We start from the raw sequence: 244,913 nt of genomic DNA on the forward strand, positions 1-244,913 counted from the left end.
CTCACTCATTGTCTGCGTGTAGCTGATGTTGTAGCAATGGAAGTAATGATCCTGTGGATTTTCCTACTGATTTCAGTGAAAGCAGAAACAAATCATCAAGAGCCCTTTTGGATTAAATATTTAGCTTTTCTAAAATGGTAAAAGTAATTTCCTCTTGAACATGCCTTACTATTTTATACTAGAAAGGGTTTGGCTCTGAGAATTGCCTCTGGACAGTATTTGACTGATAGCAGTTGGATGCAATTACTGTTTGGGTGGATGTGTGGCTCTTGCTGTACCATGTGACTTGGTAATGATAAAGGAGAACTATATTGCCTTTAGGTCTACCATATATCTTCCTACGCTGACTGAGATTATTACTGTGTTCAGTTGAACAGAATGGTATGTATATATTAAAAAAGATAAAGAGTGTATACAGAGGGATGTTAATAGCCTACAGATATCAAATGACGTGAGGCTCAGCCCCATTTCTCCATTTGGGAAATTAAATCCTCATCTTTGGACATGGAGAAGACTTGACTGGGCAAGTCCATGAGCCACCTGCTCTAAGTTGGTCCTACCCTGAGCAGGGAATTGGACTGGGTGACCTTCAGAGGTCCTCTCCAGCTGATATTCCATGAATCTAGGCTACTTAAAGAAGGATTAGTAATGAAATAATTGTCCTTTATGTTGTACATCTGACTGAACTACTGAACCAGTTCATGCTTACAACTACCTAGAAGGAGATTAATAAGTCCGCAAGAATCACTGAAGGAAAACCCTTCAAATGTGTTTTACCAGCAACAGATTAGGTCATTGCTGTCAGCAAAGTTAGAATATAAATTTTCATTTCATTTCCTATGCTTCCCTGCCAGTATCTGTATTTCTGTGTAGATCTGTATTTCTCTCATTCTTTATTAAAATCTTTGGATCAAAATGCTTATGCCTCAAAAATTCACCTACTTTATCCGAAATAATCCCACTTTTCCTTTGCTTTACTGTGTGAAAATTATGTTCTTTTTTATCAAAGAGATTACTCTGCACCATACCTGCCTTTGCTCACATTTTCTTTTCTGCTTTTCACATGTGACAGCGTTATATTGCAAGCCTTGCACCCACTTCTCAGGTTCTCTGGGGTATGATTTGGAGAGTTCCTGGAACTGTATCACACAGATGTGGCTTTGCCAACGTAACATTGCTGCAAGCTGCTTTCTGTAAGAAACAGCACAAACTCTATAGATCTTTGTGTCTAACTCCCCTTTGTCTCTAAAGGTTTCAGTACCTAAAGAAGGTAGGCAGTAACACAGTCTATACATCTGGATGTAAGTCTAGATTTCTTGAGCTGACAGCTACCACCAGTTATTTGTTAGCAGTCTTTCAAGCAACAATGCTAATAAGAGTGAGAACAGTAGCAGTGGGAGTGACATCATGATTCTCTGAGTCAGGTTTGAGTAAAGAAGGTTAAAATTCATCAGAAGAAACTTCTCAGAATCAGAATTGCAAAATTTATGGTAATAGCGCTCTCTGGATTATCTCTGACTCTTCAACTAAAACAGTTTTCTCTATTTCTGTGATCTTCATTGACAATATTCTACTAGTCATAAAGCATATCAGCATAAGAAAATTTCTAGGAAATCTCCAAGTGACCTGCTTGCTTTATTTTGTTTTACCATCGTTGTGCTCCAGAGCACATCATCATAACAGATGAAGGAGTCAGAACTTTTTTAGTTTTATTCTCACCCCAGACCTGTAATTGCAACAAATCTTATTTCATCACTCATTGCTTCATCTTACCTCCATGTAAAATGTGGATTTAAAAAATTTATATTAAAAGAAGAAGATTAGAAGCTTAATTTATTCACCTTTGTAAAGTATGTTGGAATATTTAGAAGAAGACATGTGAGTTCAAAGGTTTGCTGGTAAGGATCACACTCTTCTGAGTGACAATAGTAATAAAATCCAGATGTGTTTTTTGTGTACACTTTTCTGAACTCTTGTTTAGCAGTGTGGCATAAAGAGTTCATGAAGAAACCTTGGCAGAAAACTCAGTTATACAACACCTCCAGAACATATATAAGATGATCTCAGTAACTCTTGAGTGGGAATATAGGTACAGAACACAAGTACACATATTTTCTTGAGTGTACAACCAAAGTTATGCAACGACTAGTAAGAATTGAGTGTTGGGCATGATTCGGATTTCATTATGATTGCTCTTAAAAACCACTAATTTATTGAATGTCTGGTAAACTTGCAGAAAACTTCCAAACCCCCAGCATAACTATAAGTGTAATAAAGTCTAGAGTTTTTGTTGTTTGTACTGCTTTTCCAAACAGCTTATGAGAAGCCCAATGTGTCAAGTCAAGATGAAAGCATTAGAAAACCAAATAGACATATTCTGCCCAAGAAGCCACACAGTTTTTCATCTTTGAGTACAGAGGCAATATTTGACACTAGGACATTCTGCTATATATGGCAACATGTAAACACATATTGGCTCATATTGACACTGGATATGTGTCTTAGCCAGATAGCCATAGAAGGAAATATCCTGCAAAGAGACAGACAGGTATGTGGGTGTACTCTCAGACACCTCTGCCCAGTGACCTTTTTTTTGGCAGTGTCCTTTTCACTGGATGGTAAGAGAAAACTAGAATTTAAGTTTCAGAGACAATATGTCAGAGACCAGGGGGAAATAACAGTCCTTTCAGCTGCCTCCCTGTCTTGAGGCTCACTCACCAACTTTGATTAAGTGCTGCTAAAACTTGTCCCAACTAGTTTAGTTTGTTTCCCTTTTCGTCACTCAAACGTATATATTACATCATCAACAAGTCTGTGTTCTATTCTGAGAATTACTTTCCTGCAGATTTCCCTATGGAGAACTGTCATGTATCTTGAGGGGAGAAAAAAGTGTGTCGATGTCTGACACATTACATTTTCTTCTATATTTGTCCTTCATTTGTGTACACCAAGAGGCTAAAAATTGTCAAGGATATTTGTTGCTTGTCACTCTTATTTGTGCATGAATGTACACATAAAGCCCTATGCAAGAAATAGAAGCTTTGAATTTTAAAACAGTAAGAAAAGGTTTTATATCCTTGTTTATCCTCTAGTCATTGTGCTCTCACTTCTCTTTTGATGCTGATGAGAAAGAGGCTTATTAATGGTCTAGTTCTCTCCTTCTCTGGAGACATTCAAAACCCACCTGGATGAGTTCCTGGGTGACCTACTCTAGGTGGTCTTGCTCTGGCAGGGGGGTTGGACTGGATGATCTTTCAAGGTGCCTTCCAACCCTTGAGATTCTGTGATTCTGTGATTTTCTTTACAATAAAAGAAAAAAATATCTTTGAAATTTCACCACTGACTGAAATTACTGATTTAGTCTTTATTTTCCAAATGACTAAGCATCTCATTTTCACACAGAATAAAAATTCTTGTCAAGAAAAATTGATCACATTTCAGATGTTTTCTAACAAGACATCAGCTGCATCATTAGTGTGATTCTCCTCTCTAAGCTGAGCATCAGCTGATATGAGAAAGTGATATGCTGAGCACTGCATTCTTCCTCCCTCTGTGATCTGCATATTGTGCTCCCTTGCTGTGGTACATTAATTCTCTTGTGACCCAGCCATTCATAAATTAGCTCTCTCATCATCACTACAGAGAGCACAGAATCACGAACTTTAGTGAGCAAAAAATCTTGTAGGTCAGCCCACTCCATTTCCTCATCGGTATGATTGTTCTATGATACCAGGAGTCTACATATGCCTCTCCATTAATACAAAACCATGTGAGTGCACTTGGAGCAAAAGAGATGTAAGAAAGATATGCTTGTGAAGGAGCGGGGGAACCCAGTGGCACTGAATTCTCAGATTATTCTGGTGATATAGGTGGAAACAACCACCACTGAGATACTAATTTTCCTCTCCCTGAAGAGTTTAAGACTTTTCTTTCTTTCCAATGAAGACCTGGTATCCTTCTGTTTAGAAGTATTTTTTCGAAGAAAGACCCCACTGATTTTGGTGCAAAAGGACAGAAAAAGGATTAATTTTATTTAGAACTCTTAATTTCAATAGATATGTATTTGATAGGTGAGAAACAAGCTATACAGTTGTTCTGTATAGCTTGAAATTGAATACATTAATGATTTCCCAAATGTTCTAAAGGTAAATATTGCTGTATGGGAAATTTTGTTCTCAGCATCTTTTTCTGGTTTATAAGAATCAATCTTCTACGAATTTAATTTGCTTTGGTTTTAAACCTAACCTTGCTTAGACTTTTGTTTTTCTGCACAAAGCCTTGTGGCATTGTGACAGCCGGCGTATTTACAGACACATACCTTTCCAGATGATGCAGTCAGATGAAGGCAATTTAGTAATTTTATAGAGGTAAATCTTCACACAACTCTTTGTCTTCTGAAATGTTATCCCTCTAGTTTCTGTGTTTAGAAGGTCATTTAATGAATTATTTGTTGACCTTGTCTGCTCTTTACAACTGTCAGATCCACTGCTGTACTATGCACTGAACGTAGCAGGCAAAAGAGTTTGGAACACTGTGTCATTTTCACAGAAATGACACGTGTTTTTTTGCTCAAGTTTAAAGGAATAAACCCAATTTAATATGTATGGCTTAGTGCTTTATGTTTAAGAAAATGTACAAACAAATTATGGTTCTATCTTTGACATCCATTTTGTAGGACACTCACTGAAAACCTCACAGAATGTGATGGTTCAGTTTTCAAGCCACTCTTAGGCTCCTGAGCTGTAAGAGTGAAAGTGTATTTTGACAATGCCATTCATTCTTATGACTGCTGCACAGCTTTGCACACTGTATTTCCACTTTAGATTAATGTGCAGGATGAGCCCACAGTCAAATGCCCACTGGGATTTTAAGCTTAGTTCTTAACCCAGTTCAGAATGAGGATAAGTGAAAATGTCCAATTCTGCAACGGTCTTCATTGGTGTCAGAGCTAATCATGAGTTTCTGCACGAGCTCCTAGTCAAAATGAAACCTGGTAAGGACTATGCTAAGCAAGAACATTTGGTTTCATCAGTAAAGCCTTCTCTTCATGGACATGAAGCAATGTTCAGAGAACCAAATGGAAGAAATAATTTTCTTCTGATAACTAAGCATCAAAATCACACAGGCACACACTGAGATGCAAATGGTACCTGCTGTTGTGAATGCAAGCTGAGGAATTGCTTAACAAACAGCCACAATGACTGGAGAGGAGTTGAGAGGCAGGCAAAATATTATTATTTAAAGTTCCTGAAACCACTTCATTACTAACAAAAGTTAACAATCTCTGTGCCTTTAGGTGGGAGACATTCTTTTGGGTACACAATAATCAGGATTATTATCTCCCTCATTGTTCTATATACTCAAAAATGTCCAATACATGTAAATTGAGTGAGAATCTTATTTATTATGAGAAAGAGTAGAAAAAATGTAAGGAAAACACATAGACAGCATCTATTTTAGAAATACTCTAAAATTATTAGATACTTACAATGGATACTAATTAACTACTGGATGAGAATTTAAACTCTGCAATTTTGAGTTAATTCTAAATTTAAAGAACTGCAGTCAATGGGAAACAACTGACTGACACCCTAACATAAATGAAACTACTTTTTGGAGAAAGGAGTGTTCATTGTGTGTAAAATTGCCAGAAAGAGACTCTTAAGGTACTAAATAGTTTAGTAAAATTTTATTATTCCTGTACATATTTAACTGCTTTCTGTCTAAGCCTATTTCTAAGATTTTATTAGTACAATTTTTTAGTACTAAATAAAATTTATGAAGACATGATGAGAAGTTCAGTAGTTGCTTCTTTTTCCAGAATTTTCATGGATTTGTGCAGGGACAAGTGGTTTTCTCTAAGAGATGAGGAAAATGTCTTTCACTGTCTCTGCAAATGTATATTGCTATGACCACTAAAATGTGGGTTTGGAAACAGTAGGTAGTAGCAGATGAGGTACCATCACTGCTGTTTTGGAAACTAGAAAAAAAATGTGATCACAAAGCAACAGCTTGCTACTTTTTGGTAGTCCAGTCATCCAACCCTTCTGCCTGTTGTAGTTGCAGTGTAATTTTAAATCTTTTTAGGAAATTAAACTAGTTGGTTTTGCATTCAATGTATGGTCATAATTTTGGTAAAAATTGTGTTAAAATAATATTTTAAGAAAATATATGTAATACATAGCATGTGATCAATTTAACTTAGCTCAGCAGGAATGTGCACAGATGCAGTAGATGGAATGTGCACAGATGCAGTATCTTCAGCATTGTTAATGAAGTGGCCAATTTAAGCACAATAACAGAATGTCACAGCCCACAGTCATATGATATCTTTCTCTCTTTTTCAATGCATTTTTAAATTGTAAATCCTGCTGCCTGATTCAGGCAATCTGCAAAGACATACCTTTAGCTGCAGGCACCTGCAAAAATCCCATTCATATCCTGACTTCCACAGGCGGGACCAAATGACTTCCGAGGCACCTGCCCCATGAATCACACAGTCATCATAGTAAATTCAAAATAATTTAAAAGAAAAGCTTTTCAAAAAAAGGAGACAAAGGGTAAATAAAGCATAATGCAGTATATATATTCCATGAATAAATCATGCATGACTAAAGTACAAACCTTGCAAACCTACCAATGTCAAACAGGATTTTGTAACAAGCTGACAAACTATTAAGATGGAAAGCTTATTCAACTGAAGAACTGGAGAGAAAGCTCTGAAGATGGTCTATGCCTTCTAGACAGAAACATCTCCAGCAATGTAATTCAACATGAGAGAAATACCATCTCACAGCAAAGCTCTTACCATCTTTTCACAGATGTAAAGTTACTTTAACCTAACAGACCACACAGATGCATGTATTTTGCTATTCCCAGATTTATTTATGCTAACACTGCTAATTCTTTTGCTTCTTGCCTTTGATGATTTGTGGCTGTTCACTTCCTACTAGCTTAGCTGAATGAAATTATGTCTGTCTGAGACCTGTGCTTCCCTGCACTCTGAGCTTCTCTATATGAGGTTAAATTACTTTGAATAGTTTGAATTATTTCTTAGATGCTTAGCTTTCTTAATATGTTGTACCAAATTTTCACAAGCCAAGATGAATATTTGATTGCTTAGCTGAAATGACTAAATGTAAAGGTGAAACTGTTTATTGCATCTTTCTTGGATGAGCTCTGGTCAAGAGTTGACTTCCTTTTTTCCCTAGAAATTTTTGAATGTTTTCCATAAAATCTTATAAAGATTTATACTTTCTGGAAGAGAAATATATCTTCTTGTAGTGAAACATAAGATGTTTCTTTTAGGATACTGATAAATTGATATAACACAAAGGGAGATCTGTATGTCTATCAGAGTTATTGCATTTCCCGTACTAAAACACTTCCTATTTAAAACCCCCAAACTTCTAATTTTCCTGCTTGAATTCAAGATATTACTGAGTTTGGATTTTTTTTGAAACCCAACACACAAATCAAAAGAACTAATGTTCATTTTAAAGAAGAAATTTCAGTGTCTTTTAATAAAAATGCCACCATCCCATCTATTCACTAATAGCCTTTCCTGTTTTCAGTAACAGCTTTTGAATGTGTGGAGATATATGAACCATTAATTTGTGCCCTGGAAAGATGTTGAAAGATCTTCACTGAACAGTGATTCTACATGATAGTATATTAAGGATAGAGCTGTAGATTTGAAAACCATAAGAGACCATTGTGACTGTCTGTTTTGATCTATGTAACTTTATGAATGAATCACTGTATCATGTCCAACAGCTACAACTGAAAGAGAACTTGAGCTTTTAGAAAAACATCCAACATTGATTTGAAGATTTTCAATGATGCAAAGTCCTCTGCAGGCCCACAGTGTACACCTTCTTCATAAAGTACATCAGATAATTTTTAATACATTGTTTGCCACACTGATGTTATCATCCTCTTTTAGTCAACAAAAGGAGAGGTCAAATACTATAGAGAACTCTAAATATAATACATTTATATTATCAAAACATCTCTTAGTCTCAAAAGAAAAAATTGGCAAGGTGGTCTGAAAGATTTATTTTCCGCTGTTCTATGCTGACTTGCATGAATTATATTATCTTCCTTTAATTTTTTGTTACTTAAAAATTCCAGTACTGGCTTTCCTATTATTTTGCCTAGGATTGCTGTCAGGCTGACAGACCTATTATTACCTCGGTCCTTGCATTTACTTCTCTCAAATTTGGCACAATTTAGCTTTTTTTTTCTGTCAAGCTGAATTTTAATATTGAATTCTCCTTCCAAGTTGGGAAATTGTCCTTGGAATTTTAAAAAAGAATAACTGCCACTGTACTGTTCAGATCATGAAACCACAAATATGTGTCATTGAGATATAAATCTGTTTTCAGAATAATTAGGTTTCATATCTAAAAAAAACCCCAAACCTGCAACAGTGGAAGACAACTTGAAATATGTATATTTTTTAAGAAATAACTTTGATGGAGTAAGAATTTGAATGTTTGTTCTCCTGAAGTGTTTAATCAATGGTCAGTGACCATACGATGACTTTGCAGTGCTGGAATTTCTGCACGCAGAATGCAAGTTAGGATGATAAGTTGTATTAATACTTAAAGATATGTAACAGTTCATTTAGAGGTCAAATGATGACAATTTAGAACAGAGGACTACCTTGCTAGTTATTCAGTAATTCACAAGAACAAGTTAATCTTCAGGAGAACTCAAAACCATCATGGGTTGATTACGAATTCGGTGTGCAGGTCCTTCAAGACAGCATTGTGATTTGACAATGTACATTCTTAAATATAAAAGAAGTAAAACAGGCTTGAGAGCTCTTCTGGAACAGCCAAATTAATTCTTCTTTGTTGCAGACAAACAAAACAAAACAAAATATGAGTTTTACTAGTGCTTAAAGTAGCTATATCAACATGGGTAGTGAGTGAAGTCTTTATGTTACTAAAGCTCTGTAAATGAAAAAGGGGAAAAAAATGGTTAAGAAGCTTTTTAAAACCAATATGCTAATTTCTTAGATTTCTCTGTAGACTTCCAGAGATTTACTACATTAATACTTTACATCCCATACTAAATAGTAGATGATGATTAAAACTAAGCTCTAATGTTTCTCCTGACTGCAACAGTATTGCCAAAATACTATGATATGAAGGCTGTTTTTCCATTTAAAACTATTATGATATTCAATAGAACATATTTTCCTGAAGATTTGTTTGTTTATCTTTACAAATCTGATTCTATGTGTCTATTCTACTTCAGTGCCCATTTTAATGTCTTTAAATTATTGTAAGTCATTTCAATAGCATAACATAACTTTTCAGTTTTCCTCTATTATGGAGACATTTAACTTTTTCCTCCTCCTTTTTCATGAAAAATTAGATATTAAAACCTCCTGTTTTCATCTCTTTTGATAATAATTTTGATCATGGTTTATTTTATTTATAACTAGTTTCAGTAGTAACTTTATTGCAAACCATGAGATCAATGTGTATTTTATAGTGTGCAGAAACTATTACAACAAACTTATGTAACAAGTTCTTTGATATTGTCTTGCTTTAACCCCAGCCAGCAACTAAGCACCACGTAGCCACTCCCTAACTCCTTCTCCACCTCCTGTAAGATGGGAAGAAGAAATAAAACCCAAAACTTGTGGGTTAAGAACACTGTAATAACTAAAATAAAATAACAATAATAATAAAATTAAAATATTAATAATTGAAAGAAACAAAATACAAGAAAAGGCAGATGATGCCCAATGCAATTGCTCACCACCTGCTGACTGATGCCCTAGCAGCAATCTACCCCTCCTTGACGACTCCCTTGGTTTATATACTGGGCATGATGTCCAGTGGTATGGAATAGGCCTTCATCTAGTTGGAGTCAGCTCTCCTGGCCATACTGTCTCCCAGCCTCTTGTGCACCTGCCTGTTTGCTGGCAGGGCAGGTGAGAAGCAGAAAGGGCCTTGATGCTGTGCAGCATTGCTCAGCAATAGCCAAAACATCCTTGTGTTACCAGCACTCTTTTCAGCATAAACTCAAAGCATAGCCCTGTACCAGCTACTAGGAAGAAAATTGACTCTATCACAGTCAAAACAAGGACAGAAATAAATAAGACTGATAAAATATGAATCTGAATTCTGCCTGCTTGTACCCTGCATTATCACTGGCTTGAGAGAGTTTTCTTCCATTTATTCTCTATTATGTTGCTGAAATAGTTTCTGCAGCAGAAAAATAAGTCCTAACACTATTAAAATTAATAGCAGAGCTCCCTCTGGTTTCTGTAATTCCACAGTTTTAGTCTAAATTCAAGACCTTTCCTGCTATTGATAAAATCAATATAAAGCAACTGTTTCGGGGTGCCCACAAATCATCAGATTGATTGAAACTAAAATTCAGTCTGATACAGAAAATTAGTGTTGTGCGTCCATGGGATACAAGCTTACTGAAACCTTATTCTTTGGTTTCATAAGCACGTACATAAACCTTTGTGCTGGCTGTCATTGTGGGGGTGAATTCTGGCCTGATGAAGTAGACGTCTTCAGTGGCATTTTGCCTGCTTGCTCCAGCAAACACTTGGCTCCAAGTTCTGTGTTGCTTGTGATTGCTCTGTAAAGCAATTAGCTAACTAGCCTTGTTCTTAAAGCTGTGCTGACATCAGCAATAACGGTTATGGCCAAAAAGTTTTGGCATGAATCTATTTAATATAATGTCATCAAATAGAGCATCCGCAGTAGTTTCAGTACAGCTGGAAACCCAGCATAGTGTAGGCTATTAGGGAAAGGTCAGTAAGTAGGTAATAAGCATATCCACCGACATTTAAATTAAGCAGCATCCAATGACGCTAAGTGAAAACCCCACAAGGTTGTTTGAATGTGAGTTTAGAAAGAGAGGTATCTACAGAGAAAAAGACATGAAAATTGCATAGTGGTGAGTTTATTTAGTGGGCAGAAGTGCTCTGAATCTAATGAAGAGAATATTTGGATAAAAAGTATTTTACAGCCTGTTTTGGCAGTTCTTAGGCTTCAGACATCAGTTCAATAACATCTTCACAGCAGAAAATATGTTAATTAATCAAAGAAAGTAAACAGTGTTACTGCATACTCGGGTGTAGGGAAGCCAAGAAAGCACTACCTTCTCTCTTCCCCTGAAGCTGACAAAAGGCTTAATTAAACAAAGTTACAACAAAATATTCTGTTCCTTAATTTTGTCTGATAATATCTTTTGAATCTAAGAGGTTCAGTGAGTTCCTTCCTTCATGCTGCTAAATCCAAGGCCAATGATTTCATGTAGGAAGAACCTGCTGACCTTTTATAAAAAGAACTGGTAGAATGTAAGGTAAATACCCTGGTGGGAAAGCCTTCCTGCTTTGGGGGTACTTTACGGTGCTGAAACAGGGCTCAACCTGAAATTCTTTCCCATTCTTTCACATCTGTCATTAGATTTTAATAGAATCAAGATTTCCCTGACATTGTGAATATGGGTGCTGCTGTTCTCCAGTGGTTCTGCACAAGTAGTGAGACACTAGTTTCTGTGAAAAAACAACAGAAACTGAGGGGAAGTTGCAGAGTATTGTGTCAGATCGGCTTCACTTCGAAGTAACGGGAACTGAAGTTGCAAACATGCTACATTTGCAAAGGTTGTCCCATTGTGGATTTTTATGGAATGCTTTTTATTTCTTCGTGATGCTATACATGGTTACTGATCTCATGCTTTAATGTTGATAGGATTAGTCTGGCCACCCAGGTTATAATGAGTCATCTCTGCTTTCCTAGCTCTTTTTGATTTGATTTCTGAAGGCTTATTTTTGTGTTCATCTTGAGCTCTTTCTGCAAAATCACTGCTAAAGGGTCACTGATGTTTGAAATTTTCTTTTAAGTATATTTGTCAGAAATTATCTAGCCTCACAGCTTCTCTGTATTATTGTTTATTCCAGATGGTACAAAGGTTAGTTCTTATTTTATTCCTTTTAATATCTTATTTTTACAGTGTCATCCTCTTGAAGTTGTGTACTCTTCTCTGGCATTTTGCTTTACTGCATGGATATGGAATAGAAGCTTATATTTACATTTCTAGGTTGATCTTGTCGTTTTGTTAAGTCCTCTCAGGCACAGGTTCTGTTAACAGCTCAGTAGATAATTTCTTGTTGATCTTCACATCACTTAAATATTTTGAGATCCTTTCTGAGCAATCTTCTCACTTCATTAACTCTGGCAGCCTTAAACAGTGCTGTTGTTGGGCTTATTTTTTTTTTTACAGCCTTTCAGTTTTAGTCCATAATTCTCTTAATCCTCTTCTGATTTCATATTCTTATATATGTCATATACTCTATTTTTCCTCAAGAGCTCTTCTGACATTCTTAGTCATCCCCATCAGTCTTATCCTTCTTTTATGCCGAGAATAGCTGATCTTGCTCATGCTTTCACAATCCCTTGACCTTCCTCCCTTGCCCTAACTTCTGTTTTGTTCATTATTTAGCACTGGATGTGGCTGGATTGAAAGAAATACCAGATCTCATGGAAGTCAATGATATTGAAGTGTCTGCCTATTTAGGGGAAGCATTGATGTTTAGCTTCAGTGGTTCTGAGTCAGCCTTTGCCCCCAGGCCGCTGGCTCATTTGAGCAGCAGTGGAGGTGGTGCTTGGTGATGCAACAGGCACAGACTAAATAGATACAGATTTTGCTTGCCAAAAGGTAAATCTGTATGTAAGCAGGACGCTTAGGCAGAAGTAAAAAATAGACTAAAATTGCTGCATTTGTCAGATAGTGTGCTGCATTTTTAGGAAGCGAGAAGAAGTCCTCCTGTAGAGTATATCAGCTAATTTGCTAGGCATACCTGGCATCTGTCTTTATAGCAGGCATCTGTGCATCAGAGACAAGATCTAATCCATCCCCAAGTCTCCATATTTGAATATAATTAATCTTTTTTATGAAGTTATAATGTTGAAATATTGTATTTGGAAAAGGAATTAGACTTGAAGGATAGAGAAAAAGAATATTTCATTTGGGTTTACAGTGTAGTCTGTTTGACAAAAATCCAGCCTACTGAAGAAGCATTCCTGTCTATTTTTTTATAGCTTGATTCTCCATGCTTTCTAAGTAGTTTAACAGCTTATTGTTCTTAAAAATATGTTCATAACACCACTTCTTTGAAGTCCCTATTACATTTGCTCTCTCTACAGTTCCAAAACTGTACCTCCCAGGCTTCTCGGTACCGTGCCTCACTGCCGTCAATAAGGAATATTTTAATGCCTCATGATAACAAGCTTCTCCCTCACTAGAGTGAGTGTTCATATGTGGGCATATGTAAGTTGTGTGTATCTCAGTGCATGCCTGTAGTGTGTTTCCGGGTGAGATCTACTGTTCAAGAATACAGGCAGCAGGGAGATCAGCATTAGCTGCCTTCTGCTGTGTCAAACGCTAAAAGTAACAAAACATCTGTGGTCTTTTTTTTGTTCTCCAATTAGAACTGCTCTGTGAAGAGATGGTACTGATGGCAAGAAACACTTTGCAGACATCTTTACATTCTGATAATTCAGGACTAGATCTAGGGGCTAGTCTAATATCTGTCAGACGTTAATTTACCTTGGAGACTCTTCAAGTCTATGACTGACTGCAAAATGTTAGGAAAGTGTGTTGTTAGCCAGGAATCTCCTTGGCAAAGGTCACAATCATTTGTATTTCTATTGAGAACACCCTGTACTGAGGGCTAAGGCAGTTCTGAGGTTCCTCTGAAACATCAAATTTCAAAAATAGTGATGGCTGGAACAGTCTTTGCTAGGATTTTAAAAATAATTGTGTTTTCCTCTCACAAGTTTGTTTAAACCTCCAATTGTTTAATCAAACTTGTGCTGGAATTTATGAGAAACTATGTAACGTACCAGGTACAGCTGTAATGTGCTCACATTATGTGACTCTAGAACAGGAATTTGTAGGTATATGGCACTCAAATGTGTTTTATATTGCTAGGTACCTATATTAGCTGTATTAGCTCTCAGGAAACATACTAAAAATCCTTTATCTGTCATCAAACATTGTTTTACCCACTGTATAGTACACAAAGTAGGTCAAAATGTGCTGCAGCTCGGCAGAGCCCTTAAACCTAAATCAACTCAATCTAAATGGAACTTTGAGGTGAAATTCACCATTTGGTTTGTTTACAATTTTCTAAATTCAATGTGAGACAAGAGGAGGCAATCTGTATCTTTGCAGAATCAAAATATGCCCATAAATAAGCTCAATCACTGGCCTTTGTACAGAACAAAGCAAAAAACCCCATATGCTAAATTGGCTACAAGCTGAAAATAAATGTTGAGATTGTACTCTATGTTGTTTGTGTTTTGTTTGTTGGGTTTTTTTTAAACAACTGTGTATTTATATGGAACAGCAAACACAGATTATGCCTTAGTAATTTTTATGGCTTTGGCATCTGTCCTTTTGCTTTTATTCACATACTTTCATAGCCATAATCTCTAGTTTCTTATTTGATGATGCAAACCTTTCAGATGCAGAAAGGGATAAAAATCTTGCCGAGTCTAGTGAGAGTCATTTTCAGGAATAATCCTTTTATTTGACAGGAAATAAAGACTCCAGGCAAAAAAAGAAGCAGCATGCATATTAAATGGCTGAAGATATTAGTGTCCAATGTTGTCTTAGCTAGCTTTCTGTATAAAGTAATGCTTGGAGAATTGCTCTACAGTAGCAAACTGGAAAAGCCCCAATACATAATCCACCTGAGCCTAAGTTTTATTTTGCATGCATAATAGAGCTTTATTGTGTTTGAAATTGCAGAGTATGTTGACAGATCTGTCAGCTACCTCAAGCAGATATCCATAATGGGATACACCCCCTTCATCGGAAATGGCACCCTACTTTGAGATGCTGGTTCCACGGTCACTGAAAGGAGATTTACACATAAGTTCAAAGCCATAAGTGAACTGCATCAACAAACCAACTGTGTGAGGCAGGTCATTATAAAATATTGAGATTTGGCTGCACTCACTGATTTTCAATTAGTTTCAAGGGCATGCAGAAGAAAGCAAAAGTGTGATAGAATTTGTTAGCTATTTTAGAAATATTAATATGATGCAAAACTGGAATATTTCCATTAAATTCAACACATCACAGCATATCTTCATTTGATGTGCTTGGACAGTGGTGTCTCTGACGAAAATAAACCCACAATTCCCCAAACCCCTTCAGTAACAAACCATACACCACAAACACCTTTTTGTAATTGCATGTTCTAGCTGAAAAACAGAAAGAGGGAATCCATTGTGTCCTAAAGGAATTTTTTAATTTGCATCTACTCTACTACTGATTGAAAGCTCCTCTGTTGCCTTGTCCACTAGTAGTGTGATCCCTCCATGCTTTCTGTAGGGATTTGTTTCTCTAGTCTGTTAAGCTGGTCTTTGTGTTGTCAAGAGCTACACAGTGAAGTCTTATGATATGAAAAGATATTTGCTTTGCTTCAATTTTTATGTTTTGTCCTTTCAAACTCTTTGTGCTCCAGTGAAAGCACATTTGTCAGGGGCTCAAGTTAACATTTTTTTCTATTGTGTTGAATGTCAACATAAAGCCATGAAGAAAGTTTTGGTAGGGTAGCAGTCTTGATGTCCCACAGCATGTAGAAGGATGGGGAAAGGACCCATAGAAACAAAGACTAAACATATATATGAGATATTCATGTCAAAGCCAAAGAAGGGATCCTTATATGTCAGAATCTGTTCTACCTGGTGAGGCATTTTAAAAACAATTGTCATATTGTCTAATGTTGACAATATATCCCATTTTCTAAAATATTTAATAGCTGTAATCCTTTACTTCTGTAAGTAATGCAGCTCACTGGATCTAATAAAATTTTAAAGAAAAAAGACCTTAAAAGCTTGCTCCATATCTTAAAATCTAGACTTATGTTTTAATTTAGTAGGATTTGATATTTCTTCCCCCATTTTATAATGCAGTTACTGTGGCTCCTCCCTCATTCTATAGGCCTGTGATTTTCTATTATCTGTGGTTACCATTTCAGTGTGGGGTGCCAAGACCAGCTAAGAGACATGACTACGTTGTCTCCAAAAGGTACCAAGTAGCATAGATAGAAAGATTTTTTTTTAATGGTTATTAACTCCTGCTTACACTAAAACTTGTTTGTGCTTACTGCTACTCCTACCTATTGTGAGACAGGTATGGGCTAATCTTGCATGCCTTTTCTGCAGGAGAAATTTACCTTCCAGCAAAATAAGTTTGCAATACATTTGATGTCATATCCACTGCTGAATATATAAATTAATTGGATGACAAGATAAATATACATTTTTCCCATCCATTTCTTGCTGTAAGTGTAGGCTGTCTCACACACTGCATAGTGTGTATTCCTGTAAAAGGAAGAATGGGTCATGTGAAGCTGGGTCATGACACAGCCCCAGAATGAAGTAAGACAATTCTTGACCTTGACATGCTCAACTGCACTGCTCTAGTCTTCTTCAAGAGCTGCTTTTGACAAGGAATGTCTCTTAGTTTTAAAAATCTACTTGGGAAGGATTCTGCAGAGAATTTGCTCAATTAATGTTTCCTGTATCTGTCAAGAGAGAAACAATTTTTGAACCCATTGTGTTATGTCTAGTAATTGGAGCAGAGATGAGAAAACCGGAGAATTTGATTTCACCCTGTACTCTGCTACATGTTGAAAACCAGGAATTTTTACCTACTCTCTAATCTTTGTGTCAGTTTCTTAATATTTAATACAGAGCTAATGAGTTTTACTTGTTCTGGCAAAAATATTTCCAGATACCACAGCAGTCAAAGTTTGTTTAAAAATGAAAAGGAACTGTATATTTGAAAGGATACATTTATGCTTCCATGGGAGAAAAAGCTTCATTAGAAGAGCAAGGACTCTTGCATGAAAGCCCATTTTCATTTGGGCTGTGCTCCATTCAGGAGCAGGTGCTTGGGCAGCGCTTCAGGTACCTCCCACAGAGTGCGGTGGGAGAAACTCCCATGGCTGGAATTCCCACTTGACGCTGTTGGACCCAGCCACCCCCTCTCCTCTTGCCTCCCACGATGCCTGACGAGGATTGGTGCTGCCTGGCTGTTGTCTCCTGCAGCCGCCGTGGGAGAGCCCACACACAAACGTGTTTGCTTCTGTCTAAAATCTGTGCAATTTTTAGTAGTCTTCCAGCCTCCGGTGCGGGGTTTTGAAACTCCATCACAAGCCACTGTCAGAATATCCTGCAGAAGATGGCTTGTATTTATAAAAGTTATTTGTTTGCATGAGGCACATGTGCTGATACTGTGAGTCATCCATCCATTTTACTGTGACATTTTCAAGCACAATTATGTGTAGCGGAATTTTTTTGGTAGTTGGCTATGTTGCCCATCTGTGAAATCATCATTCTACTGAGCACTAAAAATAGAGACGAAACTCTTCAGAGAAAATTTTGAATCCACTTAAATGACAGTTTGAAATGTGTTCCTGCAGTCAACAGTTTAAATATTTTCTATCCTAAATATGGATACTCTAAATTTAAGGTGATGTAGTCCTGCTGTCACCACTTCAATTCACCTTGCTAGCACAGTGATACAGTTGGAAATAATTTCTGGCTAAGGACCCGAACTGGTGCCCACCAAAGCAAATTCACTTGGGCCTCAAATGACTAGGACTGACATAGGAATGTAAGAGTTCTGGAAGGTAGATAACACACAGGGTGGAAAACATGTCTTAGTAACAGAGGAACACTGGAGAAAAATGTGAAGACAATCCATCGTTGTAGATCAGAGGGGAACAGAGAGCAGATAAAAAAGAAGATTGCTAGGAAAAGAAGCTTTGAGATAAAAGAACAACAGAATACTCAGTAGCTTCTAAGTTGCCGTATTTTCAGTCAAATAACGAAGCAAGTTAGTTAAAAGATATGGTAAACACTGAGAGTAGTGAAGGACTAGAGCTAGGAGAGGGAACTGCTGGAAGAATATAAACTATGTTGCTGAGTAATAGCATCCTAATTGAAGCCATAGAAAGCCAAAGAATCTAATTAGTCAGGAAAACACATTTCATTACATTCTTAGTAATTTGTTTTGAAAAAATCCAACTGAATTTTACATTTAACAGATTTTCAGCACGTTCAGAGAAGATTATACTGCTTATACTTGCATATAGAGAAAAATAAAATATAGTTTCAGAGACATATACAAGAATCACAGAGTCTTAAGGGTTGGAAAGGACCTTGAAAGATCATCCATCCAACCCCCCTGCCAGAGCAGGGCCACCTAGAGTAGGTCACACAGGAACTCATCCAGGTGGGTTTTAAATGTCTCCAGAGAAGGAAACTCCACACCCCATCTGGGCAGCCCCTTCCAGTGCTCCCTCATCCTCACAGGGAAGAAATATTTCCTTGTGTTTCTTTGGACCCTCTTACGTTCCAGCTTGTACCTGTTGCCCCTTGTCCTATCACTGGACATCGTTGAGAAGAGCCTGGCTCCATCCTCCTGATACCTGCCCTTTAAGTACTTGTAAACATGAAAGAGTTTGCTGTTGTCCCTTACTATCTGGGTACTATTATATAAAGTTCTGCTGAGAGGACAGAAAAAATAAATTAGGACTTTTATTGAGTTGGTAAGCGTTACTTGAGACCATCACCCACTTCTTTAATGCACAGACAATCTGAGACATACTTGAAGAAGTAGCTCAGCCAAACAAATGGCAAGAAGATTGTGCATCCTGCTGCCTTCCCTCCTCTCTCCCTCCTTCTTTCTCCCTCCCAGCCTCTGTACAAGTTTTCACAATGAGATTTTTTTCCTGAAAATGTACGGCTAGGTCTCTAGCTAGGCTGAAGTAGTGTTACTCGCTTCATTTACATTTAGTGTTCAAAAATTTGTATTTTTGGTGAGCTTCTATGCAAATGATTACATGGTAAGACCTCAGTACGGTAGGTTTCTTTTATCTTTAAAGTTTTTTGTCAAACAGTAACTGGGAGAGAAGAAAATAAAAATTATGCTTAGTATTAGCATACTCTGCTCAGGAAAATGAATAAAAACAATTTGCATAAAAACAATTATGCAAAACTATAAAAGACTCTTCTTACAGAGGGCAAATAAAAATTCAGTGTTATATCCTCTTCGAAGTTGTTTTTTACCTATTAAATTTTGAGCATAGGTGAGGTCAATAACATGGACAATTAAGCCTCCCTCTCCTCATCTTTTTTCTATAGTGGATTAATGTATTTCAAAATCCATTTATGCACACTTTTATCTGTTCTAAGATACCAGTTAATGGGTTTTCAGAAATATGCACTTTTAATAGTTGTCCATATAAACTACATTTATAATAACAAAGTGCTATTTTAAGTTCTTTAGAGAGTCACCATTACTTGTACTGACATTAGAAGGATGATATTCACTGATCTGACATAAACAATATGAAGACATATTTAAATTTCATCATGGTCTTTTATAGATAAATATTCAAAAAACATCTTCAAACTCAAGCTGTAGCTCTTCGGATGAGAAGAATGAAAATAGAAACCATTAGACAAAAGAAAAAGAGGATGTACCTGAAAATGTATACAAAAATTAAAAGGAAATGTGTAACATGGATGAGAATGAATCCTGCAAGTCCTGGTTTGCAGCATAACCATCTTTCATTAAAATATTCCTCCCATCTATAAGGATAGCAATAGTTTAGTATACATTAGCAGGCTAATAACTTCAGCTGGGTTATTAGAATTAATAATGGATTAACCCGCTTGAGTGAGAATCCCTGCCTTGTTAAGGACTGGGCTACTTCTGCTGCTTCCCATTTTTTTATCAAATTACGTATCTGTTACGTAAGTTCCTCCCACGTGCATTGCAATTGGATTTGTTCTGTCTTCCTGTGGTGAACTGCTGCATCGCATTGCTGTGCAGTGCCACACAAATTTATGGTGGCTGAAGTTTTGGGTAAGTAGGTTTATCCTCCTGCGCAATGCTCCTCAGCTCTTAGTGGGCTTTTGCTCCTACAATGTTCTTAAGAGGCTGCTTCCTCGGTTGCCTCTTCCCCTTACAGAGAATAAATCCCTGACAAGCAACAATGCTAGTGAGAGAGAAATGACAGTAATTTAGTTGTAAATCCGCAATAAATGTATGATAACATTTAATGTGGTCGTTCCCTGCTCTACCATTTTGTAACATCTAAAGGAAGTCCACTGAATATGGTAAAGTGCAGAGTGTAGGACAGATATAGACGTTCCTATTTCTTTTTTTTATCTGAACAATGGTTGTTTCCATTCAAAATGTCATCACTTTTTATGGTAGCTGGTACACATTCTAAAACATCCATATAATGCTGGCAATTTTATTCAGGAGTAGGTAACTAGTATCAAAGTGACATGAAAGTGAAGCTATCTTAGTGAAATAATTAGCTACAAGTTTCCAGCAGAAGGGAAAACAGCTGTTTAGAGAAGAATTGATGGCTTTGGTAATTAGCACTTGTGTGACTAAACAACATCAGTGTTCCTGAGTACTTTCTCAAAACTATCTAAAAGGACTTGCATTTATTTTCTAACTATAATTTTGATTTTGAAAATATAGCAGATAATTTGATGTAGCAATAGAATGACAGTTTTGAAATACATAAAACTGTGTGCTTACAGGTTTGGACCAACTGTGAATAATTTTTCTGTCTTTCATTGGGAGGCTCACTGAGTTTGGTTTTGTTGAGTGTTTGGTAGCTTCCAATATGTATTGTTATGGTCTGTTAGAGGGACAGGGAGTTAGAAAGGCATTGCTGAGCCAAAACCTAAGAACTTCATGAAAATATTTGCAAGGGAAGCTGTTGTTTTGTATGGGATGCTTGTTGTTTATGTTAGATACAGGCCTTATTAGTTATAAATTTCCTGATAGCGTTCAGTGCTTAACTCTATAAGCCTCACCTTAAAAGCTACTCTAGATACCTGTGTCTAGGTTTGTAAAGGTACTAAGTGCCTTAGCACTAACTCCTGCTAAGCATGCTAGGTGCCTACTTCCAGTGCCTGCAGTGGTTGTTAGGCAACTAGTCTTGATTTAGATGCTTTTGAAAATGTACCAAGATTTTCTGACACCTAAATATCTGACTGTAGAGGAAAGAAGTTCTAGTGACTTTCATGGACATTTAAGGTAAGTACCTAAGTACGTAGTAGACTGTTTTAATCTAGAAAAACATGCTCTGTAATGATAGAAACCTGTAAGGTGGGTGTGGTACCTTCTCAATTGAACCAAACCAACAGATTGACTCCAGATGGCAACAGCTGAATACATTATGTCAGAAGATTATTTTAAAAAGTGATGAAATAAAAGTTAAAAAGGGGCACTAGGGTTTTTCTTCTTTGTCAGGAAATTCTTGCTAAATCAGCTTTGCTGATGATGTTTTTTTATCCCATAACTTACAAAGGTAACACCAAAAGAGATAGGCACCAACTAACAAAGAACTTCTTACAAAGCTGGAGGATGGGCATTCTTCCCCAGGTCTCTGGAGAATATCAGCACTGTTAAGGTTTTATTACTCTTTATCTAATTACTGTCTGTAGTTGCAATTTATTATTAATTAGGTGAAAAGAGTCGTGGATGAAGGATGTCTCGAAGAGTGGATAGGGATGTGAATAAGGGAGTGACAGATACAGCAGAAGCAGTTTCACTGCAATGCTTTCTTAAAAAAATACTATCTTTGTCAACGATAAAGCTTCTAAGGTTTGACCATGGCTTGTTGCAAAAAATATCCTGGAAGAGTCTTTAAAACAATCAGAAATATGTGCATTGAAGGAAAAGAAACTTTAAATCCGAAGCATCAGTTCCGTTTGGGGTTTTGTTTCAAACGTTCTGTAACTCTTAATTTATTTCTAATTACTTTTTGTGGTGATCGAAATACTGCCTTGCAGTAACTCAAAGCAGCTGTCCGGGGTGCTCTCCTATGCAGTACACCCTATGGCCCTTCCAGCCAAGTGTGTCACTACACAGGACTCGGGTGGCAGTTTCAAGACCAATGAAAGGAAACCAAATCCTAAATGAACGTGTTGGGATCCTGTAGTGAAAGGTAATGCCAAAAAAAGGATCTTTCAAAGGCAGCTTTATGCAAACTCTTCATTTGGATGAACTTTGAAAATCTTAGTGTTAGACTGGAGTCAGAATGATGGCATTTCAATAGGGCGGTGGGGCAAGCGAAGGGCTCACGGTTGGAGTAACTTCTCCGGAGGTGAGGGGAGCGCCTCGGGACAGCGCGAGCAGGGGGGGACGGGGCAGGTCGCGCCGGGCGGGTGAGCCCCGGGGCAGGTCGCGCCGGGCGGGTGAGCCCCGGGGCAGGTCGCGCCGGGCGGGTGAGCCCCGGGGAAGGTCGCGCCGGGCGGGTGAGCCCCGGGGAAGGTCGCGCCGGGCAGGTGAGTCCCGGGGCAGGGATGCGCGGTCGCCGGAGCGGGTACAGAGGGACGCGTTAAAGCCGCTCGCGTCTCGAGGGCGTTACATCGGTACCTGCCGTGTGGGAGGGGAAAAGGCTGAGGGCGTGTGAGACGGAGCCTCGGCCGGGACGTGGCGGCCGCGGAGCAAGCCGGCCAGCTCCGGCTGAGGAGGGCATGGGACGGGAGCCGCTGCGCGGTGGCGAAGGGGTTAAGACGGCAGCAGAGGGGTTAATGCGGCGGCGCCTCTATTTGTAGCACCCGGAGCTCCAGGCGATTAGAGAGCGGCTCCGCGCCCCCGCCCGCCCGGCACCGCGGCAGCAGCAGGTGGCAGCGGCAGCAGCGAGGGAGTTAAACCTGTGGCGGCGGCGGGAGGAGGGGGACTGAGGAGGAGCAGGCAGCGGCAGGAGGAGGGGGACCGAGAAGCAGGCAGCAGGAGGGAGACTGAGGAGCAGGCGGCGGCAGTAGCAGCCGGGTTGCTAGGGATGGAGAGATCCCGTGTCACCCGGATGTGAGTGTCATGTTGGCCCAAACTCGGAGGGATTTGGCAGCGGCGAAGCAGCGGCAGCAGCGGGAGGAGGAGCAGCCCCTCGCACGTCGCTAGTCACTACCATGGGGGTCGGGTAGCGGGGAGCGCAGGGGGCAGCGCACACCTGGCTCGGGGTGAGGTGGAGGGCGGCTCTGCCCTTTTTTGGTTTTTTTTTTTTTTCCTTTTCATTTTCCTGTCTCACACTGGAGAAAGTGAGAATCATGCACCAGCAGCAGCAGCCCGAGCAGCACCCAGAAGGTAAGAGCCGGAGCTCCCACCAAGGGCAGCAGCATGCCTGGGGTGGAGGAGAGGGAGGGGGCAGCGGGGGAGGATTTATCAGGGATTTGAGAGTCGGGGATTAGGAAGGGGGTTGAGGATGGGGTAGGTTTGGGATGGGGAGGGGATGAGCGACTGGGTTCGGGAGAACCGGGAAGGGCAAGGGATGAGGTGAAGGCGCGTTAAGGTGCTGCCCTCGGCGTGTGACCAATATGGGAGCGCATTTATGCGTGTCTGTCTCGTGTCCTGGGGCCATTAATATCAACTGGCCGCGCCAGGGGAGGACACGGCTTGGTCTGCGTTTCTTTCTTATTTGTGTAATTGTGGTTGAACCTGAGTCTCCCCGAGGGCTTCCACGCGCCGGAGCAGGAGGGTAGCGAGGGGTTATGGCAGAGCGATGGGGGCGATGCCCGCGGCCCCCTGCCCTGCCCGGGCGCATCGGGCGAGCCGCGCGGCTCTCCAGCATTAATCCTTTCCGCCGCCGGGCTCCGGCGATGCTACAGCCCCCGATGCTGTTATCAAACGATTCGTTCCTCTCAAATAAGCAATAAGTTTTGTGGTTTTGCACCTGATGGGGCCCAGGGGCTCCTCGGGGAACGCAGACACCCGGGCATTGTTTCCCTTTCAAGTATTGATTTAAAGAGACGATGGATAGATAGATGGGTGGGTGGTTTATTTGCGCTGAGCCACGTTTCATGGCATCCCACCCGGCAGGCGAAAGGCGGGGGAGGTGGCTGTGCCATCGTTTTTTTTATTTGAAAAAAACAAATGGGAGGTGGTGGTGAGGGGAAAGAAAAGGGATGCTTCGGAAAAATGTTGGCGATGAAATGCCCACCTTTGCCCCCGGCGCCAGCCGCCCCCGAGGCGGCACAAGCCCCCCCGGCTCACCCAGCTGTTGATGCGCCGCCCGCTCGCCGCTGGCCAGCGCTGGTGCCGGCTCCCCGCGGCAGCTCGCCCGCTCCCGTGGGCGACGCGCGCCGTCTCCGGAGTGACCCAACACTCCCACCCCCCCGCCTCGCCCCCGCCGCCATCCCGGGGAGCCATCTTAGTGCTCCCGCGTCCCCTCGCCCCCCGCGCGCGCTGCCGCCCCTCGCGCAGGAGCGGGGCGGCGGGGAGCGGCGGCGGCTGGGGCCGGGCGCGCCCGCGTCCACGCGTGTTCGCGGCTCTCGCGTCTTTCTCGTCGCCGTGTCGCTTCCCCCGCCCCCCCCGTCTAGAAAAGGAGGGCTGTGCTTTTCTTGAGGCGCTTCTCTGTTTGCCGAACAGCGCACTGGGGACCTATTTTCCATCTCTTGCCCGAGTAGATGCATTTCACAGCCATCCCGCCTGGCAGCCCCAATTCCCACCACGTATATTGTGCCGTTCCTCCATTTTTCCCCCTTATTTTCCCATCCAGTCATCTTCAAGTTTTGAATTGCACTTCAGAGTCTCTTCTTCCTACAGGTGCGTGTAGGAGTAGACTCTGTTGCTCTAGTCAAAGAGCTCGTGAAGATCCTTGCGAGGAGACGGTATTTTGCCTTTTTTTTGCAGTCCTCTGAATAAAGAGGACTTAGTTATTTGGAAAGTGAAATTTGTTTTTTGAAATCCTTGTAAAAAATAAAAACCAATCCCTATTCCTGTACAGTGTGAAAGATACCAGTGCTTTATGAACATGTTTACCAGAAGACAATATTTGTTTCTTTGCTTGTGGGAGGCATCCACACATTTTTCTTTGAGAATGCTGAATAGGAGATTTAACTTGCTTATAGGATGTCTCTCCCCCCCCCTTCCCAGAGTTGGTTATTCTTAATTGAACAGTGTTTAAGAACTTAAAACAACTACTTTTTTTACCAAAACAAAGTGAGGAAAGTAGCAAGTGCAAAGGTACTACAGCAAACTGATCTTAGAAGTAGCTGAGTTTTATTTGATAAGCAGGGTGACAGAAAGCTGCCATCCAGTGAGGGAAAAAAATGCAGTAAGTGGAAAAATCTAAGTGTGGAGTGTTTGTGTTTTGATGCTTGCATTAAAGGTGAAGTTATAATACTGATTCCTTAGCAGTTTTGGCTGCTGTCCAATCACATGTATAAATGCATACATTTGTGCTGTGTAGTATATGTGATGGAAGCATCACAGTGCTAAGAGGTCTTAAAATAAAGTTTGTCAGAAATGTTGTGACACACTTTAGCAGAAAAAAATTATAACCAAGTATTTTTTTTTCCTTTTATCCCACAGAGGTGAACTATGCAAGTAGCACCAGAATTCCTCTCCCTGGTGACGGACCAGCTGTTCAGTCAAACAGTTCAGCACCATCCAAGCAAACTGTTCTATCTTGGCAAGCTGCAATTGATGCTGCTAGACAAGCAAAGGCTGCCCAAAATATGAGCACCACCACAGCCCAGCCTGTAGGATCTCTGTCCCAAAGAAAACGCCAGCAATATGCCAAGAGCAAAAAACAGGGTAATACGTCTAATAGTCGGCCACCTCGTGCCCTTTTCTGTTTATCCCTCAACAACCCAATACGAAGAGCCTGCATTAGTCTAGTAGAATGGAAGTATCCTTTGGTGTACTTTCTTTTTTACCATTTCTCCTTGCATTTTCTGAATGTATCAAGAGGATCGTTATACAGCATCTCTTGGAGCGTCCCAAACACACTAGTTCATTGGCAGGTGTGGGTAGCTGACAATCTCAATAGTAGTTAATTTTGCTTAACTTGCCTTTAAAGGTAACCTCTTGCTTTGGTCATAATGACATAGAATAGTATTTTACTGAAGTAGCTGAAAGTCAGAAGAGCTCATAGCTGTTCCTTTTTTTCTTGGAGGAGAGGGGAGGATGTTTTCAGAAGTCTTAAAATCTATGAGCTTATTTTACATTGCATACCAGCAAGTGTCTGTATTGCATTTGTTGCCTTTCCAAATGAGATTGAATGGATAGATGTGCATCTAGCTGTGTTAATTGGGAGATGACCTAAGATGTCAAGCTTGTGCCTTCCATGTTGCAATTTGGTGTATTGCCATTAGGGTAGGTGAGTCAGATTAAGAAATCCTTTAAAGAAGGTTATTTTTCCAAGTATGAAAGTAGGGAAGATTTACAGTGTATCTACCACTAAATATGTATGGAAACATGTACATCTGTAGATGGGAGATCAGATATTCTGGCCTGTATTCATGATGACTTGTCTGCTTGGAAGGATTGCTTTGTCTATACTTCAGTGGTTGTGATGTGGAAGTATGTGTATCTCTTTGGTAGAACTGGCAGCATGTTCATTTAGTATATTATTTAACTCTCCAGGTTTGAAATAGAGAAGATTTTTGTTGAGGTATGAGGAGAAAAATGTTTGCCTATTAGCCATGGCAACATCCCTGTAATGGCAAACAGCTGTTCAAGAGTAGATTACTGAAGTAAAACTTCTTTTGTTACTTTAAACAGAACAGCCAGCCTGGCAATAGGAACTGTTACTCATTTATAGGGCTTGGTTTTTTCATTTCTTTGAACATAATTCAATTTCAAATTAAAGATAGCGAAGCAGAGTCTTCTTTCATTTGGACTGGTAGAAGTCCAACTAATTTCAGTAAATTGGCCTCTCCTTGGCTAAGGTCAGTTAAATGAAATTACTATGGATTTAGAGTGAAATAACTCAGGGCAGAATTTTTCCCAGTAGCACTACATCATAAAACAAAGCCGTCAGCCTTGCTCTGGTGTCATTTGTTGGTTTCAGTCTGGAGAACCTTGCAGGTTAAGATGCGTGATGTAACTTTATTTTGTATACAGCAAAGGAGTTGTTGATATTGGTAGGTTTTGTGAACATAAACTCAGCCCTTGAGGAAACAAACTTTTTGTAGTCCAACCAAACAAAATTTAACAGACCTCAAGGGCTATATGGGTTTTGTAAGTGTTCAATTTTCTTTACTGAAAAATATCTTAAACTGCTAAAACTATTCTTTTGAGTTTGTTCAGTGCTCTTCCCTCAGTCTTTTATGGGACTCTTATGGACACATTGGGAAATTCTGTATTGAATGAGGAAAGAATGTAAAAAATCATGTGTACCTCCATGTCTGTAGTTTAAAGAAGATAATGAAATATTTTGGGAGAAAGGCTAATTAATGATAAACTGAAGGATGAACATAGGCATGACTTTTAAGAAAAATTTATCTTTCTAGAAGACAAAAGGTATCTCCAGGTTTCAACTGCTGTTACCCAGACATGATATAAAAAGTGTGCCTGCAGTTCATGCCATGGTCAGTGTGAAAGCCTATAGCCTCTCAGTGTACCTGCCTGCCAAGCCATTAATGAGATTCTGTTCCCCAGTCTACTTACCTAAACTTCCATCTGTCCTGGCCAAAGCAAAATTGATCAGGAGTCCAGCTGTCAGATACACAAAGGGGCCTCAGAACTTTCCTATGTCCATTGTACAGCTTTCCAGCTTGTACACTGGAGAAGAGTTGGAAGTTGTGGAGGATCTTTCTTATATCCTACTATGAACTAGATGCCAAATGATTTTCCTCCTTTGGACAAACACTTAACATTAATGAGACTTAATGTGAGCATGTGAGGACAGAACCGCTCAACAAGTATTCCTTTCCCTCCATGATGACCCACGTTTGAGAATGTATAATTTTATTAACCTCTGGAATGTCAAGTGCTCTATGGCAGCTGTTGAAAGATCATTATGATGGAAAATAATAAGGTATACTGATATAACGACAGGTGACGAAGTGTTTGTCACAGTTAACAGTCAAAAGATTGTCTTGAAAGTAAGACTTGCTTTATATGAGTTGATGCTGAAAGGAGAAGTAGACTTCAGTGCTTGTAGATACTAATAATTCATGAATTCCTTAACAAGATTTTCCAGACCATTTGACATATTTATACTACTGTCTATTTTTGCCAATTGTGTGGCCTTAGCTGTTTACATCCCATTCCCAGAAGATGATTCTAATTCAACTAATCATAATTTGGTAAGTACTTCTGAGGTTTTTTTTTAATCTATTTGCTATACTTCTAACTTTTGATGGTCATGATTAGCTGCTAGTATTTGAGACTGTATTAAGTAGAAATAATTTTAAAGAATTAGAATCGAAGTATAGTGATTCTTTAAAATATACATGGAATTGTTTTAGGGTTATTTCAGTTTCAGTATGTGATCCTTTATGATTTTTCATCAGTGAAATTCTTTGGAGGGGAATGTATGTTAATATTGTGCTGTGTGTAGATGTATATTTGCGTGGTATGAAAACTTTAATTTTAATTTCTATTGTTTGGATTCTTTAAATATATTTGCTAGCTGTTATTATATCTGAGACTTGTTTCAGTCCTTCTGAAGTTTTACTACCTTTCCTAGTATGCTTATCTAGTCTGTTTTAAATCTTTAATGGTGTTATTTAGTTGTGTATTTCACTAGATATTTTATTTGTTAATAAGAGGATCATGGGAAATTAACTTTCATAGATTTTAAAGTAATGGGAACATCAATGTGAATTGTACAAGCGGTCACTGCTGGTATAAGTGATCTTTCAAAAAGGGATGGTACTATAAGTAGTGTATAGAGAAGTATTTTTTGATTTAAAATAGTATGCTAGCTTTGTGCTTTGAAGTATATAATGAAAATGAATGTTGTTTTAATTTTCTATTAAAACTCATACAGGCAATATACAAGGGCAATATTGAATTACATTGCAATAATTTCATTGTTGGTATTAAACACCATTGTGATATAGTGTGTCAGCAGTCCTGTGCACTCAAACCCAGCATGTTACTTTTTTTGGGAGGAGAGGAGGTTTGTTCGTGAAATAAAGAATTGGATACCAGTAAGTAGGTGAATTTAGGTTGATAGGAGGTCTTCTATTTATGAACATGTTTGTGTAATTTGTGATATGTTTATTTTCCTAAAAGTACCTATTCTGTGCATCTGGCCCATTTAATATATTTTTAAAAATCAAGATTAAGCAAATATGGACAATAAAAAATGCTGGTGAAAGGCAGAATAATTCAGGTCAATGTAAAGAGCGATTTGTGCAGCTGTGGATTTAGCCAACCAGCAGTCTTTGCCTCTCCTTTCTCTTTTTTTTTTTTTCCCCCTGAGAAATTCAGGGCACAAATCTCCATAGCTGTCAATCCACCAAGAGATCCGCTAATAGCTAATTTCATAAAGCATTACATGAAAGGGTAAAGCAGTTACTTGTGGCAGAAGCTAATAATATTTGAAGAAATGTTTTTAGCATTAGTTGCGTTAAGCTAACATCTGGTATTTCTGACCTAATTCTACAATGCTCCAATATTTGAAAGGAAATAAGTGTTTTCATCCCTGATGGTTTTTCTTTTTTTTAATCTTATATGACCATGTTAGTCTAAGAAAAATATAAATTACTTTTTTTAGTAAGAGATCATTATCCGTTTTAAGTAGAAATGGTCTTGGATGAGACCAGTCATAGGATATAAAGTTCATGGAGCCATTTAAATTCTCTCAACTTCCCATTTAAATTTGCATCCCATTTCTACTGATGAGTAATTCACCTAAGCTTGTTCAAAGAGCAGAACTTATCCTGACAACATACTTTCAGGTGCTGGGACAGATTTAAGCCCATTAAGGGAATACACAGGCACATCCTGTGTGTCAGAGCTAATAAATAGTTCTGGAATGAACAGCATTGGTTTTTCTTACAACCAAGATTCTGCATCATGAAATACATTAACCAGTGGGCTGGATTCGTCTCTCTTCCTCTGGTATTTTGTTGCCTTTTTTCCTACTTTTTTCTTCCTATTTCTTTCCCATGTCGTTCGGTGAACTCTTAGTGCGGATTCAAGTGAACTATGAGGGAGTATCGAAGTTAGAGACCTTCAGGCTTGCTTGTGAACCTGCTTAAACTTGCATTTCCTCAAACTTGAGGTGTATGTATAGAGTTGAGAGAGAAAGCTGTCAGCTGTTCTATAGTGAAAGTAGGGATTATTTTGTTGAATAACATTAAGATCTTTTGTGATCCTGGTCTAAAGAACCAGACCAAATCTTGAAAATCAGTAATAAATCTAATGAATAGGTTTGATAGGACTTTAGTCCAATGCATGTGCATGTGTTTATCTTCCATGAACCCTACACTGCCAGTTTGATTTTGCTAGATGACTGTACCCCTCTCTAGCTTTAAATCAAGCTGAAAAATGGAGGGAAACGAGGTAATCTCTCCTTCCAGCCCAGGAGTTTGATCCTATCAACCTCACAGCCTCTTCTCCTGCCTTTAATCTCTCTGGATACAGGCATCTATTGATACTGTGCAGATTGGAGCACTTGCACTTATCACTTGGTGCCTCAGGGGTAGAGTCCAGAGTGAGAAACAGGAACATAGCCTGCTTCACTCCTCTTATAAAACCCCACAAGTTCAGCTTTATGACTTTTAGTTTGCATGTGGATATTATATCTAGGGTTTGGTTCTCAGGGAGAAAAACAACATTGCTTCATTGAGTTGAATAGATGAATTGCTTCCCATCAGGTAGCTGAACTGGCTCGTATGCTTTTAATTTGTAAACAGAAAAAAGTATTTACAGATGTGGATTTTTTTTTTTCAAGTGGAAAATATAAGTAATTTGTAATCAGCCATGGAAAGAGGAAGCAATGGTGCAAGAGTTAGCACTGGGAAGTAGTAACTAGAAATGGAAACTTTTCTAGTTTTGCTTGGGATGGGGGGAAGGCTGCATCTATGAGAAACTGAGAAGTCGAAGTGTTCGTTGTTTGAGTTCAGGAAGATTGCGATGGCAACCTTAGTCCATGGGGGTATGTGCAGAACAGGTATTAATTTCTCTTGGTGCTGGGATGTTAGCAAACGGCTTCTATATGATGGTATGATTTCCAAAACTTGTAAGAGAAGCTGGAGATACAATTTCTGAGTCTCTTGCTGTGACTGATCCAGTGAAACACTGACCATATGTCAACCACTGAACCACTGCCTGGGCTGCGAGTGAGCGAGCCCTGTTCTTTTTCATGAACGTTTCAACACGTGGTGTCTAGTCAACACCAAGTCAGTTGTTATTACTACATTGCAGTAGGAGTGACAAAATAGATTTTATCACAAGTTAACCAAAGATACAACAAATATTTTAAGAATCGGGTGGATGTGTCTTCAGGCAAACAGCAAATTGAATGTATGCATATTTATATTTTGTTTAAGTAGGATTTATCTTGGGAATTTGTTATTCTTGAATGTGAGTCAATTTTTAATCTGAAATATCTTTTGATAGATGTCTATGAGAAGGTTCCACAGTGCTGTTTTTGGGCAGTAGATCATTTGGAGGAAATGGATAGTTCAAGAAAAGGATTAATTATGATATCAGTGACTAAATTAAGTAGATGGTAATAACTGATGTAGAATAGGAGTCTTTTTCATTATTAGGGTTTTTTTTGTCTGTTGTTTCACCTTCTGAGTAGGCAAGCTTAGATTTCTCTTTTGCCTTTTTGCCATCCTTGGAGAGTAGAGGTTGCACGACAGCTATCTTCTTGCGTAATGATTTCACGGTCATCCTTATTCTCTCTCAAAACTGATATGTTAGTACTAGGTGGTATAAAAAAATACTTTTCAAATGAAGTGCAGAGTTAAATTCAGATTGTACTGTGCTTGGCCACTTGCCAAGTGTTACAGTCCTGTGTTCTGTGGTAAAATTTATCTAATCCTTGTCTAAACCATCTTGATGTGTGTCACGTGTTTGCCAGGAGAGGGAGGAGGAAGGGATCTTCTTTACTATACTTTGAATGGAGTAGTTCTCTCTTGCTTTTCTATACTGTATAGAGTGCAATACAGACTAATGAACTTGAAAAACAGTGAACTCAGTCTTGGATTCTACTTAATAATTAGTCCCTAATCACTTAATATTCTTTCACAAGTGGGTCCCATTCTTCCACAAGTAGATGAAACTTACTGAATCAGAAGCTATCTATCATTTTATGAGAGAACAGGGGTAGTGTACTCTGAGATGAAATCCTCATAAGATCACTAATTCAAATTTTAATGTAGTTTCATCTGCCTTCTGAAGTTTCAGGTATTCTGAACTTTCAATGCTTGTTTCAGCTCTTTTGGCAGTGTTTCTTGTCTGAGCTTGATAAGAAGCAGTTTCTGGCAGGAAAGGCTTCCTGTATATATCTTTTTTTTTGCTTCTGTCTTTTCCTTTTTTCTTCATCTATGGTATGTTATTTACCTTCATGTCTTTTGTCTTTGTTAACTTCCCACTCATTTCTTTCTTGTTATTTTTTTGTCTCTACCCTCTGGCTTCCCTCTGTGTTTACTCTTCTGTTTCTCCTCTTCTGCACCATGATTTGCTCTATCTCACTCTTCTACATAATTTTTTCTGTCTTTTTTTCTTTCCTGCAGTACTGTGTTTTGCACTCCTGTGCTTTGCCTCCTACTGACTTTCCCATTGGTCCGACTAGCGTTGAGCTGCTTACTGGAGAGTGTGCAGACAGGCTGGCACAATGCAAGTCTGGGTTTTGACTGTGATCAAGACATGTTCTTTTCCTTTCTTTCTTTAAATAAGTAAATGTGAACAATAAGGCAGCATCCAACCATACAGAGTCTATGAAAACTATGCCCCTGAAGTTTGAGTTAAGTCTGCTTGGGTGTACTGCATTGCTTGTGACTAGTGATGCTGTTTTACTTGGAGACTGACAGCCTATGCATTTTGGGACACTTGTATAAATTACAGCAAGTTGGTGAGTGCAAAGCCACATGAGTAAAGGGCTTAACCCAAATGCATAAATGACTGGAATGTAATATTTAATGACTCTATGCCCTCTGATAGCGGGATTCTTCAGCCTTGTTTCTGACTGTGAGGTTTTGCATTAAAAGAAGATCTCTGCAACCTGTGCTTACAGTGCTGGTCAGGTGATGGTCCTGGCCACCTTCTTATCTTTCTTGCACACAGTTGGGACTGGGAGAGCCATTGTGGGGGACGCTGCCACAGAAAGCTGATGTCTGTGCCCTACCTTTGAGGCAAAGATTTCCTCTGTAAGGAGATTTAGATGGATCTTTCAGGGCCTCCAGCAGCAGGAAAGCTGGTGTTGTCCCTGAACTGTTACTTGTGCCTTCAATCTAGGGCACAGCAGGAGAGTGCTCTGAGAAGAACCGGGTGAACTCTTGACTTAGAGGTGTCAGGCTTCCTGTCCTTATCTCATTAGCAACCCTATGACTCATTCAGTACTAAAGACACATGAGTAATTAATCCATCCATTGAAATGGTTGTTTTTTACTGTGCACCCAGTTATCCTATATGTGTAGCTTATCTGAAAATAATGTGGAATGTTGTAAATTTTAACCATATTTAGTAAATACTTTTAAAGATTTTTATTTAATTGCTAAATGTTCTACAATGTATTTTTAGGAAGACTTCTACATACCTCTACTGTCTTTGTTGTATTTACCTTTTTCAGTTCAAAGGTCTTTGAGAGCCCGTGTCTCTCATCCCTCAGGTGGAACGTCTTCCAGTCTCAACAACTTTTTCATACTCTGTTTCTGATCTTTTTGTACCTTTAGATTCTTAGCTAATGCTTTCTCTAATGTCTCAGCTAGCTGACATAGAAGTCACCCGTGTAAACTTTTAAGGAAAGGTGCAATTTGGACTCTACTGAAAATGCTTCATTTTTGTCCACGGGTAAACATGATAGAGAGGTTACAAATTTTGTGTGGATTTAGCGAAGCACCTAACTACCAGTACAAAAGTCACTAGTTTAATTATTTTCAAGGGAAAACATCATTAAGTTTGATTTGAAAAAAGATTCAAGACTATTGCATCTAATTGTAACAGATACATCACAGGAATTGTATGTTGTGTATTGATCCAAGTCAGTGAAATGTATTGATAGTTTTCTGAGTATTCAGGAGGGCCTACGAGAAAGTCAGTAGCTTAATTTTGGAAACCCCTCACATATTAGGAGCTCTCCTCCTTTTCACACAGGCTTAAACATCAAGAGGGTTGAATTCTCATCAGGGTTTTTTTTGTGTCTATATGCATATGTAAATGTTTTAAGAGATAGTTTAAATTTTTTTTCCTGCCACTTTTAATGTACATGAATTAATCTGATATATATTTACTCACTCAAAAAACTGTGAAGTAACTATTTAACTACTGGAGCAGCCTGATATCTTTCTGAAAATTAATAGTAAAGCTGTTTGGTTATTATATGAGACAGTATGCATCAGTAAGTAACCTTTGCACAACTGCAAGAATTCCTTAATAGATGACATTTCTGCAAGGGGATTATTACAAAATATTCTAATGCTGTACTAAGCCTTATCTTAATATTTAACATTTTTATATTACTGGCAGCTCAACATTTCCAGTATTATGCATTAGCTAATTATTATGGATTGCTTTGACTTTTATCAGGGCAGATCATGAATTCAGAAAACTTTTTCCCTTTATGTTGTAATGCACAGCTCTGCAAAAAAAGTCAGATGAAAATTCTGAGTTGGTGATGTTTTATGTCCCCATTGTCCTGCAGCCAGTTCCCAGACCTATTTTCCCTGTTCTACTTAATTTACTTGTTCTGCACTGTAACAGTAGCATGAAGTAACTCTGGAATTCTCTTGGTAAACATAGTGCACAGGTCAAGTCCTTCTCTAGTGAATGAATCAGAAATTTTATTTCATGCTCTGGTATAAGAAAAGAGACATTCTTGAAAGAAAGGTATGACCAAGATGATTTGCAATTTCCAGCTGGTAGAAAGGTCACTTGGTTTAGTGCAGGTTTTGGAATAACGTAGACTAGGTCTTGCTCTTTATTTTAGTTTGTGTACACTAGTGCAACTTGGGATCTAGCTACTCCTGTACAGGTAAAAAATTGGAGTGCAAGGTTAAGAGAAGAAGCTCTGCAGCTTAGTTGAACAGATTCCTGTTAAAAACACTGCAAAAATAATTTTGTCGTCCTTTTTTTTTTGATGCAGGAGATAGCTTCTTGGTTATCCAAACCAGACAACCTTACAAAAAGATGTACTTCGTGCTGTTTGAAGGGAAATGTTTTCCCCTGTTCAGAGTTGCAAGCTTGTTCCTGTGGGGAATTCCTGCTAAGTGCTTGTCTCTCCTTAAAAAGGTTTGCTGGTAGTGCCTTACTGGCAAACTGCCTAGGGAGATATGACATCCGCCAGAAAGGCTATAATAGAAAAAGAACTTTACAGTTAGTCTCCCAAGCAGATTAGTGCTGTTTACTATTTTCTGGTTAAATTGTGCTGTGAAGAGCAGTGATTCTCCACCCTTTTTCCCTTACTCCCTGTTTGATTAAGGTATACCTGCAAAATGTCAAGTATAGCCTGGTCACAATAAAAGTATATCCCTGTACTTCCAAAATACACAGCATGATCTTATTAGTTACTCTATCAGTTGAATAGTCAATGGTAAAGTAGTTAGATCTGACATATATGAATTCTAGAAATTCAAGTCTAAAGTGAGCATTTAAGATAACAGATGTTTGTACTTTTCTTACAAATAGAGTAAAAGTTGCTTTTCAAGTGCTCTGAAAAAAACATGAAAAAATATAGGTTATAAACTAGTTTACTGACTGTATGTAAACCATGTGAATTACTAATTTACTGCAATACTGGGGATATAAATTTAACAAGACACTAACCTACAGTTTTATTCCTTGACAATAGCTGCTACTGTAAAGGAACCCCTGAAAATTGTTTGTGAAGTTTTAACTGAATAATGAACACATAAATCAAGAATCTTTACATGTTGACAGATATCAGTAGCACACCAAAAGCAGTTTGTCATCAATATTACTTGGATTTGCTTTATAAAACCTAGGTCATGCAGAATATGGATGTTTACTTTCTTTTGGGAAGGTGTTTTATGTAAGAAGTATATGAAGTTTTGTGAACTGTGGTGTTTTTGTGGTGTGTGGGTTTTTTTTTGTATGGTCTATGTGAGTGCTGTGACTAGAAATACTACAGAGTTGGGATCCCAGAGTTGGGCTTTTGAACATGCTGGTCAAGACTTGCTACCTTAATTTGGGCAGAACTGGAGAAGCTGTGTGTGCTCTCAAAAAGCTGGTACCTGACTGTTACAAAAGACTCTTGTAGCTGTTAAGATCAACTTAAAGATATTTTCTGATCTGAGGAGCTTTAATTGCAAACTATTTTCAGTGATAGTTAACTGAGTGTGTGATTTGGTTTACCATTCATTTTGCAAGAATTGGAATTTGTTTCATCTGTTGTCATGAGCCAAAACCTTTATTTTGCTAGGCCATCTGGAAAGACAGGGCCATGAGGAAAGGTTAATTGAATATGTAGTGATGATATGAAAATGTTAATTAGGATGTATTTGCTTTTCAATGTTAATTTTCCTTTTGTTATTGTGCAATCCTCTGCAATAAAATTTTCATTTAATGATGTAAATAGAACGTCAACCTCCTTGTTTCCCCTACAGAGGAGGCTGAGAGCTTGTGTGCAGTTCCTCCTTGTACAAATTCACTTGGTAGCCCCGATTAGCAGCTTACTGTTGTTTGTGGGTTTTCTCGTAGTAATTTTTAAGAAGAAAACTGTGTTCAGAGTTCCATTTTTCCTGAAGAATGCCTTGATTAAACAGAATGTGTTTCATATCAGAAACCTGGGTACTTGAATTCAGCATTTGAAACCAAATTTTATTTAAAGATTTGAGATTTATGCTCAAAATTTAACTATGAGAATAATATTGTCAACTAAATAAAAACAATTGACTAGGATAACATCATTTGTCTCTTCAGTGTTAGTAGGGAGTGTTATTCTAGTATCATACTGTAGTGATGGCTAGTAATACAAAACTTTGAAGTGATGGACAGATTAATTAGCATGGATTTATATGTATATAGTTATTACCTGAGAGATTTTTTCCTCTTATTTAAATATTTAGAGATATTACGCTGGTACAGTTTCAGTTTAATTGCATAGCTAAAGTTTGGACAGTGTCTTAACCGTGTTGGGATTAATTGATGTTTTTCACAGTGGTTGCTATTAATATGGGTAGAGAGCTACTTACAAGGTGGAAATCTTGTAAAATTAAGCCTTAAATTGTGTGACACAACCTGTGATCAGTGTTGGCCTCTATAGCAGGAGGGATGATGCTAGACAAAGAACTTTCAGAATATCAGAATTTAATTTTCAAATTTATTTTTCTTGCATATTTTCTGATACTCGATGTATCTTAATTGAGGAAAATAGTTCAGGCCAAAGATTCTTTTGTCCGATTGTTTTAGTGGTCCTCTTATCATATAATACAAAATGGGTAGTGCATTTTATCACACTAGACAACTTAAACATGTTGTACTGAACTACCAGGTTGTATTTCAGTAAAGTCTTGCACAAGATGGAGTGGCACAAAGGAACCTGCAGAGCCAGTTACATTTGTATGGCATGAATGCTGGAAAACTATTTACAATGTGAGAACATAAACCTAAAAAGTATTTACTAATAAGGTACAGTAGTTTAACAATTCTATTTCTCTGGGTTGACTGATGACTGCAACAGTGCAGCAGCCTCCAGGAAGATCACATCTTATGCCACTCAGCTAATCAGAAAAATGCAGTCCTTCCAAGGTACTCAGTAGCAAATACCCCAGAGCTGTATTATGTTTATCAGACATTTCGTTAGTGCAGTTTTCACTCTGATGGGTTTATTATGATGTCATTGCTTTTTTTTCTTCTAATACTTGTTCTGACTCCTTTAAAACATGTACCAATGATGTGTGGCATAAGTTAGCTATTCATCATGAAATTATATTTAAGTAATTATTTGCATATCTTCAGCCCAAGAAGACTTGGTAGTTTCAAGTTCATGTAGCTTTTATTGTTCAATAATTTCTTCCTTGCTGTAGCAAAGGAACAAACTGAAAGAAAACAATGTACAAAATCATAAATCTTGTACTTCTATTAGAACAAGGTCTCTGTCTCTTAACACCACTGACTTCAGAAAAAAAAAAAATGGAAAAAAGTTCAGTGATAAAGAGGAATGATGTTTAACACAGCTGTACCCAGAAGTCTCAAGGTATTAAGTGATTCTTGCTAAAGTTGGTGCTCAGATGGCTAGAGCAACGATGAGAATACTTCCAGGTACAAAGGCTCTGTGACAGGCCTGCAGTAGTGCAATGCAGATGGCTCTGTTTCTTGTTGAGATGCCTCAGCTGTTGTGATTCTTGAGGTACAGTATAGAAGAGAATGATTCTCCACATTTTAGTGCCAAATTGCATGGTGCTTAAATTTTTTGCATTTGGTCATGAGTATTATGAAACTATCACATTTATCTGCAGTTCTTTAAAACATTGTTTCAGCAGAGGCCGTGTTATTTCAGTAATAAATGCTAATGATTCAGTTTTCAGTTTGTGTTTTCATGGATGTGTTGGTGTAAGCCCATTTCAAGACCAGACAGGAATGCTGTCTGTATTCTTAATACAATAAGACTTTAACCTGAACTCAAACTCTGGAGGCTTTGCAAGCTTAAAACCCATGCTTACTGCAGATTGAGCATAGATAGAATGAGCATGTGCTAATCTAGTCAGCATAGGTTAGATTTGTGACTGAGTGATGATCAATGTGGATGAAAAATACAGGAGCCACAAGTTGTGATGTAGCTATGACTTCCGAGAGCATCTGATTTCAATCAAAACCAGCAGAAACAAAGATTTCCAGGTTAACATGCTTTTGAGGAACACGAAGAGAAACTTGGTGTTCCCTCTTTCCCCCAAAGACAGGCAGCAGCTTATGTGTCATACCAAAACTCATCAACCAATGCCAGTTTGTAGGGATGAAACTTTGTTATTTTTTGTACTTGCAGAACTGGTTGTCTCTTTCAAGAGGAACAGTGAGTTTTGCAAGTTAAGGAAATAAAATGGTTTGGTGCCATAGCAGAAAGGACAAGAGAAAGGAGGTAAGATCCTAGCCAAGAACCTCAGGAATGAGCATTTATTTTTTTAGTTTGCCCCTAACTTGTGTGTTCTTGGACAGGCTATTTATCTTTTTGGTATTTTAGTTTCCCACATATGAAATAGTTACTTTTCCTTTTGATATCCTTTTAGGGAAGATAAATTTGAGGCTATGAAACATTCAAATATGGTGAGTAGAGTTCATATGAACAGTAGAATGTGAGAGCTAGGGAGTTATCTTAAAACAGATTTGTCTTTATTTGGAGATGGTTTGGCTGGCTTTCTGGTGAACACTTTCTAGTGAGTTTTTTTATCAGAGGCTGTATTTTAAGTTTGAGGACGTGGAATGTTTTGGCGAAGAAGAAGTGATTGGTAGTGGCAATATAGGAACAGAAGGAACAGCCACTGTTCCCATAGTGATACAGCAAAAGCAGTGACATTTAGGTAAACAGCAGTAGGAAAGGAAATTTGGGGGAGTTAATGTTAGCTGTCTCAGAAGACACAGTAAGCTTCCATACGGTGTTTCATGTGTATCTGAAAATGCTAATGTTAAGCTTCTATTTGTTATATTAGTAGCACAGACACTCCCTCAATGTTTGTTTGGTTGAGAATTTCAGTGTCTTCCTTGAACTGGTGATCAGTGAATGAAATCAAAGCAGACAACATCCCATTCGTCAGAAATTGCACGTAGCAAAAGGCGGCCCAATATTTAGAATGTCAGCAAATATGCTCACATGAGCTGTCCAGCTGGTGGGAATGGTACCACTGAAGGTGTTTTTAGCATGATCACATGACATATGGGTGACAAGGGTATTTTCAGAAGCCTTTCCAACAGTGTTGCTACTGATGCAAATATTACATACTTCTTAGCCACTGGTAAATATTTTCAATATATGTATGAAAGCTGAAATGCCTGACCTTAGTTCTCATTTTACGCAATGCGTGCTAGAGCTGAGGCATTGCAGGATGTTGTGTGTAGCTCTTTCCATGTACTGAAATTGTGGAATCGTGTAAGGACTTCAGCTTGAGGACTAAGGAAATAACTAGGTGGGTGAAAGTTTCGTTTCCATGGTGGTAATTGTTTGAAATGAAGTATGAAGAGTAGTGCATTAAGTGCAGGGTAGGAAATAAATTTCAGACAAAAGTTGTGGGAGAAATAGAATTAAAGCTTTCAGGAAAGTTAGGTCATCAGTTAAAGGATGGTTCAGATACAGTCTTCTGAAGTATTGCACAGTAAGGGAGTTAGGGGTGAGGAGCATCCACCTGGGGACTCTGTGCAGGAGTTTATCATGAATTAACCAGCTTGTGGTTAATGTGGACTGTAAGCACATTAGAATTGTCTCTTTCTTGCTTTTAAACAAGTGTAGAGGTAACAAAATAAAAACGTGTTAGCAGATAATCTTCAGGCAATTTGATTGTCATAACTGAGTTCAGGAAACTATAGATTTCTGTGCTGAGGATATGGGAAGTCTCTGAAGAGATGGGTTAAAGCTCTGTGCTTAAGGACTCCTGAGTAATAGCTGTTTTCTAATGATTAAAAACATGATAAATTGTCAAGGATGCATCCATATCCTTCCTACCACATCAATATAAATGTATTTCTAAAGAATACAGTTGCACATGTTGAACAAATAGAGGAATGATTTTGTAGCTGGATGACTTTATAAAAGTGTACTTTGAAAATGACGGGGTCTAAGTTGAAATGGTGATGCTGAAAAAGGTGTAATTGGCCTATGTGTCAGCCTCAAGTTGTAAGGCCAGTGCAGGCTTATTGGATAGCAAGATTCTGTGTTAAAAAATGTTAGTTTAAATGCCATGTTCCATCACTTAGTATGAAAAGGTAGAATCACAGTATGATTTGGGATGGAAAAGACCTTGAAGATCATCTTTCATACTTCAGTTTCCTAGGCTGGGGCAAATACGTGGGCTCACATTTGTCTGTAGAAGGCATTTCCTTAACTGACAAGCAGCATTAAGTGTGCCAGACAACAGATTCAGCACTCAGCATGTAAAGTGACCATGAAACTCTAGCTATTTCTGCACTGTTCAATTTGTCACTCCTCAGTATGTGAAGACAAGACAGGGAAATCTTAGCATATAAGAGGAGAAGTTTTCCCATCCTTTCTGATCAAAAGATTTGGAGTAATAATCATGATTTTAAATTCTGTGGGTCTGCTGTATGCAGGGACATTTTAGGACATACCCTACAAAGCTGTGATTGTGTATTTTAGCAAAGACTTGCAAAGTTGCAGATGCTTCCTCACTTTTACTTGCTGTTACTCCAGTCATGAGCAGTGCATGTTAAAGTCCTACTGGAAGGAAAGAAAATTCCTGAAGTTAAATCCTTGAATTTCAATGTTACTATGTTATTTCTTTGTGGTAGAATGTTTATTTCTCTAAAAGTGGAAAAGGAGTAACTATACAAAGGAAAGTTCAAAAGATTTTGATATAGTACAACTTCCCATTTTTTAAAAAAGGAGAAAGTTGCTCTGTGCTGAAGACTGATGTCTGTAAAAGTTCTTGTGCTTTTGAGAAGAGCCTTTTCTTTTAGCTCATTGGTCAGCTGTAACTTTCGTTTTCTTTTCAGATATAGACAACAGCTGGGAGAGGCATCTTCTGTATTGCTTTCATTACTGATAAATGCTCCAAAAGCTCATTAAACAGAAGATTCTTTCATGCTGAGGGAAAATCCTGCTTTATCTACCCTTCCGTCAAAACACGGATGATTTTGTGTGTCTCATTAGCATTATCTGTTACAAATCTGCTGACTACCTGTAGGAGAATAAGCCTGCAATTTTAGCATTATTCTCAGCTATCATAATGTTTGATAACTCGTCAGCATCCTGCAAACATCATCCTACATAGTGAGCTTGCAACTTGAACTCTGTGCATTAATCCAATTTTGGAGAGCAAAGTGGGGAAGAAATAGCGAAGTCCTTGTTGGACTCTTTACGAGGAATTAGTGTCAGGGTCATATGCAGTAAGAAGTTCAGTGAGTATAGAATGTAGTTATTTGAAATGATAATCTAGAACTTTTAGCTTTGGAACAAAAAAACCTCTAAAATTTTTGCTTATGTCAGAACTTTTGTCTATACAAATATATTCTGGATAACTTGTAAAAAAACCAATAAGTGACGTTAATGTAGCCAAGTGTCTTGTGACTTCGTTTGTTGGTGTGAAGTTAGTTACTTCAACGATAAGGTGGTTGGTTACCCCCTTAAGGAAAGTAAATGTATATTCCATAGTATTAAAGTTTCCATAAATGGATGATTCCAGAATCCAGTCGGAAGAGTTTCATAGTTGTAATGTTTTTCTGCATGTATAACCATTGGTATCTAAAAGCTGAGACAGGATTTCTTTCTATAATTGGATATAGTGCTTTTGAATATCAGAATTTTATGTCTTGGTCTCCTTTATTTTATCAGTACCTGATGAGTAGCTGTTACCAACAAAATATTCTTTGAAGTCTGGTTTACCTAAGCAGAAAAAAGGCTTAAGAAGACATTTCATTTTAGAAAGATTTATGTAGCTGAACAATGTTTTGTAGTTTTGGATGATAGCTTTATTCTTTTTTCCTACTAGAATGCCTGGTAGTGTTCCCTGATGGAATGAAGGGCTTAGGTACTCTTCAAAAAAACCAAATGCAATAATCACTGTGAGGAGCAGGTTTCTGTACATTTGTGTCCAGTGACTTTTCAAGCTGGAAGGAGGCTGAAGGTTTGCTTTATGATGTGTGTTAAGACTACACAAATCTGATATTTACATGCTGATTTTTCTTGTGTAATGTATTGACTGAAGGGTAAATTGTGAAAAATGTGTAAAATCTTTGCACAGAAGTGTAATTTTTTAGATAAATTGTGTTATAGCATTCTATATATGGCATGCTATATATATAATATACAGAGTAATATGAAACCAGAGAAATGGAAAATGATTTTGCTTAGCAGTGTAGATTAGTTACTAGTTGAATTCTTGGCTTCTAATTTTGGTTTTTGGCAAGCTGAATGACTGTATCTTGATACAATTATTTCTATGAAGCTGAATAGGAAGGAGGGAAAGAGAGAAAGAAAACTAATAGAGGTTTTGAAATTCTAAACATTTCCAAAGCATTTGGAATTGTCAAAAAGATTAGATAGGAGTTATTTGCATCGTGAATATGCTAAATACAAGTAGTATGGAAAGCATTCATGATTGCGTGTTCAGAAGATCCGTCTGATGAAAAGCTTTCATTTTTTCTGAAATTCAAGCACTTCAAAAAATTAACATGACTTTCAGCTTGGAACGTAGAATACATTGGCAAAGGTGAGATGAATATCTTTTTTTATGAACAGGTTTGTGACATCTGTTAAAAACTATGATAAGACCGATGTTCTTAAATTTGAGGTCAAGTTCAATGATACATGTAAAATGTTATGACTACTTTTAGAAACAAACTGGAGTGTATTAAAATCCAGATTGATCATTAACTTCTGTCAGGATCCTCTCCTCTGTCAAGGAAAGCTGTCATCTCATGTCTGCCAGCGACACTGTTGCTGTGGTTTTGTTCCTTACCCTAATGCTTCAAAGTGAGTTAACCAAAACAGTTTAAACAATAAACCTCACTTTTTCTCAAACTAAGCAGTGAACAGCTGAGAATAAACTGAATGGAGTTACTTGCCCACAGTTTCATTTCCAAGTCTGACATGCAATCTTTACTTGACAAGACTTTCCCTTTGAGGGCTTCTGCAAGCAGATTTTCCTCCTTTAATTGGAAGTGCAGGAGGCAACAGTGGTTGAGATCTTTCTGTCACTACACAATACCAAGAATTGGACCAACACAGGGAGAAGTGCTTAAGAGAGGGCCTTTCATGAAGATGCTTATGATAGATTACAGGCTATACTTTTTTTCTTTCGATACATTTACAGCAGCATTTGAATGCTGTGAGGCTTCCTTCGTTTGTGGATAGATGCAATTTCAGCATCAGTGAAGAAAAAGAACTGAAATTCCAGGAATGGAAACATAGGGGTTTTTCTTTGTTTGTTTTGGCTGTGCCCTCTGTGGACTGTTTCTATTTTGTGAGTAAATGGTACTTAGATTAGCACATGGCTAAAATGTTAATTTTACTAGTTCAGGTAATTCAGAATTAATGTCTCTTTTCTATGCTTCAGTGCATCTGTGGTGTAGAAGCTTTAATACATACCTGAGCATGCAACATTTGGTAACGAGACATTATTATCAATTTGTTAAGCACACAGATGGTACCTCTAATGCTACACAAGGCATGAAGAGTCATGTTGCCAAGTTCTTCTTTTAGTTATACTGATGTTGACTATAATTCTGCAGTTCTAGAAATATATCTGATTTTAGTCTTGACTTTGAGGGGAAAAACAGTATCTGAAAAATTAGTGCTTTTTTCAGTTACTAATGCAAACAGATGATCTAATGATTGTATTTAACTTACCCTATAATGAGAAATTCTCTTGTGATGCATACATACAATGAGTGAGCTCAAGTCTACTCTTGAGAGTTGAATTTTATAAAGATTTCTATATTATTAAATATGTACAGTTTTCAGTTAAGAGCAGCTTCTCTATTTTGGTATTTTGTAAGGGAAGTGGACAAATGTCTGTAACAGTCTACATACATGTGTAAAGTGTGGGTATAATGTAAAGCATGTTGTGTCAAGCTGCCATTATCTTAGGGAACAGTGTGCTTTGCCAGTAATAGAGCATCTGCTCTCTGTTGACATTGTCAGAGGTTGAGGTCAGTATTATGATCTACTGTATACTTAGCAAAGAGCAGGATAAAGCTTTTCTGTTTCTAAAACGTTTTCTGAGCTGGTTTTACCTCCCCCACCATTATTGATGTGTCTGATTATAAAAACCAGTAGTGTTTGTAGTTTTCTTACATATATTTGAACATGGATTTTGGAGTGTTCTGAGATGGGAGAAGCTGCTAGTATTTGGATCTAATTATAAAGTATAAAGGATGTTGTCAGGCACATTTCTGGTGGATGTAACTTCATCACAATAATCTTGATCTGTGGCACGTCTTCTGAAACTTGGGTCTTGGAAATAGAGAGCTGTGCTCAGAAAGCTGACAGTGTCTGTATTGCTGAAGAACAATTATGAGGGCTTAGCATCAGAGAGAGCTGCTAAGGATAACAGCAAGGAGAATAAAGTGTAATGTAGGTGATCTGAGTCTGGTCCCTTAGGTCACCAGATGCAGCAGGGTATGTGATCACCAGTTGCTGTTACTGTGTGTTACTTTAGTGACATTCTGTTGATAGGGCAAAGCTGTGGATGTAGTGAATCTTACAACAAAACTGTCCTTTTGTGAGTTTGCTTCTGGAGGAAAAGGAACCTGAAGGATGTTCCTATACCAGTGAAAGTATTGTTAGCAAAACTCTAGCAACAATGAATCCGCTACACATCTATAAAAAACATAGGAAACAGAATTCCCCTGTCCCTCAGTGTGAGGTAAAGTTCAGTAGTAATCCAGAAGAGCTGCTTCATTTTTCTGGGGTATTTAATTAAATAAATTTAGGAAAAAAATAGGACAAGATCTTGGTTTTAATTAAAATGCTAATTCATAATTACAGGGGGCACTTAGGACCTTAAATTACTGAGTAATAATCTGTTTTTTGTCAGATCTTTGAAATTGTATGTACACTTCTTCTAAGAGTGGCTTTGGTGATCAAAAGCAGCTCCAATTCAGCATAGTATTCTCTGGTCAGTAATACATCTTAGGTACAGAATTTGTTTTTTCAAAGTAATTAAGTACCCTTCATTAGGAAGTCAAGTACAGCCTTTCTGAAACACTACCAAAGTGGTCCTGCAAGCTGATTTGGGCACATCAACCTCTGCTCCTGTATGGAGAACTATTAGTTTTACTGGTGTGCTACAGCAGCGCAAGGAGAATGGCAGGGTGTGTTCATACAATGTAGTTTTAGTTAGGGGTAGATGTGTAAGCAAGGTACTCAAAGCTGGAATGTGTTACCAGGGATCTTTTAAATATATTGTATAATTGGATCTTATTGATTACTCTTCCTGTTCCTGTGTGCTAGGCAAATATTTTATTTGAAACACAGATACTGGCTTAGCATGGAAGTCTGGCTCTAGGCACCTGACTTTTTATTTGTACTCCTGAACTTACTGATTGGCAATGCAAGGGCAGTTAATTACAATGGCTGCAGAGCCAAAGCTTGTGTGGTGTTGTATATGTGTTCTGGGGGCTGTTTGGTTTCTTCTTTCTTGTTCTAGGATCTGCTTGGTGTTTGTTTTTTATGTTTGTTTATACTTTCACATCTTTCTCTTCAGTGGTCTGAATATGATGTGTTTTATACTTGTTTCTTTGTTGTTTTTACCCCCAAATTGGTTTGCCTCGTTCCAAGTCTGCATTTCTTCCACATGTCACTGTTGTTTGTAGCCTCCACAGTCAGTCTGTGCTTGCTCTCTCATCCTGTGCCTGCACACCTCTACACCGCAGGCTGTCTTTCTACTTTTCAAGGCCTCCACTGTTGCACCTGGCTTGTATTCCTCCACATGAACCGTAAAATGTTAAATTCGATGCAAAATAACTACTTGTTACTGCTTTCTATATACAGCTGTGATTCCACCATATGAAAACAAGCAAAAGTAACAGAAATCAGGCATAACTAGCCTGGTTACAAAGAATTGCTGTTGCAACTAAACCAAATGAAAAGAAAGCTTTAGGTAGTTAAGTTCAGACTAAGTCTGTCTGACAAGCCTTGGGCCTGAGACCCAGCACATTGAGTATGGAGCCAGTGCCCTATCGTTGGTGATGCTGTATCGGGACTGGTGAGGGATATGCCTGCTTTGAGGAGCACATACTTGCAGGCACTTGTAGAAATTACTGGGATTACAAATGCATAACATTCTTTAATATTTGTTATGTAAACTCTCTTTCAATTTACTGTATTTCCAATGTATAACTTTGCATGTGTGTGAACTTCAAGAAAGAGTTTAGAACCAGTCCAGTAAGATCTCAGCTGTGACTGGAAGATCTCAGCTGTGGGACTTGACAAACTATAATACTGATTTATTTTTTTTTTCCTTTGACCAGTGTCTGTGGCGACAAGAAAGAGAAGAGCAGTGCTTTACTGATGCCATGGTAATATAGAAGCATCAGCTCATGAAAGTTGAATAGGGAGTGACTCTCAGCAACTGTAGCTTGCACAAATACATACCATCACTTGTTTTCTCCTCGTGTCCTATTTCCTCAGGTTTTTAGACGTATCCTCATGGCATAACACATGCTATTAGAGCTATCTCTGAGGGAGATATTTTCAACCACTGTAGTGCAAATACAATGGTAAAACTCTAAGTAAAAAGTATTAACTGAGAACAGGTGAAATCTGATATGTCCAATGTATCTGTTCTCACTTGCAATACAGGTTTTAGAGTAGGAAGGAAATAATCGCACAGTTGATGGCTAAAAGATGATGTAGGTATCTGTGATGGTAGTTTTAAGGCAATAACCTGGATTTTTTTCCTCAGAGAAATCTGTAGATGAATATAGCAATTTGGATTTGGATGATCTCAGATTCCTTACTTGAATAGAGTTAATTTCAAAGCAGCTGTGTTATTCTTGAGCAATTCTATGGCCTCCCGGTGTTGCTGCAATAATTTCCTAAATTAAAATTGGGAACAGTCATAATTGTTTAATATGATGATAATAAACTAAACAGATTGTCTGTTCATTACAAAAAGGATCTAAAATGCACATAAAAGGACAAAGACAATTTCAGTATCTGCTGCTCACACGGGATGAATTTTCAAATGTTCTTTAACAAAAGAAATTTAGAAATAAACCACAGTTCTGGGGTGAAGATACATTTTATTTATTAGATTCTATTGTTCTGGTTTCTTCTTCATATGCTCAGAAGCTTAAATGGACATGGAGCAGAACTAAAACCAAGATGAAAGTAGCAATATTGTCAAGTCATCCATTGACCGCCCTTGGTGATTATTATCATGCGTTTGTGTCCATATTTAATGTGTTGTACATGATGAAACACTTAAACTGAGTGTATAAATGTTCTCACAAAAGGTAGGTGGTTATAGGATTTTTTTTTTTGTCAAACTAGTAACATATCTAGCCCTGTTCCTTATCCAGTTACTCCTTGACAAGGAGTGGTTCACTGAACTTTGCCTGCGTCTTTACAGAGAGTAAAAGGGGAATGTATCAGCATTGGAAGAGAATGCTCCCAAGTTCATTCTCAAATATAGTGTCTTTTATGTGGCAAGAATAATGGCAAAAATTAGCATTAATAGAAACCCTTCTTACCACACAAAATTAACAAAAGCACAGAAATGGGAAAACTCTGAAGGTATAGAAGAAGAAAGTAGAGGATATGTGTGTGTATATATATGTATCTATATGCATGCGTGACTACAGGCTGAGAAATGGGTACTGGAATAACTGATACGGGAAAAAATACATAGCTTGAATAAAATGATAAGATTAAATGTTAATAAACAAGGTAAATTCCCTAGAGAAGGAACACAGTTCTGTGTCTTCTACAGTCTTACCAGAGGTGTAATTCACCTCCATAGAAGATTTACCTAATCTTGCAATAACTGCAAGAAAAAATATGGAGAAGGTTTAAGACAGGTAGAAAGCTTCTGAATACGCTCATTACCTCTGCTTTGTACTGTTGAAGAATTGTGCGAGAGAGCAAATATTTTTTATTATAACTAAATAGATTGGTTCATATTTTTAAAGAATGCCGTTAATCAGCAACATTCTTTCTTTAGGTGTCATTGAAATAACTATTTAGTTTTTTAATCAAAACCAAACCAAGTAGTTGTTCAACTGAGGCAAACATACAGATCAACAATAATCACAGTTTTGCTTATAATCTACATTTATTGAACAGATGTGTTAGACATAGTTATGTTTGTAGGTCCAGTTAGAAGTTTTTTTTTATTACCATGTTCCAAAATGAGTTTGTAAGTACTAAAAACTTGTGTTTGGAAGGCTTCTATTGGAACTTCTGTATCAGAAAGAGGAGTGAGTCACCTTTATTAACATGTTCAAGTAACATCCATAAAACTTCTGCTAACTACATACAAAGATAGTCACAAAGTGGTCATGGTTTGTGAATTCTCAGGAGTTGTGAACATAGTAGTTTTGAGTACTGGGTATGGAGTTGACTATCAAGTTCTATACTGTTACCAAAAAAAACCCCTAATCAATGTGAAACATTCTTAAAAGTAAGATTGATCATGATGGAAAGAATGTCATATCAGGTTGGCATGGAAATTCGCTGTCAGAACACTGTTTTTCTTCAATGCCAATTCCTTTTTTTTTAACCATCTGGTCAAGTTAACTTTCTGAGTTGCTGAATTGCAACCTGTGTAAGATCACAAAACTGAAGTTCCCTTCTAAGACACTAATCTTGCGTATGGATGTGTTACAATTTCATATTTTTCCAAATCATGCGCCATTTTTTTTTCCCTTGCATATAGCTATGAATTTAAGAAACCTGACAACTCACCACTGCATCTTGAAAAGCAACTAGTCACATTTTATTTTCTGGTCTTGACTAGATCTGCTTGCTTAACTAATGCTCCTTCTCAATTTCTGATAGAGATCAAAAGCATGAAGAATTATGACTTGTTTCTTGTAACTTCTCTCTGTGATTAGAAAAAAAATAAATCCAGTTTCAGTATGCACTTGAAAAGCCATGTTGTGGAACATTTTCAGCTTAATGTTTACGTGTGTTTTAAGATGGATAGCCAGGAAATTGTGGAAATGTCATCTATGTTGTCTTAAAAAGAAAATCTCTTAAACAGTTTTAATCGTAAATCTGTATCTACAGATATGGTAAATCAAAGATAGTTTAGATATGTTTAAGTCTAAGTTACTTTACATTTCTCCTTCACTATGTACTCTTTAGAGCTTTTCCTTGTGGAGGAGTACAAGACAACGAATGCCAAAGTCACATGCCCTGGGAACTCGTTAGCTTTTCTGCAATCTTGTAATCAGAGCTCCATATAAAGAAAACTTCCTTTGAATGTACTAATCTGGGAAGTGGGCCTATATTAATTATGTAATAGGAGTTGCTTTAGATGCAGTTTCTAAATGTTACTGTGTGGCAGATGACTCTTTGCTCTTGAAGTGATATTACATTTAGTAATATGCTTAAGAAGTCTAATTCATCTTTGTCACAAATAGATAACATTTTGTTTTCTAACAGCAGAATTACTTTTATCCTGTAAAAGGTCATTGTTCATTTTGTGGTCCAGTCCAGGTGAGGAGAAATCTTTGGTCTGTTTTCCATCCCTTAGTTTTTCAAGGCTACTTTTACAGTTCAGCTTGTATAAAATGTTTGGATTGTAGTCAAATGTGTAGAGCATCTGAACAAATCATTAAACTTTTTAAGGTGAAGAAGAATTCTGTGGAAATGGTAAATATGTGAATTTTATTTAACTGAGAGAAAGGTATGTGTTAAGAGTCCCTACTAATTTAGTAATAATCTGATCCATATGCAATAGAAAAATTATTCACCCTATATTGATTCAGTATATTTTGTTAAGTTGGTTAAGGATACCTAGGGTTATTTATTGATGCTATATTAATTTAAATATAGAGGAGAAATGGTCAGCAAAAGGTAACACATTCTCTCAAGCGTTGCGTTAACCAAATTGGCACAGATTTTTGCAAGCAAAAACCTAAGTTTTAATTTTGATGCTCAAGCACAGTTCAGTTAACCTCACTTCTCAAGGCTTTGCCTTGTGGGCAGTACTTTAGGTGTCTTTGCAACAGTTGAACCATAAAAAATTCTGTGTCTGGATTGACAATTTTTACTATATTTGGTGTTTTTTTTGTTTTTTACTTGCACAAAAACAGCTGTGGAAAAAAGTCATACTCTTGCTTGTGGAGAAGTTAATGTTTAAACTGTCTTATCTGTGGTATCTGTCAGATGTAGCTGCTAGAGGAACATTGTCCCAGGTTTTATCATAACTTACTTTACAACCTCTAATGTAAACTACATCCATATAGAATAACAAATATTCAGAATTACTAGAACTGCTTTTCTGTAATAAAATGGCTTCTATAGGAATTTACTTAAGTATCAGAATAAGTTCTCCAACGTCAATGAGTGCAAAAGTACAGTCTGTGGTTCTACATACTCGGTTACAGTGGTGCAGAGCTTTATTACAATGTCATAGCTACTTTGAAGCTCATAAGCACACAGCCTACAACTTTAGTCAATGACTAGCCAGTTACACAGCTTTCTATTTTTCTCCTACTTATTCTGAATCTTTGTTTAAATTAAGGTTTCTGAGATTTTTTTCTGACATGAATAGTGAAAGAAATATGATCTGGAGGAGCAACATCAAATGTTTTTCTGTGAAAGTGTTCACAACAGCATAATCAGATCTTGACAGTTTTTTCATTTTCATTGATGATTTTAGAAGCCTTTTGTAGCAGGGATACTATCGTGAGCAAGTTTTTAAATGTGTTTACTTGTTTATCACTTTGTAAAACAAATGATCAACATTCAGAATTTTTTATAATCTTAAGCTGTTCTACAGCCTTTTCTCTTGCTCATTTTTTTCATTTGTTTGAAGCATTGCGATTATTAAAACATGTCCAACAAAATCTTGGTAGTTGAGGCCCATATAAATGTTCTATGTGTTTCTTGCCTTACAAATAAGGAAATGTTGATTCATTTGGAGAAACTGATTTAATAATAAGTTTAGATTATGTATGTTGAGGAATGTACAATTTGATTCCTTGTTGGAAATTTAGGGAAGACTTTCATCATCCATTTCTAATTCAGCATGGCAGTTAGAGAAGCTTGTTTGAAAGCATGCCGGTCTGTTGGACACTGAGTTATGGCTAGGTCGTGTGGATTTGTTAGGAAGACTTAATGCAGAGTTCTCAAATCACATTTTTCTGTAGGAACGTGTTCAAGGGATCAGTGATTTGTTCATTAAATACTGTGGGCAGTGTTTCTGCAAAGAACAAAATTTTTTTGAAGGTGGTGGCTGATTTTAAATGTCTGGAACATATTATTCTAAAAATTAACTTGGAAATAGAAATGTTATTCATTAAAAACAGAGTTGTTGCACTGTTATAAAAAATAAAACAAGAGAAAGACTTTTATCTTCCCATCTTGTGCAGAAGTAGAAGGCAGAGCTACTTGCTTTAATGTTGGTCCTTGAAAAGTAGTGACAAGTTTCACTCAGTCTTTGGCTCCAATAGACAGGTTGTAACTCCTCTTCAGTGGGCATGTGGTATCAATTTGAGAGGCTTATGGTTCGAAATAGTTCATTCACTAATATTACACAGAGAAGACTGGGCTCAGTGTCCTATGGATTTATGTGAGCCAAGGTCAAAAAAATTTATCCCCTAAACTGCCCTGTGCTTGGTCTACAGGAAGTGATTGGTGATGAGCGGGTTCTTCAGCAAAATGTAATTTAAGTTCACGTGTCTCTCATGTTCTAACTTCCAAAAGTGAGAACCAATATTTTAAACCTTGATATCATGTATAACTCATTGTAAGTAGTGAAATTATTTATACACACAATGGAACTTTTTAAAACTGGGTATGAATCAGCTGTTCTTGCATTAAATAGTACTTACTCAAGGTGTAATTCTGTTTGTTTTGATTATTAGATGGTTATTGTAACACTTGATCAGAATCACTCCACTTTTAATTATCCTCCAAGGACATGATGTTGTGACTCATCCTCATGCTGAGTTATTTTTAGTAAATATTTATATTCTTACATAGTACTGAAAGGAAATGGACTCCAATATGATGACAGAAGAAGGAATAAGTCCCTACTCTGGAGGTGTTCTAGGGTGTAGATTAAATATATCTTTTTTTTTTTTTTTTTTTCCCCCCATGACTAGCTTCTAGAAAATTGGAATTTTGTAGACCACATTATTGCTGAGTCTGAATAAGAATCTAAGAGTTGGTCACATGAAATGGAAGTCAAAGAAATCTCAGATCATTGGTTTCCTTAGCTTTTGAGGGGCACTTTATACGTTATATAAATGTATAAATGAGGGAGAAGTATGAGAGATGACTTGTCATTCAACTTCCTGTATAGAGACAGAACTACCTTGTTGAATATGGAAAATGTTGTGGTTTTTTGTCAATATTGGTATAATTCAGTGAATACAAGCCTAAGAGGTACATTGTTTTTCTTATACTGGATTTTGGTAGGAGTAGATTTCTCTGCACTGCCATTGTCCTGAAGGCACAGACTTTTGGGTGCTTTCTCTCAGTTGGTGTTGCACTGACTTGGACTGATGTTCTTCAGAACATTGAAGCTTATACTTTATCTTAGTCTGTCATTGTAATGTAAATTAAAGATGGTATCATAACAGGTAATGAAAGAATATTCAGCATTTACCTACATTCCGCTCTGTACAATTTATGAGCTTTTCTCCTGTGTAAGATTTTCATCTCAGTATTCCCAAATAAGGTAGTAATATTTCAAAATTGGAAGAAAGTCATGCTGTAAAACATACTCACAGAAATAGTAAAGTTGTCAGCAGCAGCTTCTAAAATACATCCTTGTTAAATATTTTAGGATTCCATCATGTTCTCAATCTTTTCCTTAGAAGGGACTGTGATCACAGTGGAGAATGTGTTACTTTTCTTGGAGCAACACGTCTGTAGTCAACAAGAAATAGTTTGAGGCTGATGACCTTCTCAAGTCCTGCCAGAAGTCTAGTTAGAAAGTTATTCCATAGCTGTGAGGAGGGAATTAAGAATCCTGATGCATGAGAAGAGAGGCCTTTGGGAGCAGGTGATTTGCATGTACCATGCCTTTCCTGAGGGGCCTGTGCTATCCTGCTGTTTTTAAAGCAATTAGCTTTAAAAAATGATACAAATAATTTCTGGAGACAGGTAGTTTCCATATTCTTCTACAGACTTCACTGTTGGGCAAATCCTACGGAATCTTTATTTTTGTTTTTTATTGCACCAAACTATCAGGACCGTGTTCTGATGATGTGTGAGCAAATCTCTCTGGTTGGTTGTGCTTCAGTCTTGAGATTGTAAGAACAAACAATATTAAAAAAAAAGGTGTAGAGCTATGACTGAAATTCACATAATTTTTGAATTTTATGTTTCTGGTTTTGGATCCTTGCTAAGTAGTTATCTCTTTTACTGAAAAGATCTGCATTAAAAGAGTTGTTGAAGACTAAATGCCTAGAAGAACTTCAGTAAACTGTAGTAAAGATAAAAAAACTTAATCCGCTAACCAAAGCACCTCTGTTGGTTTAAGTAGTATGAACTATCAAACAGAGCTATACCTTCTTCAGGCCATTTGATGTAAATATTGATGCATTAATATAAGCAGTTAAAAGGAATTTAGCTTTGCATTCTAAAACTACCTTTCCAGTTTTAGAATGCATTTAGCAATTTTTACAATACAGTTTTGCTTAGGTTTTTTTTAAAAAAATATTAGTAATGTGTGACCAAGCTAAAAGTTACTTCTCAGAGCACTAAAAACATAAGATTATTTCATGATGCTATTCAAGAAACTTATTACAACAAAATACTCTAGTGCAAAATTTGGAATGAGATCATGCAGCATGTGTCACTAGGTTTGTTTTTGTTGTTTTGGAATTTTACTAGAGAAGCTTGAACAAGATTACTTCCATAAAATACAGATAAACCTGTAGGAGCAAAGAGAACCTGAAGGAGTTCTGAGGAAAAGACAATTATAAGAAAGGAAGTAACTTGCTGAATATCTTCTAGTTTTTGCTTTCTAACTGGGATGTAAAAATCTTTCCCATCATGTTCTCTTAAACATGCAGTTAAAAGGCTTTCTAAAAAATACTCCATACTATCCTCCATCAAAAATAGATTCTTTTATTTAAAACTGTTGATAAGTCACTTCCACTTCATTTAGTGAAACAAGCTGGGTTAATCTCAGCAGTCCCAAAGAAAATCATAATCTCTGAAAGCAATTTGTATGTCTCTTTTCATCTCTTGAGTGCCTCCTGCATTTTATTGCTATGCAATTGGTGCTAATCCAATTTATTCTCGTGCATTAGATCTCATGACTTTGTCTAGTGCAAATTACTGCCTGAGAAATTACTGTAGACTCAGTTTTTCAAAACTTACTTTTGTGTAGGCTGACCTTGTTGTGACTGCTGATGACTGTATTCATTCACTAAATCTTACTTTGCTTATCACATTTTTTTCTTGCTAGTCTACCTAGAGGTATTTGTATCCTCTTTAACCTTAATTGTATCACCCTTCATTTTAACATGCAACTCTACTAATCTTGTGTGTGTAATTAATTCCACATTCTTTTAGGTAGGTTATTGTGTATTGTTATTAACTTTTGTGGTAAACTGATTTAGAGTGCCCAAGGACATTTTATCAAGATATGTCAATGCCTACATATTACAGGGTTGAAAGAATTCTGGACAGACTGTGACTGGATTGTTATATTTTTTCCATTGAAATTTTGAACATCTCAAATGAAGTGATTCTAAATGTCTTAATGCTTGAAGCTATACAAAAATCTGAGATATAAGATGAAAATTTTGATCAGATGGTGTAAACAATGCTGCAACTGTTAGACAGTAGTTACAGTAGAAGCCATGCATGTATCTCACTATTCTAAACATCTGGATGGATGCTCTTTGCTGGTTGTTTTGCTGCTCAAAGAGGGCAGAAGAAAATTTTCTGGTTTTGGAATTGTACACAAGATTCAAGTCAACTTTTGACTCAGCTTTCTGTTGAATGACACAAGGCTTGAGTATTCACTCCTAACACTTAAAAAGTTTCATGTGTTTTCTTCTGACAAGTTTACATTGGGTCTCAGCCAAGTAAGAGCAGAGAAGGTCAGAGGTACGTTTTTGAGGACGAAAGTTATTAAACTTATTAAAGGATACTTCTTTATTCGTAGATTAATTTCTTTCCTCTAGGTTGAAGAGCACTACTTTTTGTCCTGAAGGAAAAGAGAGGCTTTTATTCATAAAGTTGAATCACTTTCTTCTTTTTGTATCTATTAAGGCAAGTCTGATTAAAAAACATTTCTGTGGATTGCAGTGCCAGTCGTTGTTTCAGGCTGGCCAGAGGCAAAACCAATCTAGACTTTTGTCTTACGAGAGGTCAGATAGTGATGTAATAGTAGTATTAATGTAGAATGAGGAATTGTGGAAAACGTAGCCTTTAAGTCAGTCTAGTAAACTCCTGTTTGCTTTATAAGCTTGAAGTATGAAACCAGAAGCACTACATGCACATGATGCTCAGGATTCTGAACTTGCATAACTTCATGTAGCTGTTTCAAGTTGGCTAAGTTTTTTTTTTTTCAGTAGATAAAGTTCATGTAGTGCAGGTGTTGTCTCTTTGGCCCATTATCTCTTTTTCTGCTTTAGGGATATCTGACCAACTACGACTGTCAAAAGCTTCTGTTTGCTCCATATTATATGCTGTGAATAATCATAGATACATGATCAGGGGCCATGTCTGATGTGAATCAGAATTATTACTACTGGGTGAACTGACATGAATATACAGTGAATTTACAGCCTCAGCCTGCAGACTTGTCTTGGTTTTGTATTCCCCGAGTAGAACTTTAAGAGAAGAACCTGTTTTAATAAACCACTGGACTTATGGGCTCAGACATTCCAGATGGAGGTTTGTGAAGCTTGAATGAATACATGTGAAATGATTGCAAAAATATTACACAGTGCTGTAGTGAATTTTTTTTTTGAGATGTGATGTTTTAGAAATATTTTAAAGAGCATTTCTGAGTTCTGTTTTCTCCTCTGTGTCTAAGTCTTGCAGGCTAATGACTTTTCATTTGGAACTGCTTTTGGTGTTTGCAGTTTAATTAAAAATGCATTGTTATGGTTGCTTCTGTCACTGGAAGAAGTACAAATATTATGTGCAGTTGTTAAGCGACTCAAGGTATTTTAACAGCTATACAAATTACTTGAAGAACGTACAGTCTTTTGGCACTTGTATTGCTTTACTGGAAGGTAGTTATGAAAACATTGAGGGAAAAGGATGCCAATTTAATAGATATTTTTTATTTTGTATGATTTCTAAAATGAATGTAATGACATCCATTCTACAGAGAGTTAAGGACGTAGTGTCTGTATATGTGTACATACAGTCAGTAGTGTTAGTATAGTCAGTCGATGTAGTGTCAGTATGTTGCTGTACACTGCAGACATGGAAAGGATTAAGCTACATTTTCAAGTGTTGCCATGTTTTCAAGATTTATTATTTTTAACACACTTTTTATGATAAATAAAATAGCATACAAACACACTAGCACATGAAAATGTTTATTGTATGTGATGCTATATTAATATTCTTGCAAATTAAAATCCTAAAAGAATTGAATGAATTTCACAAGTGATGTGTAGAATAACTGCTTGCTTAGATCTTTCACATAAGGCTGGTACAGCATTCATCATACTGGTATCTAGCCATCTGCATTCTTTACAGAAAGCGAATTTATTTCTTGAAGCAACCTAAACTGCTTTATCTACAAAAAGATACTATCCAGACAGTGTTCATGAAAGTTGTCAGATGCTTCATTGTGAGCCACAAGTACTGGAGTTACTGTTATCTGCTTAGAAGTTAGTCTGGCTGGGCAAGTGATTGAAGACAGATATTACAATGGATTCTGAAGAACTTGACCTAAACTTCATTTCACTGATATACTGACTTTTTTCAAGTAGGCAAAATGTAAGACTTAGAAGGCTCGTGACATGTAATCTATAACTCAGGGCAGATTTACTGCAGCATACCAAAAGGATTCAACTCTTTGAGTTCTTCTGTTTCCATGTCTGATAGAAGAATAAAAGACAGAGAAACAGTTATGATTTACAAAGTTATTTCCTTCAGTAAGCATATGTATGATCCTTCATTTACACTAGAGGTCATATTTATAATCGTCTTTTATCTGCACTGAATATTGACTTCAAGTTGGGACATCCTGAATCTTTGCACAGTTAAATACAGTCTCTAATTTTTAGTGTATATCATAATATTTGGATCTTAGTAATATTGACTGACTAGAGAGTCACTTCAACCACAATTCAAAGTTAGAGAGTGTTGGCTTTTTCAGTGTTTCTGACAGTTTGTCCAGAAGAACATTCAAGGAATGCAATTTCAACCATTATGCACCTAAATCAAGTTTAAAGAATAACTGAAATGTGGAAGAATTAATATCCTATTATAATTTACTCCTCAGCTATGTTTTAAACTTTTAGTTCTCTGACTATCTACTCTTATATGAACACTGTAAGATGAGCACACATAGGAGTTTCAGACTTTTTGCCCGAATCTATTTTTTCTACTGAAAATCAAAACTACATGTAAATCTTCATGTAAAGCAAGTCAGTGATATAGTTTTGATATTAGCAGCACATGGAAACTGCCGTCTCACCAGAGGGAGGAAAAAAGGCTTCTATTTTTGCCTTCTGCTTCTAAAGAGCAAAGATATTCCATATAGTATGAAGCAAAAAATAGGAAGTACACATTGATATTTTTTAAAGAAAAATTCATCTGCATTATATTGATGTGGCAAGGAGAGATTCTTTGGGTTAGGAATGGGGCAGGAGTATTTTAGATGTAAATAAATGAAAGCTCTGCATTTATGTTTTCAGTTCCTTACCTCTGCTTGCTCTCTCCAGCTCTACATGCAGCAGCATAGCAAACATACAGAAAAGCTTCTCCTGGCTATATATTTTCGTTTTCTCTCTTACAGTTTGTGGGACCCCATAAACACGTCAGGAAGTACAACCAGGTCATACTGACCTACTTTCTTCATTTTTGAAGGGCAGGAGAGTATTTTTCTATCCTTGTACTGTGCTTTAGCAGCATTTGGAAATAAGCCCAAATTGAGGGAGATTGTTTTGAAGTCTTGCTTTCTCCCTACTTCTCAGAAGATGTTGCTACAAGGAGTCACTACCATTTCCAACAGCTTAAAAAGTGTTGCACTTTCCATTCCCTACAGTACCAACAGATTGTGTGTTCCATGTATACATATATTCCATATATACGGAGCATATTAAAATATACAGACTATATGTGATAAATTCTGTAATATACAGGCTGTATATTACAATATAGAGTCTATTGTCTATGTGTTTATCTAAGCTGCCATTAAAATATTGAAGAAAATGAGACATTAAATTGGTACATAGCTGACTCAACTCCAGCAGTTTGGTATTAGGCCAGATTCCTGGTCTGGATTTGCAGTGGCTGGTTTCATCACTGTGGCAGATGACAAGCGTGTAGTTCCGGAATAGATGCTACAGAGCCAGAGTGCTGTAATTTATCAGACCACTTCATTTACCAGCCAATAGCAGGCTTTACGTTGTTATCAAACTGCTATATCTACCCAGTAGACACTGCAGTCAGGAGTTTAATTACAGAATATATAGGGTAGATGTAAAGCCAGCTCGATTGAGGATGAAGATAAGCTGCAATGCCAGTGACTTCAGTCTACAGACTGCAGGTTACTGACCTCTGCTGATGCCTCGCTTCTACAACTTTAAGGCGAGATTCAGTTCACACTCATCTATTTATGCTGTAGTCACTTTGCTATTGGCCCTATAGGTAAAATATATGTTAATGAGATTAATACATTTCTATGGATCTGCTTTTGATGCAGTCAAGTTTATGGTATATATGTGTATTAATTTCTGACTCAGTTAAACTAATTGAACAAAGCTTAGCAGGAGTTTAAAAGTAAAATACATGCTGTGACAGACAATCTAAAGTAACGAGACAAGGTGAATGCAAAGTATTCTCTAGTGTAGAGCAAATGTACTCAGTAACGTGAGAAAGAAGAATGCACTAAATATAAATATGGTATGTTTTTTCGTTCCTTCTTGCAAACAAGCTTTGCAGTGAATTTTTGTGGAATTTGGTGAAACTTGAACAGAAAGGGAATCTATGGAGCTAAAGATTGGTATCAGGTCCTATCTTCAGTTTTCTGTCTTAAGCCTATCAAATGAGTTTAATTATCCTGTCACTGTAGTAATGTTTTTGCTGCCTGACTTAAGGCTTTACCTGACTTGTAGTGTCTCAGGTGCTCCAAGGAAGCAGTGTTCTACATGGCTAGTGGCTAGGATTTTTGGTCAGGAAAATATCCTGGACCACCTAACTGCAGAACTAAGTTATCTTGGCCTTTTCTTGAGACTTTCTATGCTTTTCCAGAGGGGAAAGTTGCATAGTGCCTCAACCTATAATTCTTCAGAAATTAAAATGTATCCTGTAATTTAATTTGGTAACATAACTTTACTGCTGCTTCTTACGTAGTGAACCAAAACCTGAGGCATAAAAGATAGTACTTAAGTATTCTTGATTTCTAGACGGGATAAAGTTGCAATAACCTATAGCCAAATTTTCAATTATCATCTTTCATCCCAGCTAAGTAGTATTGGAATGGTGCTATCTGTAGTATTTTTTGGGGAAAGCAAGTTAATTTGGAAGTGTACACTCAATTAGGAAATAGACAAAAAACAAATCTCAGCATTTTAGATGATCTATGTTAGTATACATTATAAAAACATAGGACAATAAAAAGTTAATGTGTTTGAAGCATAGTCCTTGATAATTATAGTTCTGGAAGACTGCAAGTAGAGGTAAAAAAATAATTTTTCCTCTTAATATGAGCTTTTTTTTACAGTAATGTGGATTCTTCAGTAAACTGAAGGGCTGATTGGCTAACTTCTCTCTGGTCGTCTTGTTACTGTCACAGAATCTAAATGACAAGTAGCCTGGAGACCAAGTCTTAGCCATATTTTGTAACAATAGTAAAAAGGCTTTGCATTTGTCTAAGATCTTTCATCCAAAGAAAACATTACTACAACAAAGTATCAGTGGATACTGTCCTGCTCCTATTGACTTGAAAGAGAATATTGTTTAACTCTAGACATAAGTCTGTGGTAGTGCAGACATCATCAAGGCTTATGTAACACAGGAAGATATGACTTTTACGCAAATAAACCAGAAGAATCCTTTTCTCTTCTGAGAAACTTTGCGTATGCTTTAAGCATCCCCACTGAAAGGACTCCTGACGTGTGAAATGTTACGAAGCTCTATGTGTTTACATGTAAGTCATAAATGGTTTATGTGCCCTGATGAAAAGGAAAGCTAGGGCATAAGAGATATTGATTAAAAGTGATTAGAAAAAAACGCATGTTCATTCTTTTTTGGAGTTCAAGGGGTTACAATTTTGTTCCTGAAGTAAGGATTTGAAGATGGGAAATTTGGGGAGATTTGCTGAAGCAGACATATAAGAAATGCATATTTTAAGATTACATAACAGATTTATGTGCATACTTTGTCACACTGTGGAAATTGCTTTCTGACAGAGGGTAAATTAATCACCCTCTTTCAGATAAATTCAAATAAATAAGTGCAGAGGAAGAATAATAGGATGACTGTGTAAAGAAAACATTTCATAAGAGGGAACTGTAACAAACAGCTCAACATCTTTCAGCTGGGAAAACTGAAGAATGAGAGAGAATCTCATTGGGGATCCATGAGGAGTAGAGAAAAATTGCTTAAGCTAAAGAGTAGTGTTGGTGCAAAAACAATTAAGTGTCGAGTAGCTGTGAGTAAAGTTACATTAGTGATTAGAAGGCCTTTTTAAACATCAGAGGAGTGAGATACAGGAACAGACAGATACAGGAGTGATTAGGATACTAATTTTTGTAGAATTGATCTCCCTAACTTCACATATTATTTACACACTGTCAACTCTCTTTGCTAAGAGTACAGTATCAAGAAATAAAATAGGGAAAAGTTTAAAATCTGAATTTACTAACAAATTAGTACAATACTTCTTCATTTATCCTAAAATCTAATGAAGTGCTACACTGTGTATTTTTTATGTGAAATTATTTTACAAAAATAAGCTATGAAATACCTGGGAAAACATAAAATACCCAGAGTTTATTTGGATGAGTTAATTGCTGCTGCTGTGCTTCTTACCAAAAACTTTGAAATTGGGGATTGCTGGGTAATTGAAGTACACTGAGAGTCCTAAGCAAGTAACTCACCTGCTTCAAATAGCTATAGTCACTTAGGATTCACCAGTACTGCATATTTTATTGCCTACATATGTTTTTATTTTTTATCTTGTTCTTTGTAGTGCAAGAAATACAGTGCTTTTGCAAAGTGCAAGTCACTTTCCTGCTTTAGAAAGACCCTTAGGTGTTTAATTATGTATACTTTGAGTAAAGATGAGGGATTAATGATAATGATGATTTATTGGAATCTAGTTTCATTATGAGATGCTTAAAAAGGATGTGAACTAAGCCATGTAACATGGCTGAATTTCCCTGAAGGAGGAGGAAGGTGTCAGTTACGATTAATGTGAACAACATTTATGGCCCTTGAGATGTGACCTCTCGTTACAGTAAATGTGACAGCATGAATTACTTTCAATTACGGTGAACTACATTCAGCTACATTAGTTGTGACACACCTCACTAGGAGACTGCTGCTTTGATAGCTTTAACTAAAAGAAAAAAAGGCAAAACTTTGGAGTGCAAATGTGTACGTCACTTGAGCAAAACCATTGGATTCTGACTATGACGTATTGTTGCCTCAGGTTTTACACATTTCTATTACATCATTTGTTATTTCCACTGGTAATTTCAGCTTTATGCCTTGGGCACTGAAGAATATGAAAGCCACCTTTTTAATATGCCATATAAAATAGATATAAATGGTGGTTTTTTTAATTAGATGAATTTTCCTTTTTTTATCAGATGGCAACCTGGGCTTTTATTTGAAATTATGGTAAGTGGGGATTGCTAACTGCCAGCATGTCCCATTTGGTATGTAAATCCCTTTAATATTTATTAACACTATCAATTTATTCTTACAAATCAAATATATTGCAGCACAGGATATTTATCACTTGACAGAAGCAGTTGTTATAATGTCACTACTTTTTCCTTCAAGGTTCAATTATCATGCTTCAGTTTCTCCCTCTAAGCTTTCCGAGAAAATAAAAGATGCCCAGAGCGGGAGTCAACCTTTCACTTTTGCTACAGAGGAGATGCCATCTATTTCACGCTGTGCTAAGTATTCCATTGAAACATGAGTAAAATAGTGCCGTTGGCAAATCATGTTAGAAATAGCACTAAGCAAAAGAAATAGCTTTAATTAAAGCATTTTGTTTCTCTTTGAGGACCTGATTTGCAGAATATTAGGCATTTTTTTCTGCAAAGATGAAGACCCGCTTTTCAAGTTCAAGGGATTGGTGTGGAATTGCAGTAGAAAATTGCAATGTAAAATTGATGGCAAAAGAGAAAAATAAATGGTGATTGCTTACTCCAAAGTGATTCTGAATTAAGACTGTGTCTGAGTTAAGACAAGGTAAATTCCTTGTTGCCCTTGTCCCCTGTTAAGCAATGCTTTTCAAACCTCAGATTTTCCCATTTTTTACTGGCTGTTCGGCGATTTAGTAGTGGATTTTGAAAATACTTGCAAATGTCTCAACAGATATTTTAAAAACCAGTATAAACTTAATTGAGTACATTGGCATCTTTTAGGCTGTTAGGGTACAAAGATTTGTATTTTAGTTGTTATATTTCTTAAAACCTTAAATAGAATGATAATGTTTTTAGAGCTTTCTTCAAATCACTGAAACAGTGGAAGTCTGTAACATTTTCAATTGTTGTAACATTTTCAATTCAGATATTCTGGCTGTGGAATGTCCTCAGTTAGGTAATCAGAATGAAAATTCTTTTTGTTTTGTGCAATGGAGAAAATCTAGGGGCTAATCTGAGCATCTCTGTTACTCTGAAGCAGTAAGTTTCTAACTGGAGAGCTAGGATAAATGGTTTAGATTAGGTCAAATAAGAAAAGAATTTTTGTGGCCCAATCATTATATTCTATGTGTATGGAAAAAGTGAGATGGATTAACAGATAACACCTTAAGTTGGTAGCAGTGAGTTTTCTCCTGTTTCTTTAGATGATGAGCACTATTAATTAGGTAATTTTCTTCATGTATTTTTAACAAGTGATGGTGTTTCATGGCATCAAACCAAAGAGAAGCTTCACAACTTACTCCATTGTATTTCTTTTCTTTTTTGTGCATTTCAATCTCAACTTAAATGTATTAATGTTACAAGACTGGTTTTAGTTGCAATATATAGAATTTGACTTTTTTGGCTTTATGTGCCACATAAGAAATGATTCTCTCACCTCAACAAAATGAGAAACCTATATGATATATCCATGTGGGCCAGGTAATCTAAAGGCTGATAGTAGCATTTTCAGGTTCTGTTCCATATATGTAACACATATGTAAAAGTATAGAAGTGTCTAATATGAATTCATAGCCTAGCTTTTGGGGAATTCCTAATTATTGCTGCTTTATTTTTACCATTACTGAAGTACACAAAAGCTCAGAAAATACAGGACTGGCTATAAAAGAATCCCCCAGCAAATTCTGTGCATGTAACTAAAGGCAAAAACGCTGTGTTGGTTGGTTGGTTGTTTTTTCTTTTTTAAAATCAATCGTTTTTTCTTGCTTTCTTGAAACTGGCAGAGACTCCAGTTCTCTAGGAGAAGAGATCTAATTTTTCCAACAAAAAAGTAACTACTCTTGTTTTCTGTAATTATTTTGAAGAACACTACTTGTAATTAAGTTTTAGAGGCTATCTCACTGAATAGGTGAGAGAGCGTTGCAAGGACTATGAGACTACATCAGCTAGAGAGCTGTTTTAAAGGTGACAAGAAACCCTAGGTGTTGGTATAATCGGACTTCAAGTGATAATGAGAAAGAACTTGAAAAAGGGACACAGCATTGTCATGGATGAGTTCTCTAGAAATCTAAACTGAACTGATATCCTGTATAGAAGAGTAAAGATAGAAGGGCTTAGATGCAGTTCAGATGGGAATAATAAGAAAAACAAAAATAATCTTCTTCATAACTATGTGGGGAGAAGTGGGAAATAAAACAGAAAATTCAAAATTTAAGTGCATCTCCTGGGCTGCCCAATGATATAGGAGTGAAAGGAAGAAAATTATTTTGTGTTGTAAGTTTGGAATTATAGATTACATTTCAAAGTGTCTGAGATTTTTTGAGTGCTACTTACTGCCTTTAATATTATATTTGGCTATGGGATTAGAAGAAACGTGTACTCATTTGCAGAATCTAGAACTGCAATTGTGGCAGGCGCTGGAGGGGCACTAACTAATGTTAGTGACATTCTGCAAGATAGAAAGAAAACAGATTCATCTGTAGAGAAGAAGGAAATTTGGCTTCAGGGCAGGCAGACTCATATTTTCCTTTCTATCAGAAGTTGGATTTTTATCAGTAAGGTTTGATCTGTGTGTCACAGGAAGTGAACTAGAAATATTTTTTTAAAATGTATTCAGTTATTTCTTTTGGTTTCACTGTCAGGTTTTCCTGGTAATTAAGCAGTAACTCTCAATATTATTCCATGGTTTTATTTTGTTCAAAATTAATTTGTTCTCTCATATGTAATGAAGAGACCTCCGCCCCCCCCGAACCCCAAAAAACTAACACTAAATTATTTCCATAATGAAGGTTTTTGTCTTGCTAAAAGTATTCAGAAAAACAGAGTTTTTCATTGGGTAGGTTTTAAACAAATCATTCTATATGTTTTAAACTAAGAAAGGCAAAGAGCTGTAATGAAACTATTCTATTGGTTTTATCCAGTTACTTCGTAATAAAAGTAGAAATTAGATTTGCAATCAGATGGATAAATCAAGGGCAAAAAAACACCTACACAATGAATATGTCATTGTTCTCTTTCCCAGCTGACACTAGCAGTGCAGAACATAACTACAAAACCAATCTGTTCTTCCTCTTATTTTTTAATATTTTTATTTTTTTCACATAAAGTCCTTGGCATTCTTAAAACACAGCACTGGAACATTGTAAATCTGTCAATAGATTGTTAACGCACAAAAATATTACCTTTTGTGTCTTCTCTCCTCATTTTTGTTTTGGGTGCATATTACTTCAGGGGAAGAAGGCTTTTGTAAGTATCCTCTGGAAAATAATCTGGCTGTTGAAATAGCCTTTTCTTTGGTGAGCTCACCTACATAAAAGGAGAGCATAAAGTGACCACTGATTGATATGAGAGCCACTCTTCTCTACATTTCAGAACTGTGTTAATTGAAGAACAAAATAAACAGTCTGGAGAACTAGGAAGCAGTCAGAAAATGAACATGAGAAAACGCAGACAGGTTCAAATCCAGAGTAGTGTGGCATCACCTCAACAGGTTGACTATGTTTCTGAGAGTTTTTTAAGAAATAGATTGAGTACCAATGTATGTTTAAATATGGTTAGCAAGAAGTATGTATGCTTACAGAGATCACGGGGAAGGCTCACAAAGGAATATTTTTAGAGGTGAATTTTTTTTGTTTCATTTTGAAATGCTAAAACACATTATAGTTTGCATTGATTTAACTAGTGATATTTTGGTCTGGATTTTTCTATATTTGTGTAAATTTGTAGAAAAGAAATGATATGCATTTATTAGAAGTCTATAATTTATTTTAACTTTTGGAGATTTTTTTACCCACCTTGCCCTTATTTATTAGTTTCCCTTTGAATGTTCTGCAAAGTCTGTTTCTAAGAAATGTTTGTTCAACACAAGAAGTCGGCTTCTTACTAGTCTTGTAACATTTGGAAGTTTTCCACATATAGTTAAAAAATCAGTAAAGAATTTTCTATCAGTGTTCCCGTCTGTTTATGACTCGTGGATTTCTGTAGTCAGAGATGAATTCATAGGGATTAGAGATTTCTCTCATTTTATAAGTTCTCAGAGAATTTGAAAGTGTTCATTAAAGTATCTGACACCTAGTAACATTCTCACCCCTCCATTTTTAGCCAAATCCTGCTCTCTTACAAATAAATAAAACTACTAGCAAGTAACAAAACATCACTTTAATGATGCTTTATGTCTAAATGCAGGTTTAATTCATCAATTAACACTGACTAATCAACTATGTAGGGTAAAATAATGTGACAATGTGACAGGATACACAAATGTTGTCTGATCTACTTTTCTTATTTTACTGAGTATCATCAATTAGAAGATGGCAGAAAAACACCCAAGTAATTTGGACCCCATTCCAGTTATATTCCTTATTGCTTACTTGACCTGCTTCCTGTTAAGTGATTCAGACTCTTTGGCATACCTTATTAGATTTTCAGTAGCTCTATGGATTTAGGATTGAAACTCACAAGTCACTGCCTATAAGCATTTCTACAACTAGCTTTCAACATCTTGCAGCTATGCAATCTTTGTGAAGTGATTCATTCATTGTCCCTTTGATACTATTTCAATAGATAGTAAATTTATGGGGGGCTCTTTTACAGTTTTAGTCATTTCTGAGCAACTTTCTAAAATAATGCAATTTACCTCATTCCTTCATAACAATATGAAATGGAAAGACAGCCTGTGCCTCTACTAAGTGTACGTAAGGGAGAGCAAAGAGTATATTTAATAAGGTGCATGCAGAACGGATATGTATGTTGTTTCCACCTAACTGTTCACCAAAGCTCTGTATTACTTGTTAGAGAGCAGAAAGAGTTCAGCCTAAATATAGCATGGGAAAAGCTAGAAAAAACTTGGATTTTTCCTTTTAATGTTATGAATGGAAAAATATGTATTTATGTGCTAAGTAGAGCTTTCACATGAACAAAACCAGCCCTAGATCCACATAGATGCCTGTAATTGGTATAAGAATTTGGATGCAATGTTTTTCTGTTTGTACAAATGTTTATTTACAGAACTATGTTTCCATTATTATGTTGTTTACAAGGTAAAGTGGAAAATCCATGACTAAAAATGGGAGAAGCAATCACACTCACAGATGAAATGTAGGTCTAGAGTGCGTTTAGCAGGAGTGATCACAGGAAATAATGAAGAAAAAGTAATTGAAGTGCTTATTCATCTATCTCTATCTGACAGAATATGTCAGATGAAAGTAGAAGCATTACTGTTACCTAAAACTCTTTGAAGGTCGTGATACTATTTCAGTTATTCAAATGCTACTTCAGACTAAGGGACTTTGAGAAACTCAGTTACACATCAGCATATAGCTTGCACATAGATTTTGTTCATTTGCTGTGCTCAGTATTGGAGATGTTCTGCTGTACATTATTTTCTTGCATGTGTAATTATCTACTTGAGATCTAGAGGGTGGAGCTGTTGTTAATTGAACTGTAGGAAGTGTTTGTGAATTCATAGTTCAAATGGGATTGAGTTTTTTGTCCTCTTTGGAAACAGTGGAAATTCTGTGAGTAAGATTTAGTGCTTGGCAGTGGTACTAGGAATGAGAAATCCTTTCAGTTTTATATAAAAACTGGTTTAAGAATGTTTATGGTGTGTAACACCTACTTAGTTCTATTCCTAAATACGGAGTTTGCATTTGATATTGACTTTATCAACCTTGTTATGAAATGTACCAGTGATAACTGACAAAGCATCTGGATCTGTGGTAGTATGATGGTGTCCTATAAAGAGCCTCATAAGACTGAAGATATGTCTGGGCCTAATGCCAAATTTCTGCCCAGAGTTGCCCTGGATTTTACATGTGAGCTAGTGTATTCATTTCAGTTTTATAATTCCACGCTTTTCACAATTAAAGGTAAATTTCTTACACTTTTTGTAGTACTTGCTTTTGTAAATTCAAGAATGTGCTTGGACCCTCACCACTGCGAAGTATCATAAAGGTTAGGAAAATGTATTCTCAAAATCTTCCAAAACAGGTTTCTGAATGCATAAAGACATACTCTAAGTTTATATGTGAAAGTCACTTGGCCACATCAGTACCTTTTGCATTAATCCCTTCTGAATTTCTGAATTTTGGAAAGAGCTGCTCAGATCTTTGTCCAGACCTTGGTAAAATATTTGATATTTAGCATGTATATCTCGTTGGGGTACCTTTTTGATAGAATTGCTCAGCAGTCACTTTTTAAAGGAGGGACGCAACTATGCAACTAGAAACAGAGTGATAATTTAGTCACCAAAAGTGGAATTTATATGAGCAGTTAAATATTTCTTCGAAGTGCAATGTCTGCACAAGCTGTCTCCTTTTCCTCACTAGAATCCTAGTCTTAAGGAATTCTGAGATCTGTACAACTCTTCATACTCAAAGGTGAGTAGATGGAGGATGTTCTAGGAGCAGTTTAATGTCGAGAGACATTTCTGATCAAGAAAAACATGTCGTACATGAAATGTCATGTGCACTAACATATGGAAACAATGTCTATTGGCCCATACCTATATTAAAGTAGTATAATTATATGTGTGTGTTAACTGTATTTTCTAAAGTTGCTGCAGAGCTCCTGTGTCAAAAAGCAAAGCTGTGCTTAAAAGAACACTGTATACATAGTTGAGCGCAGTAGCCGTTTTCTCTCAGATGGACCAGGACTCATCAGGAAAATGCAGCAATTTAATTGGATTGATGACAACAAAAGTCCTTAAAATATTGTTTTTTAAAGTCTGCCTCTTCTGTTTGCTGTTATGTATCTAAAGACACAGTTAACCCACAAAATTCTTGACTAACAAATAATTCTATTTGTTTTGCTATAACATTCTCTGCATGTGAGAATAAATAGGTTTAGTTTTTAAAATATTACTGTGGTGCATCTCACAAATAACTTTCAGGGAAATACAGGTATATGAAGTGAGAAATTGTATTTTGAAATTAAAAACTCTCTTTTTCCATATAAATTCTGTGTTTTCCCAGTGATGGACTTTGAAAGAACAACTGTTTGTCAAAAAGATAACTGTCTTTGTATGTTGTCAAGGCATCAGCCACACATTGTGTTTAATAGCACATGATTCATTATTAGTTCCCAAATCAAGGATGTCAAAGTATCTTGTTCTGTGTGTGTCTGAACTGTATAAAGTTGATAAGTTTGGTTACTTCATTTAAATTGAGTCACTTTGTCTGCTAAGCAGTTTTTACTCTGATGCATGTATGTTACAGTGGATGCAGAAATGTATTTCCCAAGGGAAGAAATAATTCCAGTCTCTGAAGCCCAGGGAGTAGAAATTAGTATGAGAAGACTTAAATACGTATCATAATAGATTACGACTTTGCAAATGAATGACTCCTTATTTTGAAATAATTATGTTGCTAGACATCTGAAGTTAAATGCAGAGTTTTGGTGCATCACATTTCAATGTGTAACAGTAGCTTTGCATATTTCTTTCAGGGATTTTGAAAATATGAAGATAATAAATGATGACTAATGTGCACCATCTGGCTAGGGTTGGGGGAAAAAAAAAGATATTTTTTCATGAGCAACAGGGCTTCTGCTAAGCTGATCTACTTAAACTAAGAAAACAAATGAGGTGGGGTTTTTTTCCCTGAAAAATTGAAGTTCTAATGACTTCACTGAAAGTCAGTGGATAAGGGTAGCCTTTGTTTTGTATTCCATGATCAATGTCAAATTGGACCTCATTGGTGTCTTGTCAGAAAGGCAATATTATCTTCTCAATCCTGGTGTTGTAGCATCATATATTCAGAAAAAGATTAAGAATTGAAGATTTTGGGCAACATTAACAAAAATGTTAGCCTTGCAGGAACTGACCACCTGTAAAGAGGGATGACATAGCTCTGCATAGTATCAAATTAGTGAACAAACTGCTGTTATACAGCCATAGGATCAGATCCTTAACAAAACAGACATTATTTTTGTGCTTTATATCTTCTTTGAGTTTACAACATCCATTTTTTTCTCTGCTACTTTTGGGATGCATTTTAGAATGGAATGCAATACTAGGTATTAGAAACTGCTTATATTTTCTAATTTCATTTGTGCAATTTCTTAGAACCAAAATTATCTCCTCAATTTCTTTTAATGTTTGTTTTCCTCAAGTGGTCACTCAGTCTAATATATTCCCTTAGTTTTTGTTTGTCTTATTTCTCAGTGTATCCTGCTTCTGTTTTTAATAAAATGTTCACTTGGAGATCTCCACTAATTTAAACAATATAAGATGTGCAGGGGTAGTTTTCTCCACTACAGAGAAAAGAAAGCAGATATATATGTACATCATAAACCGTTAGAGCTACAGTCTTTAGTCCATATTTTAAAATTATCTCTTATTGCTTCAGATTAGTTTTTTCTACATTGCAATCCTACTTCTACAACTCTTCCAATACTGAAAATGTGATAAGTCAAACTTTATTTGCTCTTGGATAATGGTTGCTTACACTCTGGACCTACTAGGTGATGTGTGGCCCACAGGTGTATCTTGGTTGTAGGGACAAAAATTGATATCCATAGTGAGTGGCAATAAGTTACAGAAGTGTGAGAAGGGACTGCCAGTATTTTCCTGAGGGTGAGCAGGTTGTTAACTTTGCAGTTTGTGTTAGAACATCTGTTGGCTGCCTACTTATTAAAAAAAATCCCACCAATCTGTAAAGAAAGCACAGCCTGTACTTTGAATGTTAATTACCGGGCCAAGTCATTCATCTGGCTTCTGTGGAAGACACAAGTTGTGTGTGAGAGTATGAAAGAAAAAGGAAGTAAAGGAGGAAAAATGAAACACTGGAAAATAATAGGCTTCTCTATAGATGTATAGAAATAGCTGTGTTCTTTTTCTCAACGTTTTCAAGAAATCATGGCTGTTGGATTGCCCGGTGGCTACTGTTAGAAAGCATCTTTCTCTTGTCCCTGTTAATAGCAGCATCCCTACTTCTATCTTATTATGCATATATGTTTCTAGAGGAAAATTCTGGAACCAGGCACATATATTCTTTACAACAGGGAACAAGGATGGACAGAAACATTTCTATTCTTCCACAGAAAGTTAGGAAAAGCTTCCCAGTGTTCAACATCATGTAGAATGCAGCGGCTTTACATATGGAATGTGTAGTGGGTGTAGGTAGTTGTGCGTGCTCTAAATCTGTCTGTACCATTTTCCTGTGGTCATGTATGAGTTATCAGAATACATCCTTCAGCTGCTAGCAGGACTGTTACGATGTATTGGTTCAGCTCAGCTGTACCTTTGCCTATCTGCACCTTAAAACTTCCTGTTTTGAGTCTGCGTGTTACTGTTTTGCACCTGCCTTCTGATAAAGAAGTTTTTCTTAACATTCTATGAAGCTCCAAATCTGCTGCTTGTGGCTGATTCCCCTTATTTTACCTTCTGCTACTCCTTTGCCTTTGTAGTCTTTTTAATCTCTTTTCAAGTAGTTGTAATTTAGTGTTCAACCTTCTCTTAGTCTGACCTTTGGAGAGGAGATCCTCCTTACTGGAGAGATGTTTCCTTTGCTGGAGTATATACTTTCTTAACATCCTTTTTCAACTAAAAAACCCAAAACTGTTGTAGTTTCACATCATCATAGCACTGAGTAGAGATGGATAATAATTTCCCTCTATCTGCTCACTATGATGTTCCTGGCATGCTGAACTAGGAGTCTGCCTGATTTACAGTAAGCACATATTTAACTTGGTGTCCACTGTGACTTACAGGTCCTTTCTCAAACTATATTGGTGTGGGATTATTTAACCTAAGGTCAGAACTTTAAGTTCTGTTTGCTGAGATTCATGTGGCTTCTGTTCCTCCAGCTGTCAAGGTTTGTTATGTTCCATCTGTCTAGTGCAACTTAAGTTGACATTAAGCCCACCATTGCTTTTAAAAAATGAGCTTGTCTTCCATCTTATATTGTTTTAATAGAATGTTTGCAGTACTGTTCAGGAAATAAGAGTCAGTCCTGCTTCCATAAAAGAGAAATAAACTAAACAGGAACAAGACCAGTAGTAGGTTAAAAGGTTGACTCTAAGTGTTGATTCTAAATGCTAGAGTTGTTCAATTTGACCTGTAACATTAAAATTAACTGCAAGGGCATGAGACTATTAACCAAGTTACAGGGGACTAGGACTGGTGCTTAACACAAATAACAGAGTTTTAAAACATTCTTTGAAGGGGAGCGGTGAAGGGCAAGTATGCCTTTTAGGATGGAATCTGGTAGGATGATGGGTAGAATTAAATGACATATTTGTTTGTAATAACAGGACACTGTACATGATGACCCAAGAGGTTATCTTGGCTTAGAAGGTCACATCTGGTCTTGTGTCCTATGTTCCCTTTATGGAGAGAAGCTATTGAAATCTTGCATATATGAAGCTTCCTATCTCTTTTGTCTCACCTTCTCTTTTACTATTATGATATCAAAATATAGTTTGTGCACACCAAATGACGACCTTAATATTTTTGTCTTCCTTATGTTGTCTTACATTATTAACTTTTCTGTCCAAGCTGCAGACTTATGTGGGGAGGCAGAAGTAGCTGTTTTTGTGAAACGACAACATGGTACAATGTTGCTTGAATTGAAGTATTGTTGCAGTATGTTTCTCAGGAGTGCTGATAATTCATATTATTGTAACCTCTGTGGAGCTCTTTAGCCAAAAAAATCTCATGGGCTTTGGTGCACAAACCATTAATGTTTCTTCTCTGAGGCCACTTCACTCTTGTTTAGTCCTGTTTATCAGTGATACATTAACAGATAAGTGGAAGGAAGGGACAATGTTGAAATAAATATAGGGAAGTATGAGGAGAGGGATGTCCCTCAGTTTTACTGGACTGGAAGATCGTGTGCAAAACATAATACAGATGAGGAGAAGCTAACTTCGGTTAGCTTATTATAAAGATTATAACAATCTTTGTTTAAATTGCAAATGACTGAGGTTTGTTTTTTATTTAGTTGTACGTGAAAATGCCAAGCTATGTAACAAGCAGCAAATACATAGTTTCATGTGTAATGTCTGTGCTATATTTAACTAAATGATAGTAGAAGATTATAATTCTTACTGAGCAGTTGTAGGACATATAATTAATTCTGTGTGTGATAAGCGAGCAACATTATGGGTTCCTGAGCAAGTTTTAAAAATGAATCAATCTCTTTGTCTTTTATTCTTTGCTCTAATATTTGCATAGCAACAAATAACTAAACAATTTATTATACATTCTGAAGGTAAAAAGAACAAATGTGTTTACTGATTTGTTCTCCTTGCAGATAAATTTACAGTTTATCCAAATAAAATATGCCATTACTATAGAAAAATCTGTGAAAATTATTATCTAGTCATCTAGGAAATGAGATTCAATGTGTAGCGGTGTTTTAAAATAAGGGTTTTAGTAAAATGAAGAAACTAATAATGTTTTAAAAAAACCCTCATTGAAACACATCTGAAGCTGGAGCTTCAGTGTTACCAGGTGGTTATATACTAACTTAAAATTTCTTCAGGCATGGTAGGATGATTTAAAAAAATTCTGGCGATGTGAAAGGAAGAAGTCAATGTAGACTTGTACATCAAGATGAGAAAGTTGCAAGACAGTGTAAAATTAACTGAAGACCTGTCAAATAGCTTATAACTTCTTGAGTTACCTTAGTATGGGAAAACACTCTCAAACTGCCTCCACTTCGTGGGTCCTAATTAAATACAGGCTGATATAATAAATAATGAAAGTAAGTATACCACTACATACTTTTCACGATATTTCCAGGACTCTATTCTACAGCATTTTCTGGTTTTAATGAATGCAAAGAATCCTAATGATCTGAGTGGGACTGTTTGTTTAATCAAAGGTGCAGTGCACTTCCATGTTTGCAGAAACACAACTTTTTTCTCTCACAGAATATGAAAACAGGTAAATCTCATGCAATTATGTAATTATAACCTTCTCAGTATAGTTATCACTAAGTTCTGTGCAATTAAAATCTGTAAGATAAACTGCCGTGAAGTATCATGTCATTGTATCTTCTTAGTGTTGATCAATACATCTTTCCCATTTACTGCAAATTCTAACTAGTAAAAGAACTGTTCAATTATGTTGTCTTTCACTGTACTTTTTTGTCTTTTACAGGAAAAAGTAGAATATGCCTTCCTGATAATTTTTACAGTTGAAACATTTTTGAAGATTATAGCATATGGATTATTATTACATCCCAATGCATATGTTAGAAATGGATGGAATTTATTGGATTTTGTAATAGTAGTAGTAGGGTAAGTAACATCCTTCATTATTCAAAGATTTAAAATCTTCTTTACAGTGAGGTAGTTATAGATCTGTTTGGCTGCAATGACCTACACTTACTTTCTGTTATTTTGGAGTAAAAGAAAGAACTAATATGAATGAAAAATTCAGAACCGAATCCTTAAAGTTTTTAAGTGTTACACACAGCTTTTTGTAAATGGTCCCAGGGAATTCTGAGTTCTGCCAAAAAATATTCCTTGGTTACTGTCTTTCAGAATCTTTTCCATCTGACTTTTCCAAGGTGAACTCTGAATGCCTTTTCCTAGGATAAATTTTGGTCCATACATGGATATTTCATTTATACTTCAACCCCTATAATGTTCTGTGAGTTTGTCTATTTTATGAAGAGCTCCTGGAGAATCCATATATTTTAAAGTGGAGAATAGTGGTCACGGGAGACAGAGAAAACTGAGTGATTCCTTGACCTTTCGGAAATCTGGAGAAACTTGGGCTTTCCTTTGGGATGTTGCACGTCAGGCACAGATGTACATGGCTTTGGCTTTCCTGAGGGGTAATGTATGCTAAAATAGACTTTTGTACCCTCAGTGCTTTGCTGTACCAGGAAACTCTGGAGAGTTTGTTCTGCTCCTCAGAGGAGGGACTACTTGGGCCTTAGGCAGGTTACAGAAGAGTGGAGAGTGTAACATCCCACATTAACATATGCACCTGCTTGTCATAACATTCTATGTCAGTAGCTTCATGTCAATGGTTGTGCTAGTTCATCAGAAGATCCTACTCTCAACGATTTAGGGAATTAGCCTTGAGGCATATATTCTCCAATTCCCAAATATTGTTGAAACTATGCTGAAAAAAAGGAATTTCCACTGCTGTAAATTTTGATTACAGGAAACATTTATCACATAGAACACGGAGATCATTATCCACATATAACTTTGTATATTGTGGCTGGCTTGCAGAGATGACCTTGGCATGTAGTGTGCAATTAAAATTTAATTGTTAAGTTCAAAGTATTTCATGGGTTGCCTGTTATTGAAAAGGCCCAGAAATTAGAGAGTGTAGTGCTCTTAACTCATGTCATTACATTTAGGGAAAACAAAAAGATACAAAGTAAAGGAATTTGTGGTAAAGCATTATTAAATTTGGACAAATATTATGAATGTATAAATGACCAGTTTTTAGTGGTTTGATTCTGAGACAGTAAACGTTACTGAGAAGATGATATTTGGGCCAATTGCTTGGCATTCAGGCAGTTTTGGTCCAGGACTAAAATTTGAGTATAAATAGATCCACATCAGGTCAGGTCATTCTCAACAGATTGGCCTCTGTGCCTGAAGGGGAAGCTTGGTGGGCAGGTGTGGAGATCATCATATTTAAGAGCTCTATTCTCTTGCCAGGCACTTGCTTGAATAGACCTCTTCTCTTCTGTCAAGTGACCATGGAGTTACAGTAACCCTGGAGCAGTCTAATTAACATGACCTCTATCTTTGACTGTGTCCTAAATACATGATAACTAAAAAATTTTCCATTAACTCATAAAAGAGACACCATTGGAGGCTATATCTAGTTAGGTCAAATGCTCACAATGAATCTGTGAAAAATAGGAAGAAAAAAGGACCACATCCTAGGAAATACCTAAAATATCACACTAACGTTTAAAACCAAAAGTTAAGGAATATAGAATATTATGTAGGCTGTCATCAGTCTACCTGGAAGACAAGGGGGACCTTTAATCTCAGACACTGACAAAACTATGATCAATGGTTTTGGTCTTGTAGTCTGTGAGCAGCATTTCTGTTTCTTCTTTTAAGAACACAACCCACACGAGCAAGTAAGCAAGCATGAGTCCATTTATTTAATTAATACTTAAAAGCCCGCTGAAAAATTGATTTTCATATATAACCCAAGCTGGATGTGGAATCACTTCTGGATCTGATTCCATTTGACTAGTTTCATAATGAAATTTCATTAGATATTTTAATTACTTTGAAAGTGCTGCCATGATGTTCTGTATTGAATGTATTAGATGGAATGCCCTTCTCAGCAGAAACTGTAGCAGTCCAAATGCATAAATCTTTATACCAAAAGAAATCTTTACTATCAAAGAGAAGTGCATATGGAGACTTTTTTCCACAATGTAAAATTTTGCACTTAATCTTTGGTAAACTGCACAGGAAAACAAATTTCAGTTTCAGTAAAGGACATCAATTCTTTCATACCTTATTGGCTTTATAGGATAGACATAAAATGTCAGAGCTTTAGACTTAACTGTGATGTGACGTTCTGTCCTGTCTTTGCCACTTCTCTCTGAAACCAGAGTATGAATTACTTTCAGAGCAGTCTATTACTCACCTTCATGCTATGCTACGTCACTTCCATTCGTTGTTGTGCAAGAATACAGTCCTGTTAGAGGAAATGTTCATAACACCTTCCTATGCCTATAGCCCTTAAGTTTTCTGAATGATGAATGAACTGACAGGCTGAAAACAGCTTCTCTTAGTTCAGGACTTCGATTCTGAAGTCTGTTTAGTCATATCTGCCTCTCGAGCATGTATAGTCACTCTGAAACCCATCAGATGGCTCATTTTCTTAGAGTTATGCTTCTATTAAATTATAGAGCTGCATCAGGACCTGAAATATTGTCTGTGGATTTCTGTGGTTAGAGCAGTGTGTGGGTTGCTAGTGTTCATTCTGAGATCTGTTGTCTTTGTGGCTAGATTTCACTCTGGAGGACAACAAAGCAGAATAGGGATGGGTATTGACTGATACAGGTCAATTGCTTACTGGGGGAAGAGAAAGACTTCAATATTCTAGTTTGGGCAACCTATTTAGTAGTACATGATTTCTAGCAACTACCCAGCATGACAGAATTATGAACAAAAGATGTGAAAACTTGTCTTGAGAAACTCACAGATATGCATGTTTCAGGAGTCCTTTACAAGTTTGAAACCCTTTTCAGGATTACAAAACTCTATTGACTTGATAATCCTTTCAAGAGAAGTTCAGTTTTGCAGATACTGAAGTACAAGCTCTGTGCAAAGGATAAAATGGCTTGCATGGTCTAGTGACAGTCAGAAAACCTTATACCTGAAATACAGGTCGAAACTGAAAGAAAAATAAGATTATTTTGCACTTCAACCACTTGCATCACTTTGAATTGCTACTAGAAATGAGAAGGAAAAAGAAAACTCTTGTTTTCCAGACTATTCTAATGAATGATTAGCTCATTTCTGCAGTGAAGAAATACAATATAATAAATGAGTCATCTGGGAATAGTTTTGTCCTCAAAGATATGTGTAAGAAAAAAAAAATGTTTGGTATTATGAAATGTGGGACTAATTATTTTTAAGATATTCACGTTTTGCTGACTGTATTTAGAATATTGAGCTGCAGTGTCTCTTAGAGTACATATATATATTCCACCAAACTTAAAACAGATGGTTTCTAGTGATTATCTCTTTCATTTTCTAAAGAGAAGGCTAATTTTCCAAATCTTACAGCTAAAATGCTTGAACAAAGAAGTGGCAAACTAACTTCATTTATTTAAAAATAGCAGACTGTGTACAAGTAGAATGCTGGTTTATACTGTCTGGAGGGATTAGAAACTCTTGCACTTCATAACTTTTCCTGTTGTGATTTAATGTGTAAACATACCTCTCATTTTGACAGCTGAACAGCTTTTCAGAGTTATCTGCAGTTCAAGTAATTTCCTAATACCTTTGCAAGGTAAATAGATGTTGATGACCTTACTCTTCATCTCATTTCATAGATTATTTAGCGTAATATTGGAACAATTAACCAAAGAAACAGAAGGTGGCAGCCACTCAGGTGGCAAACCTGGTGGCTTTGATGTCAAAGCCCTAAGAGCCTTTCGTGTATTGCGACCTCTCCGGCTTGTATCAGGAGTGCCCAGTAAGTTCATTTCTGTTTAATTCTATTGGAATGAATGCTTTAACTGATCTGTTCATTTAACTTTCTTGTTCTAGACGCTAACAGAAATGAGATGATATTGCTTTGGTTTTTTGTTATCTGGTCTTGTATATAAAGTGTTCCAGGATGAATGATACCCTGTTTCAAGTTGAACAAAGGATTGTGAATTCATTCAATGTATGATCATCTTACACAGTTGAATAAGCAGTCATGGCAATACGCTTCCTTTTTAGAAGCTCTGTATAAAAGTAAATGATATGTTAAAATGCAAATACACCAGAAAATAAAATTCAGATTTTTTTATTACAAAACCCTGCAGATATGAAAGTGTAGGTGGTCCTAAAATAATTATTGTTTTGGTAAGTATATGTCAAAGCACATGACACATTTCATATTTCCTGTCCTAGCCAATGCACAAGAATGCCTTCTGTTTATCTCAGTAGAGATAACAGATAAATTAGGAAGCTTAATAAGTAGAACAATGTTTTTTAAAAAAATGCAATTGAATTTTCTGATACTATTTCCTGTTTTTTTAAAAAACATAAATTCTTGTGACACAGGAAATAATTAGACTTTGACACAAATTTTTAGATTCTTATGAAGCATTTTATATTATGGGAGTGTCTTGTGATACTGGGCAGTAGCAATGATGTTAAAACTCTGTATGCCTGTATCATTAATTTATAATAATGTGTAATTATAGACATTTGATAAGGCAAGATAGAGAAGTCTCTTTCATATATTGTCTCTTCTTTTTTTTCTTTTAGGTTTACAAGTTGTCCTGAACTCCATTATAAAAGCCATGGTCCCCCTCCTCCACATTGCCCTTTTGGTATTGTTTGTAATCATAATCTATGCTATTATAGGATTGGAACTTTTTATTGGAAAAATGCACAAATCTTGTTTTCTTATTGATTCAGGTAAGTCATGAAACTGTTGACTGATGTAAGGGATTAGTTCTGTTTTCTTTCAAGTCTAAGGGATTGCAGTTTGAAATAGAACAGGGGACAAAGCACTAAAACTATTGTAACCCCAGTTTTAACTGGAGTCCATTAAATTAAAACACTTTCCAAAACTGCAAACCAGTGAGAGACTAAACATGCTCTGAATAGGTTTTTATTTCTGAAATGTATAACTGAAAATCAATAGTGAAAAAAACAAGAATGACTATCCACAAAGGACAACTCAATCTCCAATTACTGCGAAGCTAGCATGTCCTATTCCAGGGGTGATATAGTTCACAGTCTGGCAGAGTCTTTCCTTCAGGATTCTGGCAGTATGGTAAGAACTGCAGTTTTGAATGAGTAATGAAAGAAAAGAATTTTCATCCATCCAGGTGAAACAAAAGTGTTTGTTATCAGAGAATTTCCATCAAGGTTGATATTTCTGCATGCAAAGAGGTAGCTCTGAAAAAATCAAGAACTGAAACTTCTGATTTATTTGGTCAATTTTCAGATATACTAGTTGAAGAAGATCCAGCACCTTGTGCATTCTCAGGGAATGGACGTCAGTGTGTCATGAATGGCACTGAATGTAAAGGTGGATGGGTTGGACCAAATGGAGGCATAACCAACTTCGATAATTTTGCATTTGCAATGTTAACTGTGTTCCAGTGTATAACCATGGAAGGATGGACTGATGTGTTATACTGGGTGAGTTCATAAATCACTGAGCTTTGTTTGCTTTTAAACAAGCTTCAATGTTCAAGTGAGAAATAAGCTGCATTTTACAATACCACTGGCAGGAAATCTTGGTGAATTTTGTAGGACATGAGCTCAGCTGTATACTTTTTCCAGTCACAGCATCTTATTAGATTCCTCAAGCTAAACAGACGTTTTAGCAAGAAATATATTCATTGCTTATTTGAGTTTTTTTCCCCCTATTCCACTTGGATAAACGTAATAATACATTTATGTCCTTTGGACTATCATTTTTTTGCACAAGCCTGCAGTTTTTAAGTATGTCTGTTCTGTTTAAGCTTAAGAGCTCTTTTAATGCAATATTTCTGCAAAATATTTCACAATATTAACATAAATTAGAACAAAGCAAGCTCTCAGCTGTCATTGCTTGCCATGGGGACTGGAAACAATTTGTTAACCATTCAGAAACAACAAATCATACACCTGTCTCAAGAATCAGTATTAAAAAATCTAGCTTTAAAAGTCACCACCTTTAAATACTACAGACATGGAACCTGCACAGTCTTACAACATAAATGGACAGCTGGACACAGCTGGAAAACTGAAGATATATTTAGTCCTGATTTTACAAATGAGAATAGGGGAAAAACACAAGATCTTTAAAGAAATAGGGTCACCTACATACACAGGTGGACATTTCGCTGCCTAACTCAATTCCAGTCTAAGGACATAACATTTTTTTGTGAATCTTTAAGCACCTAGACATCCGATGTGAGGGATTGTCCAAGGTCATTCAAAAAGCCTCCGACAGAACTTACCATAGGTGCTTACCATAGGTGCTTACCATAGGCAATTGATGAGAGTGTTCTGTAATACTTGGTACTCAACAGTATGTCTTTTGCAACAATTAGGACATTATAACAAATATAATTTTAAAAGTTCAAACACTGGAAAATGTTTCTGAAAGGAGGAAACTGATTACCACTAAGGATCACTATTAAATGTTTAAATTGGATAAACTATCTCAAGATGTATCTTACTGGAACTATAGATTGTATTACTCAAAGCAGGTCACATTTTTAATTTCTTTACATTTTTCTGTCCAAGTGAGACGGTTTACTGACAGCACATACCTTTTGGAGTATTGAATACAATTAAGGATAGAGTATTACTCAGTGAATAAACACTTAGTTTTACATGGCCATTTGTTGCAAATTAAGGCGAAATATGCTGTTGCTAAAAAAACCAACACCAGAATGTAGTCTTAGATAAAATCTGTGATACTAGAATACAGAATATGGAGATGTTATAAGATAATGTGACTACTAAAGATAATTAAGATGGTAAAATGGCTTTCTTTTTGGGTTGAAAGACAAAAAAATCCAAGGCAAAATATGGATCTCTCATTTTCTCAAAGAGACTGTGTGAATGTAGAATTATTATGTCCTTTATATGATTTCATATTAACAGTTATTTTAGTACCCCTAAAAAGAAAAGGGAAGGTTTACCATAATTCTGTAGGGAGGGAAAAAACCCCACATTTAACATGTTTCAAGGTAAAGTATGCCAAAAGAACCTGATAATTCCTCCATCACCAGCTTTTTCAAGGAAAAGTAATTTAAAAACTTTTCTATATCTTTGAAAGATATAGAAACAATCTGAGTGGCTCAGTAATAAACATATTTTTCCCTAAGAATAAAGGAGCTAATCGATCTGATACATCTTAAGACATCTTTGTAGAGTCTACATTGACAGCACAAAAAAATCCCCTCATTAGAAGAGGATGCTGAATATTGTCACGATCAGACAACAGGCCAGGCATAAAAAAAATGTGATTTTAAAAAAAATTCAAAACTGCACACATGAATTTATCTCCCTATAATGATTTCTTGACGTAGAAGACATTTACTGATATAGAGACGTCAGGTCCCATTTTATGACAACGTTGGGATTACTAGACAGGGAATTATAGAATCAGAGAATGGTAGAAGAAAATATTTATTGATGTAGTGAAATATAATTAAGTGGCTTTGGAATCTGTCATAGCTGACATTTAAGTAATCAAAGTATACATCTGTGTTCACTCTATGTGTAGTTCAGCAAGTTGCCCATTGTTAAGCTGAGGAGAAGAGGAATGATGATTTATGTTTTTTAATCTTACCCCTGGATTAAGCTGAAGTAGTTTCAGCAGTTGTTAGCTAAAAATTGGAAAAGATTTTTGTTCAACTGCAAATTTTGAAAACATTAGGAATATACCAGATTGTACTAAAAATGTCCAAAGAATCTAAGGAAACCATTTTAGCTAGAGATGCATGGGTTTTGTGAGTTGCTTTTTATCTAGATCTGTTGGTGATATGCAGACTGAATGGGTTTTAGACAAAATCTAAAAAAAAAAATCAAATCAAACCCACAGATATTAGAAACTGCACAAAGTTATGATTTCCATTACTATATAGGCTTATCTTGTTAGCACGTCTAATCTAAGTGGGTGAAATACATGCAATATTGTGCATCATTATGTAGCATTCTGTTAGCAAGGATGACAGCTAAAACTGACAGCTTCCAGTAACACTCATTAAAACAGCTTTTTATCACCTGGTTAACAACAGTAACATTGACTTAAAATTTCTCCAAGCATCAATAAAGATTTTTCTCTTATCCATATCTCTTAGAGATTGAGGGCTTGAGCCTGCTACTGCTAGGCGTTCTTCAGATCCTGGTGACTCATGTGGACATTGTGGTGCCCACCAGTTTGCAGCTGAATCCCACATGTTAGTTTTTAGAGTGTCTTCACCTGGCTACTTTAACTTCACTGTAACTCACTAGGTTGAGTGTGTTACATGTTTAGTCCACAAAACACATGACTCATTACTGCTAAATACTGGACTTAACTGTAGAGGTTAAGGGCTAGTGTCCTTGTTTTCACCAGCCAGCCAGTGTATGTGCTCCCAGATTGTATGAGATGTTTGTGGCTGTACATGGGCAGCATTTATATCAGGACTGCATTTATTCCAAGTCACTGTCCTTTCTCTTTTGCCTCTAACTTAAGGTTTTTGCTATTAGTTTTGAATCCCAGTGCAGTCCTTGTCATTGGCAAAGTGGCAGCTTCTGTGTGTCCAAATTTTTAATGCTCTGGCTGACATTCTAAAGCTGAGAGCACAGTATTCTTTGCTTCATTTTCAATTTATGCTAGCAAGCACTCAAGAATTACAAAAGCTGACTCTCCATTTGCATATCTGGCTCTAGATTTTTTCCATGTCTTTCAAACATCTAGATTTGTAGTCTATTAGTGGCAAACATGTATCTTGTAAATTGCTTTTTATTTTTAGCTATTTCACTTGATATGTAGGAACAAACATAGTAAGTGGTGATTCTTGCCAGTAAAATCCTCAATTGTCCTATGAGTACCAAAATTGTCACATTTAATTCTTCATGTTTTCACCGTAGTTATCTTGAGTTAACTACATTTGAGTAATCTACACTGACACTACTGTAACTGGAAGGAGCGATAGGCAGGACCTCTGGGAAACAAACCAGTTTATGTGATGGATTGCCAACACAGTTGATTCAGTGACTGAATAACTGTATTGTGGCTGAGTTTTACTAGGTAAACTTTATGGACAGACACCACATCACCATCACAGACAGATACCATCACACTACTAGAAGCTCCTCAGTTCTCTGACACCTAGCTAGCACTATTTAGATCTGGAGATTTTTGAGATTGAAGCACTGAAGTTGAAATTGCTGAATAATGGCTCATCGATGACTTTGGTTTTGCCTATTAATACACCTGCTGATATGTTAACAAGATGTTCTCTCAAGGATTAATGTTTAAAACATGTAATTCGTTACTCAAAATGTCAAAGCAGTCTAAAATATATCTAAAACTTAGAAAAGGTTTAAGGAAGGGGGTGTCAGTTTTTTTAAATACATCCTGTACTAATATATCAACTTTGTAAAACTGTGTCCTTTACTACTGTTTGACAGAAACATGTTATCATCAAAGAAATACTTCATTCATAATTCCTCCGTTTTTATAACAAAAGTTATGCAATTAAAAACATGCTTCTCGCTTTAGAAATTAAGCTTTATATGCCCCAATGTACTCCTTGAAGGATCTCACAACATTTGGAGAAAATGGTTCGTGTGTCTGAACACATTCTGTTTTGACCGCAGTGAACTTTTTCATATGTCTTATACACAAGTGTCTACATGGCCACTGAAGTAGTGTTACTGGAAGTAACATACCAAGATAGAAAAGACTGTATCAGTATTTCTTTAAATGTATTTCTATAACTAAATACAAGAGCTATGACTTCTTTACTGACTTTACAATAGTACAAAATGATTTTTTTTTTATTGTGCATAAACTGAAGGTGGAAAATTACTATATGTTTGTTTTCTAACTGAGAATTTGGAAAAAAACAAGTTCCACATAAACCTAGAAGGGAAAATAGTTACAAGAATATTGACTTTTCGTTTTTAGAGTGTCAATCTGATAATCAGAACTCAGACAATCATCTCTTTGCGTCACTTTTTAGAATGCTTCTAGTTTGAGAATCTTCAAGGATAGCCTACTCAGAAATGTTACAAGAGGATATAAACCAGCTAAACACAAGGAAATGTTTTGGAATACTTTAGAACTTTGAATAGAGTGATTTGATAAACCTATGGGAAACTACTCCACATAACCTGATCTAGGTGGACCTGTTTTAACAGGAAGATTGGACTAGATGATCTCTAGGGGTCCCTTCCAACCCCTACCATTCAGTGTAATTTGTCATTTTAGTCCTGTTCCAGCTGCAGAAATGGAAGGCATGTTGTTACATCCAAACAATATTTGTCATCAGCCACTTTCAGATTATAGTCTGAGAGGAGTCAAAGAATGTTTAACTGCCTTTTTGCTTTTGGAAATGAGTTGCAAATATTCTGAAAGCAATGTTAAAGAATGTGAAAAAATATGCTAGAAAAATATTATAAAAGATTTCTTTCTGCTTTTGTTATGTAATAAGGGTAGCTTAATGCTATTCTCTTAGCATCATGCAACACCACTCACAGGTCATCTAAGGGAGACTCTTCAGTGAAACCAGTCAGTTTATCCCCAAAGGCATTGATGTGCTGGATGCACAGAGCTCGCAGCCTTTGATGACAGCATAACCAGAAATTTAACACATGATATACAGCTGGAGAAAGAGTAATAGAAATTTTGGATGACAGTATTAATATACTGCATAAATCACAATTAAGAGCCAGCAATTGCAGACAGAATTTTTTGAACTGCTGTGTTAATTACTTGAATCCAATTTAATGTTAAAATCTAGCTTAACTCTCCTTGCCTTTTAGGAAATGATTTGGACTAATTACTTTTTTTGTCTTCTCTACATTTATAAAGCTCAGAATTAAACAATTTTAGATTGCAAAGAGACAATAAATTAGAAACCTTGGAAAGAGAGAAATGGGAATGATCAAATTCAGCATGTGAACAGAGCTACTAAGCTGAGGAATATGTATATTAAAAGTTTGAATTAGCCTTGAGAGGGATGATCATATAAATTTTTTCCAAATGAGCATGTTAAAACAAAGACCTCACTTGAGGAGGATTTTAAACTATCTCACATGGAAATATCTTTCCTGTCAAGTGAAATTGATTTACTTCGACAAGATATCTAGTATCTCAGTCTTGACTGACCGTTGACCTGTACAGCAGTCAGAGCACAGAACTAATTTCTTGTCATAGATCACTGCAAATACTCTAAAAAATATACTATTTCTTCCCAGGAAATTTATATAAAAAAGATAGAAAGTGGATTAGAAGTAGGCTAGACTTTAGATAGTGTTAAGGACTCGAGTAGTTGCCACAAATCATCCTAATTCCCAGACTATCCTAGGATAACATTTCGGTCGATTGTCAGATCTACTTTGAGTATTGGGGTTTTGTTCATGGTTTTGACATAAACTAACCATTTCACATTGTCAATCCAAACGCTACATGCTATTACATTTCCAACTTTCTGTACCCAGCATATAGGAAATATTAAATATATTCATTTACGACATAGTTTGCATGGTATACATACAGCTGGCATAGCAGATATGAAAAGATAAAGTTACTTAGTACGTATAACCAAAATGAATACTACTACTCTGTTCATTTAATACATAGTAGCTAAGTATTTAAAAATAAAGCCAGGGTTCATCACATTAAGTAATTTGAATAGTTTTTTGAGCTCTTATGTTTTATAAACCAAATCAATCAGTACATGTGTGTTATAAATATCTTATTTGAAAGATGCTACAACCAATGAAAGAATGGAACACTTCAATTTTGTCATACCTGGAATATAGAGTTTGTTAAACTTGGTAGAGTCCTCCCATAATCCAACAGAGAACCTTCTCTGGATGACTGTTTTGGAGAGGCAGTACGCTTTATTTTGTTATGGTAATGCCCATCCACTCTGCAGATTCAACCTGGGCTATAGTTACCTGAGAAATAAAAGAATTTCTTAGCAGTGAAATGTGATGTCTAGGCTTTCCTTTTGGAAGAATTATTTGATTTCCTGTCCCATTGACCCAGTTAAAGACAGTAAGCTGATTAATGAAGTACCACCAACAGTAATGAGCTAAAATAGCATCAGATGCAAAATAAAGTACCTGAATGGAGAAATAAAAAATTTAGACCCACATCTAAACTTATTTCTAATCAATATTAAAAAAAAAATTGTAAGCAATCATCTTTTGAAGAATACATGTTTGAGTACCTAAATGATATAGTTCAATATGTAACAACATGTAAAAATAGTGGAAGGTAGAATTTGAGGTCTGGTCAGATAGATCAAAGCAGATTAATCAAACTGAATCTTACAAATTGAGGTTTAACTTCAGAGGGTCACTTATATGTGTCCTGAGTACAACTTTATAGCTCCATTTACATGCAGAAGAAAGAACTGATGAACCTCAAGGTTCTCTGGGTAGTGTACCAGTTTTTTACTTTTCCAAAGATGTACTTTTTTTTAGGCCTACCTTAGTGACCAAGCCGTGGAATTCTGATTTTTTTCAGTTGTTGCTGAACTGAAAACAAGGCAGCAGTCTCTGAGTTCACATCCCACCAGTGTATGTCCCTGCTTGTTTCTGTGTTGCCAGTAAAACAAAGTTGAGTCTGGCCAACCAGGAGAATGCCAGAGAAATCTGTGCTTTACATCCGTAACCCAGATAAGGCTGAATACAAAACTACATGCTTCTAAAGACCAATGAGGAAGCTGCTATGCCTCATACACAGCCTGTTTTAAGTCAGCTTTAAGTTAACTCTGCTTCAGCCAAGAATATCCCATGACGCAGCCTTTGAAGCTGGAATGCTCTGAAAAGATGTCTGGTATGCTCAGAGTAGAACAAATAGTCTGTGATCTGCGGTTTTATGAACCTGCATTGTATACTTTGAAGACTGTAGGAAGAGTCACATTTCATGAAATACTGATTTCTGGAGGATTTTTCCACCTTCAAGAGACTGAGTTTGTCAGTTTTAATGATTTTTAAGATGATGGTACTTAGAGATGTCTTCACAATAGATGTTACAGATGTGAAGAGCTTAATAGACACAAAAAGAAGTGGAATAAGCTCATTGAGAGTCATTAAATATGACACCTCCTTCAGTATAGTACATCCTTGAGCTACAGAAGGGGGTGTCTCACAAGACTTTTTGCTGAGGATTTGAGATATGACATCTTTCAGAATTCTTGATGTTACCTTGGGGCCTTTTGTTATTTGCACTTCTTACTTGCAACTTCCAATGCATCTGGAATTTTTGTCTTTGAAATTCCTTATTCTGCACTTTAGCTGCAGAATTTCAGCTGAAAATACTTTGTTTCTGAGGATCAAGCCTTTCCTGTGTTAATATATTAACTAAGTTCTGCCTCAAATTTTAGTCAGAAAGTGAATTGAGTCCTTTCATCTTTCTTTAATTGAAAGTTATGGAAAATGCCACTTGACATGCATGAGATGAACAGTGAAGTTTTCCAAAAGGAAAACTTGTTATACTTTCATCTCTGATATTAATGCAATCAGAAGTATTACTTCATGAATAGACGTTATAATGGGTTATTTTAATAGGGTTTAATCACCTTTAAAATGAAGTAGCAAAATTTTTGAGTAGATGCAATTTCTGGCTGTTGCTTTTAGGAATTCAATCCTAGATTAATGCCAATCCTAGATTAATGCCAAGGTGTTCTACTAGAGGAAGAGTTGCTGAGCTAGGAATGATTTTGAATTAGTTCAGCATCTACCTAGAACAAAGCATTTCCTCTAGTAGTGGTTAGCTGCAGTTTCCAAATTTTACATCCCAGGACATTAGTTCTAGATAGATTAGCACAGGGCTTCAAATGAAACTGTGTAAGTTATGCAATGTAAAGTGAATGAAGGAAAGAAATCACAGTTGCCAACACAATGGAGCCTTTATGACAAAGCATGGACATTTCAGCTTTACTCCTGGGTTACTAAGTTAGCACAATGCCTTCTTATGTTCTCTCTGAGCAAAAAGAGTGTATCATTGGATTGCAGTGATTCACAGAGCTCCTTTTTCTCAAAGTAAACCTACAAATACTAATCTTTCAATTTTTTCAAAAAGGTTTATAGCAAGAGAATTTTTGCATCAACACCAGATGAATTTATGGCTTCTGTCTGAACTCCAGTGACTTGCAAACAACTGTTTGCTAATGGGATAGTTCAGTTAGATACAAAATTAATTAATACGTTTTTGAATTTAATCAAAACTTTCACTCTTATCAGCTATTGTTAGAAAATGACTTTGCCTGTATCATACAGATTATTACTATGAAGCAAACTCAATTATGAAGTCATAAAATAATTATGAATATGCATTTAAAAAAATTAAATAGTAAATATTATTCCTAAACCTTCAGGCTGGATGCCTGCAATTTAGTGAAGATGCAAAGGGCAACATATACTGGGACAAAGCAAAAATTCAGTCTGGGCAATAAGGTGTTTCACTATGTACCTGAGCCTCTTCATTGGTAAGATTTTTCAAATGTAGGAGACTGGCTCTGAGGGAGTCTGCATGGATGACAAAACCCAAAACACCACAGTTGATCTCCTTAGCATAGGCACCTGACATGCTAAGTATGGCTAAAAGTACTGCACAGAAGAATAAGTATTTAAAGTAGGTCAATATGATGGCAGCATTTTCCATATGAATATGCTGTTGCAGAACTGTGCTATGGAAACAGAGATCTTTTAAAATTGAAGGTAATGATCCCAGCCTTTCTGAATGGCTTTAACCTTTCTTGATATAGTTTTATTGAAATTAAAAGGAAAAATTCCAATCCAAAGATATATTTTCCAGTTTTCTTTCTTCGCAAGCCCAAGTAACTTTGCTGCTTTACAGTACCTCACTGCAATTACTAAAACATTTAAAAGATAATACAGAAGAGATGATTTTAAAGGATGCATGAAGAAGTTGTGGGAAATAATCTTTGTTTATTTAGGAAGTTTGTTTCCTTTAGTTATTAGAAAGTGACATTATTACAGCTCACTACTGAAGAAAAATCGCTATGGGCCTTAACCTGCAAAGACTTAATGTATGTGCCTATACCTAACCATCCATAAGGCCACCTTGCAGAAACTGAGATGATGATACATTTTTTTTAAAGACAGAGGAAAAATGAAAATAAGTCCAGTTTGGAAAATATCTGTTCCCATGTTTAAAATTTTAATTCCAGGAGAGATGTTATGGACAGGATTCAAACTTGACTATCAGTAGAGCTCAAAGCCTAATCATAAAATTCAAATGCGATACACACAACAGCTTTCATGGAAGAGGAAAAACATTTGCCTGAAGATTTTTCTACACTACATTGTCCAGTCTTAAATGCTCCTGTATTTCTTTTATCTGCTTGTATATTTATGTCTTAAAAGCATCTTAAGAAAATCTAATGCAGCCTTCTCAGTATGAACAAAAAAGTGAAAATAATTCCTCACTCACAAGAGATATTTCTAAGAAGTTTCAAGTCAGGAATATTTTTTTAACTTATAAAAATGTCTTTTTGCACCCAAATGCCACATGCAAAATCTAATTTCACTGTGTTTTACTAGGTCTATTTTTCTGAATAGATGTGTTCAGATTTCCATGTGTATATTTAAATCCATTTTCTAATAGGTGTAATGAGCTCATTAAGAATAGACAATGGAGAAAGTCTTTATGGAAAAGCTCGTGTGGATCTATAGAGTGTATTTAAAGCTCAGTTACTTCAACTGTACTTAAAAAAAACCCAAAACCGAACAGTAACATCTTTTGAAAGGTCATTTAATATTCATCTTGATACAATTTTTATTCAGAAGTTTTTCTGGAATATTTCCATGTTTCAACTATGTTTCTAAAATTTTATTTCAGTGATCAATGTTCCTAAAATTCTGTTCATGTTTTTACACAAAGATTTTCTCACTTGTTTCTTTTTGAATTAATTTAAAATGTCTGTCAGTGCCTAACTGTAGTAATTAAAAAAAGGGAAATTCTACGTTACCAAAAAAAATTTTTATTGTGCTGTTGAGATAAATATATATGAGCTAAAAATCCTGATATTTCTGTATCCTTTGTAAACATCATTTTAATTAGAGAGATCTGAGATCTAGTTCGTATTCTAGATGCTAAAGAACAGAAGTGTGCCATTTATGTTTGATTATATTTTTGTTCTGAATGCTAGGTTCACTTCATATTTTCTTTCAGAGTGTGTATTACAAATACTAAGTGAATGTGGCCAGTGCCTTCATTCTTATGTTGTTCTTCTTTGAGTACTGAAGGAATGTGTAAAATGCTGTCTCACCTGAATGATTAAATTCTCTTTTTCTCTGACTCTTCATCGCTATTACTATAGTGATCTACTCTATAAGATCATCTTATTTCTTGCAGATGAATGATGCTATGGGATTTGAATTGCCATGGGTGTATTTTGTCAGTCTCGTCATCTTTGGGTCATTTTTCGTACTAAATCTTGTTCTTGGTGTATTGAGCGGGTAAGCATACACCTTTTTCATCATGAAGGCAGAGTCCTGAATTCAGTTGCCATGAACACACAGGTTATCTTATACAGGTGAGACTTCAGTTGTGATGACATCTTTAACAAATCTCTATTTCTTCCTCTTCTAATTATAACAGAAACAGTTTTCTGTAGCTATCATATAATTAACATACAAATGCCAAAATCAGAGTTCAGACATATCAGTATATATTCTTCCTGTCCATACTTGTGGCAAAATTCTGAAAAGATCTAACCTGCCCTTGTTTAAATGCTATTTTAATTCATCTTCTAAGGTATCTCATCCTCAACATAATTTGGGTAAGTAAAGAAATAAAATAACATTCATTGTTTTTAAAAATTTTTCTTTTTAAGAACTGAGTAAGCCATAAACTTTCAGTGTTGAAACCTACGTGATCTGGCAGCTGCAAAAAGGACTCTGCTGTTAAATGAATGTCTGAATCATAACTTATTTCCTTACATTTTACAGGTAAATGATGCAATAGGATGTGAATGGCCATGGATCTATTTTGTTAGTCTTATCATCCTTGGCTCATTTTTCGTACTTAACCTGGTTCTTGGTGTACTTAGTGGGTAAGCAGTTGAGTTGACGTTGTGTATGCTGCTGCTACTTGTCAGATGGCCTCTGCATTTACTCAAGCTTCTCAGTGATGGCTTGTTTGCATGCACTTGAGATTCTTCTGTCATCCTACCGGTGTTTGCTCTTTTGACTGAAGTGTGTGATTCTAGTGCCTGTATCTGTCTGACATCACGTTTACCATGCTTGCCAAAAAAATATTCGTTAAATTAGGCACTAGGCTCCTTGTTCTGTAATATTACAGCAGGGAGAAATGTTACTTTGCACACAGATGAGTGATGCACCTGTACAAATGTTCTTCCATCTGGTTGTAGACAAATGTCCTTTTCTGAAAGCCCAGATTTTGCTTTTATCCCAATATCGTTAAGGTAATTGAAGTGTTACCTGTGTTTACCACTCACCTTGCAAAATATTTTTAATGACTACTTCAAAATCTGTCTCGGAGACTATGAGTAGGTTATCTTGAAACAAAGCATTCAGTCCTTTCTGTATTGTAGAGCTGTGTACTGCTGCAACAGCCTGCATCAGCAAACAAATATATTTATCAATAATCAAGTATCAGTTTAATATACTTGTCAGTGGGAGATTGTCATTGCTTTTTGTTGCTTTGTGTACTCCAGCCGAGCACTAAAGTGATGTCAGTTGTAGCTATATAACGTGGTTCAAAACTGTAATTTATGGCAACAGTTTGCAAGGTTTTCTTCTTACAAAGACCCCTTACTGAGGTTGTAACTCCACTTTCCTTGCCATTTCCTAGTTTCCAACACACTTGAGCTTGGGAAACTCAAGTTTATGGTAAAGATATTTTCTGATAAATAGAAGATCCTGCTAGCCTTTCAATACTAAAAGAAAATTATTATAATGGTACATTTTAGCTTTTAGTTATACAACAAATAATACTGTTCTAGCAGTCTTAGGCAAGCTGTGCTATCTTTGTTAGGCAGCAGAAAAATTTCTCTTGCATAGAAAACAGCCTGGCACCATAGCTGAGGATTGTGTACTCAGCTGTATTCATGGCTTTGCCATGTTGTACATTAGATTTGAAAGGAATTATAGTGTCTTACTGCATTTCTGAAAATCAGGCAATCAAAATTTTCAGTTGGTGATATGTTAGAAGAGTAATTTCATCTGATGCTTGGTTTTATAATGCATTTGTTTTTTTTTTTTTAAATCAGAAGTTATTTATCTGATAGATTACTGTTGCACACAGGAAAGTAGGGAAAACATAGTTTTATCTTACTGTGAGAGTCGCTTTACAAAGCAGGTGTTCAGAATAAAAGGCGTAAGGCTAATACACATTGCTGATTGTTAGATATAATCTCTTTCTCCCAAGACCTACCTTGTAAAGTCTGATTTAGGTAGTCATGTTGGCTTTGTTGTTATTCAGAGACAAATGTGTAAATTCTTGCAAAACTAAGGGCCTAGCTTTCATGTCACAGCCACATTGGACAAACAAGAAAGAGAAGGATAGATAAATGAGGGTAGTTGTGGTGTGATTTATTTCTTCTTTTGATACTATTGCTTAACGTTGCTGTGTGACTAGACTTCCCACTGAAGTCATTAGAGGATTAGGTTTTTTCACAGTTTTTTCCCCTGGCCGTCAAGAAGGTCATAAGCAGCAATTAGTTTTCTTCCTGTTATGTGAAGGTGCCCTGTGGTAACAGTTAGCTAAATATTCCCCTTTTCACTTGTATGACTCAAATTGTTATTGGTTAAAGATTTCTGTATTATGAAAGTTTTGAGGAAAGTAATAGAAGATAAGATATTGTGTTGCACATGTTCATTTCTTCTACTGAAGCCTTGGAAATTTGGAGAGACCCTCACAGCTAAGATTTGCATTGGATTTAATAAATTTAAAATACTTTCTAAGTTTTGCAACATTATGATATGTACATTTGTTGGAATACGGAGCTGTTTATCTTCTGCTGCAGTACTTGGAAAGAGGTGTCCCTTAGTCCTTGAGTTCCATTCTTCAGACAAGAAATTTCCTCTGATTACTTGATCCATAGAGCTCTAATGCTCTTCAAAACTCTTTCTGGCTTGCCTTTGATTTCCAGAAAGCAGAAATAGTAGTGTCAGCTGTGATAAAAACTCTCCTTAAATTCATACAGTTCATTCCTAAATTTATTTTCATACCATAGTATCACCTAGCTGCAGTGTCACAGTGTTTGCCCTAAATATGTGAAAGAGCCTTCCTAACACTCCAGTTTTTTGTTTTCTATACTGAATAAAATGATACTAGTGAACTGAGACATGTAATGTATAAATATCGCCAATGATTGCTGTCGAGGGCAGAAGGAGAAAGGAAAACGGAATCTTCCAAAACGATAGCTATCATACCATGCTAGTGTCCTGGATACTTGTTTGAAACTCTGACAGGGGCCAATGTGGAAATACGGTTACACTTGTTTATTTTAGTCACTAATTATTGTTTGTATTTAAATAATAACTATCTTCCACATATTTCCATATAGACCTACCTGTCTAAATTTTATGGGTGAAAGTGATATACTAGTAAAATTCTATGGATATGTTTGTATTCCTCAGTAGAAAGCTAGTATTTTTCATTCTGAGCCAGGCATTGACTATGTAACACATGCATTCTTTGTTTTTTTATTTAAAATTTATTAGCTTTTACATTTTATGGTTTTCAAGCCATAGCACAAAACTTATTTTATGATAAATCTATGAAGAAAGTTAAATTTTACTAAACCAGTCAAACTTCAAGAAAGTAAAAATGATGCCACCTTACTTGAAAAGCATGGCTTTGCATACAGATTTTGTAAGTGGAATCTGAATGCCTAATACACCTTTTCTATATGAAAGTGTTACTTCCTGTAGTATCAAGTAATGCTGTGTACATTTAAATCTGTCTACTGTTTTGTTTGCAGTTTTAAAATAGTCATTCATTCTCTTTGCACTCCTTTGTTACTCTGTGACCATTTGCCCCTTTGTATTTCTGTAATGCCTCTCGTGCACTGCATGCTTGATGTATTTAGATACTGTACAAATGGATGAGAATGATGATATGGGAGATCTTTTGTTTTACATCTAGCCATTTCTGAAGGTGAGTGTTTCCTGGTGATCTGTGTCAGTTTGCCTGCAGAACGTGACATTCTAAAAAATTGAGTTCATATTTTTAATAGCAGATGTGTAAATTAATGCAATTAATGTGTGTGTGTAAACTGCATGTGGTAAATATTTTAATTTCTGCATGGAAGCTGACTGTGGAGATTTTTTTCCAAATGTTTCCTTGAATAACAAGGATGGGGAGAATTCGTAGGCTTGAGGTAATTTGGCTTTTTCAAAATACGCTATTTTTTACTCTGTATTAGACATATTATTCTCAAAGTGAATTCTCAATTGAGAAGCTATTTCAGTTTGGAAGACTCTACAGGAAAAGGCATCCTAGAAAAAGACTTCAAGTCAGGTTTTAGAAATGGCTCGAGATCCAGCTCAGGCTCTAGTTTCATGTCAGAAATTATGGAGCCAGCTTGAAAAAAAGACATCAGACATGGCTCCTGCTACAGCAATGACCTCTGCAAATTGTCCTAGACCCATCTCTATAGATGCTCTTCAGAACTGGAGTCTAGACGTGTCTCTAGAAAGGGAATGAGAGAAAAGAAAGCCTCTAGAGCAGCTCTGGGAAAACCTCTACACAAAAGCTCCAGAAAGGGCCATGGAAAAGAGCTCCAGAATATGCTTTCCAGCTCCAGAAAAGAACTCAAGAAATAACCCTAGTCCCCCTCTGGGAAAGGGCTCTAAAATCACCTAAGATTCATTTCTGGAAAGTACTCCAGAGCCAACTATGGATGTGGCTTTAGGAAAGAGCTCTAGCGATGAGTTTTGGTTCAGCTTCAAAAAAGTACTGTGAAAAAGACAGTAGCTGTGCCCTGAGAACAGGATTGACAAAGAGATATTCCCTAGATTCTAGATTCAGCTCCAGAAATGTGGATATCTAGATCCAGAAATGTATCTGGAAATGTTTGGAAGTATGATTCCAAGTTTGTGCATGTTGGTAATTTTGTTCAGCAGGGTGAATTTCTTAGGAAGCCAGCCAGACACCTGGAATTGTCAGCTGATCTTTCACAATAAGACTGCATTTTTTAATTCTTTCAATATTTGGAAATATAAAGCAAAATGCTTAGCTTTACATATTCATTATCTTGAGCTGCTCTGCATTTTGTTCATTCACATTACAATTTTAAAGCTTTACATGGCTCTAATTGCTTTAGCTCTTAGAAGGGTTATGATAACATGGTCACACTCTATTTTAGTTGCTGTGTCTTTTGGGCCAGTAGCAGTGAGTGGATTCAGGCTGTAAGAGATGGCAGAGCACCTTTTTCCTTTGTAAAAATTCCTCTGGTTATGATGCAAGGATTAGGCAGTGCATCTCAGGGCAAAGACACACTTGATGGAATGGCACAGAAGTTGCCACTGAGGAGCTGTCCAGCAGTTTTACCTCTGTGAAGGGTAGTGGACTGCTTCAGGAGCTTGCTTTTACATGTAGCTTTTGTTACACACAGTGTGTGTAGCAAGCACAAACTGTTCTCCAAAGTCATGAAATTCTAGGCACAGAAATTGGGAACTAAGGACAAGTCTTCTCCAAATATTCCAGAAAAAAGGACCACAGCATACCTTGGCTGTTGGTTCAGAAGCAGTGAGCTGAAGTTTGAAAGTTAAATTAGAAATTGTAAAGTTGAGGGTGTTAGAAAGTTAATAAAGTGAATAAACCCTAAAAAGGGAGCTGAGGGATACTGATCCACCTTCAAAATACCTTTAAAGTGAAATTAAATATGCCAGTAATTCAGCATGCATTAAACTATTCTACTATGAACAAAGAAAATAATAAATTATAAAACTTCGTAACTTACTTATCAACAGGCATGGTTGTTAATGATGTGTGGTAACCTATTCCTGAAGGTAGTCCTTATCATTAGGGGATGGTTTCTGCTGATGGCATTTTCTGCTCAAGGCATTAATATTTCTTTGGGTAGCCATGGGAACAAATAAGACCTTTCAAACATATTTTAATAAGTCTCTGTAAGTTGAATTTATTGCCTTGCTAAAGGACACCAAAGCATAAGCTTTGACATGTCCTTACATACATCCTCCTATGCACAAGTCTTGGAGGTTATGCAGAGAATGTTAATTTTTTTCCCCATTTCTTTTCCACAGTATTATTTGCAATGTATGTACATAATGATTCTAAAAGCTAAGGGTATGTACTTATCCTTGCTAATCTCATGGCAATATCCATCAACATGGATACAGATACATGTTACAAATACAGATACAAACATGTTGGTACAGATAAGATTATACACCTAAGAACTGTTGTCTACAGTATATTTAGAAAAAACAGTAGAAAAAGACATTTGAATAATGATGCACCAAATAGAAAATGGCAGTGAACTGTCATCCATAGTCTTTCAGCAAAAGGGAAATGAACTGGTTTTGACAGTGTTCCTTTTCACAGCATAGGGAAGGCTTGGTTAAAAAAAAATAATGTATGGATAAATATTTAACTCCCTCACATAGATAAACAGAGTAAATGTTTAAAAAAAGGAGAGGGACTGCAGCTCTATATCTCTGCAAGTTATGAGCTAAAGCAGGTTCTTTTGATTGCTGTGAAGCTGGTAAAATTAAAACTCAAACACAATTAGATACCCATCATAAATACATACCAAAAAAGGGAAATGTTATCCTTGATTGATCAATTGAATATACTAACAGTAAATAATCTGCAAATACTTTCAGCTGTAGAATAGCAGTAACTTCAACCATCTGCTTTAGACAGAGACCACTAAAGTCAATGAGTAGCTCACAGCCCTTGAATAAGTGCTTGAAGGGAACTGATTTTATTTCATCCCTGTTTGAACTTATCACACCAAAGCTTCTTAGAGATTAGTCCTGTAAGATGCTTACTGATGAGCTTCTGGCAGATATCAGTTTCAAAAACTCTCTTGACAATGCACATGACAATAGTGGAGTGAATACACTGTGGGGTATGATCCTACTGCCAGTTCTTTCTTTAAGAAATCTATTGTGTCTTGAGCCAAACAGGTCTTTACCCAGAGCAGAAATCAGCACATATTAACATGCAGATATAATAACAATCTAAAACATCAGATCTCAGTTTTGTTGCTCTAATTGTTCCCTATTTTCTAGTTCCAATAGATCATCCCATTGCATTCATGCACGCTCTCGCACAAGAAAGCTATACAGGCCCTCTGCTACACAAGGTTGTGCTAGAGCTGTTGAATATACATTTTGTCAATTGCTAATGAACTACATAGAAATGAATATGAATAGGGAGTACTGTATCCAGTGCCCTTTGCTCAAGGAAAATTCCTGCTAATTTTTTTTTGTATGTAGCAGATGATTTTTGTTCTATAGTGTTCAGCTTGAGAGCTTTTAGTATTTATAAAAGAAGAGGTAACAATGATGTATACAAATCTCCAGTAACTAAAGATGTAATGTTACTTAACCTTTTTTTATGTCTCTCTATGTCTGTTACACATTACACCCAGCTGTGAGCTGTTGTCCATGCTTATCTGTACAGTTTGAGCTCTCTGATTTGATTGTGCTAATTTGTTGGTTGGTATGGTTACCACAGTGGGAAACCTCTTCTGTGAATCTGGTGGCCAACACTGAACTCCTATGAGTACATTTTTGTTATTATGTGACTGTTCTCTGTGAATAAATGAGAGTCTATGAGGTCTGGGTGACAGTTCTGCATATAGCATTAGCATAACGCTTTCCACGGACCAGATCCTGTGTGCAGTAAGCTGCGTACTGCAGTAGATGAATTCTCTCAGTGCATTTGCAGTAACACAGAAGGGCAGTAATATAGCCAATGAATAATTAGTGTCCTGGTTTATGTTTAGACATGAAAGGCAACTGTTTATTTCTTCTCATCAATTCCTAGTGATGAACAGGAGGTACAACAACACTAATATTGCTGCACAAGCCCCTTTTGGAAAAAGCATGTAGCCTTCAGTGTGGAAGAACTTACAGCTGATAGGAAGCCAGTATAGATGTCTCCTTAGTTATTATGCCCATGAGTTACAGAGAAAGAATATACAAAATGCTCACATTTAAGCAAAGTGTTGTCTTAGGATTTTTGGTTAATATGACCCTGCTTCAAATTAAAGTGTGAGAACCAGAGAGCTCTAATTGACTCCCAGTAGGTACTCCCTGCTGCCATCTCCACCCTGCTGCATCAAGCCTTTCCCAGGTGATGCATACCAGTAGGACTTACTTCACTCTGTTGAAGGAAGAGGAACCTGGCATGAAAATGATTGCCCCAGACTACTGAAGCATGAATTCAAACCCTGCATTTTATATGCTTCTGCTTCACCAACCATTGAGGATGATAGCTACCTAAATAGAAAACTGAGATCATCTTCTGCAAGGAGACAAGGAATTTTTGGGCAATAGAAATAAAACTTGTATTTTATATAGTATCTTAGTAATCACTAAAAATAAGTTAAGGTTATGTTGGTGACTCCTCACAGAATACTTAATTTTGCAAGTGATGTCTCCTTTCTACTGCAGATTCAATTGACTGAATTATTTAAACAATTGGAAGCTTTATTATAATATGAAGCTTTATTCAGTTTACAGGATATTGTCATATGCTGCAATTTTGCAATTCTTAGTCACATTTAGCTAGATCAAAATTAGTCAATCTAGGAGTGGATTGTCTGATTTATTTGCATTTGCAGTGAAATAAAAACCTGAATTGATTCTACTCAGGTAGTAAAACAGTGTTTTAAGGAAAAGGTGTTTTTGAAGGCAAGTGGGAATCATGCAAGTTGTTGTTATACAAATTATGCAGGTCTGCTTTATAAGATTCTTCAGAAGTAGAGATGTGCCAAAAAAGCATTCTCTAGCCCTGCTAGTCAAAAGTCTTAATTTTGAAGCGTATTAGCCTTTAAAGCATGAGACGGTAGTAAGATTGCCTTTCTCTAGTTCCTAAAACTAGAACAAAACCATGTTGATTGAGTCTTGTGCTTTATAAAAACTTCTAAAATCTGTTTTATTTTTAAACTGAAAAGCAATAGGCTTGATTTTCATTTTGTATATGCTGGTGTCAAGTCAGAGTAGCTCCTCAGGATTTTTAAGTTTGCAACTTAGGTGGAGATTGATTTAAATCCCATTTTACTGGAGGAGACCTTTATGAATGCATAGGCACAACAGCCTTTCAAATACAATTTTTGTCAGTTTAGTCAATAAACACACATCACACTGCCACTCCCCACTTATACGCTTTTAGATGCCAGATCCAGGACATTTTATCAAACTAGTATGAAATGCTAATTTTGAAATGATATCCTAGCACAGGGACTTGTGAAAACAAATATTTACAGAGCTTAAGTCCATTTACCACAGTCAATGTGTGACTTCCTAAGCCTGTCAGCTTCATAGGCTTCTGGACTGAGTACTGGGTTGATGACAGTCAGGGAGGCCAGTTCAGGCCATTGGTATCTATGCTGCCTACAAGCCTAAAAGCTTTTTCCTTCTGGCCTAAATCCAGCCTATGTTCTCCAGAGCCATGAAGTGCTGCACAAGCAGCTGTCTTATTCCTCCTTCCAAGGGATCAGCTTGTCTACATATCCGTGTCTAAATATTAAAATATTTTGTTATCTAAATGTTTTTGTTAGAAGCTGGAAAGAGCCAATGTATCTGTCTCATCTCACCCCTATCATCTCTTTCATATGTTTCCTTGTTTCATGTAGAAAAAAAATATACTGTTGTTCTGCTAAAAGAAATTTCATTACATTCGAGTTTAATTTAATTTCACTTTCTAATTCATGCTATTTCAGTAAAAGGAATACATACATATGTGTGTGTGAAGAATATCACTTCATTGTGACCGTGATAGAAAAAATACCATAGAGCCAGATTCCTCCCTCCTCTAAAGAAAATGCAGTCTTCTCTGGTGTTACACTTCATTGCAATCAAGTTTTGAAAATGAAAGTGAAATTTTGAGATATCAAGGAAATCAAGCATCACTGCATCTCCCTCTACTGATAAGTTGCAGAAGCATTTAACAAGATAATGTCTGACTTCTATGTTGTGTTAAAGGGAAAGGTCATAGTCTGCTGAGCATATAAGAAACTGTTTAATTCTCTATGTGCAGCTATTATAATGTAAAGTCAAAGTTAAAAGGTTGTTCAGTCACAAGTTAAATGCTGTTGAGAGTCAGCCTTGCCAACTCTTTCATTTTAAAGGATTTCTTTCACTCCATGTACTAACAGCAGCTTTCATTTTACTTTACCCACGTGCATCACGTATCCTTCACCCTAATGAAAAACATGTGAAGGACTTAGCTGAACAAAACAAGAATATTTAGGAAAAGCTACCAAGACATATTACTTCTATTTTCATGCTATGCCATAATAGCTCTTTCCAAGGATGCTGCCTTTCCAGTGAGACACAGGAAAATGTTGCCTGAATGAGATGTAAAGGATTCTCTTTCAGAGTGTCTCTGAGAGAAGCTTAAACCCAGCATTCCCTAAACCAAACAATTTATTCTACCTTTCTGACATCTGCCAAAACAAGAGCTTGGTTTGGCTTGGTTTTGTGTTTTTTTGGTTTTTTTGGTTTTTTTAACAAAGCACTTACCCTGAGATCTGTTGAGCTTGCTGACTCTCACAAGCAGTTTTGTGAAGAGAGAGCCTTTTGAAGCACCTTGTCCTTGGATGCTAGGTGAAGGGTAGTAAATTCAAAGCAAACACTGGAATTCTTCAGCTTCATTACAGTGCCATTAGATGGAACAGTGTGATCATCACAAGCCAAAACGAATTTTTGTTGAATTAAGACTTAAACTGTAAAAGGTGTAATGCCTCTGAGCTCTTACAACAGAAAGCTTTTTAGCTTCTGTGACGTAACAGTAAAAAAAAATGAAAAAATCTGTTCAGTTGCGTGTAAAGAGATTTACTCCTAAATTTAGTAGTGTCAAAGAAGAAATTTTCTGTTCATAAGATGTGTTTGAAGACTGCAAATGATAAAAAGAAAGGATAGATTATATCTTTGCAATTCCAAATAAGTAATGTCTGTCACTGAACTGAAATACTATGTTGAAAAATTATGAGAATTTCTGTTACTCTGCTGTATTTTGCTAACAGAACAATATCATATTGATAATTATATTTGCCTTGTTAAAATATTTTGCAAATCTTACACTGATTTCCTAGTATTTTTCCACTTGAAAAAAAGGATATTATTGAGTGCTTTAATAAATTTCCCCTTGAAAGGGTGTTAATTAGGGACTTTTTTCAAGTGAAAGTTCACTATAAATAAAGGAGTTGCAAATTCATAGTATATAAAATTATTATAGTCTTTTTTCAGGTTTAATTTCAGCCCTATTGTAAGATTATCAGGATAGTCAGAACATGCCTAATTTTAAATACTGAATTGCTACATGCAATGCAGTTCAAAAGATGCTTACCTATCCCTAATCATACATGCTGATATTCAGATAAATTGGAAAACATTTGATCCTTCTAATGAAGGGAATTTCATGTTTGGAGCTGTATATTACATCAAATGTTATAATGTGAGAGAACAAAATTTTATGCTGCAAGAATTTACTTGATAAATCGTCTTAAGTCATATGTCATTAAGGGAATCATAGATTCACAGAGTAATTCAAGTTGGAAGAGACTGCAGTAGGCCATTTTATCTAGCCTCTTACTCAAAGATCATAAATTAAATTATTTTAATTACTAGTCTGTGGCAATTTAGAAATTGACCCAAGTCATTAACTAAACTAGACAGTCAAACACATTGCTTCAGAGAGGGGGCAATGGGGATTCAATTTATATATGAAGATGCATTTTTAATCTGTGAGAGCAGGATTTCTGTGTTCTGTTTTAGAGGGCAAAAGGGCAAAACATCCAAATCTCAAACAGCCCAGGTGTCTATATATGATGTAATTAAGAGAGAGCTCATTAGTGAAGTTCTGTGAACCTTGCATTGAAATAACTGTCTTTGGACATGGCCAATAAACCGGCTGGAAGAAGAAGTATTTTAGAACTGGCTGCCAGAATTTACTTTTCGCTGAAATTAATCCTCAGCTCTTTGAAATTACTTCATTACTGCAAGCCTGTTTTAATTTGTAACTGTTAGATAAAACTGATTTTAAAATCTGTGTGAAAGAGCACATAACTAAATGGCAGGGGGTGGCGGGTGGAAACTCTCCCCATGTGGGGAGAGTCAAGAATATTGCTTGATTTGCAATTAAATCATAAAAGCTCTGAAAGTTTTGATGTAATATGGTCGAGATGTGCTATGACTTCTTTGCACCACTGTCTTGTTTTCAAAGAAACTCTTAAGTCTTTAGTGTAATGTTCATTTTGTGTGTCAGTATGTTATTCAGTAACATCAGGACCTAGGCCAAAGTGCTTGGCAGTTTGACAGTCAATATTTTTTTTCTGCTCTCTCTGAATTTGATAGAGAATTTTCCAAAGAAAGAGAAAAAGCCAAGGCTCGAGGGGACTTTCAGAAGCTGCGGGAAAAACAGCAGCTTGAAGAAGATCTGAAGGGATATTTAGACTGGATTACCCAGGCAGAAGACATTGACCCTGAGAATGATGAAGAGGGTGATGAAGAAGGCAAGAGGAACAGTACGTGTTCTTTACTCTGTACTATGTCTGTGTGGGACAGTTTGACTGCTTTTAAGGGTGTTACACTGGGGTGAATGCAGCCTATCTGAAGTTGCTTTCTGATTTCCATTTTGCAAAAGTACTTGTTAGCAGAGCAATCACATCTGCTAATATATTGATACTTTGTGGTGGAAGGTAATCTAGAAACTTACAACAAAATTATGTTCTGACATATCCATGTGCAAATCATTGTCTACAGTCAATTGCTACTGAGACTTAAAGACTTTGCTTTGATTGTTGATAGTAAAAACAAGCTATACAAGCTACATGTCATTAAATATCACCATAAATTCTTATTAAAGAAGAATATGTATTTGCCTGTAGTTGTGCATAACAGAAATAAAAATAATATAAAAAGCTTAAAAATATATCCAAAACTACAGTCAAGAAAGAATCTTGTGCTAATAATGAGGAATATTTTTTTTGAGTTTTGAAGAAAGGAAATGACATTTTGCATCTTGCTAATATTTGAGAAAATTATATGAAGACTTTTTTACTACATGTATTAACTGAGTGTGAAGTAAATGAAATACTGTGGGATTTTTTTTCAAGATGAAGAAATACAATTGTCACTTACAATGTGTTTCTATGATAGTAGGGTATAGAGTATTATGGGAAAGGAGATTTATGCTGTAGTGACCCTGTGGTGCTTCTGACCTGAGTCCTAACATAAAGGAACAACTTAATTTTATGATATTTCAACAACTGTAAAAGTAAAAATTTATTTATCTGTGAGAAATTTTGAGTAAAAGCCACACTTCACCATAATGTAGTAGAAGTTATTTTAACCTCTTAGCCAAATTTCTTGATTCTATTTATTTATTTAATTATTCTGTGATGTACATAGTAGCAGTTTTCATGTCAACTTTTAGTTCTGTACATAAATGAGGAAGTGGATTCAGGATATGTTTTATGATTTAATACTAAACATAAGAGTGAAGCAGAAATTTCAATGTACATACTAATGCTGAATAGCACCTTATTATTCTTGTGATACTCTAGAAAGTCCTAGTATTTGTTCTTTTAGATACTATTGAGTATATATAGGAAAACATATCTACAAGTGGCTTGTCAAAGGCAACCCAGAATGTTATTTTCAATGTTGAAAGAACACATTATGACTATTCTTTTTCTTCCAGTGCTGCTAATTTATTGTAAACTGTTCTTTTAAATCATTACTTTTCAGAAGTAGTAAAATAATGACAATTACATGGTTTGATATTGAAGTATCTGTTTTTAAACTTATCATTCTGTTGCATGTAGTTAAGTTTCTAAAAATCATTACAGTTTTGAGTTTCAGAACTTTAGTCTTCTAGTTTGAAGTAAAAGTGGGGTATGAATCTCTGTGGCTCACTAGAAGGAAATGATTTTTATGAGAGTCTAGAAGGCAACTTGTGGGTTGAATAATTTATGTCTAAATGAAAATCTGTGGCACAAATTGATTTTTTTTTTATCTACAGTAGAGCAAAAAAAAAAAAAAGCCAAAGAGTTCATTATACTTCATTATTCCTACTTATGTTGTGTGGAAGGAATACATAAACTGTGAGTTTGAGTAACAGTATAAAATACTAAGACTGAGAAGTAAAAGGTTACACATTTTATGGAGTAAATAACACTTTGTATAAGATAGTGATGCAGAACAGTAGGTGATGCCATATTTGCACAGAGCATTGTGCAACCATCAGCTGTGATGCTGATGGACCTGATTTGAAAGTCTCTTTAGGTGAAATCCCAGGAACATCTACTTGGTATTTAAATTGGATCTTTGCTAATGTGCTGCAAAAGAACTGTTTACTTCATAATTCCTTAAGGAGACATCATCCAAGTCTTTCTTAAATAAAAAATACTTGTTTACATATTTCTTGAGTTTGAATGTCTCCAAACTGTTAATTTAGACATAATTTTAAGGTACATTGAGAGTTAAAGGAGACTTGCAGAGTAATAATTAGTAAGAGAATTAAAGGAATTAAAAGAACTTTAAAACAAATACAAAGAGTTTAATTTCAGACACACATATGTATTTTAAGTGGAAATTTCCAATACATAGCCAATCTCCTAGCACTCCTCTGGGTTTGCACACATGCTTAAATAAATGCCTTGGTATTTCATTTTTAATATCAGCTGCAACATGGTGTAAAGGAGGAAAGATTGCTGGGTTGCTAAACTTCCTTTCACTTCAAGACATGCTCTGCTGCGTATCATGTTGCATGTAGAGGTATTGTGAGAGAAAGCACAAGCTGGCTATCCTGTTATTCCATGGGATGCTTTTGGATTAGAAGAATTACAATAATAAGCTACCTGTTCAGGAGTCAGGTGAAATTTAGCTAGTACATTTAGGAAATAAATGTAGTTCAAATACACTGGTGATGTGTTTCTAGAACTGTTTTTGAAGCATAAGGAAGGGCTGTGTCCCAAGATAGGCAGAATAATCATTTGAAGGCTTCTAGGCAGCTACATCGCTACTTTGAATACTTATACCTCTGAATGATCAACATGACGGCTGATTTATGGTGCTGGAAGATTGCCATAGTGCTCTTTAACAATGTGGAAGAGGTCTTGATTTAGGATACAGCTCTTTTTTCCCTATGGCAGGAAAGATACAGGTTTCAAAGACAGTTCAATCAGTGATTAGTAGCTTCTGCACAATCCATAAAAAAGTTTAGGTTCCTGCAACCCCGGCATTTCTGAATGGAGAAGTCGTTATGTCCTTTATATGTGAAGCCCTGTATTCCTACATGTCTATTGCTGCTATTAGGTGCTGTTGAATAACGGAGTGCCTTTTAACTACTAGAATTGTAAATATGCCTTTAGTGAAAATCCTAGATCTTTATTATGAACCAATGACTACTACCCTGAAGTCAAAGAAAAAACTTCCACTGACTTCAGAGCATTGGGAATTAAGCTTCAAAATGTAAACATCAGTGAGATTTGAGGCATTCAGCTCTGGTGAATTGTGTTGCTGGTAATTTCAGTTTGTTTTACCTAATACTGCTTGTGTTGTATCTATGGACACGTTTTTATTTTTTGCGTTGCAACTGCTGCCATCTCCTGTGTAAATGCTGGGATTACATGTACTTAACACGAAGGGGTTACATTGGCTGACTTAATGGAAGAAAAGAAGAAAAGCAGACTTAGGTGCTTTGGCCGTTCTTCCAATAAACATGGTAAAAGATATACTGACTTGCAGTTGAACTTTCTTTTGTGCAAATACTGCATTTGGTGTGTTTGCTTTTGAAAGCAAATATTGTATGCATTTTCTATAACAAAGGCATATATATCTTTAGCATGTAGACACTCCTGCATGTTTTAAGTGCACGTTTGAAATAGATTGGTGCTGCAGTGCTTTACCTACCTAAAGCATAGTCTTGAATCCATTTAGATTTCCACTTGAAGTGTCTTTGTCTGTGACCGTTCTTTTTGGAGCACAGGAGTTCTTGTTGGAAAATCAAGTAAACCAGACAAAAATGTATTTTGAACTCAGGTATGAAGAAAGTATTTTACAAGCTGTATAATGGATGTTAGTGTAACCTTAGAACAATATGATGAGAATATTTACTATTTATTTATGATACTTCTAATGTAGAATCTAACAAAACATAACAAACTTTTCCTGTATCTCCTTTTGTTACTGATGGTTTTGTTGCTGTAATTTTGTTGAATTCAATTTGTTTCCCACCCACAGTGTATAGGGGTTTCACAGTATGAGAGTTATTTTCAAATCTGCACTTCTTTAATGCTGTCAAACTTTGATTCAATGTGATCACAATTGCAGTTGTTAGGAGATCTATTTTTAATGCTATGTGCAACAATTATTGGAGCAACTGACTTCTTTGCTGTCCCGAGAATCTCTGTTGTTGCTCAGACTGAGGATGACAAATCTGATCCAGTTATTTTAGAGAATGCAGAATATTAAGTCAGAAATTGCTAGGACCTGATGGACTAATTTTCTGCAAATACCACGTCTGCTTGAAATTATTTGTGTAACTGTTAAATATATTCTCTTAATAGCTTGCACAGCTTTACAAGCTTGAATAATTTTTCCATAAACATTGCTAAAAGACAGTGTTTGCCATTTTATTTTGGACATGTAAAGCTTGATGTTTTCTACTGGCTGCAAATGCTGTCTTGCTACTATTACCTGACCTTGCAAGTCAAAAGCATTATGAAGCATGTGTGCACTTTTTCATCTGCATCTTGCAGGACAGATATACCTTTTCTGAGAAGAATTTTTCCAAAGTACAAATTAGTGGTCTGTTTCCTTCTGTATTTGTGAGACTATTACGCCGATCTTAATAGCTCAAACAGGATACTATTGAACTGAAAATCCTATCCTAAATAATCTGTAGAGTATACAATATGCTCAAGATTCATAATGTCATCCTTCAGACTAGAAGGGGTTTCTGAAATGAAGACTGATTGTTTCACTCTCCTTACTCTGCTTTGTAACCATTCAACCTTATATTGAGTTTCCATGGGCTCTCTGTAAAAAGAGAGTGCCTATAAAAATGTTTGTTGGTAGTGTGAACATTAAATGTCCACTGTGAAAGCAGATACCTAGCTACATTATTATTTAGAACATCTTCCAGACTGACTGGAACTGAAAGTAACTCGAGGAGTGTTGCAGTCAGAATAGATAGTAACACTTCTTTCTGATATATTTTCTGGACATTCAGCAGACTTAGAAAAAAATGAGATGAATTTGCAATGATACTGTTACCTCTTTGGAGACTTCTTCTGTTTTCCCATTTGACTGTCTCAAAGATTTGGAGTGAAAGATTCATAAAATCCATGTACTGATTTGAGAAAGAATCAGGAGAATTTTGGAGCTCATGGAACTGATTGGATGTGAAGCAGACGGAAGATGACCATTTTGCAAGGTTGATATAGAATTTTGCCAGTATAGTACCTTTTTTAGTATGATTCTCTTCAAAGCTGTTAGTGATTATCTGACTTATTGTGCAGATTGCTCCACTCCTGTGACACTTTTCCTTCAGCATATGTAACCAGAAATATAATCAAGGTGCATCAGTGTGGAAGGGAGATAATTTTTGCATCAAAAATTAATACGTGAAGTTGAACCAGATAAAAATATTATATGCTTTCTAGAGGAAAACATTTCCAATGGTAATATTTGCTACCACAGCTCAATAATTCAGGCTGTAATTTAGCTTGCTTCTGGGTTCTACAGTGACACTAAGTTGTCATATTATAGGATAATAAAATTTATTACTTCCAACACCAGCTGATGGACACTGACTTGCTCTTAGTTATGCTACAGTTATATTATGTCCTGGAGTGGAATTTGAAATCCCTGCTCCAAAATCTGAAAACTGGTTAAAAGTAAGTAGTGAACACTACAAAATGAGAAAAACATTCTTATCTGGAGAAATATGATGTAGTAGTTGCTATATTTGATCCATTTTCCATGTACTTGGGAAAGTGTTAAGCTGCATGCAATATGGGTTGTTTATATTGCCTAATGCAAGCATTCTTATGTTTTTAACCAATTGCCATAATTTAAGAGAGCTAATACTGTCTAGAAATTTAGATAATCTTTCCAGTAGAATGGCAATAAAATAAGGGCAAAAGGTGAATAAAGAATAGTGAAAATTTGATTTCTTCCTTTGAGTACTGGAATACCAATTTAAAGATCTCAAAGCTGTCCTTACTGAGATAAGATGGTGTTTCATAAGTTCATTCTGTGTGCTGCACTTTGCCCAGTAAAAACTGCTGATTAAACCTGTGTTCATGAAATTGAGTCTTTTCAAGACTTGCCAGTTTGCTTGCATTAGTGAGAGTGAATGTGGTTATGCAGTGCTGCTGCTGTTTTCCTCTGGCTAAAGATTTAGTGACTTGCTATTATTTCTGGAGCTAGACTTCTACACAATGCCTTTCTCAGTACTTTTGTCAAGTTTTCCTTTTGGTGTGTAAATGAAAGTATAATGATAGCTGAGTTCATAATGTAAACTGAACTGTCTGTTCTTTTTTCCCTCTTCTGTTTTTGTAACACAGCACTTGAAAGTCACTAACAGAGCTAGAGCAATAGCTCTATATGAAATGGAGAGTAAAATTCTGACTGTATTTAATAGTTAGCAGAACTGACACTGGCTTCGATTAGGCCAATTTTTTTTCCCTCTGGTGCTTTGTTTTACTTCATGCAATCATGTTCAAAAAGCACATTTCTTACAGTTGGTTAGCGTGTCAAGTTTGAGTAGAATTGAGTTAAAATTTTATTACGTTACACTTTAAAAAAACTTATTTGGCATGTATTAGAACAAATAGTATTTCTGTGACGCTAAGTGACCTTCCCACTCTGTTATTTTTTCCTACTGTATATGGTATTTCTACCAGCAACTTTAATTCTGTACTTCTCTTGTTCTTGAGGTTTTCCTTTCGTGCTTGCTTTTCAGACATGGAAGTAGTGTTCTCCCCTAGGAAATACTGAGAACTTTGGCAGTTCATCATTGTGTAACACATTTTGACATATGTTATCCTCCCTCTATATTTCAGTTGACTTGAAGATAAATGATGATGGCCCATCTCCAAATGAGTTTTGTATTAAAAGCATAACAATTGCTAACTGTTCAGTAATGATCTGCTATATGTAATTTGCAGTGTAACAAATGTAATAACTCCCTTTTTATTGGTAGTAACTGTCATCATCCTTTCTAGTACCCATTATTCCATTCACAGGGCACCCTCCTGTCTGTGTAGTATTTGCAGGCACAATTACTTTCAGCATCTTGTCTTGATAATTCCTAATGGAAGGAAAAGCATAGACTGGTCAGTATGATCAGAGTGTGATAGTTCCTACTTTTAGAAAAACTTTGATGACATTTCATGGAATTAACAAGAATGTTAACAGCACTTAAACTGATAAGAACCTCCAACACGTTAAAAGAACACTTCTTAAAATGACTGTTACAAAACTCAGTTATGTTGAGTTATTAAAAAGAAATAACAACAACGACAAAAAAAGGCTACAATACAGTCTGGATTTCTGTGTACTTTGTTATAAGAGGAAGACTGATGAAATGTCTAACTTCATCTGTTATTCCTCATATCTTCCAAGCTCTCATTAGACCTGCAAAAAGTGAAGAGATTTTTGCAGTAGAGCAGGAGACCACATTCCGTGTAATTCCTTGCTTGGCCATCAATCTAACTCAATTTCTGTCTCCTAACAGCAAGCATGCCCACCAGTGAAACTGAATCAGTGAACACAGAGAATGTGAGTGGAGAAGGAGAGAACCCGGCATGTTGTGGGAGTTTGTGGTGAGTACATGGACTGTTTTCAAGCACCTGCCTTCCTTAGAAATTTGAAAGAAACGTTCTTTCCCCATTGTTTATTTAGCCAAAACTGCTTTCAAATAGTCGAGCTTTGTATGAATCTAGGGGAATTTTCTTGCTTTTAGACCAGTTCTTACAGTGTTAAAGCACTCCTAAAATGCTCAAGTTAAGATATAAAAGAACTCAAGTAAACTTTCAGTTCAGTAATATTTTATTGAAAACTTTTACAAATATATTAGTTGTTCAAAATGAGTAAAGAAGTCCTCTATGACATATAAAAAGAGATGTTTTCGGTTAAAATGTGCATGATTTGGAGAATGTGTAATTTTTAGGCAATAACTGAATGTATGGGAGGGTTTATATATCCCATGATATTCACTGTTTGTTTGCTCAGATTTTTATGACTTCCAAGCAGCTTCTACATAAGCAATGTCTTTATGTAGTTTTATAGGTTTTTATTTTTTCACTTAGAAAATTTGTAAAACTTTAGGAGTGATACTTCAGGAAATAAATACCAGACAATAGAATCTCAGCATTCATGATTCATTTGTTAAAAGCTTAGTTTTATGTATATGTAATGGTAATGTATTGATTTTAAAATGCTTAAGAGAATGAATTTGTGTTAACTATTTTCTCCACATTCTTAAAAATGTATTTTCCTTTTCTTCCAGTCAAACCATCTCAAAATCCAAGTTCAGGTTAGTACTTTCCCCTCTCCATCAGTTTTTTTTTCCTTGAGACTATTTACACATCATTATGATCTCATATAATTATTCTTTATTTGCTATGCTTTAAATGCTACTGTGTGAAAGTTCTCCTAATAGTTAATGGTGAATATAAAAGTAAAGTATACATGAAGTTTTTTGGAAATCGAACTCCCTGATTTGCATTGCTGATATTTGTGGCTCTCTTCACTTACTAGGAGCATTTTGGAATATGAGCTTCTATTTTCAATCATGATTACAGCAGAGAAGTGTTATAAGCAAAACTAAGAATTAATAGTCCTGATATTTTAGACACTGGATATGCCAGTACAAAACCAATATGTTTCTTTATCTTGCTTTTATTTTCCAGTCTTATAGGTTACATATTTAGTAATTATAAAGAATAATTGCAAACATAGAAGAAAGACTTCTTTCTGTTTAAAAAGGTCTTAACCTCCATGAAGGAGTAACAAATACAGTGTTTGAAAGTAAGTAATCAAGTGGTAGACTTAGTGAATCACAAAGGGAAAAGACAGTCCTACAGTAGCAGACAATTAGAATAAATATTTTTCACTGAAATTTTTCAGGGACAAAAAGGGTCAATCAAGAAGATATGGCAACATCTGACATCAACAGTTTGGCAACATCTGGAATCATTCTGATTTTTTTAACCCTAGTAAAACTGATTTCACTATAAATCTCTAGGAGTTGCTGAGATTTCAAACATTATAGAGTAGATTTCTAAAAGTTGACTTCAACATTCCTGCTTTGTTTAATCCTGACAGAATTGTGCCTTTGGTTGAACTTGAAGTCTATTTTTTCAGATTCAATGTAATTTGAGTTCTAAATTGCTTTTCTTTACTGCTATTAGATGTGTGGGACCTGGGAAGACAGGTATGCCTTGTTACTCAATGAAATGCTAAATGCAGATAATCTAGTTATGTCACAGGCAATCAGAGTCTCCAAAAGTTGTGGTTTACGTTTAAAAGCCTATAATAAAAATTAAAATGCATAACAAATTATCACTTCCTAATCTGCAAGTGGCAATATTTTACACAACTGCCTGAAGTGTTATGCACATATTTATGGAAGTACAGCTGCACACACATACATACTTGCACTTTGTTTTCTACACAGAAGAAACTCTCCACAGGTTCGTGTGTGTTTGTTGTATAACAGTGAATTTGTTTTTATTTGAACTTTCAGTCGACGCTGGCGTCGCTGGAATCGATTTAATCGAAGAAAATGTAGAGCTGCAGTAAAATCTGTCACATTTTATTGGCTTGTTATTGTCTTGGTCTTTCTGAACACGTTAACTATTTCATCAGAGCACTATAATCAACCTGACTGGCTGACCCAGATCCAAGGTACAATCAAAAATTATTTGTCCCGTGTTTGATTATGGATACTTGCATTCTATTAGTGGCTACTTTTGTACTTTGCCATCTTGTTGTTGTTTGCTGTCCTTAAGGTTATTCAGTCCAGCCAAAGGGGGAAATTTAAGAAATGACTGAATTTATTTGGTTATTTCCACAACTGTAACACATCTTAATGGCATACCAGTAAAAAAAAATACCTGTACTTTCATTGTTAACCTGTGTTTGGAAGATGAGGAAGGAAATGGTAACAGGTACAGCAGAACATGCTGGGGGCTGTGTTGCTTAACTTACAGTGTTGACTCAAGCTGTGGGCTGAGCAGCTATGGACTGCACAACAGATTGGAAATATGGATAGTTGATAGGTGCCAGGAAGCTTTACATCCTTGTGTTACTTGTGCCAAATAAGCATCAAATATGGTCCAACATTAAAAAAACTGTACTTCCTTATTAAGCAACAGACTGTGAACTAGAATAGTGAGTGTAGTACTGATATGTTAAATAAAAATGGAGTCTGTAAGACAATTCAGGAATGTCTTCTTTTCTCTGTTTTTAATATTTTGTTCCAGATATCGCAAATAAAGTTCTTCTGGCTTTATTCACCTGTGAAATGTTAGTAAAGATGTACAGCTTGGGCCTGCAGGCTTATTTTGTTTCTCTTTTTAACCGCTTTGATTGCTTCGTTGTTTGTGGTGGCATTGTTGAAACCATTTTGGTGGAGTTGGAAATTATGTCGCCCCTTGGAATTTCAGTGTTTCGCTGTGTTCGTCTCCTGCGTATTTTTAAAGTAACAAGGTAAGATTATCTAATATTGCTAACTTCAGGGATACCTGAAGGGTGATCAGCAATTCTTTCGTAATACTTCATCATGCTCTGCTCTTTTACTGTTTTGTTTGGGGTTTTTTGGTGTGTGTTAACACACGCATTTTAATTTATAGGCACTGGGCATCCCTGAGCAACTTGGTAGCATCCTTGTTAAACTCAATGAAGTCCATTGCTTCACTGTTGCTTCTGCTTTTCCTCTTCATCATAATCTTCTCGTTGCTTGGAATGCAGCTGTTTGGAGGCAAATTTAATTTTGATGAAACTCAAACAAAACGGAGCACCTTCGATAATTTTCCACAAGCTCTTTTAACTGTATTCCAGGTAACTTTCTTTCATCGCGTATGAAACATTTTACCTTTGATAATCCACAAAAAAGTTTATTGCCTGAAAATAAAATCATAAATACTGTTTATTCAGTTTACTTTAAGAAGCATTCTTCTCATTAAGTTCAATACTCTGGTAACTGCACCATTTGTAACATTCATGTCTTGATCTATGTGACGTAGCGGTCATTTTACTTAACGAAATTAAATCTCCTTTGTCCATCAAATACATGACTAGAAAAAAAGGTGGAATGTTATTTTTAATTTCATCAAATTGTTTTCTTTAACTTCATCAGCTGTATAAAGTTCAACTATTTCTAAGCAGAAAAAAAAAAGAGAAACATTCTAGGAGTGCATATTGGCATATTGATCTAATTTATCTTATAGTATGATTTCCTTAAAGGAGACACTGTCAGGTTTATTAAAATTTTAAAGCAACTTGTCTGTTACTTGTGACGAACTAGGGCTATACCTGCAGTTTATTTTTTACTGTTTTATATTCCCCCCCCCCCCCCCCAATTGGAGTACTGAAATTAGGCTAATTGGTTTCAAGTTTCTGTCCATTTTCATATTCATCTTTGCACCTCACCTCAGTGTTTGGTTTCAGATGCTGAAGGTGAGTGTTTAAAGCTGACCCTGGGAAATTCAACTTTGCATCAATTTCTTATCTCTTTAGTGGAGGTTTCATGTGGTGACTGCCCAGAGCAGGCAAAACATTTTTAAGTGTAATTTTAACATAATGAAATCTTAATGAGAAATTTCCTTGAGAGGAAAAGTATCCACATTTGACCTGACATTGCCCCTTTAAACAATTAAGGCTGCACCTTCAAACTCAGCTGTTTTTATTCGGGTTTTAGGCTGCCTCATTTTCAAAGGGATGTATCTTCTATCATTCTTTTAGAATACACTCAGGAGCAACCAACCTGTTGCAACCTGAGTAGCTGTGAAGATCTGTTTAATACATTTAGCTCTTCAAAATGAGTTTCGGAAATTGATTTGCAAGTAACTACTTGATCAGCCACTTAATTACTTGCACAGACAGTCAGGATTATACATTTCCTCAGGATAAAACTGACAATTTTTAAGAAGTTACTTTGGAGTATATAAAGTGCCCCTCTAACCTGCATTGTTATACTCAGAGTTTTTGTTGTAATACAGAAAAAGTTGAGATACTTTGTTGTAAACTATCTTTTTAACAATATCAACAATAAATTCTTGTAGACTTCAGTGAAATTATGTGAAACAATGGCCAATAAGATAACCATGTAATTCTCCCACAGTACTTGAGCTCCATTCACTTAAAAATAGCTATCAATAAAAAACCTTTAGCAGTAGTGTATGTGTGTGGTACATATTTATGATAAGGCAATGAGACCCCATAAAAACTGAAATTGAGTGGACTAATATGCAGGACTAACAAATGTTACAGACTAGAAAAGGTATGTGGCCAGTATTTAAAAAAAAAAAGAACCTTAAAACATACACTAACTTTAGGTGTTACTACGTATGTGGCATTACTGAAAATCAGGGCTTTTACTTGCCAAATCAATACAGTTATTTTTATAATATTTTGCCTTTGAAGTTCAGTGGTGTGGCCCTAGTGCACCTCTGCTCGTTTTACACTCATAAAATAAAAGCTAATAGAGTTAAACCTAAGCTTTCATGAGATGCTTATTTAAATGGAAACTTAAAATAATGCATGAGAAGATTATAGTATTACTTCACATATGCGGAATGTTAGTCTTATTGTGTAATGTGGTCAGAGTTGAGTTACTGATAATGTATTTGCTCTTTAGATTCTCACAGGTGAAGACTGGAATGCTGTTATGTATGATGGCATAATGGCATATGGTGGCCCATCATCATCAGGCATGATAGTCTGCATATATTTCATTATCCTCTTCATCTGTGGTAACTGTATCCTTTGCACTCAGTTGGAAGCATCTCCAAATGGGACTGTACCAGAGACACATGCAAAATTTCTCTAGGAGGTAGTAAACTGTAATGGTCATGCAAGTGCTTACTGCATGTGCTGAGACTCCTTTCAATAGACACATCTTTGTATACCTTGTCCCTTAATGAGTGAGACTCCAGTCATCTCTTGAGTCTATCTCTAGCCACCACAATGTCAGAAACCAGAGAACTTTTCCTTCGTTCCTTCAGTGGGAAGGCTTATTCTACCTGCCTGTCTTTATTTGACATCTCTCCCTCTGTGAAAATGCATGGATGTAGTCTGATCTTTATGACATTAATTTCCTGTTCATCCTTTTGACACTTGATATAGCCCTGTTAATTCCGACACACACTGACAGTGGAGCCACTGATCCACTGTATAGTGCAGGGACCATAAGAGAAATTTGCAGAGAGAACTTTTGAGTCAGTTAGGATTAAGTCTGCTTAAACATTCCCCTTCCCTGCCTTCAGTGTACTGGAAATATTTCCTCCACTCCATATAGGAACAGAAACTAATGTCATTCTTGAAGTTCTTAAAAGGTCAGGAGGTGATAAAAGGGCAAAACCATTCCATTTTCTGTGCTATAAAGTACTTGTCCCTACCTGATATGAACTGAAGGAGTACAGAATTTGATGCAGATTGTTGTAGACACGGAAGATAACAGCATTCTAAAAATGAGTTTTTCAAAATGCCTTAATGGTCTTAACTTTCAGTAGACAGTGTTTCATATTTGAAACATGCTCAGGCTACCATAAAGTTCATTTATTTCAAAAAATATATCAAGTATTCAGCTATTTTAGATTCAGCAGAGTGCATCTCTGGTCATTTACACCCAGTATTAATCTAGTCCATTAAATGAGAGTTATTTGCAGGATACTCCAGTGCCAGAAATCTCTATGCTGTAGGCTGGGAACATGTGCTTTATATCTCTCACATTGTCAGTGTTTATGCTGATAATAAACCAAACAAGTATAGTAAGGCATAATGTCCTTAAAATGATTTGAAATAGATATCCTGCTAAATGTCTTCTTGGCCATTGCTGTAGATAACTTGGCAGATGCTGAAAGTCTAAATACAGCTCAGAAAGAAGAAGCTGAAGAAAAGGAAAGGAAAAAGAATGCGAGGTAAAATAGCATGGGTCTGTTGAATAAACAGGAGAGGGAAGGAGGGTAGTAATTATTTAATAATAATTTTCTTTACTTGAATATGTTTTTACCATCTTTAAAATTCATTGGACTCAGGGGAAAAAATGTTTACATAGACATAAAAATAAGACCCTCTTTATATGATTTTAGGGAAAAGTTGGGTAGTAATTGGGGAAATGGGGTTAATTAAGGACATAATGAAAAGCCATCTGATATTTAAACATTCCAACATTAGAATTTGTTGCACCATTAGAACAAGAATGTGTCTGTTTTTGCCAGTGCACAACTCCCCGTGGAATCAGTTCTCTAAGCCTTATGTAGACAAGAAAAAACCTTCCTTTGAAATCAGTACAGGCCTATTGAAGTCAATGCAAGTTGTTTATATGAGTCCAAGAGCACAGTTTATCCCTCTAGAAAGGAATGATGATCATGCGTTGAATTTTTTAGGGATTAACTTCTGGAATTATAATGAAAATCTAAATGGATCAATGTGTTCAAATGCAATTGATTTTATTGCTCTGACACCTGCAGCTTTGCAAAGCATGTTAAATATTTTACTATACAGTTTTAGGTATGGTCTCTTCACTTTGTGGAATGCGTACAGTTTGCTTTAAACCTTCTGTCTTTACATGATGTGCTTTGTAATTTTTATTGTATTGTTTTGTAGAAAAGAGAGTCTGGAAAATAAAAAAAGTGAGAAGTCAGAAGGTGACCAAAAGAAGCCCAAGGATAGTAAGGTGTTTATTCCAAAAATTGTGTCTTTTCTAAGAAGTATTTTTACAAGTTTTCCTAAAGAGTCCTTTTGAAGACTACTGTGCATTGTACAATTTCTTTTATGAACCCCACTTTTTTTTCCAGGCAAGGGAGACTTAGTTCTGATGCTTTGCATCCTCACAGAATCTCTTAATCCAGAAAATCCTTTTGTTTTCAGGATATCCTGGGAAGAGAAGCTGTTAGAGCATGGAGTAGATAACATTAGAAAAATTGTTGGTGTTTTAGGATCCCTGTATGTATTTTGCCTGATAAATCCAATTAGGGATTAGGGAATGATAAACTCTTAGTAGAGTATTCAAACATTCTTGGTAATTTTTACCAAAGCCTGTTGGTTATATTCCCATGGTGATCTACATGTCCAGAGGAATGTGGATACTACAGAAAACAGTCTTTTAAGCTGTCAGCTCTCCTCTGTTCTCAGAGTTGCTCTGTTTCAGAAAACTCAGACTAAGTATAGAATCACTTGCTTGACTTCATAGGCTTATTTAATTTGGTTTTTGTTGAACTTTATACTCCAAGCTACATTTAAATTACTTTTCTTCATGTGCGTCCCTTTCATTGCTCTAGGTGACAATTACTGAATATGGAGAAGGAGAGGATGAAGATAAAGATCCCTATCCACCCTGTGATGTACCAGGTATGTGAATACCAGACAGAAGTCAAACACGTGGAAGTTTGTTTCCTAAAATATCCTAAAGTTGCTCTTACCAAGCATCGAATCAATTTCCTTGGTGTCGGTGAAGTTGTGCTCTGTTATTGTATAAGTGGGCTTGTAAGCTGCTGAGTACTCTGGTTTTCTGCAGCTTCTTAGACAGTACAAAGAGCATATGAGAGTTAATACTCAGTCTGAAGACTGCAGCGGTAATATCTGGATGTGAGAGCAAATTCTAAACTTTTCTGAAACATTCAGCAAAAAAGGACATTCCAGAGCCAATGATATTTAGCCAATTTGTCTTAGTTTCTTCCAATCCAGTGAACATACTTTTCTAAAACCCAGTTCTGTCTGATTGTCTGGATACCTATTACAGAAATCTGCCCTACCTTTTGAGCACTTGATGTTCAGCCAGTAAACAGAGCTCAGCACCCATCAGCACAGCTCAGGCTTGGACTGAGTGTCTGGGCCCATCTTAAGTGGGGTTCCAAAGCCCATGTGCAGGGGTTGTGAGTGGAGTGTACAGATGGGGCTGGTTAGTGCACTAACTTATTAGTGCATTCATGGCACTTATGCACACACACAAATATATGCACATAAACATGTATTTAAACTTGTGACAACTATATGGATGTTCATACATTGATTCATTGATTTTTAAAGCAGTGCTATGAATTTATAGTTCCTATAACCTATATGTATTTTAATACAAACTACACTTTTATATTGTTAGGAACAATACTGCAATGGTTTTTTTATTTTATAGTAAAAAAAATGTTTAATTTAAAGTAGGTGAAGATGAAGAAGATGAGGAGGATGAACCAGAGGTACCAGCAGGCCCACGTCCCCGTAGAATATCAGAACTAAATATGAAGGAGAAGATAACACCAATCCCTGAAGGGAGTGCCTTCTTCATTTTCAGCAGCACCAATCCGTAAATATAATTCTGACGAGTCCTGTTTTAGTCCATCAAGATTTAGCAGTGAAGGAGCAGTGATGTTAGGAGTAGAACTTAAGTATCTTCAACAGGAGAGTGATGAGGTTCTCTTCTAAAATTTTGTGTATGACTAGGTAAATGAAAAGAATTCGATAAATATATTAATTTACTAGCCACTGTTGAAGGATAATAGCATTTATCCATGGCCTGTCAAGTCTGTATATGTCTGAAAAGTACCCTTCAATAGCTATTGAGTGTGTTTGTCACTGGATATCAAAGCTGTGACCTAAGATCTGAGCATCTTTGACATGAGATAGGATTCCTAGTAACCTTTGTTACTTTGCAATACAAGTGAGGAAGAAGAGAGAATGAGATTGAAAAAAAGGAGAAAGGATGTATCTATTCCTCTTGGGGGTGCAGCATTTTCCTAGATTCAAACAAAAACTAAATATTAAGACAAAATATTCAAAAAATCAAGAACAATAGTAACTGGGCTGGGGAGTTAGACATCTCAGTCTAACTCCAAAGCATTTGAAGTTTTATACTAATCAAGAAAGCAGGCTTCAGTAGTCAATAAAAGTCATTGCTGATTGCTGGATGAAAGTGTGAACAAGTGAAATAAATTCAATTCCTACAGACTGAACACAGCTATTACATTTATATACAGCAGTTTCCTGAGCAATCTTAGAAAGGAGCTTAAGAGTTAGTTGGCATGGGAGAATGTTGTGTTCTCAGTGGCAGAGGTCGTCACAAATTTAGAAGATGGTGTGATGATGGAGATACAGTGTTTTGGGTTTCTATATTAGTCATCACGTGGGTTGTCTAAAGCTCTTCAGAATTTTCAAACAAACTGGAAAAAGTGCTATTTAAACTAGTAATTTTAAGAACCCATATGCTAAATGCAAAAACGTTGCATTTGTGGAACCTGTCAAATTGCTTTTGGCTTCAACTAATGCTATGGATTCTCAGGTCAAATTGGCCATCTTACTTAACTAAGAATCGCTACACTCAAATAATCTACGTAATTACAGATAAACAAACTTTCCCCTAGAACTTTCTGATTCTTCAACAGAATTTAGATAAGTTTACTATTTGTTATTTACAAATTTGATCCTTTGTTTTTGCCAGTTTAATACCAGACCTACTCTACCACAATGCTTAGTAGTATTTGTAATAACCTTGGGCTGAGCAGCTCTAGGCATATATACAGTTCCACTTCGTCATATGGCTGAAATTTTGCTTCTTCAACACCTGCTTGTCCTGTAATTGTATAAAAATATCTTAACAGCAGATTCTTATTTGAGTTGAGTCTCTAAGTAGCACAGTGAGACTTGCAGCTTAAGCCACTTCTCACCAGATGAGTATTTTTGACAGTTTTAATAAGAATCACGTCACACTGGAGGTCTGAAATGAATTACTAACTAGTGTTGGTCCTTTTGTCATTGGCCTCTGTATGTGCTAAGTAGGACAAACACTAGAACTTGTAGTATTCTTCAAGCCCATTGAAAACTGAAAGTGCCCAGAAGTTGTCTCAGATTCCTTTGACAGTGCATCTTCACTCCAGGTGGATTGGATTTAAAATTTATTTATGTTTTCAGGAACTGGAGCAATAGCTTCAGCATTTTCTCTGCTTTTAGCTGCTGGTGGATTCTCTGTTCTGTTGATGTTGGCAGAGTAATAGAAAACATGTTGTATATTAGCCATATGCTGAATACTATTTGCAAACATGGTATATTTTTGTATCTCTTCTTTAGAATTCGAGTGGGATGCCACAGACTCATCAATCACCACATCTTTACCAATCTTATCCTTGTCTTCATCATGCTGAGCAGTGTTTCCCTAGCAGCAGAAGATCCAATTCGCAGCCACTCTTTTCGAAATAATGTAAGCTCTTCATTTTTTGTCTGAAGTTAGGTATATCCTCACGGGATAAGAATCCTTTGGGCTCCGTGCCTGGGTTTTAATTTTCAAGTGATGAGACTTTCCTTTTCCTTATTCAAGTAATTGATATATTTTTTTTTTCTTTAAAAAATAGAAATCTTTCAGGACATGTAACTTTATTGATGGAACATCATAGGTATTAGAAAGATTTATTACATATATTACGTTTTCCTTTGTTGACTATAAATACAGCAGGGTGAAATACACTCAAGCTGAGCATGATCTTTATGAATTTCCTATTTTTTCATAACTTCATAACTTTTTCATAACTTCCAGGCTGATATGTGATTCCTGAGTCATTCTTAGTGCCTCTCAGTGTTCAACACTGATTTTAAAATGCCAGTTAAAATTATCACTGTTTATACCACATTGGGAATAGACTCTGTAAGAATGTTAATTTCAGAAATGTCTCTGTTATTCAATGAAAGTGTATTTTATGTAGTGAGTAAATGTGTGTGCTGTCTTAAATTCCTGAATCCCATATTTTAGGTTCTTAATACAGTAGGAGGCTTGCCAGTACTCGAATGCACAATTATTCAACAAAAATAAATTTACCCTCATGACCACTAATGTTTGTCTTATGCTTGGTGCACTTGCATTAGTGGTGAAGGGAGCCTCTCATGTTAGTGTGGGTCGTGCATACTTTAGATTAGGTATGAAATAGCTGAGATGATGCAACTTGGTAAAAGTCTGTGGGGACTTTGGGGTACTGTGACAGAACTTCCAGACCTCTTAGATATAAATTGATCTGTAGAGATTGCCATGGAGAAACTCTTCCACCTCTCAGGAAAAATGAGCCTACCAAGTCAGTAGAGGTTGTATCCCTCTAGTTCTTCCTTGGGGAGATGCAGCCTCTGAAAGTCCTCTTTTGATTGTTGAAATTCTCTGAAAATTTTTTCAGTAACATCAATAAAAACCAAAAAGCTGAAACTTTCTTCAAAGGTAAAAAGAGATCAAAGCACAAAGACATTCTTCATGTGCTATTCAGTAAAGCTGTGTGCTTCCCATATCTATAGGACCAGACAAGTGCAATCTTGTGAATAAATCTAATAAACACTAATGGATAGGAAAAAGAGAGCTAGTGAGGATTACTGGAACTGTCATTGTAGAAATGGCTTGAAAGGCTGCTAGCTGTTTTTGTAACTAGACAACTAGGCAAATGTAACTGGAGAGTGGAGAAGCTGGAGGGATTATTCTTACTTGGAACACAGACAGGTAAAACGTGTGAGGGATTTGCAGAAGGTATTGCCCTCTCGTAAGTATTCACAAATGCACCAGACCTCCATATTTTTCTTGTTATTACTTTGAATGATTATGTTCCTTCAACAAGCCGTCTCAGCAAGGGAATGAAAGTTTACAAACTGGAATGCCTTGAAATAATTTATTTTAAATCTAGAGTGAATTCCTTACTGATGAATCTTTGTCAATGGCTTTAATATTTGCCTGTTTTTTCAGCCACAGCAAGGAACAGAAGGATGTGGTCTTCAACTGAACATGGGGGAAAAAATACTTTCCTTTTATATGTTCTAATAGGAATACTTTCTCTGTGTATTGTCGATGTTATTTCTCCTTCCCATTTTATTAGCTGCTGAATTGCAGGCAACATGTTTGTGTGCACAACTGTTAGTTGGATTGCTGGATCCTTGAAACTAAACTACTACCCTGCTGCAGTGCGTGTCAGTTACTAAATTAGGTGGTAGCAATATGACCACCTTGAAAAGGTGAAATTGTGGTTGTACTGAAATATATGACAGTATTCCTGTTGACAGCAGTGAGATCAATATCATATCCACAATATTTTTAGAAGTCTTCATGTCAGTGTGCAACTGTGGTGGGTTTAAAATTTCCCACTACCATATATTCCAAATTGAAGGAAAAATAGTTTTAGAGCTCATTTTGAGTAATTTAGTTACTTGTTAATTTGCTCTGTGACACTCCAGCCAAGTCTATACAGGAGCAATGTAATGTAGCAGAATGTCAGGTGATGAGCAATCTAGAACCATCCATTGAAGTTTTAGGTTTTCATGAAAAATGTTGGTAAAACCAAACCAACTTATTATTAATCAATATTTATTCTTTGGGTAAGATTCTGTATCTTTGCTAAAGGCTGAAGAAAATACCTGTGAAAACTAGTAGAGGAAAGTCTAAATTGAAAGGTCATGTTGCTTATTGGGCCCTGTAAATCTTTAGAGGTGAAATCTAGCATTTAAGTACAGGGACATCTGATAAAATTTTAAGTAAATAAAAATGATTGCATAATAGATGGAACTTAAAACTACTTTAGACAAATTTCCCATCTGCCTACTTAGATTAATTCAAGTGGTGTTGTGCATTGTGTCGTCTAAATTGTGAAAATTTATTTATAGATGGATTTCTTACTGTGGCACATATTATACCTTGCAGATACTTGGTTACTTTGACTATGCTTTCACAGCCATCTTTACTGTTGAAATCCTGTTAAAGGTAATGCATTGTTAATTGATCCTTGTTAGCTCAAAAGCAGCTTTAGCAATAATGTTTGTAACTTTTTGTTTACCTTCCAGATCCTAGGGTATGCAGATTATGTCTTCACTAGTATGTTTACATTTGAGATCATTTTGAAGGTAACAGGTTTTTAAAGGAAGTTTGTTTAAAAGGATTTTCCTTGTGTGTCACCTGCCAAGAAAAGGCACTTGAAGTGTTCTTCGCCTTTTCTCTAAGCGATCAAAGCTAAACTTCGTAAACCAGAGGATTTTTTTTTAATTTGACAGTTCCTTATAGTTTTGATTGGTTTTTACCATTGGTGCATGAAGAAGCTGATTTTTTCTCATTACATCAATTTAATAATTCATTTTTTACCCTTTTTAAACTTAGAGTTGTCAGAAAAGGGAAAAAGAATTCACTGCGCATGAACTTTTCCTTCTCCTTGCTCTGGCATTTCCAAAAGAGATAATCAGTCTTTTAAAGAGGGAGCATGTAATTTCTCATTTCTTTTGCTGAACTATATTCACAGAGCTAAAATAGTAGATAACTATTTTCTTGCAATAAGACTTGCAAGATATTTACATTTATCTATCTATATACTAAGATACTTTGCATTTATCTTGGGCATACATTTAAATACACAGAAAGGCATAAATATGCTTACTTAAATGTATTACCCACGCATGAGCCAAAAATTGGCATTCTAATGTATAGTTTGTGTACTGATTGTTAAGAATTCTTTTTGGGGTTACTCATATTTTTAGATGTATGAGGCTTACTTTGGCAAAGAAGCCACATAACTGAGAATTAGGTTCACATCTAAGAAAAGAACAAAGAAATAAAAAAATCTTGGTGGGAATTTGCAAAATATTTTTCCAGAGATTTACACAATTCCTAAAAGTTTTGTGCTGTACATATTCACCACAAGGCTTTGGTCGGGTAACCCTGATTTATACACTTAAGGGTTTTGTGGTACACTATGAATCTGTACATAAACTTTACATTTCCAGTTGAAGATCAAGCTTAACAAAATCTCTTCTCCCAGCTTTTGCTCATATTGCTGTGCATACTCTTCACAATGTGATTTGATTAATACTAATTGATGCAATATTTGGGCTGTTTACAAGATAAGCAGTACTGTAAGTAGAAAACTACTTTTACACTTACAAATGTTCTCCCGGACTTAAATTTATTCCTTTATTTCTCATTTTCAGCAGTGAGCAGCTTGTTATAGAATTGATTAATCTTATAATGTTTCTAGCATTCTAAAATAAACATCTAGATTTTTTGTTGCTAGAGGAAGGACAAACAAAAGCAAAAAAACCCCCAAAGCACTGAAAAGGATGATAGTATTAGATCAAACTAGTTCTCTACTTTGAGTTTGAGAAGGCATGCAAAATATATTAGCACCATTTCTGTGGCAGAAGAGAGTTGGTAAACTTGCACATACTCTGAGAAGCAGGTTGTAGAGTTTCAATTGTATTTCTCTAGGAGACAGAGGAATTAAAAGTGTGGCATAAAGAGATGTAACTGAATGTGTCTGGAAAAGCAACATTCCTACTAACTGCAAAAGATCCTGACCATGAGTCAAAGAGTTATCCAGGGGAAGCAGGAAACTCTAGAGCTTGGACTCCTGAAATTTCTTATTAAATAACATTGCAAAGAAACAAGAAGCCCTGTGGTAGCCAAAAATGTTGATACTCCTGAGTCTACTTTCTCCAGAAAGCTCTGCCCTGTAATTCACTCACTTGTATTTATAAAGGAAAATAAATTGTACCATAAAAAAATGTAATGGACAACCAGAACATGACACAAGTACGTATACAGTGCCTGCTTTACTAACATGCCTCAGACACTGGCTTTGCTTGCTTATGGCTGGATTTCTCCATGTCTTCTGTGCTGGGTTTTGCGTTGTGCTTTCCACACTGAAGTCAAACAGAAGCTGTGTATGTTCTGCAAGAAGTAAACTCAAAACCAGGTCTGCAGTAACAATAGCATTCTTTAATTGCCAGGCAGAAAGTATATGAAACTGAAATTAAGACAACCAGAGGCAATATTATCAGCTGCAGTGAAGAAACTCATAAATGTCAGAAAAACCCATGTTAAAACAGAGTAACTCTCAGCATGTGGAGAGTCTCCCTGTGCTCTGTCTTACTGCCTGCTCTGCAGAGACGAGGATTTTCACATTATAGATGTCGAGTATATGAATAACTGAAAAACTGCAACTACAGTTTAAAGCATTTAAGAACTGTTACGCAACGCCTACATGGCATTGAAATCCAGTTTACCATCCTGTTTGCAGTACTTGCAAAACATGAAATCATGAGAGCAAAGGTGAAGTTAGGGCCTGGTGCTTTTAACTTTGCCCTAGTTGTGCTAATCCCACACCATTTAAACCAGTCCCCACTAGTGTGGAAGGTTGTGCTCTGCTGAAGGCTGAGTGATGGCACTCACTACCTCATATGCTCTCTAGGCTTTGCTTTGGTCTTGATCAGTGCAAAGGACAGAATGTTTTGATATATAAAGTTTTAGTGAAGTGCTTCTGCAGGGATTTGTAGTGATTGAAATGTGTCTCCATATGAGAATGGGGAGATATGTACTTCGCCTGTATTTTTACATCAATGTGTTTTCACTTTTGTGGGAGTCTTCATGAAATTTTTTGTGCTGCTAACTGATAACATACTACAGTGTAAATGGTGATTTGTAGATTAAGTTTGGTATTCAGGGTTACTTTAGTATTCAACTCCCACTGATTATAATGAGTTTAGCCATACTCTCTACAGCTATGAAAAGACACAGAAATTTGTTGGAAATTTTATCATCTACTTATATCTCTCACATCATGGCATAGGTTAAAGCTGTAGGATTTTGATTCATCCAGTTTTGAGTATTTTCATAATGAAAAAAGAACGTTTTGCATGAGAAAAATGTGAGAAGGTCTTCCAAGAAAAATGTCTTTTATAATTTGCATTCCTTTGCAGATATGTGGCTTTCACTGATGGAGGTGGTTTTACAGGTGAAAGGCCTGGATGTTTTTGCACATAGGCAAAGAGGTAGACTGAGATGCTAATTGTTGATAGCTCTGTTATACATTGTGGAACAGTTTTGAAAGATGTAATAGTCTGCTGCAAGAGGAAAGGAAATAAAGTATTTTCACTCCATCTTGAGGAACAGAACAGAATAGAAAGTAATGGGTTTAAAACGTACAGTCAATATGAGATAGTCTCTGGTTGGCATTGAATATACTTACCTCTGGAAAACAATGACTAGCTGAACTGACTATTAGATGTTTTTAAAAGATATCTTTTTCAAGGTTTTATTTTCAATGTTTCAGTCTTAATCTGTAACTGTGGGAAAACCCATGCAAAATCCTACTCAAATTCTTCTGTGCACTTACAGTTATTGTAAGGACCTAATTGAAAGGTTTAAGAGCCAGAGTCATATTTCCAATACCTGAGAATGTCTACCCAGATTCTGTCTGCAGCTGTAATTAACAGAGCCTCTATCACCGACTCCTAATGAAACCTGCAAATGATGCATGCAGGTTCCTTCACAAGATACCTTTTGTGTGCTGCTTTGATCTTCATCTAGGCACAGAAAGCAAAAAATGAAGAGAAAGTCCAATAGGGAGAGCTATGTTTGATATTTTTCACAGACCAGCAAGACTTCGGAACACTTGTCCACATATAATACAAAACAATTCTTAAGATACCCACTTACAATCTTAACATGTCCTTGGTGAGTCAAGGCAAATAGCAGTGTAATGTGGCTTTGTGACATCCTTGTCTTGGTTCTGCACCAGGTTTGACTCTCAGGTTTTTGCAATACCTTTTCAGCTCTTTGAATTCTCAAGGTAGTGTGAATGATTAGAAGTCAGAATCTGGACCTTATGGTTTAGTAAGCATGGAAATCTTTTGGTTCTTGTAGTCATTTTTCTAGCAAAAGCCAAATCAATTTAGGGTAATCACCTCTGCCTAATCATTTCTCACACAATGTGTATCATATGATATCAGAAACAACACATTTGCTAGCGTTTTTTGAGCAGAATTTTTATGATTAAATCAAAAGATGATACACATAGAGGGATTGTTTTATAACTCAGTTACTTTTGGAAAACAAGATACTGTTATATGGCATTCACACTCTAGGCAAGTGTCTTGTAAACAGCCTAAATGTGAATTTGAATAAATTGCAATATAGACTAAACCTGTAACAATTGTATTTTTAGATGACAGCTTTTGGAGCATTTCTTCATAAAGGATCCTTCTGCAGGAATTACTTTAATTTGCTGGATTTGCTGGTTGTGGGTGTTTCTCTGGTATCATTTGGTATCCAGTAAGTACTATACTTTCAATGTCAATGATTTATTTTTACTCTGGGATTTTATACTGAAGTCAATGTTTCAGCTGCTTTTGTTCCCCCATTGTGTGTGGGTGTGCCGTATCGGTATTCAGGGTTGGGACTGGCAAGAAGTGTAGCGCTTCAAATGGAAATTGTTGTAACTCATTCCTAATACAAATTGGAAACAAATTACTACTTCCCACTATTACCAAGAGAACAAGGAAGAGCACTATGACACTATGTTGTGTAGCAAGTAATTCCTGAAGCTTCACGAGGTTTATGTGCCGCTTTCTATGCCATTGCCACACCTACCATCTGGTTTTATGAGAACAGTATTTGAAGGGCAGAGCAGTTAAACCTTGATCAGGACTGTAAATGGTAGTGAAGAGGTGTTTTTTGCTTTGTTTGGATCATGCTGAAAAGAATAAAACAATCCGAAAGTGCTTATAGATTCACTCAAAGTCATCCGTGAAACCCCTAGTGACTTAGAAAAGAGCAGGGGCTGGGTATCAGTCAACCACTTCCCACTTTGTATCTGCTCGTACTAGAATACACACAAGTTTTCACTTTCATATGTATTCTTTAAAAGGCAGTCTGCTATTATTTCCTCAAAATGCCGTCCTAACTACTTAAAGAAAATGTGAGTCATTTGAGATCTTTTCACATTCCTCTGGTTGGAAATTAAGGTATTCATTGATTTACAGGACTAACACAGTGTCTTTGGAAGAGCTTGTCTATGCTGAAAAATACTTTGGGGTATATTTTTCTCCTGACTAAACTTGACTACATTACAATGTCAGTCAAGCCTCTGAGCTGTTAATTCCAAGCTACTCCAGAAATCAAAATAAGCCTTATGCTATTGATGAAATTGTTACTATTTTCTAATATTAATAAAGGATCAATAAAGGAATATTTTGAAGTAATTTGTATATTTATCCTGTACATTTTTCTTTGAAATGTTGTGTATAAGGAAGCTGCAAGAAAAATTTATAAAATCAGTTACCTTAAAAGTAACAGAATATATTTTTTCCCCCCCCCAGATCAAGTGCTATCTCAGTTGTGAAGATCCTCAGAGTTTTGAGAGTCTTGAGGCCTCTAAGGGCAATAAACAGAGCAAAAGGACTTAAGGTGTTTATTTTTTAAGTTATATTTCCGTTGGCGTGGTTCTTCAGTCCTGCCTCAGGCTAAAAATTATTTCGTCTTGCATAAGAAAAAATTGCCTAGAGAAGTTCAGAGGGCAAGGACGTAAATCAGTTCCTGATTCTTAAAGATAATACACCAGAGTTTGCCTACAGTTACAGCAGTTTATATATGGAGGAACACCAATGCCAGGGAGAACAGGTCTTGGCTTTGGTACTTACTGTGAACCAACGTGTCAGAGCACTGTTTTAATTCTTTTTCCATAAGTAATTTTTAGGCAGTTGATGTTGATGAGTCTGTGTCAACAGATGTATAAATGTAGAAAACAAGTTTAGTTATGGTAGTAGCTTTAATACCAACAACACAAAAATAGTAATTTTGAAAAATAATCTGAGCGTGATAAAATAGACTTTTACAGTATGTATTTTGTGATACTAACTAACAAGTTGTATTAAAAGATATTGTTTCTTCCCTTCCAGCATGTTGTTCAGTGTGTCTTTGTGGCCATTAGAACTATCGGTAATATCATGATTGTTACAACTCTGCTGCAGTTCATGTTTGCCTGTATTGGAGTGCAGCTGTTCAAGGTAAGCAGAGTCTCAAAATTTACACTGCATCAGCTCAGTCGAATTCTTGGTGACTTGCTGCTGGAACTGGATTGTTCCCATTCTGAACCAATCATAGGCTAAATATGCTTCTTTACATATTCTGCATGTTGTCATTGCTTTTTCTTTTATATGTAGGGAAAATTCTACAAGTGCACTGATGAGGCAAAACAGAATCCTGAGGAATGCCGGTGAGAACATCTTTGATCTAGTAATGTGCCATGTTATATTCTGAGTAATTTAAACTGAAGCAGATGTGGGCTGGCATGTGTCAGGCCATTTAGCTTTGAGTAAAGTAGAATTATCATCTTAAATCCACAGGTTGGCAAAGAAATAAAATGAGCTTGGGGTGGGGGAGTGAAAGAACTGTTTTGAACAGAGCATTGAGTAAGTCTGAGGCTAATTTAGTATTTCAATAATGACGATTTGCTTCTTTCCCACAGAGGGATATACATCGTTTATAAAGATGGAGATGTTGATAATCCAATGGTCAAAGAGAGGGTCTGGCAGAATAGTGATTTCAACTTTGATAATGTTCTGTCTGCTATGATGGCGCTTTTTACAGTATCCACTTTTGAAGGCTGGCCAGCGTGAGTGAATTCTCCATCTTTTCACAGCATTAAGATGGTTACATTTCCAGTTTTTGATCATTTACCAGGCATTTTTGGGTAATAAAGTAGTCTTAAATGACAATATAAAAGCTGTTAATGGAGGAAGGAAAAAGAACTACCATCCTTCTGAATCTGTGCACTTTTCCTGTATTTCTTCATTCACCTCTATCTATAAAGGGCAAACATTTTTTTACATTGTTTGATTCAGCTCCTTTTGCTATGGCTATGATGAACTCTTCTGTAGCTCTAATGGAAATAATCCTTTTCAATGATTATCCTTTGATGCACTTTAAGTAACATTAACATGAACATTTTAAGCTTTTGAGTAAAACTTTTACTAACAAAAATCAGGCAACATTACACTTCATACAGAAACCCAAAAGGAGCAAACTACCACTCCCTATTTCCCTAAATGAAAAAAGTCTTAGGGAATAGCTTTATGTGGTGAAAAATAGAACTGTCTTGTTGTTACCTTGATTCTTTTGGAAAAAAGCATGTAACATTGTCTTTTGTGATTCTTTTAGTTTCAATACGCTTGTAAACACTGTCAGTAACTAGAAAAAGCTAACCCTAAACAGCAGACCGTTTCTGAAACCTGTCCTCATGGATCTGCATATTTTATGCTTTCTTGTAATTTTAATACTAATAAGGATAAAATTTTTTGTTTTTCAGGCTGCTCTACAAAGCCATTGATTCAAATGGCGAGAATGTAGGACCCGTATACAACTATAGAGTGGAGATCTCCATTTTTTTCATCATCTATATCATCATTATTGCTTTCTTTATGATGAACATATTTGTTGGGTTTGTGATTGTTACATTCCAAGAACAGGGAGAACAAGAGTATAAGAATTGTGAGCTGGACAAAAATCAGGTTAAAATAATCAACTCTTTAACTTTTGAAAGTATGCTTTTTTAATTTATGCATGAAGATCTTCCTTTTTGCTTTGGTCAGGAGGGGACACCAAACACATCTCGGTAAAAAAACCAGTAACTACTGTTAACTGGCATTCAGGTCATTGTACGTTCCTCTTTCTGTTAGCCCGAGTGAAAGATGTTACATTAGACTTATTAGCTTCTTAGTGTCTCACTTGTTGATGTCACGTTAAGTAGAACACAGCACTTGCCAGCCTATCCGTAGGCTGTAGAATTTACGGTGAGAGAAGAAAAAGTTTTGTGTTCTGAGCAGTCTGAAAGTGTTCAAAGTGAATATTCAAAATGTTCCCCTTTTTTGCTGTTCATTTAGAAATTCACAGGGTATATTCAGTTTAAAAACTCTATCTCCTTTTGCTGTTTCATTCTTTGACTGAGAAACTCATCAGTCATCAGGCATGATTTTTCAGGTTCTCTTACCTGACTGTAGCACTCTTCATTTGAACAAAGTTAAGCGTAGCCAGCATTTATTCTGTGTTTTGTGCTCTGTCAGTCAGCTTTTGTAAGCATTCTTCCAAAGGCAACTGGAAGGCGCAGTCTACATGAAGATTTCAGGCACTGATAGAGTAGGAGATGAATCCATAATGTTTCTACATGTGAATTGGTTTTGCTAGGCAATTTAACTGAACTATTAGAAATAACACTTCCTCAGTATTTATTTTGCTGACTCTCTAGGGTTTTATGCTAAGTAGTTGCATTGGTGGGTGAAAAAGCAGTAAAGACAAAGAATGACTTCCAGATGAGTCAACAGTCATGTCATATAATATATGTATACATATGTGCATATAGTCTATGATATGCTACTGTATTCTACTGCACTGTACAAAGACGAAACACTTTAGAATTTCCATGAGTATTACTTGATTATTTGTATGTGATTGAGTAGTGTCTATGACCAGATACAGTTGTAAATAACCAAATGAGGACGGGTAAGATACTTGGTAACTTTTTTAACACTTAATGATAAAAACCCCTACATCAAGTAGATAGACTTCCTGTTTTTGAGACTTATATTTAACAATTTACATTTCTTAATTATATTATCACTGGATTAACTGCGGAGTATATTCTGACAATTTTTGATGCACTTGTTTTTACAGCGTCAGTGTGTAGAATATGCCTTGAAGGCACGGCCTCTTCGAAGATATATTCCAAAAAATCCTTACCAGTACAAATTCTGGTATGTGGTGAATTCTACTGGATTTGAATACATCATGTTTGTCCTCATCATGCTGAACACACTTTGCTTGGCTATGCAGGTAGGAAAAGCAGAAGCTCTTTTGAAGCTGTTGGTATGAATGTCAGGGAAGGATGTGGGTGATAAAACACCTTTAATTTAAGGCAGCCTGTGTTTTTTATGAAGTCAAATTTTAAAAAAAGCACCTCTGATCATAGTACTCCTCTTTCATAAGTTCTAGTCTGTTTATCAGTTCTCTTAAGTAAAATTGTTTAAAACATTTTGATGTTGATAAAGGTATTTCTAACTTAATGAAGCTCTCTGAGCTTTATTTTGTGTCTGCAGTGTCATTTAATTTGTATTACTTGTGTATATTCCCAAGATAATACATATGCAAGAAAATCTGAGAAGTCTATGTTGGCAAATCTCATCCCCTGAGATTATTTTGTCTGATATGTCCTTTTATGCAATGCTTTTAAGTATTACTTGACTTATATGTAATTTCTACACTTCATTTCATATATGTACTACTCCATATCTGGTTGGACTAGATGATCTTTAAAGGTGCCTCCCAACACAAAGCATTCTACAATATTTCTGTCATCTGCATTTGAATGTTCTTTGGAAGTTTAAAAACTTAATATGTGGAGCAACTCTAGTTCTGTGTGTTAAAGCAAACCTTACACAAACGTGTCTCCATTCATTAGCTGTATATCTGTATATATCTGTGTGTATTTTTGCATGTTTACTTTTTCTATGTTATGCATGCAGTTTTCTCTTTACCCTTAGATTTTGATAAGAGAAAGATGAATACAAATTCTGTTTACAAAATCATTATAATTTTTTCAGTAAACTCACATACACAATATCTTCTTAAAACAATTACTCCTGTACAGTTTCTGTTGTGCTCTGAATAACATACTGCAGGCTTTCTAAGCAGGTGTCACACAAGTTTATGTGATTTTAAAACCCAGCATATAAAACTTAGTAAATTGCTGTTGTCTGAGAGTCCTTTTTTTTTAGGGAACAGTTCACCTCTCAAAACCATCTCTGCAGATTTCTTAAGGATGTAGAAGAGTGACAGTTTTATTCCACTCAGTGCCTAAGCAGGATAGATTCAAACAAATTTGTTCTTGACCAGAGATATTCAGCTAGTGTAGTGTGTATATAGGTGTACATCATAAATTCTAAATAGTATAGTACTAAATCATAAATAGAAAGGATTTTCCTGTGATTTTTGCCAGCTTTGTCTTGGGATACCTTAATTCCACTTAGTATTTTAAAGCCTTGACTTTTAAAAACATTGTATTTTTCGTTCACAGCACTATGGACAGTCTAAGCTCTTTAATGATGCAATGGACATTATGAACATGGTTTTCACAGGAGTGTTCACTGTCGAAATGGTTTTGAAACTGATTGCATTCAAACCCAAGGTAAGTTTTAGATGTGATTTAATTAGGTCATCACCACAGAAATTAAATATCATTTAAGTTCCACACTAGCTGTGTATTTTTCAAAGAACAACAAGAACCTATGTTTCCCATATTAATCTGTCAGTGAAATCATAATAGAAGTATTAGTCTGATAATATGTATATATGTAACTCCAGGAAACGAAATGCAGATGAGATCTGCAATATTTTGAATTAACGAAAATGTCCCTTTATAAATCAGATGCATCATCTCCTGTGATAAGCATTACCACTTTTCCTATTCAAGGTGCTACAATCATCATTCTATACTAAATTAATCTCCAGTAAACACCTGTATGTCATGGTGCATTTCCTATTCTAAAATACAAAATTATTTCTTTACTTTGTAAAATACAGCCAAGTACTACAAACATACACATAAATAATTTGCATTTTCAATAGCCTTTTTAAAATATGTTTATGGTTTCAGTTACACGTGTACAGTGTTTGGTAGATGGGCCCACAGCAGTTCATTTCTTGCCTTAAAGGGACACTGTCAAAATGAATAGTGCAGACATATTTTCAAAAGTAGATTTGCAAGAGAAACTGAGAACTGTAAACACTAGTTGAAAAAAACTGTGACAGTTAATGCAGTCTTTTTGTTTGTTTCTCTTACTGCCTTTATGATAGTGCAACAGTTAATGAAAAACCAAATTTTATTTTCAGTACAGTGAAATCAATGTTTATTCTGGGCCTTTGTCTATGTAGATGAGTAAAGTGTGGTCACTCCCTATACATGAAATTTGAAAGAAGCCGGAGAAGCCGTTTGAAGTTTACTCATCTAGCCAATTATTTTTCATTTCCATTGCCCTTCTAGAGTAATTGAGATATTTGCATCTGTAATTGGCTGTGAACTGTGCCCTTTCTTGGTGTTAAGTGGCAAATCAATGACTGTAGGCTGTGTGGACAATCTCATTCTTGCTTGAAACAAGCTAGCTCTCATAGCAACAGTCATGCCCAAAGCTCAGTGTGAAGTAATGTATAACTACTTTCCAGCTTTTTGAAACTATTTATTCAGTTTGCATTTAGTCATGAGCTCAGCTGTGGAGTCTGAGCTACTTGATTTAAAGCTATCTTGTATTTGCCTGCAGAAGTAAACAAATTATACATCACTTGAGGTCTGGTGTTGAGATGTGAAGTGTGGAGTTCTGGGTGAATGCTTACCCACTCTCCAATAGTCTCGCTCTGCACTGTCCAGTCTGTTGTACATTTCTAATGAATTTATTTGTATTTTTGTGTCACCTATCTTATTTAAATGCTCAGGATTTCATATGAAAAATAACACAATCTGAGGCCTGAGAGGAGATAGCTCAGATATGTGGAGCACAGTGTCACGAGTATGCTGATTGTGTTTCCTGATTTGTATTTCCTGTTCTATATCCTTGTTTCGCACTGAAGTTTCAGAAGACTTTGCTGCATTTGATCATCTGCTCTTTGAAAGAAGATTGTGAATCCTTGTATGGTTCTCCATGCACTTGTGATTGTAGTCAGTAATAGCAGCTAATGCAAAATATAGTGGTCTGGTCATGAGTGTATAAATCACAGTGCTCCATTTGTATTATGGACTTCTTTGTTATTAGATGCAATGTCTTAATACTGGTCTCTAAGACTGTATCAAATTCAAGTTTTAACTCTGTTGCAACAAAATTTCTGTCTGATTGGATGCTTTCACTGCGAGAGATCCCTGGATCCTGAACCTTGAGACTTTGAAGGACATGCATTGTCAGGGAAAGGCCCTTATTTCCCGAATTTTGTTCCCATGTAGAGGCAGAACACCTTAAAGTTGTTAATGAGCAGGACAAGGTTAAAAGACCATGGTATTAATCAGGCTTTTGCAGAGATTAATTAGTAGGAAGGAAAGGGAGTTAAATATCTTTAAAGTTATGGCTGCTATTCTTTAAAAATTTTAACTTTTTAAATTGCCAGATACTCTTTAACAAACCCCCTATTGGCAGCATATATCACATAGTCTGTTAATAATTGCAGATCAACTAGCAGTCTTAGGCAGAGGGAGAATGTCTTTTACTAATCTAAATTTTAAATTAGATACTTTCTTAAAACAAGGACTGGCTTTAACTCACATTAAGATTTAATAATAGTAGGAACAATCTGAAATCCAGCTTAATGTTTTGCTTTAAGATCTGTGATGAAAGACAGATTCATTTCCTCTGTATTTGTGTCACTGGTGGGTTTTTTAGTCTACTCTGTCAGAATGGACAGTTTTATTTATTAATTTTGTGTGTTTTAAAAATTATTTCAAAGGTGCTAAAAGTGTCAAATAAAAACCCCATCACTCACTCTGTAAAAATAACACTGGATAAAAACATGTTAGTTTTTATCTCATCTGCTTGACAGTGTCCCCTTAATATATTGACAAAAATCCTGTGAAAACTGTGATCTTTTGGTTTTGCTGGTCATGCAAACTTAAGGCTACTATAAATTATTGATACTCTTACTGTGATATTATATTGTTTAAAACCAAGGTATTCGTTTATATATTTGCAGACTGCCTTCCAGCTCTGGAATATATAAAAGTTGGATAAGTGGTAGATATTAAAAGTGATTCTGAGTGTCTGGCACACTTTGCACTGGGACATTGGAACACAGTGCTCTGCAGAATGAGGCCCTAAACTTTCCAACAGAGTACTCAAAGGACTAAAATATTTACGTGTTAGATCTATAGAAACATTTTTTGGTGTTAATTTTCTATGCCTTCATGTTCCCCAGGATTGGTGATTTTATCATTCAGCATTTCTCAATAAAAAAATTTTTCATAATGTAAGTTAAAAGAACAGGCATTTTTTCTTCACATTGTTCTTCACATTTGCTACAATCTGTTATTAGCATGGTTTAGTACAGGATAAAACAAAATACAGTTCTGAAGTCTAAAACAAGACATCAACACAAACCGTATGTGTAGCTTCGTGATAGCCAGCTGTTGCTTAAACTTGTAATGATTTTCATGTCGTTTTACATCAGATTTTTGTAAGAAAAAAGGAAAGATGGCTAGTAAGTGAATTGATCTTGGGTCATTGCAGTGGTGAAAACAACTTATTTGCATGATGTTTATTTGCTGTGACTTGTCCATTCCTCCCTTTTCCAAAACCATCTTTATTTTCTCTTAGTTTTCGTTTTTTTGTTTATTTGTATGCTTTTGCTTTACATATGACTTTGAACAATATTTGTCTATACTGATGGAAAAGGTTTCATAAAATAAGTAAATGTTTAAAGTACTTTAGCTGTATTGAAACAAAATGTGAATTTGTTATTTTAGTGCCTTATCTTTTAGCATGACTTGTAACTTTTTCTATAGCTCAAATTAACCTTTATTTGGAGGACCTTTTTTTGGTTCCCATTGTAGAGGAAGATGGATAGCACATCTCATGATTGTGCTAATTATTTGTTTGCTGTTTGCCAAGAGTCTCTTATGTGTATATATATAAATATTGCTATTTTAAAATAAAGGGAGATACTTCTTCTAAATAAGAGAAAAAGAATATGGTGAGAGTAGCTCCCCTTCTTTAGTTTACTGCTGCTAATCTCTTTAGGCTTATAAATTACAGTGTTGTTGAGGTTGTTCACAGTGATGTTTTGTAGAAATTTGGAAAGTGGCTTGTTCTTGGGAAGCAGGATCAGTAAGGAAGGAGCAACAGGGAATCATACAGAAGCTTGCAGAATTCGATGTGTTTGTTCAGGAGACCAGATCCATGAACACTGGCTTTTGCCTAAATATGAATTGATGATTAATCCCAACGAACCAAACTATGTGGCAGAAAGGGCTGTAATGATAATAAGACTCTGATCTGTTTTACAGCCCGATCCTTAAATGGAGAATGATTATAGCTATTTGTGTTTTAAAAGAGCTAAGAGAGAGTAGCATTTGAAACATAATGAGGCTTTCCTGACTCTGCTCAGTGCTTTCTCCCCTAGACTATACTATAGAGCTGTTGTCTTCTGTAGCACCTCTCTCTTAGTCACAAAGAGCAAATTCCCACATGAAATTGGACTTTTTTTTCAAGTAGTAATGCACTGAAGTGTAATCTTCAAACTGTGAAGTTACTAGTAAGTCTAACACTTCAAAATCCTAAGAAATATACTGCCCAATTCTAAAAAAAATTGTTTGATTTTTCTATCCTGTGCTAAGACCACATGTAACTTAAACTACTCAGCTAAAACATTATCTTATAGTAAACAGCATCATGATGTGTAACTAGCCCTAAAGTTAGGTTAGCACACTTGCCATTTTAAACTTTTTGCTAAATTTATTTTGTAGAGCTTCAATAGTGGCTGACAAGTTAGTATTTTAGAATTAATTACAAAATGTCCATTTCAGCCTTTATCATATAATGGACATTCCATTCATGGTTGGCTGATAAATTTAATACATCTGAGTGATAAAAAGGGCAAATTCAGTAATTTTTGCAATTGTGACCTTCAGTAATAACTAGACAGAACCCATATATTGCAGAAAACCTACATAACTTGTCTCCATAGAGTTGCCTTCAATACATCTTGATTTTTTCCCAGTGATAGATTGATCCTGGAACCTACCTCAAGATTTTTTGTGAAATATCTTTTTGCTCAAACATGCCATTTTGATGCTAATAGGCTGCTAATTGCATGATAGCACTTTATAACCATTTGCAGCAGTGTTCCAGTAGCATACATGTAGGGGATATAGTTAAAGCCATAAAATGTCAGAAGCAATTTATGAAACAAAGTTTTCAGATGCTAGACTGGCTGCATTAAAGAAATTGTTCAGGTTGTTATGGTTCCTTGAACTAACTTCATTGGTTAAAGAATCAGGCCTTGGTCACAAATGTAGTGCAAGTTCCTATATGAATCCTAGTTTATTAATAGAAAATTGTGAGTTGGCTAATACTTATGCACAGTTACACATTAGCAACTGTGCATGATTAACTAGTGATGAGTTTTGGCCCACACATTTTTTTACCAGTCACATAGATAGGACTATCCTAAAGTTGTTAATGTCAAGCAGGCTTCAATTGGTCATGTAGAAATATTATTACAGGGAATTTGTCGTGCTTGTTAGGGTCTATTTGTTCTAGCGTTGCTAGAAGTCCAAAATCAGTTTTGGATGATGGCTTGCTTGCCAACATTGTGCTTATACGATGGTGTATTATGCATGTGTACTCTGTGTGAGTGAGTGTGTGTATTTGTCTGTGTGTGTGTCTGTACATGTATATATATAAAGTATATATATACACACACATGCACATATATGTTGCTTTTCCTTCAGTAGGCAATATTGTTTGTTTTGGTTTGTTTTCTCATTAGACCACAGGTTTTGTTTAACTAATTTCTGTTTATGCAAAACTAAACAGAAGTATGCAAATATTTGACATTTCATGTGTAATCACAAACGTTTGCACCCTGCCTGCTCTGTTCAGGGCTATTTTAGTGATGCCTGGAATACGTTTGACTCCCTCATCGTTATTGGCAGCATAGTAGACGTCGTTCTCAGTGAAGCTGATGTGAGTATACCCCAGCTTACTTTCCCCAGTCCCTACTTCTCTTTCTCTGTCTCCCCACTATTTCCATCATCTGGACAAGTCACAGATTTTGATCTGATGTTTCTAAAGTTCGAGTACAGACCAGTCATAGGTCGATTATGTTGATATGGGAAATAAATAGCCTTTCTTTTCTACCAATTTTTTTTAGCTATGAAAGGGAAATTAGATTGTATAGTGGTACATCAGAGAAGCTTAGACTGTTTCTGTGTTATAACACTGTCCTTTTCTTCTCTTTTTCTGTTTGTGTTTTTCTCTTGCTCTCTTTCTGCTGAATGCTTGTCCTAACAGCACTATTTCACTGATGCATGGAACACTTTTGATGCCTTAATTGTTGTTGGTAGCGTCGTTGATATTGCTATAACAGAAGTTAATGTAAGTAGCAACTGTTCATGCACTAAAAAGTAATTGCTGTCATCAAGAAATACAGAAAATGTAAACTCTATCACTCTAAATCCTTTTCTAGAAAAGTACATTTTATCCTGGAATCAAAGACTGAAACATTGCAATAGATGTTTGTACAAGCTGTTACTATAGAACTATATACCTGTGTGGTTGCACATGCCCATAGCATAGTGAGACAACGAGAATGTTGTTTTTCTATTTATGTACAGAAAATATATCACATATAAGAAAGGATTTAAGGCTTTTTTACTAATATACTTGAAGCCCAGTGATCTTTGTAGGTAACTTGACCAAGATAATTCAAGATTCTATAAGTTGTTTCAATGTCTCAGTTTAACAAATAATGATTTTTTTTTTCTATGGTTGGCTTGGTTTTTAGAGCAATGTGCATTTAACATTTATATCTCACGAGATAGTGGAAAAGCACATAAAAAATTAAGGCTTTTCATGCTGTACAAAATAGAATGTTTATTTCTTTCTACTCCTTTTGCTTTTCCCATCCTGCAGTAACTGTTTTGAAATTTGAATTACTCTTAAAATACTTGGAAAAATCCATCATAAATACGACATAATTTTGACTGGTGGCCATTACACATATGTGTGTTTGGACAACAGAAAGATCCCCTTCCAAGAAAAAAAAAATAGGGAAATACCATTTTTTGCCTGTTTTCTATCTGACTGGCTGGTTTTAACAAGGAAAAGTGTATTACAAAATTGATAAATAAAAGATAACAAAATACCTACCAGTTCTGTAGTAGATGTGCAAGTGCTTCCTGTACTTACACTGTTTTTTGTTTAACTAGTCAAAATAATGTTTCTGAGAAAAGTGCCTCTTCCCTCAGATACTTTTTGATACCTCAAAAAGAGGTATCAAAGAAGGTGAGAGTTGAATCCAACCCAGGTGCTGAAAATGCTCAGGGAGCATACATACTCAGTAGGTGAGGTTTGCCTGCTCCACATGCTGAAGAACTTCCCCATTTATCATTCTGAAAACTACGTTATTCCACAATAGCCATAATGCAGGTGATCCTCAACTGTCACATATTTTTCCCTGTATTGAAGAACAGATTGGTCAGAGAAAGCTGTAGATACAAATAGTTGCTTGATATTCTTTGAAGATAGTTAGCTTGCCTGTTTTTCTACAGCAGTCTACAGCTGGCTAAAACATTCCCTTTCTCCTAAATTTGTTTTAGTAAGCTGCTTGCTAGACATCTCTTTATTTTTTTGTCCTAGTGAATTTTATTACTTACCCAAATGGTTTGTTTTCCATGGGGATATTTAATGTACTTCTAAATTTGAATAAACACTTCAGTGTTGCATATTTTGATCATATTTTGGGGAAGCAAATCCATCTTGTGGCTGTCATTCCTATTTAATTGAAACATATTTTCAGAGAAAACACGTTTTAAAATTTATTTTACAAAGTGTTTCATGTCAGGAACCCAGTTCTTAGGATTACATTCCTCTAACCAGTAGCAGAAATGTTACCCTTTACTCCATTTAGAGAGTACCTGGATTTTGGAACTGTGAATACCATAATAAAAGTGCCCAGGAACATGGAGTAGAAATTGTATTTGAAAAAACTCTGATCTGTTCCAGGATTAGGGTAATAAACCCAAAGAGAACATGAATAATTCTCAGGTATGATTTGTCTAGAAGACATTTTCTGGAATTCAATGCATTGTTCAGATCAGCAGACCACCTACTAGGAGCTTGGCTTTGTCAGGCTGGTCTTGGTTGAAGCCATGGTTTGATGAGGATTTCTTTTGGCATTTCCATAAAGAAAAGCAGCCTTTGCCCGTAGCCCTTCTTATCATATAGTTATGTGATCTCTACTTACACAAGAGTTCTACACTGCTATCTCAAAGACTAAACACAGTCAATATAATTTAAGGCTGATTCATCTTAAAATTCCTTCCTGAGTTTATGCTAAACTATGAGTATCTCAACTGACTGCATTACTGGAAGGAACACTAGAGGAGTGATGTGCTAATGTGAAAGCAGAGGTACCTTAGCCTGAGCCTTAGATTTCAGACTGATTTTGCTCAGTTCTTAGCAGACAATGGATCTGTTTATCTGTGAACTGAAGGAACCTGAGCTGACAGAGAGGATCAGTCAGCACAGAACTGATCCCATTGAGACATTTCTCAAAATCTGTTTGAAGTTCACGGAGCGCATTTTTAAGAGCTGCCTATGCTTTGGTTTTGGGCTTGACTTAGTTTGGTTAGTTCAGGGGTTTTTGTTTAGTTGGTTTTGGGTTTTTTTTCTCCCAGAAAAGTTTTGCCTGCTATTTCCATTCTCAATAATGCTGGTGTAGATGAGCATAGTATCTGAGGAGTATAAAAAGACCAGTAATTTAGAATAGCTTTCCCTAACAACTGCAAAATGTACGTAATTGTGCAGAGATTGAAAAGTAGCTCAAATGTACTTCTGTGACTAGGAGAGATGTCCCTGTATTCAACCCAGTATTTAATACTGTATGGACAGTGTTAATTTGACAGCATTACTTATAACTGATCATTGCTGAGTGTTCAGCTGTGAAGAACACTGTCATTTTAGTTACACACACAGTTGTCTTGGAAATATTCTGGAGATCAAATAGTGTTATTCAGGAAAAGTACACACCACAGCCAGGAGCTAGCACTGTTAGTTCTTAGTTTTATTCTTAGAGAAAAAAAGCTCATTTGATATCTTCTAGTACTGCACAGCAGGCTATTTGTGTACTAAGTATTGTCTGTTTCTCGTCTTTTCCACTTTTTTGTGCTTTGTTTGTGCAAGTCAATGTATTACAGTTTCAATATATTTCTGGGCTTGATTTCCCATTTTCAACATGAAACAGTGAATACTACAGGCTATTTGGGGAAATTAGATTTTAATTACTTCTATTGTTTTGATTCTACTGAGATTTTCTTCCTTCATTAGATTTGTGTAAAATTCTGTAATCCAAATTCAGTATTTTAAAACCTTTTTTTTTTCCCCCTGATATTCTGAATTGTGCAATTCTTCCTGTACTTTTTATATAATACTGACAGTGATCCTGGGAAACCTATAGCTCTGCTAAGATGCTGGGGAGACTTTGTTTTCAATGGGATTCCAAGCACAACTGAATAGGCACTGGTGAAAGGCCCCAGCGTAGAAATCTCTTAAACTGAGGAAGATCAGCCTTGCTTGAGAGGTGATCTGAAACAGTGTAAATTGCTGTCAATAAGGTAAAATCAGATCTCGTTGCAGTTTTAGTTGTACGAGTACAGCCATCTTAATTGGTTAATGTAAAATAAGACTTGAAAGACTGTGAATACCTAAAATAACGTACTCAGGGTAAACTGAACATTCTTGTAAGTTCGTACATATAATTGCCTCATGGTGTGGAAACAACTCAGCATCATTTTGATAGTCTAGCTGTGTAGATTTAGACTAACTCCAGAGGACAGCAAGTTCTTCTAGGTTTGACCAATTTCTTTCAAGAGAGTGGCTTGGGCTTTCTAGTTACATATCAACTTGATTTCAATATCAAATTTTGGCAATTAAATATCAACTCTTTATTTGGTTATTACTTTTTTTTTAAACATTTTATAATGATGTGTATGTTGCCCTGAGGCTGATTCTTTTGATCCAGTAACCTCTCATTCACATATAATCCAGGAAGTCACTGTATTTTGAATATTTTTGGTGCCCATGGAAATCAGTGTTTGGTGTATTTAACAGTTTATGTAACTGTTCGGCATCATCAAGAACTGGGTCAGTGATCAACTCACAAAATGAACCACCTCAGAGCAACATATATTTTGGCAATACACTGTTTTCTATTATTTTTTAGAAAATATTCTCTTTTATTTAATATCCCTTCTTTTAACCAGTTCTTCATTTATGAACCTAATTGATTTTACTGTTCATTTTATTTTTAGAAATTTTTAGAGGCAAGTATCTATAAGTAAATATATGGTGTAGCAATAAAAAAATTAAAAACACTACTAAAACCTTAATAATTACTTTTGGATTTTGTGACTTTTTGTTTTCGAAAAGTTTCACGTGACACACACAGTCCTGTGGGGGTCATAAAAATGGTTCCTTTTCCAATAAAAAAGCAAGCAGTGATTGTGAGACAGAAGATATGGTTCAGTCCATTTTGGGAGATGGACATACATAAATTGAGAAAATGGGAAATAAATAGATTGGAAATAAAATCGGAATAAATGACTAAATTCATAAATGGAAAATATAGACAAGTTTTGATCTGGCCTGACTGTGTAAAAATGGTCTTATTTGTCAGCTCAGAAACCATTTGGATGACCAATGCTTGATGACTTAGAGGCATGATCACATTGTTACAATAGTAGTTTCAAAGGTTTTAATTCACATTTTAGTTTAAGTTTCTTTTACCATTCATGTGTTGCCAAAATGTCAAGAAAATAATGGAGACTTGTCTTTTATTTTGTGCAAATGTTTAACGCAGTCCCTGTGGGACTAATTTTATGCTTGAAGTTAAGTAAAATGCGAGTTCTTTGCTGAAATAGGGCTTAAAGGAAGAGCATTGATATCTTCCTCCTGAGCTCCTCAGGTAAACATATTTATCTTGAGTCAACACTCTAAACACAAGGCTTACAAGGCTGTAACAACTAGCAGTGGTTAGTAGTAACGTCATTCATCAAGAAAAGTCTCTCCCAAAAGCAGCACTGCCATTCAGCAAGAAGGAGCACCATTTTTACCCTTTCAGCACTATGCATTGTGTAATGTTGACTTGCAAACTGTGGGATGCTCTTTTTGTTTGCTACACTGCTGGTAGAGCATGTACTGGGAGGGTTGGAGCTTATTTTTATAGAGATGCCCACTCAACCAGTAACTGGGTGGATCAGGTGATCTTGCTTATGTGGAGGAGTGGATTAAAAACTTCCTAGCTACCTCTGTAAAGGAGTCGGGATTCTATTTTTGAACAAAAGCACTCTAATTCAATTTTAATCCCACTTTAGACATGAATATAATATTTTAAAACTTATGTTTTGTTGCAAGTAATCAGTATATTTGAATACTGTTAATGCATTTTGTAGATTTTTGCAAATGTATCTCTTCAGGCCTAATAATAAGTCAGAAAAATATGCTGTCACATGGCTTTGTTTTCATTACTATGAAGTCCTTCCATGAGATGAAATCTATACTGTGTTGCAATATTTAATTTGGAAATAGAAGTAAATTTCTGAACTGCTTTCATGAAGTTGTTAATTATCTGTTTACTTTATTGCACACCTGAATATGTATTAGTTAACTTAGAGTTTTAAAGACTTATTTTGCGAGAGAAAAGATACTTTTTCAATCCATCCTGGGGTCCTTCACATCAATGCTGTTTTTTTCAGAAGTTGCATATATGGGCATTTGGTTCACGTTGAATAGAATTTGCAGAGCATGAAGAAGGCTATGAAGAAAATTACTTGCTAGCACATTTGAAATGCAGTAATCATTCTCTGAACAAATCCTATATACATATATATACATTCACAGACTCACGTAAACAACGCTTTTCTGAAGATATTTTGGCAACCTGAATGTTTTGCTGTATATGTTACTATCATCATATGTATTTGTCATCAAGATATTTCCTTCTATATTTGTAATCACCATTACATCATCATCATCATGTGGTTTTGCAACTCTAATTCCCTTTGCACAATCTGTAAAAGAAGAAGCATTTGACCATCACCATATACTAATAGCCACTTGTTTTCACCATATTTATTTTTTCTTAGACACACAGGTACAGTTTGCTTCCAGTGCATGATGCAATCTGTTTTGCACTGTTCCTGGTTTTTGACATTGAAGCATTTTTCAGTTAGGATGTTTATTTTGAACTTCTGTTGCAATATGAAGAGTGAGATGTGGAGTTACTGATTAGGAAATGTGCTAAATTTTTCATATGTAGCAATAAATACTTGACTGAAATTGGTGTTAGTTTGCCAATGTTTTAATCACTTAGGCAGAAATTTAGGTTGATCTTTGGTTAATCTTCTTAGAGAGTTGAGGTTGGGGAAGAAGGCTGCTGTGTTGAAAAAAGAAAAACCGTATGTTATTGCCTATTGGAAGTATTTAGGAATTGGCTTAAAATTCCATAGTTATGAAGAGCTTTGCTAAACTAGGCTCTCAGTGTAGCTGGCACATGGCTGACAGAAAAGGTAGAGAATAATTAAGCCAGTCTCTGTCTTCATTTACCTTATGACAGTGCATCTGTTAGCCGAGGAGTGAAAGCAAAACCTGTTCATTTATTCTAGCTGTGCCCATTACCAGACTTCTAGCAGTGATGCCAGCAGCACATCTGAATCACATAGTCCCAAGGAGAGCAAAATAATCATAATAATGACCAGCCAGTTTAGGACATGAGTAGTATGATTAGTGGAAGGTGAAGGGAAAGAGGAGGTGATAGGTAGATTGCGTGGCTGCAAGATTTGCATTCTTGTCAGCAACCATCACCCAAAGACAGGCATTGATCAATCTACCCCCACCACAGTCTCAAGTCTGTTTAATACTTTCCCTACATATACATAATGTCCCACCTACTTACATGTGTACGTGACAAGTATTATTACTAACGCTGCAAGTAAAGTTATGTATTTAGATAATGTTTTTTACCTATCTGTAGGAAGCAGACATTCTCTGTTATTTTGTCTGTCTGTTATTGAAGATTGTGTTGTCTTCATTTTAGTTTCCCACTGGATGAATATATATAAACAGTAACTTACTTTGTCTCTTAGATGAGCATTTCCTTTGTAAATAAGTATGAATAATGTGTTGTAGTATATCACTATATTACCTTCATCATAATTAGTGTTAAGAATATAAACCAAGCTACTGTATTATTGGTGGGAAATGCCAAAGAAGACATATACTCCCTTTAAAATGTCAGTACCCAAAACACTTGGCCAATGATAGGGAGAAGTTGAATAGTTTCAGCTCTAGTAGAAAAAAATTACTCTGTTATCAGGAGTTTGTTTTCATTGTTCGTTTCTAGCATCTATCTCCACCTTGGTGTTTTTGTACAATTTGCTTTTTGTGAAGAGAGCATTTTTGTTCCTGGCTTGCTCTTTCCAGTGACCATAATTTGTAATCTCCATCCTAACACTTCCCAGCAGCAGCAAATCAGCCACTAGAAACAGGCAATTAGGATTGTTTAGTCCAAAAAAGCCGAAAAGGTGATTTGCAAGAGGAGTGTGCGTTACACAGTGCTGTGCACACACAAATGTGCATGATACAAATACATTTAGTGTCTTTCAGACAAAAAAGGTGCAAAGGGGTTTTGCAGCCATCATTCCTGAGTGCCTGCGGTAGCACTGGGCACATAGTTTTGGTAATCTGAGCTCTCAACTGTGAAAACTGAGAATTAAGTAATTATTAAGATAGTTATATGTAGAAAAATGCTTTTTATACTGGCTTTTCCTTTTGTGAGGTTTTGTTCATAGCAGAATCTTAATGGATACTCTTTTTTTTGTCTTTTGGAAAGCAATTTAATAAAAGTCTGTAGTACTAAAGAATCCTGTTTCTGTTCATATCTCTCCCATTGCATATTACTATCCTAATACTCTTCCTAGCTTACTTGAGGCCCAGTTCTTCTGTAACAGCTGGCAGGAAAAACACTCAAATGTGAAACTCAGCATTTTACTTCATTTTTTTAATACAAAATATTAATGTTACTGTAATTTAATCTGTTCTATATCTATCAAATAATTTAATTTGTGATAATAAAAAAGATAATACTAATTAAAACAAAAAAGCTCAGTGTGAGTCAGTCATAAGAGATTATTGTTAACTTTCAGGCTTCATGTGAGAAGGTAAAATGAAACCATTTTTCTTTGAAAGTTTCAGGTAAAAAGGATTTTTTTTTTTTCTGTACTGAAAACTCAATAGCAATGTGTGTCTGTATACACCAGTACAGGTTTGTGATTGATGTAGGTAGACAGCTTTGCAAGATTGTTTCAAAGTTTAGTGATGCCTTGGCATTTATGATCATAGAATCATAGATGGACAAAACAACTAGTATTTTAATGAATACTGCTAATGACCTGACTTTAACAAGGTACTACCTATTCTTGTTTTTTTTAAAAGTATATTTGTGGAATATATATTGCAGTATTTTCTCTTCTGTTTCCACAAGTTTTATCTTAGGTAACAGCAATACTTGAGTTTTACTCAGTGAATCATGACACAGTGAATCACACACAGTGCATTTGAAGTAGCACTGGGGAGACATCATGGTTATTGCCAGTATATGAAACAGTAATTGCTGAAAGGTACCCCTTCAAAAAGGGGATATTTTAGGCAAAAGGGTAAGACCCATCACTTAGATCCAATGTTAAGAATCCTATTTGCTCTAGTGCTATAAATGTTGTTAAAGGCACTTCCATTCAGTTTTGGAAGAAGCTGCTGTGTATGTCGATGCACAAGCAAGCATAGATAGTTGGGCCTTTAAACTTTGTTAGCTGCTTTATGTGTTTAACCCTTTAAGATATTAAGACAGTTTACCCAAAGACAGACAGTCAGACTTGATGAAGTGAGAAGTGAGTTTCTTCTTCACAGGATGTAGAGTTTAGCTCTGTGAACAAGAAGTTGGTGTGTGCCTCCTTTTAGCTTCCAAGGGTTCTGCAGATCTGTTCCAAAAAGGTCGATCAAATCCTGAAGCTCTTTCTTCATGCCTGATCCTGTTACACTAGCTCAGGTATAGGAATACTTTGTACATGGTGAGAGAGTACAGGTATTACCTCCTTCTGTGCACTTCTGTGGGAGGGTTAGCAAACTATGTGTCATTACACTGGAAGTGTTTGTGTATCACTTTGGCAGAGGGAAGATGATCTTTCTCAAACGCTGCAAAACCCAGTGTTCATCATTAAGTTAACTCAAGTGAATTACTTTGCTTTAAGGGAGCTCCTGATGTTATATAAAATACAATTACTTCAATATGATTAGATTCCAGTGATGGAGTAATTATCTTGAAAAGGGTCCTTGAGAAGCTAGTGTGACCCAAAAGCTTTGGTTTTCAGTTTTACATAGGCTTATTGCTATCATTTCTCATAACCTGTAGAAGTGAATGGCTAATTTTGTTTGGCTTATGTAGGAGCAAATATTTTAATTTGTATTTACATTCCATTGAGTCTTTTAAGCACGTTTTATACTAATAGATTTTAGTATCAGTCAGCCAAAATGAAATGCTGAAGGAAAGGGTTTAATAAAGGTATTAATGTTTTGTTCAGGAAATATATTGAGCTGAAAGATATTAATTTATATTTAGAAATGAAAATGTCCTTCCTTCTGTTTATGGTTAAGCTGGTACTTTTAATTGTTTATTTGATTTTAATATTTAATGTTCTTAATTTCTTAAAGCCAAAGCCAACTGAAACAGTCACAACTGATGAGACTGGGGTAAGATTAGTAAACTGACCCCAGTGGTTTTACCTCTACTTGAGTTTATTCTTTTTACCATGTCTATTTTCCACCAATTTTTTTCTGTATTTTTCATAATTGTCTTACTACAAAGGTGTTATGCAGTGGTTTGCATTCATTGTCAATGTACTATTGGAGTCTACTACAAACAAACCCAATATGATCCTTATTAACAAACCAGAAAACTTGGAAATGCATGCGATGTGTGAAGCATTTCTACAGGTCCTGTGTTTTGAGCATGTATTTTTTCCTTTCATATCATGCTTATCAAGGTAAAAAGGCCCTCGAGATACATTTTCAAATCTTACCTCTTTCACCTTTGCATTTGATGTTGTTTTTCTGAAAATGTTGCATGTTTGAGACTGTGTTTGGTTTGACTTCTCCGTGATGCTCTTCAGAACTCTGAAGACAGCGCTAGAATATCCATCACTTTTTTCCGTCTCTTCCGGGTGATGAGGTTGGTGAAGCTGCTTAGCAGAGGAGAAGGAATCAGAACTTTACTGTGGACATTTATTAAGTCATTTCAGGTTAGCAAAAATTATTTAAATTTGCTTTGTAGTTACAACAATTTACACACCAAATTTTATGAAGCAATACTCTCTAGGGTACCAAAGCTATTTCTTTTGAAATTCATGATGTCAGGAATGATATATTTAACTATATTTGCACACTAATGCCAAAATAAACTTAACCAGTTTCTTCAGTGAGTCCAAGGATTACGGTTTGGTGTTTAAGATTAGCTGTTACCATGAGATTTCTATGGTACTTAATAAAAAAAATAGTTGGTATATCTAAAAGGGATAGGATAGGTTTGCCACACACGGGTTTTGTACTTCCATACATTTTATTAGATGACTAAAAAAGAGGAATTTAATCTATTTTTATATAAAACTAGTATCATAAGTGTAACAAAGATATTTGAATCCTTGCTCCAGCAAACTGATGAATGTGAAGTTAGTGGAATTCTGTAACTTATAGAAGGAAGTATTTTTGTGCTGTCAGAATCAGTAATGGAAATAAAATTAAAAACTGCTAAAGATGATTCTTTCCCCTGAATTGCTGGCAGAAATAATTTAAACTATAATGAAGTTTGTGTTCACTGTGTGTGGCAGAGTGTTGAGTGACAGGTAATAACATTTTAAGCACTTGCATAGGAAGAAAAACTGTGGAAAACCCCATGTTATACAAAGGAATTATTGTTGTAATTGGAAATTGAAATTATGGTGTGGAATTATTAAAAGGCAATGCACCTGTCCCATTTCTAGGCTCTGCCTTATGTTGCCCTTCTGATAGCCATGCTGTTCTTCATCTATGCTGTGATTGGAATGCAGGTAATTATAGACATTTCTATTGGCATTGAACAAAAGTAATGTTGACTGCATAGAAACTTGTTTGCTAGGGTACTTATTGAACTATTCCTTTGATAGTGGTCCTATACATAAGGCATCTTTCAGAGTAATGTAAGAATCTTTTTTTCTGACTGTAATTTTGGTAGTCAGAAAATCCAAAAAGATGCAAGAGAAGACCTTGATGTGAGTTTATAATATCTTGGTTTGCTGAATGTAGCTACTCCACTTCCATGTATTGTGAAGCTATTCCTGTACATGGATGTGTGAGAATACATGGTATTACTCTCTAAATTAAGTAACAGTCTTTATTGTATTGGAAGAGGATATAAATGCATCTTATCTGGGCAACTGAACTGTTTTGATCAATTGCTGAGACAGGATGCTCAGAGTCTCTCTGCTTTGGTTTCCACCTTTGCATCTCTCTTTATTTAGATTCCAGCTTTTCAGGACAGCAATTACTTCTTACTAAGAGTATGTACAATATTTAGAGCAGAGGGCTTTAACATCAGTAAAGAGCTCTAGGTGCTAGTTTAAAACAATATCTTCTCACCTGAAATGTACGAATATGTATTAGTATTACAACAGTTTATAAAATAAAAATTTAAAATATTAAGACTAAATTATTATTAATTAAGATTAAGTTATTAGGATAAATTATTACTGTAAATTATTAAGAATTTTCTTGTACATGGGATAAATTTACTGCATTTACCTCAATGGGAAAGATCTGAGGAGTATAAAGAGATTGTATTTCTGAAAGTGTTTTTCATAAATACTGAAGCAAGTTTAGACTGCAAGACCTACAGCTTCTGACAGTACAGGTTACTAGGATGAAAGTCAAAGGCTTCTTTAATTGTAGGTGTTTGGAAAAGTTGCCATGAGGGACAACAATCAAATAAACAGAAACAACAATTTTCAGACTTTCCCCCAAGCTGTGCTGCTTCTGTTTAGGTGAGTAAACCTTAACTCTTTATTAATGCATCTATTTCATTGATCTGTGAAAAATACCTATACCTCTTGCACTATGGATTCATTGAAAGTGTGTTAGCAAATGAGAAGCAACTGAGCATAATAAGCACATACTCAAAGTGTCTGTGCTGAGTATTCATTGGCACAGCAGATGGTACAGACCTAAAACTCGTATCGCTATTGTAAAACATTTCATTTGCACAGTATTTGTCTTCAGGTAGTGCCCAAACATATTCAGCCCTGATATCCCTGTGTAGGTGTTGGGAAAGGTGAAAGAGACTGTACCCTCTCTGTAGTCTTGAGAAGCAGAGTTGGCCTGACAGTTTGAAAAAGATTGCAAGAAGCAGAGAGTTTAACTTGCTGGAATGAAATACCAGATAAGCAGTAGGCAAAACTTCCTGATGGCAAAGGCAGATAAATCTTGATGCAGTGAGATTATGGAATCTCCATCACTAGAGAGCTTAAGAAGAGAGCTAACATTTATCAGGAGTGCCTCAAAATGTCCTGGAGCAGGAGAGGGAATGACATGGAATAGGGATGTGTCTAAAGTTGACAAACTTGAGAGCTCTCTTGCCAGTGATTCTGTTACTCCCCTTGGCTCCTGTACATTGTTACTAACCTTGGTGGCAGAGCTGGCAGGTCATTCCTTGTCTGAAGCCAGGGACATCGCACAGTGAGATCTGAGTCACTTTCTGCATGTAAAGAGTTTTGCCTTTGAAACTAGGTAAAGAACACAGCCAAAAATTTCATAAATATGTAGTTGTCTTCTCAGTATTAGAAATCATAGGTTTGTACACAGGCATTACCCACCTATGCAAGAAGTGCAATACCAGAAGTTAGAGGCAAACATTTCTTCAGCCCTGCTGAGGAAAAGGAAAATCATCTTTCCCAAATAGATACTGTCAACTTTTATGACAGGTTTTCATACACAGCAGCTCCAGCTCAATAAATATTTAACGTTTAGATCACAGTTTTACATGCAAGCCTTTATGGTACATTAGTTTACCTTACACAATGTGCCTGCAGTGTTGGATCTATGCTTGTCAGTTCTGAAACAGGCTCTGTGGTTTGTTAATTATTTTGTGCTCTGACAACTTCATGGTCTGTCTTCATATTTGGGCTTGTGCAACTCCAAGCATTTTGCCATAACTTAACAAATCAATACATCTTTAATGCATTTGATAAAATAATGCTTAATTTATCTTTGTGATTTATGTTTGTGTTAAAAAGGTGTGCAACTGGAGAAGCTTGGCAGGAAATCATGCTGGCATGTTTGCCTGGAAAGCGCTGTGATCCAGAATCTGATTATAATCCAGGGGAAGAATACACATGTGGAAGCAATTTTGCCATCATTTATTTTATCAGTTTTTACATGCTTTGTGCATTTTTGGTGAGTGTAGCTTGTGCTTATTAACAGAAATTAACTTCAACATTTTGACTTTGTTCTGAACTAAAAGAGCAGTGGGTTCAGAGAACAATTGAAAATTCCATATCAAAAATATTCTGTAAAGTTATATTTTTTTCGTACACAGTCTAAAATCCTGTATCTTATGCTGATTTTTATGGTGAGAGGGGTGAAGCACAGGCACAGGTTGCCCAGATTGGTGGTAGATTCTCCAGCTGTGGAAACATTCAAGACCAGGTTGGACAGGGCACTGGTGTAGTTGAAGATGCCCTTCCTTGTTGCTGGGGGGTTGGACTGGATGACATTTAACCATTCTATGATTGTGTTTCTGAATTCCCATGTGGAAGATATTCTTCTGACTATATGTATGCACAAGTGGTTGGTAGCATGTTTGAAAGCTAAGTTAACAGTCCTTTTATCAGCTATTATTTCTTGCTTTTCTCAATAGTTCCATTAAATTCTCATTAATAATAAGCTACAATTCCTTTGTAGCTTCCTTCCTACAGTGTACAATTCTTTACATACTAGTAATGTTAGTGGTATTATTTAAACTTAGCAGAATTTGAATTTGTGTCTCCAGAAGTGTGCTCAAACTGTGGCACGTGAGATGTGAACAATAACTTTTCTCCCTAATCTGTAGCATCATGGATTATTTTCTCTAAAGTAGCCTTTGAAGTATGTTTTTCCTCATTGAAGGTGTCTGGTCTGGTTGGTGTGTTCTGTTCACAGCACCATTCTCTTTGCAAAAGGAGAGTGGTCAAACAGAATTCTATGCATTAATGTAATCATACGTGTTTTGCTGTTCTCTGTCATCTTCTTTGTTAACAAAATGTCTACAGAAGTCTTACTGTCATGATATTGAATTTTATTCATACAAAAGCCATTTCCTGAGATCTACACCTTATCAACTAAAAGTATTGGATCTATTCTTTAATTTGATATAGTGGGATCAGGCAAATAGGGAAGAGAAACAAGACTACGTAACAACTGAATAAGATAGAATTACACTCGTGTCATTTGATGGAGTTCGTGTTACTCAGTTAAATGATTAGAAAGTATTTTATGTGATATTTGATATTTGCAAAAAAAAAATGTTTTAAGAGTTTATTTATTTGAATTCTTAACCTCCTACCTTATGAAATGATTTTTTAATTGAAAATATTTTCATTTCAAAGTTATTAAGGCAGATTGTTCTTAATTACTTTTTTAGATTATAAACTTATTTGTAGCTGTCATTATGGATAATTTTGATTATTTGACACGTGACTGGTCTATTCTGGGTCCCCATCATTTGGATGAGTTCAAAAGGATATGGTCAGAATATGATCCTGAAGCAAAGTAAGTGAGATCATTTCTCTGATAAGATTTATGTGGTAAAAGCGATGAAAGAAGAGCATAGTTTATTTTTGGGGAATGGGTGTATGTTTGGTAACCAATGTGTGTTCATTCTAGGGGAAGGATAAAGCATCTTGATGTGGTTACATTATTGAGACGCATTCAGCCACCACTTGGTTTTGGCAAATTATGTCCTCACCGAGTGGCCTGCAAGGTAGGTTTTACTCTATTTTCTTTCACAATTCACTCATTCAGTTCTGGCGCATATGTATCATATATGCACAGTAATCTTCTCTGTTCACAAGGCCTCCTTCACACTCAGGTTTTCCTGTTTTTTTGCAGGTTTAACTTAAACCAGCAAAATTAGCATAATGAACTTCAGTGTTCTCGTTTGAGTAGTTACTACCAACATTAAATTCTTCACAGAACATCAAATTGAAAGGAGTCGGTCTGTAACGTGATTATTAGTCTGCTATTGTAATGTGTATGAACTACCTCATCCTAGCATTTCTGGTGACCAAGCGTCACATATAAGGCTTCTTCAGCCCACTGATGTTTCTAATTTCTCTTCAGTCTCAGGGAGAAGAGGGTGGTGGTTTACTTTAATTGACCATTTAGTTTTGATACAGCACTTTTACAACTGTGTGTATGAGAAGTTTGCTGCACATGAAACATAGAAACAAGATTTAAGCATAGGAACTGCAAGATGATGTACCAAGCTGAAGTGAATAAAGATGTGCAATACAATATGTAGCAGTGAGTGAGAAGACTGAATATATATATAAAGAATTTGTTAGGCCCAGTGTGTAATTTAGATGAGGTTTACTTGCATTTTCATGTAAAAGTTCAAAAGCAACACCAGAGAGATGAATAATGATTATGTTATTTGAGGACTTCAGGACTGTGGATATTGTGGGTTCAGCAATTTCAGCAGGAGTAAGATTAAGCCTTTTAATTAGAGGATTACTACAACAGGACCATCATACAGATTTCTTTTACATCTGTTTCATAAGTAGGTAAGTTGATGTATAAAACACAAGGCTCAAATGGAATACCACAAGGCATTCTTAAAGCTAAGTTATATCTATATGTTAAGATAAATGATCCAATTGAGTAATGCTTTTAAACTAAAATAGAAAAAAACCCAAGTTAAACATTAGGAAAAGATTTTGATAGATTCAATAGTGTTCTTCTGACAGACACTGCTTTGAAAGATGAACATTCTAATACAGAAATTGTCTAATCCAAAGAGGAAAGCCCCTTTCACACTAATTCAGTGCAAATAGCATAAGAGTTACAGAGCATCACTGGAGAATTACCTGAGGAATTAATCCACTTATACAACACAGACCTGATGCTGTGGTTCTTCATGGAACACGAGGCTGGAGGAGCCCATGGGAAACCTGGAACATGACCTCAACTGGAGTGAATGCTCTTAAATAACTGCAGTTGTCCTTAATATTTGGATAGTGTGACTTACAGTCATAGCCAAGGACAGGACTTCAGTGTTTGCAAATTAAATCAATAAATAGCTCATGAAAACCACAGGACAGTTTTAGCTATTGTATAAGCACATATGTGATCAATATCGTCAAGAAACAATGTTGGATGGTTCTTATATGTAGCTGGAATGGAAGACAACTGTTTTTGAGAACTTGTATAATTTTTATGCCTCTCAGTGGGTATTCTTTGAATACGTCAGCTTTTCAGAAATGAACCGTACAGGAGGTGTTTTTCAAGTTAAGCCACATGAAAATTTGTTTTCCTTTTCTCATTTACAGAGGTTAGTAGCCATGAATATGCCACTAAACAGTGATGGAACCGTCATGTTCAATGCTACTTTGTTTGCTTTGGTTAGGACTGCTCTAAAGATAAAAACAGAAGGTAAGGTTCTTACCTGTAAATCCTTTACTGCACTTGTCAGAAGGTACAATGAAGTTACAATTTACTTAATTCATTTTGTTGGGCATGAGTAAGTCCTTAATTAGTCCTTAGCTTCGCTGGGTTTGGTTTGCTTTTGGATCATGGATTGTATTCACTGTTGCTAGGAATTGTTTACTAGAAAATGAAAGGAAAAGGAATAGTGAGGCCAGAGGCCAAGATAGCTGGTCAAATAAAAACTTTTGCAACCTTGAAAGCAACATCTCCAGTTTGGTTGACACCAGTTCTGATTTTAGTCATTAGCATCAGAGAGGGAAAAGTTTTTAATACTACTAGTATGTTTCAAAGAATTTTGCTTTCTGTTTTCATATATTTTTTCATTATTTTATCTTCTTTTTCTGCTTTCTCTTCTGTGGCTTCTGCCCCTCTCAGCAGAATTTGAGTTCCACTACCAATAACAAAATCATTAGATTAAGCCCCCTCAGGGATTGCTGTGGCTTAGGTGAGCACTGCAACAAATGAAAAACTACTCAGTAATCGGTTACCTGAACTTTTCAGCACACATATCTGAGTGATTACCATGACTAAACAAATAAAGTCTCAGCTTTGGACGAAGAAAGACGTGGCTTGCAAAGAGCAAGTCATCACTTTCTGCACAATTCAGGCAGAAGTTACTAAGCAGTGAAAAGCAGAGCCAGGATCTGTAAATTACTATTGACCTCTGCAATGCTCCAGAGACTGATTTGAAAGCCCCAGGAGCTCACTATCTTACATCTTTTCTTATCTTCAGTTGTTGTAGTATTGTTACCTGTTAGTTCTTGTAGCTTATCCTTGCTTATCATCATCTTTATTCATATACAGCTAATTAACACCCAAAGGATCATTCATTGCAGCTGGTAGAAACATAATTGCCATTGTTTCTCTATCTTGTTGCCACAGGTAATCTAGAGCAAGCAAATGAAGAACTTAGAGCTGTTATAAAGAAAATATGGAAGAAAACGAGCATGAAATTACTTGACCAAGTTGTCCCTCCAGCTGGCGGTCAGTCTGATAAACTGCAATATGCTATTCTCTGTGCATTTTGATCTTTCTAGATTGTTAGGAACCAGATAAATAAAAATGCTAAATATTGCAATTATAATTTCACTGAAGGACAAAAACCAATAACAAAATAAGTATGGAGAAAATTATATCCTGTTACACTAGATAAGACATATAGGACTGATGAGTACAGCTTAGATGAAAAAAAAAGAGGAAAATGTTATTCTTACTTTCTTGTTTGAAAAAAAACCCCAATTTATTAGGCAAAATAAACTAAAATAAGTTTGATTTCAATTAATTGAGCAAAGTAATGTTTTATACTAATTAAGCTTGACAATATGCACTACATTATATCTTATATCCTTGTATGTGTTGAATACTTCTGGGAGAAAAATAAAAACATTTAATTTCCAGATTAAAAAATACTTTTTTGCAAAATTAATAAAGCAAGAGGCTAAATTATCTCAGTTGCACTAGTTAAAGCAGAGCAGTTCCTTAGTCAACAGGTAAGGAAATGGTTCAGATTTATGACAGAATGACTGAGATATGAGTATGGCCCATAAAAAGACATAGCTAAATTCTACTGACACCAATATGTTGTGAGAACAAGAAGGCACGTATATTAGGTGTTCCTACGTGCTGTAAAACATGTCAGATATTTGTTATATCTCTCTTTTTAAATATATATATATTCTGATATATATATTTAGCCTTTTTCAATATATATATTTTTTATTAATATGCTGAAGTGTAGGTTTAGGTGACTTGTTTTTACTTGCTTTTTCAAGTTTTAAAGGTGCAGAATCTGTTGCACTGTCATCCACACCCAAGATATATTTATCTAGACATCCAATATCTAGATCCATTGTAATGACCTGGTATTTCTTGTAGTTTATTGTACTTTTATAGTGTTACGACAGCTTTCAAGACTGATCAGACTCAGGTTTGGAAGCAGACTCAAGATCCCAGGCCTGCTGGTGATGGAGGCTGATCCCTTTCTGAAGGTGATGCTCTCAGTCTCTGGGGAGGAAGAGCATGCTGGCTGCACTGCTGTTCAGCATGACCCAAGAAGCAGCATTAGCTTTGTGGCTGGAGGGAGCCACTTGCTGTTGGTGTGGTGGCTGCCAGATAATAGTGGTGATGAAGGCAAAAATCTAGCAAATTTGACTATCCAAAGGGGAACTGATACTGCACATTTAAAACAACTTTTTGTGTTCTACTCTGTTGTTTTTAGCCTTACACCTAAGTGCTTGCATGGCATAGATGAATTGCTTTGTTATTGTTGTAACTATGTGCTTGAGCTTTTTCTGCAGCCTCTGTTCCTTTCAACTATGAGTCTTTCCGAATATTCTGAAGCAATTCTGTTTTAGGGTGGTGGCATGGAATTAGTGTTGCCTCTTGCCAACTTTATTCCCCTACATTTTTTTAATTGAAATGAGATGCATGCTTCAGAATAGTGAGCTGTGCCTGCCTAAATCAATCTGATAAAGAATCTGTAAAGATTACATTCCTAGAACTAATCTTACATAGTAACTTATTGTTAACTTCAGCTTCATTTCATTGCTGAATACAAGCTGTATATTTATTTTCAGCTGTACTAAAATTCATTGCTAATATTTATTCTGTAAATTTAGCTCTTCAGTGTAGGTACAAGGCTGGTAGCCCAAACCACTGCTCAATTGATAGAAGACAGTATGGCTTCTACGGTCCAGTAGAAATAAGAAGTTTTCAGTTTGATTTGTTTCTCTGTGGACCTTGTCATAACTTACCTGAAAACTGAAAATACTGTAACCCAACTAGAAAATGAGGAATACTGCTATTTTACATTCTTATACCATAGGACTGTAAAATAGCTTGGTATGCAGTAGAAGTTAGTTTCTCTTGATACCTAATATTAACAGAAAATTGTATAGGACAGTAACACCAGTGAGAGCTGATAATAACTCTGATAGGAGACAAAAAATTCTCTTTGATATAAATCAACATAGTATCCAAAATCAGTATGTTAAAATGACTTGAACTTTAAAGTACTGAGCAGTCTAGTTTATAGTGTTTCTCCCCAGTATTAATCGTGATGGTATTACAGAATGCTGGATGCTTCATATGCTCATGAGCATGCCTCTAGAAAACAAACAGAACAATTATTTGCAGAGCAGAATAAAAATAATTGGTATAACTTGTTTTCCCCAGATTTATAAATAAATGCACCAGAGATGGATAGTTAGTTCTTGTTACTGGTTAAATAAATTACTACTCTGATTTAATGAAACTCTTAATAGTTAGCAACACACTTTCAGCACAGAAAAATGAAACTGGTTTGCAAAAACATAGAATGTCAGTCAAATGCCTGAATATATGAATGAGTTAATATTCTTAGGAGACTAGAGAGTAAGAAAAATAGATAAAACTCACTAAAGATTTGCCTGTATTCTCTAAATTCCCCAGTTTCCACCTGCAAGCTCATATAGTCCTGCCCTAATACTTTTTGTCCTCTTTCAAAAACTTCCTTCTGAAATGATTCCATGTACTGTCAGTAACTGTAATTATAGATTTGTCTATTCTGTGGTCAGTTATGCTTAGCTGCCTCCCTATATCTGTCAGTATCTGCCTATATGTGTGTTAGTCAAAAAACAAAGTCAAGGATGGCTCCCCTTGGCCAGGTTTCAGTTCTTGTGTGCACGTGTCTGCAGTACAACTGACTGTGCCTGTGAAGTACACATACATATTGTTTGTACATACAGACTTTGGCATGCACAATTCAGCAAACTGGTAATGCATTCATCTAATATGCTTACAAAAAGTTGTTGCATGTCCAGAGTGACCAGTAAGGACCCTTCCTTTCTGCATACTGAGATTTCATAGGTAGTGTTATCTCAGGTACAGTCAGTAGTCATGCAATGTCATAGCCTGACTTAAAACATGCTCTAAGTGCAACCCATAGTAGTATATGTTATATAAAGTCTGTCACTTCTATGTGCTTGTTCTTTTGAGGAGCCATTTGCTATATCAATTCCTTAAAAGTTACATTCAAATACTTAATAGTATAAAGAATGGTGAAAGGCTTGTCAGGGGAGTTCTACCAAGGCTACCTTGCAGATCAGTGGATTTGGCTAAAATAAGGAGAGCATGTTTAGATTAGTTGCTTTATAACAGATCTCTTCCTAATACAAAACACCATTAGTCTCCTGAGGAGCTGCCAAGGGAGATTACACATGAACATCAAAGCAAACATTCACAAGAAGTTTAGAAATTAGATTTGTGGAGTCGAAAAGCTTTTCACTGCTGAGACCGAATCTATAGACTGGTGAGCTTCTCGTGAGTGCTGTGCAGTTCCTGCTATTTCCTAGCAGGAGCTGGAGGGGACTTGCACTATTGAGGAGATGTGAGTATTTGGCAGAGCAGGCTCTTTAATGTACTGAGATATTTCCTGCAACAGATTGGTCTCCCAACCAAAGTGTTTTTAAGCAAGTATAATTGTCGTATTTTCTCACACTCATATAGTCCATTTTGGGTGTTATAATGAGAGGGGATTATTTTGAATGGGAGAAGATTCATTTTGACAGGTAAAAATAAGTTTAAACAGTATCACACATGGATTGGATTTCCCCATCCTTTTCATTGATGTGAAAGCAAGTCAGGAAAAGAAGAAAGTTAATAAAATCTAAATTAGCTGTCACATTATAGGTAAAAATACTATTAGAAATACTGTCATTAGTGAGATACATTGGGATATGTTATTGATAAAACAGAGACACTAGGACACTGTTACAATGAAATTTTAATGTATGACATTACAGTGTATGTCTGGACATGTTAGATTTTCTGTATTTAATCAAGTCACAACAGTACAGAGTAACTCAGACCCTGAGAGAGGTGTTCAGCAGTTGTTTGTCTCAGCAGGGATGACTGGAATGATGGGAACTTCCTGCCCATGAGGATGTGGGCCCTAACAGTGGAGAGAACTGGATACCTGAAACATGCCAGCCCTCCTCTGCTAGCCAACTAGCAGCTTGCAAATAGCTGTCACAAGACACAGAAAAAAATCAAGAGATCAGGCAACACAGCAGAAAGGGAAATAGCTAACTTCATGCCAGATAACTCTAGAGGAGAAAAGCGTGTGGAAACAAAAGCAATGTTTTTGAATAGAAAACTGTTTCTAGTTTTCTGGCAAGCTTTACTCATGAAACTTGCACAGCTGAATGATTCAGTGAAACTCATTAAAACAGGCAGATACTTTCTTAAATGGTATGAACCAGGTGATATTGGTATCCTCAAGAGGTACCTGCCTTTGAGCTTTGAAAGCGTTGAAATTGGGATTTTGTTCACAACAGTGACTCTGTAAAAATGCTAGGTTTTGAAGTGCACTAAATTAACTGGTGCAAGTTAGTTTCCTTTCTATCAGCATTGCAGAGCTGAGACGATACAATAATGTGGGAAAGCACCATGTTGTTTCGTGTTTACTAGCATACCGTTCTATGATTCTATACCTGTAGAAGGTGGCTAAGGACCACATCTTCACTTAAACAAGAGCCTCATAGAAAATATGTGAAACTGTAACCTCTGCAGGATTTGCTCAGGGTGTAGAATCTGTCTTATTGGGTGACAAAAGATAACAGAAGATACAGACTGATGTGGGCATCTGGAAAACAAATAAAGGTCAAACTGAAAGCTGCTTGGGTATTACAGTGAAGGCATGACATCAGTAAAAAAAAAAATGTTCATAGCAAAGCAGGCTGTAAACATTTTTATTTATTTCTTTTTAGAGAGTCACTCTTATGAACATAAGAGTATGGAAGTCATAGTAGCTTTTCTTTTAAACCGTTTATTCCAAGTAACTAATGCCAGTCTGTCAGTTTCTATGCATTTACAGACATGTTTATTATCTTGTTAGAAACTTACATGAACTAGCTTAGAAGTACATGACATTTGTTGAGGTATTTTCTTCTTTAATAAGGAAGAGTTCACATAACAGACTGAGCCTAAGCTGCTTGCTAAAACATTGCTTTTAAACTAGTTAGAGGTTCCAGTGTTGTAAGCTGTAAGCACAGTACCTATTGCACCCATCACATTTTTACCCCCGAATCAGATATGAGTGTACAGGCTATTGATAAATGTGCTGACTTGGGAGAGATCTGTCTGGTCTGTTCATTTAGATGATGAGGTAACCGTGGGGAAGTTCTATGCCACCTTCCTGATACAGGACTACTTTAGGAAATTCAAGAAACGCAAAGAACAAGGACTGGTGGGGAAATATCCTGCGAAGAATACCACAATTGCGCTGCAGGTGATTTTGTTTTTACATTTTCAACTAACCATTCTGTGAGCTCACTTGAAACAGCAGGTAGATGAATGTTGATGATTGTACAGTGCTGCTAAGGATTTTATTTAGCTGGGACACTTTTGGCCCTTATTCATCAGAAAGTAAAATGTAATCCTGCTATTCTGTTTATAACAAGGTAAGTACAAAAGTTACTCTCTGTGGGTTACTCAAACAGTAGCAATGGTTATAAATTTTCTTGCAAGTCTAGGTGATACATCACAGTCTAAAGCTGCTCATGTACAATTAGATAAATACAGTTCTGAGCTATCATTTCCTTACTTTGTTTTGCTTTAACTGCCGGTTTCTAACCACAATTTTTGAACTGCAGATTTAATTTCTTGTGTTCCTAAAATGCTATAAGCTGGTTCTCAGGTAACTTCCTAATGTGCATAACCTCATAGTAAAGACAGTTTTATGTGGTTTTGTTCTTGATTCTCCTTGTTCTTTTTATTTTCCACTTATGATTACTGGGGAAATACATTCCTATTAGTATTTTTTAATGTTTACAAATGTTGGACTTCACATTCATCGATTTCTTTTATAGGAAGTAATATTAGCATACTACATTTGTCATGTACTTCTATCTGTCTTTAAAAGAAGCTATCAAATGGAAACAAGGACAATAAATCTGACCACCAGTCTCCCTCAGTGGGCCTGCAGCAAGCAGTCCATAGAGTGTATGTGATCTGTAGAACATGTTCTGAAAACATCTGTTCGCTGATGCCCTTTGTATTAATGAATTTTAAAACAGGCAAATGGAAGGCTGACCTCAGATAATTCCAGACATTGTGTACTGCACTATTTTTATTCGATTGCAACTTTCTGAATTTCAGTTAATGCTGAGTAGGTTCCTACAAACTATAAAGATATTGAATGTTTCTGATAGCTTTTTATTCTGATGCCAAATATGTGGTGAAAAATCCTTTATAAAAAGGGAGGAATGCATTAACCTGATTCAGGTACTATTTTCTTTATTAAAAATCCTTCTGGTTTATACTTTCTTCTAGCAGAACTATCTTTGCTGTCTTAAGTGGGTGATATTTTACTCCTATTTCCTAAGAATGACTTCACTGGCAGCCCTGGCATATATTCTATTCCCAGTACCATAAGCATGAAAGAGGCAACAGGCAGAGAAAGGTTCATCACAATTCTTGCTGTTGATATGTGAGCACATGACTTGCCAGGACAGTAGGAACTATATTTTTGTATCATGAGAGAAAATGTTGAGGGCTGTAAGAGATAAAAAGACTGGAAGCGGTTGAAAGGGAAGTAAAAGATATGGGATTTCTAGGAAGGACTTTGCAGGCTTCTTAATTTCAGAAGCATGTGAGCACAGGAGCTCAAAATTAGTTTAAGCCAGAGTATTATGGTTTTCCACTTATGTTTTCAAAATTACACACATAACTATAGAATCAAGCAGTGAGGTTCCCAATGTGTGTGTGTGCTGTTGGTTGTTGTCGGATTGTGCTTCTTATTCAATAACAGGCAGAGATCTGCAGAGAAATACTTTTCGATTCAGCAAAAAAAAAAATCACCATGAATCTCTGCTAGGAATCTACAAAAGTGTCTTTTTAAAAATTGTGTACTTCAGCATTTTGGGCACTGTAATTTATGGATATACCAGCAATTTGATTTTCAACTACAGAAATTCAGTTGAATGATTTATGAAAGGCATGTAACTATGAGAATGTTATTGCAGTTCCTGGACAGCTAATAGTAGCTATTTTTTTTTCCATTTATTCTCTCGAATACTGTTTGCAGATCTCTGGTAAACAATGCACTAAGAAAGGCAGAAACATGTGATATCACTGTCTCATCCAGCTTCTCAGGGAAGTTATGGTAACCATGATGTCAATATATGCCACACTTCATTGTAAACACTGAAGGGACTTTGTATAACAGTCATGGTGAATTTATATGTTTATTACCCAGTTCATATAGATGAACTCACTGTTTATATTTACCCCCCCATAAAATAAACATACAAACCACATATAGTATTGCAGCGTGTGACTTTGGTTACTAAGGTATGTGTGGAACAGATTGTGAACACAAAGGTTCTAAATTAGTCAGCTTTCACTCCTCTCTGGAAGGAAAAAAACCATTCTCAGCTACACCCAAGTTCCTGCCACTGAAATCCACCAGTAACTGTGGGCTTTTTTTTTTTCTTTTCATTTTTTGCTGTTTAAATCTTGTATTTTTGTTCTGAAAAGTTTATTTTTGAAATTAGAAACTTCCTGTAACCAAGGCAGGGATGTGACTTGAGCAACAGCTTTTCTTTAGTTTCTTTTTGAAACTATTAAGATTTCACAGTATCTAGTTATCACAATAATACCATTGCAAAGATCTTCAGCTATCTGGACTGCTCCAGAGGAGATGAGAGCAGCAGAAACTGGGCTAAGTTTGTCTTTAGTTTTTTTCAAGCTCTGTAATTCAGAACCCTCCTATCCTAGGGATTGTTTGCTTAAAGCTTTAAATAAGATGAGGAAAATTCTTTAATCAGGCTACAATAAGGAAAGGCTTTCCAGTTATTCAATCCTTGTATTTGTAAAGAACCAGACCAATGATATTTTCATGTTCTTCTCTACACCTCACCCTATTGCAGAGCAGTTATCATGTTGCAGAATCCTTAAGCAAATCAGCAGATGATAAACAATGTCACCTCTTAGGGTGTGTCAAAAGCTGTATGAGCAATAAATGCTCTTGTACTTTTTCTGACATCTGTAGCTTTCTCTTGAAGTAGTTGAAATTAGCAGCAGAACTAATTAGTTAAGAACATGCTTTCTAAGAATCTCACATCCTACAGTTGCTGCATTGTCTTGCCTGGCCTTCCTTGTCTCCTTTCTCCTTCAAGAAAAGGAGAAAACAACATGGTATCAAGTTTTACAATCCACTCCTAACCATTGAATGAAGAGGTGAGTTACAGTTTTATAGTCCTGCTGATTGTTAGAGATGACCATCACACATTGAACTCACATCCTTTGCCTGAATTTTAGTTGGTTGCATGAGTCGAAAACTTGCATGCCAGAACCTCAACCCAAATGGTATAAAGCAAACAGCTCCTTTGATACCAGGTTTGAGAAACGTTTGCAGGGGAGAAAAAACAACAAAAGTTTGACCTGAGTCAGAAAATCAGAACTAGGTTTGCTTCATGAACAACAGAGCATGCAGCAGGGAGGAATTGCCCTTCTTACTCTATTCAGGGTGATTTTTAGCCCATAGAGTTTGAGTTCAGATTTTCCTCATGGATGCAGTGTTTGCTGTTAGCCTAACACAGGCTACTGTTTGGATACATGCAGTCAGTGAAGAGGAAGCAGTCTGAAAAGTGAAGTGGCTCTGTGATTTATCTGCTCAGGCTGTTGGGGAAAGCGTTTTGATGTGAAGTTTCAAATTCTTCCTCACTCAGAAAAGGACACTTCAAAATATAACCAACAACATTTTGTCTATATTTACATCTTGTCACTGAAAAATCTGCAGAAATTAAATAACATCCCTTGGAACTACAGCAGCCTGTCTTCTGCAGAACCAGGGGTTTTTACTACTTATGAAGGGAAGAAAGACAAGTGGTTTTGAAATGACAGGTGACCAGTTCATCTAAGCTATCTGTTGTTATTTTTGTGGTGTTACACATGCTCCTAGGATGTGAGAAAAAATACTCCTTAGGGCTCCCAATGCCTTCCTTGTGCTACTTCCTTGTGATACATATACAGTGAAAGCAAATATATTTTCGGGGTAAAATCAGAACAGTTATATTTGTAGCAGTAGCTCAGGAGGTGTCTTTTTGTAGTGATGGAAATTTCTATTGAGCCAAACAGTAGTCAGATTGCTAGTAAAATAAATGTTAAGTGAAGCATGAACAAGTCTAATTACTTTCATCTAGTAAATAGAGTGAAATAATTAATTCTACTCTATTTTTCCTAGGGAAAATATCATATCAACTATGTAACATTTGCATCGGTATTTCACATTTATTTACACGTAACCCTCTTTGTTAGTAGATACAAATAAAAATTAAAGGATGTTTCCCTTCGCAAGTACACAAAAGCACAGATTTATTGAGCTAAGCTTGATTTTGGGAACATGTTTCAGACTAAACTAATTATGCTTTTGTTTCTCTCTGTAAATGCTGTAATAACAACCCTGCAGTAAACAGTAACAGCAAGAAGAAAAAAGCCTCTAGTAGGCATGAGCTGAGGGGTTAATATGTTGCTCAGGTTCAATTTGATTGTACTCCCATGTTCATGTAGCATTCACGGCTTAGCTTGAAGGGAGTCTGGATTTGACTGAAAGAACAGAGCTTTTGTGTAGTTGTAGAGCAGTGCAGTCAGCTTCAGCATTAGAAGATGGACTCTATGAAGATGAATAACACTGGGGAATCAAGACTTGACTACTATGTTTCTTACATTCACTGCTATAGCGTAGGTCTACTCAGCTATTTTTTTGCATGCTTCTTTTTGTATTTTAATAGTTCTTGCATTCTGTTTTGTTGATATTAACCTCCATTTATTTTGGTGTTGAAGTGGCAGTGTAGCTTTGCGATTTGTTGTTCTTTTTTTGGTTGTCTTTGCTATGAAATAGGCAGGTAGTAAAAACATGTTCATTATCTACAAATGTAATGGTTTAGATGAACGTTTTTAGAGTAATAAGCTTCCAGTATTCTGATGCTCTGAAGACCTAAGTATTTAGAGTTCACGTTTAGGCTTTATTTGAGATCTGGTGAGTTTAAATAACAATATACATAATCCTTCGAAAACCTGTGAAGCAAAGCTTACAAGTATCTCTTCCATTTCCTAGTATCACTCTAAGATGCCTCAAAAGAGGGAACATTTTGTATTTACATGACTAGAAAGAGTGTAGATGAGAGTGATTCTGACTGTGTAAATAAGGGTATTATGTTTGCAGTTCTTAAGCTAAGCACAAACTGCATCTGTGTTTAGATTGCACCATACCTCAAAATGGATGTGGGCTGAGTTTAGATATAGGGAAAATTACCTTTTTGTGGTTGCAGTATCTACATGTTTTTCTAAAAGTCATGACTCTGGAGTCTTGTATTACACAAAACTTTCTTAATATAAGCCATATATCTAAAATGATGTTGCTATTTTATGCACACTATAGATGTGGAAAATTTCTTTTAAATCAATTTGGCGTTTGTTAAAAGTAGTATTTTTAAACAGTTTGACTGTTTAACATTTAACTGTTTAACATTTTAATGCCTAACTTGACTTTTAAATGTTGTGATGTTTTGGCATGAGGTGCTTTTTCGAACATCTTTAAGCTTCTCTCTTTCTCTAAATGACCAATTCAGAAAGAGAGTTATTAGTCATATGACATTTTTTCTCATGGATATACTCCTACAGTTCCGTTATTTCAACATTTGAAAGCATATGTTTGTCATCTCAATGCTGTGTCAGAAATAGGGGCATCATTAATTGTCTCTTGAGATGCTATTTAGGACCCAGCACTGGTGTATTAGTGCCTTGTGCCACCTTGAAAACATCACAAGTGTTATTATGCTTCATAAGGCGTAGCTGCACAGAACGATCATGGTAATTTGAAGTCACCTTATGCATTTATGAGAAGCCTTTTTAAAGACATGCTTGGGTTTGTTATGTGATTATGTTGTTCAGTGTGCTGTGTGTCACTGGTTTGCTAATTTACTGTTGGACTAATATATGTCATCTTTCTAATCCCCTATAAATAAAAAAATTAAGCAAGGCAGGCATCAAAAATAAAATTTTGGAAAGTGAATAAGAAGTAACTTACAAAGTTACTTTGCAAACTTACAGTGAAATCTCTAGAATAGCATTAGAGGCAAGAAAAAAGGAGTAGCACTATTCTCTTCTCTTCCTTTACTTCAGAGAAACAACAAAATAGGAAAACCTGAGTAGAAACAACAGATGTTCTCTTGCAGAACTGCATTAATTATTCAGTGCTGCAGTTTTGATCAGTTATCCCTATAGAACTAGTGCTTAAACCTGTCTTTTGCATGTTCTGTTACAAACCCTTTCATCTTCCAATGTCTTTGATGAAAACAAAATTTGCTAAAAGGTATAGGATAAGTCCACATAAAAATTAACACCCATGTGAGAAAAAAAAAAAAGATTGTTTTTTTTTTTTTCCCCAGTTACAGGTACATTAGGCAAAGAATCACAGAATGGTAGGGGTTGGAAGGGATCTTTAGAGATCTAGTCCAACTCCCCTGCTAAAGCCAGGCCCACCTTGATCAGGTGACAAAGAAACGATCCAGGTGGGTTTGGAAACCTGCCAGAGAAGGAGACTCCCCACCCTCCCTGGACAGCCTGTGCCGGAGCTCCCTCATCTGAACAGCAAAGAAGTTTCTCCTTATGTTCATTGGAACTTCATATATTCCAGCTTGTGCCCATTACCTGTTGTCCTGTAACTGGCCCCTACAGAAAAACGACTGGCCCCATCCTCTAAACATATATCCTTTAGGCATTTACAAGCATTGATAAAGTTCCCTCTCAGTCTTCTCTTCTGCAGGTTAAACAGCCTCAGATCTCTCAGCCTTTCCTCATCAGAGAGAAATGCAATGTCAGTAAAGAGCTAAGCAAACAAATCTTTGATTTCTTCTAAACCCAAGGAGATAAAAAAAGAGTTGAGAACAAGATTGTATTTTTTGCTTTGGACTGTGATAGCCAGAGTTAAAACAGGAAAGATAACTCCTTTCTTGAGGTAAGGCAGGCCTATAGAAAAGCACTAAATTCTTGGCCCTGGTATGATGTCTGTTTCCTCTCCAATGTGCGTTTCAGTCTCTGACAGTTTCAGCATTATCCCTTTTCATAAAGGTTGCTTGTGACAGCAGGAGTATGAACTGATATATGCCAAGGTCCGTGCTACTGTAGCAGATGATTTTCTGTCCTGAACTAAAGCTTTAAATCAAGTATCTGTATATCACAGTGCAGTGCAAATGAGCTGGAATTATTTCACTGCTTTCTTTTCCATCTGAGCTCTGCTAAAACTGCTGTTGCTGGAGCAAAGATCTCCTTGTGTTTCCTTTGTGGACACAAGCTGCAAACATGTTTTTAATGTTAAATATACATCTCATTGAAATGCATTTTTTGTAGTTCTTGATGATTGCTTATACTTTATTATAAGATGGATTTTCTTTCCGTACAGTTCCACAGACATCAGTGGTCATTTAGTGAGGATCTACACTGTGATAATAAAGACATGATCACCTCAACAGGTTTATACTGGAATATACACCTTTTGTTACTAGCAGTGGAGACATATAGGAAGATGCATCCTCTATGGATGTCAGGATACAAAAAAATTTCACTGTCCTTTAAAATAAATGTACACAGCTGTAACTAATGAAAAAGAATTTGCATTCTTAATGTGTTATGATATTGTCATTGATTTAGGCAGGACTAAGGACACTTCATGATATTGGCCCTGAAATACGCCGAGCTATATCCTGTGACTTGCAAGATGATGAACCAGAGGAAAACAATCCAGAGGAGGAGGAAGATGTTTATAAAGTAATGTCAGAACACAGCTACATGAATTCTTTTATCCTATAATATGAGATTAAAGAATAATCTTATCCTTCAATGTGGAAGAATAATAATAATCCCTGAAATCAGCACAATATATAAATATTTTCTAAAGAAGTATATTTTATATGTATATATAAAAATGGTATTACCAGGATGCTTACATCTCATCCTAAATTTATGAAACAGTTCTTGCAGAGTAGTTCTTCTAATTCTTTGCCATTAATTTGTTTTTTCTTAAGTGAATCCTAAGAAAAGGTAGGAACTTTGCTACTATAAAAATTTGAGATGGCAAAGTTTAAACTGAAAGTGTCTTAACTTCTGCAATGGTAGACAGGAGGAAGAGAATGAAATTCTATGCAGCCAAACCACAACAGACACAAAGCTGTGTATTTTCAAATGAATGCCTGAAATTACACAATTCAACCGAATATGAATGCCATTTCCAATTTCCTGTGAGGGATATCAATAAGAATCAATCAGAAAAACGGATTGGTTTTCCTTTTCTGTGCTATAGATATCATACTGCAGACACATCTGCTCTTCTGAAATACTGGTGAAAACTTATTTTTCCTTGCTGGGTGACAAATGGTTTGCAGATCATTCCCAATTATAATACCAACTTTAGGTGTTCACCATTAGGTATTATAATTGGGAATGATCTGCAAACCATTTGTCACCCAGCAAGGAAAAATAAGTTTTCACCAGTATTTCAGAAGAGCAGATGTGTCTGCAGTATGCCTCTGCTGTAATTACTTCAGAAGCCCCATGGCTTGCTCTTATCCTTTGTGAAAAAGGAGGATGTGGTACTGGAAACAGGGCTGCAGCTTATACCATCAGGAGATGCATTTCTCTGCCAACCATCATTACCTCCTGTCTTCTCTAGATTGAGCTTCAAGACAGACTGCTGTCATCCAGGACCCACACCTGGCTAGACAGGGAGGCTACCTAATCTGGGTCGGCTGTAAAGGAGCTGCATGTCATAGTCATAACTTAGCACTTCATTCTCTCTTTCACCATCCATCACACTCTCAGGGCTTATAAAGAGTTACTACTCTTTCTTGTAGCTCTGCAAGAGGAAAGAATGGAAGCACTGAAGCTTAATGTTACCTCCTTGAGATATGCTTGCAAGCTGTTGCATGGCACTCCATCCTGTCTGAGTGATGCCTGTTGAAAACCGATGCTGTGGGAGAATAGGAGGGAATTCCACCACAGTGTTCTCGAAAATTACACAGACACGGCCCTTTCTGAGGATGTTGTTGCATGTTCATGAATGGGAACCTAGGTTTCTCCTGTGTAATAAAATGTGGAGAAAGCTGGATGTCACATTTAGTTGTATGGAAAATGATCACAGCATAATGATGATTTGACTCTGAAATACAAATATTGTCATTATCACAGTCACATCTTACTTCAGGAGATCCCATTTGAAGCATTGTAAAATTAGAAAGAGAACTCACAGATTATTTTAACTGATACTTTTGTATGCATGTAGGAGAGAAAAGTAAGTTATCACTGTCGAAAATATGTTCTGCTAAGGTATCTGATGTAATTCTTTCTTTTTCTTTCCCTAAAACAGAGGAATGGTGCCCTCTTTGGCAACCACATAAACCATATTAGCAGTGACAGACGAGATTCATTTCAACAGATCAACACCACACACCGTCCCTTACATGTTCAGCGGCCTTCAATTCCATCTGCAAGTGATACTGAGAAAAATATATATTCTCAGGCAGGAAATTCTGTGTACCACAATCATCATAATCACAACTCAGTAGGAAAACAAGTTCCAAATTCAACAAATGCCAATCTCAATAATGCCAACGTGTCCAAAGTTCATGGAAAACACACAAATTTTGGAAAACACACAAATTTTGGAAATCATGAGCATAGATCTGAAAATGGGTACCATTCATACTCCAGAACGGATCATGAGAAGCGCAGAAGGCCAAGCAGTAGGAGGTAAACTTACAAATACGTGTTTGTTTTTGAATAAGTTTGTGCATTACAAATACACCATAAGAAAACTTACGCTATGTGAAACGTTTAAATATTTAGCACCATGTCTGTTGGCTACTGATGTATGAAATGTATTTAAAATACAGCTCTGATGTATGGGAAATGTGTATCACTTTATTAAGGTTTTAAAGTAGTAGTTTTCTTTAAAGTAAAATTATTAATTACAGCACAGACACTGTAATGACCAATGAATTTCTCTTAAACTACCTGATTTTAAAGTGTCTTTTTCCTTATTTTCATGACTTACCTGGTTAGAACCCGCTACTATGAAACATATATTAGGTGAGTTAATATTGTTCTGACATAATTAAAAAGGACAGTAGTTTCTTTTCCTTTCTTCCTTTTCTCCTTTTCCAGTTCCCCTTTTCCTATTACATTTTATTTTTTTTAAAGCAGTACAGTTTACAAAAATAACTGTATGACAATGCATATGATGAATAACAAGTGATGATTTCAAGTGACGATTTCTAAGTCAGACTTTTCACTGCCTATTCTAAAAAGATAAGCTTCTCGTAAAGTTAAAAATTATTCAAGCCCTTTTAAAAGTTCAGGCAGATTTGTGCAGTTTTTGACAGATAAAAAATCCCACCTTGTGGTAATCTTTGTTTAGCATCAGCTTGCAAAGACTGCAGAAGACATTTACTTTAGCTGTGATAAATATTTATGAGTACAGTTCTACTTATAGAGGACCCAAAATCTTTCCTGGCACTATGTCTGCCTATTTCTGAAGACAACTTTTAAAAATAGGATATATTGTGTTACTTGAAGTGCATTGCTAAATGAACAGTCAGTGCTAGTTACTATCAAGATTTGCACATCCATTTCTGATTTTTCTTGGAATATCTCAGGGAGTGCTCTTTAATATTTTAGCCATTTGGCATTTGAGAGAAGCTTTGTTTTCTCACAGTACTCTGAATTTGTATTTTGTAAAAATACCTTAAATGTATTTGACTTTACTGAGCATCCTCATATTAATTATTTTAATGGCAATGGAAATAAAGGGAAACCAGCTTTAAGAAACAGACACAATATTAATGTTCTGTTTACTATAATACCACATTCTGGCAACAGAGGAGTTATTAAAGCTTGTCTTTTTTCTATTTTTGTTTTGAAGCATATTAAAAGAACTGCATTTAAAGTATGAGAAATAAAATATTAAAAGATAAAAGTATTTGTTGGCTACTTACAGATCTGACTCTGGTGATGGGCGTCGACCTACTATTTGCTGTGAGGAACGTGAAGTTCAAGACTGTTGCAATGACCATTATTTGGGAGAGCAGGAATATTTTAGTGGAGATGAATATTATGAAGAAGATAGTATGTTGTCAGGAAGCAGGTGAGGATATTTGTTAAACTGGGAAAAACATTTCAATAAACTGGATACATATCTGTGAAGTCTTCACTAAGCAAACTTAACACTGCAAATTCTCCAACAAAGTTCATACTCCACAATTTCTGGTTAATGCAATGCTGAATAGGAGTAGTGTGTGCACCAAAGATCTTTTGTAGCAGATATCACAGGCTGGGTCCAGCAACACTTCTGGACCAAATTAAAAGGAAAACACGAAGTAAGCTTGTCAGCTTGTTCTCTTCGACTTGATTTCACACAGTTTTTTAAAGAACTGGACTGGATGGGTTTATCTAAGTTAAGAGACTAAAGTTGGATTGAGACTTACCAAATTAGTTTGGTTTGAGCCCTGTGCCATTGGCTTCATGCAGTGATAGCTTCAGCAACAGTACAGGTCCTAACTTTGCATTGGGACTACTCCTGTATGTAAAAATTTGCATTTGTTCAGGCAATGGGTGGGTGCTACTTTGGAAGGAAGACTTTTCATATTCCTGGTTTAACTTTTAAAATGTGAGACCATTCCAGTATTTTCTGAGTATCAACGTGACACAGAACAGAACCTATGGTTGGCAATATTGAAAGGCTTCCTATTTAAAAAAAAACCAAACAAAAAGCCAGCACCTTTTCCCTAAGTATCTCACGATTTTTAAAATTACAGAATATTCATCTTCTCACTTTGATATAGAAAGACAAATGTGTTTATGAGATATTGAGCAGATTTCTGTTTCTCTTTCTTACAATAGCTCTGTTTCTCTTCTGCTAAATAAATTCAGTAACTGCTCATATATATCCTTCTGTCGATATTTTTTTAAGTCCCACGCAGAAGTAGAGGAATTTATTGTCATTTTATCTTAGATCTATAAGTGCATATGCACAGGTGCCAGACATGCTTAATTCTCTTTCTCCTCTACCGTCTTTCATTGCCATCTGGGTTCTGGCAAGATTGGCAACCTAATCTGCAACTTGTTGGTTTGGTTTGCATAAAAGCTGAGATTTGTATCAACGCTCAATTTTACAGAATTCCCAAATCCCTATTTTTTAAAAATATAATTACAGTCATGTAAAACCTTTCCAGGATTTTGATTTTCAACAGGAGAATTATCCAGAACGTAAAAAGAGGTTTAATTCTGTTCTCAGAATTTTTGTGCTCCACACATTACCCAGGGTTCAGAAGAGAGCATGGCAGTGGAACAGAGTTTTTGGTTTGTTTTTTGTAAAGCAATGTACATCTGAGGTCCTATATTTTAGCCTGTACTGGTAAGAATAACTTCACTGAAAATATAATTTGATAAAAATTTAGCCTGAGAACTTACTATGTAACTATGCTAGTACAAAAGTGTGTGCTCACCATCTCAAAATCAAGTTGTATGAACAGACCAGATTTTAAAATTGAGTTGTGTAGTTGTATGCTGTAATGTTTGGTTATCTTGCCAGAGAAAGAGTAGAAGAAATGTAACAGATCAGTTTGCAGAAACTGCCTGAAATAAAATTTTCTTTATTGTATTTTAAATGCAGGCATATATATGATTACCACTGTAAGTATCACTGCCATGACGCAGATTTTGAGAGACCAAAAGGTTACCATCACCCACATGGCTTTTTTGAAGAAGATGATTCACAGATGTGTTATGATACAAAAAGATCTCCTAGGAGACGTCTGCTACCTCCAACACCAACACGTAAGTACATTAAGAAAAACTTGTTTGCAAATCCAGAATTATGTAAATGTGTTCAGACATGTTCCAGTTTAGAAAGGCTTCTTTTTAACTTGGATTTGAAACACGACATTTCTTGAGTACTGTTTCTGATGTGTTACAGTGTATAAGAGAAATATCTATCCATCCCGAGAGACTGCTCAGAGAATCTGTGGATCTCAGCTTACGAGCCAGTCTTTCTGATATCTCTTGCCTCACTCATCCAATAAGATAAAAAATAACAAATTTAATTGCCAATTCTAACCTGATTTGATAAACTAAGGAAGAGAAAGGTGAACTGCAGCAGTAGTTTGCTTTGAAACTTTGAGCAGAGCATTTCAATTTGTATGCAATTATTCACACCTATGGATATGTGATTGATACTGCCTGAGTTGATGAGGTGCCTCTCTGGTGACTCACCTGCCAGCACTTCCCCTGTCCCCTAACAGCCCTGTTGCATAATGATGCTGTAATCAGTTCCATTTGCATCTTTACTTCTTATTGGTTTAGTAAACACTAGAGACTGAAGTAGGAGAATTTTCAGGGAGAAGAGAAACAAGAGTGAACTCAATGGTGCTTTGATTTTGGGGTTTTTTTTAAGTGCCTTTAGCTTTTTAAGGTGAGTTTCTCAAGTCCTTTTGAGCAATGAATGTGTTGCCCTCAGTTAAGCATCTTATTTCAGGTTCACATTAGTACATTATTCTGCCATCTCAAGAGCAGTGCTTAATATTCTATATTTCTTGTGAGAAAGAAAGTGTTTCAATTTATAGATTGAATAAGTGTTGTCACCTGATTTTTTTTTACCCATTTATTTAATTTTCATTTATTTTTCTTCGATCTTTCCCTTTGTTTCTCCTTATTAAAAAAAAATAAAAGTGTTTTAGAGACTAGTGTAGTTGAATCATTATACAGCATCTGAGGCACAGTCTCAGATGTTTAAAGCTACAGAAAGCTGTAGTAAAGTGCAGCAGCAAACTATATTGGTATATAATAAAGGAAACATCCTTTAGCAATATCATCAGCACTGGATCCGCACTTTTGGCACTCAGCTTCTCATGGCAAGACCAGTGATGGGGTCTCTGCTATTTGTCTTTCTGATCTTAAGAAGCACAAATGGAAAAAGCAGACTGTGAGTCTCATACTATAGAGGGTAAATAACTCAGATGAATGACAGAGAAACATAAAAAATTTGCTAGCTCTTCGAGCAACAGAAGGAAAAGACATCAGACAAAAGGGAACTTGTGAAAGGAGAGTCTGGTTTATCTTTCTACAACCTTTTCTGATAGCAGAGGAATTTTAAGTCAAAGAAATAGATGGACGCTTTGTATATCCATTCCATACATTGCAAGAGAGCAACCTTATAAAATTCCTCTGGGGACTTCCCATGGAAGTCTTGCAAGGGGATGGTTTCAGGCTTCCTGCAGCTGCAGCCTTTGGGATTCATTTAACTTTTCTAAGAAAGTTTTGATGACATTTCCTTTAGAGGAGGCTTACACTTTATTTCATTTAGAAGAGACTAGATAAATGTGCCTAGATTGGTGGTTATTTGATTATCTATTTCTGTTTTAAGTTGCATAAGGGTAATGTTGGAAGTCCTTTACCATATTATAAAGTCTTGTGACTCTATAATGTCACAAGAGCACAATCAGGCTTTGTGTCATAACCATTTATTTAATGTTCAGGAACACCACTGAGAAATTTTAGAGGCTCAGGATCAGTAGATTTTAAAAGAAGCTCAAACCTATTACTTGTAACTAGTGCATGGGCTGTTTGGCCTGGCCAGGAAGCCTTGATGTTCTTATGTAAAGGAAGACAAAAAGGGGAAAAAAAAAAAAAAAGAACCTGCAATATTGCACTGACCAGTTCCTGTTAGGATCTTTATTCAGCCCAAGTTAATGTAACACACAGTGCCTCAGCTGGGTGCTGTAGGTAGTAAATTAAGCTCTGTGTCAGGTTTTCCAGAGGCTTTTATACCAAACTCATCACCACAGTATTTGAGCAACTTACTAAGTGTACTGAGAAATGATTAAGATGTTCTTTCAGACTTTCCTGGGGTGAAGCATGCACAAAGCATAGTTGGAATTCTAGGAATAATAGACTTTGAGGAAAAGTACTTAATTTTTCTAATGAATTATGGTTTCCCTTTAGCAAATAGACGATCTTCCTTTAACTTTGAATGCCTCCGCCGACAAAGTAGTCAAGATGATATACCACTCTCTCCCAATTTCCACCATCGCACTGCTTTACCCCTTCACTTAATGCAACAGCAGGTAAACACAAGGTCTTATTTAACTAATAATGACTTACATCTTTCCAGCTTCTATATTGTATTTCTGACTTCCATTTCTGTTTGAAACAGTTCTAGTGTGATATGTAGTTTGTCTGTGGGCAACTTCCAGGCCACATGTGACTTGAAGTTGCTAAACACAAGACTTCTCAAACCGACCCTCTACAAAACATTGAAAATGAGTAGTTTTCTCTCTGACTCTGTAAGTGTCCATAGTCAGGATGCTCTAAGGAACTGTGACCAGGACTGCAAAATACAGTAACTGTTTATCAGTCTTTAATGATGAAGTTACTCAGCTCCATTTGTGAGAATTTGGAATGAAAACAGGCTCTTCTTCTGAGGCTCACTGCCCAGCTCTGACATGGCCCTGAGAAGGTGGCAATTTCCATTGCGTAGAGACACCATGCAGAATGTCTGGAAAGTGCTGACAGCTTCCTATCCTCTCCTTAAGAGACAGAAGGAATGTTTCTACACTCTCCTGTCTTTATATTGTATAAACAATTATTTTTCTATATTAGTGCTAATACCAAGATTTAATAATCCTAGTAATATCAGAAAAAGTACTATTTTATCCTGTCAGTTTACCAGTTGCAGTCCTGTTCCTCCTTTATATGACTGTTAAATATCAAGAAATGTTAACTTTGCATAGCTGCTGCCTGAACAATTGGTTTGAACTGCTGAATTGAAAAACTACTATGACTGAGCATTTCAGATCACTAACTTCTACAATTCTTTGCCCTTACCAGGTCATGGCTGTTGCAGGTCTGGATTCCAGCAAAGCCCATAAACATTCACCAAGTCGTTCAACGCGTTCCTGGGCTACCCCACCTGCAACCCCTCCCAACAGGGACCGTAGTCCATATTACACACCTCTAATCCAGGTTGATAGGGCTGAATCTACAGAGCATATGAATGGTAGCCTGCCTTCCTTGCACAGGAGTTCTTGGTACACAGATGACCCTGATATTTCCTACCGAACATTCACACCAGCCAATCTAACAGTACCTAATGACTTTAGGTATAAACATAGTGACAAACAGAGGAGTGCAGACAGTTTGGTAGAAGCGGTAAGTATTACAAGAACTTTTGAAGTAGCTAAGAGTGTCTGTCTAATTTTTGTGTTAACTTTTAAAAGCATATAATTCAGATCACATGATCTGATCTCTCAGTAAAAGTGGTATTTTCAGTTTCAAGGCCCAAAACTGTTTTTAGGTAAAGACAGGGGAACTTACTCATAGTTGTTCTGTAGTAACCGATTTCTACTCAATCCATATCTTGACATTACTGTGTCACAGAACTGCAGAGGTTTCAAAGAGATTTGAAATTTAAGTTCTCTAGATGAGGTTCAGTTATGAAGTGTCTGTCCACAATGGCTGATACAGAACAGATGATGCATGTTCCTGTACTTTCTGTTGTTTCTGTAGAAATACATCACTATTTTTGCAGAAATCTGAATAAAAGATCAAAAACTCTATAAATCAGTGTACTAAATGCAGAGAGGTGAATAACAACTACAGGAATTGATTCAGATGTGTACTAAAGAATGATAAGAATTCCCTTTTATATTAAAAAATATTTGAAGATATAGAGCATGAAGCATTTCTGAATTGTAGTTGCTGTTTTTGCTTCCATCTATAACTTCCTTTCCATCATTGTGAGCTAAACAATACACTTTGTTACATTTACAAATGAGACTTCAGCATCTTTTTACTTATACTCTGAAGTACTGAGAACTTATCTAAAATTCTGAGTTTCAAGCAGTTGTTCTACTTGCACCATCTGAGATATATTGTTATCTTTAGTATATATATCAGCCTGAAGACTGATATTTGTCAGACTGCACTCAAATTTTTGAAGAGTCAGATGTAATATGTAATCAGTTACATTGTCATGTACCTGCTACATTGTGGTTTGGGGACACTGATTGGTTCTTTACACATAGTTTTGTGTGGGTTGCTGTAGTGATGCAGCATGGAGTTTCTATTTTTTTCCACAGTGAGAAACATTGTTATGACCTGACTGTTTTTCTGTAATTCCCCTGTGTATCTCATTCTCTCCTGTCTGCCAGGTACTTATATCTGAAGGCCTAGGAAGATATGCAAAGGACCCTAAATTTGTTTCAGCTACGAAACACGAGATTGCTGATGCATGTGACATGACTATTGACGAGATGGAAAGTGCAGCGAGCAATCTTCTCAATGGAAATATTAGCAACGGGACCAATGGAGATATGTTTCCCATTTTAAGCAGACAAGATTATGAACTTCAAGATTTTGGTCCTGGCTACAGTGATGAAGAACCAGAAACGGGACGATATGAAGAAGACTTGGCTGATGAAATGATATGCATTACAAGCTTATAGTATTTAGCAAGGAAAATGATTCTAAAAACAGAAAAAGTGCCTCATGGTTTCAAGATGCTAGGCACTAGCTGGAGTGAATAACCAATCAAGTTTTGTACAAGTGATGTCACGCCTCAAGGAAGCCATAACTAATAGATTTATTATCTCCAGGTTGCCGAAACATGATCACAGCTGCAGTACGTCAAGTTTCCTCCCACAGAATCTTCAGTTCCTTTGTAGGAATGAGGGTATTTTGAAACCAAGCAGATTGTGACAATCAGTTTTTTGAGGGCTAGAGCGGGTTTCTGAGGTGTCTTTCAATTCAATTTCTTGCCTGTATTTCAGTCTTGTGCTGCTGTCCTTCCTAGTAGAGCAGGATTTTGTCACTGAAAATATCTGTATAAGTCTGGCCCAATTGCGTGGGAAATAGCAACATGAGAAGAGTGATGACAACCAGTAATGTCATTACCTCAGTACTCAATGGCATATCAGCTACCCGTTGCATATCCATTCTAAGATTGTTTTCAAATTTGCCTCCTGATTTCATAATGCTCTTCTAAAATACAGTTTGTCATGCTCTACCTGTTAGAGATTGTTGGGAAGTTATATAAAGAATAATCTGTCATATGTAACAGCAGTTTACATAGGAAAATATCATTCAGATGGTCTGTTTTATGACTATCACGTTAAGGGCAAAATACACTGGAATAATTGCATTCTTACTAATGCACTTGCAACCAGGTTATAGTAGAATTAAGTAAGATAGTTTGCTAAAAATTATATAGTAGAAATTATTGTAAATGAATTGTAATATACAATGATTTGTATTTGTAAAGAGATGTTCTATATTTTGTAATTATTGTACCGTAATTGAACTGCAGCAATATTTATGGACCCTAATTATTGTAACTCTCCACAGAATTCTAGATAGAAGTATTTTTACTTGGAATATATAGATCTATAGCATAAATATTTAAATAGAGACACCTCTCAGTGTAAATCTCTTTTTGGGATAAAGTGTCAAGTTTGAACTTGACAACAGAACAGATTATTTTCTTTTTTTTTTTTAATAATTGAGTCAAATGAATCTCTCTACATAAGGGATGCACAGTTGACTATTTACAGTCTTATACTTAGAAAGGTAAAAGATTTAAAGTTATTTTAACTTTTTTTTGCTTGAAAAAATAAGCTCTACTTTTATTTTTGTATAAATCCCATGCTAAAAATAAATACTAAAATTGTTTAAAAATTGACAAGTTCATGCTAGGTCATTACTGGCCATGAGACAATTGGTTTTGACAAATATTACCTACATACCCTGCTTTTGATAGGAAGCATCTTGGGTGGAAAATATTTCACAGGTAAATGAAAATGCTTTATTTCATACTACTTACTCTGCTTGGAAAGAAAAGAAATATGATAAAGTGATTCTTCACAGAACCAAAAACATTGCTATAAGCAGTATACTATTTTATTGCCTCTTCTTTTGTTCTATGTGTACTATTTCAAAGATTTATTTTTATGCAATCAAGAGAGGGCTTAGATAATGTTCACAATGCAGTAAAACCCTGAAATAACTTTGAGGCTGAAATGACCTTGGAGGAAAATCAAAAACTGCTGAAAGCTACTGTCTATTTTGTTAGCACTGGATAACAATGACTTGTTCTAACAAGTTCTCTTATCAGGTTTTACCTGTAGTTCATATGTTAGATAGCAATCCAGTTCACATTTTTACAAATGTGATGTTTAAAACATGTCAATACACATTTTGTACATAATGACAGTTTCCTATGAATAGCTCACAGACTTCCTCTGAAATCATTCTTATTTCAAATGCCAGGATAAGAACTTAAAAGGTTTGTAAATGATTTCTTGACCTACATCATTTTGTATTAAAACAAATGCAAAATGTTCTTCAAAATAAAACTGTGTAATAATTTTATTATACTTCAGACTCCTTTTACTAACAGTTTTTCACCAAGAAGCTCCAAAAGTTAAATTTTGTTTGCACTATTTGAAGAATGGGAGGGAATGTGTGGAAGTATGGTCACTAGTTTACACTATAATAGTCTTATTTATAAATGATTGCTGTTAACCAGACAGAAATAGAGAAATTAGAGCATTCATATAAAAAAGAATACTATTACTCCCCAACTCTCTAGAGAATTATTATTTCCCTGGATAGCGATCTACAGAAACAATTGAGAAAATCTGTCAAAAATCTGACTAAAATATCAAAACAAGCCTTTCATGCTGTCTGGGAGGAAACAGCTGGGCAGGTTACCCAGCTGTAGTCACTTTGTTACACTTTTCCTACTCCCAGAAACAAACTTTAGGAGACCAAAATGGAGTTTGTTGGATCTGGTATCACTGTGAAACAATGAGTAGTTTTCAACACTCCACGTCCTGTGGTATACCCACTTCTGAAAACTACCTTTAAGGCAGCTGAAGTTGAACATTAATTAAAAAAACAAACCAAAAAACAAAACTGCATGGACTTTTGATAGCACATCAAATTTGGCAGGAAACAGAAAACAATATGCTGACCTCACTGTGTTTTCTTGCTACTATAGTTAGTCCTTAGCGTTCAATAATCTGATGAGACACACTTTTGAGCATATTTGCTATTTTATGAGAAAACAGTACTTACCAAAATAAATAATGGAGATCTAGTTCCAAACCATGTTTGCAGTTTAAGGGAGAACATATATATGGATATATAGAATACCTGCTCGATTTTATTACGTAAGTATACAGAATAATCTATATATATGCACAATTACATGGTAATTAGCAACCTTAAAATACTGCAATCATTGTAATCACCTAATACAGAAAAACTAGAAGTTACCTCAACAATTAAAGCATATTTCTTGAGTTTCCAGATTTGTTTATATATGTGTATGATGACAGAACACAGTATTAAAGATTTAAACACTGCTAAGTCTTTTACACTGAAGTAAGTTCACTGAAAGACAAAATATATAAAATATATTAATATTTGAACAATGTCTTTATTTTTGAGCTTGGATGACAGAAGAACAGAGACTAAAAATTGTAATACTATCATAAGATCTACTTGTTTTCTCTCTACAATGACTCATTTTAACTACAATTTTTAAAAATCCTTGTTTCTGTGTTTATTTTATAGAACTCAGCTTCTAGGGTTCCAGTGTTTACATAGCTGCCTGATTGGGTTGCAGGCTAATTAAAATCAAACACTTCGAGAGGATTTTAAGCTGCAGAAACATAAGAAGTTCTGGTGTACAAAACCTTGAGTGGCCTTACATAAATTAAATACAATGCAATTTTGCAAATACTGATATTTTTGGCTGCTTTTAAAAGCACTTATCATGCTAAAGCAACTTGAAGTGAAATATACCTACAAAAGAAACAATTTTGGTCACTTTTCTTTCTTTATTTCTTTGTCCCCAGCCAGATACCTCCAACTGTGAGGCATCTGCAGCAAGCTATTAGAGTGGAAATGCTGCTGTTCTCATTCACAACACTTTTGCTGGTTCAAGCCATGCTGGCAGGTCTAATAACTTCCACATTCTTAGATCAAACAGTTTTAACAGTTAACTGGTTTTTACTACATAATGTGATATAATTTGTGCATTTATTAAAAAATGTATTACCTGGGTAGAACTGGGAACATTATTCAATCATACGCTGTATTGCTTTGTTAAATAAGTAAAATTCTGGAATCCTCAGCCTGTACTCTGCAATCCAACCAGGTATAAAAGCTGGCTAATTTTAGCTAGCAGTCTGCCAGTGCTCCACAGAGCATGTTAGAGTATCTTGTACCTCTTCCAAGTATCCCTTAGCAGACTTGACTCTGGTAGAAGTAAGAACGATTTTAACAAGACTTCAGTATCTGCAACCAGATACAGTGCAGGAGAAACTCAGAGCAGCTTGATGCTACCTAAAAATTTCCCTAGGGCAGCAGATGTTTTGAATACCTGAGCCATTTCTTTAGCATTGCATCAAGGGATACAGTGTGTAGCAGTGAGGCCTAAACTAATAAAGCAAACGCAGTTCACAGCAATGAAAGTATTTAAGTGATTAGAAGTGGAGGAATCTGCAAGGTAGCTGTGCTTAGAACTGCAGGAAAAGATGATGTTTCAGAAGTGCTTGATTATCTGATGACACACTGCAGCCATGTGCACCTGAACATAAGGCACACATGCAGTTTGTCATCTTTTCGGAGCTTGACATAATGGCAGAGGATGGCTCTATGTGTGTTCAGTAGTAAGTTATATAAGATAGTGGCTAGTTAATTCTCTGCAGTTGCATAATAACAATTCTCATCTTACATGCTGAGAGTGGAAACCAATATTGTAAATCTGCAAATTCATAAACTTCGGTATTTCATCTTTCCCAATTGCTTCCCCTCTCAACTGCACAGGACTGTGGTCTCACCAGTATATATTACTCTGAATATCCTAAAATTTTGCATTCCAAATGATACTAAGATACCTAAGAATACCTTTAAATTAAAATCTCAAATGCCCAGGCACTGAATAGTAATTATTTGCCATAAAAAGGTAACGCCATAGTTCATGCTTTCCTCAGTTGCATTGGATGAATTGTCTTATTAACACACCTAATGAGTAACCTATGACTTAAAATATTCTTGCTGTTCCCCTCATTCCAAAAGAATGCAGCACATAGAAAACATTTACCTGTCTCCTTTGGGAGTGGAATTCGCTGCTATTATCTTCCATCCACAGTGTTTTTATTTATCTTTATGCAGATACTCTAACGAATGAAGTCCTTTCCCTCAGCAGCAGGGCTTCCAACCAGTGCCTTACAGCATGCAGCACCAGGTAGAAGTGCCTGCGTTAAACATCTGCAGTTTTCCCTCTAGCCAACATCTGAGTCAGCATTTTTTTACAATCTCCTCAATGGTGTGAAATTCCATTTTTCTGAAAAAAAAGTTTATTCTGTTTATCACAAGTCCTGAGCAAACTTAAGCTACAGAAGCTTTTATTTTGACAGCCTCTTAGCCAGATGTTGTTTTGCAACACTGAATAAATCAAAACAATTCAATAGATTCAACTTCATTCAATGAGTTCAGTTTCTGTAGTTTTGAATTTTTTTAAATCAGTACCTGAAAGTTAGACTGATACAGAAAAAAGCTATGAAAGATCTTGCTTCACAATCTGAAGATGTTAAGCCAAAAATCTAGGTTCTAACTAAAATAGAGCATTGGTTCGATGAATAAGTTACTTGCCTTCTAATGGAAAAAGATCTCTTTCCCATATCATCAGTATCTGACCTTATACAGTTATTTTTACAAACTTTTCATTTTTAATCTAGCTTGGCTGTAATTTTTTAAATATAATCTGAGTGACAGTAATGCACCATCCAGAATATTTGCTGAGAAATATCTTCTGCAAAGACCAGTAACTTTAAAGACATTATAGGAAGTGCAGACCTCTTACTGTGTTAGATGATAATGTGTACAACTAAATCTGCTTAAATTGTCAACTGAATTCTGTGAAGCTCCTTGTGAAAAAAACAAGGAGAAATTCCAGTTTTCCAGTATATTTTTATAACAGTCAGCTCCTCTTCTTTATTTTTTTAGAAAAATCAGTTTTTGAAGTATAATGTGTATTTTCTTTCTGAATACTATACAATTAAGACTGCTAAGTGTAGTGAAATCTAACTTTCAGCAAGGATTTGTAAACTGTGTATTCCTCTTAAAAAAATGCATTTGACAGATTTGGAACCATATGCAAGTTCCTCTCTCCTACGCACTCTGATATGAATTACTTTGGCCTGTGAATATGAAATTGTATAAATGGTTACATTTATTTAAGGCTTCTTTGCAAGATATGGGGATTACTGACTAGCTGTTATCTTGGGTAACACTCTCACAGCAGTTAAAATCCTTCCTTTAAATAACAAGGCATACCATGATGATTTTCAAAATAGCACATATTAATCTCTGCCATTCCTCATGAGATTGTACAGTATTTCTGGCTTGTGTGCACAACTGTCTTGTCATTTAGAAATAGTTTCTCTTCAACAAAAAAAAATTAATTGTACCACAAAAGGTCATATTTAACTACAATAAGCAGTTTAAGCCAACTGAATAAAAACTTAATAGGTACTCTAAGATAAGAGAATGGTTGAAGTAATAGTTATTTGAATAGAGTATGTTGTTCTGCATGGAATTTATTTTGTTGGCATGTTCAGTACGAGGTACCAACAGGTTGATGAAAGTCTAAGTGGAAAAAGATGTGAAAGGATAAGAATGCTTATCTCTGTGTTTCCAAGGTCTTGGGCTTATATACAGGAACATTTTTCTCCTGAAGTGATGGGAGGCCCTTGATTATATCTGCAGCTTTCTCTGCTATCATAATAGTTGGGGCATTCAAATTTCCACTGACAACACTAGGCATTATTGAAGCATCTACAACTCTCAAGTTTTCAACACCAATCACTTTTGTTTGGGAATCAACTACAGCAGTGCTATCTGAAAGCTGACCCATTTTACAGGTGCAGGAAGGATGATAAGCACTGTCAGCCTTCTGCCTTACAAAAGCATCTATTTCTTTGTCAGACTGAACATGGTTTCCTGGTTGAATTTCAGGTCCACGAAATTTTTCAAAAGCTTTCTGAGCAAAGATCTCTCTGGTCAACTTGATACACTGGCGGAATTCCCAAATATCTCTTTCTGTATGGAGAGAAAATAACAACACTGTAAGTACACCTTTAATTTAGTAACACCTATACAGTGCATAACAGAAAAAATAGCATCACAGGAAAAAGGCTGGAGGCAGAGTCTCTCACTGCTGATAGCCATACTAAAGCAGAATATTTTTCAAAGTCCCACATATTTACATTCACTTTGAACAAAACTGTCAGTTGGACAGCGTGATGCAACAAACAGTAAGAACTCTGACAGCATCCCCAACTGGGAATATTCTTTGGTTTATACAGTGCTTTGTGCAATGCTCTCTTTTGATACCGACTTTTATAAATGAGAAATAAATAACAATTCACTAACCAGCACTTCTGAACTCGTGTTGAGTAGATATGAAAATCTGTTTCTGAAACAGGCAGGAAATAAGCTACCAACAGAGCAAGGAGAGGCTAAATGTACCTGTTGACATGTAGTTAGGTTCAATGATCGGATGGTCATTTGGGTCTGTACTCTTCAGCTTTAGCCAGCCCACACTTGTGGTCCTCATGGGTCCCACGTGGACCTGCAACACCCATGCTATGCTCATGACACAGTCTCACCAGATGGATTTCCAAATTCAGTTGGATTTGGGGGTTTTGAGTTTCTTTTTTGCAATTTGGACAGTCTTTACAAATTAAGCAAATGTAGATCTTAAGGGAAGATCATGGAAAAGGCCATTGAACATTTTTTCATTTAACATAAATTTATTATAAATACAATATTTAATAAGAGGAAGGGAATACACCCATCTTATAAACTGACAGCTGTTCTTTTAAATTAAAATACAAGCAAAGCTTTCTAATATAATCAGCAATCAGCCCAAATTACTATCACTGAAAAAAAAAGAGATAAGCAAGAAGAAACATGTATTGGGGTTTGGATTTGTGCCAATGAATAAATGAGTGGCCTCATCCATTCTTGCTTAAACCTCTCTCTGGATTGCAGTGAAAGAGGGTTTTACTTTTGTACAGCATTTAGTACAGTGGCATCCTAATCAATAACACTATGGCACTTCAGTAGCACACATACTTAAACAGCAGTTCAATTCTTGCCCCTTTGCAAAGGGAAAGCTCATGTTTTTTCCCCCAATGTAGGAGGTTAAGCCAGCACTTTTGTATTATGCTGAACAAAGTCTTTTTCAGTATACAGCCAAATTATCAATATTTGTAACAGAGTGTAAATCTCCTTGCTAATCACTAAAGAATATTATTGGAATATGTTCTTCAACAACTCACCTGGTAAGCTTCCATTGTGGAAGCAACTCGACCATGATCAATCACCTGAGAAGGGAGAAAGTGGAACTGAATGTCAGGGTGAGGAACCCCTGGTTCACTGCGGATAAAACCACCAGATTCTAGGTGGGCAGTAGCTCCCTCACCTAGACAGTGTAAATGAGACAGAAAATGTCATTAGAAGACCTCACAAAAGCAGGAAATCTACATCTTAACCCTTAGTTTCTCTACTATGAATTACTTCTATATACTGTGGCAGTTTCAAGGAACAGAAATCCATTATAAAGAGCTTGGAATTCAAGCAATATGCTTCACTTTCATCTGCTTTTTAATCACTAGATAAATGTTAAGTGTGCATAACTTTGGAAATCTCAGTTATCACTTATCTGAGATGTTGGGATGTTACATTTATCTCACTGTAACTGGCAGGCCTAGGGTCTAACTCCAGGGACATCCTGATATTACTGCACTGCATGCTCCGTGACATACAGTACAGTTATCCATCAGTCACAACTAACAGGCAGAGCCATCCACAGTACCTATCCTGAAGAGATAAAATGAAGAGTCTGCAATGCCTCTTATGTTATTTTCACATCTGTTTAAAACCATGATTGCCCTCAATATTTACTTGCATGGTAAAAAGCCCCATATGTCCAGTGTAAGTTGTCAAATCCAAACATAATAATTTGGCAAATGATGAAAACCTCAACTTTGGCCAAACTATTTTACTTAATTTTTCTTAACATAAGAAAGATAAAAAAATGTTAAAAACACAATGTATAAAAACCTCCCTTGTTACCTAAGAACTAATAACTGTTTCAAAATATTTTGATTCGGAAAGAAATAATTAAAATAGTTCACTTGCAAGCCCCAGTTATTTCCCAGAACATGAAAAAAATTATATATGAAGGCTCCCCAACTTTGAAATGAATGCATGAAAGGCTGTAAGAATTCTAAATCAATCAATGGTAGAATGATTGCATACTTTGTTCCTTACCTGTAAACTTCCAAAGCCACTCTAGACCAATCCTCACCATGTTAACTGGCTTTTGTGCATTATATAGAGTAACAGGTTTGGTGCACTTTTGCTGGACATACACCTCTAAATGATCTTGAAGGTTCTGGCCTACTCCTGGCAGGAGGCAGAAATGAAGAGGGAGAAGAAAGGGAAAAAAAGTGTTATTTCCCACAGAAAAATTACACACAACATTTACATTCAGAAAACAGCATAAATGGGAACTAACTAACCCCTTACAAGGGCAGTGATGACTAAGACCAAGACCATGAGTCATATCAGCCTTTTGCTCATGACAGAATATAGTTTTACATAAATATAGCATAACTAGAATGAAAACAGGAAGTTTAATGGCAGACATATCACTTGTTCTAAAATTGCCAGATATGACTTCTGAGTACAGTACTAGCTTTTTTAGCTCTAAGGAACAGTTCACGTTATTCCTTTTATCTTTGAATATAGAATTTATTTATTTATATAGAATTATAGTGGGAGTTTATACAATTCCTTGTGGATCAAAATCCATTCAAAATTCTAAATTATAATATGATGCTTTACTTTAAAAGTACTCAGTGGCATTTTTCAGCCAGGCATTTTTCACTATCAGATGTAATAAAGTGTAGGAGTTTATTGCTCAGTTCAATGCATGTTTCCACTGACTTGTAACTGATTTCAGTGCACACAACTTGACATAAAAACAACTGAACTTCATAGATTCATTTCATTTAATGGTCTTTGAATTGCATCCATAGGACGAGGTAAGGTTAAAAGAGATAATAAAATTACCAGGAAGATGGCAAACAACAGGGATCCCCAGCTTTTTAAGATCATCTGCATTACCAATCCCAGACAACATAAGCAGCTGTGGAGAATTTATGGCACCTCCACTTAAAATGACATCTTTACTGGCAAAAGCCTAAAAGGAAATGAGCACAAAAGTGCTAAGATTATTACACCTGATCCGAACACGAGCAATATGTCAAGAGCTTCTTTTCCGACATGCTATTCTGATCCAGATTAGACACTCTTCCCTCACATTTTTCTCATTCTAAATATATTCCTGTCTTGCCAGAAGTTTCTGCAGAGAGAACTGATCAAACTTTTACTTTGGTAATATCTGTATCAGTTTGTAAATGAAAATTCAGACTCCTAAGGAAGATTTTAAATTCAGAGACATGCTAGATTGAAATTCTCAAGAATTTATTTTCTTAATTCAACCAAGACTAATGTTTGGCTTCTTAGCTCCTTGTAGTCCTCAGAAGCCTCCCAACCACTAAAGCACTACTGAGAAAACTCTGATTGCAGGCATATATGTATTTCTGTTTTGCTGACAGACTTGACATTAAATGGTTTGAGACTGAGCTCCGAGCCAGTTTTCTAAAGCTTCCTCTGCAACTATTTTTGGCATATCTTCTTTCTAAGGATTTCTGCCCAAAAATATCCTCATTTAGCAATACCAAAATTGTTCTCTGTGTGAATCTGGGCGCTACCTCTTCCCTATTACCACATCTCTTAAATTTAGGATCAGAACTAACCCCCTTACTACCTTTAACCGTTAAAACAAAAAACTATGCGGAATCAAAGAAAATATTTATACCCTCCTCCTTTCCCCTTTACTCTTTGAAAGAGAATTATGTGAGTGGACCCAACCTTGTTCAAACCATCCCTTTGTATTGAAGTGAGATGGTTCACACGCACACTGCATGTATGCCTTCCCAGTCTCACTATGTTGCCTATTGAAATACAAGTTATCTTTTGCATACACACCGAGTTAGGCAGCCGATTACAAACTGAATAGTAACTCTTGCACATTAGTTAAAAAGAAAACAGACTCCAGAATCACTTGTCCTGAAGAGCAACTGTGCCATAGAAGAAACAAAAAGTAAGCATCAATTTCTATTTAATGCCAATTCTTATGCTACCTGAGGCAGTCCAATGTCTTAAAGCAATATGCATTTGCAAACGTAATAGCAAAACATTTATCTGTGAATTCTAATATATCAGTGAAGAAAACAAAGATGAGGCACACAATTATGCCCCTGAACTTCCTCTCATTAGCAAGCTAATCCCATATGGGTCCAAGGAAACATAACTGTTATTGCTCATCTGCATTCTCCACTTTTCCAGAATGTAACGTGCTATCATGAATAACTACTTGGTTTTGTATGAGATGAGAAATTTAGCTTCTAAAGCAACATTAAAAGGTGCTATTTTTTCCTGTTGTATGGTGAAGTATTAACAGATTAGCATGGAGTGTGTACTAACTTGTAGTCACCCTGTCCTTTTTGAATGGCATCTCAGCTATACAGAATGATGGTAAACGGGATTGTTGCTAGTAGTAAGATCAAAATGTAATACAAAGATAAACTCTGATAAATTGTTTCTGCACTATTTATCTGATATTGCCAACAGACAGCCAGTGATAACATTTTTTTATTCATTATTGTTTTGCTCTAGGCAGTCATTAGTATGTTAAGACTAATACACAGCAGATCTGTGACTGCTGGATCAATACCTTGATCTGTATTTGGTGTGTTATACAAATAAAAGTTATTTATATTTTCTATGGTACACACAGAACAGGTGCCAGTTTGTTCCAGGTAGCATTTGAATGATACTCATTTGGTCTCTGCTCACTGCAGTCAGCACTGTGGTTATTCTTAGCCCATAATATAGTCTTTCATTGTGCTTATAGGTAACATGCAAAGAGGAAAAACTGACTTATTTAGTCCACCTTTAAATACATCTTTTTGTCTCACTCTGAGCTTAAAACTCCAGGAATGTTCATTCTACCTTCTCTACTTTTGTCAGGGGCCTTACTGGAATCCTTGGAGCTCTCTGGGACCCCAGTGTCAACTGAAATAACAATTAGGTCACTGGCTTGTTGAACAGGTTTTAATTCATGCTTGAATCAGGTTTTGATGACCTTTTAACTTTACTGATGGCTGACGTAAAAGAGATCCTACCTAAAATAGACTGTAAAAACAAAAACATTTTAATATAATCAAGTATTTAATCTTGATGTTCATAATGTAATAAAATTATTAGCTCTTCCATCTTGACGAGTATGACATTTTCCAGAAAGTAAAAGCAGATGAGTCCTGCAATCTTGATGTTGGGGCAAAAAATAAAAGAAAGGACATATTTTGAAGGTGTACTTTTTATGATATATATACTACAAATACATATCATTCACTATGTATAATTAATACACAGATTAATATGTATGAAAAATCACAGCAGTTTAAGAATTTTGCAGTTAAAATGGTCCAGTATTCAGAAAGCCTTTGAACATATGCAATTAGCTTTCCAAGACTTCAATAAAATTAATCTTGATAATAGCACAGTAGTGAACAGTAAATAGAGGCTCTGTTTCAACAGACATATAATAGCTCATGAAACTAATTCTATTTTCTTCAACTTTTGTTTTATGCTGTTAAAATGATTATCACTACCAATCCACTTAGAAAACAACAGATTCGTTCCGTGCCTTAGAAAATGAAAGAACCATTTCTTTATATTGCATTTTAACTTCTAGCAGGTGTTCAGTCACAGAACAGTTCTCTGTTGAGTCTTGTAAGCCCCACTGGACTCAAATCATCAAAAGTTGTACTCTCATTAGGGTGCTACCATCACATTTTTAAACTGTTTTATAATATGACTAAATATTTTATTAACATAAAAATCTCTTTCAGTCAATTTCCTAGTTACATACTCCATCATTAGCTGTAATAGTGAAGAGTTAAGAGAAATTAGAATATTTCAGGTCTTACAGAAGTCAATGGATTGAAAGCTGCATAAAATGAACTCATTATCCATGGCTAAGTTGTAATGGCAATTCACGCTTTCTTCCACATGATCACGTTCAGTGGAAGTTGGACTGAGACTGGAAAATATTAACTCCACAAACAACCATAAGGTACATTTTATCATTACTATCCCAAAACTCAATACATAATGGCAAATTGAATGACTCATTCTTTCCCCGTTGAGCCATTCAGATTTCAGTATCTGGCTTGTACAGATTTTTCTACGCCAGAACAACATTTTCACAATTCTTTTCCAGAAATGTTTTGACGTGCAGAGCCAGTGAATGATTGCACCATGGTTCCAGCCAGAAGACTCACACAAAAGTCTTGCATAACATCAAGTTATGGCTTGTCCCCTAAGTACCGAGAGACGGAAATACAATGGAGGTGTTAATCTCTGAATCTGAAATATCACCTACTGTAAAATAACTGACAAGGAATAATATACTGGGAGAGACAGCACAGCATCTGAAAAGCCTACGTTTTGCATAGTAAAGTGACACTTCATTAACGTCTGTTTTTTTTTTTTTTAAATGTAATTTTGCTTTGTCTCATATCTTTCACACTGGAAAAATTAAAATCCCTTACCTTTTTACTTTGGCCATTTTTCACATACTCAACACCAATGGCTTTTGTCTCTTGAAACAAGATTTTTGTTACGAGGGTCTTCTCTGCAACTGACAAATTTGGGCGTGATAGGGCTGGGCGAAGGTAAGCACTAGCTGTGCTCCATCTTTGACCTACAATGTATATTTACATCAAACATCAAAATAGTTATGCTTAGTATTCTTCAGCTTTGGCCAATAACCATTGGGATGTTTACAGAGAGAAAGCCTTGATAGAGTTTGTAGAGTTCAAAGAAAATGTGATTTGATATAGTAACTGAAGGTTTTATTTTAACATAAGAAATTTCACAATGACATTTGAAAAACCTACTCTCCTTCCCAAATTTAACTATGAATCAAGAATTCCACGTCAATGCAATCATCAATGAAATACTGGATTCATAGCAAGCTGCTGTGAAATGAATGTGGTTTAAATACAGTGCCATAGCTATTCCCCAATCTAACCAACCAAATGGCATTCATTCCACATTCCACATTCCAAAATGCTTTCAGAAGTACCACTTCTGAGTCAGAAATCCAAATTACTTAAGGACTCCTTTATGATTTACCTTGGTGTACAGTCATGTCCATCCAGCCAAATCCTTCTTGCTGATAGCCATTCATATCATCTGTGAAGGGATACCCAGCCTGCTGGGTTGCCTCCAGGAATGCATGATGAAGAGGGTGGTTTGTTTTCCCTCTTGACACATACAGGGGTCCATTTCCACCTCTGTACAGGTCTGGCCCCAGTTCATGTTTCTGTGCCTTCTTAAAATAGGGCAAGCAATGCTCATAGTCCCATCCAACAGCTCCTTCCCTGCTCCATCGATTGTAATCTTCTGCATGCCCACGGATGTACACCATGGCATTGAGAGAAGATGAGCCACCCCACACTCTTCCTCGGGGCCAGTACATAATTCGGTTATCCATATGTTTTTGTGCTGTTGTGTGGTAATACCAGTTATATTTCTCATCACAGAGGTTGTAAGTTAATGCAGCAGGCATGTGAATCTTCCACATCAGTCTTTTACTACCTATAAGGGTATCTTTTGGGCCTGCTTCCAAAAGAAGTACAGTACTGAGAGGATCTTCAGTCAATCTGTTGGCTAACACACACCCTGCTGACCCAGCTCCAACGATGACATAATTAAAGGAGTTTGCCTTTTCAGAACTAAGTTGAGATAATGTACGTGAAGTTTTCTTTATGGAATGTGCTTTAAACAGAGCTCCCATTACTTTGCGCATCTGATTCACAGGACTGCAACATTTAACTCCTTTCATTAAGTATGACATCTTTACCGATAGTATCACTCTGGCAGAATTGCTAATAAAATTCAGTGGTTTACCCTAGAAAAACAAACAAACAAAAATCCTTATTAAGATGTGAGCATTAATATAGCTCCTGCCATCCAAAATGTCAGTTGTTTTCAGATAAAATTCGTAAATACTTTACCCATTCTGACTATCCAACAGTTAACAGTTGTATTATTCTTCTAAAGCACTCTATGCAGCAGCCAAGTGGCACACTATCATGTATTATATACAATCTGATTTTGATTTGCTTCTTGCTTCTGAGATAGATACACGAAACATAGGAAAATGTCTTAATGAATCACTACAATAATCAGCTTTTTCTTACTGAAAGGTGGAACAGTACTCATTTTCTCAGGTGAAATTCTACAATGTATAGTTTGTGAGGCCACAGACAAGCTCTTAAGGCCCAACTCTGTAACAAAGTTGGGCACTGGTTCCTCATAAATGTTACAATCCTTCCATATACAACTATATTTATTTACAATTTTATGTACAATCTCATATGCAAAAGTTATGGGTTTCTTTCTTTTTAGGGAGAGGATGGGAATAAGCATGCTTCTCTTACTCTTCTCTAGGAAAAAATTGTAACGGGCCAGACAAACCCTCAAAATTCTGGAAAATAAACAACCAACCATCCAGAACAGTTTTCTGTGTTAAAAAAAACAAAAAGGGATGCAGGGAATAGGTCTGAGCCTCCCATTCTCAGAACTAGTTCTCACATGGCTAATTCAAAATTGATCCTAGCTGAAGGTGGGGTGTTGCCTTGTTACAGGTGGAGCATATTAAAGGATTCTTTATCAGAAAGAAGGTTTGGCAATTTCCTCTAACACAGCAGAAGAGGTGAAGGTAGAGAAGTTTTTACTTGTTATGATTTGGTTTTGAGGACTATCCTTTTGAAGCACCTATGTTTAGCCTGCAGAACTGATGGTTCACAGGACTTTGTTTCAGGACCAGTAGATTGCTGATGGGGTTGGTGGTGTATAGGTCTGAGTACGGAAAATCTGGGAAAGATACTTTGCCTCTGCGAGTTATTTCATTCTATGTTCTGGGAGAGATTCACCATGATGAGGTGAAGTGATCACTCTTACTCCTGAGGAAGTAAACCCTGAGGTTTTGGTCCTACTGAGGGTCAATGTTTATTTAAATAGGTCAGGTTCACAGACTGAAACAAGTAGTGGCCTGCTTGTTTTGCTATGAGCTCCTTAATGTCATCAAGTATTACTGTGATTCCTCACCAGGACGCTGGCTATTAAGCCTACAACCTACCTAGCTGTTGGCCGTAAGAGGATAGATTCTGCAGAATTCCTTGAATCATGCTCAATCAGAGACTGATTTACTCTTGTGGTGCTGAAGGTTTTAGTTCTACAGTTTGCTACAGCATAAGCAGTGGCTACTGAGCTCCTGAAACATACTACTGGTAAGTGACACTCCAAAGGCAGCATTGATGTTACAGGACTGTTTGTGTCTTGCTTTATTCCACAATTTAATATTGAAGTCTAGAGCCTTTTAAAAGCTGATTTGTTAAAAGCTTCTCCCAAGGGCAGGTACTGCAAACTAATAGATCAGCCTTGCGTTGGGGTGTTATAAAAGACTGAAGTGATGAAGTAATGAATTTAGAACATGATAGCTCTCTCTATGAGCATACATGGGTTTATCACAGTCAAAGTTCTACACAAGGTGGTCTTCTGGAATTTTGCAGGAGTTTCTCTTTGAACAAGAAGTAGCCTAATGCATCTTCACTCTCAGGTTTCCTTTAGTTTTACCTGGCTTTTTTTTTTTTTTTGCCAGGGAGAGCTTACAAGTCATGCAGTGCTCCTAAGAACTGTATTTCAGCAAGACTCTACTTTTTCCAGTAACTGGAAAAAACCAGGTTGCAATTATAACAGGCAGAGTCATCTGAGGGTCTGAGATGTGCTGGGGAAGCTTCCCAATTTACCCAGTAGGAAACAATAGTTTCATGAACAGCTCTATTAAATATTGCAGTGGGTCTGTCAAAAAAAAAAAAAGTAGAAATAGGGAGATATACACAACATGGCTCTACTAGCATGCTCTGTACTTACCACCAACAAAATGAGTATTACTGCATGTATTTATATGGATTCTCACATGTCATGACCTCTTTATGAACACGTAATATGTTCCTTGGGAATCACAGACTTCTACAAATATACATCATCAACATAAAATACATTCACTGTATTGCATCAGAGCTTCAAAATCTGGAGGTCATTTTAGAAAAGCATATATTTAGGGGTATTATTACTACTGCCCAGGACATATACGTCTTATGAGAGTGAGGGGAGCAGAAGCATCTCAGCAGAATTCTGTGACTACAATTTAGTAATATTTCTAATAATAGACCTGGTAGCTAGACGTGTGCAGTGGAGTTCTGAAGTTGTTTGGTGCTCCTTATATCATTGTAACCCATTTCTGAATGTAGGATCAAGCTTATGTGAGAAGAAAACCCTGATGTAACTTATGAGTACTTGCCATTGTAACTCTGCAGATGTTGATTTAAGGTCAAATGTGAAAACATATTTTTCTAAGGCGCAGTGAAGCTGTGAGAGGTGATTACTTATCCGTTTACTTTTTTTAAAGGAAGGGAGAGACAAAATAAAAAGAGAAAAAGATATGTGAAAGGTTGTGAAGAGCATCTAGGACTAAATCAGTTTGCCTTCGCTGTAAGAAAGCTAAGCAGAAGTGTTAGGATTCAGCCCAGGGACTTTAATCCTAGACTTCCAGATATAAAGAACTCATAGCCCACAACAGAGAGAGGAGGGCATGTATCCTGAAGCACATATTGAAAAATGGACAGTAATGAACCAATTCTGTAGGTGAATGAGGTGGCTATCTATAAAAGTTTCAGGGCACTGGGCATCACTCCTGTTAACCGATCAGAGCTGTCCTGTTCTTCGACAACACTGGAAATGACTGATCAAAAATATGTACCAAGACAGCTAGGGCAACTGCTGGCTGCGCTAGATGACTGAATTATTAGCCAAGAAAGCTAGATCTAATGTTCCTTCTAAGTAGCTCAAGTAGTATTTTGAATCTACTCCACCAAATGTTTGTCAGATTTATAGTTAGGTGTTATTTCACATTTTTCTTGGCCTTTTTTTTTTTTTCCTTTTATCAAATGGAATAGGACTGGCAGAGTGACATTTGAGAGAATTTTTATCTTGCAAAGAGTGAGTTGGGAGTGAAGTCAGTGTCCTGGTCATAATATTTAAGTGACTTTAATGATCAGTGTAAAAATGACTTACAAATTTCAGTGTTGTTAAGCTCTGAAGTGCAGAGGTCAAAAATCAAGCTGCTATGATTTAATTTAAATCCAGCCTACATAGTTGCATTGAATGGATTAAAATACTAGTTTCAATGCACAATTGTCATATCAATCCATACCCACTCTCATCTTTGTGTGGTCCTCGTTCATGAGCACTATCCTACCCTAGTTCCCTCAAACTGATCCTGAAACAAAGAGGAGATGGTTACTGTGGCTGAAATTTTATTCTTGCCCTAATTTGACAGGGCTAAAAGAATAATATCCTCTCTGTAAGTTGTAAAATACGTCCCTCTCCCAGAGATGCCCAACAGCACAGACAGTATGCGGTGCAGCTGAACAATGGGAACTTTGCTGGACGCTTACCCTTCACAGCACTGACAGATCCTGTCAGCCTGTCTGTGTAAGATGCAGGAGAAACAGCTCCTCAGGTAAAAGCAGCTCTTGGTTGGTTTGTTTGTTTTTTTTTCCCCAGTGCAGACTGTGTACACAAATGTATCTGCTGTTTTGGACTAACTTTCCCTGCAGTTCTGGTAGTAAGAAAAGTTCATTCACTTACAGTAACCTTCTGGTAAGTTTCATTTCCACGCTGAAACTGTTCAAGCCTACTTACCTTGCCATGAATGGTTGGACTTGATGGTCTTAAAGGTCTTTTCCGACCTAAACGATTCTATGACTCCGGTTTTCCTCCTTTATGAGCAAATGTATCTTCGGGCCGAGGGCGCCAGGCTGCTGTGAGCTCCAGCAGGTCTGCGGGCTGCCTGCCCCCCTTGCTCCGCTGCCGCCTACAATGGCTCCAGCTCCGCGCAACAGCCGCGGCTGGCTCCCGTCCGGTCGCCCCGAGAAGGGGGTGATCGCGGGCCTATCCGGGTCCCCTCCGCAGGACGGAGCACCCGCGGGCCGCCTCTCTCCTTACTGCCGGGGGAGGCCTGTGCCTCCCTCAGAGCCGCTTGTGTCGAGGGGGCTGCGCTGCAGAGCGTCGGCGGTCACCTCCCGCTCCTGTCCTGCTGGGGCCTCACTCCACTCTCCCCCTCTTCACGGCCTCCAGGAACTCCTCCCCGTCAGAGCCTCCTCAGCGCTCGGGCTGCGGCCGCACTCACTCGCGTGCCCCGCACGGGACACCCCGCGGCGGGCCGTGTCGCAGCCCTGCAGCGCGGAGGGCGGCGGTGGCACCCGTGAGCCGCGGGGGCCGCTGGCGAGGGAGCGCAGAGGGAAGGGCGGGTTGCGCCGCGCTGGGACCCCGCACTCGGGGCTGGGAGAGGTCCGTGAGAGAGGCAGGGCAGGAGAGCGGGTGGGACTTCCCCCAGGGGCGCACCCATTGGCCTCCAGAGAGATGTGTCGGAACGAGTTCGTGGTGTTTCGAAACTGGCCATAGCGCCGGCGGAACGAAGTCCGCCGCCTCGCCCACCGCGCTGGAGTCCCCGTGCGGCTCGATGCCCGCCGCTCCCGCACGTCTCCCAAAGCGGCAGCAAGTGGCTCACTGAGGTGACTTCTGCGCCTCTTCCCGGGAGCCCTTTCTTACATAGCTCTAAGTGGGACAGGCAAAAGGCATTTAATATTTTTTTTCTTTCAAACAAAGGTATTCGGCGGTGCCGTCACCTCGGCTGCGACACCACTTCCCAACGAGAGCATTGGGAGCGGCTGGGAAACCTCACGTCGTGAGGAGGTGCTGGCCCTGTAGCCGTGGTGCCGGTCACCCCGTCATTGAGGTTCTCTGTCGGTTTTGTCCTCTAGGCATCATCTGTGTAGGCTGCCTTAGTGACTTGTAGGCTACACTGCATTAAAAAGTGGTAATGGGGAGAAGATAGCATAAAATTCCTTGGGAAATGGCCAGACATCAGTATTGTGTGAAGTGACAGTGCTGCTGCCCTTCTGGGCTGCTGGAGGATGAACCCAAGTCTTGTGTTCCCATTTGAAATGCTCATGGTAGAATAATGACAATATAATGAAGGCTAATCAAGATAATTGTGAGAACTTAAATCCAGAGATCTTTAATGCCAATTGCCTCTGCTACAGTACCTTCAATATTGCTTGTAGATGCTGATTATTTTCTCATTTTCTTCCTTATCACTCTGTTTAGAATGTATTGGATGATTAATAATTTCCTGAGATAATTGCTTGTTATTTTTTTATTCTCTCAGGTAACCAGAAAATAATGGTCTGTCTCTGTGTGGTTGGTTGTTCATATTTGAGCACCAAACTGTGAATACTTCTGAATAATTATTCATTATTTGACAACAGTAATTGCCCCCTGTGGAACTATCAGTAAATGTGTAGTTGATCTAAGTGGTCTTTAATCTTTGTAGGGATTAAGAATGCTTGAAACCAAGCTGATGGGTGTTTACAGTGTTTGAATAATTACATATAACTTCAATGCTTTTATTCAGTAAGCAAACAAGAACTCTATAGAAAATATGCATTCTATGTGTATAAGAATATACAAACTATCTATGAAGAGGCATAAAATATATACATTTAAGTACTATTCTTTTTCAGTGAAAAGTGGGGGGTTATCTGATTATATAGCACCAGCTACAGCAGAGTCCTAGTCTGATGATAGAGCTCTTATGCACTCTGCTGACACTTATAACAATAATTATTTTTGCTTCCTAAACTGTTCTTAATAAACTGCTCAAATAAATGTGGCAGTGACCACATAAACTTCAAAACAAATAGCATCCTTTTATTTCTATAGCAGTTCATCCTGGCTTATTCTCACAAAATGGATAATAATCACTTTTATGAAGTATAGTTAACAGTTGTTTTTGTCATCTATTAAACACCAAAAGTGGCTGTGGTGTCTAAATAATTCTTTAAAAGCAGTTCAAAATCCTTTATGATGAAAAGTACTTAAAAACATAAAATGTCATGATATTCTTAAATTTGATAATGTAACCTTCTTTTAAAGACATTCAAAATTTCGCATTAGTGCACTTCATTAGATGCAAATGGAAAACTTTTGTTCTTAGGAGTATGTTTGCGTCCTTGAATTTGCATTTTAATGGATTACTAAGTTGATGTTTCACATTTTTGCTAAATATTTGTAGGAATAGCTGCATGTAAAAACAAGTGGCAATGGCAGTCACCATGCAATTCAAGGTACGCATTGTAATAGAGATGAGTGATTAGAGATGGGGGATTTTCTTAAGCTATGCTAGCTGCTGCCCTGATAACATTAGTCATAATTATTAGAGTGAGACTTGGATGCAGAAAGTTACATTCAGAGAGTGTTAATAAACTTACTTATGTTTATATCCTGAACAAGTGAGTTGAGTAAGTGACATTATTAATCTAAGAAGTTATTAATATTCCTGCTTTAATAGCTGGATGACAGAATTCCAAAGGATATGTTAGTTGCACATTGTAGTGAAAGAGAGAGGTTTTCCAGTTATCACAATACTTGGTTATAAAACTGAAAGCAGAATCAGAGTAAATTAAACTGGGTAAGTTATCTTTGCCTTATTCAACCAACGGGCTGTCTGGTACAAGATACCAATGTTCATTTCTCAAATGTAGAGACAGGGTGTGAATTTACCTCTTATTATTTTTTTTTTTTCTGGAATAACTTAGTTTATTTCATCAACATGAGTATTAAAATATTGATGGATATAAGAACAAACCTTAATGGAAAACTTTACTTATGGTCAGTGACTAAAAATAACAATGTAAGATGTGCCTAGTTCCTGTAACTGTATTAATAGAAACATATGTGATCACTAGGAGGTGAACAATGCATAAAAGAAAAATGTTAAAAATAGTGCATGAAAATTGAGTAAATCTAACCATTTAGGATAAGAGGCGCTAATAAGCATTTCCTGTGATGGTGTTTCTGTTCAATTTTAGTAAAAAAGATGTATGTCTGTTTTTTGTCATTGACAAAAAGACTGTTGCAGAAGCCAAGCACATAAGCAATACTGAGGTGAAAGAAGCATTTTTGGCAATATATATTGTCTTCTGCACAAAAACCTGGAGAGCAAACAAACAAAAAAAATGCAGTAAAAGTTGTGCTAAGAATATTTATCATTCCTGAATCAATATTCAATGTAAACTGAACAAGCTGCTCTGTGTTTTCTATTGCATTATATATCACGGATATTCAGCAGATTTGCTCCTGTACATTCCCAGAAATGTGAGAAAATATACAGATATATAAATGTGAAAATCCTGTTAAAAAGCAGGTAACTTTGCTCTTGGATGACTTTATGTATGCTGACCTTGGCAAATTTTGCCTATTACCTTCCTTTTCTTTAAAGGTGAAGCCTTATGCTTAATACAGTGATGCTGCAGTTTAGGAATTAGTTATTTTGTAACCACTGTTTGTGGTAGAACTCTAAACAGAAGGAAAGAGGGGAGAACAAGTGACAGGATGTTAGGCTGCAGGAGGTATGTTCCTGAAACATGGGAGGAACTTAGAAGGAGCAGATTTGGATTCATGTCTTGTTTTTTTCAAAGCAGGGAACATAATTAAGTAACTTGGTCAACAGTTCAGTAGTTCTCAATGTGATTATTAACCATTTCACGTTGCCTTTTAGCACAATTTCTCTTCAGTGCATGCACATTGGAAATGCTTGTTTCAATAGTTCATTAACTGAGAACAAGCTTTTTCAGCTGTGCAAGACTTGTTTCAAAGGGATTGTTCTTTCCGTCTTACAGATCCTCATAAGTCAGTTCATTTGGAGGACTTGGGTGTTTTCACCTTGCTGCTCTACTTGTGATACTATGTATTATTGCTGTGCTAACTTGTGTCATCACAGACCAAGGTAAGAGTTCTCACTTTCGTATTTCTTTAATTCCCATTCTTTGAGTTTTGCTGTAAGCATCTTTTTCAATGAGATTATAGGAAAGAGATTACCCTTTAAGTATCATTGTAATAGAATCACTCTCAAGGTTGTTCAGGAAACTCAGATGTGGCTACATGAATGTTTTCACTTAAATCAGTACTAAGCTTTTCAAGGGAGTTGCCCACCAGCTTCACTACAGTTCAGTTCATATTGCAGGGTGGCTGAGTGCAGCCTTCATTCCCTCAGATAAAATTAAACTGGAAGAGGTGCTATAGGGACTCTAACATAGTCCAGCCACTAATGGGCATGCAGGCCACAGGACTGGACTAGGAATAGTTTGCAGTCACTCCACTGAATACTTCAATGCAGAAATCTGCCCCTGGGCCCCCACTGTTGTGCTCTCTAGTCTCTGCCATTCTGCCACCCCACTTGGTATTGTATGCTGAGCCTTTTCCCTTCAGTTATTTTTTGTAATAAACAGAGAGTAAATATTTAATCTCTTAAACACTTGTAAAAACAGTGAATCATTTAGAGTGTGGAAAATTTTTGGTTAGCCCTTTCCTCACACCTGGGCTCATGTGAGCATTGTGCTGTTTAAAACTTGTTTTCTTAGCACTTTTTTCACATTACTAGTTTTGCAGAATGACTAAGACACTAAGTATCATGCCTCTGTCACTCTCTTCTCAACACTGTGCAATCCAAGGCAGCTCCCTTGATGTAGCAGACCTTAAACTGTTCTAGCTACTAAACAGTTTTGGTAAACTATTTTCAACATTCTTGGAGCGATGAAGTGCAGGACCTATTCCTGAACATGGAAACCTGAGCTCTGAGGTTGAAGTTTAGTTTGCTATTTGCTTTTCATACCTTTATACAAAGGTACCTGATTTGTTCTAGGAAGAAGTAAGAGGCACAGAGTCAATCCCTCCCTACAAATTCAGAATGTCATTCAAACTTTGTTCACATTGTTTCTAGAAATATTGACATTTTAAGAGAGCACATGGCATTTTTCTTATTTAACAAATTCAGTTAGGAGGAGATTCTTCCATTATATACAGGTACACCTATGTGTTAAAGTACAGTATAATTTCAGTGGAAATATCCTTTCTCTTTAGAACTTTTAATGAAAGAAGATTAAAAGGCAGTCAGTTATTTCTTGTGTGCTTTGTAGAAACTACATTCATTGATTTTTATTATACTGTTAGAAGTGTTAGAGTGGTTTTAATCTACACAATAATTGCAGACACAGATGCCTCATGGTGTGATCTGAGGGTGACGAGAGCCTTCATTACAGAAGCAAAAACCCAAACAAATAGCACTTCTGAAACTAAAGATTGTCGGGAGAACAAGCCCATTGGCCTGCATCACAGGACTGAGGTTGGTGCTGGCTGTACAAAAATGTACCCGAGTCTTCTGAGTGTATTATATTGGATTTTTTTAAATAGTGATAATGGTGGATAACTACCCTTGTTAATGAAAAGCTAGCAAGAACTTTTTATGATGAGAACAGGCAAGAAAAAAATACTCCACTTTCCAGTTCTTAAGTCTTTTCATTGAACAATATAATTTATTACAAGGCAAAATACCAAGAGTAGCTGTAGTTTGTGTTCTCCATTTCACTTTTTCCACGATGATTGCTTATATAGCAATTTCAGCTCCTGGTATTAGAGTATGAATCAGAATAAGGTACTAAACCCACAGTCCGCACTCTCAGCTATTGTTTCTGTGTACAGGTATCTGCAATCAATCTGGGTTTAACATCTGTCACATCAATATTTTGTACCTCAAATTCCCACACTGTGCCATTTTAATATACGTAAGCTATATACCATTGCTGTAGGGAATTTGGAGATGTCTATGATACTCTGTACACTGAAATCAATGCATATAATTCAAAAGATGCAGTTTAACAATGGTGAAGATTTGGAAAAACCTCAGTTAGTTCTAACAAAATACAAAAATATCTTATCAATATCAACACATCTGCACTGGAAAAAGGGAGGGTTTGGGGAAAGGAATCCTCAGTTAATCCCGTTCCACTGTAAACATATTAATTACCACACAAACGCAGCTCGCTCCCGTAGCATTCTGACACCAAAACGCTGCCATTCTCGCTGATATATCCAGAGCTCCTGAGTTGTATCAAGACAGGCTAAAACTGCACCTCCTTTCCATGCAATTAAACGAGGATCCATATCCTAAATTCAAAACACACATTGTCACACAATCATTGGCCTAAATTTGCATAGTTCTCAAAACTTGTATCCTAATTTTTCTACTAGTATTCACCACTTAGAATCTCAGGGGTTAGGAGAAAAGAGGTTTTTGAAAATTATTTAGGAAAAAAATAGTGAGATAAAAATATGGAAAGAATATTTAAGGTATTTAGAGAAATTTATTGCTGAGCAGACAGGTTAACAACTTTACAGGCTAGTACTGCCTCTTTAAAGAATATGACCTTTAGCTAATCAACACTTCAGCGATCAATACTAGTAGCACTTCTGCTCTACCTTTAACTTGCCTGTAATTGGAGGGCTGAAAGCCCTCCTAAATCTCTTCAGACATGCAACTAATATGTAGTTCTGAAAGAATGTTTTTCAATCTTTAGAAGATTTCAACCAACTATAGTTTATTAACTACTTAGCTATCAGTTAACAGTATACCTTAGGTCTTGTGATGACTTCAACATTTTCAACAACTCTTCTGAAAGAAGGTGGCATTTTGTTGAGAATTCGATGTTGAAGAAACTCTTGAGCTTTATGAAACATAAGGCCTCCTCCCACTACTAAAATGGAGCTGTACATCTTCTTTTTTGTATCATCAGATGCTGCAATGAATACATATATAGAAATAGACCTGTTATACAGTTAATATAGCCAATTATAAAGAACTTACTGTAAGTCCAACTAGACAGAAACCACTATGTGCTTTTAAAGATCTTTTTCTGTTCTTTGGAGATCCAAGACATCTGGGGGTCAAGAACCCTCAACAAAAATGCAAGTAAAACAGTGTAGCTGCTCTAGAGATGATGAAAGTTTGGGGATATATATGTCACTTTATTAAAATATAGGAGTTACCATAAATCCTCACTGACCGACATGCATATTTTATAGAACTGTACAAATGTGGTTCTTACCGCAGCAGTCAATGCTATGAAGAATGGCTTTGTCAAGGCCCAGGGCTTTTCCTTCAAACTGAGAAATAGCTGTTTTCCTGGACATGTGTGCAGTTAAAGGTTCCTCTGAATCATTTCCAGATATCATACAATCACTCTGGGAAGAACCTAGTTCCACTTCTTGTGGGTAGATCCTCTCTGAAATATCTGAGGCTGGGCCTCTCAAATCTCCCTCAAACGCACCAGGCTTTGACATAGACTTTCTGTCAGCTGTAGCTTTTGCAGACTTAAGAATGGGAAAACAAGTTGAGCTATGAAAAATGCAAAGGGATCTTCAGCAGATTACAGAACAATACAAAGACTTAACTAAGCATGACTGTACTTCCCTTTCTACACAGAAAGGTTACATGCTGTATTATTTAAATTCTCACTTTCAAAGTAAAGGTTTTATTTTGAACTCTATCAGCTGTATCGATGCCATAATATAGAATCACAGAATCATAGAATGGTCAGGGTTGGAAGGGACCTTTAGAGATCATCTAGTCCAATGTCCCTGCAGAACATGAAGCCTTCTGTGACTCTGAAAATAAACAGTTCTAACTAAGGACTAGATATCTAAAATTCCTTACTCCAAATTTATTTTTTAATGCTTCTGGCTCAGATAACAAACTTTGGGGAATAAAATCAGGACTCATTAGCATATCTCAGAAGCCAGTTAAATAATGCTTAATGAAAAACACTATGAGCGTTCACACACCTGCTCCTGCTTACTCTGTGTGGCTAGCAGATAATGTTCATCATGAGGATCCTCAGGGTCACCTTGTGACCTGTGCTGCAATGTTGTCATTTTTTGTCCAACAATTCCAAAAGTTGATGGATAAAACAGAGCCATTGGAGCCTGAAGAATGAGAGATTTGGCATGATTTTACTACACAGCTGTGGGGTTTTTTTTAGGCATTTACTAGAAGAGAAAAGGAGTTGGCTTTTCTCACAATTAAAAATTAAATATATTTTTTTCAAATAGTTTTGTAAAAAGCTGATATGTCTTCCTCAGTTTTATATAATTAAAAAAAACCCCAAACATACAATTGTACATGTATATGGGTTTCCTTACAGATTCTGGCATTGTATAATAAATAAGTATTCAAATGCAGTTTGATACAAAATTAGAAAGTTCAATGGTGACGTGAAAAACTTGCAAAATGAGCATTCATTTCTTGCCTTGAAGGATAAATGTCATCATGTTTAGTTGAAGCTACAACCATTCTGGCTAGAGCTAGTTAAAGTCTTGTGTATCCTCTAGTGCTGCATTAGACCCATTCATACCTATAGAAATTCATTTTAAAAGTACCAACAAGTGAATGTTAAGAACAATCCATAAATCACATGGCTTAGTAGCACTGAGTCAATATAAAGTGAGGCCCCAAACCTGAATGCTGAATATGATTCTTGTAGTTTAAAAAAAATTAATCACCTGTAATTTTTCGTCTCCTAATCGGAACTGGTATAATAAAGCTGGAGAATCTGGATGACGGATCTGGAACTCGTGGTCTTGCAACCCAGAAATATCCTAAGGTCAAAAAATAACAAAAGCCACCCTAGATGTGTCTTTCATATCCATCAAGCTGCATAATCTATTTAAACTGTAAGAAACAAGAAAAAGTAGCAAAACTCTTGAGACTGTGTATTTCATTTGTCTATTCTTGAACTCTTTTAAAGTTTTTTTTTTAAAGCATGACCTGCCAAATTAGCTTTCTGCACATCTAAGCCTCTAAAATGAGTGTCTGTGCAGAAAGAAGAGATCTGCTAGCAGACCTCACAAAACTATAGTTGAAAACCAGCAAATATGCAGCTTCTACAAAAAAACAGCTACTATCAGCTTCTTTCAAGTTACAAATACTTCAAGTCTAAAGCTTCTCCAGCTTTTGCCAGTATTCTACTGGGTAAAATATTACATTTTCTACAACTTACAAACAACTGGAGACTTGTTCCTCAGGGTAGCACTCTGTAAAGGGAAAAAAAAATGTTCTTTGGAGAATATGCCACTTTCCCTTCTCACCTGGTCTAGATGACAAAATGTCTCCTTTAAGTGCTGAAGCAGCAGGCAGTCCAACTTATTAGTTAACTGACAGTCTCTATATGGGAATCCTGCTCGTTGCATAAGCCAATAAAAACACCTTGACACGTCAGACCCTCCATATGCGAGGCAAAGCCTAAAGCACACAGAAGATAATTTTATTGATTTGCTGAAGTACCGGCCTTTTACAGTAACAAGTATAGGAATACAAGAAAGATTTTTAGACATTCTGTGTTTGTGACTTTCATACAGTTTGCGGAGTACAGTATCAGTTTTGCCTGTTTTCTTTTTAAGATGTGAGAATTCTACCAGGTTCATACTGAAACATGATGACCCTCTCATGCAGCTCACAGTAAAAAACATTGTATTTGTAAAAAACTGTAAATCTTGGTTTTGAAGACTTTGGTGGGCAACTAAGTACATGCTTACCATAATTCTGGATATTAAGAGATACCTGGTGTTGCGATGGGAAACCCCATCTTCTACACAGCAAACACTTGTCTTCTGATCTCCCACATCCACTATACATGCACTGCTTAAACCACTTCCAAAGGTAGCACAGACAGACTCCTGGTGTACAACAATTCCTAGTGATATGAGGAAAAAACAGTGTGTCAAACCATGTTGCTGACATTTAAAGGCTATCAATGTCTTCTAAAATCTACTAATAGCCTGACTGTGCACTGAAAGTTTGTGTATTTAGTGAAGAACAGCTGGGGAGGTAAAGTTCTGAGAAAAGCCAAGAGTGGGGTGGATGCCTATATTCAAATGTTCTTTCTTTTTGCAAGTTTAAAGATACTGCCTCCATACTTTAATTGATTTTGTAACCAGTATTGAAGGGTCTTTTTTATCAGATATACATGAAGCATTTTCCTAACTTTTTTTCAAGTTTTCATCAAGTACCATTACCATTTTAGAGATGTTCTTTAAATAGTTCTAAAACAAGGTTCAATTTCTCTGACTATTTACTTCTAATCCACCTTTAGCTCTGTAAAGGAATAGCTTTGTATTTGTATCACAAGCCCAGACTGAAACCTGAGAAGTATTGGAGGCTTCAGTCTATCCATCTAGCTAATAGAAGGAAAAGGGTAGCTCAACTGAGCTGTGCTTTATACACAAAAACTAAGTAGAATTACTGTTTTAAATGCAAATGGTTTTAAATAAGGAGAATCTACTCTTTTATCTTAGTGCTAGTACATTTTTACATAGTAGCATCATGAGGTACTGTTTACATTACTTCTATGTAAAAACTGAACAAGAATCAAACAAAGTATGATTTAGAACCACTCTCATTAAAACCTAAAATTAACAGCCAATATAGATGAAAGAAACTGCATTTTTTTTTCATCAGAGGGCTTTCCAGTATATAAACAAATATGTAGAAGAAGCTAATAATAACTTGTTTTTTTAAAAAAAATTGTGCTGCTTTTCTATATTTTAGTGTATGCTTTTAAGCAACTCTGAAACACCCTGTTATGTCATCCTCTAGAGAGGATAGTAGCAGCGTCTTGTATCACATACTATTCTTTTGAAGTCTAAGAATCTTAATACTCTGTGGAGTACACTGTGCATTTTAGAAATACTTGATCAATCAAACATGCTCCTTCTGTCTCTCAAGTGGCAAGCCCACAGTTGGAATACTGAATAGCAAACCCAGAAACTTGTTTCAATGATGGCCAACTATTTTGCACTGTTAAAAGAGACAAGTTATGGAAACAGTAAAAGATAACAGGTGCTAGTTGCAGCCAAACCAGGATTGATGTACAAAAATATGTCTTAAAGGTAAGAAAAAAAAAATCTTTACACTATTACTCATTAAGTACTTGCTTATATATGCTTTTACCTGAGAAGCCCATCTTCATTAGGATCATATTTACCAGTTCTTTCACATGTTGTTTGTTATAGATGTCTGGAATTAGTAAAATGCATCTGTAGTACTGAAGATAAGAACAGTAAAATAAAGCCAGCTTTCAAATTAAGTTTTTATGTGTTTTGAAAACCGAATGCTAAGGAAGAAAGCATAATATACAAGTTATTAAAGGAAGCAAAATTATGGAAAGGAGGAAAGGTTTTAATTAATAAACAGAGTTAAGAGTTTGTAGGTCAATAAAATGTTTAAAAGTACATCAGAAAGGACAAAAACATCTACTGGGCAAGAAAAAGAAATAGAAGTATTGGGCACCCATTCCTCAGCTGGTCCCTTTTCAGTCAACAAAAAAATCCTAGGCAAAAAAATTCTACAACCAGATTTCCAGACCTCCTTGGTAGAAGTTCTGTTAACAATTTTCATCTTAAAGACATGCACAAAATTCCAAAGCATGTTTACCAGCAGAATGAATTTCTTCTTGAAGAAAACCATCAGTAGGAGGCTAACAGTAAGAGCAAGTTGCTTCTCTGTTAATAACAGTGTTTACAGAAGGGGATACACCCCACATTAATGCATTCACAGCTCACCTTTAGGTCTTTCAATGGTATTTCCAGATATTTTTGTATTGCATGTGACCATATAACTTCAAGGTCTGCTAATACTGCAGTGAGAGAGCCGCCAGGTCCTGCGTGGAGATTCAACTGCCCTCTTCTAATAGGCCAATGTATGTTATAAGAATCTAGTGGATTAACATACAGCGCCTGAAAATGAGAGACAATGTTCTATGCATTGTTTTTCCCAAAAGATAACATACTAGAAAAATATTTCAGAAACAGACAGGAGACATACAGCAACACTCAGGTCAATTTCACAGCAATACAGTGGATTTCTTTTTAACATGGCTTGATTAAAGATATTGTTTAAACTATTTGAATTTTTATATCCCTGGATATCTACTATGAACATAATGGTATAATTTTCCATTATCTCAATTAGTAACTAAAATGATGTAAAGACTTTTGAAGCTCATGAACACTCAGCAGTGTTTCCATGTGGTGGAAATTACTCAGCATTGATTCCATGTACTAATCCTTTTATCACTTTCTTGCCTTTTTCCTGAATTACACTACCTGGGCAAAGTTCTCGCCCGGTCCCTGCAGAAACACTGAACTATAGGAAGCAAAGGATCTAGGATACTTGCTAGGCAAATGGAGAAAACTTTGTGGTCTTGCTGAATGATAATAAATAGTTGGTTAGTCCATAGTAAAGTTTCTCATATATTGCTTGACTAAATTTATATGACTTTCAATACGTAATAATATACAGCAAACTGCTACTGGTTACACAGTTGCATTAAAACATCATCCTAAGCCTCATTTCAGGAGGAAAATGCATCTTACCTCTTCTCCTACCAAAAATTCAGGATGATTTGATGTGTTTGTCCACTTGGCCCCAGAGCTGTGATCCAATATAGCTGGCCGCATCTGTCTGTTGTATGACCTGGCCTGAAATGTAATCAAAACAAATGCCATTGACAAATATTTTTCTCATGCATGAAAGAAAAAATAAACACTCCCCTGACACTAGTCCTCAAAGAACCACTTTAAATCTTCATTCTCTCAGATCTACAGTTAGGTGACATAACAACACTATCTGTCTTTGCTGTATAAAGGGTATCTATTTCTGTCTACTAAAATGTAACATTGCACTAAAGGATTACAGAATGAACAACATAACAAAATCTTAAGAAGGAGTTACCTGGTCAGGTGACACTGGTATACGTCTTGCACCATTTGACATCTTTTTGGACCATATTGCTTGGTCTACCATTTTAAGGCCATTTTGTCTCTGCTCAGTACTTTCAGGCTTCTAAACAAAACCCACAAATATGCAATGTAAATACTTGTGTTTCTGTATACTGGTAATGCTGAAGCTACTATTAAACAATGAAGCCATTACTGTAGTTGATATGTTGTACACAATCTATCACACACACATTGTACAATGTAAAATGTTTTAAACACTTCTTTTTTTATATTAGTTCCCAACACTTATCTGTTCAAGTCAATTTGAATATTTTAACTGATGGAAATGGCTGAAGGACTTAATTTCCAGAGTGTGATAAGCTCAGAACATTATCTATTTGACTACAGAAATAATAAGTAGGACCACAAATGTTTAAAAATATATCGATTATCTAAAGTTTACTATTAGAGACATTAATTTGATTAATGACTTTTTAGTACAGATTCAAATTACAAATAAGATCACTACATTTATTTTTTTGAGCAGGTTGAACTAAAATTACTTGCTATGTTTCTCACGATACAAGCCAACTTGTAACCAACATATTCACTCGTGCAACAATTCGAGTTCTACAGTTATCATTCTATAAGCAGAAACACTGTGTGTAGTATCAGACCACAGTGCTGCAAAAGAAATGTAAAAGAAATACGTAATTAAAACATCCATTTCAGCAAGTTCGGAAGACGTGTCACGGGTGCGTGGCCCGGCTTACATTGAGCCCTTCCCTCAGGAGCCAGCTGTCTCTGTAGGCCGCCTGTCCTTGCTGCTTGTGCCGCCGCGCGATGACATGGGGAATGCCCACAGGCAACGTGTCCGTGGCCCTCCCGAGCCGCAGAGTCGTCGAGCCAGGATGTATCACCACGATGAAGTTGCTCTGTATTTGCTGGAAGCACCACAAGGCCCGTGACAATCAGCCGGTGTTCCCGCGCCCAGCCTTTTAAAAGGCCCAGCCCCCACCCCCGCCCTGGCAGAGCCGCTCGGCCCGCAGCGAGCTCCGCCCTGAGAGGCCGCAGCCGAGACCGGGCCTCACCTCCTGCAGCGATTCAGGTACGGCAGCGGGGACGATGGGCCGCTTGACGCCGCGCTGCTCCCGCTCCCGGTCGCGCTCCTTGTCCTTCCCGTTCTCCGCCTCGCCTTTCTCCGCCTGGGTCATGCTCCCGGCCGGGCGAGCAGCGGCGGGCGGAAGCCGCTCCTGCGAGGGCCGAGCGGCGCCGAGTCCGTCCCTCGCGCAGGGCGGAAGCGGGCGGGCCCGCGCCGGCGCCGCCCCTCAGGCAGGTACCGCGGGAAGGGCTCGGCTGGATGGGGCGGGAGGGGGTCTCCGCTCAGGCTGTCCGCTTAGCGGTGCCGGCCCCTGCCCTGGGCCGCTTTGGCTCGGCTCGCTGCGCGGTGCGGGAAGGCAGGGCCCGTGCTGGGAGATGGCTTCGGCCTCCGCGGAGGGAAGAGCTACGGCAAGCAGAGTGCCCGCGGAGCACCTCTGCCGCTCCGGCGTGCGGGAGTACTCGCCGAGCAGCAGCCAAACCTTCTCAGCTGCGCTATTATTGCCGCTGGGGGTGGAGGAAGGGTGATGGTGGAGAAGCAAGCTGTTTGAAGAAGTGCTTATAAATCAGGCATGTTACGGACTTACGGAAGCAACCTTGTACCCAGCAAGGATTGTAAAACAAGTTAATATGTAAGTTTCATCTTAAAAGGGTTTTCAGAGTATAATTAATTCATGAAAACATTGCAACGTAAGAATGTTAGTACTGACAAGTACAAAACCTATTGGAAGTTTTAGTTTCGAGGGACCTTCTGAAAAAAGGATAAATATGTCTTCTTCCTCATGTACTGTACTTCAGACTTTTTTTTTCCCTAAAAATGAGGAGATTCAGCCTTGTGACAAGCCAGGTACAATTTAATTATTACTTTGTAAATACAGTCAAGTTTTCAGAAACTATACAAAGACTTCTGACAGTAAACATGTATTTAACAAAACTGTGGTTCAGTTACACTGGATCCTTGAAGGAGTTCCCAGTTCAACTTCATTAATCTGCTTATATCACAGAACAGTTTCCAGTTAGACATACACATCCACAATGTTCAAACTCCTTTGGTCCACCACTAAGCTCTTCTTTCCTTTCATCTTGTGAACGTGTATGCTTTTGCCTGCCTCTTCAGCAGGCATTTATCTAAAAAACAAAACAGTTACAGTACATTTATTGACAACAAGGCCTTTCTTTGTGACATAAAATTATGTAAGTAACAATTAAAAATACAACTGTTCTTAATTTAGCTAAATGAGACATGCTGAAGGCTTACAAATTTCTATCCTAGAGCAGATTACACGTTACATTAAAACCTTCACCACAGCCTCTAGTGGCCTCATGTCCAGTGAAAAAAAACAACAAAAACCAAACCATCCAAATGAAAAAAAAAAAAGCATGTGAAGAGGCATATCCTTTTGTTTCTCAAAAGAACTGAAATATTGGTTTATGTGCTTTTTGGAATACTAGATTTTTTTCTACAAGACTTGCAGGTATTAACCACCTGCCTGTGTGTCTTGTAATTTTTATTATAGTAACAATGAGGAATGAGTCATGAAAAAGGATTGTTTACTTAAGTCTTAAAGTAAATTAAACCATACTATATATACATTCAATGTTATATGAAACTCCCACCAGACAAACTAATCAATAAAACAGAATTAAAGTTCAGGCAGATGAAAGAAATTTCAAGACCAAGGGGGTTTTAATCAATTTTTTCCCCCCTTTTTAAGCAATTTAGATTTTTTATGCTATTCTAGAATTCAAGATTTGCACTGCTGTATCACTGTAACAGGACAAAAAGGATTTTTACTAGTAGTCCTTTACAAACTTAATTCTTCTGTTGAGAAGTATCTAAACAAAAACCTCTCATGTCAACTACTAGAAGTACAAAAAAGTTTCAGTTGCTACTGATCTGGATAGGGCTTTAAATTAGCAGCCAAAAATAGGGAAAGCTATAATATTTTTTTTAGCAGCAGTGCTAAATCTTTGCTACACTTTGCATATTCACTTCTATGCAATTAAAAGAAGCTCACCATTTCTGAGCAAAAACCTTTTAACACCCCCCTGCCTCCCTTTTTAACTCCCTTTTACTGAAAGTAACCAGACACTTGATTTTCTTCCTGTTTTGGCCATTACCTTCCTCATCCACCTCCAGCCATTGGTGGTGGACTAGGGCCTCCACCTCCATGATTTATTCGGCCCATCCTCCGGCGAGGCAGAGCTGGAGGCCTGCAAAGCAAGCAAGGAAAAATCTATTCAATTGGCATTTTGTTAAACTAGAAATACAACACCACTGTTTCTAAATTATAATAATTAGAAAGTTAGAACCTCTGGAAAAGTTATTTGGGTTTCATGTGAGAAGCTGTAAAAGAAAACCAACCCAACCACGCTTTCAGAACTATTGTCTTCTATTGTAATTCCTCCTGTCTCACAAGAGAAGGCTATAGCTATCCAAGTCCAACAAAAAAGTTGGGCAAACCATTAAGAAAGAAGAAATGCAGGAACTATACTGTTTACAGAAATGATATCCTGATAACAAAGTGATTTCCTTTATCTGATAAATGAAGTGACTGACATAAATCAAACACCAATTATAGGCAAGTCTTAACAGAAGAGGATTTTTAACAGCTTTTTCTATTTGGTAGGTGCAAAAAATAGTTTTGGGGGAGTTAGACTATACTGTTATTACAGCCATCTGTATTATCAATGTGTTATCAACAAGTTTCAGACAATATACTGCAAATAAATGACAATTTAGTCAAGTTGTGTGACCTGATTCAATGCAAATCACAACTACAATCTGAATACAAGATGTCATTTTGCTAAGTAAAAAAACCCAAACAAACAGAAACTACTGTAAATACAAAACAAATACCCTCTTCCATCATTGTGTCTTGAATAGGAGGAAGCTGTGTAGCCTCTTCTTCTCAAATCTGGTTGAATAATGCTCTGGAAACTGAAAAATAAACCAGGAATTTGGTGAATTTGTTGCTTATTATAGTTGCTAAATTGTTGTATTGTAGACAAGAAATAGCCTGAAAAAAGTGAGTACTGTTATCTTCTCAGGATCACTGTTGTTTAATAAATCTTGGCAACTTTTCTCCTACATATGAAGAGAAAATTATATTCTTGAGCTTGAACTATAAAATCTAGTTTTCTGGTAAATATGCAGTGAATATGGAAGAAATGCTAAAACTGTAGCTGTAATAATGTTACCTGTAACTGAAATAATGGACTGTTGCATACAGCATAAGAAATTTTTGTTTCTTACCTTCATCTGGGGCCACAAATTTGTGATCACTGCAGTGTGATTATTTTTACATAGCCAGAATCTGTTGTCACCAGCAGAAGTTCTCCAGACAATATAATAATTATTTGATCAGCTATCAAAACCTATCTGTTTATACAAGCATATGCTTTTTCTTTTTTTGTATTATTAAAATGGAAAATGTAATGAAAGTCATTTGAACTGCCAGTAAGTGAGCATCACTTTTCATACACTTTTTTTTTTCTTTTTAAAAATGCACTACAGGGCTTAATAGCCACAGCCACACAGTCACAATAAAGTATTCAGGTATGTTTTTGGGACAGTAGTCATGGAATGTGAAAAAGTAAATATAAGAATTTCATTATGTATTACTGATATTTTATTGTGTGTTACTCAGTAGCTTCTACCTATGGCAAGTCTAAATTAAAGCTCATCCAAAGAATTAAATTCTACTCACAACAGGACCACGAAATCTGCTATTGACCAGAAGAAATCTGTTATAGATGACAAACGCCAAGGAGCCCGACTCTGGTTATCCAAAACTTGCCCTGTAATGTACCAAGATACAAAACATCCAGTGATGTTCAATGCATGACACTGTGTCGAACATTACACAAAAATATGTCTGCGGAGTCTAGAATTTGCAACCGGGATGGAGAAACGACACTTCGTGGGCAACGTTAGCAAATTTCATTCCCCACAGGGCACTGTCCAAGAGCTATAAATAATCGGGTCACCACCAGCAAACTGACAGTGGGTCCCTGTGCGCGGTTAAGCTCCTGCTCTGTTAACGCACGCATGTAGAACACACTTGGACCGTCTCAAGTCCTTAAATACTGTTTCGAAGCACGTAAAGCTCTAATCCAGGCCGCAGAGCTGAGCCTGGATGTGGGGTTGATTCGGCAGCAGCAGCGGCGGCGGCGGGCGAGACGCGCTGCTTACTCAGGGCAACCTCCCGGGCAGCCAGGCTCTCGCGGCCAGAGGCGGTGCGCGGACGCAGTGCTCTCCCAGCTCAGGCGCCGATGCCCCGCAACCATCCCCCGCTCCAGCCTTTCCCCCGCCGCCCCGCTTGGCGGCTGACCCGCGCCGCCGGCCCGCCGAGGGGAAAAGGCGCTCACCATTAGAGATGTACACCATGGCTGCGGCCCGCGGCGCTGACCTGTCACCCGCGCTGCGGCCGCCGCGCCTGCGCGCGCAGCCCGCGCACGCCCAGAAAGCGCTGCTGAAGGCGGCGCCCTGTGCGCTGCTGGCTGCTGCCTTCCGGCTGACGGGGAGCCAGGAGACTCGGCGGTGGCGGCGCGGGGCGGGGCCAGCCCGGCACGGCCAGCCCGGCACGGCTGTGGCGTCCCTGGACGGTTTCCTGGGTGCCTGGGCGCTGGAATTGTAGCGGCATGCAAACCCATGCTAGCGAGTGTTCCTCCTTAGCAGCCCTGGTCCGCCTGAGACGGGCTGTGTTCAGGTGGGGTGTCACCTCTCTCAGAGAGGGGGGCTTTGGTTCACTCCTAATATATTTTGATTTTAGTAGTTTCGCTACTGTCTAACGCTGTGTTGGAGATTCTATGCTATGCTTGGCAGGTGGTTGGTTTCACGACCCGCGACAGTAGCTGCCATTAGTAGTATGCCAGCAGAACTTTCCCGAAAACTAAAGTGTTGGTGGTAGTCTTCTGAAGTTGATTTCTTTGGGATCTTATGTAAAAGTTATCACCGCCTCTAGTTGTTGAGAAGAGCCTTGTCCATCCCTGTGGTTTTCTCTAGTGGAATATTGAAAGTATAATGTTAGAAACATGGCCACACACAGCTCTTTTTAAAAAACTTTTTTCCCAAGGGACCTTTTTGTACCTTTTGTATGCTGAGTATGTAGCTGTGTATGTCCTCATTGTGTTAGTGAGAATGTTGGGCCAAAGTCGAGCATTTGTTTTAATTTATTTTATTTTTATAAGAACTTTGCTATGCAAATAGTGGCTAGCATGTCTTCCCATGGAGAATCCATGCACATAAATTGGAAGTAACTATATAGCTATGTAGGCAAATTTAATATAATGCCTTAAAAAAAACAACAAAAAACCAAAAAAACAACCCAAAAGTGGTAGAGAAGGGAAGTGTAATTCTACTGGGAAAAAAGCAGTAAGAAAACTGACTATAAAAACATTTAAATTCTGTCTTTGCAAGACTCATTCCTAATAATAACAAGGTGAAATCTTTTGCTAAACCTTTTAACAACAGAGTGTTGTCTGAGGTTGAAATTGTAATACATCTCTGACATTGTAGTTGTGCCCTAGGAAAGAATTTGTTTGCAACTGACATGTGTTTATAAATGTTCAATGTTCTAGAAGTAAACTCTTGCAAACAACTGAAAACAGTTGTGAAAGAAAAGCAACAATGTATACTAATGATAAATATTTATTTTGTATAAAAGCCAGGTAATCTACCATTCAGAAATGGAGGAATACAAAAGTGTTTAGAAAATGATTGCTGTACAGTGCATAATAGGCATAAATGCAGGCAGTATGTTGAAATTTTTCAGGGACAACATCCATCCCTTTTATTAATTAGCTGTGTTTATGGTGATAATTTTCAAATAATAGTCAACAGATTCAGTCATTAAGTAACTTGACCATTGTTAGTAGATTCTCGGTCAAGTTAGATACATGGAAAAAGAATCTAGAAGAAAGATGTATTGGTGTACTTTTTAATTTTTAGAATACACAGTAGATCTGATATCATGTATTAAGCAACATTGTTACATAAATACTAAGTTTTTATGGAAAGTGAAAATATTACTTTAAAAATAATATGAAAATATCAGTACTCCGGGAAAGTAGATGACAAATGTGTACCTTTGTATTAGTATGCTAACATGTGAAAACGATAGTCTTGTTTTTAGATGTTTTTTGTAACTATACCTTGTTTTCTTTTCACTAGGCTTTGAGACAAAACAGCTAATTATTTTATGGTTAAAAAGCTATTATATGACATTTACCAAGGAGAAAACAAAAAGAAGGAGAATGACAGTGGGAAGATAATGGTGATAAGCAGAGACAAAGGAGGTATTGCGAACTTTGTCATGTATTGAAAATACACACAAACTGACTCCTCCTAGTGTTAAAACAAATATCACAGTCCAAACTTTTCATAGTGCTTTAGATGGAAACCTAATAGTCAAACTGAATATGAGCAGATAATTATTCCACCTGAAGTCATGCTGTGTATGCAGTTAATGTCTTGCATGAGTTAACATAGCAGGAGTTCGAGCAATTCAACAGCAGTATGTTCAAGTGCCTACCTCAAGATCCCAAATTCAGACACAAAACTCCAAACATACATTTAACAGTTTGCAAACAAATTATGCTGGAGAAATGCCAAAGGATTATCTTGTACTTTTACATCTCTTTAGGTAACAGCATATTCTTACAGAAAGCCGTAACTGTCTGTAAATGTTACATTGTATATATGCTTCTCAATGTTATGTTGCATGCATATAGTAATAAAGACTTAATCCCTCTGTAGAATGAAATCGTTGCTCTTCAATTTGAAGTTGCATGAGAGTCTAGAAAGAATCTCCACGCTCCCCCTACATAGGTTGAATAGTGTGTTAAATTTTCCGTACAGGCAGAAAAAAAGCATGTTCAGTAATCGATGAAAAGCACCACAGTGAAGAAATACTCTCGTTTCCTGCGTGGTTATTGAGTAGTGGCAATACTATAAATATCCATCAGGTGGCAGGCTAAGCGTGTAGTAATGCTCTGCTTCCTTTAATTACATTGTAAACTTTCTTTCACGTTGGTCACAACGTCTTTGGTTTTTTGGGTGGTTGTTTTTTGGGGAAGGGTCTGGAGAAATCTGATGAGAAGCAGCTGAGAGACCTGATGTGGTTTATCTTGGAGAGGAAGAGGCTGAGGGGAGACATAATCATTCTACAACTACCTAAAAGGAGGTTGTAGTGAGGTGAGATCAGTCTCTTCTCCCAAGTAATAAATGATAGGATGAGAGGAAATGGCTTCAAGTTGTGCCAGGAGAGGTTCAAATTGGAGATTAGGAAGAATTTCTTCACTGAGAGAGTTGTTAGACACTGGCACAGGCTGTCTGGGGAGGTGGTGGAGTCCTGATCCCTGGATGTATTTAAAAGCCAAGTAGCTGAGGTGCTGAGGGATATGAGTTAGTGGTGGGCTTGGCAGGGTGAGGGTAGTGGTTGGACTTGATGATCTTAAAGGTCTTTTCCTGTTGAAATGATTACATGTTTCTATGCTTGTATTTATTTTTTGTGTTTGAGACAACGACAACACAAAATAAGTAATGGAATCCTGTGGCCTCACTGATGCTCAGGTGAGCCTTGTGTGGGCAGTGCCTCATGAGGTAGCTGGGGCAGTTGTGTGAAGCCATAACTGGAAAGGTTTTTAGGAGTGAGTTTTGGGAACGTCTGTGCTGAGGATACATGTTTATGAAAAAAGAGAAATGTGGATCACTCAGTATTTTTCAAGTTCTTATTTTCTCATTTGTATGCATGGGTTTTTTTAAGAGAGCTGGCTGCTGTCTGTTGTGCTCCTACCTTTGGTTGTTTTTATCAGAAAGTTTGTCCCACAGCCTTATCCAATTTTACTGATGATTAGACTATCTCCAGCTGTAGTTCTTGGGAGACTTGCTGAATATTTATGGACTGAGATGTTTATACATGAGTTGTATTTATTGGTTGATGTTAGTCCTTTTAATATAATTGTGAATAGCATTACTAAAAACTAACTCACCTAATTGTTTATTACTCTGTGACCCTTATAGCTCGCTACCAACTTGAGATACTTTGTGGTTTTATGTATTCAACTGAAATGGCACTTGTGCTGAAAATATATGCAGCCAGGATGTAGACAGTGCTGTTTTCTGCTGGATATGCATGAGTTGCATCTGCATTTATGATTGGGTGAGCAAGAATGTTTCTTGATGCTTATTTACTTTAGTATACGTTTGGAGTTTTGTATCTGCATTTGGAGTCTTGAGGTGGACACTTGAACATACTACTCTTGAGCTAAAAGTGACTTCCCTCCTGATGAACCAAGGCTGCAGTTGCACAGCAGCTGGAGCCCTCCTGCAGCATGAGCCCAGGGTTATTAGCTCTCAGTTCATATGCTGTGCACTCTGAGGACTGTCAGCTGGCTTGAACTTTGCAGATGGGAAAGATGTAATATGGATATACAGTCCTGGAATCATACCAGATTTCATCAAATGAAACTTTGTTTTTTCCCTTTTTTTTGCAGTGTAACAGCCAGAAATGTAGACTTGTCAATGGAAATGATATATTACAAGATTAACATAAATTTTGAGAATGGCCATTACTGCATTAGAAAGGGCAATGCAAGTAAAGTGATGGATTAAACAAGGCTCTAAGTGTTCCTAGAGATATCTCTGATACTTGATCTACAGCTTTAGCTGTTGAAATTTCTTTTAACTGTTTCAGACTTAATAGCCAAGATAAAAATAGCAGTTAAGGTACTTGTGAGGAGGAAGTGGATGAAGTGAATTCTATAACCTATTAGGTGACTAAAATAGTGATAATTGCTACATTGTTCTGAAGCACTCTTATGGTTGTTTAGGAGTATTAATATATCTTTATGTCTTGAAAAGTTAGTACTTTAATGGAATATGTTAATGCAATTGAAAAACCTTTAAATGGGTGCAAGCAGTGTACATATTTAAAAAGCATGTAATTATGAATTGTTGGAGGGTGTTTGGGAAGATGTATATGCTTTGAAGCCTGGAATAAATGCTGACAGGATTCTGTAGAGATTTTAAAAGCACTTTGCATTGAGGTTGCAGCGTTCTTACTTTATTCTTATTGCTTCTGATGTTGATATTTCTCTGTATGCAACACCACTGTTCTTGGCTTTACTAAATGTAAAAGGGAAGCCAAAAGTCATACCAAAACATTCATTGCAAAACTAGATTTTCTGCACTGAAAGATTTAAACCTCTATTTAAAACAATGGTCTTCTGGTAGGAAAAATCCCCTAGAAGCTGTCGAAGTAATCTGGGACAACACACTGCTAGAAGAAGTCCACATTTTGCAGGAGATTATTAGGACATACTGTACAATGTCTTCTCATGGCTTGCAAAACCAGTTTTGAGTTACCATATGAAATCAATATAGGCACATATGGCACTTTTTGTAGTTAATCAAAGAATTGTTATGTGATATCTGATTGGGGAACATATACTTCATCCCTGTTTAACTTTTATGTGAATATCATATTTGCTTCTGTCATTATCACATGATAGTTGATAAATAATGGTAGTTGAAATACATAAAAACGTAAATAGCTTAAGCAGTGCAAAGTTTTACTTATGCCTTGCTAACAAAAACATGTTGTGTCAATGACCTCAGAGACTCTAAATAATCTGTTTTTAAAATACAGCTGAAATTCTTTATTATGGTATTTATTTCATTTTGTGTTTTCTTTTCTGATTTAAGATAGTGTTATACTTTGTAATCTAGAACATAAAATACACTGTCTCAGTGCTATCAGAAGCAGAGCTAGCCCTCACTAAGACAATTGTATCTGAACTTATTTAATATTTTTGTCACCTCCATCAGACTGGGTGACAAAACCATGCTTTTAGTTCTCTATATTTGTATTACCATGATGTCAAAACTTCTTCCTTTCCTGCCTGGCTTAAATAGGTAGTTTTTAAGCTTGGAAGGAACAAATTCAGGGTGTTGAGAAGAATCCTCAGTAACTTATTTATGTTGACAATTAATTGCAATTGAATTGTCAGGTATTTCATGTTCAAGGAAGAAAAAAAAAACAACTGGCCTGTGAAGAACTGATAGGTACTAATTTCATTCATCAGTAACTATGGTAAAATTTAAGTTTGTTGAGCAATCTGGGCAGCATGAAGCAGAGCTTTGCTGGCAGAGGGAAAGAGTGCAAGTCAGAAAAAGCAATGAGATGATAAAATTTCATGTTAAATTCTTCCTCAGAGTAGTACATTGAGTACTAATTATTGCATCACAAAAAAAAGAGACACATTATAGTAATACAGAGGACAGTAAGAAAAGTTGATTTCTTTTATAAGCAAAGTCAGGCATAAAACCAGATAGGTAGTAATACCTACGTATCTGAGAAGACAGATAATGATGGTTGAAATACATAAAAACATAAATGGATTAAGGAGTGCAAAATTTTACATTTGCCTTGGTAACAAAAACATGTTATGTCAATGAAAATTAGTGATGATAACAGGTATCAAGGAGCCCTTTGTGCGGTCTTGACAGAAAGACACTTCCATGCAGAAGGGGATTGTCATCCTTCAAACAAAAAACAACTAAAAGCTGCATTGTAAGACTATTTTTCTTTTAAAAGGCTTTGGAAATCACACAATTTTAGACTTCATGCTTTCATAGTAAAATTCTCACATTCTAGGCTACTGTTTTTAGAGGAAATAGACAATTATTCCTTAGGCACTGGATTCCTTCCGTCTTATTGCCCTGGAACAACAACAAAAAAAATCAGTGACAGAAGCAATTAGATGTTTTTTACTAAGAAGAGAGTTTTAATTTTTGCTTTAAAATAAGTCAGTGATATAACCAATCGTGTCTAATTCTCTAAGCAGTAGGAATTAAGCTGAGACTTTTGACCGAAGTAGCTTATTCCCATATTTATCTCATATAGTGTCTCATTCTTTTCTTTGAAGTGTTTGACATCAGGTACTGGGAAAAGCTATAGCAAGGTGTCTGATGTCCGGAACTCCTTTCAGAGACTTTCCAATCATTGGTGCTGCTTCCTGTTTACGTTGCTGCTGCAGACCTTTCTTACAGATATTAGCAGCAGTTGTTAGGATCCTGGAATATGCGCTTCTCTCATTCTGTTTATGTTACAGCTTCAGTTTTTTCATCACTAACAGGGATTTCCACATGCCATCTTGGTGGTATTTGCTTAACTTGTTTCTAATGTGAGATTATGTACTGAATGGTCTCATTGTGTGACATGGTCCAGCTGAAAACAAGCCAGTTAAAGTTAGTTGTGAGAAAATGCAAGCCTTCTAAACAAAAAAGACTAGCTTTCTTCTTCAGAATATGCTTCAGTCAAACTTCAAATGCTGCCAAAGCAACAAGCCTATGCTAGCTATTAAAGTCCTCTGTTAAAGCTATTAAAGTGATGTTGGATATCATTTGTGTCATGCTTTAGATGGTTGTGACTCATGGAGAGGGTGTTCCTGAACAGTCCCCACCTACAACATGACCCTTTACTGTTGACCAAACACACCATACACATTCCCTCATTTGTAACAGAGAAGAAGAAATCAGTACTTGGCTGTTTGTATATCTAATAGAGATCAAGAAGAGGCATGCTAGACTTGAGGCACCTGCTTTTATGCAACTGTGCAAAAAGTCTCCAGTGTGGAGCAGCAAGGTAAGCAGGAAACAGCTGATGATGAAATTCTGTGTTTTCTTGGATATTTCTTTAAGATCCTTTCTGCACCCTTTAAACCTTTCATAATTTAAGTTGTTATGGAGAGAGTAGAGATTTGGTTCCTCTGGGCTTATACTTCCACCCTGAACATTTTGTCTCTATTCTACCCATTTCTAAATTTCAAGAGACTCCTTCACAGTCTTTTCTCCAACTTTTTTGTTACTAGATTTTATTCCAGGCTGTTAGCCAGATACAAGAACCACTGTAGTCCTCATCAGAGAAATGAAGATTAAAATGGTATGAGGGAAGCTTCCAAATACTTGAACTCGAAATAGATTACAATGTTTATTAGGCTAATAGACTTTAGAAAGTGCTTGTTTACAGATTCTCCTCTTGAAGCTTTTCAAGACATGCTCTTGAGAGCAAGTTTAAAAAAAAAAAGTCAATAGAGTAGTTTTGGCTGTCACTTGCTTTTCCGCTGTAATGTGACTGGTCCCATCAGACTTCACTTATTTAATGTTGAGAGGCAGAATCTAAGTTCTGGAACCACTGAGCTGTGTTTTGTCAAGTTGCTCTCTTTCATCAATTACAGCTGTTCTGAGGAGACAGAAATTTCACTAATAGCTTCTTAAAACTCCTTCTGTTACTTTGGGTTAGTAGCTTTCCACGAGTAGGAAAGTGACAGTTGCCTTCAAATTTCAGCTATGTTTCATTGCTTGACAGCATCACATGTTGATTTTGTATTTTTTGCCTAAGGCTTGTTTTCTAAAGCTGCTTCTCAGGTGACACCTGACTACACTAATAATTAAAAAAAAAAAAAAAACTAACACAATTTATGTTTCTGCATGGAAATTACATAAGTGGATAGTAAGTTGCCTGATTTGCATAGCCGTTAGTAGATTCCTGATATACTGATGAAAAGCATATGTCCTTTGGGGATACAACTGTAGAGTTCTCTTCTGACTCTTACCAAAATATAAAGATCTGAGCATCACTTAGATTGGGTAAATTCCTCATATGGTTCTATATCATTCTTGAACCCTAGCTTTGACAGATTCTGATACATTTACAAATACTACAAGGCAAACATATCCAGGGTATGGATATATCCAATATTTGGGTACCAACAAAATAACGTTTTTCAAAGATTGATTAAACACTGAAGAGGAATTATTAGACTGCTGTAAAACTGTCTCTGAAGCCGTTATTTGAGTCTCTTAATGCTGAACATATATTGTTCTGGATAATCTGCCTTTTTGATGGCTTTGAGTCCACCCTGAACTGTTTTGTTTTCTGTTTTTTTTTTTTTTTCCCAGACAGAAGCAGTGACAATGTATGAATTATCAGCATTTAAAGATCTGAGTTTTTGATCCCAGTATCCTTCATTCTCTTTCCATTAATTTTCTGTTAATATTGTGTTTTTCATTATTGCTATACTGTAATAGTAAGCTCAAGCTATGTATAAAATATAGAATATTTAACTACACTGCATATTTCATTTTGAAGATGAAACTGAATAAACTTGATACTTCTGGAAAAAACAGTTTCCTTAATAAGAATAATCAATTACATTTTCCTCTCTGCCACATGGGCAGACATGCAGAGCGTATCTTTCCACCTGGGTTCCTCATGTCATTTGAAAAGCTAGAATTAAAAGGGACAGAACAGGGATTGCAATCCTCTCCTTTTTATTGCATAAACTTTCCCTCTGTGCAGCTGATACACTGAAAATGTAACTGCTTCAGGATGAATTCAATAGATATTAACTGTAAGAACATAAGAACTCTAATTCTATAGTGTGATTTTTGTCCTAGAGAATTTATGTTAATGATATTGTTGGGATCCGTAATCATCTCAGTACTTGAAGAATGAGCTTACTTATGTCTTTTTGCAAGTTTTGTTTGTTTGTTTGGGTTCCCCCCCCCACCCCGTCTTGCTGATGTTCCTAAAACTTGTGCCCTCTGACTGTGAAGTGTAGATGTCCTTTGCAATATGTCACTTGTAGTAATAGATACCCTGCAAATTGTGCACTTATTCTCACCTCAGCAGTTAATTCATTCAGTATTTTATGACATCTGTGTATAGCCACTGGCAAGTACAAAATAGTTGGGATAAGCAGAAACTAGAGGAAGTACATAAATAAGAAATAAAATATAGAAACAAGGGAGAAGGGAAGTATTTTCAGTGTAAGTGGTTGTTTATGTATGGGCTGCTTCTATTAATGTTTCCGTGCTGGCATGGATGGCTCTGAAAACTCAGGTCATCTTCACAGTTATTCTTCTGAAGTCTGTAAACTCTCCCTTTGAAGCAAGTGTCATCTTGGCTTTTTAAGCCTCCATCAGTAACTGAATCCGTTTCTAGAAAACAATGTTGTGCCTTCTACTGGCTAGTACAAGGCAGAAGTACGTCTTGTCTGAAGAGGCTGCTATGTGTGTTGTATACAGTTTTCACAACCTGTATTGTGAATCCACTTGAATTTTTCTAATTCTTAATTCTTCATATAGGGGGTCTTCACAGAGCATTTGTCAAGTCCTAAGCTTGATTACTGTTTCATCAGAATGTATTACTATTTAAAATCATAAGGGTCTTTGAGGTCCTAGGCCTGCTGTGACTCTGTGGAACTCCTATAGATTTTTGCTAATACCTTTGCAGGAGCTTTCCTACTCTGCATATTGATATATTGTGCTCATCTCTCATATAACTAGTGCAGCATTTTGTGTAAAATGTTGTTGTAAATCACTTTTATGTTTTCAAATGTCTTTGCAAGGTGGTGGAATGACTTAGCAGAAAATAGTGCAGTTGCTGACAGCAGATTCTTTCCCTTAAGAGATAATGCTTGCAAAAAGAAAACATAATATGATAGTGTAAGCAGAAAAAAATCTGGAAGCCTTGTTGCCCACTTCAGTTCCATGACCTTGGATACAATTAAAATCTTCTTATCTTTGTTACTCAAACAACATGTAGATAGTTGTATACGCAAACTTGGTTGATTTTTATGAAGTGAAGAGGAAAAATAAGCTAGTGTCTAGGGTGTTACATTAGTGATTGGACTTGATGATCTTAATAGCAAGACAGTGTTGTTTGTAATTTCTCTTCTTTAATGTACTCATTCTTTGTTACTAGGCTTCCAGGAATTATGGTAGCTCTCATGCGCTGCTTGAGCTCCCAGGAGACCTAGATAGTCTTGGGGGAGGAAAGTCTCAGGCTATACTTAGCTTGAGACTGTAGGGAAAAAAGAATGAAATCCTTACAAACCAAACCATCATGGGCTTTTCAGCTAGCTATGGTTAGAATGAGACTACTGTGGTACTCCGTGATAGACTTCTTTAGGACCACAGTGCAGCTGCTGTAAATCATCCTGAAACTTAATATTAAAAGACTCTGTGAACTTCCCAGACTGCCTTGACCATGGTGGAACTGAAGTGTGTGTAGTTACTTTTTGGGGAAATGCTGCTGGTGCTCTCTGATAGAGCTACTTCCTTCATGATGATTTTTTTTAAAAGGGAAGAATGCATGCATTTTAAGCTAAGTGCCAGTCATCTTAGGGCAGTAGTGCTAGATGATGTCTCTCCTGTTCTTACCATCTTATACCAAGTCAGTAATAGTCTTTGACCAGTATTGCTGTAATTAAGGGAAGAGACAAATTGCCTTGTTAAAAGTACTCCTCAGAGTATGAAAAAAATAATTTGAGGCTACTTAGATTAATAATTCATGGCTGATATGGCAGGACAAGCAAAGTACACTCAAAGTTCCAGTTACCTGAAGAACAAGAATGTCATTGCATCCTAAAGATAATGGACAAGATGCTACTTCAGGACTTTCAGGGACAATGTATTCCTTGTTCTTCAGTTTGTCCAATACAGCAATTAGTGTGATTAAGCTAGCGCCAAATCTGTTTTAAATACTACTGCACTGGGTCGTTAACTTTGTCATCATGTTCTCCCTACCGCATTTACCTTACTTAGGGAAGATACTAATGCTTAGCCTTCACTTGGATCAACAATATATTAATACTTCTCTAGTTCTTAGGATAGCACTCAAACTGTTCATTTACTAGGAGTTAGACCAAAGGAGAAAAAAATGCCACCCGATATCCCTTAGACACTTGAAACTCCTGCTAAAATAATACCAAGTGTCTCTAGACCTGTAATTTGCAAACCTATTGGTGTTTAGTCAATTGTATGTGGTTTTTATCTTGATGGATGATCTGTTGGGTTACCTTCAAGGTTGCCTAGAATAAAAATAATTGAGCTCCTTTTAGGTTCAGTAAAATATATGGTACAAAGTAGTCCAGGAGACATTATCAGATAATTCTTAAGCAGTTCTCTTTATTCAAAAGAAATGTCAAGGCATGCTGCATTTTCTAGCAAGAATTATTGGAACTGGTTGGAGGTGCCTATAAGGGATGCCTGAAGATAAGTCAATAGTGGGTAGTAGATCTAGACACAAGTGAAATGTTTTTTAGAAATAAATTAGTGGCAAAAACTGCACAGCAAATCTTTTGGTCTTTGAAAAATTACTCTTGTTTAGAAGAGTCTTGATGAGCCATGTATCTGAAGTTAATTGTACACAGACTTAGGAAAAGGTTCTGTTATTGTTGCACAGCCATGAACATACAGAAGCAGTTATTCAGGTAGCAGTTGATGCTTCTAACTTTTATCAAATATATCTCATACTTGAAACAAGGAAGCAAGTTAATATCACATGTAAAAGTATTGGTGTGCTAGAAAGCATGAGCAAAGAAGAAAACTGAATGCATTGATTTTTATTCTTACTGATATCAGTCTGACAACTGCTCTCATTGTTCACATATGGAAACAAGAGTAAAAAAAAAGTCTAAAATTTACAGTCTTTAATTTGCATATATTTGATCTTAGGGGAACAAGACCTTGGACTTGAACTTAAGATGAAGAGGAAATATACTCATGTGGCTCCATATCTGAAGGAAATCCTAGTATCTGCTAGTGGATTTCAATTATGATCTTAAAATGTTCATGTTTACTTTAAAAACTCTGCCGAGTAAAGACAGATACTGAAATCTTAAGGATGTTGGGTTCACCCACCATGAGGTGAAAAAAGTCTATTATGAGCTAGTGTGGAAACTACAGTGAACTCATTTCCACTACGTTTAGAATATATGAACAACTCTGAGATAGGAGATGGGAGTTCTTGACCAAATGATGCAGCAGTGCAAGCTCAAAAAACCCCCCCAGCCAAGGTATCGGTCTCACCTGAAAGAAATAGAGAAATTTGAAGTAATGTCCAACAGATAGACAGAAGATTATTGTGTAGATTATGGTGTGCCCTTGCAATGTGGAGAGGAAAAGAGGACAGTAGAAGTCAAAAGAAATGTAGGAAAGGACACACAAAGCTTTGTCACAGACTATTTCCAGCTCAGGTAGGTTGTGCATAGGGACTTTGGGTGGGGGAAAAAGGAAATATTTACGTAGGTTGCTATGTGTGCAATTTGTGGTGTGTATAGAACAACAAAATGTGTAACCTGGGTAATTGGAGAATTGGAGTGAGTTTCAGAGGGTAATATAGAGAAATATCTTGCTTGCAAAATTAGTCTGTTGGCTTTCCATTACATCCTTTTAAATACTCTTCTAGAAATCAGAGTAGACTGTTTTGTGCCAGATGAATAGTAAAAGAGTGTCCAAAAAGGGAGTTAGGATGGACTGATGAGTGCACTGCAAAGTCCTCCCTAGCTTATAGTGAACAGTTCCATATGTAGAAAAGCACATAAATGTCTAAAGGCGTGTATATATAGGAACAGTCATCATAGTTCAGGTAATACTACTAAAGAAAGGTAAAATCTCAATAAGTGAGATTTGTACCACATTAAAGACAACAGGAGGAGTTCTAATTTGAAGTGTAAAGTGATGGTGAAAAAAATTTATTTTTACTTCTGATACTTTTTAAAAAATGTATAACCTCGTGTGAAGTGCATAAAGCAATTGGATCTCTTTCTGTAACAGGCAATGTTATATTTTTATGTACTAATCGATATGAAAATCTATATGTCAATAATGATGCTTGCTAGCAACATCTTTGTTTAGATTTTTTTTTTTCTGTTTTCAAGTTCTCATAGTTTTTAAAGAAATGCCTGCTATTTTGTAATTTGACCTGGAGGGTCAGGATGAAACATATACAGAACTGTTCCTACAGAGCTGGTGGAGAATATAGTGGATTCAATCTCCCCATTGTAGAGCAGGAAACGTGTCAACTTTTCTCATAGTTGTGTCATTTGTTAATATGCATTCTGGAGAAAGGGTTATAGTTCTGGACAGAGATTAGCTTTTTTACTTTCAACCTTGATGCATGCTATGAACTGAATTACATCTAATAGCACTTCTGTTATAAAATGGCTGAGTTTTTTTTTGTCTAGAAGGCCTTTGAAAGCATATGTCTGCAGTACTTTGTATCTTGAAATAAGCTGAGAGAACTTTCACAGTTCTATACAATCATCTGACTTGATAAGTACCAAAGAAGATGGAGTTTTTCTTGTACACTAGCCATATGGATTCCGCAGACTCCATATTGCACAGTCTGATTTATAATCTTGGCAATAATTTTTAATGTATAGCTTAGTTTCAGCTTTTAGTTGGTGATGACCTTCACTTCATTAGTTAGTGATTTTAAGGCATGCCATCTATCAGGTGTTTGTTTGATACAGTATTCATATAGTTGTAGAAATTACTTCCCAATAGATTTTTATTTTTAGTGTTTTATGGGAGGGAGAATAATTTCTTACTACTTGCACCTTTTCAAACCTTTCGAAAATTGGAATCAAGAATATATAATACTTGAAGAAGATCTCCCTTTCATGAGGTAGTCCACTTCCTTGTGATAAAGTTGAACCTTTCAGAGGAAAGTCCTCCACAAAAGACACTTTTGGGATATATCTGCTTTTCTGTCCTTTGCATCTTCCTCAATTACTAACAATTGTTTTCTATATTTAAAATGACAGAACGTGGTGCATGTTCTTTGGAGATACCCTTTTCTAAGTGCTTGGGAAAATATGCAGTTGTTTATCAGCAATTCTTGATGTCTATTCCTCCTGCAGAGCTTAATGAAAACTGCAGATGTTCATCCCCTTTCACTGTAGTGTTCATGGTATAGCAGGCTAGGCAATCAACATTACTGACTCTCAAAATCATCAAGGAGACAAAAGCTTTATCATGCAGCAGTCAACTGAAAGGAGTTAGAAATGCCTCACACTTCCCCAAAGCACTTGCTTTTTCTGTGAAAACTAATGTGACACTAAAATTTCTTTCATAGTATGTACCTGTCGTAAGTAATGTTGAAGGCAGGTGAGAAGTTAGAAGATGTTTATCTAAATAAGAGACCTATGAAATCCTTAACTAAGTCAAGAGTAAAGACTTTTGTGAAGGTACCATGGTCTTCGTTTATGAATAAAAAGAGCAGAATGATTTTATGAATTATCCCCACAGGTAAAGTGGTAGCAGCCTGCTTTAATTTCATTCCAAAGAATCTGTGACACATTAAACAAATTTGAGGAGGTAAGAAGCGTTATGTATTGATCTCAAAGTCTTCAGATATTATTTTCTGTAGGTTCAGATTAAAAAAAATCCAAATTTTATGTGTATGTTGTTTCATATATGATAAATGCATTAGTTCCTCAGAACAAAGAGCTATCTGAGGATGAAAAACATCATGTCCCAGACTAGTGAAAAAATATTTTTCAAATCTTTCAGATAGAAATCATGCAAACTGAAAATGAAATGTGCATGAAAAGTTAAAAGAGATTACTGTAATGAGATGAGTATACAAAAAAAATACACGTTAGGTTTTGTAGGCAAAGCCATGTAAACTATTATTATTACTACTGTTGCATTTGGTATTGATAAAACAGAATCCAGGGAGTTCTGTTTATTCTTAACCTAGACATTTGGAGAAACAGGTAATCTTTTTTGCATACAACCACTGCTACTAAGTAATATTGAGATTGGTGTGGTATAGCACAAAGTTTGTGGGCAGCTCATCTGATACACTGATGTGAATTCATTGTTGATGTACTAGTTCCACTCACTGCACCAACTTCAAGAACCTGCATCAGCATCATATGTCAAAGAGATTGTTCTCATTGATCAGTGTATTCATTGTTAATATGTAGCCATTTTATGATTTATTTTCTCTTGAAGTAAAAATAAGTAAATTATAGATTCATCCAATTAAAAAGACAACACTAAAGGAAAACCAAGGTTCTTGTTTCTATAAATTGTCTTTATTGGTTTCTTAGAATTACTTAAAGCAACTGTATTTAAATTGAGGTGGAGAAACTTATAAGCAGAATAAAAAGATCGTGATGTTTGTAATTAACAAGTAAAACAAAATAACTGTACCATAAAAGTGAACAAAAGAGATACAAAATCTATATTATGTGCATTGCCCCTTCATTGTGGAGATCATCTCTCACTGGGGAATTTGCTTAGTTCACAGCTATTGCTGTTGCTTTAAACTGCATTTTGACTTTGATTCTGAATATATTGGAATGTTTGGAGCTTCATGGCCATGTCACGTAAAACCTACATTCAATAAATGGCATGCAATGAGAATATAAATGTCAGTGTATATGTATAAAATGTTAGTGTGTATGTATAGGTAAAAAACAGATAATTACTAGTAGCTGTCGTCATGCATGCAAAATTGTGATTATTCTGGGTACAGAAAATGGCAATCTCTGCCTGTCTTTTTAATGCTTGTACTTTATCTCGCATGAAAACCACAAGTTGTTTTCCAGGTTGCTTTTGTGTGCACTGTTCCTTTCTGTGAAAAACTTGGGAAAAAGTCTGAAAAATGTAGACTTTTCAGTCCTTCACAGACAATCAATTTTTGACCTTTTCCAGCAAGTTAATCTCCTTTGCAAGGCAAATTCATTATTGATCATATAATTTTAGGCTTAAAAAACAATGAAGCGAATGCAGTGTCTGCAGTAGGTTTCCAGCAAATTAGCAAGAGTAGGGTAGCATGAAACATAGTTTGGTGGTTCTCAAATTAAGAAGCAGATCTTTTTCATGCAGTAATGGAACCTTCTTAGATGGCATGGCTTGTCTAGCATGCATTTCCGGTGGGTATCATTACAGATAATGGACTTCAGTTTGCATCTTGGGATTTCATAATTTTGCAGAACAACAAAATTCAAATGTCTGTCCTCTTTCTTACCTTCACTGAAATGATCTTTCACACTATCATCCTCTCATTAGTCTCTTTGCTAAAAAATATTTGCAGCTTGTGCATCTCTCTTTATTTCAGTCTACAGTTAATGCATATACGTTCCCTGATTTGTCAGGTACAGGTGCAGTTCATTTCATCATCTCAAGGATAGTGATCTAGTTATTCACTAAATGTGCAGATCATCCACAGCGTCATTTATCTAATTGTATTATGGCAGATTCTGTACCACAGGTTTTCATTCATGGAGCAGTGGCACAGGCTGCCCAGAGGGATTGTGGAGTCTTCTTCCTTGGAGGTCTTCAAGACCTGCCTGGACATGTTCCTATGCAACCTGATCTAGGTTACCCTGCTTCTGCAGGGGGGTTGGACTAGATGATCTCTAAATGTCCCCCTCAACCCCTACCATTCTAGAATCATCTCCAAATTGTTGATTGACAATTTGTGTGTAGTACATGATGTATAGTTCCATTGTAGCATGCACTGCAGAAGAAACTCCAGTCAGTTTCAGCCATTTTGGCACAGGAGAGTTGCAAGTGTTAGATTTATGAAAAACTATGTGATTCTCACCTTACAGTTAGGCTGTGGAACCCTCTATCATGTAGATATTATGTGAATTCCAAAAGTGGCTATGCAATTTGTGAAAAGAAACTTCTTGGAGGATGGGGAAGCACAAATGCCTCTATGTCAAGAAGTCTGAGCTGTATCCTTTGGAGTTTGGGAGAGTATAGTTTGGAATTAGCATTCCAAGTTGTTTTTTGTTTTTTGGGTTTTTTTCCTTTACAACCACTCGTGGTGTCTGTTGAAGGCAGGGTACTGAGCTGTCTGGCTGGCTTAATGCGGAGATTCTTATACTAAGATCTTAAAATAGTTTAGTAACAAAGTTTTTTTTCAAATGTCTCAGGTGTTTCAGTGCTTAGCAGCTAAGATAGGATTGATGATAGCTTCTAAATTGAGGCTAAATATGTTTGTTTCTTCTTGAATCTGAATATCTTTGTAGCCTTTATTGCTGGACCTACTGGGGCTGATGAGAACTGATATTCCCTCATTTTTGGTCAGTGATGGCTGAGTTGCTAACCTAGTGTGGAATAGGAAGTGTTGTGAATAATGTAGTTTATCATGAGGAAATGACAAATAATTGTAGCGCAGATGGAATTCAACTGTATCATTTCATTTTTCCTAAAGGTGCTTGGATTTATCTTAGCATATTGCCTGGTTTCGTCAGTGTAACAAATCCAAAAAACTGTCAGGTTTCCATTATCACTGTCTCTTTGGCACATGAGGTAGATTTTAAGTAGATGATTCATGGGAATGTGTTGTTGGAAAGGACTGTGCTGAAATGTGTGTGACAGATGTCAAAGAAATATTGCTGGTATATTTTAAGTGCTGCTCCCAATCAGGGCATCCTTGAAAGTGTAAATATCCTATAGCAACAAGGAAAAAGATTCCTTCTGTGCTCATCAAGGAGTGCTTTGTATATAGTTTTCTGGAGTCAGGCTGAACACGTATGTATTGACAGATTAACATGATAGGTAGCATATAGGTAGATTAACAATATTATAATCCTCTTTCTGGTTACCATTCTGTAATGCATTGCTGTGATTCTGTACTGCCTTTCAGCTTTTGTGTAAGGGTTGTCTCCTCTTCAGTGCCTTCTGTCGTTACTCAGCACCATAAATGGGACACTGTTTTTTTCAGCTTGCAAAAAGGTTTGTGTAAAATACACACAAATTCGTAAGGACATTATATATGATACTTACAATAGCACATATGCAGGTAGAACTTCTATTATGTCAGCCAAATTTCCATGTATATAAATGGTTGTGTGGGACCAGCTTGGAAAAGTTAATCAGATGGAAAACTTGTCACAGGTACAAGACTCAATTAAACCAGGTGAATAATTGGTTATGTCTTGCGGATTAAAATATCACTATGATTGAGGTTCTCAAAAAATAAGGCAAAATGAAAAACAAAGCCTAACTCCCCCAAATTTAGAAACTCCACGTAGGATAGTAGGATAACAAAGAATTAAACCAGTTCATATAGACAGGAGTAAAGGGATATGCATGCCAAGCCTGGGGCATAGAGTTTTTTACTCTTGTGGCTGCTCTGTAAGAACCATGAAAGGAAAAAGATGAATGAATGAATTTGACCAGAAAGAGAAACTTGTGAATGGCTTGAGACCACTGTGTGTTGGCAAGGATATTGCCAGGAAATCTAACAGTACCCAGGGATAGTGGCAATAGAAGGGAGAGAGCTACTGAAACACTGCCAAAATTTTGTGATTTAGTAGGTGACTCAGTGAACTGAGTATGTTCAGTTTCTGTTTTTATTGGAAGAAATTCTTGCAATATAACAGATCTGAAATGTCTTTAACAATGTTTAGCAATTACTAGATCTGTAAATGGCATTGAGCTGAACCTTTTTTTCATTTTATGAGTCCAGTACAATTTTTTTTTCCACTGGGAAGTACTGAAGGAGTTTAGTGGACTAAAATGGAATACAGTGCTTACTGCAGTGATACTGAAGAGCAAATATGAGTGAAGTTCTGTTAAAGTGAAAATAAACAAATATTCAGATATTAGAAAAAAAATACAGTTAAAGCACACTTTAAATTTTAAAAACTATTTTTCCTGATCATAACTTCAAGCTAAGAGCACCATAGCTTACTTGCTTGAAACAAGATCACATTTGTTTCAGGACAACAAGCAAAATAAATTTTTCTGTAGATCAGATGTGTATGTTTCCTTCCTAAGGTAAGAAGCAAAACTTGAGGATTTTCCTCTCACAGAGGCCAGAAAGATACTACCAGTGTTCTTCCAAATATGGGCATATAAAATTTCTGTTAGTACAAAATTTACTGGTATAAATATGACAGAAGATTCTTTGCATAAGCTGCTCACTCTTTTAGTTTCAATTGTCTCTTCAGATTCCAGTAAGGAAAAATCATCTTGTATTATCAGTCTATGAACACTAAAACTCTATTTAAGTTGCTTATGAGCAGACCGTGTCAGAGTTGGAGATAGAACTACAGTCAAAGCTACTTCATGATAATGGCCTTAACTTCTGATTAAAATAAAGCCTGATGCATTAAAATTTGGTGAAAAATTATTGGCAAGTTTATTGAGTTAAGATGTTAATTTTTCAATGTATGTTCCCCTTCTAGAATCTTGTCCTGTAAGTTGAAACAATATGTTCACAATAGTATACCTCCAATGATAATTTCTATATTATATTTTCTTCAGGAACTGACTTAAAAAATTGGTTTTAATTACAGAAATGATGATCTGATTCATCTCTGTACGTAACTAAGACAAGTCTACCAAGTCCAAATCTGAATAGGAAATCCAGAAAATTGGCTTGGTAATCTAAACTTTCCATCTTCTGAACAAAAATATAAATGATATTAAGAAATATACGCTAGGAATTTAAACATGTAATACAGTAATAATCAATTATTTCTGCCTAGAGAAGTGACATTTTCTATAGCAGCCAGTGTTTTGTTTCATAAATGTCTGATGAAACAGACGGAGGTGGTTGTTAACAAAGTAGATAAATGAATATAAGTGTACTGTGCTTGCCTTATAGGCTTACTGAGCAGTGTTGACCATACCAGCCACTGTTTGTTTTAGGAGGCTGGGTGAGGCTGTGAGGAGAGTTGCCATTGTAAAGTATGTTTGTGCACCTTACTGTTTGCAATAAAATGAAATTTTTGGAGGAGTCAGTGTCCTGATTTATGATACCATACATAGATATGTGTGTATATATTTGTGTGTGTGTGTGTATTTCTGTGTTTATGTGTGTATATATTTCTGTTTGAAAGGCTTAATTCTTGCTTTGTGTCTGATTATATAATGATGGAGTTAAGAATCTGTTTCTGGTTGTTTTATTTTTTGTACTGTATAGGGCATGTGGCAAGCAATGGCCATTGAAATCATCTTTCCTCTTCATTTCTGTCTTCAAGTTAAAATGAATTCCATTATGTGATACTGTCAGCTAGTTTTGTGCTTTCATGTATTTGCTCAAAAAGAAGTGCACTTTTGATGTTGTTCTACTTATGTCTCATCAAACGTTTTGTAGCAGCTGCATTTCATGCTTCTCTGCAAAACCACCTGGAAAACATTCGTGGACTGAAAGTGATATTCTTAAGAGTGCCTTACAGACTCAGATTTGCAGGTTGCTGAATGCTGCTAAATTGAAAATGACCTTATTTGAAAGAAAATAGATGCTGTCAATCCTTTAAGAATATCAAAAGCTACAGTATAAACAGCTCACAAAATGTAATGGGTGTCTAGAGATACAGCTGTAAAGCTGCAGTGCTAGTGTAATCTGTTGAATTTTAGTCATATAGAGTAAGGTTTTTGCATATCTCTCAAAATAGCCATTCAATATCAAATAATTTAAAAAGTTTATTGAATATGTGATTACCTGTGCTTATTGAAAGAGACAAGACATATTTAATGCACTTGCAGTTAAATACTCCTATTACTGTCATATTTCCCCCTTATCAAGTTGTCAAAGAGAAAACCATATGCATTAAGATTTAGATTTATTTTTAACAAATGTATACATATTTAGAGGATCATTGAAAAAGGGCCATTGCTGCTGTTCAACAATAGTTAGAAGAATATTTGAAATACCATTTTTTTACAGAGTGATATGGAATAAATTTTGCATGTTCATGATGAAGTTACTCATGAACTCCCACAAGGATCTATCCATAGACCTGTGCTGTTCTATGTAGTTCCACAAATGAACAAAAAGGGTAAATAATACTCATCAACAACAAATTCTTTTTTCTCAATTATTTTGAACAATTAATTTGACTGCAGAGTTTGAGAAGGATATTTTAGAACTGTATGAGGCAGTTATATAATAACCAATTCTTTACAGGTTCTGGATAATATGAAGAGGAAAACCAAACAGAATTCTACACAGTGATCTGTAAATTGGCTGTTGCTATTGAGAAAAAATTAGATCCCTGAAGTATTTTTGATAGTTCTCCAAAACTATGATCCAAAGCTTTACACTGGATTATTCCAAGTGTTTCTCATGTCTGTCTTGTTCCTTTAAAGTAATTCAAAGACAGTTAGTGTACTTAAATATCCAAAGTTATCAGAAAATATCAGTTAAAATGAGAAACTGTTGTCTTTTTTTGTGTAGTTTTTTTTTTTGGTTTTATATGAGCCTGATATACCTTCCCATCAGACATTTCTACTGGCACTTAATGCTGTGATTCATACTATTAGTTTATTCAAAGAATTTATTCAAAGAATTACATATGTAATAATTAACTGCATAACCTATAGTATTGGTTTCACTAACTGCTACATGAAAGGATGTCTACCTCTGCACTGATCTGACATCTTTTGCTGTTCAGGTGATATAGAGGAGCCAGATGCTGGCTGTAATTAATCAGCAGAGGTTTGTTCTGTTGATGGAAAGCTCTCAGCTGGAATAGAGTGTGCAGAGCTGGCTTCTGCTGCAAACACTTCTGCCTCTCTGACATCAGAAGAGGGACAAAATTTTGATCCATTAATCCTGCCGATGTGTAATGTCTTATGAAAAACATGTGTTGCTGGGACATTAAGTTGGTGTTGGCTTGCCCATAGAATTGTGGGGCTATAATTATTTCCTTGTTTTTCATCTGCAGCACTGGTCAGATGAAGAATGTTAGACTTAACATAATGCCAGAAGAATTTGGACTCTACCATTTTTCTGAGTAATGGTTGTCCAATTAAAAAGAAAAATTCCAAAATGTAAAACTAAGGGAGATGTAAAATTAGGTATTTTAGATTATTTCTCCCACTCAATCTACAAAGATCTGTGAGAATCTCTTTAGTTGCAAGACATAAATTGAAGTAGTATTTAAGCAGAAGCTTTCTTTTTAAAAAGAAGTTTATTGTTTTGATTCCTGTACAGAAGCCAGTAAATATTGCCCTTCTCTCTGGTTCACTCAAGAAAGTAGTATGCATATGTTTGTTGTTAAACATCTTCCCTGTTTCTGCATTAAAGTACATTTTAGAGGAAAAGAAGATAAAATCAGATCAGAAGCTAGATTTCAAAGTGAAATCTTTGTTCAAAATATAAAAGGAAAACACTTTGTGGAGATTTTAATGATTATTGAAAAAAAAAAAAAGTGTGAGGTTTAATTCTTCTGTAGGTTTCTGCCCTCTTCCTTCCAAAGCACAGGAAAAAAAAATCCCAAAGAACAAATTGTTATTGGGAAGGTTAAAATATGTCGTTTATTTCAGATATTTATTGTGGAAATTTAAAACTGAGAACTTCTTACAACTGATAGCCAAGAGGCAACACTCAAATGGCTGGAAATCACAGCGTAAATAAGTTACAGAAACGATTTTTTTTTTTAAGAGCTTGAGTTACTGTAATGTCATTGAACTCCTGTGCTACTTTGGTTTTTCCACTGGGTGTCTCTACACTACACAGAAAGGACATGCAGGATTTCTTTTCAAAGCAAATACATGAAATCAGAGGAGTGTGTGAATGCTAAAAGACATGTTTTGAAATACAATTCCACACTAAATTATAGGAAATGGATGTATCCAAGTGAACTCTGTGTTCTAGATCCAAAACTTTGAGTGTCAACTGACTTCCTCAATTCACCAAAGAATTTAGAAATGCATACTGATGAAATTTTTCTTTCCATGTTATTTGAATTTTGAGAAATTCTTATCTCAGTTCAATATCAAAGTGGAAATGGATGTTTAATGGAAAGTGGAATTCCAAAATCCTACTGTCTTCCTGGGTTTTTTTTTTTAGTCCTCTATACATCAATTACAGACGTCTGATCCAAACCCTTATTTTGAGTTAACCATTTTCTAGATTTGTTTGACCTTTGGCTACAGCCACTCGTTCCTATTTCCCACTGTAATGATAATTACCGATAGCTCTGAAATTAACTAACCACCCTGTAATCCATGGAGCCTGTTTCTCAGCCACACTCTTAACTGCAGTCATAATGGCCATATCAGCATTACTGTTTAGTACTCTCCAGAGCACCATGACTGAGAGACTCTTTTGTTCAGATTTTTTCTCTCAGCATCCACACTATCAAGGCTTAAAACATCCTTATGCTAGTTACAGAGTTGTGCAAAAGCAGCTGTTAGGTTATCATTACACTTTTCTTTTTGTTTGGGACTACAAAATGTTGACATTGTCACTGTGATGTGATGGAAGCTGAAGTATGTCTACATGGTAGACAAGATACATATAACCCAGTTTCTCTTTGGGATAATCCATAATTCTAACAATCAGAAGAGATATAATTTCGTCATAGTTGCCAAACACTGCAATTCTTACAGACCTATAAGTTAGACTTGATTCCAGCATCAGTTGTGTGTTTTGGATTACTGTTGATTTAATGCATTTCGCAGTTAGTGAAATACTTCCCTCCTGGGAGACCGTCCAGCCACGTGACTAAGGGGGGAGGCTGGAACCTAGAAGGCCTTTTAATATAATGTCCATTCTAAGTGCACCTTGAGAACCTCACTTCTGTGTGGTATCTGGGCGAAGAGCCCATGCAAGACAGCAGTATGGCCAGGAAGCTCAATTGTCTCCAAGGGAAGTAAAATTTTCCATGTCTTGTTGTCTTCATGTTAATACTGGATGCTTTTTGGAGTTTTTTTCTTTTTTTTTTTAGCCTCAGCTATACTTGACTTTTAGAGCTCAGTAAAGAGTTAAGTGGATGAAAATCTATGGTATATGATACAGTGCCAAAATCATTTGTATGATGGGTTTTCTAGGCTGCTGCTGTGATGAACTAAATGTGCCAAACTGGGTCATAGGTGAGCATTTAGAATGGAATCTGCTGTTCCAAAACCTTATAACCTCATAGTAATATTAATGGTAAATTGCTATAATAGTACTACTGTATATCCTGACAGGTCAACCAAGTGAGACTAATGTAAAGGGGAAAAACCCAACCCCAACATGAAGTCAAGGAAATTAAAAATATTAAATCTAGGGTTTTTTTTCTTCCATCCAATTTTGGTTGGTACATGTAACTAGCTGTTATGCAGCTCATAGATGTAGGAGCACAGCTGGATAGCATTGTTGGTTTTACATCTGAAGGAAGTCTGTCTTAGGGCTGGTAAACTAGTAAATCTTTGAATAGATATTGAACATTTTGAACTTCTAATGCTGATTAGAAGAATCTTTCAGTTCAGCAGGAACCATTGGCTTCTTCATAGCTTTTCTTTGGAATTTCATATTAAAAAAAAATCTCAAAAAAAATAGATCTTGCTTCTAAATTCTAACAAGAACCCACATAGGAACAGCATCAGATTGCTGATGTAGACATTTCTCATTTACTAGTTTTCATCAGTTTCTTTTCTAGTGAAGAGATAGTCCATTAACGTCCCTTCAGCATTTGCTATCTTTTTCCTTCTCCATTGCAAGTATGAACCTAATGTGTAGAGGTATTGCTGTAGTCCAATGGAATATGTTAAGAAATGTGGAGCTCTCTCTTTTACAAGTGTACATCATATGCTTTTAATTTGTATATTTTTGCAAGTTAAGTAAAATACGGCATATAAATCACTTGCTCAAAGTCACTTCCCTATTGATTTGATTATCTTCTTGCTGCTTTTGCCATGCAGGCCAGCAAGCAGTCTTGTTTCCTTTTGTAAACTTTATTGATTAGGAGAGAGAGAATGTGGAAGAAAATATGCTTGTTTATATAAAAATATTTCTCCATGTGTTTCAGCAATATTCATACCAAAACAATTTTACTCTTGTGTTTCACGAATAGTTGTGTAAAGAAAAAGCAGTTTTAAACTAAGCGTGGTTCTTAATTTTCCCCAGGAGAGCATGAAATACAGTCATTAAAAATCTACAGACAGATGCAACTGATGGTGCTATTGTGTACCACTGGGAAGCCTTTAGTGATTGGTTCCTGAGATATGCTTTCCTGTACGTGGTATGAATTGGCATATGTAAGAATAATTATTAGTTTCAGTACAATCTGTAGCAGTGCCCTTTTTAACAGCAAGTTCAGGCTGCAGTGTCTAATTGCTAGATAGATGGATTTGTAGTGAGCTGTGGTCTATGGGGCATAACATTTAGTAGATACACCATACATGCTGCTTCTACACAGCTCTGCAGCTGCATGCTTCCAACTTCATTTTTACAAAATCTTGCTATTAGTACCATCATCTGCTTACAGTTTCTGAGCCTTTCTAAAACTACACTGGAATAAATTGAAGCATATATTTTACAAATACTTTTCTGCCCATATTCAGTTGGGTATCCAATGAGACAAAGTGAATGCGAAAACTATCAGTTATATTAGTTATACTTAAGAGTTTTATATGGCTGTATTTATTTAAGTTAGTGTATAATTGTTATCTCACCATCAGTATGTTGTGACATTTTGTATGCCTGGTATTTTCTACCAATGTGGAAGTATATCTGAAGAACATTTTTTATTTCTGTTTTGCAGATAGAAAAGCTGAAGCATAAAACCAGAAAGCTGCACTCAAGAGTCCACCAAACGTCTGTTGTATAGGTAGAAATAACCTGAAGTCCGGACTCTTATGCTCCAATGTTAGTATTCATAACTAATCTGTATTATCTCCTAGTTGAAATATAAGGAAATCAAGATTTTTATTTTCATTACATTTGTTTAAATAGAAAATATTCCTGCTAAGAGAGGACCCTGTGGTAAATACAACTGAGAGCAGGTTACTGAATCCACGACAAAAGACTGAGTTTTCTCCCTGTTTGGAATAAATTGCTCTTTTTTAAAAAATTTTGTTTTATTGTTTGTTTGTTTGTTTGTTTTGTGCCATGAAGGTACAACGAGAAAGATTATTTTTGACCAAAGCCAATTTGGTCTTGACGTTGTGCAAAATCTCAAATTCCCATTGCCTCTGCCAAGAAGCTTAAAGCACAGACAAGAGAGCTAAGTAAGAAACTTTTTGATGGTGATTCAGCATAATATGACTACAAATGTTTTTCTTGTGTTTCCCTTGTATTAAATAGTAGATACAAATAATTACATATTTTTAAAAATGTATGGAATCTATTTTCTTCATACTCAGCAAGGAAATGGTATCAGTGAAACTAATGCAGCTGTAGAAAACAGTACCTGTATTGAGACAAATAGATGCTCTTTTTGCTTTATTTCCTTTATGTTCCTGTTACTTTGAGTACTGTGTCCATGTCTAAGTGGTACATTTTGGGAAATTATGAAAGAATGAAAAGAATATGCTCCACGGGTCCATGATATTTGCATCGGAAGACAGCCTCTCGGGAGCTGCTGTTACTGAAGCACATTAGTTTTAAAGGAATATATACTCTACAAGATATCTTATCTCATTAACATTTATTTCTATGACTGCATCATGGCAATCATAGATCACTCTATCAATACACCCTTTGCTGAGGTTATTAAGATTTGAAACATTTATCCCTAGGGTTCTACTTGTATAAAGAAATACTGTCCATTTCCATTCAAGAAAGGACACCGTAAAAAAATAAATGTGCATGCACGCCGACATGTCTCCTTTTCAGTGTTTGCTCTCTTCTCAAGGCAAATATATGATCTGGGTTTGAATTCCACAGTCTTGGTGCTATTTCACTCTCAAATTAGTCCACTTCTGATATTCTCTACTTTTGACTTTGTCTCTTACCACAAGTACATGGCCAAAAATGAATGCATGTTATGCATAGACTTATGTGTAGTGTGTTAAAGAAATTAACCTTAGTTTTAATAAGTACACCCAATCATTTTTAGCATAAGCCAGGCCATGATTTGTTGCAAAGAAAGTATAAAATAACTAGCAAAGAAAGATCCTTCAGTCATGAAATGGTACAGGACTAATGAGTGTGTCTGGTATAGTTTTAGCATTTCAAAAGACTGATGGTCCACAGCAATGTATTGATATTAAGATGTGTACCACAACATGAAATGTTGCTGTGCAACATGTGTTAAAAATATGCTTCAAAGAACATCTCTGCTATTTGATTTAATTTACTTCATAATAGAAATTCACACAGCTTCCTGATTGTAACTTT

At 36.4% G+C, this 244,913-nt stretch overlaps 4 protein-coding genes and 1 long non-coding RNA gene across 7 annotated transcripts; 2 read left to right on the forward strand and 3 right to left on the reverse strand.

Moving 5' to 3' along the window:
• Positions 1–23,147: 23,147 nt before the first annotated feature.
• Positions 23,148–180,422, forward strand: CACNA1D (calcium voltage-gated channel subunit alpha1 D). Its single transcript, XM_062008666.1, has 50 exons — positions 23,148–23,184; positions 25,411–25,729; positions 28,028–28,133; positions 74,885–75,024; positions 78,783–78,925; positions 79,711–79,863; positions 80,399–80,595; positions 92,098–92,201; positions 103,672–103,841; positions 111,065–111,152; positions 111,839–111,865; positions 113,078–113,238; positions 113,817–114,042; positions 114,186–114,393; positions 116,192–116,312; positions 117,359–117,473; positions 118,162–118,231; positions 118,836–118,905; positions 119,710–119,854; positions 121,612–121,741; positions 124,202–124,261; positions 128,490–128,596; positions 129,643–129,730; positions 130,222–130,329; positions 130,486–130,538; positions 130,791–130,937; positions 131,631–131,832; positions 132,992–133,150; positions 134,391–134,501; positions 137,519–137,548; positions 139,951–140,034; positions 140,362–140,445; positions 149,833–149,871; positions 150,291–150,419; positions 151,158–151,223; positions 152,101–152,192; positions 153,441–153,600; positions 154,826–154,953; positions 155,068–155,164; positions 156,732–156,834; positions 157,771–157,872; positions 163,026–163,156; positions 170,581–170,697; positions 172,292–172,674; positions 172,987–173,013; positions 173,921–174,067; positions 175,595–175,758; positions 177,922–178,043; positions 178,807–179,127; positions 180,129–180,422. The coding sequence occupies exons 1-50, from the start codon at positions 23,148–23,150 to the stop codon at positions 180,420–180,422; spliced, it is 6,585 nt and encodes a 2,194-aa protein (XP_061864650.1).
• A 6,078-nt stretch (positions 180,423–186,500) lies between these two features.
• Positions 186,501–199,204, reverse strand: CHDH (choline dehydrogenase). Its single transcript, XM_062008251.1, has 8 exons — positions 198,964–199,204; positions 194,326–195,103; positions 193,740–193,891; positions 190,129–190,258; positions 189,325–189,459; positions 188,331–188,473; positions 187,516–187,618; positions 186,501–187,086 (listed from the first exon to the last, which is right to left on the reverse strand). The coding sequence occupies exons 2-8, from the start codon at positions 195,047–195,049 to the stop codon at positions 186,668–186,670; spliced, it is 1,806 nt and encodes a 601-aa protein (XP_061864235.1). The 5' UTR covers positions 195,050–195,103; positions 198,964–199,204; the 3' UTR covers positions 186,501–186,667.
• A 5,129-nt stretch (positions 199,205–204,333) lies between these two features.
• On the reverse strand, positions 204,334–213,211 carry ACTR8 (actin related protein 8). 2 transcript variants are annotated; one of them, XM_062008577.1, is made up of 14 exons: positions 213,024–213,211; positions 212,706–212,876; positions 211,946–212,056; positions 211,588–211,692; positions 210,775–210,948; positions 210,164–210,257; positions 208,775–208,907; positions 208,303–208,456; positions 207,718–207,813; positions 207,001–207,141; positions 206,265–206,529; positions 205,792–205,955; positions 205,187–205,326; positions 204,334–204,786 (listed from the first exon to the last, which is right to left on the reverse strand). In XM_062008577.1, exons 1-14 carry the CDS (start codon positions 213,144–213,146, stop codon positions 204,780–204,782), a joined length of 1,878 nt encoding a protein of 625 aa, XP_061864561.1. In that variant the 5' UTR covers positions 213,147–213,211; the 3' UTR covers positions 204,334–204,779. The 2 variants fall into 2 exon arrangements, with proteins under 2 accessions (XP_061864561.1, XP_061864562.1); XM_062008578.1 differs by having other exon boundaries at positions 204,334–205,326.
• A 1,936-nt stretch (positions 213,212–215,147) lies between these two features.
• Positions 215,148–217,483, reverse strand: SELENOK (selenoprotein K). 2 transcript variants are annotated; one of them, XM_062008341.1, is made up of 4 exons: positions 217,402–217,483; positions 216,741–216,831; positions 215,891–215,971; positions 215,148–215,244 (listed from the first exon to the last, which is right to left on the reverse strand). In XM_062008341.1, exons 1-4 carry the CDS (start codon positions 217,418–217,420, stop codon positions 215,148–215,150), a joined length of 288 nt encoding a protein of 95 aa, XP_061864325.1. In that variant the 5' UTR covers positions 217,421–217,483. The 2 variants fall into 2 exon arrangements, with proteins under 2 accessions (XP_061864325.1, XP_061864326.1); XM_062008342.1 differs by having other exon boundaries at positions 215,157–215,244.
• Positions 217,484–217,603: 120 nt separating this feature from the next.
• LOC133626862 (uncharacterized) lies at positions 217,604–243,573 on the forward strand. Its single transcript, XR_009819807.1, has 3 exons — positions 217,604–217,742; positions 219,206–219,330; positions 243,337–243,573. It is a non-coding gene; the product is annotated as an uncharacterized LOC133626862 (long non-coding RNA).
• The last annotated feature ends 1,340 nt before the right edge of the window (positions 243,574–244,913 follow it).

This window comes from Colius striatus, chromosome 15 (assembly GCF_028858725.1).
Source record: "Colius striatus isolate bColStr4 chromosome 15, bColStr4.1.hap1, whole genome shotgun sequence".
Lineage (NCBI taxonomy): Eukaryota > Metazoa > Chordata > Aves > Coliiformes > Coliidae > Colius > Colius striatus.

Excerpts from the sequence above, each read along its gene's own strand:
- CACNA1D (XM_062008666.1), top strand. The coding sequence starts at position 23,148 with ATGCACCAGCAGCAGCAGCCCGAGCAGCACCCAGAAG. Across the intron at positions 103,842-111,064 it reads TGAAGAAGGCAAGAGGAACA|CAAGCATGCCCACCAGTGAA; the intron begins GTACGTGTTCTT and ends GTCTCCTAACAG. Across the intron at positions 179,128-180,128 it reads CAGACAGTTTGGTAGAAGCG|GTACTTATATCTGAAGGCCT; the intron begins GTAAGTATTACA and ends CCTGTCTGCCAG.
- CHDH (XM_062008251.1), bottom strand. The coding sequence starts at position 195,049 with ATGTCATACTTAATGAAAGGAGTTAAATGTTGCAGTCCTGTGAATCAG. Across the intron at positions 193,892-194,325 it reads GGACATGACTGTACACCAAG|GTCAAAGATGGAGCACAGCT; the intron begins GTAAATCATAAA and ends TATACATTGTAG. Across the intron at positions 190,259-193,739 it reads AAAATGGCCAAAGTAAAAAG|GCTTTTGCCAGTAAAGATGT; the intron begins GTAAGGGATTTT and ends ATTTCCTTTTAG.
- ACTR8 (XM_062008577.1), bottom strand. The coding sequence starts at position 213,146 with ATGACCCAGGCGGAGAAAGGCGAGGCGGAGAACGGGAAGGACAAGGAG. Across the intron at positions 211,693-211,945 it reads TACCAGTGTCACCTGACCAG|GCCAGGTCATACAACAGACA; the intron begins GTAACTCCTTCT and ends ATTACATTTCAG. Across the intron at positions 206,530-207,000 it reads CACAGAGTAAGCAGGAGCAG|TCTGCAAAAGCTACAGCTGA; the intron begins GTGTGTGAACGC and ends CCCATTCTTAAG.
- SELENOK (XM_062008342.1), bottom strand. Across the intron at positions 215,972-216,740 it reads GCAGATTTCGTGGTCCTGTT|TTTCCAGAGCATTATTCAAC; the intron begins GTGAGTAGAATT and ends TTTATTTTTCAG. Across the intron at positions 215,245-215,890 it reads AGACACAATGATGGAAGAGG|GCCTCCAGCTCTGCCTCGCC; the intron begins GTATTTGTTTTG and ends CTTGCTTTGCAG.